At 46.4% G+C, this 226839-nt stretch overlaps 3 protein-coding genes and 1 long non-coding RNA gene across 8 annotated transcripts; 3 read left to right on the top strand and 1 right to left on the bottom strand.

The window, feature by feature from the left end:
- The first annotated feature begins 34281 nt into the window (after nt 1-34281).
- Nucleotides 34282-94340, top strand: LOC136633340 (class I histocompatibility antigen, F10 alpha chain-like). Of its 2 annotated transcripts, XM_066609007.1 has the most exons (8): nt 34282-34425; nt 71522-71782; nt 78462-78740; nt 82020-82292; nt 87238-87333; nt 91533-91562; nt 92787-92829; nt 93264-94340. In XM_066609007.1, exons 1-7 carry the CDS (start codon nt 34368-34370, stop codon nt 92825-92827), a joined length of 1038 nt encoding a protein of 345 aa, XP_066465104.1. In that variant the 5' UTR covers nt 34282-34367; the 3' UTR covers nt 92828-92829; nt 93264-94340. The 2 variants fall into 2 exon arrangements, with proteins under 2 accessions (XP_066465104.1, XP_066465105.1); XM_066609008.1 differs by lacking the exon at nt 87238-87333.
- A 270-nt stretch (nt 94341-94610) lies between these two features.
- On the top strand, nt 94611-181220 carry LOC136633344 (uncharacterized). The gene is made up of 2 exons (XR_010793259.1): nt 94611-95407; nt 180667-181220. It is a non-coding gene; the product is annotated as an uncharacterized lncRNA (long non-coding RNA).
- Nucleotides 136223-181220, top strand: LOC136633339 (class I histocompatibility antigen, F10 alpha chain-like). 4 transcript variants are annotated; one of them, XM_066609004.1, is made up of 8 exons: nt 136223-136364; nt 155916-156176; nt 162441-162719; nt 169739-170011; nt 173550-173648; nt 176768-176797; nt 178033-178075; nt 178508-181220. In XM_066609004.1, the coding sequence occupies exons 1-7, from the start codon at nt 136307-136309 to the stop codon at nt 178071-178073; spliced, it is 1041 nt and encodes a 346-aa protein (XP_066465101.1). In that variant the 5' UTR covers nt 136223-136306; the 3' UTR covers nt 178074-178075; nt 178508-181220. The 4 variants fall into 4 exon arrangements, with proteins under 4 accessions (XP_066465101.1, XP_066465103.1, XP_066465100.1 ...); XM_066609006.1 differs by lacking the exon at nt 136223-136364 and adding an exon at nt 143613-143755 and having other exon boundaries at nt 173556-173648; XM_066609003.1 differs by lacking the exon at nt 136223-136364 and adding an exon at nt 143613-143755.
- A 37163-nt stretch (nt 181221-218383) lies between these two features.
- Nucleotides 218384-220896, bottom strand: LOC136631626 (E3 ubiquitin/ISG15 ligase TRIM25-like). Its single transcript, XM_066605911.1, has one exon. It carries the CDS (start codon nt 220894-220896, stop codon nt 219277-219279), a length of 1620 nt encoding a protein of 539 aa, XP_066462008.1. The 3' UTR covers nt 218384-219276.
- Nucleotides 220897-226839: the final 5943 nt, after the last annotated feature.

Raw genomic sequence — 226839 nt, 5'->3', positions numbered from 1 at the left:
TTCTTACCTTCAATTTGCAAATAAGTTTGACCGTTTAAGCAATTTCAAAGCAAATCTTACGAAAACTGAAGCATGGAATATTTCCCATCAGACTCTGACAAATAATTATGTATGAAGTGTTATTTTGCATGTTTGGTATCCAAATTCCAACCCAACCTCATCTGCCTTTTCCCTTAATTACCTTCCATTACAGAGGAATATGCTAGAAGATTAACAAAGGAATAAGAAAAAGCATAGCTCTTGGTTTGGCCACATGAATGCAGTGAAAATGTTGATCCTCCACAGATTTCTATACTTGCTTCTGTTCCTATTTGTGTACTTTTTTAAACTTGTTTTTCTGGGGGATTCGTTAGAAAAATTATGAACAATAAAAGAAACTGATACAAACCAGAAGCGATCAGTGCTCTCATTGATGGAAACACACAGTGCTACATGGAGATTATCACATACACCAAAGTGAAGTGCCTTATTTTCACATCTGTGCTGAGCATTTACATCTGTGCAGAGCACGGACTCAAGGCAATGTTCACACAGGTCATAGAAACTCCAGAAAGTCCCACATAAAAACAATAAAACCACTACCAAAACACAAACAGGGGGGGAAAGGGCGAAAACTAGCCCCAACAGCCAAAAGAGGGCCAGATAGAGATGACCCAACACTGGAACCTAGACCACCTGTACTGACCTTGGGTAGATTCAGGAAAATAAGGTGGTAACAACTAAAAGCAGTAGAAGCAATGGCAGAAACAATGTTATAATAAAAATCAAGTAGAAAGGTGAAAAAAATTAAAAATGGGGGTGGAACCACCTGGATGGGTTAGTGAGTTGAAAAAATTATAGGTAGAGGAACATGCAGAAGATGTGATTGTTTTCTCTCGTTAAGATGGTGGGTTGTGGAAAAGACCTAGTTGTTCGGGTGAAGCCAACCCAATGATAGGTGTACGGACAGGTGAGACTATTCTGATGGATTAGTGAAGAAAAACAATGTGATGGGTGTAGGCACAGCTGACCGAGATATAAGGTTCAGTACAATACAGAAAGTAAGCTCAGCTTCTCCATTTTATTTTAAACCAGCATAAAAAGACATGTTTTGGGGCGACGCCCCTTCCTCAGTTATAGCTGGGGATACACCTTGTGTTGCTTATTGGTATGTGCATGGTGTATTGTACTGAACTTTATATTTCAGTCAGCTGCGCCTACACCCATCACATCTTTTTCTTCACTATAATATAAATCAATGCAGGAACAACTCCAATATAGAAACAAATCAATACACCATCTACTTAGCTTTACCTGGATGGCAGAACCTAGGTAAAAAGGACTAGACTAACTTCACCCAGGAGAGATGAATAATAATCAGCAATTAGTGAGAGCAGGAGTTGAAATATATAAAGCCCTTAACAAAGAGATTCGCCAGCCAAGAAAACACAAACCACCCAGGGGAATTTCAACATATGACTTCAATGACTTTTTATCAACAACAGGGAAGCCCAAGGGTATAACAAATGTACAACCTCAAAAGTGTCATAACGTGGCTCGGACTAACCTAGTACCACTGCTCCGTTTCTTCCTTGCGGCTGGTATAGTATGGCTCTGTCACGCCCATCAAGCCATGACAGTAGCCTCAGGACGTGGTTTAGTAGGATTTGTGGAAACTCTTAATAAGACAGTCAGCATTCACATCCGCGGCTGGAACCCAAGTCCTCTCTTTGGGACTATACCGTTGCCAATGTAACAAATACTGCAGTGAATTCCTATTATGACATGAATCAATTTGGCTGACCCCAAACTAAAGACTCTTATCCACAACAACTGTAGGAGGGCAATATTCCCCATTTACAGGATTAACGTACTTCTAAATTAACGATTTGTGAAAGACATCAGTAATCTTAAAGGAACTGGGAATCTCTAACCTGAAAACAGCGAGGTAATTACCTCTTTGATTTTGAATGGACCAATGAAACACAGACCAAGTTTAAAAGCAGTTCAAGCTTAATGTACCTAGTAAACAATCAAACCAAATCTCCCACACACAATTTAACATCCTCCGACTGATTTCTGTCTGCCATCCTCTTGTAATTTCTCACTGACCTCCTGAAATGGGATGAAAATTAATTCTCATCAGGTACCTGTGGTGCAAATATAATTGGTAGAGATGAGCGAGCATGCTCGGATAAGTCAGTTACTCGAGCGAGCCTCGCTCTTCTCGAGCAACTGCATTCTTGTCCAACTGTGCTCGGGAGGTGGGGGTGGAGAGAATACAGTTACCCGAGAAGAGCGAGGCTCACTCGAGTAACTGACTTATCCAAGCTATTTGTAGCCCTCCATCACATAATCTTGTGCCACAGTTACTAACTCTACCAACTAAAAGAAGGAAAACACTAATATACAAACAAAAACACCACCGTTTTATAGCAGAACTCAAACCACCACGAATACGTCTTCTCTACACCAAGACTGAGAAACTAATCAGCAACAATCAGACCCAGAAGCAGACTTAAATAATGACAGAGGAAATGCAATTGGACAGGCACACAGTTCCACAAACACCAGTGTAAAATCCACATATGAAACAAGAGAACAAAATCAATGACAGGGGAAACACTTAGGGAATATTAACAAATGACTAAAGTAACACTTAAGGAAAAAACAAACCACAAACACATAAACATCAACCTGTCAGACAGACTTAAACAGTGCAGCCAGTTCAGCTACGCATCAAGACCACCATGCCACGGCCCCGTCGCATCTAACAGACTGTGACAGTATTTTTTCCTTCTTTTAGGATTCCGCTGATGAAAAAGCCAGTCACTGGAGAGTAGCCAGAATAGCCAAGTGATAAAGCGTAGGACAGAAATGCACAAGGCTCGTTGTGACAGGATAGCTCCTATTGCAGAGTCGGAGGCATCCACCTCAACAACAAAAGGCACTTCTGGTCTTGGTTGAATCAGACTCTTTAGTTTCTCCAAAGCGACTTGTGCCTCCGGGGACCAGGAGACCGTGTGTGCTTTCTTCGTGAGGGAGGTGATGGTAGAGATGACCTTTGCGAAATCCTTAATAAATTTTCTGTCCAGGATAGCTTTAATCTTGCTGGGGTCCATACTCAGGCTGTCTGGGGAGATAATGTATCCCAGGAATTGTATTTGGGTCTGTTCGAAATCACACTTTTCTAGTTTAATGTAGAGTATTCTCTTGAAGTCGCTCCAGGACCGCCCAAATGTGTAGTATTCGAGCTGTTCACTGGAGAGTAGTCAGAATAGCCAGGAGTCATTATCGGGAAGTCACGGTATGCAGTACAATGGGATGAGATGGAAGAATAGTAAAATGGAAACCAAAGGTCAGCAGGAGGAGGTATTGGTATGCTTGTAGAGGAGCAGGAGGAAGAGGAGTAGAGCACAATACTCACACACTGAAGGAATGGCAAAGCCAGGCTTTTATAGGAGATGCAATCAAGGCAAGAGGTGGGGTCAGGAACAGGAGGCAGGAGCTAGATAACTGGGATCAGAGAACAAGGCTGAGAGTTATGCAGGGATAGCTCAATAGGAAGGGTCAGTGCTTGCAGTACAAGAGGTTCCTGGTTCAAGTCCTGATAGAGGCAGTAAAGCCTAGTAGCATCATGCTGGTGGAGGGGCGACCGGTCATAGTGGATGAAAACCTGATCTAGAGCGCAAGGGACCTCAGACTGGGCAGAATGTTCATCTTCCAACAAGGCAATGACCCAATCCCCCAAAGCACACAGCCAAGATAAGAGAGGAGGGACTTAAGGCCCATTTACACAGGACGAGAGTCAGGCAAATGATTCCTGACACTTGTCCCTGTGTCTCCGTGCCCCACCCCCCATGCTCCTCTGTGAGCAAGCCAGCACCAGTAGCTCTTATGTGACAGGGAGGGAGGAAACACAGGGACAAGTGTCAATGCCTATTCTCCCAGGTCAAGATGGCCTGAAAACCTTTCATGGCACGCAACAGCACAATCAAAGGCAAAAACGGGAAGGAACTGAATGATCACCAGAGTATCAAGGAACTATATGCCTGCAACCACATACCTGTACCATTGCATGAGGTGGAGCCTGCGGACTTGGAGCCTCCATTATGGAGTCAGAAGTGGTTATGACAATGATATGGAAATTATAGTACCAGTGTCTCTGGTGGCGCAATGCGCCACACAGCTCTGCTACATGGTACATGCATTTTGACCCCCGCAAATCACACACACAGCAGCTTGATTCCCTCACATCACACACACACAGCTTGGCTCCTCCCACAGCAGTGACATCACCACAGGTCCTTCATCCCATTGGATCTCTGTGGTGGTGGTAGGTCAGTGTGCGCACTGCTGAGTTGTGTCTGACAATAACGGTTTAGTTGTATTCTCATTTTGTTATTTTTGTCCTCCCCTTCCAAGAGCCCTGTTTTGTTCTTCTGTAGGTCAGACTTTGTGTTTTATATATGTTGTAGGACCTTTGATGGCGTCACCAGGGGGCGGAGCAATGATGTTACCAGGGGTGGAGCATAAGAATCACTCACACACATATAAACAGACAAGTGGTCATTAGTAGTTTGATGGCTCTCGATGTTCATACTAAGCTTATTTGGAATTACTTTGAAGACCTTGCGGTATCAGATATGTGGCTCCACCGTTTACAAGAAAGCATACAATTAACAGAATATTTACTTTCTCAAATGCCATGCCCACCAAGTCAACCATTACAATTTCCACACTTATCCAAAACCCTCTCTGTTTAATGAAATGTATTTATCTACCCATCTACTCTCGGATTTGGAACATACTTGAACACATTTGGTGTTTTTTCCCAGTTATACGACCTATATGACCTTTCTGGAGTCAGATTGAAGGTTCCATACGTAACATTTGTGACAGCTTCTTTATGCTCACTCCAGAGGTTGTTATCCTATCAAAATCTTCTTCAATTTACAAACCCTCAAAAACTAATCTAATCTCACACATGATTGCTGTGGCAAAATCACTAATTCCTACTGTGACTTGCTAGAATTAACATAATTAGAAGACTTGAAGAATTTACTAGCTTGGCTAATAGATCACATGATAAATTTAGAGCTACCTAGCACCCTTGTCTAATCTGGTTTCAATTTGAATGCTCCCCGAGCACTATACAGGACCAATGCAAATTTGTAATTGCTGTATTGCTGAGTTTTGTCTTTACTTTGCTGCTATTTTGAGAATGTTCTACTCTGTAAGCCCTCACTGACTCACTGACTCACTCACTGACTGACTGACTGACTGACTGACTCGCCAAAAGTTCTCCAACTTCCCGATGTCATAGAGACATGAATTTTGGCACAAGCATAGATTATCTGCAAAATAGGAAACGTAATTGGGTCCCAACTCGATTATTCAATTCTAGCGCAAAAGAATTGGCGTCGAAATTTAACGTACATAATCTAAATCTCTCACTTCCCAATGTCATAGAAACTTAAAATTTGGCACGCGCATTGAATATGTCATAAATAGGAGAAGTTAATGGGTCCCAACTCCCAATTATTACCTTCAGCCCTGATTTACTACCACACTGTTTGGGGGCATACAAACCCTAGAATTATGCTTAATAGCCAGGAGTGTGTTCCCATTGTACATGCCACCGCCCTCCGGGGCTCCCAATTGGCCGGATCATATAACACCTCCCCCAGAGGAGGAGTTAGACCCCTTTTTAACCACTGTCAGAAGCTCCAGCACCTCATAGCCGGCCGCTCACCATCAGAGCCACAGGCACCACTTCTTTCTCTCTGTCCCTGCTATATACCCCGGTCCAATCCAGCTTGGAAAGACACTCTAGGGGTTCTGTCCTTCTCTGCTTCTTTGCAGTGATCACAAATGGGATATTATCCCCCGATCTAGCCTGGATAGCTTTTTTCTTTGTGTCCGCCTTAACCGCTACCTGACTGGGGCATGTATCGCCTATGATCTCAGCCATCCGTCGCTAAGGGCATCACTCCCTGATAGACACAGACTGGTTGCATACCAACTGTCTAATAGCGGATCTTTATAGACTAGAGAGCACTATCTGATACAGCAGCCATCAGATGACTGCATGTCACAGATAAACCTCTAGCCTAAACAAATGGGTGTCACATTAACCCATATCTATCCTAGGAACTTGTAGACGGGGAATACTACTTTGACTGTTATAGCAGGAAAACTTCAGGGGGTCACCACTTGGCATCGTTCTAACAGCGAGTGGCCAAGCTAGACTTGAGGCTGTCAGGTTTCCCTCATCTGCTGTCTCAAGGTGCAACGTGACACACCCGTAACAATACTGGCACATTCTAGACCATATGCCAGTATTAACCAAATATCCTCTGAAGAGAAAATCCGGCAGCGGTATTGACTCTGATACCGCGTCGGAAATTGAAACGAAGTGGTAACCGTGATTTTACGGAAAACATCAAACAGGCGGTATTATCCATATAGGATCCTACCATCTATATCTTCCTAACGAATTACCGAACCTTGGTGTTTCATTGTTTTAATTAACAATCACGATACATGAACCAATGGGTGACAACTGCCCTTGCTCCTGATGAACTGCCCTTTACCAGGACAGGGAAACGCGTCGAGCTTTTTGAGCTTTTTTGTTCAGCACTTTTGACATGCAATAAGCCCGCTTATCTAGCACCCTTATGTGTAAAATAACACAGTGTTACTAACTGGGTATCTAGAGAAATTTGTTTAGCACTACTAATATGCGAAACAACATAGTGTTATAATTGGGTATCACTCATGTACCGCACGACTATCCAAATATCCATTATCTGGACTTGGATACAATTTAGGTGAACTGCTGGATCTTTACCTATACACATTAGCGGTATATAAAAAGACGCACACAACTACATCTATGACGTCTTAAGCTTACTAGAAAGTGAATACATAAATTCATAGCGATCCTCCTCAAATGTTTGGGAGACGTGCTACCCTACACGATTACCAACCAGGGTCGATCCCTCGTATCCTTGTTACTTGTTTCTTTTTAGTATCGTCTCAAATTGTCTGTGAGTGTTATATGTGTGCCCACGTTTTTATAAATTAATTAATAAAAGTTATTAAGTTTTAATATCTATATCTGTCATAAATAGGAAAAGCTAATGGGTCCCAACTCCATTATTAAATTCTATGCGCAAAAGAATTAGCGTCCAAATTTTACGTAAGGAATCTAATTTTCTCACTTTCCGGTGTCATAGAAATGTGAAATTTGGCACGAGCATTGATTATGTCATAAATAGGAAAAGCTAATGGGTCCCAACTCCATTATTCAATTCTATGCGCAAAAGAATTAGCGTCCAAATTTTACGTGCGGAATGTAATTTTCTCACGTTCCGGTGTCATAGAAACGTGAAATTTGGCACGAGCATTGATTATGTCATAAATAGGAAAAGTTCATAGGTCCCAACTCGATTATTCAATTCTAGCGCAAAAGAATTGGTGTCGAAATTTTACGTGCGGAATGTAATTTTTTCACTTTCCGGTGTCATAGAAACGTGAAATTTGGCACGAGCATTGATTATGTCATAAATAGGAAACGCTAATGGGTCCCAACTCGATTATTCAATTCTATGCGCAAAAGAATTAGCGTCCAAATTTTACGTGCGGAATGTAATTTTCTCACTTTCCGGTGTCATAGAAACGGGAATTTGGCACGAGCATTGATTATGTCATAAATAGGAAAAGCTAATGGGTCCCAACTCCATTATTCAATTCTATGCGCAAAAGAATTAGCGTCCAAATTTTACGTACATAATCTAAATCTCTTACTTCCCAATGTCATAGAAACGTGAAATTTGGCACAAGCATTGATAGTGTCATAAATATGAAAAGTTAATGGGTCCCAACTCGATTATTCAATTCTAAGCGCAAAAGAATTAGTGTCCAAATTTTATGTACGTAATCTAATTCTCTTACTTCCTGATGTCATTTTATATAATGGAATTGTCGCATGGTTACCTTCAAGTGGTGTTTCCTGGGTAACGCAGAGAATTATGCAAAATAGTGAACATATGTTTTTCCTCAGAATTTCTAAAGTAACCACGACTTCATAAGATTTTCTGTGTGAACACCAGATAAACAACAGTACCAAGTTAACTCGGGCGAAGCCGGGTATATCAGCTAGTCTATTATAAGTCCTTCCTTTGGTCCCCCTCTCCTTATGTGATCTCACCCCCCCCCCCCTTCTTCCTTCTTGGCTTAATCAATTATGATATGCTAATACATTGTTATTCACCTTATACTGAAGGTAAAGTCCCCTGGTGCAAGCACCGAGTTATGATTGACTCCTAGGGAGCCACAGTGGAAAAGAAAACCCCACTCAGCTGAGAAAAGATGTTCCAAAATAAATGAGGGTATGGCAGCACACCTCTTTGAGAAAGAACAACACCTGATTGAAACATTGCTGCCTGTGACATTTTATAGAGGAATAAAGATTATTTTCTTAATTTGCATCTTGTGTGCTGCCATACCCTCATTTATTTTGGAGTATCGCATATAGGTTTTGGTCCAAACCCAATTGTTTGTGGCGAGCACAGTCCTTGAATACTAGCATCCTCACCCTAGTCGTTATATTATTGTATTTGCTGCTGACCACCTTTTGGTATACTGAGAAAAGACGTTGTCGGCCGACAGCTGATAAGAGAAGAAGAAAAAAGCTACATATGAGAGGAAGGCCCCCTGCACACAGGCGCAAATTCTGCGGGATTTCACACAGAATTTTCGCCCCTGGACGCCTGCATAGGATTGCATTACAATACACAATCCTATGCAGACTGCCATGATTTGTCCGCTTGAAAATACACGCGGAAAACAAATTGCTGCATGCTCTAATTCTGTGCGGGTCTCACAGAGGCACGCACAGAAATGTCTCTCCTGGCGATTCAGCTCTGCTCTGCGCCGGCTGGCCGGCAGCCGGCACATCAAAGAGCCGGAGCCACGGGAGAGGTGAGCGCTGCACTGGTTCCTGCAGGGGCTCGGGTCGGGTCCCGCTGCGAGAATTCTCGCATCGGGATCCGACTTGGCCGTCTGCAGGTGACCGAAGACTTCTCATGCTGCAAAGAAGAGCCTACGCCATTGAGAACTGAGCCGCAAGTCTAGAGCCTGTATACAAGTTATCAAAACCTTCTTTGTAGGCTAACAGCAACCCATATCTGGGCTACTGTTGCAGTAGGGGCAGGCAACACAGGAATCAGACTATGATGTGGACACCAGGCTTACAAAATATATATACATTTTCATTGTACACATAAACTTGGAGATGAAGTTGCTGTAGTAACTTCTGTTAATAGATAAGTAATAGAGATGAGCGAGCACCAAAATGCTCGGGTGCTCGTTACTCGAGACGAATTTTTCGCGATGCTCGAGGGTTCGTTTCGAGTAACGAACCCCATTGAAGTCAATGGGCGACTCGAGCACTTTTGTATATCGCCGATGCTCGCTAAGGTTTTCATTTGTGAAAATCGGGGCAATTCAAGAAAGTGATGGGAACGACACAGCAACTGATAGGGCAGGCGAGGGGCTACAGGTTGGGCTGCATCTCAAGTTCACAGGTCCCACTATTAAGCCACAATAGCAGCAAGAGTGCCCCCCCCCCTTCCAACAACTTTTACATCTGAAAAGCCCTCATTAGCAATGCATACCTTAGCTAAGCACCACACTACCTCCAACAAAGCACAATCACTGCCTGCATGACACTCCGCTGCCACTTCTCCTGGGTTAAATGCTGCCAACCCCCCCCCCCCCCCCCCCCACGACCCAGTGTCCACAGCGCACACCAAACTGTCCCTGCCCAGCCTTCAGCTGCCCTCATGCCACGCCACCCTCATGTCTATTTATAAGTGCGCCTGCCACAGGAAAAGCAGGCATACACTGCAGAGGGTTGGCACGGCTAGGCAGCGACCCTCTTTAAAAGGGGCGGGGCGATAGCCCACAATGCTGTACAGAAGTAATGAGAAATCCAATCCTGTGCCACCTCCATCTGGAGCTGCACACGTGGGCATAGCAATGGGGAACCTATGTGCCACACACTATTCATTCTGTCAAGGTGTCTGCATGCCCCAGTCAGACCGCGTTTTTTTATATATAGTCACAGGCAGGTACAACTCCGCAATGGGAATTCCGTGTGCACCCACAGCATGGGTGGCTCCCTGGAACTCACCGGCGGTACATAAATATATCCCATTGCAGTGCCCATCACAGCTGATGTAATGTCGTGCTTAATGCAGGTGGGCTTCGGCCCACACTGCATGCCCCAGTCAGACTGGGGTTCTTTAGAAGTGGAAACAGATGCATTTACAGCTCCCTGTGGACCCACAGCATGGGTGGGTGCCAGGAAGCCACCGGCGGTACATAAATATATCCCATTGCATTGCCCAACACAGCTGAGGTAGTAGTGTCATGTTTAATGCAGGTGGGCTTCGGCCCACACTGCATGCCCCAGTCAGACTGGGGTTCTTTAGAAGTGGAAACAGATGCATTTACAACTCCCTGTGGACCCACAGCATGGGTGGCTCCCTGGAACCCACCGGCGGTACATAAAAATATCCCATTGCATTGCCCATCACAGCTGAGGTAGTATTGTCATGTTTAATGCAGGTGGGCTTCGGCCCACACTGCATGCCCCAGTCAGACTGGGGTTCTTTAGAAGTGGAAACAGATGCATTTACAACTCCCTGTGGACCCACAGGATGGGTGGGTCCCTGGAACCCACCGGCGGTACATAAAAATATCCCATTGCATTGCCCATCACAGCTGAGGTAGTATTGTCATGTTTAATGCACGTGGGCTTCGGCCCACACTGCATGCCCCAGTCAGACTGGGGTTCTTTAGAAGTGGAAACAGATGCATTTACAACTCCTTGTGGACCCACAGCATGGGTGGCTCCCTGGAACCCACCGGCGGTACATAAATATATCCCATTGCAGTGCCCATCACAGCTGATGTAATGTCGTGCTTAATGCAGGTGGGCTTCGGCCCACACTGCATGCCCCAGTCAGACTGGGGTTCTTTAGAAGTGGACACATGTAGTTACAACTCCCTGTGGACCCACAGCATGGGTGGGTGCCAGGAAGCCACCGGCGGTACATAAAAATATCCCATTGCAGTGCCCAACACAGCTGATGTAACGTCAGCTGTAATGCAGGTGGGCTAAAAATTATTTTGATTACACTGTAGGCGAGGGCCCCCAAAAATTGCTGTATCAACAGTACTAATGTACCTCAGAAAAATTGCCCGTGCCCAACCAAGAGGGCAGGTGGAACCCATTAATCGCTTTGGTTAATGTGGCTTAATTGGTAACTAGGCCAGGAGGCAGCCCAGTTAAAATAAAAATTGGTTGAGGTGAAAGTTTCAACGCTTTAATGAGCATTGAAACGTATAAAAATTGTTTAGAAAAATTATATGACTGAGCCTTGTGGGCCTAAGAAAAATTGCACGTTCAGCGTGATTATGTGAGGTTTCAGGAGGAGGAGCAGGAGAAGGAGGAGGAATATTATACACAGATTGATGAAGCAAAAAGGTCCCCGTTTTTGATGGGGATACAGAACGATGCTTCCATCCGCGGGTGCAGCCTACGTATTGCTTAGGTATCGGTGCTGTCCGCTGGTGGAGAAGAGAAGTCTGGGGAAATCCAGGCTTTGTTCATCTTGATGAGTGTTAACCTGTCGGCACTGTCGGTTGACAGGCGGGTACGCTTATCTGTGATGATTCCCCCAGCCGCACTAAACACCCTCTCTGACAAGACGCTAGCCGCAGGACAAGCAAGCACCTCCAGGGCATACAGCGCGAGTTCAGGCCACGTGTCCAGCTTCGACACCCAGTAGTTGCAGGGGGCAGAGGCGTCACGGAGGACGGTCGTGCGATCGGCTACGTACTCCCTCATCATCCTTTTACAGTGCTACCGCCGACTCAGCCGTGGCTGGGGAGCGGTGACACAGTCTTGCTGGGGAGCCATAAAGCAGTCAAGGGCCTTAAAGAGTGTTGCCCTGCCTGTGCTGTACATGCTGCCTGATCTCCGCGCCTCCCCTGCTACCTGGCCCTCGGAACTGCGCCTTCGGCCACTAGCGCTGTCGTATGGGAATTTTACCATCAGTTTGTCCGCCAGGGTCCTGTGGTATAGCAACACTCTCGAACCCCTTTCCTCTTCGGGTATGAGAGTGGAAAGGTTCTCCTTATACCGTGGGTCGAGCAGTGTGTACACCCAGTAATCCGTAGTGGCCAGAATGCGTGTAACACGAGGGTCACGAGAAAGGCATCCCAACATGAAGTCAGCCATGTGTGCCAGGGTACCTGTACGCAACACATGGCTGTCCTCACTAGGAAGATCACTTTCAGGATCCTCCTCCTCCTCCTCCTCAGGCCATACATGCTGAAAGGATGACAGCCCAGCAGCATGTGTACCCTCACCAGTGGGCCAAGCTGTCTCTTCCCCCTGCTCCTCATCTTCCTCCTCCTCCTCCTCACCATACTGAGATATAGACAGGAGGGTGCTCTGACTATCCAGCGACATACTGTCTTCCCCCGACTCTGTTTCCGAGCGCAAAGCGCAGGGAACTTCTCAAGAGGCATAGCAGAGGAATGGTGACGCTAATGATTGCAGCATCGCCGCTCACCACCTGGGTAGACTCCTCAAACTTTCCAAGGACCTGGCAGATGTATGCCAACCAGGCCCACTCTTCTGAAAATAATTGAGGAGGCTGACTCCCACTGCGCTGCCCATGTTGGAGTTGGTATTCCACTATAGCTCTACGCTGCTCATAGAGCCTGGCCAACATGTGGAGCGTAGAGTTCCACCGTGTGGGCACGTCGCACAGCAGTCGGTGCACTGGCAGATTAAACCGATGTTGCAGGGTGCGCAGGGTGGCAGCGTCCGTGTGGGACTTGCGGAAATGTGCGCAGAGCCACCGCACCTTTCCGAGCAGGTCTGACAAGCGTGGGTACCTTTTCAGAAAGCGCTGAACCACCAAATTAAAGACGTGGGCCAGGCATGGCACGTGCGTGAGGCTGCCGAGCTGCAGAGCCGCCACCAGGTTACGGCCGTTGTCACACACGACCATGCCCGGTTGGAGGCTCAGCGGCGCAAGCCAGCGGTCGGTCTGCTCTGTCAGACCCTGCAGCAGTTCGTGGGCCGTGTGCCTCTTATCTCCTAAGCTGAGTAGTTTCAGCACGGCCTGCTGACGCTTGCCCACCGCTGTGCTGCCACGCCGTGCGACACCGACTGCTGGCGACGTGCTGCTGCTGCTGACACATCTTGATTGCGAGACAGAGGTTGCGTTGGAGGAGGAGCAGGAGGAGGAGGAGGGTGGTTTAGTGGAGGAAGCATACACCGCCACAGATACCACCACCGAGCTGTGGCCCGCAATTCTGGGGGTGGGTAGGACGTGAGCGGTCCCAGGCTCTGACTCTGTCCCAGCCTCCACTAAATTCACCCAATGTGCCGTCAGGGAGATATAGTGGCCCTGCCCGCCTGTGCTTGTCCACGTGTCCGTTGTTAAGTGGACCTTGGCAGTAACCGCGTTGGTGAGGGCGCGTACAATGTTGCAGGAGACGTGGTCGTGCAGGGCTGGGACGGCACATCGGGAAAAGTAGTGGCGACTGGGAACTGAGTACCGCGGGGCCGCCGCCGCCATCATACTTTTGAAGGACTCCGTTTCCACAACCCTATACGGCAGCATCTCCAGGCTGATAAATTTGGCTACGTGCACGTTTAACGCTTGAGCATGCGGGTGCGTGGCGGCGTACTTGCGCTTGCACTCAAACACTTGCGCTAGCAACGGCTGGACGCTGCGCTGACAGACATTGCTGGATGGGGCCGAGGACAGCGGAGGTGAGGGTGTGGGTGCAGGCCAGGAGACGGTAGTGCCTGTGTCCTCAGAGGGGGGTTGGATCTCAGTGGCAGGTTGGGGCACAGGGGGAGAGGCAGCGGTGCAAACCGGAGGCGGTGAACCGCCTTCCTCCCACCTTGTGGGGTGCTTGGCCATCATATGTCTGCGCATGCTGGTGGTGGTGAGGCTGGTGGTGGTGGCTCCCCGGCTGATCTTGGCGCGACAAAGGTTGCACACCACTGTTCGTCGGTCGTCTGCACTCTCAGTGAAAAACTACCAGACCTTTGAGCACCTCGGCCTCTGCAGGGTGGCATGGCGCGAGGGGGCGCTTTGGGAAACAGTTGGTGGATTATTCGGTCTGGCCCTGCCTCTACCCCTGGCCACCGCACTGCCTCTTGCAACCTGCCCTGCTGCTGCCCTTGCCTCCCCCTCTGAAGACCTGTCCTCAGTAGGCGTAGCAAACCAGGTGGGGTCAGTCACCTCATTGTCCTGCTGCTCTTCCTCAGAATCCTCGGTGCGCTCCTCCCTCGGACTTAATGCCCTTACTACTACCTCACTGATAGACAACTGTGTCTCATCGTCATCGGCCTCCTCACCCACTGAAAGGTCTTGAGACAGTTGCCGGAAGTCCCCAGCCTCATCCCCCGGACCCCTGGAACTTTGCAATGGTTGGGCATCGGTCACGATAAACTCCTCTAGTGGGAGAGGAACCACTGCTGCCCAATCTGAGCAGGGGCCCGAGAACAGTTCCTGGGAGTCTGCCTGCTCCTCAGAATGTCTCATTTTCATGGAGTGAGGAGGCTGGGAGGAAGGAGGAGCAGCAGCCAGAGGATTCTGAGTTGCAGCAGTGGACGGCGCAGAACTCTGGGTGGACGATAGGTTGCTGGAAGCACTTTCTGCCATCCACGACAGGACCTGCTCACACTGCTCATTTTCTAATAAAGGTCTACCGCGTGGACCCATTAAATGTGCTATGAATGTGGGGACGCCAGAAACGTGCCTCTCTCCTAATCCCGCAGCAGTCGGCTGCGATACACCTGGATCAGGAGCTCGGCCTGTGCCCACACCCGGACTAGGGCCTCCGCGTCCTCGGCCGCGCCCACGTCCTCTAGGCCTACCCCTACCCCTCAGCATGCTGTATTACCAGGAATGCAGAAACACAACGCTGTAATTAAATGTGCCGCTTATTGGCCTGTGGTTGGAGGCTGACTTCCTTTACGGAACCCCAGGAAATAATTTGGCGCAAGCCTGCTGTAACACTTAGCTGGCTGCGTATTTATTTGGAGAAATACTACCCCCAGCAGACACGGACCCAGAACACTGAGCACAGTGACAGGCAGGCCAAATAGTTTTTTTTTCAATATTTTTTTCAAAAGGACCACTGCGTATATGCAATCTATAATATATTGTTAAGGACCGTTACACATGACCGGTCACATTAACCTTTCAAGCCTTGGGTTCCAAATTAGTTCATACCTGGATGCATCAGAGAGGCCAAAAACTATATGATTTATAGTAATTAGCTCTCACAGATATGTAGAGATGAGCCGCGGCAAGTATTCAGCCCACTCTGCTTAAGGCGCGTACACTGAATCTTTATTGACGGAGTATAGTTCTAATACAGGAAAAGAATACGTCATTAGTCACGAGGTTAATCTTATTGGGTTAGAAAAACATCAAGAATTGTGCTTTGTTGAACAATCAGCGCAGTAAGAATAAATATGTGAAATGTCCTTCAAATGATTATTCTCTCTTGTGAGTTTGGATGATCGCAGCGTCTTATCAGCACGATTTGCTCTTTTCCCAAAGCTCAGGACATGGGGGAGTCTTTTCTGATAGCAGCTGTACCAGGCAAATGTTCTCGGATGAATAGAAAGAAAAAAAAAAAAAAAACAAATCATTAGACATTGCACCGAATACCCTGCTGTAAAGTTATTTCTGCTTTAATTATTGTTTCACTACGCACAAGCTTATTTACATCTTATAATGCTCCATTTTGTATCTAGCGGCCATTTTGAGACAGATTCTTCCATTTTATGGACCTGTACTTTCTCAATATGTCTTCTGGCCCTGCCTACACAATTCTATCCCTGCCTACACAATTCTATCCCTGGAGTATTACTGCAGGGCGCAATGCTCTGCACGGCCGATATACCAAAAAAAAAAAATGTGCAACACTGCTAAAAGCAGCCTCCACACTACTGCACACGGTTAGATGTGGCCCTAAGAAGGACCGTTGGGGTTCTTGAAGCCTACAATAACTCCTAACGCTCTCCCTGCCTACACACTTCTGTCCCTGGACTATTACTGCAGGGTGCAATGCTCTGCACGGCCGATATACCAAAAAATAAAAAATGTGCAACACTGCTAAAAGCAGCCTCCACACTACTGTACACGGTTAGATGTGGCCCTAAGAAGGACCGTTGGGGTTCTTGAAGCCTACACTAACTCCTAACACTCTCCCTATAGCAGCTCCGGCACCAACAGCACTGTCCCTCAGCTATCTCACAACGCATCTGAGGCGAGCCGCGGGAGGGGCCGATTTTTATACTCGGGTGACACCTGATCTCCCCAGCCACTCACTGCAGGGGGGTGGTATAGGGCTTGAACGTCGCAGGGGGAAGTTGTAATGCCTTCCCTGTCTTTCAATTGGCCAGAAAAGCGCACTAACGTCTCAGAGAGGAAAGTGAAAGTAACCCGAACATCGCGTGGTACTCGTTACGAGTAACGAGCATCTCGAACACGCTAATACTCGAACGAGTATCAAGCTCGGACGAGTACGTTTGCTCATCTCTAATAAGTAATATGCCGTTATTCAGAAATGTTAAATGACCTGACTGACTAAGAGTATGTTTAACTCTGGCATGAGGGGAGGATGGTAACAATCTGTTATACATCACAAAGGTTAGTAACACACATCTACTGTAAGACACATGGTAGTAGCACCCAACATTTCATCCCAGCAATGGTGGTCGTTCTTACAAAGTCTTCCAGATCTCCCACCTGACCTCTGTAGCCAATGGAAAGTCACATACAACACTCTGTAGAGAAATACACAAACTGCAGTAATGTATGATAGCCAGCAGATGTCTTGCTTATGCCATCCAAATTGCATAACTATAGGAACCATAACCAAGCTCATTACAGAACAAACGTGAACTTGGGCTCCCTCCTTACATTACCAAAGGCCTATGTTTGGACTGAAGCTGGGCCCAGACTACTAATAACTGCAGATTCCAGAATGTCCAGCAGCAGGGGCTTCCTGGTGAGTGAGAGGGGCTGAAATCCACAGAGCAAGAAAGAAAGCCTCGACCACTATACTACAGGGAAAACCAAAGAGAACGTCCATCTAATAGTGACCAGACACTGCAGAAGTTCTTAGTCATTCATCTCCTATGCGAAGAGGCCACACTGTGTACACAGCACCGCACAGAGCTATACTTCTCTACAGGATTGTTATAATCCTTCTACATTTGATGTATCTGGGGGACAAGAGACAGAAATGATTAAAAACTGTAGAACTGTACAAGTGTATAGTTACAGATGTTTGTTGTGAGAGATCTATCTTCACATCATATAAATAAAGAAGATCCGCAGCAGACCAGAGGATGAGGTAAAACAAAGTTCTTTTATTCCAAATCCATAAACGGTACAAGCAGCGACGTTTCGACCGTCTCCGGTCTTTATCAAGCATCATAAAGATACTATTATATTCTGAAACAACCCTCCATTTTGTGAGAGAATAGTAGATGTTCAAACAACAGGCCACCATTTTGTGATACTTCAGGAATAGGCCTCCATTTCATAAAAGGTTATCATATGTCAAATTAAAAGTCTTTCATCTTCTAGGTTTCTGGTACATATATAGTTTCAAGAACTGTATTGTCCAGTATACACTTTCTCAGCACGTGATCCTTTATTCCTCAAGTTATTTTTGGCTTCTATGGTATTCATTGAATTTTACATTTTCAAAACCAGTTATAAACACGCTAAGTGAATATTTTGTCATGCAAAATGGCTAGCATATGGTTTGTTTTAAATAAGAATATATAGAAACAGATTACTTATAGACTAAGTAGTTATAAGTAGTTACCCAGTGAAAGGAGATTTCTACAGTCGGAGCCCAAGATATTTGAGAGTGGATTAGTAGTAGCACATGGGCCTACAGTGGAAGAAGAAAGTGCAATCACTTCTATAAACAATGGCGACTACATGAGCAGGCTCCCCAAATATATTGAAACTTAGAAAGTGTAAAAGTATTGCATGCTAATATTTTTTCGAAAACATACATCTGAGTAATCAAAGAAATGGTTTCTCCTATTTTGGAAATTCTCCACTTTTCCAATGTTGCAATATAACTAGATTGAACAATACTAACACTTTGCATCTCAAGATTTGAAATTTCGGTGGAATTGTGTGCACCAATCTTCATCAATGCTAAACACAGGGTTTTCGCAACCATGTATCCAAACAAAGGGGATAATAGTGGCAAAACAGAGATCCAGTATTGTTGAAGAAGAGAGCAGCTCCACAATATATTGACCAATGTTACTCTATCGCCACATCCTCTCAACAATCAATTGTGTTATTAGGGTACATTTGGGCTAGTCAAACTGGTGTGTAATACCATCGCAGTGCAATTTTCATATTGGTTTCTACATGCGGACTAGAATCATAGAATGGTAGAGTTGGAAGGGACCTCCAGGGTCATCGGGTCCACCCCCCTGCTCAGTGCAGGATTCACTAAATCATCCCAGACAGATATTTGTCCAGCCTTTGTTTGAAGACTTCCATTGAAGAAGAACTCACCACCTCCCGTGGTAACCTGTTCCACTCATTGATCACCCTCACTGTCTAATATCTAATCTGTGTCTCCTCCCTTTCAGTTTCATCTCATTGCTTCTAGTCTTTCCTTGGGGAAATGAGAATAGGGCTGATCCCTCTGCACTGTGACAGCCCTTCAGATATTTGTACGCAGCTATTACGTCTCCTCTCAACTTTCTTTTGCAAGCTAAAGATTCCCAGATGCTTTAACCGTTCCTAATAGGACATGGTTTGCAGACCACTCACCATCTTGGTAACTCTTCTCTGAACTTGCTCCAGTTTTTCTATGTCTTTTTTAAAGTGGGGTGCCCAGAACTGGACACAGTATTCCAGATGACGTCTGACCAAGGAAGACTAAAGGGGGATAATTACCTCACGTGATCTAGACTCTATGCTTCTCCTAATACATCCCAGAATTGTGCTTGCCTTTTTGCTGCTGCATCACACTGTTGACCCATGTTCAGTTTGTAATCTATTAGTACACTCAAGTCTTTTTCACATGTGCTGCTGCTTGGCTCAATTTTTCCCATTCTATATGTGCTTTTTTTATGTTATTTGCCCAGATGTAGGACTTTACATTTCTCCTGTTAAATACCATTCTGTTAGTCGCCGCTCACTGTGAAAGCTTTTCGACATGTTTTTGAATACTTTCTCTCTGTTCCCTAGTGTTAGCTATCCCTCCTAGCTTTGTGTCGTCTGCAAATTTGATCAGTTTCCCATCACTTTCCTCCTCCAGATCATGTATAAAAATGTTGAACAGCACTAGGCCTAGGGCAGAGCCTTGTGGTACCCCACTTGATACATTCTTCCACTTGGATGTGCAGCCACCTATGACCACTCTTTGAGTGTGATCACTCAGCCAGTTGTGAATCCACCTAACAGTTGCCTTGTCAATCCCATATTTGGTCATTTTTTCAATAAGTATGGTAAGAGATACTTTGTCGAATGCTTTACTAAAGTCAAGATAAACTATATTCATCACATTTCCCTGATCAACCCAGTCGGTGATTCTGCCTTGCATGACTTTTTACAAACCCATGCTGGCTCTGGTTATTTACTCCATTTTCATCCAAGTACTTGCATACATGCTGGTTTCTTTTTATGTTTTCATTGAACGATCAAGATACATATCTCACAGTATAGCAAAATAACCAAAAGGACAAACAGAACAAACAAAAAATAAAATAAATAAAGACACGTAGAACAAACGTAGACCTGTGGTGACCTCTGAATTATGGGTCATCTACCCCCTTTCATTTCCTTTTTTCCCCCCATTCATCACTTTTTAAGGGTTGCTCTTCCCACGGCAGCGGCACGACAACTGTGATACCCTAAAGGGGAGGATCCCCCAGTATCATCTGTTCCTGAAACCAGCAGGTGTGATAGCAACAGTTCCTCAACTTCTCTCTTATTCTCTATGGAAGCATTTCAGCAAAGGTCCCCCAAGTTTAAAAAAAGAATTAGACCATCTTTTCTTTAAACAACGATGTTTTAGCCCAATCCATTTGGAATAGGAATGTTAACTTGTCCAAAAACATTCTAAATGGAGGGGCTGTCGGTTTTATGCACATCTGTAGGATAGCTTGTAGTCCTGTCGCTGCCACAAAATATAGAAGTTTGCATACACCTCTCGAGCAATGATATGTATTTGGGTCTAGATACCCAAAGATTGCCCATATAGGCACCTGCGGACAAAAATTTGTCAAGTGTGTAGTGGTGTATTCACAGATTCGTGACCAAAAGGTTTGTATTTCAGGGCACGCCCACAGACTATGGTATAGATTGGCACCTGGAGTCTTGCATTTGAAAAAGTTTGATGTAGAATATATTCCCATTCGATATCCCTTTGTTGGGGTTAGGTATGTCGCATCTCTAGAAACCTGGCTGAAGGTAGATATTTGTGGGCTGACAATATGGACTTTGAGTATTCTTTGTGTGAGATCTGAATCGTCTGATGCCAACCTCCCCACCCCCACGTCTATGTCCTCTTGCTCACGCATATTTCGAATTGCTATATATATTTTGGAGATCATGCCCTTCATGCTTCCTGATCTAGAAGTCCATGCACTGCCGTTTGTATCCAATCGCATTCTCTGAAATGCGGTAGGAGCTGTTGGATATAGTGTCTTTCTTGCAGGTAAGAGAATAGTGGGACTGGTAGTTCAGGATATTTTTGTTTCATCCCCTCATATAACAGAATTAGTTTTTCATTTTTATATAGCATTTTATCTATAGTGTCAACCCCTTGTCTCCGCCAAACAGAACAGATCTCGTGAGGATTGTTATTCTGAAAATTGGGGTTGTTTGTGAACGTTATATGTGGGGATGCCTGGCTGTCTCTGCAGAGTTTATTCCATGATCTCCAGGCCACAATGACCAGGGGGTTACATTTGGTTGTTTCTGATAGTGCTGCGTATGGGAGATGGAGGATATTTTGTAGTTGTATCCGGCTGGACATTTCCTGTTCCAATTGTTTGTTAGTAAAGTTTTGTTGGGGATAAATCCAGCCGTGGATTATTTGGGCCTGTGCTGCTAAATTGTAGTCTTTTATATGGAGAAGATTAATTCCGCCATTTTCTTTATGTTTGTGTAGTGTTTTAAGTGCTATACTTGGTCGTTTTCTTCCCCACACAAAGTTTCTGTAAAGATAATTTATCTTTTTTATGGGGAAATTCCGTCATTTTTAGAAGATTAGCTCTCCCCGAGAAAGAGATCGTGAAGTTTTTCCATGTGTCTAAGGTAATTTCTAGCTTTCTAATATAGGGTTCTACGTTTGTGGTGTATAGCCTAGAGGAGTTTCTCGTGACCCTGACTCCCAGGTATTTTATGCAATGTGTTTCCTACTGGAAGGGATACTGATTTGTCCATAGAGGTTTGACTGGTCCTTTAAGCAGTAAGGCTTCAATTTTGTCTAGGTTTAGGGTATATCCTGAGAGCCCCCCCAATCTCTTTATATCTTGTAGTAGTGGTGCCAGGGTCTCCTTCGGGTTGCTAACTATCAATAAGATGTCGTCTGCAAACGCTTCTACTTTGACCTATATGTTTCCACAGCGGGCTCCTACAAAAAGCGTGGTTTTCACTAAATGTCTAAGTAGCGGGTCTATTGATATTTTAAAGAGTAGGGGGGAAAGCGGGTAACCATGGCGGGACCCTCTGAATAAGTCGATTGAGGGGGTATTAGAGCCGTTGATTAAGGTAGTGGTGGCGTTCGTTTGTATTGTGTTTATATAATTTGTAAATGTCTGTCCAAAATTGCGTTTCCCCAGAACTGAATTCAAAAATGGCCATGCCATTTTATCAAAGGCCTTCTCGGGGTCTAGACTCAAAAGCATCATCATAGGGCTGTCTCTGTTTTGAGCTATAACTGTTCCTGCTATGGCGGTCCTGATATTTTTTAAGGCATTTCGGCCCTGTGTGAAGCCCTTCTGTGATGTGTCTAGTGTTGAGGGGAGGATAGACTGGAGTCTGTCAGCCAATATTTTTGATAGAAATTTGTAGTCACAGTTTAGTAACGCTATTGGTCTGTATGAGTTCGGATTGTTTAGGTCTTTATTAGGTTTGGGTAATGAAGTGGTTCTGGACGTTCAAAAATCGTTACTTTGGACTCTGCTTATATATAATGCATTGCAGAGTTGGGTTAGTGTAGGTACCAAGTCTGGTAAAAGTATTTTGTAGTACTCTGCTGAGAGTCCATCTGGGTCCGGTGATTTTTTTCCCTGTTGCCGACGTTATTACCCCATTTACCTCTTCTTCCCAGTTATCCAGTAAACAGGCCTGTTCATTCGAGATCTTGGGCAGGTCCACTGTGTCCAAAAAGGTGTGTATGTCTCTAGTGCTAGATGGTTCTGCTCTATAGAGATCTTCAAGATAATCATAAAATATTTGTGCTATCTCTTCTCTGTTAGTTATCATATTTCCGGTGCTAGGATGTTGCAGAGTTAAAATCGTCTTGCGGGGCTGGTTTTGTCTAGTTAGGTTAGCTAATAGGCGGACTGTTTTGTAACCCCATCTATAAAATTTATTTCTCGTTAGCTGAGTTTGCCAGTGTGCGTGGGCATGTACAAAAGTATCCAAGAGGAGTTTTGCTGTTAGGAAGGTTTGATATGAGCGATCACTAGGAGAGTCGATATGTTCTTTTTGTGCCATCAGCAGAGAAGCATGCAGCTCTGTGAATCTGTGGAATCTTTTCCATCTATGGGAGACATAACTTATAATGTGGCCTCGCATTACTGCCTGTGATGTTTGCCAAAATAGCGCTATGTCATCCTCATGTTCCCTGTTGTCATCCGCGTAATTATTCGAATGAAGTTTTAGATATGCCCTGAATTCCTCTGACTCCCACAGGAAAGCAGGGAATTGCCACAATCGAGATAATCGCCAAGGAGGGAGCAGCTGTAATTCCAATGTTATTGGTGCATGATCAGAGAGAGCTATGGAATGAATCACAGACTGGTGGTGTTGGTCAAAGAGGCTGTGAATTATCAGGAAAAAGTCAATGCGAGAGAACAAGCGATGTGTGTTGGAACATCATGGGTATTCTCTACTAGCGGCACTGTGAAGTTGCTGCGGGTCACATAGCTGTAGCTGTATGTGTGGTCAGGGCCAGTTGTATGGAAGGGCCAGTTCTATCTAGGGAATCGTCCTGTACGCTGTTGAAGTCGCCGCCAATTATTAAATTGTCATTTATGTATGGCTGTAGCATTTCTACCAATGTAGCATAAAATGTTGGTTGATCTGTATTAGGGGCGTAGATGTTCACTAGGCAATACATTAAAGGGGTCGTCCCGCAGAAGCAAGTGCAGTTATGCACTTCTGTATGGCCATATTAATGCACTTTGTAATATACATCGTGCATTAAATATTGGCCATACAGAAGTTATATACTTACTCCCTCCGGTGCTGGCGTCCCCGTCTCCATGGCGACGACCAAACTTCTTCTCTGGTCGCCGCAACAGTCGCGCTTGCACAGAGAAGAATCCTCTTCTGGAGGGTCCGGGCTCACGAGCTGCGTCCTGGCTCCTCCCCCTACTCAGCATCATCGTGTAGCTCCGCCCCCAGCACGGGGTGCCGATTAGCCAATGAGGTGGCTGTAATCGGCAGTGGAGCACATCCACGGTGCACCATGGGAGAAGACCCGCACTGCACCATAGGAGAAGACCAGCGGTGCACCTTGGGAAATGACGGCGGCCATCTTGGAAGAAGGGTTTTAGAACTTCATGAAATAGCTTCATGGTGAGTAAAAACGCTCTAAAAAAACGATTTACATGGGTAGTTTGTGATGCTTGCTTAACATGGGGGACTGGGGTGTGAAACATTTTTCGTTTTGGCCGCGGGACAACCCCTTGAATTTATGCACACTCTTAGCACCAGGTAGCTTCCTTGCGGGTCAGCTATGGTATCGTGAAGTGTGTATGGTGTGTTTTTTTTAATCAAGGTGGCTACTCCCCTGGATGCTGATGTATGCGAGGCCGTGTAGCAGGAGTCAATCCATTGTGCTTTCAGGTCGCCTGTTTCTATATTCATGGGCATTATGATGTACATGTTCTAGATATAAAAACCTCAAAGCATATCTCTTTTTCGTCTCTGCTCCCCTCGGTCCCAGCGAGCCGCGGGAGCAATTGGATAGAAGTTGTGCCATGCTGGGGGCCCCTCCATTCTCCACATTAGAATATTTTCTGGAAGTAAAACAGGTCAAATTAGTAAATAAAATTAAGAACATGTTAACTGTAAACATAAACATTAACATTAGCCTGCGCTAAACATAGGAGTTGCCACATCCATGCTGCTTGGAGCCTGGACTAAATTTGATTTAGAATTTGAAAATTTCCTGTTCATTAGTCCCATTCTCCGGCCTCCTCTAGGCCCATGTGTCTTCTGACTTCTTCTGGAGAGTTAAATATAAGAGATTTGTTGCCTTCTTGAACTCGAAGCTTTGCCGGATATAGTAATCGGAAACGGGTATTTCTTTTATGCAGAGCTTGGCAGATTGGGGTGAATAGCTTCCTTTTTTGTTGGATTATCGTGGAGAAGTCCTGAAATAATAGGATCTTTATCCCTTGGATTCGCAGTTCCCCTTGGCGTTGGTAGGCTTGTAGGATGTTTTTTTAGTTGTCCAATGTAGGGACTTTGCTATTACCGGGCGTGGGCGTGTCCTATCATCATTTCGTGCCTCTCTCGGTGGACCGATGGGGTGGGCCCTTTCTATTATCAGTGGATGATTAGGCATATCCAGCTGGAGGGCTCATGGGAGATCTGTGGTCAAGTATGTGATCAATTGGATGTTGGTCACTGACTCTGGTATCCCAATGACGCGCAGATTGTTTGAGCGGTGTCTGTTCTCCAAGTCATCTATTTTGTCTCGAAGGAGGGCAGTTTCTGACTGGCTTCTCAGTAGCGAGGTTTCTAGATTTGCGAAGGTTTGTTCCGTATTTTGTGTTCTCGCCTCTAGTTCTGTTACTCATTGGGCATTGTCTGTGATTTGTAATAGGGCCGAATTTATTGATTTATGCAATGTCTCTAATCTGCTGTCAAATAGAGGAAGGAGTATTTTTGACACCTCTTGTGCTACCAAGGCTGCCTGTGCCACTTCTGTCATGTTGGGAGCTCCATTTAGGGGTGAGGAGATCTGTGAGGTGGAGCTCTCCATGTCCTCCAGGGGGTGACTTAGACATGACTGTGTCTTGTGATTGAGAAGGCGCTAAAGGAGAAGTCAGTTGTTGGATTCCCTTGTGTTCTTTAAGTTTAACTGCTTTGGTTTTTTGTTTTCCAGTTGTTGATGTTCTTTCGGGCTCTGATTGGCGTGCCGTTCGTGTTGGGATGCCCACATTGCGTTTGCCTAAATATCTATCCATATTTATGTGTGTCTGGTATATAGAAGTTGAAAGATATTGTCTGGCTCTCGATTTTTACGGTAGATAAATGGTATGGATGTAGCTTCTCATCTGTAGTTTATTCGGGTCCCATGTGTGCGTGTGGTTCCCCACCAGATTGGTTCATGGCTGAGAATTATATTTGTTAAAACAAGCGTCTTTTACACTTCATCCACTAGGTGGCAGCGACACCAGTGTTTAGAGGATACTTGGATTGTGATAAATAGAAACTCTGATAGAAGCTTTGTGCCTTGCCCCTGCGTCGGCACCACACGGAGAGGGGCAGCTGTAAAAGGGTGCCCCATCCCCCCACTGTCGTAAAATGGGGGCCACAGATTAATCAGACCCCCCAGAAGTACTTATTTCTCCCCTGTCCTCCTGCACATACAGGACCTATGACACATCCAATACACCTTTGGAATCGTGTCACCCCCAGGCATCCTGTTGTCCTATCCAGCCGAACTGACGAAGGGGTTCATCCCCGAAACGCGTATTCTATTGCTGGTTTTTAATTTGTGAAAAAATAAAGAAGAAGTGCTTTCACCATCACACATTGGACCTTGATCTACATCTTCTAGTAGCTTAGAGGGTTGCGCCTCCATACCAGTTTTTTTTCACATCCTTTTCGCTACACTCACGCCCACACTGGTGGAGTGTCATCTGGTTGGCAGCACCTCCACCATTCGAAATACTCCATCATTGGAAACACTTTGTACTCCATAAATATTCCACCACCCTCACTGGGTCTTGCTCCACCCTCCTTTTTCATTTCTTTTAAAAATATATGTCAGCAGAGAGAGGCAGGGAGGTAAAGAGAAGTGCCACAAAGGAATTACAAGTTGGGAGTTGACTGAGACAGGAAATGCTAGATAATTTTCTATATAAACACAGTGTTTAGCCAGGTAATAATCATAAATGTCTGCGGGGTCCAGAACTCTCACTCACCTGAGGGTGAAAAGGACCTCCTAGTCCTTTTCATCCTTTTTTATCTCCCAATCCAATGCAGGTCAGGAGATAGAAGAGGGTGAGAAGGACGAGGAGCTTCTGTATCTGATGGTCGCCACACAGGAAGTCTGATGATGAAGATAAATCTAACTACACTGTACTATTCCTTCTTCTCTATCTATTCTATCAGTGTGACTAGACCTCTACTCTCCCTATGGGCCATCTGTCACCTAATCTGACACGTTTCCTAAACTGTACTCCAAGCCTGTCTATCATTCTATTTAGCATAAGAATCACACTGTGGCTATTACATATCCACATATGATCTACCAGAGTTGCTCAGAAATTAGCAATCACCAAACAACAATGCATAAGGCTTAGAGGATTTAAGCAGTAACAGTAATGTAGCAGAATTGATTTCGCCAGCTCTGCACAGGAAGACTGAAAGTAAATAAACAGTACAGTAGCTGTTTGTTTTTTTTACTAAAGTTTAGATTCAGTCCAACTATATAGTGTGCCGAGAGCTGATTTTTCAATGCTAAATGCAAAAGTATTGGCACCCCTGTGAAATGTACCGAATCTAATGCTCTAACTTCCCACTGTCGAACAAATATGAAATTTGGCACAACCATTTTTCAGGTCCTACATAGGAAAAGTAAAGGGGTCACAACTTGCTTATTCAATGCTAAGTGCAAAAGTATTGGCACCCCTATGTAATGTAACTCCTGGTGTCGTACAAGCGTGAAATTTGGCACAACCATTCTTTAGGTCCTAAATAGGAAAAGTAAAGGGGTCTCAATTCAATTATTCAATGCTAGTTGCAAAAATAAGTGCACTGCATTGTAACATAACTTCCTAGTTTTGTACAAGCATGACATTTAGCACAAGCATTCTTTAGGTCCTAAATAGGAAAAGAAAAGGTGTTGCAACTTGACTATTTAATACTAATTGCAAAAGTAAGTTCGCCCTATGTAATGTAACCTCCTGCTGTCATACAAGCGTGAAATTTGGCATAAGCATTCTTTAGGTCCTACATAGGAAAAGTAAAGGGGTCACTATTTGATTATTCAATGCTAAGTACAAAAGTAAGTTCACCCCTATATAATGTAACTTCCTCATCTTGTACAAGTGTGAAATTTGGCACAGCAATCTAACTAACTACTGTGTGCATATACTGAGGAGAATCTACCTCACCTCTATGTGCATATACTGAGAACAATCTAACTGACCTCTGTGTGTATACACTGAAAGGCTGTAAAGTACATAAGGAAGCGGTCATGAACTGCAGAGATGGAGCATGCCTCTAAGGCTAAGAAAGGGCTGCAACCTCCAGTCTGGGTTTAAATTTGAATAAAAGGGATGTTAACTTTAAGAGTAAAAAGTGAGGAAAGAGGGAGGAGTGGTACATTCTGCAGAGGGACATCGATACATGCAGTCTGAGGAGAATCTAACGCTCTTCTATGTGTATACTCATTTTATTCCTCAGTTCTTCTGAAATAACCACGACTTCATCAAAATTTTCCATGCGAACAACAGGTAAACACCTGTACCAAATTAATTTGGGCAAAGCTGGGTATATCAGCTAGTTTATTTTATTTAGGCAGGGATAGAGATACTAAAATCAAACAGAGTAGAAACACATTGGGTCTATTTATGAGTCTTGATTTTTTTTTTATTTTCCTCACCCCATCATTGGTCCATCTTGTGGGTGTAGTAGGTCCCAAACATACTGACCAGTACCCTTACCCCTTCCCAGTTTTAACTGTGGCGATAGAGGTGGAACGTCTTTGTGTTCTTTTCATTGTTGTATATTCTAATGCATATACACTGGGCTTGTGTGCGCTATTTTTAATGTCCCCCATAAAGTTTGGACTTATCTACATTATTTTTCAGAGAATTTACCAATATTCAAAAAGGGGTCAGAAAGTGAACTTGCAAATTACAGGCTGGTAAGACCCAATATTTACAAAATCAGTAAAATGCTGTTGGAAGAATGATATTACAAATGTATTTCATAATTTCTTACAGCTACTACTTTGTCGTGCCATGTTTTTGTTGCAGAAAAACCTTATCACATGGCCGCGTATACCCTTTCTTCTCTTGTCTCTCTTTTTTTCTTGCTCCTGCTTGTTCTGCTCTCTCTGCCTCTTCTCTCTCCTGCCTGACACTTTCTTTTGTCCTTGTCACTCCTCTTTCTGGCGTTTCACTTTCTTGTCACTACTCTGCCTCCTGTGACCGTTGTCCGGCTATTTGTCGCCTCTGTCACCTGACTAGCTTGTCTGCAGCCAATCACAAACTATCTGGTTGCTAGCATACCTGCATCATCTGAGTCTCAATGCATTTTTTCTATCTGATGCAGCTGGATAAAAACGACTAACTGGTTATTAGGTTACCTGCATCAGCTTTGTAAAAGGTCTCAGATAACCCCTTCGGCTGGTTATTATATTACCAATCCCAACAGCTAAACAGCGCTATGTAGTGCCTTTTTTTCAGGCTACTACATCAGATGCAGATGATAGAAATTGTCTTGTACTTCTTGCTTCACGCATAAAACAGGACGCTACAGGCGAGGGACCTGAAGACTTTTGCAAAGGAAGACCGGAGCATCTTCTCCAAGTTGCAGATCAGCTCTCGGCTTTCAGAGGGTCTGCGCAAAATAAAAGCAGCGACTGGGCTTATTGTTCTAGGAAACCGCAACACTTTTCCATTGCACTGCTTTTGATTCATCTCATAATAACAATGTGAAACAGGGACCACAACGTTGAATTTCCTTTCTGTCCAGCAGGTGGCCGTATAATGCTGTTTTCTCTATCAGTGAGTCATGTAGCTTCCTGGAAATCATCTGGTTTCTTCTCAGACATGTAATTCAGGTTTGTGTGATAGAGGGAGCAAAACCTGTAAGAATATACTCCTCGGAAGATTCGTTGTCCGTATTAGAGGGAGTGGAAAAAAGGCAGAAGTGCAGATTGTGTCCCATTAGTATTATAACACCTCCATTATTACGGCCTCATGTGCTGATATTAGTACAATGTACTAATTCATATCTGTCTTATATCGCAACCCACTCTCAGTTCAAGCAAAACAAATCTACAAAACAATTGGACATATCTTAGTAGCCAAAGAGCTGACAGTTTCTGTAAAGTGGTCATCACATCGGAGGTCCGACTGCTGAACCCTTCAGAGGGGCTACAGGTGGCCGATGTGGGAGAGATGTGATATCACAGGAACCCGTCACATCCTACAAGCCCCGTAAACTGAAGTTATCGGCTCATAGAAGGAGCGCTGAATGCGGGTGTGTGACCTTTATACTCACCTGCCTCCCATTCTCTCCCCATCAGCCTGCAGAGCCTTTGCTTGGTGCGTTGAGCGCCGTCCTCCTGCATGTGCGCACGCTGTGCTTTTATAGTGACATAATGAGGCACCTTTTACTGCAGTTCTGTGTAGCTTCTTTCCCATCATCCCCCTATCAGTCACTTATCTGAGTGCCCGTTTCTGTTTGGATGTCACGTTATTATATATTATGTTATATGCTTCTCTTTTTAGGTCCAATGTCCACAGGTGAATCTGATTTGTGGGTCACCTACGCGGAAGATCCGCAAATCAAGCCACCCATAGAAATACATGGGCGTCCACAAGTGAAATAGAGCATGCAGATTTGATTTGCGGACATTTTGGTCCAGAAAAAAAAACCCACACAAAACAGGGACCAAATACAGAGCTCAAATACGCTCATCTGAAAGAGACTTAGTTGTTTTTATGGATTAGGGGTTACATTTTTAGGATTTGTTTTGCTAGTACTTGTTATTTCCTGACCCATCCCTATTAGGGTTCTTTCACATGAAAGTATTTAAGTCAGTATTTTGTATCAGTATCTGTAAGCCAAAACAAGAAGCGTATCCAAAATCCACCGGGCTGACCGTCCCTGAGTACATGCTAAGCCGCCACTGTGATTTATTATATACAGGGGGGCTACTTCACTGATAAATACCGGTAAGTAGTAGCGGCCGCCCCTCGGTATAATGAGCTGCAGTGGTCCACTACCGGAGGGGGGAGGAAGCACAGGGTAGAGCAACATGCGGCTTCTTCTCCTTCCCCTCTATGTCCACCAAAATAAGTGAACCTCGTTGATTGGTGGACAGAGAGGGGAGGGAGGCGTCTGCTACTCCACCAATTGGCTCTATCTGTATGTAAAAAACTGCTAAAACTATGTATGTATAAGGAACCCTTCACACGGAATTGTCCGCAGGACACAGCGCAGATGTGGATTTTCTCAATAAAGGCGGCCTCACACAAGCATAATCGCAAAAACTTATGTGATAGCACATCATTTTTGCGTTGTGACCGTTGTGCTTTCGTGCACGTATCTGCGCATTTTACTGTACATTTTGTGGTGTCGGGTACCGTTTCCATCGGTGTGGGACACACCCGTGCCACGATTTAAAAGGCTGTGCAGCCTAATTTGTAGCAGATGTGTTTGATTTCCTGCGAAATTGTGCAGCGTATTGCACAGTCACGCAAGTATCGGGTGTGCATTTGTACACACGCTATAGACTCCTATAGCAAATGCGCACTAAAATAGGGTGTGCTACATCAGGCTGTCTGTTCGATTTCTAACGTTTCTAGTATTTTTCTTATTGATTTCAAAGGGTTTAAAAAAACCCTGAAAGTTTTCTAGTTGCTTCTGTTCTATTATGATTATTTCTTCAGGCCTCATTCACACAGGCAACAAAATCAGAGTGATATCGCATTGCTGGTGCGTGCGATATCGCTGTTGTTTCTCGTGGTGATACCGCGACTTTGTAGCGCTACAAAGTTGCATGACTTTTGTAGCACTACATTTGAGGATTTTTGGGAGCGGGGGGGTGAAATATAAGCCCTACCCTGAAAATAAGCCATAGCTGAAAGAAAAAAAAAGTATACATCACCTAGAAGCGCTGTCCGTGGCTCTGCTGTAGCTTCTCCTGGGTCACCAGCACTGGTCTTCTTCTTCTCTTCTGGCCGGGGATTGAAAAATGTTCCCACTTCCTGGAAGCGCTGGTTGTGATTGACTGACGCTTAGCCAATGACAGCCAGAACCCAATGAACCAAAGTTGCATCGCGCCGCACAATGCAACAGAGAGGAAGGCTCTTTTATCACATTACGTGGCCATGAAAATCACAGCTGCATAACGGGACGAAACAAAACCATTGATTTCATTGGTTTGTTTCCACTATCGGGATTCTGGCGCATTAATAGTATGATCGAGAAAAGACAGGGCTTGCACTATCTATCTTGCACGTAGTGAATACTACATGAGAAAAAGATATGGCAGGACCAATCTTTGCGCTTTCTTTTTCAATCACGCGCACTATAGCATGGAGTTTGAATAGTGAGAAAAAACAAACAAAAAAACACGGTTCCTGCGCTAATATGCTCCATTGCAGTGAGCGTATTAGCGCATGCGCCCATGTGTTTTTGCCCTCAGAGGAATATCTACTGTGAATACTGCTGTGATTCCACAACAAAAATCAGCAGCAAAATCCGTGTGTTACTTGTGGATTTACTGCAGGTTTTGTTGCAGATTTCACGCCTCCTCTGAAGAGCTGAGCCACAGTGAGAATCCACAGAATAAGGCCGCCTGCATACGGGCGGAAATCCCATGGGATTTCCGCCACTGAAAGCCTGCATAGGAGTGCATTAAAATAGGCACTCCTATGCAGACGGCCGCGGCTTGGCCGCGCAAACTCTGGCGCGGCAAACAAACTGCGGCATGTCCTATTTCTGTGCGGGGCTCTCAGAGAAACGTCACTCACCCGGCGCAGGTTAGTACACGCTTCTCCCTGCAGGCACTCGGGTCCCGCGGCGAGAATCCTGTTCTCGGGTCAGCGGGAACGTATGTCATCCTACGGCCGCTGTTCTCGGGTCAGCGGGGACATATGTCATCCTACGGCCGCTGTTCTCGGGTCAGCGGGGACGTATGTCATCCTACGGCCGCTGTTTTCGGGTCAGCGGGGGCGTATGCCATCCTACGGCCGCTGTTCTCGGGTCAACGGGGACATTTGTCATCCTACGGCCGCTGTTCTCGGGTCAGCGGGGACGTATGTCATCCTACGGCCGCTGTTCTCAGGTCAGCGGGGACGTATGTCATCCTACGGCCGCTGTTCTCGGGTCAGCGGGGACGTATGTCATCCTACGGCCGCTGTTCTCGGGTCAGCGGGGACGTATGTCATCCTACGGCCGCTGTTCTCGGGTCAGCGGTGACGTATCTCATCCTACGGCCGCTGTTCTCGGGTCAGCGGTGGCGTATCTCATCCTACGGTCGCTGTTCTCGGGTCAGCGGTGGCGTATCTCATCCTACGGCCGCTGTTCTTGGGTCAGCGGTGACGTATCTCATCCTACGGCCGCTGTTCTCGGGTCAGCGGGGACGTATGTCATCCTACGGCCGCTGTTCTCGGGTCAGCGGTGACATATCTCATCCTACGGCCGCTGTTCTCCGGTCAGCGGGGACGTATGTCATCCTACGGCCGCTGTTCTCGGGTCAGCGGTGACGTATCTCATCTTACGGCCGCTGTTCTTGGGTCAGCGGGGACGTATCTCATCTTACGGCCGCTGTTCTTGGGTCAGCGGTGACGTATCTCATCCTACGGCCGCTGTTCTCGGGTCAGCGGTGGCGTATCTCATCCTATGGCCGCTGTTCTCGGGTCAGCGGTGGCGTATCTCATCCTACGGCCGCTGTTCTCGGGTCAGCGGTGGCGTATCTCATCCTACGGCCGCTGTTCTTGGGTCAGCGGTGACGTATCTCATCCTACGGCCGCTGTTCTCGGGTCAGCGGTGGCGTATCTCATCCTACGGCCGCTGTTCTCGGGTCAGCTGTGACGTATCTCATCCTACGGCCGCTGTTCTCGGGTCAGCGGTGGCGTATCTCATCCTACGGCCGCTGTTCTCCGGTCAGCGGTGGCGTATCTCATCCTACGGCCGCTGTTCTCGGGTCAGCGGTGGCGTATCTCATCCTACGGCCGCTGTTCTCGGGTCAGCGGTGGCGTATCTCATCCTACGGCCGCTGTTCTCAGGTCAGCGGGGACATATCTCATCCTACGGCCGCTGTTCTCAGGTCAGCGGTGACATGTCATCCTACGGCCGCTGTTCTCGGGTCAGCGGGGACGTATCTCATCCTACGGCCGCTGTTCTCGGGTCAGCGGTGGCGTATCTCATCCTACGGCCGCTGTTCTTGGATCAGCGGTGACGTATCTCATCCTACGGCCGCTGTTCTCGGGTCAGCGGTGACGTATTTCTTCCTACGGCCGCTGTTTTCTGTACAGGACATCACATGGATGTCAGCAGTGATTATCTAGCAGGAAATGGTGTCCTCAGCGGTGACATTAATCCTACTAGTGACGGCTCTGGCCGCTGCTGTCCGGATGGCTGTTCTGACAGGTACATCACATCCATCATCAGTCTCCTTCATCATCAGTCATATATCGCTTGTTGTGAGTGGATAGAACCGCTTAGCAGAGGAGAGCGGACACAATGGTGGACAGAGGTTTATTACACATCACCATGGTGACCACACCGGCCCCCACAGAACCAGCAGACCTCCCCGCCCCTCTTATTCCTCATTAGCACCAACTTTTACCTCACACTTTCTTATAAATCGTCATTATTTCTATAATCTCCCAACATGTTACTTTCATTTTCTCCGCCGTCTAACCTCTCCAGCCTCACTCTGCCCGGTAACTGATGAGCAGCGGTAGGGGGATTTTTCTATTGGAGGAGAGGATACCTACCGTCCAATCAGAGCTGAGCTCCTCCTGCAGTGTTCGGAGTCACTGACTGACGGCTCCAGTTGTGTTTGTCAGAGGAGAAGTTCTTTATGTTCTCGTAACTCTGGGCCCCCAATATATCAGGATGAGGAAGATGTTCCCCCTCATTGTGCTTCTCCTTCACTTATCTGCAGTGTATTCTGGTGAGTATGGGGGGGGGGGGGGGGGGTCAGTTATTATATCACTTATCTGCAGCGTATTCTGGTGAGTATGGGGGGGGGAGTCAGTTATTATATCACTTATCTGCGGTGTATTCTGGTCAGTATGGAGGGGATCAGTTATTATATCCCTTATCTGCGGTGTATTCGGGTCATTACGGAGGGGATCGGTTATTATATCACTTATCTGCAGTGTATTCTGGTCAGTATGGAGGGGATCAGTTATTATATCACTTATCTGCAGTGTATTCTGGTCAGTATGGAGGGGATCAGTTATTATATCACTTATCTGCAGTGTATTCTGGGTAGTATGGAGGGGATCAGTTATTATATCACTTATCTGCAGTGTATTCTGGGGAGTATGGAGGGGGATCAGTTATTATATCACTTATCTGCAGTGTATTCTGGTCAGTATGGAGGGGATCAGTTATTACATCCCTTATCTGCAGTGTATTCTGGTCAGTATGGAGGGGGATCAGTTATTATATCACTTATCTGCAGTGTATTCTGGTCAGTATGGAGGGGATCAGTTATTATATCCCTTATCTGCAGTGTATTCTGGTCAGTATGGGGGGATCAGTTATTATATCACTTATCTGCAGTGTATTCTGGTCAGTATGGAGGGGATCAGTTATTATATCACTTATCTGCAGTGTATTCTGGGAAGTATGGAGGGGATCAGCTATTATATCACTTATCTGCAGTGTATTCTGGGGAGTATGGAGGGGGATCAGTTATTATATCACTTATCTGCAGTGTATTCCGGTGAGTATGGAGGGGATCGGTTATTATTAGAGATGAGCGAGCGTACTCGGAAAAGTACTACTCGCTCGAGTAATTTGCTTTATCCGAGTATCGCTGTGCTCGTCCCTGAAGATTCGGGTGCCGGCACGGAGCGGGGAGCTGCAGGGAAGAGCGGGGAGGAACGGAGGTAAGATCTTTCTCTCCCTCTCTCCTGCCCGCTCTCCCCTGCTCCCCGCTGCGACTCACCTGTCAGCCGCAGCGGCACCCGAATCTTCAGGGACGAGCACAGCGATACTCGGATAAAGCACATTACTCGAGCGACTAGTGCTTTTCCGAGTACGCTCGCTCATCTCTAGTTATTATATCACTTATCTGCAGTGTATTCTGGGGAGTATGGAGGGGATCGGTTTTTATATCACTTATCTGCGGTGTATTCTGGTCAGTATGGAGGGGATCAGTTATATCCCTTATCTGCAGTGTATTCTGGGGAGTATGGAGGGGATCAGTTATTACATCACTTATCTGCAGTGTATTCTGGTGAGTATGGAGGGGATCAGTTATTATATCCCTTATCTGCAGTGTATTCTGGGGAGTATGGAGGGGATCGGTTATTATATCACTTATCTGCAGTGTATTCTGGTCAGTATGGAGGGGGGTTCAGTTATTATATCACTTATCTGCAGTGTATTCTGGGGAGTATGGAGGGGATCGGTTAATATATCACTTATCTGTAGTGTATTCTGGTCAGTCTGGAGGGGATCAGTTATTATATCACTTATCTGCAGTGTATTCTGGGGAGTATGGAGGGGATCAGTTAATATATCACTAAGGCCGCCTGCAGACGAGCGGAAATCCCGCCGCGGGATTTCCCGCGGGATTTCCGCCGCTGAAAGTCTGCATAGGAGTGCATTACAATACGCACTCCTATGCAGACGGCCGCGGTTTGGCCGCGCGAAATCTCGCGCGGCAAACAAACCGCGGCATGTTCTAATTTTCTGCGGGGCACGCACTCACCTGGCCGCCGGCTCCGGTCTGCGCATGCGCCGGCTGCGCGGCAGCCGGCACATCAAAGAGCCGGGGCCGCCAGGCGCGGGTGAGTACGTGCTCGTCCCTGCAGGCTCTGGGGTCGGATCGCGCGGCGAGATTTCTCGCTGCCGGATCCGACCCGCTCGTCTGCAGGCGGCCTTATCTGCAGTGTATTCTGGTCAGTATGGAGGGGATCAGTTATTATTAGAGATGAGCGAACGTGTTCTTAACGAACACTTACGCACCCAGACACCGGCTTTAGCGAGGACTTCAGTGTCCGCGCGTAAAGATTCGGCCGGCGCCGGGGGGCGGGGAGAGGCGCGGCGGCGCGGGCGGCAGCAGCGGGGAACAGGGGGGAGCCCTCTCTCTCTCCCTCTCCCCCCCACTCCCCGCCGCACCCCCCCGCGCTGCCACGGCGACCCCCGAACTTTTTTCGCCCGAGCACGGAATTGCTCGCAAAGTTCGGTGCTCGGGCGAAAAGGGGCGGAGCCGAACACGTTCTCTCATCTCTAGTTATTATATCACTTATCTGCAGTGTATTCTGGTCAGTATGGAGGGGGATCAGTTATTATATCACTTATCTGCAGTGTATTCTGGTCAGTATGGAGGGGATCAGTTATTATATCACTTATCTGCAGTGTATTCTGGGTAGTATGGAGGGGATCAGTTATTATATCACTTATCTGCAGTGTATTCTGGGGAGTATGGAGGGGGATCAGTTATTATATCACTTATCTGCAGTGTATTCCGGTGAGTATGGAGGGGATCGGTTATTATTAGAGATGAGCGAGCGTACTCGGAAAAGTACTAGTCGCTCGAGTAATTTGCTTTATCCGAGTATCGCTGTGCTCGTCCCTAAAGATTCGGGTGTCGGCACGGAGCGGGGAGCTGCAGGGAAGAGCGGGGAGGAACGGAGGTAAGATCTTTCTCTCCCTCTCTCCCGCCCGCTCTCCCCTGCTCCCCGCTGCGACTCACCTGTCAGCCGCAGCGGCACCCGAATCTTCAGGCACGAGCACAGCAATACTCGGATAAACCAAATTACTCGAGCGACTAGTGCTTTTCCGAGTACGCTCGCTCATCTCTAGTTATTATATCACTTATCTGCAGTGTATTCTGGGGAGTATGGAGGGGATCGGTTTTTATATCACTTATCTGCCGTGTATTCTGGTCAGTATGGAGGGGATCAGTTATCATATCCCTTATCTGCCGTGTATTCTGGTAAGTATGGAGGGGATCAGTTATATCCCTTATCTGCAGTGTATTCTGGGGAGTATGGAGTGGATCGGTTATTATATCACTTATCTGCGGTGTATTCTGGTGAGTATGGAGGGGATCAGTTATTATATCCCTTATCTGCAGTGTATTCTGGGGAGTATGGAGGGGATCAGTTATTACATCACTTATCTGCAGTGTATTCTGGTGAGTATGGAGTGGGATCAGTTATTATATCACTTATCTGCAGTGTATTCTGGGGAGTATGGAGGGGATCAGTTATTATATCACTTATCTGCAGTGTATTCTGGGGAGTATGGAGGGGGATCAGTTATTATATCACTTATCTGCAGTGTATTCCGGTGAGTATGGAGGGGATCGGTTATTATTAGAGATGAGCGAGCGTACTCGGAAAAGTACTAGTCGCTCGAGTAATTTGCTTTATCCGAGTATCGCTGTGCTCGTCCCTGAAGATTCGGGTGCCGGCACGGAGCGGGGAGCTGCAGGGAAGACCGGGGAGGAACGGAGGTAAGATCTTTCTCTCCCTCTCTCCCGCCCACTCTCCCCTGCTCCCCGCTGCGACTCACCTGTCAGCCGTAGCGGCACCCGAATCTTCAGGCACGAGCACAGCGATACTCGGATAAACCAAATTACTCGAGCGACTAGTGCTTTTCCGAGTACGCTCGCTCATCTCTAGTTATTATATCACTTATCTGCAGTGTATTCTGGGGAGTATGGAGGGGATCGGTTTTTATATCACTTATCTGTGGTGTATTCTGGTCAGTATGGAGGGGATCAGTTATCATATCCCTTATCTGCGGTGTATTCTGGTGAGTATGGAGGGGATCAGTTATATCCCTTATCTGCAGTGTATTCTGGGGAGTATGGAGGGGATCGGTTATTATATCACTTATCTGCGGTGTATTCTGGTGAGTATGGAGAGGATCAGTTATTATATCCCTTATCTGCAGTGTATTCTGGGGAGTATGGAGGGGATCAGTTATTACATCACTTATCTGCAGTGTATTCTGGTGAGTATGGAGGGGGATCAGTTATTATATCACTTATCTGCAGTGTATTCTGGGGAGTATGGAGGGGATCGGTTATTATATCACTTATCTGCAGTGTATTCTGGGGAGTATGGAGCGGATCGGTTAATATATCACTTATCTGCAGTGTATTCCGGTGAGTATGGAGGGGATCAGTTATTACATCACTCATCTGCGGTGTATTCTGGTGAGTATGGAGGGGATCAGTTATTACATCACTTATCTGCAGTGTATTCTGGTGAGTATGGAGGGGGATCAGTTATTATATCACTTATCTGCAGTGTATTCTGGGGAGTATGGAGGGGATCAGTTATTATATCACTTATCTGCAGTGTATTCTGGGGAGTATGGAGGGGGATCAGTTATTATATCACTTATCTGCAGTGTATTCCGGTGAGTATGGAGGGGATCGGTTATTATTAGAGATGAGCGAGCGTACTCGGAAAAGTACTAGTCGCTCGAGTAATTTGCTTTATCCGAGTATCGCTGTGCTCGTCCCTGAAGATTCGGGTGCCGGCACGGAGCGGGGAGCTGCAGGGAAGAGCGGGGAGGAACGGAGGTAAGATCTTTCTCTCCCTCTCTCCCGCCCACTCTCCCCTGCTCCCCGCTGCGACTCACCTGTCAGCCGTAGCGGCACCCGAATCTTCAGGCACGAGCACAGCGATACTCGGATAAACCAAATTACTCGAGCGACTAGTGCTTTTCCGAGTACGCTCGCTCATCTCTAGTTATTATATCACTTATCTGCAGTGTATTCTGGGGAGTATGGAGGGGATCGGTTTTTATATCACTTATCTGTGGTGTATTCTGGTCAGTATGGAGGGGATCAGTTATCATATCCCTTATCTGCGGTGTATTCTGGTGAGTATGGAGGGGATCAGTTATATCCCTTATCTGCAGTGTATTCTGGGGAGTATGGAGGGGATCGGTTATTATATCCCTTATCTGCGGTGTATTCTGGTGAGTATGGAGAGGATCAGTTATTATATCCCTTATCTGCAGTGTATTCTGGGGAGTATGGAGGGGATCAGTTATTACTAGAGATGAGCGAACACCAAAATGTTCGGGTGTTCGTTATTCGGAACGAACTTCCCGTGATGCTCGAGGGTTCGTTTCGAACAACGAACCCCATTGAAGTCAATGGGCGACCAGAACATTTTTGTATTTCGCCGATGCTCGCTAAGGTTTTCATGTGTGAAAATCTGGGCAATTCAGGAAAGTGATGGGAATGACACAGTGACGGATAGGGCAGGCGAGGGGCTACATGTTGGGCTGCATCTCAAGTTCACAGGTCCCACTATTAAGCCCCAATACCGGCAAGAGTGGGCCCCCCCCCCTCCCAACAACTTTTACTTCTGAAAAGCCCTCATTAGCATGGCATCCCTTTGCTAAGCACCACACTACCTCCAACAAAGCACAATCACTGCCTGCATGACACTCCACTGACACTTCTCCTGGGTTACATGCTGCCCAACCGCCCCCCCTCCCCCCCACAGCGCACACCAAAGTGTCCCTGGGCAGCCTTCAGCTGCCCTCATGCCACACCACGCTCATGTCTATTTAGAATTGCGTCTGCCATGACGAGGGACCGCAGGCACACACTGCAGAGGTTGGCACGGCTAGGCAGCGACCCTCTTTAAAAGTGGCGGAGCGATAGCCCACAATGCTGTACAGAAGCAATGAGAAATAGAATCCTGTGCCACCGCCATCAGGAGCTGCACACGTGGGCATAGCAATGGGGAACCTATGTGCCACACACTATTCATTCTGTCAAGGTGTCTGCATGCCCCAGTCAGACTGGTAATATGCACCTTAACAGTAACCGCGTTGGTGGTAATGTGGTGGTGACTGCGGACCTAGTAGCACGGTTGTATTTTGTTGGTTTTCGGAATGTGGCCAGGATTAAGTAGGCCGTGGCGGGGGGATGGTGGGGGGGCTCTCTTGTAGTGTCGGTAAAGGTGAAATTCTTGGACTGCCACCAGACGAACCAATGCAAAGGCATTTGCCAACAATGTTTTCCCTGTTGGAGGAGGAGGGGGATGTTTTTGAGGCACTACGTGTCCTCTCCACGTGTCCGTGGTTATATGCACCTTAACAGTAACCGCGTTGGTGGTAATGTGGTGGTGACTGCGGACCTAGTAGCACGGTTGTATTTTGTTGGTTTTCGGAATGTGGCCAGGATTAAGTAGGCCGTGGCGGGGGGATGGTGGGGGGGCTCTCTTGTAGTGTCGGTAAAGGTGAAATTCTTGGACTGCCACCAGACGAACCAATGCAAAGGCATTTGCCAACAATGTTTTCCCTGTTGGAGGAGGAGGGGGATGTTTTTGAGGCACTACGTGTCCTCTCCACGTGTCCGTTCCATGTCAGCAATAGTAGCACTCAAGACAGGCCCCATTAACAATTCTGAAGCAGCAGTATAGCGGGAGCGCAGTCTTCGTTCCATGTAAGCAATAGTAGCACTCAGGACAGGCCCCATTAACAATTCTGAAGCAGCAGTATAGCGGGAGCGCAGTCTTCGTTCCATGTAAGCAATAGTAGCACTCAAGACAGGCCCCAGTAACAATTCTGAAGCAGCAGTATAGCGGGAGCGCAGTCTTCGTTCCATGTAAGCAATAGTAGCACTCAAGACAGGCCCCAGTAACAATTCTGAAGCAGCAGTATAGCGGGAGCGCAGTCTTCGTTCCATGTAAGCAATAGTAGCACTCAAGACAGGCCCCAGTAACAATTCTGAAGCAGCAGTATAGCGGGAGCGCAGTCTTCGTTCCATGTAAGCAATAGTAGCACTCAAGACAGGCCCCAGTAACAATTCTGAAGCAGCAGTATAGCGGGAGCGCAGTCTTCGTTCCATGTAAGCAATGGTTAATGTGGCTTAAGTGGTAACTAGGCCTGGAGGCAGCCCAGTGTAACGAAAAATTGGTTCAAGTTAAAGTTCCAACGCTTTTAAGCGCATTGAAACTTATAAAAATTGTTCAGAAAAATTATTTGAGTGAGCCTTGTGGCCCTAAGAAAAATTGCCCGTTCAGCGTGATTACGTGAGGTTTCAGGAGGAGGAGCAGGAGGAGGAGGAGGAATATTAGACACAGATTGATGAAGCAGAAATGTCCCCGTTTTGGATGGTGAGAGAGAACGTAGCTTCCATCCGCGGGTGCAGCCTACGTATTGCTTACGTATCGCTGCTGTCCGCTGGTGGAGAACAGAAGTCTGGGGAAATCCAGCCTTTGTTCATCTTGATGAGTGTTAGCCTGTCGGCACTGTCGGTTGACAAGCGGCTACGCTTATCTGTGATGATTCCCCCAGCCGCACTAAACACCCTTTCCGACAAGACGCTAGCCGCAGGACAAGCAAGCACCTCAAGGGCATACAGCGCTAGTTCAGGCCACGTGTCCAGCTTCGACACCCAGTAGTTGTAGGGGGCAGAGGCGTCACCAAGGATGGTCGTGCGATTGGCTACGTACTCCCTCACCATCCTTTTACAGTGCTCCCGCCGACTCAGCCGTGACTGGGGAGCGGTGACATAGTCTTGGTGGGGAGCCATAAAGCTGGCCAGGCCCTTAAAGACTGTTGCACTGCCTGGGATGTACATGCTGCTCGATCTACGCACATCCCCTGCTACCTTGCCCTCGGTACTGCGCCTTCTGCCACTAGCGCTGTCGGCTGGGAATTTTACCATCAGCTTGTCCGCAAGGGTCCTGTGGTATAGCAACACTCTCGAACCCCTTTCCTCTTCGGGAATCAGAGTGGGCAGGTTCTCCTTATACCGTGGATCGAGCAGTGTGTACACCCAGTAATCCGTCGTGGCCAGAATGCGTGCAACGCGAGGGTCACGAGAAAGGCATCCTAACATGAAGTCAGCCATGTGTGCCAGGGTACCAGTACGCAACACATGGCTGTCCTCACTAGGAAGATCACTTTCAGGATCCTCCTCCTCCTCCTCCTCCTCCTCCTCAGGCCATACACGCTGAAAGGATGACAGGCAATCAGCCGGTGTACCGTCAGCAGCGGCCCAAGCTGTCTCTTCCCCCTCCTCCTCATCCTCCTCATGCTCCTCCTCCTCCTCCTGTACGCGCTGAGAAATAGACAGGAGGGTGCCCTGACTATCCAGCGGCATACTGTCTTCCCCCGCCCCCGTTTCCGAGCGCAAAGCAGCTGCCTTTATGGTTTGCAGGGAATTTCTCAAGATGCATAGCAGAGGAATGGTGACGCTAATGATTGTAGCATCGCCGCTCACCACCTGGGTAGACTCCTCAAAATTACCAAGGACATGGCAGATGTCTGCCAACCAGGCCCACTCTTCTGAAAGGAATTGAGGAGGCTGACTCCCACTGCGCCGCCCATGTTGGAGTTGGTATTCCACTATAGCTCTCCGTTGTTCATAGAGCCTGGCCAACATGTGGAGCGTAGAGTTCCACCGTGTGGGCACGTCGCACAGCAGTCGGTGCACTGGCAGCTTAAAGTGATGTTGCAGGGTGCGCAGGGTGGCAGCGTCCGTGTGGGACTTGCGGAAATGTGCGCAGAGCCGGCGCGCCTTTACGAGCAGGTCTGACAAGCGTGGGTAGCTTTTCAGAAAGCGCTGAACCACCAAATTAAAGACGTGGGCCAGGCATGGCACGTGCGTGAGGCTGCCGAGCTGCAGAGCCGCCACCAGGTTACGGCCGTTGTCACACACGACCATGCCCGGTTGGAGGCTCAGCGGCGCAAGCCAGCGGTCGGTCTGCTGTGTCAGACCCTGCAGCAGTTCGTGGGCCGTGTGCCTCTTATCGCCTAAGCTGAGTAGTTTCAGCACGGCCTGCTGACGCTTGCCCACCGCTGTGCTGCCACACCGCGCGACACCGACTGCTGGCGACATGCTGCTGCTAACACATCTTGATTGCGAGACAGAGGAGGAGGAGGAGGAGGAGGAGGGTGCTTTAGTGGAGGAAGCATACACCTCCGCAGATACCAGCACCGAGCTGGGGCCCGCAATTCTGGGGGTGGGTAGGACGTGAGCGGTCCCAGGCTCTGACTCTGTCCCAGCCTCCACTAAATTCACCCAATGTGCCGTCAGGGAGATGTAGTGGCCCTGCCCGCCTGTGCTTGTCCACGTGTCCGTAGTTAAGTGGACCGTGGCAGTAACCGCGTTGGTGAGGGCGCGTACAATGTTGCGGGAGACGTGGTCGTGCAGGGCTGGGACGGCACATCGGGAAAAGTAGTGGCGACTGGGAACTGAGTAGCGCGGGGCCGCCGCCTCCATGATACTTTTGAAGGACTCCGTTTCCACAACCCTATACGGCAGCATCTCAAGGCTGATGAATTTTGCGATGCGGACGGTTAACGTTTGAGCGTGCGGGTGCGTGGCGGCGTACTTGCGCTTGCGCTCGAACACTTGCGCAAGCGACGGCTGGACGGTGCGCTGAACTACACTGCTGGATGGGGCCGAGGACAGCGGAGATGAGGGTGTGGGTGCAGGCCATGAGGCGGTAGTGCCTGTGTCCTGAGAGGGGGGTTGCATCTCAGTGGCAGGTTGGGGCACAGGGGGAGAGGCAGGGGTGCAAACCGGAGGCGCTGAACGGCCTTCGTCCCACCTTGTGGGGTGCTTGGCCATCATATGCCTGCGCATGGTGGTGGTGGTGAGGCTGTTGGTGTTGGCTCCCCGGCTGAGCTTTGCGCAACAAAGGTTGCACACCACTGTTCGTCGGTCGTCAGGCGTCTCTGTGAAAAACTGCCAGACCTTAGAGCACCTCGGCCTCTGCAGGGTGGCATGGCGCGAGGGGGCGCTTTGGGAAACACTTGGTGGATTATTCGGTCTGGCCCTTCCTCTACCCCTGGCCCTGGCCACCGCACTGCCTCTTGCAACCTGCCCTGCTGATGCCCTTGACTCCCCCTCTGAAGACCTGTCCTCCTGAGTAAGCGTTGCACACCAGGTGGGGTCAGTCACCTCATCGTCCTGCTGCTCTTCCTCCGAATCCTCTGTGCGCTGCTCCCTCGGACTTACTGCCCTTACTACTACCTCACTGCAAGACAACTGTGTCTGATCGTCATCGTCCTCCTCACCCACAGAAAGTTCTTGAGACAGTTGGCGGAAGTCCCCAGCCTCATCCCCCGGACCCCGGGAACTTTCGAATGGTTGGGCATCAGTGACTATAAACTCCTCTGGTGGGAGAGGAACCGCTGCTGCCCAATCTGAGCAGGGGCCCGAGAACAGTTCCTGGGAGTGTTCCCGCTCCTGAGCAGGTGTCATTGTAGTGGAGTGAGGAGGCTGGGAGGAAGGAGGAGCAGCAGACAGAGGATTCGGATTTGCAGCAGTGGACGGCGCAGAACTGCGTGTTGACGATAGGTTGCTCGAAGCACTTTCTGCCATCCAGGACAGGACCTGCTCACACTGCTCATTTTCTAATAAGCGTCTCCCGCGTGGACCCATTAATTGGGCGATGAATGTGGGGACGCCAGAAACGTGCCTCTCTCCTAATCGCGCAGCAGTCGGCTGCGACACACCGGGATCAGGAGCTCGGCCTGTGCCCACACCCTGACTTGGCCCTCCGCGTCCTCGGCCGCGTCCACGTCCTCTAGGCCTACCCCTACCCCTCAGCATGCTGTATTACCAGTGATTTGATTTCACAGGCAGGAAATAAATTGGCGCAAGACTGCAGGCCAAATATAATTTTTGCACTTTTTGGAAAACGAACGGCCCCACTGCCTTTAGTGAATGAATAATCTAAGTTTAATAACTGTGCTGTGTCCCTGCTAATGTGTCACTGAACGTGAGGGTAGCAGAGTTATTAACTGTGGCAGAGCAGGTATTTTTTTCCCAATTAAGGAAAGCAAATGGCGAAGCCAGCAGTAAAGCGTAGCTGGGTGCGTCTGATTTAGCAATGTTGTTCACGCAGCTCACACGTGTCCACAGGCGTTAGGACGGACAGAGGCTGGACAAATAGATTTGTTTTCAGTTTTTTTCCACCAAAAGGCAGCACTGCGTATATTCTATGAACATGAGAAGTTTAATAACTGTGCTGTGTCCCTGCTTATGTGTCACAGAACGTGAGGGTAGCAGAGTTATTATAACTCTGGCAGAGCAGGTATTTTTTTCCCAATTAAGGAAAGCAAATGGCGAAGCCAGCAGTAAAGCGTAGCTGGGTGCGTATGATTTAGCAATGTTGTTCACGCAGCTCACACGTGTCCACAGGCGTTAGGACGGACAGAGGCTGGACAAATAGATTTGTTTTCAGTTTTTTTCCACCAAAAGGCAGCACTGCGTATATTCTATGAACATGAGAAGTTTAATAACTGTGCTGTGTCCCTGCTTATGTGTCACAGAACGTGAGGGTAGCAGAGTTATTATAACTCTGGCAGAGCAGGTATCTTTTTCCCAATTAAGGAAAGCAAATGGCGAAGCCAGCAGTAAAGCGTAGCTGGGTGCGTATGATTTAGCAATGTTTTTCACGCAGCTCACACGTGTCCACAGGCGTTAGGACGGACAGAGGCAGGACAAATAGAATTATTTTCACTTGTTTTACAAGCAAAAGGCCGCACTGCGTATATTCAATGAATAATAACTGTGTTGTGGCCCTGCCTATACAATTCTTTCCCTGCAGTATCAATGGAGGGTGGAATGCTCTGCAGAGGCGATTTTGAGAAGCCCAAAAAAAATGCAGCACAGCTAACAGCAGCCTGGACAGTACTGCACACGGATAAATATGGCCCTAGAAAGGACCGTTGAGGTTCTTGAAGGCTACACTCACTCCTAACACTCTCCCTGCCTATGCAGCACTTCTGTCCCTAATGCCAGGTGCAACGCTCTGCAGAGCCGATTTTGAGGAAAAAAAAAATGCCACTGCTAACAGCAGCCAACACACAGCTATCAGTGGCCCTAATAAGGACCTTTGGGGGGTCTTGAAGCCTACACTAACTACCAATTCTTTCCCTACAGCAGCTCCGGTACAAACAGCACTGTCCCTCATCTAACTCACCAGGCATCTGAGGCGAGCCGCGGGAGGGGCCGACTTTTATATTAGGCGAACACCTGATCTTCCCAGCCACTTAAAGCAGGGGGGTGGTATAGGGCTTGAACGTCACAGGGGGAAGTTGTAATGCCTTCCCTGTCTTTCAATTGGCCAGAAAAGCGCGCAAACGTCTCAGGGAAGTAAGTGAAAGTAACCAGAACACCGCATGGTGTTCGTTACGAATAACGAACATCCCGAACACCCTAATATTCGCACGAATATCAAGCTCGGACGAACGCGTTCGCTCATCTCTAGTTATTACATCACTTATCTGCAGTGTATTCTGGTGAGTATGGAGGGGGATCAGTTATTATATCACTTATCTGCAGTGTATTCTGGGGAGTATGGAGGGGATCGGTTATTATATCACTTATCTGCAGTGTATTCTGGGGAGTATGGAGCGGATCGGTTATTATATCACTTATCTGCAGTGTATTCCGGTGAGTATGGAGGGGATCAGTTATTACATCACTCATCTGCGGTGTATTCTGGTGAGTATGGAGGGATCAGTTATTATATCACATATCTGCAGTGTATTCTGGGGAGTATGGAGGGGATCGGTTATTATATCACTTATCTGCAGTGTATTCTGGGGAGTATGGAGGGGGATCAGTTATTATATCAGTTATCTGCAGTGTATTCTGGTCAGTATGGAGGGGGATCAGTTATTATATCACTTATCTGTGGTGTATTCTGGTGAGTATGGAGGGGATCAATTATTATATCCCTTATCTGCAGTGTATTCTGGGGAGTATGGAGGGGATCGGTTAATATATCACTTATCTGCAGTGTATTCTGGGGAGTATGGAGGGGATCAGTTATTATATCACTTATCTGCAGTGTATTCTGGTCAGTATGGAGGGGGGTTCAGTTATTATATCACTTATCTGCAGTGTATTCTGGGGAGTATGGAGGGGATCAGTTATTATATCACTTATCTGCAGTGTATTCTGGTCAGTATGGAGGGGATCAGTTATTATATCACTTATCTGCAGTGTATTCTGGTCAGTATGGAGGGGGATCAGTTATTATATCACTTATCTGCAGTGTATTCTGGTCAGTATTGAGGGGATCAGTTATTATATCACTTATCTGCAGTGTATTCTGGGTAGTATGGAGGGGATCAGTTATTATATCACTTATCTGCAGTGTATTCTGGTCAGTATGGAGGGGGATCAGTTATTATATCACTTATCTGCAGTGTATTCTGGTCAGTATTGTGGGGATCAGTTATTATATCCCTTATCTGCAGTGTATTCTGGGGAGTATGGAGGGGATCGGTTAATATATCACTTATCTGCAGTGTATTCTGGGGAGTATGGAGGGGATCAGTTATTATATCACTTATCTGCAGTGTAATCTGGTCAGTATGGAGGGGGGTTCAGTTATTATATCACTTATCTGCAGTATATTCTGGGGAGTATGGAGGGGATCGGTTAATATATCACTTATCTGTAGTGTATTCTGGTCAGTCTGGAGGGGATCAGTTATTATATCACTTATCTGCAGTGTATTCTGGGGAGTATGGGGGGGATCAGTTATTATATCACTTATCTGCAGTGTATTCTGGTCAGTATGGAGGGGATCAGTTATTATATCACTTATCTGCAGTGTATTCTGGTCAGTATGGAGGGGGATCAGTTATTATATCACTTATCTGCAGTGTATTCTGGTCAGTATGGAGGGGATCAGTTATTATATCACTTATCTGCAGTGTATTCTGGGTAGTATGGAGGGGATCAGTTATTATATCACTTATCTGCAGTGTATTCTGGTCAGTATGGAGGGGGATCAGTTATTATATCACTTATCTGCAGTGTATTCTGGTCAGTATTGTGGGGATCAGTTATTATATCCCTTATCTGCAGTGTATTCTGGGGAGTATGGAGGGGATCGGTTAATATATCACTTATCTGCAGTGTATTCTGGGGAGTATGGAGGGGATCAGTTATTATATCACTTATCTGCAGTGTAATCTGGTCAGTCTGGAGGGGATCAGTTATTATATCACTTATCTGCAGTGTATTCTGGGGAGTATGGAGGGGATCAGTTATTATATCACTTATCTGCGGTGTATTCTGGTCAGTATGGAGGGGATCAGTTATCATATCCCTTATCTGCGGTGTATTCTGGTGAGTATGGAGGGGATCAGTTATATCCCTTATCTGCAGTGTATTCTGGGGAGTATGGAGGGGATCGGTTATTATATCACTTATCTGCGGTGTATTCTGGTGAGTATGGAGGGGGGTTCAGTTATTATATCACTTATCTGCAGTGTATTCTGGGGAGTATGGAGGGGATCAGTTATTATATCACTTATCTGCAGTGTATTCTGGTCAGTATGGAGGGGATCAGTTATTATATCACTTATCTGCAGTGTATTCTGGTCAGTATGGAGGGGGATCAGTTATTATATCACTTATCTGCAGTGTATTCTGGTCAGTATTGAGGGGATCAGTTATTATATCACTTATCTGCAGTGTATTCTGGGTAGTATGGAGGGGATCAGTTATTATATCACTTATCTGCAGTGTATTCTGGTCAGTATGGAGGGGGATCAGTTATTATATCACTTATCTGCAGTGTATTCTGGTCAGTATTGTGGGGATCAGTTATTATATCCCTTATCTGCAGTGTATTCTGGGGAGTATGGAGGGGATCGGTTAATATATCACTTATCTGCAGTGTATTCTGGGGAGTATGGAGGGGATCAGTTATTATATCACTTATCTGCAGTGTAATCTGTTCTATTTGGCCTACCTCTGACAGTCCTCAGCGTTCTGGGTACGTGTGTGCTGGGTGGAGAACGTAAAATAAATCATACGCAGCCAGCTAAGTTTAACAGCAGGCTTGCGTCAATTTATTTCCTGGCTGGGAAATCACCGCTCTGCTGCAGTTAATAACAGTGCAAGACTGCAGTTCTGTGACACACTGCAGGGCCACAACACATTTATTATTGATTGAATATAGGCAGTGGGCCTTTCCTTTAAAAAAAAAGGGAAAAAATTCTATTTGGCCTGCAGTCTTGCGCCAATTTATTTCCTGGCTGGGAAATCAAATCACTGGTAATACACCATACTGAGGCGTAGGGGTAGGCCTATAGGACGTGGACGCGGGCGAGGACGCGGAGGCCCAAGTCAGGGTGTGGGCACAGGCCGAGCCAGTGTGTTGGCCAGGGGTAGAGGCAGGGCCAGACCGAATAATCCACCAACTGGTTCCCAAAGCGCCCCCTCGCGCCATGCCACCCTGCAGAGGTCAAGGTGCTCTACGGTGTGGCAGTTTTTCACAGAGACGCCTGACGACCGACGAACAGTGGTGTGCAACCTTTGTCGCACCAAGATCAGCTGGGGAGGCACCACCAACAGCATGCGCAGGCATATGATGGCCAAGCACCCCACAAGGTGGGACGATGCCCGTTCACCGCCTCCGGTTTGCACCACTGCCTCTCCCCCTGTGCCCCAACCTGCCACTGAGATCCAACCCCCCTCTGAGGACACAGGCAGTACCGTCTCCTGGCCTGCACCCACACCCTCACCTCCGCTGTCCTCGGCCCTATCCAGCAATGTCTCTCAGTGTAGCGTCCAGACGTCGCTAGCGCCACAGTTTGTGCGCAAGCGCAAGTACGACGCCACGCACCCGCACGCTCAAGCGTTAAACGTGCACATTGCAAAATTGATCAGCCTAGAGATGCTGCCGTATAGGCTTGTGGAAACGGAGGCTTTCAAAAGCATGATGGCGGCGGCGGCCCCGCGCTACTCGGTTCCCAGTCGCCACTACTTTTCCCGATGTGCCGTCCCAGGCCTGCACGACCACGTCTCCCGCAACATTGTACGCGCCCTCACCAACGCGGTTACTGCCAAGGTCCACTTAACAACAGACACGTGGACAAGCACAGGCGGCCAGGGCCACTATATCTCCCTGACGGCACATTGGGTGAATTTAGTGGAGGCTGGGACAGAGTCAGAGCCTGGGACCGCTCACGTCCTACCCACCCCCCGAATTGCGTGCCCCAGCTCGGTGGTGGTATCTGCGGGGGTGTATGCTTCCTCCACTAAACCACCCTCCTCCTCCTCCTACGCAACCTCTGTCTCGCAATCAAGATGTGTCAGCAGCAGCAGCACGTCGCCAGCAGTCGGTGTCACGCAGCGTGGCAGCACAGCGGTGGCCAAGCGTCAGCAGGCCGCGCTGAAACCACTCAGCTTAGGAGATAAGAGGCACACGGCCCACGAACTGCTGCAGGGTCTGACAGAGCAGACCGACCGCTGGCTTGCGCCGCTGAGCCTCCAACCGGGCATGGTCGTGTGTGACAACGGCCGTAAGCTGGTGGCGGCTCTGCAGCTCGGCAGCCTCACGCACGTGCCATGCCTGGCCCATGTCTTTAATTTGGTGGTTCAGCGCTTTCTGAAAAGCTACCCCCACTTGTCATACCTGCTCGGAAAGGTGCGCCAGCTCTGCGCACATTTCCGCAAATCCCACACGCACGCTGCCACCCTGCGGACCCTGCAACATCGGTTTAATCTGCCAGTGCACCGACTGCTGTGCGACGTGCCCACACAGTGGAACTCTACGCTCCACATGTTGGCCAGACTCTATGAGCAGCGTAGAGCTATAGTGGAATACCAACTCCAACTTGCGTGGCGCAGTGGGAGTCAGCCTCCTCAATTATTTACAGAAGAGTGGGCCTGGTTGGCAGCCATCTGCCAGGTCCTTGGAAAATTTGAGGAGTCTACCCAGGTGGTGAGCGGGGATGCTGCAATCATTAGCGTCACCATTCCTCTGCTATGCCTCTTGAGAAGTTCCCTGCAAAGCATAAAGGCAGACGCTTTGGAATCAGAAACGGAGGCGGGGGAAGACAGTATGTCGCTGGATAGTCAGAGCAACCTCATGTCTATATCTCAGCGCGTTGAGGAGGAGGGGGAGGAGCATGAGGAGGAGGGGGAAGAGACAGCTTGGCCCACTGCTGAGGGGACAGATGCTGCTTGCCTGTCATCCTTTCAGCGTGTATGGCCAGAGGAGGAGGAGGAGGGGGAGGAGCATGAGGAGGAGGGGGAAGAGACAGCTTGGCCCACTGCTGAGGGTACAGATGCAGCTTGCCTGTCATCCTTTCAGCGTGTATGGCCAGAGGAGGAGGAGGAGGAGGATCCTGAAAGTGATCTTCCTAGTGAGGACAGCCATATGTTGCGTACAGGTACCCTGGCACACATGGCTGACTTCATGTTAGGATGCCTTTCTCGTGACCCTCGCGTTACACGCATTCTGGCCACTACGGATTACTGGGTGTACACACTGCTCGATCCACGGTATAAGGAGAGCCTTTGCACTCTCATTCGCGAAGAGGAAAGGGGTTCGAGAATGATGCTATACCACAGGGCGCTGGTGGACAAACTGATGGTAAACTTCCCATCCGACAGCGCTAGTGGCCGAAGGCGCATTTCCGCGGCCCAGGTAGCAGGGGAGGCGCAGAGATCAGGCAGCATGTACAGCGCAGGCAGGGGAACATTCTCCAAGGCCTTTGACAGCTTTATGGCTCCCCAGCAAGACTGTGTCACCGGTCCCCAGTCAAGGCTGAGTCGGCGGGAGCACTGTAAAAGGATGGTGAGGGAGTACGTAGCCGATTGCAGCACCGTCCTCCGTGACGCCTCTGCCCCCTACAACTACTGGGTGTCGAAGCTGGACACGTGGCCTGAACTCGCGCTGTATGCCCTGGAGGTGCTTGCTTGTCCTGCGGCTAGCGTCTTGTCGGAGAGTGTGGCTGGGGGAATCATCACGGATAAGCGTACCCACCTGTCAACCGACAGTGCCGACAGGCTTACACTCATCAAGATGAACAAAGCCTGGATTTCCCCAGACTTCTCTTCTCCACCAGCGGACAGCAGCGATACCTAAGCAATACGTAGGCTGCACCCGCGGATGGAAGCATCGTTCTCTATCACCATCCAAAACGGGGACCTTTTTGCTTCATCAATTTGTGTATAATATTCCTCCTCCTCCTCTTGCTCCTCCTCCTGAAACCTGACGTAATCACGCCGAACGGGCTATTTTTCTTAGGCCCACAAGGCTCAGTCATATAATTTTTCTAAACAATTTTTATACGTTTCAATGCTCATTAAAGCGTTGAAACTTTCACCTCAACCAATTTTTATTTTAACTGGGCTGCCTCCAGGCCTAGTTACCAATTAAGCCACATTAACCAAAGCCATTAATGGGTTTCACCTGCCCTCTCGGTTGGGCATGGGCAATTTTTCTGAGGTACATTAGTACTGTTGGTACACCAATTTTTGTGGGCCCTCGCCTACAGTGTAATCCAATAAATTTTTGGCCCACCTGCATTAAAGCTGACGTTACATCAGCTGTGATGGGCAATGCAATGGGATATATTTATGTACCGCCGGTGGCTTCCTGGCACCCACCCATGCTGTGGGTCCACAGGGAGTTGTAAATGCATCTGTGTCCACTTCTAAAGAACCCCAGTCTGACTGGGGCATGCAGTGTGGGCCGAAGCCCACCTGCATTTAATCTGACGTTAGCTCTGCTGTCCAGGGCACTGCAATGGGATACATTTATGTACAGCGGGTGGGTTCCAGGGAGCCACCCATGCTGTGGGTGCACACGGAATTCCCATTGCGGAGTTGTACATGCCTGTGACTATTTATAAAAAACCGCGGTCTGACTGGGGCATGCAGACACCTTGACAGAATGAATAGTGTGTGGCACATAGGTTCCCCATTGCTATGCCCACGTGTGCAGCTCCAGATGGAGGTGGCACAGGATTGGATTTCTCATTGCTTCTGTACAGCATTGTGGACTATCGGCCCGCCCCTTTTATGGGGGGGTCGCTGCCTAGCCATGCCAACCCTCTGCAGTGTGTGTCTGCTTTTCCTGTGGCAGACGCACTTATAAATAGACATGAGGGTGGCGTGGCATGAGGGCAGCTGAAGGCTGCGCAGGGACACTTTGGTGTACGCTGTGGACACTGTCGTGTGGGGGGGGGGGTTGGGCAGCATGTAACCCAGGAGAAGTGGCAGCGGAGTGTCATGCAGGCAGTGATTGTGCTTTGTTGGAGGTAGTGTGGTGCTTAGCAAAGGTATGCCATGCTAATGAGGGCTTTTCAGAAGTAAAAGTTGTTGGGAGGGGGGGGGGCCCACTCTTGCCGGTATTGTGGCTTAATAGTGGGACCTGTGAACTTGAGATGCAGCCCAACATGTAGCCCCTCGCCTGCCCTGTCCATTGCTGTGTCGTTCCCATCACTTTCTTGAATTGCCCAGATTTTCACACATGAAAACCTTAGCAAGCATCGGCGAAATACAAAAATGCTTGGGTCGCCCATTGACTTCAATGGGGTTCGTTACTCGAAACGAACCCTCGAGCATCGCGATAATTTCGTCCCGAGTAACGAGCACCCGAGCATTTTGGTGCTCGCTCATCTCTAGAGGGGATCGATTATTATATCACTTATCTGCAGTGTATTCTGGGGAGTATGGAGGGGATCAGTTATTATATCACTTATCTGCAGTGTATTCTGGGGAGTATGGAGGGGGATCAGTTATTATATCCCTTATCTACGGTGTATTCTGGTCAGTATGGAGGGGATCAGTTATTATATCACTTATCTGCAGTGTATTCTGGGGAGTATAGAGGGGATCAGTTATTATATCCCTTATCTACGGTGTATTCTGGTGAGTATGAAGGGGGTCAGTTATTATATCACTTATCTGCAGTGTATTCTGGGGAGTATAGAGGGGATCAGTTATTATGTCAGTTATCTGCAGTGTATTCTTGTCAGTATGGAGGGGATCGATTATTATATCACTTATCTGCGATGTATTCTGGGGAGTATGGAAGGGATTAGTTATTATATCACTTATCTGCGGTGTATTCTGGTCAGTATGGAGGGGATCAGTTATTATATCACTTATCTGCAGTGTATTCTGGGGAGTATGGAGGTGATGATATCACATATATAGTGTATGTTGTAGATTATGGAAGGGTATCAGTTATATCACTTATCTGGGGTGAATTCTGGGGAGTATAGAGGGATATCAGTTATTATATCACTTATTTGCAGTGTATTATGGGAAATATAGGGGGGGCAGCTGTGAAATCACTTATCTGCTGTGTATTCTGAGTGGTATGAATGGGGATCAGTGTAATGACTGAGGATGTGGAACCACTGTGTCAACCTACCGGGTAGGTGATGACCCAATCCAGCACGGCTGACAGCTGACCTCATCATTGGAGGTAAGATATACCAGATGTACAAAGATGGAAGCTGAGGAAAGTATCTTGCCCTGAGCTGGTAACAGGGAGAGGGAAGACCCTGCCTATAAGGAGGGCTGGCGTCCTAATAACATAGTAACATAGTATGTTAGGCTGAAGGGAGACAATGTCCATCTAGTTCAGCCTGTTTCTACCTCCCCCCTCCCGTTGTTGATCCAGAGGAAGGCAAAAAAAAAAAAAAAAAACGGGGCAGAGGCCAATTTAGCTAACTTGGAGGAAAAAAATTCCTTCCTGACTCCATAATGGCAGTCAGAATAATCCCTAGATCAGCGTTTGAGTTCTACCTAACTCCAAGACCCAGATCAATAACCCTGTTGGTCACCTAATCTCTATATACTGTAATATCATAGCGCTCTTTCTGTGTTGGTGATGAAACCAGCTTTCTTCTAGACGTAGCGGATGCCCTCTTGTTACCGTCGCAGTCCTGGGTATAAACAGATCATGCGAGAGATCCTTGTATCGTCCCCTCATGTATTTATACAGAGTTATCTGATCGCCCCTTTGGGTGCCTTTCCACTTGCGTTTTTTTAACACAATTGTCAATGGGACTTTCTAATGTTAAAAACGCAACACACCGCAGCACAACTTGTGTTTTTGGCGCATTGCATTTTTAACATTAGAAAGTCCCATTGACAATCGCGTGAAAAAAAACCGCAGCAATAAAAAAAGGCTAGTAGAAAGGCACCCTTAGGGCTCCCACACACTTGGGTTTGCGTTTTTTGTTAACGTGATTGTCAATGGGACTTTCTAATGTTAAAAACACAACCCAATGCATCTATTGTTTTTGGTGCGATGCGTTTTTAACATTAGAAAGTCCCATTGACAATCGCGTTAACAAAAAACGCAAACGCAAGTGTGTGGGAGCCCTTAGCCGTCTTTTTTCCAGGGTAAATAATCCCAATTTGGATAGCCTCTCTGGGTATTCCAGTTCACTCATTCCCTTTATTAATTCAGTTACCCTTCTTTGAACCCCCTTAAGCACTGTGACATCTTTCCTGAGCACCGGTGACCAGAACTGTGCACAGTATTCCATGTGAGGCCTGACAAGTGCCTTATATAGTGGGAGGATAATGCTCTCATCCTTCACCCCTATACCTCTTTTAATGCACCCCAGGACTTTATTAGCTTTTGCAGCAGCTGACTGGCATTGGTTACTCCAGTTTTGTCTATAATCCACTAGTACCCCCAGGTCTTTTTCCATGTCACTTTTCCCGAGCAGTACCCCATTTAGAGTATATTGGTGACATCCGTTTCTCCTGCCCATGTGCATAACCTTACATTTATCAACATTGAATTTCATTTGATTTTTTTTTTAACCCAAGCCCCCATCTTATCTAGGTCCATTTGTAGCCACATATGCTGATGAGGAGTTATGCTGTTTTTCCTTGAGGTATTCTAGGATGGCAGCTCTTAGAAATCCCTCAAATGTTTTTCCAATTATTGAGGTGAGACTTACCGGCCTGTAGTTACCAGGCTTTCTTTTAGACCTCTTTTTGTATATTAGGACCACACTGGCAATGTGCCAATCTAGTGGTACAACTCCAGTCTCAATGGTGTCCCTAAATATAAGAAATAGTGATCTATCTATCATGTTACTTAGTTTCCTTAGAACTCTTGGGTGTATTCCATCTGGGCCCATCAATTTTAATCCTCTTTAACCAGCTCTGCACTTCCTCCTGTGTTAGGCATGCAATATTAAGCGCGGGGGGGCTTCTGTCTGCCCTCTGACAGAAGAGGGCAGACAGCGCAAGCGCCTCTAATCCAGGCAGAAGAAGGCTTTAGTCGGCGCCATGGAGACGGGGACGCCAACACCGGAGGGGGTAAGTGTATAACTTCTGTATGGCCAATATTTAATGCACGATGTATATTACAAAGTGCATTAATATGGCCATACAGAAGTGCTTAACCCCACTTGCTTTCGCGGGACAACCCCTTTCAGGACTGAGTTGGCAAAAACGTTCTTTTATACTTGCCCCCCTCACCTAATTGCCTGTTATACTCTGGAGGTCTCTATGTATTTCAGGCACCTCCCTGCAGTGCAGCCCCCTTTCTGATAATTATTAGTCAACATCTTGAGACTGTTTTTCTTACTTTCACTTTCAATCAATCCCATGATGCATCAGCACTAAATTAGCTGAGGCTATACCATTTTTGCCTGCAAGTGGGTGAGGGGCAGTTTAATCATCATTAGGGCTTCTGTCCTTGGGCATATGTTAACATCAGCTTTGCCGTCAAGTAGTTAAAATAGACTGCGTATGGCTAAGTGTGCACTGCGCATGCTCGTGTATCACACGGACATGAGCAATGTGACTCTTTTCTTTAATGTTTCAGAGCAGGGATGCATATGAAAAAGCTCCCATATGCAATAGATTATGTAGCCTATACAAAAGTATAGGGCTAACACTGCGTGGTATGCAGAGATGAACAGCATGCTGCTATCTATTTCTTGTATATGTATCGATAAGCAATGGCCACACGCATGTGCATGGATAAGTAGAAGTCCATTGACTTCATTCGCCACATATTATGCGTCCATGTGTAATCCGCTGTGAAAACACAGTTATGGACATGATCTCTTCTGTATTCACCTAAATAAGCTACAGAGCACAAGTATACAGTCAGGAGGATGAGCTGTGATCTCCTCTATTATACCTGTGTGACAGGAGCTTCGTAATGATCATCAGTAACTGGCAGGAGTGTCTGTGCCCCTCTTGCAAGCAGCTTTAGTAATAGCTACATGTAGGAGCATCACACAGACTGAGAATCTGACTAGAAGATGAATACATAACCCTCAATCAGATCTGAGCTGTCAGAATGAGATCACATGACCGTCTGAGGAGAAAGAAAGGAATAACTAACCAAGGCAGCACTCTGTGACTTATATATACTGGAGGACAGCTGCATCATGAAGGTATATAAATATCACCGGGGTGGCCCGTTATATTCTGCTGGCAAGCAGTGGCGCTCGGTTCAGCTTTGCTTGGATCAACATAAATTCTGACATCAACTACACCATCACTTTTGTCAGCAATCACCAGGGCTGTATGTGCGGGGCTAATGGCGAGCTGCGCCCGAGATTCATGTGCGCGAATCGCATCACAGACACCCCGCTCGTGTCCTGCGCGATGTGAAGGAGACCGCATGTTTGTATGTCATATTCTCATGTGAGACTCACAAGAAAATAGAACAGCTGGGATTTTATTTTTTACAAATCCTGCAGCATCATTACGAATAAAGGAACCGACTTGTGCGCCGCGCAATAAAACCGTTCATGTAAATACAGCCTAAGGCCTCCTTCACACGACCATGTGCGTTTTTGCATGAGTGACTCTTTGTCACGCTCGAGTCTCGATCTTAATTTGCGTATTTCCAGTCATTCACCCGCGGCGCTGCTGCGTAAATAGTAAAAAAAAATACGCAAAAGTGACGGCAAGCAACGATCGGAATAGAATGACAAATTATGCTGAATTTGGGTGAGCTGTCTTTTGTTTAACCCTTGTACGCCGGTAACTCCCCCCCCCCCCCCCCTCACGTTTTGCTGCGTATCACAGACCTATCTTCACACGCCGTAAAAAAAATGCTGCCAAAAATTGTTGCGTGTCCTTTTTTTTTTCATGCGCTTCAATTTTACGTGGGAAAATACATTAATCTGAATGAAGCCATTGAAATCCAATGCTTCGTATGGCCGCGTTTTTAGGTGCTTTTTTATTTTATTTTTTATACACGAAATACCTGTGTAAATACGGTCTGAATAAGCCCTAACAGCATGTCTATACGGGACGAGTCTGTTGTGGATTTATGTACAAAAATACTTCCGCAGCGGAGGGGTTTTTTTTTCTGGGAGATATTCTGTGGATATCCCGCCTGTGCGGACGCACCCTGAGGAGTGCGCCATTATGTAGTTATTCCGCGAGCTGCTGACCGTTTCTATAGGGGCAGGTATAGCTGCGGCTCTCGGGTCAGCGGTGGCGTATCTCATCCTACAGCCGCTGTTCTCGGGTCAGCGGTGACGTATCTCATCCTACGGCCGGACCCCACAGAACCAGCAGACCTCCCCGCCCCTCTTATTCCTCATTAGCACCAACTTTTACCTCACATTTTCTTATAAATCCTCATTATTTCTATAATCTCCCAACATGTTACTTTCACTTTCTCCACCATCTAACCTCTCCAGCCTCACTCTGCCCGGTAACTGATGAGCAGCTGCAGGGGGATTTTTCTATTGGAGGAGAGGATACCTACCGTCCAATCAGAGCTGAGCTCCTCCTGCAGTGTTCGGAGTCACTGACTGACGGCTCCAGTTGTGTTTGTCAGAGCAGAAGTTCTTTATGTTCTCGTAACTCTGGCCCCCAATATATCAGGATGAGGAAGATGTTCCCCCTCATTGTGCTTCTCCTTCACTTATCTGCAGTGTATTCCGGTGAGTATGAGGGGGGGGGGGGGGGGGGGTGTCAGTTATTATATCACTTATCTGTATTCTGGGGAGAATTGAGGAAGATTAGTTATATCACTTATCTGCGGTGTATTCTGGTCAGTATGGAGGGGGATCGGTTATTATATCACTTATCTGCGGTGTATTCTGGGGAGTATGGAGGGGATCGGTTATTATATCACTTATCTGCGGTGTATTCTGGTCAGTATGGAGGGGATCAGTTATTATATCACTTATCTGTGGTGTATTCTGGTGAGTATGGAGGGGATCAGTTATTATATCACTTATCTGCGGTGTATTCTGGTCAGTATGGAGGGGGATCGGTTATTATATCACTTATCTCGGTGTATTCTGGGGAGTATGGAGGGGATCGGTTATTATATCCCTTATCTGCAGTGTATTCTGGTCAGTATGGAGGGGGATCAGTTAATATATCACTTATCTGTGATGTATTCTGGTCAGTATGGAGGGGATCAGTTATTATATCACTTATCTGCAGTGTATTCTGGGGAGTATGGAGGGGATCAGTTATATCACTTATCTGCAGTGTATTCTGGTCAGCATGGAGGAGATCAGTTATTATATCACTTATCTACAGTATATTCTGGTCAGTACGGAGGGGATCAGTTATTATATCACTTATCTGCAGTGTATTCTGGGTAGTATGGAGGGGATCAGTTATTATATCCCTTATCTGCAGTGTATTTTGGTCAGTATGGAGGGAATCATAATATAATAATAATAATATTTATTTGTATATCGCCAACTTATTCCGCAGCGCTTTCAGGCATGGATAAATGCAAAACAGTACAACAATTACAATGTGAGATACATTGGGTTAGACACAAATGGGTTGAGGGTGGTACAGGAGGTGCAGGGGGTGGGGAGCACAGTTATCAGTTATTATATCACTTATCTGCAGTGTATTCTGGTCAGTATGGAGGGGATCAGTTATTATATCACGTATCTGCGGTGTATCCTGGGTAGTATGGAGGGTGATCAGTTATATCACTTATCTGCGATGTATTCTGGGGATTATGGAGGGGGATCAGTTATTATATCACAGGGATCATACGAGTCATGGAATACCTAGTAATGTCATGGAATTTTCTGATTCGTCATGGATTTTTGTTTTTTGTCATGGAATTGTCTCAGTCTTGCTAAGAGCCAAACCGGTGCTTTTTTCACCTGCATCACTGAGGGATTACTTTTTCTTGTATTTAAGTTCATACGCTAAAGATGGGAGGACGGTTGGGGAAATCAACGAATCAAAGAAGCTGCTTTGTAAAAAAATTCAAGTTTTCTATCAGAGTAAAGTCTGTTAAAAAAAAAGTGTAATAAATTTTCACTTGACCATACCTCATCGCGGAACAAGATTTCAATAACTAGACCCTATGGCCTCATGACCACGGGCCGCATGATGTCCCCGTTCAGAATCCTGCAGTGGATTCCATTCAGCCCGCAGACTAGAGGCCAGAAAATACAGTATACTCCCCTGTTCGGACGCTGCAGAACTGTCCTACGTGCAGGCCGGATCTTTCTTCTGCCCGGTGGATGCGCTCGGTACGCCTGCAGCGTGCAAGACGCATGCGCCGCACTGTCTAATACAAAAAATAAATGCCTGCTTTCCCACGGCACGGACATAGTGTTAGCTGCGTCTGTGTCGCGGGGCGAATGGTTTTTTTATTGACTTAAATAAAACCCATGGAAGCCATCTGTTTGGGAAAACCGTACGAAATGGAGCATGCTGTGGGTGTTTTCTTGCGTGTGCGATCTGTGCGCTGGGGAAAAATGATATCCGCAGGTATTTAATTACCTGCGGGTGCTCAATGATTCCCTATGGGCACGGATCTTTCATGCCGGAGACTCGCGTGGATTTAATAAATCTATTTTCCCCATGGACATTGGGCCTATGTCTTTTTTAAGAATTTGATTCGCCCCTAATTTTCATTCTATATCTTTCAAAAATCTCAGTTAATATTTTTGAAAGTTGATTTTGAGAAAAGAAATATTTACCGTATTTTCCGGCGTATAAGACGACTTTTTAACCCAGGAAAATCTTCTCCAAAGTCGGGGGTCGTCTTATACGCCGGACTAACTACCTGTAGAAAAAAAAATCAATAATCCCCTCCAGCGGCGTTTTGCGATTTCTGTATCCTACCCGATGATACTCCAGGCTGGGTTGCCCTAGAACTTACCCGCAACCCCTGTCGCTGCCTACTTGCCTCCACTTCTGGCTAACCCCAGGCGGGCAACTGGGCGGCGGTTGCTGCTCTCGCTAGGGACCGAGGAGGGACGCTGGCATACCAAGATGGAACAGGGTAGAATACCGACAGGAAGGGCAGATTAATAAACCTACAGAAAATACAAGCAGACCGAGGCAGATGGGATAACATGGCAGATATAGCAAACAAGCTGAACACAGGAGACTGACAGAGGAAGGATGCTAGCACACTGACAGAAACCAATAACTGGCAGTGAATGGACCTCACTGCCAGCCTTATAAACAGAAGCCTCCACCCCGGGGCAGAGAGAGGGAGGCAACACCTCCTAGCAGGATCCAATATACAGGAGCACGATGCCACCCGAACCCACGAGCGCACGCACCGCGCCAACCAGCCACCCACTCCCCCGGCAGCCAGACAACAAGCCAGGGGGACACACCCCGACCACGGGACCCAGGGCCCAGCCACCCCGGGAGGACCCACAGCCGCCGCATGGTAACAGTTATCTTTCCCAGGTTGTCTCCACGACAGCACCACCTGAGATCGCCTCCTCCTGATAGGACAGGAACAAACCGAGAGGTTAAAATCACCCCCCTCCCACCCCCCGTCCTCCCCTCCTCAGTGTTTTCCTGTCCTGCCAGGAGGCAGGATCACCGAGAGGGGCTGGTGGAGACGCCAGCCTGAAGATCTTACCGGCGGATCGAAGGGCAGTGGGTCAGCCTGTCCTCCTTTCCTGCAGAGCGACTCCCGGGACGCCACATGGGGTGGTTCCCCCGGGCCAGGTTCCTCCCGCGGCAGCCAATGGGGGTTCAAAGCGTGGCTCCAGCTCTCCTCAGGCGCCGGCTTAGGACCAAGCGCGGCGCTTCCTGGATCCCCTTAACGCATGTTGAAGGGGGCGGGGCGCTGCGCCATGTGACTAGTGCGATGACATCATCGCGGCGCTTGGAGGGGGCGAGGCTTAAATTTAAAGGCGCCAAATTCAAAAAATAAAAACAGGAACCTGAGAGAAGATGGCACAGATCAAGTAAGGGCCATTCAGTGAGTGTTTGGCTTACTGCCCCAAGAGTGTCTGCAGCACCAGTAGCAAAATATGAGTGCTGCAGCACCAGAGGTTGCGTAATGTTCAGCTGCAGCGGGAACCGTAAGTAGCCAGTGGGGCAAACAAGGTCATGCATATTCGTGTACGTTATTGTGAATGTTGCATCCTTATACGCAAAAATTTTGTTTATCTGCCAGGGGGATAAAAGGGATGCCCCTCCCAGAACCAAAACAAAGAAATAGTTGCAGCACAACAGAAAATAGGAGAAAAAATACTCACTAGAGCTTATGATTAGGCTTTTAGATGCAGAGCTGAAGTTAGACGTAGTCCCTTCGTCCAAATAGTATCATAGCCAAAGAGAGCATCAGCAGCATCAGGGGTTTTGAAAAGATGAATGAATTTGTTGAGATTAAAACTTCACCTTTAATTCATCTCGCATAAAAATTACAGCAACGTTTCGACTGTGCAATAAACAGTCTTTGTCAAGCCAATGCATAAAAAATGGATACCAGTACAGCCATTAAATATCCTATCACCAACGACATCAACTAATAATAGTGCCTAAAACATCACAATTAAGCCTGGCAGATTTGTTACCTGTGACTCCATAGGAGTCCTCCCGGACCGAGCAGCAGTATCCAATACCGCATCTAATGAGGGTAGAGGGCCAGGCCTAATATGCCAGTATGTATGTCATCACAGTGCGCGCCAGGATAACTCCACCTATTGGTAACTATGTCCGGACATACTGTCAGGCTTAGGGGTGTATAACGCTATCCCCCATCGGCGTGATGACGATCTGCCCTGACTCCCAAACCAAGGGGATGGAAGCCTAGACGTATTATGGAAATGTCCTACGCCTGCGCATCAGTAGAAGTTGTCATGATAACCTTTGACACTGCTGGCGCCTGCGCTCCAGTATTGAACAATTTCTACTAATGCGCAGGCGTAGGACATTTCCATAATACGTCTAGGCTTCCATCCCCTTGGTTTGGGAGTCAGGGCAGATGACGCGGTCGCGCCGGCGTCGTCGTGTGACGTCATTACGTTGCTGACGTGACGGCACTGACGTGTGACATCATCACGCCAATGGGGGATAGCGTTATACATCCCTAAGCCTGACAGTATGTCCGGACATAGTTACCAATAGGTGGAGTTATCCTGGCGTGCACTGTGATGACATACATACCTCCCAGAACCAAAGCGGAAAAATGCGCAGAATGCGGCGCAAGACTGCCGGCTTCGCATGTGAAGTCATTATGCAAAACATGCATAGCCAAGCTAGTCAAGGAGGAATCGAGGGGATTCCTCGAGGACGTCAGGAAGCTAGTCCGAGAGGAAGTACGGTCAGCCCTGACAACTCCAAAAACGCCACCAACGGGGGCGAAACGCCAGAAAAGGGCGTATAGCCCAGAGGAGCACTCAGACTCTGAAGAGAGTTCGGGATCAGAACCAGAAGAGCTGGTGCTCGAGGAGTCCTCAGAAGAAGAGGACTACAAAAAGTACCTTTTCCATAGAGAGGACCTAGCGGAACTCATCAAATCCATTAGAGCCACGCTGAAGATGGAAGAACCCAAAGAGCCCCGCACCATACAAGACGAGGTCTTTGGGGGATTAGGGGAGAGACAGAAGCATACCTTCCCGGTCCACAACAGCATCTCCAAGATGATACTAAAAGAATCGAAAAAAAACGACACGGGATCCTCCTCCAGAGGGGTTAAGAGACGCTATCCGTTTGAGGAGGAGGTATGTGCGAATTGGGAAGAAATACCCAGAGTGGACGTCCCGGTGGCTAAGAGGACAACCTTGCCCTTTGAAGACGCCACACAGCTGAGAGATCCAATGGATCGAAAGGCGGAGGGCCTATTAAGAAGATCCTGGGAGGCAGCCGCCAGTACACCCAGACCAGGGGTCGCAGCCACGTGTGTCGCTAGAACCCTGGGGGTATGGCTAGAGCAGCTGGAGCTGCATATTTCAAATAAAACACAGAGGGAACAAATTATAGATTCCCTCCCTATACTAAAAATGGACACCAATTTTTTTGGCGGATGCAGCGGTGGAGTCGGTGAAGCTCTCGGCGAAAGCAACGGCCTTAACCAACTCTGCCAGAAGAGTCCTGTGGCTAAAGTCATGGTCAGGTGACCTGGCATCAAAAAATAATTTATGTTCGCTCCCTTTTCATGGCCAGTTCCTCTTTGGTCCAGATCTGGACAAGATCCTAGAGAAGGCATCAGATAAAAAGAAAGGATTCCCGGAAGAGAAACAGCGTAAAGGGAAGACCTTCTTCCAGGCCCCAGCACAACAGCCGGAACCGTATAGGGGCAAGGGCAAGACAGGCCGCTGGAGTTACCCCAATGGGGGCAGAGGGAGGAACTTCCTCTTCAACCCTCATCAGGGGGATCCAGCCAAACAGAAGCCCTGACGCCATCCCAGTGGGGGCGAGGCTGCAGAGCTTCGTGGATCGATGGGCCTCAGTTTGCAGGAGCCCGTGGATCCCGGAGATCCTGCAGCAGGGATACCAAATCGAACTGGTGTCCCTCCCCAGGAGAAGATACATTACTACCAGAGGTCCAGCGCAACAACTGCACCCGCTCCAGCAGGCGGTTCGGGACCTACAATGTCTAAAGGCAGTGTCCTTTGTGCCACAGAGAGAAGAGACCTGGGGGCATTACTCCAGACTCTTCCTAATAAAGAAGCCGGGCGGAGGCTCACGCATGATATAACATCTAAAGCCCCTGAACACCTTCGTCAAATATCGAAAGTTCAGGATGGAGTCGATCGCTTCAGCAGTAAGGTTGATCCCCCCAAGGGAGCCTACATGGCATCTATCGACGTGAAGGATGCCTACTTTCATGTACCAATCCACAGGGACTCGCAAAAGTACCTAAGGTTCGCGCTAGAGATGGGCAAGAGGACAAAACATCTCCAATTCAGATGCCTGCCCTTTGGAATCTCCTCGGCACCCCGCATCTTCACAAAAATCATGGCGGAGGTCGCAGCCTACCTGAGGCAGAGATCGATTCTGATAGGCCCCTATCTGGACGACATCTTAATTATAGCCGAGTCCAGAGAGCTCCTAGCAGAAAACCTGGCAACAGTGCTCAACCTGCTACAGTTTTTAGGATGGATAGTAAACTGGGAGAAGTCCAGCCTAGACCCCAGCAGGATGAAGGTGTTTTTAGGCATAACACTCGATTCAGAAGCTCAATGCTCCTTCCTCCCCGAGACAAAAGCGCAGAAGATCCGACAGATAGTAGAATCCTTCCTTTGGAGATGGTCATGCTCAATCCGGGAGGCTATGTCTCTCCTGGGAAGCCTGACATCATGCATCCTGGGGGTAGCATGGGCTCAGGTGCATACCAGACCTCTGCAAGCAGCGGTTCTCTCAGCATGGGACAGCAAGCAATCCTCACTAGAAGGGAGAATGCAGATAAGGAACTCAGTGAAAATATCCTTGCGCTGGTGGACATCCCCAGGAAATCTGCGAAGGGGGGTCCACTGGATACTGAATCTGGCCGTGCAGGTCACGACAGACACAAGCTCCTGGGGGTGGGGGGTGCACGTCGGAGACAAGCTTCTACAGGGGCTATGGCCACTGGGGATGAAACACCAGTCCTCAAACTACAGAGAACTGCAGGCGATCTGGAAGGCCCTCCAGCACCTGGGGGATGCGGTAAAAAAACAGCACATAAGAGTGCTATCGGACAATACCACGGCAGTAGCCCATATTCGGCACCAGGGGGGCACGAGATCACCAGCTCTACAAAGCATCACGCAAAGAATATTTGCTGGGCAGAGGGCCGCATCTCATTATCAGCAGTACACCCAAAGGGATCCCTGAATCAGAGGGCAGACTTCCTCAGCCGAAAGCGTATAGACCCAGGGGAATGGTCTCTATCCCAGGAGGCATTCCGGATTGTGACGGACAGGTGGGGTCTCCCACAACTGGACCTGTTCACATCCAGACAAAACGCTAAGGTAGAGAACTTCTCCTTCAGGCCGGAGGACCGGCCAACAGCGGTGGACACCCTGAGCCAGGATTGGGGAGGAGAACTGGTGTACGCCTTTCCCCCAATTCCGTTAATCCCAAGGGTGTTGCAGCACTTCAGGTCACAGGCATGCACTCTGATCCTAGTGGCTCCCTTTTGGCCAAGGAGGAGCTGGTTCAGCCTTCTAAGAAACCTGAGAATCCAGGAGCCAGTTACCCTTCCGGCTCAAGCGAATCTACTAACACAGGGGCCTTTGAACTACCCCGATATAAACAGACTGCATTTAACAGCCTGGATACTGAAGAATCCATACTGAGGGGCAGGGGGTTCTCGGACAAGGTAGTCAGGACACTAATGGCAAGTAGAAAAGAGACAACCAACCACATCTACCAAAAAATCTGGAAGAGGTTTATCTCTTGGAGACAGGGGAAGGACTCCTCGAGCAGCGGCACTGACATCCCATTAATCCTGGATTTCCTGCAGGAGGGCCTGGATATGGGCCTCTCCCCGAGCACCCTAAGGGTCCAGACGGCAGCCCTTAGCGCCCTATCCGACACTAAGCTAGCAGGGGACAGGTGGATCAGTAGATTCCCGACAGTGGCAGATAGGTTGCGACCTAGATCTACCAACATATGCCCAGACTGGAACCTAAATTTGGTCTTGGGGGCCATGTCAGCGGAACCCTTCGAACCAATTGAGGGGCTCTCAATAAGAATGCTCACAATTAAAACAATCTTCCTAGTGGCCATTTCCTCAGCCAGACGGGTGAGCGAGCTACAAGCCCTATCCATCCGCCACCTGCTCCTCAAGATAACGGACACCAAATTAGTCTTCCAGATGGACCCGACCTTCTTGCCTAAAGTAGTGTCTCCATTCCATAGGGCCCAGAACATAGTAATCCCCTCGTTCTATAATCACCCAAAAGACGAGAAAGAGAGAGCCCTAAATTGCTTAGATGTCAGGAGAGCGGTCCTGAGGTACATCGATGCCACAGGCCCATGGAGGCAGGACAACAACCTGTTTGTCCAATTCTCAGGCCCTAACAAGGGGAAAAAAGCGGCTAAAAGCTCTATGGCCAGGTGGATCCGCCTGGCCATTAGCGAATCATATAGGACCTTTGGGAAGGAAGCCTCCTCGGCTCTTAAAGCCCATTCCACGAGGGCAGTAGCGACTTCATGGGCCGAGCATAGCTCGGCATCCGTGGAGCAGATATGCAAGGCAGCAGTGTGGAAAAAGCCACACACTTTTGTCAGACATTATAGGGTAAAAGTGCAGCTAGTCGAGGACATGACCTTCGGTCGTAAGGTCCTCTTGGCGGCAATCCCACCCTAAAATAACTTTAGTTGATACGTCTCAGGTGGTGCTGTCGTGGAGACGACCTGGGAAAAGGGTTATTATACCTACCCGATAATCGGGTTTCCAGGAGTCTCCACGACAGCACCCGTACATTCCCTCCCAAAAAAAAAGAAAAGTTTATAGGTATATATGTAAAAAAAAAAATACCAGATAGGTAAAAAATTTTTAGTTAGCTCCTACCCCGGCAGTTTCGTTATAATACACTGAGGAGGGGAGGACGGGGGAGGGGGATTGTAACCTCTCTGTGTGTTCCTGTCCTATCAGGAGGAGGCGATCTCAGGTGGTGCTGTCGTGGAGACTCCTGGAAACCCGATTATCGGGTAGGTATAATCACCCTTTTTGTCCAAAACTATTTCTTTATTCCATTACAATCCAGTATTGTGTTTAACACTAGAGGCTAAAGGAATAAAGAAACTGTTTTGGATAAACAGAAAAGAATCTCAATACTCAGTCTTTAAAATCTGAAATGTTTTTGTATTTTTAGGTGCATTGAAGTTTTGTTCTCACCCGGGGCTCATGGTTAGGCCGCCTGCAGACGAGCGGAAATCCCGCCGCGGGATTTCCCGCGGGATTTCCGCCGCTGAAAGTCTGCATAGGAGTGCATTACAATACGCACTCCTATGCAGACGGCCGCGGTTTGGCCGCGCGAAATCTCGCGCGGCAAACAAACCGCGGCTTGTTCTAATTTTCTGCGGGGCACGCACTCACCTGGCCGCCGACTCCGGTCTGCGCACGCGCCGGCTGCGCGGCAGCCGGCACATCAAAGAGCCGGGGCCGCCAGGCGCGGGTGAGTACGCGCTCGTCCCTGCAGGCTCTGGGGTCGGATCGCACGGCGAGATTTCTCGCTGCCGGATCCGACCCGCTCGTCTGCAGGCGGCCTTAAGGGTTTTTTTTTTTGTTTTGTTTTTTTTTTAGAAAAACTGCAAATGGCTTGATTGCATGGTGTCTATTATTTTTGTATTGTTGCACTTATCTGCAGTGTATTCTGGGAAGTATGGAGGGGGAAACAGTTATTAAATTACTTATCTGCAGTGTATTCTGGGGAGTATGGAGGGGATCGGTTATTATATCACTTATCTGCAGTGTATTCTGGTCAGTATGGAGGGGATCAGTTATATCACTTATCTGTGGTGTATTCTGGTCAGTATGGAGGGGATCAGTTATTATATCACTTATCTGCGGTGTATTCTGGTCAGTATGGAGGGGATTAGTTATTATATCACTTATCTGCAGTGTATTCTGGTCAGTATGAAGGGGATCAGTTATTATATCACTTATCTGCTGTGTATTCTGAGGAGTATGGAGGGGATCAGTTATTATATTCCTTATCTGCGGTGTATTCTGGTGAGTATGGAGGGGGATCAGTTATTATATCACTTATCTGCGGTGTATTCTGGTCAGTATGGAGGGGGATCAGTTATTATATCACTTATCTGCAGTGTATTCTGGGTAGTATGGAGGGGATCAGTTATTATATTACTTATCTGCAGTGTATTCTGGTGAGTATGGAGGGGGATCAGTTATTATATCACTTATCTGCGGTGTATTCTGGTCAGTATGGAGGGGGATCAGTTATTATATCACTTATCTGCAGTGTATTCTGGTGAGTACGGAGGGGATCAGTTATTATATCACTTATCTGCAGTGTATTCTGGGTAGTATGGAGGGGATCAGTTATTATATTACTTATCTGCAGTGTATTCTGGTCAGTATGGAGGGGGATCAGTTATTATATCACTTATCTGTGGTGTATTCTGGTCAGTATGGAGTGGGATCAGTTATATCACTTATCTGTGGTGTATTCTGGTCAGTATGGAGGGGGTCAGTTATTATATTACTTATCTGCAGTGTATTCTGGTCAGTATGGGGGGATCAGTTATTATATCACTTATCTACAGTATATTCTGGTCAGTATGGAGGGGATCAGTTATTATATCACTTATCTGCAGTGTATTCTGGGGAGTATGGAGGGGATCAGTTATTATATCTCTTATCTGCAGTGTATTCTGGTCAGTATGGAGGGGATCAGTTATATCACTTATCTGCAGTGTATTCTGGTCAGTATGGAGGGGGATCAGTTATTATATCACTTATCTGCAGTGTATTCTGGTCAGTATGGAGGGGATCAGTTATTATATCACTTATCTGTGGTGTATTCTGGTCAGTATGGAGGGGATCAGTTATTATATCCCTTATCTGCAGTGTATTCTGGGGAGTATGGAGGGGATCAGTTATTATATCACTTATCTGCAGTGTATTCTGGGGAGTATGGAGGGGATCAGTTATTATATCCCTTATCTGCAGTGTATTCTGGTCAGTATGGAGGGGATCAGTTATTATATCCCTTATCTGCAGTGTATTCTGGGGAGTATGGAGCGGATTAGTTATTATATCCTTTATCTGCAGTGTATTCTGGTCAGTATGGAGCGGATTAGTTATTATATCCTTTATCTGCAGTGTATTCTGGTCAGTATGGAGGGGATCAGTTATTATATCACTTATGTGCGGTGTATTCTGCTCAGTATGGGGGGATCAGTTATTATATCTAGGGATGAGCGAGTATACTCGCTAAGGCACTACTCGCTCGAGTAATGTGCCTTAGCCGAGTATCTCCCTGCTCGTCCCTAAAGATTCAGGGGCCGGCAGGGGGTGGGGAGAGCAGGGGAGAGCTCTCTCCCCTGCAGCTCCCCGCCCCACGGCGGCCCCCGAACTCTCATCCGCACACCAAGTCCAACACACACACCTCACCCGCACAGACTGCACACCCTCCTACAGCCTCGCCCCACCCCTCCCATCTCCTCCATCACTTGGCTCTACCATCTCACACCCTTCATAGAATTCATAGACCTACATTGTACAATACAGACACAGCTGCTGCAGAACAGCTTTCTGATGAAGCAAACAGAGGCTGCTTGTAAATCCTACACGTGTCTCTTCCTCCCCCCACACCATAGATTCATGATGGGGTGTTACTTATTAGGCAATTCCTGCAGCTGCCATAGGTGAGGCTCCCCGAGGTGGGCGCTGCGCCTGTCCTGTGGAAGCGCCATAAATGTTTATGATGGTAATACTCCTATAACAAAGTGATTGACATTAAGCTCCTACATTCTGTTCAAAATGAGGTTCTGCAGCATCTGAGGCCTATAACACTACTGTAGTCACTCATTATATAATACTGTCAGGGACTGTGGAGCGCACATTATATCACATACAGAGTTCCCCTTGTAGTTCTTCCTGGCAGCGCAGTGAGAGACGAGAACATCATAACATACAACACGGGGAAAATCAAATCATGTAATAACTGCTGCATCTCATATACACACCTGAGACCCTGTCACCTATACGCTGTACATACATGACTGAGCCCCTGTTACCTACACACTATACATACATACACACTATGCATACATACATGACTGAGCCCCTGTTACCTACACACTATACATACATACACACTATGCATACATACATGACTGAGCCCGGTACCTACACACTATACATACATACATACACACTATGCATACATACATGACTGAGCCCGTTACCTACACACTATACATACATACATACACACTATGCATACATACATGACTGAGCCCCTGTCACCTACACACTATGTATACATACATGAAGACCCTGTCACTTACACGCTAATGATACGACTGAGACCCTGTCACCCACACGCTGTACATATATGATGGCTCTTCCTGTGAGTGCAGTACATGTGTGATATGTAACACTCTGTATCTCTCTCAGACAGTCACTCTCTGCGCTACTATCAGACTGCGGTCTCGGCTCCGGGGTTCGGGATACCTGAATACTCTTCCGTTGGATACGTGGATGATCGGGAGATTATGAATTATAACTCAGACAGCAGAAAATACCAACCGAGCGTGGAGTGGATGAAGAAGCTGGGAGACGACTACTGGGAGAGACAGACACTGATTGCTAAAGGAAATGAGGCTATAGGCAGACATGATGTGAAGATAGGCATGGAGCGCTTCAACCAGAGCGGAGGTGAGAGACAGATATACTGTATATACTGCTATACACTGCACTACATACTATATACACTGTATATACACACTACTGTATATACACACTAACACACTATATACACATTGCACTGTATATACACACTAATATACACAATACACTATACACACTGCATACACACACCAACTGTATATACACTACTGTATATACACTATATATACACTGTACTGTAAATACACACTGTACATATGCATAATACACACTGTACTGTATATACTCTATACACAATACACACTGTACTTTATATACACACTATATACAAAATACACTGTATATACACTATATATACACAATGCACCCTGTAGTGTATATACACACTATACACTGCACTGTTTATATACACAATACACACTACTATATACACAGTGTACTGTATACACATTATATATAGAATACACACTTCACGGTATACACACTATATACACACTGCACAGTATATACACTCAGCATTATATAAAATCACACAATATATACACTGCACTGTGTATTTACACACTATATATACACTATACACGCTACTATCTATACACACTGTACTGTGTATATATACACGATACACACTGCACTGTATATACACATTCTACACTGTACTGTATATACACTATATAATATATATATATATATATATATATATATATATATATATATATATATATATATATATATATATATATATATATATATTACTGTACATACACACTATATACACAATACACTACTGTATATACCCAATACACACTGCACTGTAACACATGAGATATATATCTGTATATGCACACTATATATACAATACACTACTATATACACACTGTACTCTATGTATACACACTGTACTGTATAAACACACCATATACACAATACACTACTGTATATACCCAATACACACTGCACTGTAACACGCAGTAATATATTATACCCACTGTATATACTCTATATACACAACACACTGTACTGTATATACACACACACATATATATATATATATATATATATATATATATATATATATATATATATACACACTACTATATATACACACTGTACTCTATATATACACACATTATACACTGTACTGTATATACACACAATACACTACTGTATATACCCAATACACACTGCACTGTAACACACATGAATATATTGTACCCACTGTACATACACACTCTATATACACAACACACTGTACTGTATATACACACTATATATACAATACACTACTATATACACTGTACACAATACACACTGTACTGTATAAACACTATATACACACAATACACACTGCACTGTACTGTATAAACACACTATATATACACTGCACTGTCTATATACACACTATATATACAATTCACACTACTATATATACACTGCACTGTATACATACATAATACACACCACTGTATATACACCCTATATGCACTGTATATACACACTTTATATACACATTACATAACTATTGTACATACACAATGCACACTGTACTGTATACACACTATATATACACTGTACTCTATACACACTGTACTGTATATACACACAATGTACACCACACACTGTCAAACCACTAACAATCACTTGTCCGTTAGTATTTATGTATTTTTGTGGGTGCTTCTCATGCTCCGCCCCTGGTGACGTCACCACAGGTCCTATAACATATATAAAACACAGAGCCTGACTGACAGAAGAACAAAATGAGAATACAACTAAGCGAGGTATTGTCTCAGACACAACTCAGCAGTCCTGACAGAAGACACCCACCTACCTCCACCACAGAGATCCAGTGGGCTGAAGGGCCTGCGGTGACATCACTTCTGTGGGAGGAGCCATTGTGCAGTTTCATAGAAAATACTGTATGCTGGAAAAGCCGACAGCGGCCACTAAGACCTGTGATGACGGGGATCACATGACCAGGGGCTGATCACTGTATCCAGGAGTCTGCTGAGCTGGTGATATCTGAAAATCAGCATGGATGTACCACATCTGTATTTGTGAATCAGGATGCATGTAGTAGAGCTGTGTGTGTGATGTGCTGTGTGTGTAATGTGTGGGGATCGGGATGGATGTAGCAGAGTTGTGTTTGTAATGTGTGGGGTCAGGATGGATGTTGCGGAGCTGTGTGTGAGAATCAGGATAGATGTAGTAGGGGTGTGTGTGTGTCTGTCATAATGGATGTACCATGTAAGCACAGCTGTGTGGCGTATTGCGCCACCAGAAACACTGGTACTATAATTTCCTAATAATTACTAGTCAAGCTACTATCGACCACTTGTTCGTTGGTTTGTAAGTATGTGAGTGAGTGATTCTCATGCTCTGTGCCCTGACTGTGTCATAGCTCCGCCCCATGGTGACATCATCGCAGGTCCTAACACACTGAGAATACAACTAAGCCGTTATGTCAGACACAACTCAGCGGTTCTGACAGGAGACACCGACCTACCGCCACCAGAGAGCTGGTGGGCTGCTGTGGGAGGAGCCATTCTGGTGTTTGGGAGTGCTGTATACTGAATAAGCTAACAAACTACCATCATGTGATCACCTTGTCGGTGGAGTCAGGGATCACATGACCAGGGGCTTATCACTGTATCCAAGAGCTGTGTGTATCATGTGCAGTCAGTACAAATGTAGTAGAGCTGCGAGTGGCTGTTTGTCTAATGTCTGTGCGTGTAATGTATATAGTTAGCATGGATGTATGTCATGTAGCACAGCTGTGTTTGTGCCACGCGTGTCATGTGGCACAGCTGTGTCTGTCACACACATATAATGTAGCAGAGCTGTATTTTTAACATGTGCATGTCATGTCTGTCAGGTGCATGTCATGTAGCAGAGCTGAGTTTGTAACATGTGCATGTACTGTGGCACAGTTGTGTTTGTCACACGCATGTCATGTAGCAGAGCTGTGTGTGCTGTGATGCTCATGTCAAGGAGTCTTTGCATGAGTCATTTTTCTTCACAATGGCGCAGTTCGTGCCGCTTGTTGCTGTTACTGAGGAGCGGATCCTACAGGAGGAGGTGGATATGGTGTATCTGCACGACTGATCTTCCCATGTCAGTTCTGTCCATATCGAAAATAACCCACGGAGGTCAATGGTTAACTTACACAAGTGATTTTCTTCGCTCGCCCCTATAGTACGAGATGGAAATATCGCGGCATGTCCTATTTGGGGTGACATCACTAATATGTGACGCCATTTTCATGCGAGAGGGTTTTAACATTTTTCCTTTTGAAACTTTATGTGAATTAAAACAATGTGTGAAAATCGTATGAGTAGCGAAACGCGTCGCACACGCAGGCAAAACCACAGGTTTACAAGTGCGATATTACAAGTGTCTCGGACCGATATCGCACTCACCCGTGTAAATACGTGATTAGGCCTCATGTCCACGGGGAAAATCAGATCCGCTGCAGATTCTCCATGGAGAATCTGCAGCGGGTCCCTCCTGCCCCGCCGACGTGAGCGCTGAAAATAGCAATTTAAAAGCATTTACCTGTCCGTAGCGGGCGGCGAAGCTCTGCTCTTCCTCACGGCCGGATCTTCATTTTCGGCCGGCGGATGAATTCCTGACGCCGGCGGCACGTCGCCGGCACGTCGACGACGTGCCGCGCGCATGCGCCGGGCACATCCGCCGAGCCGAAGCAAGGGAGATGCGGCCGTGAGGAAGAGAAGAGCTTCGCGGTCCGCTGCGGTGAGTAAATGCTTTAAATTCCTATTTTAGGTCTCCCGCGGATCCGGACGGCTTCCATAGGCTTCAATAGAAGCCCGCGGGAGCCGACCCCGCGGGAGACCCGCACGAAAATGGAGCATGGTCCAGATTTTTTCATGCTCCATTTTTTTTTAAATGCCTTTTATTGACGATCCGCGGGTATTTATCTACCCGCGGGTGGTCAATGCATCCCTATGGGGTGCGGATCCGCGCGCGGGAGATCCGCTGCGGATTTTAAATCACATTTTGCCCGTGGGCTTCTTCAGATGAGCCGATGTGCAAATACACTCGCCTCAGCGCAACATATATTTGTGCGGTGAATGAGATAAGTTTGTATCGGCGCACAGTGCTGCACTTTCTGCACTCGGCGGCTGTTCACATGTCCGTGACACGTGACTTCACCGTGATTTGATAGGCTATTGAGCCTAATGAGGTCCAGATATATTTTTTTTCCACAAATTGCGCAGCGTACTGTACGTTTGCAGGCACAACAATACAGCGGGTCCTACTTGTTTCCGCATGCAGAAAATGAGAATGCAAACCTAGAAATCAATGGGTTCTCTTTCCTGCGGATTGCAGATCCGTCCGTCTGAAGGAGCCGCAGGCAGCGGCCGGACGTGGGGAAATAACTAAACCGTCTCCGGCAAACGCTGCAGCAAGATTAACCCTTTACATGACATTGTGCTGCCAACAACTGAGCATCTTCATGAGGCCTTAGACTGCATAAGACCGGGGCCACACGGCGATACGAGACGCGCGGCTGCTTCAGACTGTGTGTTAGACATCCATCACAGGACAGCTGCCGTCACGAATAACTTGTCGTACTTTTACACGGGACGACCTGTTGGATGTAAGATGTCATACAGGTCGGCGCCGCGGTAATTGTTCCTGTGATGTTCCGCAGCTGCTGAGTCGCCAGTCATAATGTGACAGCATCGGCAATCATTAGAAGACGTTACCTGCGACACATCGCCGTGCGGCCCGAACCTACTAGATCCGCTCAGCCGAAGACGGAGAAACTGTGGGGGATTTCTGTAAGTGCTGAGGAGGAGACGTACGGACGCGATTACACGAGCGGCGCTGACACTGGGCGCTAATTGCGCGGCTGTAAGTAGACTTGCAGCTTCAGCCCGGCAAATGGTAAATCACCGGCAGTCCTGTGATGATATTCTAATGCCGGATTCACACGGGCGTGTTTGTGTATTAAAAGTTTGCTGGCTCGATATGGGAAAAATAGAATACATTGATTTCAACCGGTTCGTTCACGAGCACGGCATTGTCCTGCACGTTTCAGTAGTGCAAAAAAGAACACATTTTGAAGTAATTGGCCTAATTGGCCATCGCAACGGCTGGGAGTCCTGGGGAGGATTTTGTGTTATTGTGTATGCCTTGAGTACGCAAAAAAGTTAAGTAAAATATGCAAAACCACAACAAACAACCTACGAAAATGCAACTCTTGTGTGAGTCCGGTGTAATGGTGCCTTCACACGGGCGGAGTCTGCCTGCAAAACGCACCCCAAATGCTGTAGTGCAGAACTCCACAGCAGCAGCGCAAGCTACATCTTACGGTGCGTCCTGGCGGAATAACTCCATAACTCCGCCCACGTGGAAGATCCCTAAGGGACCCTGGAAATATGGCGGGGGATTTGTCAAATATTTTTTTTAGGGTTTTTTGTACTTTATGAACGATTCTAAGTTAATCAATTCTTACTTTCTTTTTTTTCTAAATGAACCGAAAAAACCAATCCCCGTACGCGGCCTTGTTGTTTTTGCTTGGCGAGTTGTACTATTTATGGGCACCACTTTGGGATACATATGATGGATTCTTTGATGTTTAGGCTACATTCATACAGGTGTGAACCTCCCGTTAGTTTTGTGCGTCGTGAGACAAACAATTCGCACAAATATGGACCCCATTCTTTTGAGTCAGACACAGGAGCAAGTTTTTAATTCTTTCCGCGTCCCTCGGAACGCATCGCTCACTGTTGTCAATGGGACTGTCAGACACATCGCCTGCCGTGTGAGGTACACGCGAGTGCAAGGTGACACTTCCCAAATAAACCAGTAGGAAACACCTGCTGATCCCCCGACGAGCGGGAAACGAGCGCTGGAGGATAGGAGTTTACAGAAGTGATGCGAGGCGTTTCTGCATGAAGACCTCCTCACATCCGCGGATGCGATACACGCTGACAAGTGCGATATCTGGAGTCTCTCGGCCCCGTATCGGCTCACCCGTGGGAATATTGACTTATTTATGTTTTCTTGGGGGGGGGGGGGGAGGAGATGGCAAAAAAAAAACCAGAAGTTCCACCATTGTTTGCTGTGACATCACTGCGGAGCACAAGTGACCGTTGTCTCCCGCAGAACATCACGCTTCCAGCGCTGCCACATTTATAGGATCTCCCACTACAGACTATTAAATTCTTTTGCCCCCAGAGCCGCGTGCGGTCTGGTTTTTGCGGGATGAGTTGTAGTTTCCATTGGTACCATCTGGGGTATATAAGGCGATTTTATAACTTATTGCATTCTTTTAGAGGCAGATGAAAAAAATAACAATTCTGGCCTTTTTTTTTTTTCATTGTTCTCTGTTCTGTTACGACACTCCCTGTGCGATATAAATATATGCTCTATCTGTGTATACAGCTCTCTGTGACATCGTCTGTAAAGAACCTTGTAGGGGGACGTATAGGTTGCAGTGTATATTCTGTGTTCCTGCCCACTGAACTACAACCGGTAAATAGGGGGGCATGCTGGGAATTGTAGTTCACACACAAGTGTTAGTAAACCGTGTTATAGACTGTATATAGTACACGTGAGTGTTCTGTGTATATAATATGTAGAGCATGTGTCACACACTCTGTATATAACATGTCACACGCATACACTGCACATATAACCTGTACATACGTGTTCTGTGTAACGTGTCCTGTGATGTCTGCAGGTTTCCATTCTGTCCAGAAGATGTACGGCTGTGAGCTGAGAGATGACGGCAGCATCGGAGGATATGAGCAGTATGGATATGATGGAGGGGAGTTCATAGCTCTGGACACACGGACCTGGACATACATTGCCACCATGAGCCAGGCGCAGATCAGCACACAGAGATGGAACAGTCCGGAGGTACAAGCGGGGGAGAGCGACAGGAATTATCTGGAGAATGAATGTATAGAATGGCTGAAGACCTACGTGGAGAACGGGAGAGAAGATCTGGAGAGGAGAGGTGAGGCTCATCATCACGTGTCACATATATGTGTGTGTGGAGCTCCGGCCATCGCACATCCGTCTACACAGCGGGTTATCAGCGTCAGGACAGTCAGAGGTTGTTTATTCCCACCTTCCAAGAGCCGCCGGCGGACGCAGCCGGACGAGGACTTGGGTTCAGCGAGACGAGTTGTATTTTTCTGTAACGGCGCCATTTTGGATACATTCTAGCGTAATGTATAACTTATTACAGTGGTTTTCACCAAAATACCATTGATGAGCTATGAGCTGTCCTCAGGACGGGTCAGCGATAGTTGGTCAGCAAAGGCCCATCGCTTCAACACCCCCTGATATCACCGGCATGCACTGGGGACGAATGGAAGCCGCTGCTCCAGCCCCTGTGTAGTGGCCAGCACTTGTAACTGCAGGCTGGGGTCCTTTTTATATCAATGTGGGCTACATCTGCAGTTACAAGCGCTGGCCACCAAACTGGGGGGAGAACAGCAGCTTACGCTCCACCCCCGATATGTAGCACCACCGTCAGCGGATCCCGATCGATCACCTATTCATGAACTATCCTGAGGACTCGTCATCAATAGTATTTTCATGGAAAACCCCCTGTAACATTTATTTGGAGGGGGAGAGAAATAGGGAAAAAAACAGGAATTCCACCATTTCTTGTTTGGCTTTTGTTTCGGCCGTGCGGTATACAGTATACATGGCCTGTTAGGCCGGTCTCACACCACCAGATTTGAATTGCAGATTCCGCAATCGTTGTCCGTGTGGATGATCCGCGGTAAAACACAAGCTTTGAAAGTCATATATTTTCAAAGTTTCCCTCACACCCGCGGATACGAATTACATATTACGCAAGCGGGAGAAAAATCGCAGCATGCTGTATATTAGTGAGGATTCCTTGCGGACGGCCTCCATTGATGTCTATGGATGCGTGCGACCCGCAGCCGGTACGTCACTAACATTGCGTAGGAGCGGCGAATTGTTTACCACTTCAAAGAAGACGAGAGAAAATAAGAATGACTATCGGGGCGGTGTTGTCCTACTTTCTGATGCCATTCCGTGCCGATAATACGCTGTGCATACGCTCAATTCATGGCTCAGATATGGAGCTGCTGTTGGTGATTTTATTATAAAGGGATATTACGGTGCCTTATAATACAGGCAGACTAGCACAGCGCCATCTAGTGGTGCAGTATGTGACATACAGAACAGCCTCCAGCTCTCCATACTGTAAGGCCGCTCTCACACATAATACTCTTTACGGCGTTTACCGCGGCGTTTCAGACTTCAGTGGGGCCTCGCAGACTAGTGTTAAAAATGCCGTAATTTTCGGGCGCCATCTGCTCTATTATGCGTTTTAGAGCTTTTTTACGTATCTCATCACCCATCTGAATGACGGGGTGCGTTAAAAAACGCTGTATAATGTGTTCAAAATCGCGGTAAAACACTGCTTTAAAACACAGCGTTTTCCCAACAGTGTGTGAGAGCGGCCGGACTGATGTAGGCTGAAGACCGGGACACATTCTGGCTTATCTCCTCCCCAAGGCAAAAAGGTGAACCGACGCCCCAGTAAGGCTGCCATCTGTATACGGTCCTCGCTGCGGGGTCCCCACGCTGTCACTCATCCAGATCATCCTGGTAGTGCGGCTGCTGACGCTGTGCTGGGCCGAGGCGCAGGACCTGATGGTCTGACCAAGAGTCTTCCAGTAATACAGGCTACAGTCAGGCAGGTTCATTAACGAGGTCCCGGCTGAAGATCAGGACTGGCAGCAAACCATAATAAATTCAGAATGGTCAGTTAGGCAAGAACCAGGATATACACAAATAGGGGCTTCATTACAAGTGGCGGTAAAAGAGTGATTGCTTCAGCCTCCTCCCTGAAGGAAAGATATCTATATATATAAAGAGGAAAGCCCTCACTGACTGATTCACTGACTGACTGATTCACTGACTGACTGACTCGCCACTAATTCTCCAACCTCCCGACGTCGTAGAAACATGAAATTTGGCACATGCATAGATTATGTCCAAAATGGGAAAAGTAAAGGGGTCCCAACTTCATTATTCAATTCTAGCGCAAAAGAATTAGCGTCCAAATTTTACGTACGGAATCTAATTTTCTCACTTTTAATGTCATAGAAACATGAAATTTGGCCGAGCATTGATTATGTCATAAATAGAAAAAGCTAATGGGTCCCAACTCGATTATTCAATTCTATGCGCAAAATAATTAGCGTCCAAATTTTACTTACGGAATGTAATTTCTTCACTTTCCGGTGTCATAGAAACATGAAATTTGGCGCGAGCATTGATTATGTCATAAATAGGAAAAGTAGAGATCCCAACTCGATTATTCAATTCTAAGCGCAAAAGTATGGGGGCTCTGTTTTTAGAGTAGACCTGTTCTTATATGAGGTTTATTGGGGGTCCTGAGTATTATACACAGTACGGGGGGCTGGTTGTACGGAGGACAGCTGTTCTTATGGGAGGTGTAGAAGGGGGTCCTGAGTGTTATACACAGTACGGGGGCTCTGCTGATTGTATGGAGGAGACCTGTCCTTATATTAGGAGTAGAAGGGGGTCCTGAGTGTTATACACAGTATGGGGAGCTCTGCTGATTGTACAGAGACCTGTTCTTATATGAGGAGTATAGGGGATCCTGAGTTTTATACTCAGTACAGGGGCTGGTTGTATGGGGGAGACCTGTTCTTATATGAGGTGTAGAAGGGGGTCCAGGGTTTTATACACAGTACGGAGGGACTCTACTGATTGTACAGAGGAGACCTGTTCTTATATGAGGAGTATAGGGGTTCCTGAGTGTTATACAAAGTACGGGGGCTGGGTTTTCGGAGAAGACCTGTTCTTATGAGGTTTATAGGGAGTCCTGAATGTTATACACAGTACAGGGGGCTCTGATTGTACAGAGGAGACCTGCTCTTATATGAGGAGTATAGGGGGTCCTGAGTGTTATACACAGTACAGGGGGCTGGGTTTTTCGGAGCAGAACTGTTCTATAGGGGGTCCTGAGTGTTATACACAGTACGGAGGGCTCTACTAATTGAAAAGAGGAGACCTGTTCTTATATGAGGAGTATAGGGGGTCCTGAGTGTTATACACAGTACAGGGGGCTGGTTGTACGGAGTAGACCTGTTCTTATATGAGGTTTATAGGGGGTCCTGAGTGTTATACACAGTATGGGGGGGCTGGTTGTACAGAGGAGAAGACACATCAGATCTGCGCTGCAGGGGGTCACTTATATTCTCTTCTCTTCCCCCATCAGTTCGGCCGCAGGTGAAGGTATCCGCTCGGGATGAAGATGACGCCATGACGCTTCATTGCCTGGTGTACGGCTTCCATCCCAGGCATGTGCATGTGAAGTGGATGAAGAACGGGGTGGACGACGTTCCTTCATATCACACCACACATGTCCTCCCAAATCCTGATGGCAGCTATCAGATCAGGGTCAGCGCAGAAGTGATCCCCAAAGAGGGCGACAGCTACTCCTGTTATGTGGATCACAGCAGCCTGGAGGCGCCTCTGAGCATTGTGTGCGGTAAGTTGTATCCTTGCAGGGTGGATGATGGGAGTAGACTATGGAATATGTCAGGATTAGTGATCAGTATTGTGATATATAATTGTGTAATCTATTGATCGCCAGCATCTCATTAAGGGGAACCTGTTGACCCTGAACACAACTATAAACTAAGTTATGATGTTCCAGGAGGTGATGGGGGGGGCTGTGGGTGAATGGTTTATACTCACCCGCTCCCCTTTCCCGCACTCTCCCTCTGTCCCTGCACCACCCCGTGTTCTCCCATACAAGTTCATGGAAGAGCGCACAGCAGTCTGAAAAAAGTCCGATTTTTCAGATCACACGTGGACTTCCCCCGAGGGAGACACCGGGGATGGTGGGTGTACAGTATGGGAACAAGGGAGCGTCGGAGTACAAAATATACTTCTCTCGGCTCCCCATCACCTTCCCTGATACCATAAGTTTGTGGTGATGTTTGGAGGTGACCGGTTCCCCTTAACCCCTTAATGCCATAAGATGTAAGGTTATGCCCTGGCAGGGTGATAGTTAACACAACAGGACATGAACTTGTGTCCGGTGGATAGCGCTGGCTCAGATAGCAACAGCAGGGATTGATGGGAACACTGATCCCTGCTGCTAAGCCCTTACATGCAGCGATCTATGTACACTCTGCAGCATGTAAAGTATTCACCGAGGGAGCGCTCTCTCCCTGTCTTGTCATCGGCCCTCCACGATTACATCGCCAGACACTGGTGTCCGGGCCTGCCATGGCCTATGATCACTATTGTGAGTGATAAGGCATTGCAGTACAGAAGTATTGCAATGTATTATCATAGTGATCATAGCTATTATTGTTCATATCCCCTACAGGGACATAAAATACACTATATGTACTCCAAAATGGTACCAATAAAGACTGCAGTTCACCACGTAAAACGTAAGACCTCATATGGCTGATGGGAAAATAAACAAGTTCTGGCTTTTTAAAAGTAGAGATGAACACCCCCCCCCCCCCTCCCCTCTTTGTTTTTTACTGCTTAAACATCGCAATATTACACATGGGAAACCAGCAGGAAGAGAAGGCAGAAATGATCTTTTTTTTTTTTTCCTCATGCGTAGGAATATCTTCCTGCTGTTCTTCTCAAACTCACATACTATGGCGCATAAGGGTAAAAACACGCGGGCACAAGCCCAATACGCTTGCTGCTACGGAGCGTATTGGAGCATGAACAGCTTCTTTGTTTGGACTCTTCAGACTCCGGGCTATAGTACATGGGATCTTACGCTTTATTTAAACCTTACCAAACTCCTATAAATAACCGACACAGACCCCAATATTGGATAAAGGCGGCCGCTGTGTTTATTAACGGGGTTACAAACATTGGGGAGAAATGTAACCAATAATAACCATAACAGTTCATGTAAACTCTGTTTTACAGACCCAAGTTTAATAACCAATCAATAACCATAACAGTTCGTGTAAACTCTGTCTTACAGACACGAGTTTACCACCACCAAACTCTCCCCAAGTTTACCTGCCCACCCGCCTAATGCGGGCGACCATACCCCATTAACTACACCGCGACAAACCTAAGGGAGGGAGGGCGGGATGCTGCTTCCTTTCCAGTTGATGATGGCCCACATCTCTGCACCTCCATATCTCACTGCTGCTCCTCTCGGCTTGTTCCTCTGGACCAATCACCAGCCGCCGTCAGGTCACCTGATTCTGCCCGACAACCACAGGCATTTCCTGCCATTTTCCTTCAGCCAATTAGCTGTTGCTGCCAACCAGTCCATCACTGAGCAGAACTCACTCTCTGCCATCTCATCTGACCCAGTAATGACCTTTGTAACATATCATAGTTAACCAAAAAACCTCCTTCATAGAAGGTGACATATCATCCATCCATCATGTACATAAAGCTCCCAGATCCCATGAGGCTCCATAGAGGGTGACATATCATCCATCCATCATGTACATAAAGCTCCCAGATCCCATGAGGCTCCATAGAGAGTGACATATCAGCCATCCATCATGTACATAAAGCTCCCAGATCCCATGAGGCTCCATAGAAGGTGACATATCATCCATCCATCGTGTACATAAAGCTCCCAGATCCTATGAGGCTCCATAGAGGGTGACATATCATCCATCCATCGTGTACATAAAGCTCCCAGATCCCATGAGGCTCCATAGAAAGTGACATATCATCCATCCATCATGTACATAAAGCTCCCAGATCCCATGAGGCTCCATAGAGGGTGACATATCATCCATCCATCGTGTACATAAAGCTCCCAGATCCCATGAGGCTCCATAGAAGGTGACATATCATCCATCCATCGTGTACATAAAGCTCCCAGATCCTATGAGGCTCCATAAAGGGTGACGTATCATCCATCCATCATGTACATAAAGCTCCCAGATCCCATGAGGCTCCATAGAAGGTGGCATATCATCCATCCATCATGTACATAAAGCTCCCAGATCCCATGAGGCTCCATAGAGGGTGACATATCATCCATCCATCATGTACATAAAGCTCCCAGATCTCATGAGGCTCCATAGAGAGTGACCTATCATCCATCTATCATGTACATAAAGCTCCCAGATCCCATGAGGCTCCATAGAGAGTGACATATCATCCATCCATCATGTACATAAAGCTCCCAGATCCCATGAGGCTCCATAGAGAGTGACATATCATCCATCCATCATGTTCATAAAGCTCCCAGATCCCATGAGGCTCCATAGAGAGTGACATATCATCCATCCATCATGTTCATAAAGCTCCCAGATCCCATGAGGCTCCATAGAGAGTGACATATCATCCATCCATCATGTACATAAAGCTCACAGATCCCATGAGGCTCCATAGAAGGTGACATATCATCCATCCATCATGTACATAAAGCTCCCAGATCCCATGAGGCTCCATAGAGGGGGACATATCATCCATCCATCATGTACATAAAGCTCCCAGATCCCATGAGGCTCCATAGAAGGTGACATATCATCCATCCATCATGTACATAAAGCTCCCAGATCCCATGAGGCTCCATAGAGGGTGACATATCATCCATCCATCATGTACATAAAGCTCCCAGATCCCATGAGGCTCCATAGAGGGTGACATATCATCCATCCATCATGTACATAAAGCTCCCAGATCCCATGAGGCTCCATAGAAGGTGACATATCATCCATCCATCATGTACATAAAGCTCCCAGATCCCATGAGGCCTTCCCTCCTAACTGTCCCTCAAGCCTTACAGGAGTCTGAGAATAACAATTAGGAAGCTGCGTCCGGCCCTTTCTTTCCGGCACGTAGTATTAACGCGCGAGAATCCACAAGGGAAAACAAAACCATTGAAATCAATGGTTTCATTTCTGCCCATTATGCGGCTGTGAATTTCACGGCCTCATAGAGGGACTAAATCGCGCCCGTCTTCAGCCCTCATACGCATTATGCAGCAGACACGCATGTAACATGGGTATTTTCCGCACCTGTAGTCTATAATGTGCGTATTATACACCATATTAGGACATGCTGCACAGGAGCGTCCTCCGTCATCTCTACAAGTACCGCGTACTCCACTAGTCGTAGGGCCTGACTGAGGGCGTGAACAGATGGGCGAACGTACTAATACGCTCATAGCTGCAGAGCGTAGTTTCACATGAACAAGTTGTTTTTTCCGGACTATTTAAACTGCGCGCTAGTCCGCACGAGTGGGGGGGGGGGGGGGGGAGAACCCCGAACCCCGGGAAGCTGGACCCCATCCTGCCCTACCTTCCTGGTATGTAGTATTAACACCTAATAATCCCGCTAGTGAAACCAAAACCATTGAGATCAGTGGTTTTGTTTTGTACCTCTCTGCGGTCAGGAGAATATCGCAGTTTTTTTTCTAATCTCCTGCTTTCCAGCAGATCCGCGGCACGTCCTGTCACAGCTGCAGGCAGCCGCATGGACTTCAGTGGAAGCCGTCCCTGCGGGATCCGCAGAGAAATGGAGCATGCTGCGATTTCTTCCCGTGTGTGCGATCCGCACCCTGGGGGGGGGGGGGGGGGGGCGCGGGGGGGAAGAATCACATCCACGTGCTTTAAATTGTTTTGCGGATGCTAATGCATTCCTGTGGGCAGCAAGAGGTGCGGATCTCCTGCACGGGGGCCGCAAATCAAACCCACCTGTGGACATTGGGCATAATGCAGATGGCCTGAGAATACCGTCATGTGAATGGCTATGAAGGGGATATAACTAGATCCTGCACATGTATGTAATACTATTACACTACATGCGTGTCATTACTGCGGCGGGGAGACTCTAATGTGAGGCCTGAGGGACAGTTAGGAGAGAGCCTGATGGAATCTGGGAGCATTAGGTACAGGATGGATGATATGTCACCCTCTATGGAGGGGCTTCTGGTTAACCAGGATATGTTAGAGGCCATTACAAGCTCAGATGAGATGGAGGAGAGGGGGTTCTGCCCAGTGATGGACTGGCTAGCAACAGCAGCAGATTGGCTGAAGGAAAATGGTGGGAACATGCCTGTGGTTGTTGGTCTGAATCAGGTGACCTGACAGTGGCTGGTGATTGGTCCAGAGGAACAAGCTGAGAGGAGCAGCAGTGAGATATGGAGGTGCAGAGATGTTGGCCATCATCTGAAGGAAGCAGCATCCCTCCCGCCCTAAGGTTGTCGCAGAACATTTAATGGCAGATTGTCGCCCGGATTAGTTGGGGGTGGGGGGGCAGGTAAACTTGGGGAGAATTTGGTTTACAGGAAGTGTTATGGTTATTATTGGTTACATTTCTCCCCATTGTTGGTAACCCCGTTAAATAAACACTCCGACCTTTTCTATCTATTATTGGTGTCTGTTATTTATGAGTTCAGTAGGTTAATAACCCGTAAGATTCCATGTGAAGCTCTCAGTATAATCCGCAGCTCATAGTTACCGTTTTCTCTCCAGAGCAGCGGAGCGCCTGGGTGACATCGGTGGTCGTAGCTGCGGTGGTCGTCGCTGTTGCTGTTCTTCTAGGAGGTCTTGGATTTCTCCTATATAGAAGTAAGTATCAGTATATACTATATACACACCGCCACATCCAGGTTGTGCAAAACCCTTCAGAAAGCAGATGATGGTCACGGACCCCTCACATTGTGGGTGCTATTCAGATCTGTGATAATGGATGAGGATAGGACACAGAGACTTATTTCACACGGGACGTTAGTCCATGAAGAATCGGCCTTGTGAATCGCCTCATTGGGGGCTCAAACAGACAAATGGGATTTTGTCCCATTATACGGCCACGATTATCACGGACGCAGAACGGGTCAAAAGGATAACACTGATTTCAGTGGTTTAGTTTTCACTATTGGGATTCTCGACTGTTAATTGTACTGATGAGAAAGGATAGGACTTGTGCTATATATCAGTGTTCCCCAACTCCAGTCCTCAGGGACCGCCAACAGGTCATGTTTTCAGGATTTCCTCAGTAATTACATCACCTATGCAATACTATCAGTGCCTTAGACATTGTCACAGGTGTTCTTACCATAGGATATCCTGAAAACATGACCTGTTGGTGGTCCCTGAGGACTGGAGTTGGGGACCCCTGCTATATATAGTGTTAACTACGTGCGGGAAAGATAGGGCAGGACGTCTCTTGAGGCAGTTCTTTCCCATCTCCTGAGCAATGGCGCCAAGTTTGAAAAGTCTGAGAAGGAAAAAAAATCTGTTCATGTATAACAACGCTTCATAGTGGCGAGTGTGGTTGCGCTTACAGCCGTCTGACACCGCCCTGAGGGCGATATCACATGATCTCCTATGTAATACTTGGTGAAATAACCCCGAGGGCTCATGTCTACGGGTGTTTAAACAGATGGGCGTGATTTAGTCCTATTATACAAATAATCACAGCCGTATGACAGGATAAAACGAAACCACTGATATCAACGGTTTCATCTTCACTATCTGTATTCTCGGCTGTTAATACTCCGTGCGAGAAAGATCGGGCAGGACCAGGAAATATGTTGCCACTTTTTTTTTTTTTTTTCAAACTTGCGCGTTATAGTGTGGAGTTCAAATACTCAAAAAAGAAAATCAAACCCTGTTTATGCACCTATGCGCTCTGTAGCGGTGAGCGTAGCTGCGCGTGCTCCCATGTATTTTTGCCTTAGTGCTGCATACACATTAAGGCTGCATTCACACGAACGTATATCGGCTCGGTTTTCACGCTGAGCCGATATACGTCGTCCTCATCTGCAGGGGGGGGAGGATGGAAGAGCCAGGAGCAGGAACTGAGCTCCCGCCCCCTCTCTGCCTCCTCTCCGCCCCTCTGCACTATTTGCAATAAGCAGAGGCGGGGCTAATTATCGGAACTTAGCCCCGCCCCCATCCAGCCTCCTTTCATTGCAAATAGTGCAGAGGGGCGGATAGGGGGTGGAGAGGACGCAGAGAGGGGGCAGGAGCTCAGTTCCTGCTCCTGGCTTTTCCAGCCTCCCCCCCCAACCCCCCTGCACACGAGGGCGACGTATATCGGCTCGGCGTGAAAACACAGCCGATATACGTTCATGTGAATACACCCTAAGGGCTTCAACAGACATTTTTCTCCCCTTCAAGAGCTGTGATGTTACCGGCCGTATAACAGGACAATTGAATAATCAAGTTGTGACCCCTTTACTTTTCTTATTTAGGATGTAAAGAATACTGGTGCTAAATTTCACGCTTCTACAGCAGCGGGACGTTAGAGAATTAGTGGCGAGTGACTGATAATCACAGCCATCTGCCTATCACTATGGTGTACATTTAAGGGCAAAAACACATGGGGCACACCCTAATACACTCACTAATACTGTGCTAAGGAGCGCATTAGCACAAGAACCAAGTTTTGTTTTTTTCCTACTATTCACACTCCACGCTGGGATGAAATGGGAAGCTAGACCCTTCCCAGAATCTATCCTCACTCGTTGGAAACCTTGGTAATACTACGAGAATCCTGATACTGAAAATGAAATCATTGGTTTCACTTCTTCCCATTATGTGGCTGTGATTTTTCACGCCCATCTGAACAAGCTCTGACACCCCCCTCCCCCCCATGGCTCGGAAATAGTCATCTGAATGGGCCTTAGGGTGCATTCACACGAACGTATATCGGCTTGGGTTTTACGCCGAGCCGATATACGTTGTCCTCGGGTGCAGGGGGGGAGGATGGAAGAGCCAGGGCCAGGAACTGTGCTCCCGCCCCCTCTCTGCCTCCTCTCCGCCCCTCTGCACTATTTGCAATGGGGAGAGGTGGGGCGGGGCTAATTCCCGGACTTTAGCCCCGCCCCCGTCCCGCCTCCTCTAATTGCAAATAGTGCAGAGGGGCGGAGAGGAGGCAAATAGGGGGGCGGGAGCTCAGTTCCTGCACTTGGCTCTTCCATCCTCCCCCCCCCCCTGCACCCGAGGACAACGTATATCGGCTCGGCGTGAAAACCGAGCCGATATACGTTCGTGTGAATGCACCCTTAGTGTCAGTAATAATGCAGCGCTGCTCCTCTTACAAACACGGTTTTGTATGTAGTTTACATATCGGGGCAGATTTACGATTGAAAAGCTGCCAATATCTGGGGGGCAAATTTCGCTAAAACCCCAGTCTTACACACTTTGCAGCATAATCACGTTTTAGACCTTTTGGACCTCATCTGAAAAAGGAGTTTGGCTTTGTGGCAAAGGAGGGCGGCCAAAGTGACAAACACTTGCGTTCTTCTTGTGCGTTTTTTTTCAGGCGATTGTCAGTGGGACTTTCTAATGTTAAAAACGCATTGCACAAAAATCTCAAAACACCAACTTGTGATGCGTTTTTACCATTAGAAAGTCTCATTGACAATCGCGGTAAAAAAACACAAGAGGGTGTGAGCCCTAAGCCAGATTTTTCAACCAGCATGAGCCACTGTGATAAATCCAGCCCATTCTCAGGCAGGAGCCATAAGACTAACGTTCACATGTGCAAGCATGATGTGCAGCCGTGAATCCCGCCACCATATCACGCTCCCCACCATGTGAATTCCCCAGGGATTCAAGCCATTTTCATTGCAAAACCGCTTCACAGCACTCCGGGGTGCCATGCAGGAAAACATCGCTCGTGTCTCGCAACGCACCAATTTCGCATGATTTTCTTGCCCGTGTGAAGCCGGCCTCAAGCCTCATTGGGTCACGCAGCGGTTTATGGTAGTGGGAGCCAGCGATGAGCCAGCTATTTCTGCGTATGGCAGGTATAGTTCACACTGCACGTAACAGCGTGTGACTTTTGTGTTTTTTTGTTTTTTTAATTCCCCGCTCTGTTTCATAGCGGGGTTGCCGACCAATCGTCACCCCATGCACCATGTATTGAGTATAGACTGTGTTGCACACACTACCCATACACAAGTATAGGGCTCACGCTGCGCGGTACGGGAGAGAGCCTAATTTCACCTGAGCGTATTTGCTGAAGCATTTCCACAAGTGTAAAAGTCACAAGTATAACGTGACCGAGCAATGCCTTCAATATCAATAGATTCATCCAAACAAACGGGTTTTATCTGCGCAAAATCTTAGTCTGCCAAAAGGTAGGCCTTGACCTATCCCTGTCCGTGCTACGCAGAAAGCTGCCATAGACCGCTATGGCAGCAGAACAAAAGGGGGGGGGGGAGTTACCTGCTTACAACCCAAGAAAAAGGCAACTGGCCCTAATCCGGCATTTAATTACCATTCTATTCCATGGGGAGGTGTTACACCCAAGTGTGTCAACGGGCATTTTGATTGCAAAAAACAGTGGATGGGCCAGCAGGGACGTGTCATCCTGATTCTTGCTATCTCCTCCATTCATGCAAATATACATTCCGTAACGGCGAACATATTAACGCATACGTTTGTGTGAATAAGTCCAAAAATAGATCCTTTTCACACAGTACCTACATGCAGTACTTGCACGCTAATGCGAACGGATCAATGCCAGTCCATATACGTTCACTGACTCCATTCACCGCATATCACGTGGCTGTAATACGTGCCGGATTCACGGCGGTGTGAATGAGCCCTTCGTTTCCTCAGGATAAAGATGATCAACTAAATATCCAAGATGACTAACGATGAGTAAAAGCCCAATCTGTCCCCGACAGGAGAAGGCTGTGAGCGGACGTTTCCATAGGAGTTGGCTGATTATTCCATGAATTGTTCTTATCTCACCAATTATAATAATGGACTCTTTAGGTTTCTGCTCCTAATTTCATCTCCTGTTTTTTTAGGAAGGCGCGCCGGCTACAAGACGACCAGCAGTGAGTATTGTGTACACGCGGCTCCGCTGTCTCACTATTGGTGATGATGACTAATATACTGTTAGTGATGGGAGGGATATAGAGGACAGTATATGATGTATATGGGAGCGGGCTGGGACTGCTGGTAACTTCCATTCACGTCTATGAGAGTTACAGAAAGACACAGAACATCCATCTGGACTGTTCCTCTAATCTGATTCATCTCTGGCTGCGGCTTACAGATGGGTATTCCCATATCGGCCATGGCTGACTGAGATGAGAATATTGTAATCTACAGTTTAAAGGTATTGTTCCACCACGGACTTCACTGTTAATATGGGAGCCCCCATCCCAGATCTGCTGGGTGAAGTCATGGCCGGTCAGATATTTCCCCACCAATGTCAGGACAATACAGTGCATGGATGACTTGTATCCGCCAGATGGGGGACAACTCCAAGACTCGGTCCACACACCGCAGCTGGCTCCACTGCAAATCCACAGTGACACATAAGACAATCCGCATGTTACATGTGGGGACTTTGTTACAGATTCACCCCAGATTTCATCCCACTGAAAGGGGGGAAAATCCCCAGAGAAATTGACAAGCTGCCGATCCTTAATTTCCAACTTCCTATTGTATTTTGATTTGCAGGTAAAATCCACATCAATTCTGGTGCATGTGGGCCTCCCTAACAGCACGGCTCATAGAGGGGGGTCCTAAGCCTTGAACTCTTTATCAATTCCATGTGCTCTAATCTGACATGTGGGCAGGGCTTGTCTTCATGAGATTGTTCAGGGTTAGAAAAACAAGGCTGCTTTCTTCTTTAAACAGCGCCACAGCCGTCAACTGGTTGGATGTGTTATTGCAGCTCAGCCCCATTGACTACAATAAAACTGAGGAGCAATACCACATATGGACAGGTGTGGTGCCCTGTTAGGAAGAAAGCAGCCATGTTTTTCTAATTCCATATGATCTCTTTAATTTTGCATAAAATATTCTGTAACTTAGTCATGTGGCGTCACAAGATAAATACAATTAACAGTCTTCAGAATAGAGATAATCGCTGTCCGGACTAAACAAAACCAGAAGGATGTTTGGCCGGCCACGAATGAGGAATAAAAATGAAATCACTAACAATCTGTAAATTCTTTGCTTTACAGTTTTTGTACAAAGTTTCTTAACTTTTCATTTTCGCTGTGAATTAAATGTGGAATTTCACTTAAACAATTTTCCTATGTTTCCAGCCTCAGACACATCATCTGAGTCTAATAGCGCCAAAGCCTAACGGTGAGTGATAATGTCTCATATAAATGCTGTCGCCGTGTAATTAAATGTGAAATGTGCTGCTGCGTAGGACATCCAGGAAAGCACTGTGTGTTTTTGACTGAATGCTAGAAGTTCAGCTCTTGGAGGGGTTTGTTGACAGTTTTCAATGAAAACCAGCTTGGCACAAGAACATGGCTAAGGCCAGTGTAAAGTATGTAGAGTAATATCGAATATCTATAGTTATGTCCATTACATATCCACTATAAGAACCGCTGCTCCGAGCTGTTGTGTCCTTTATAATATGTTGCTTCCTACTTTCTGCTGTAATAAAACTTGTACATATTATTATATTGTGGTGTTTCCTGTGTTATAGAAGGGTATTGGGCATTTAGGATATTATTACACCCCTACAATGACCTCTGATGGGAATGTTTTCTACTATTTTGTCATTACAGAACCGGACAAGTTTTTTTTCTGGATGCAACAAATCTCAGCTATAAATCCGTCATTATATCCTTGTGTGTAATATAAAGGGAACCTGCCGGATACAATAATCTGAGTCTGCAGCCGAATCCTCGTATAAGACAGCCTCGCAGGCAATATCACCCACAGAAACCTCTCCAAAAGCTGAAGAAAGTGGAAGTTCCTAAATTCTTCCACCTCAGTCCTCCAGAGAGGTCACTATACTACTGAGATCTGTAGTGTTCATCGTCCAGCCGGTGCCGGACGGCTCACTGATATGATAGGACACTGATGTAAATATTCATCTGATAACTTCCTAATAATCACTGTGCTGTCAGGGTGCCACCTGAGGTCCCCACTACCTGGTCTTGGCCATTTCTGTCTGAGGACAGATCAGAAGGAGGGGTAGTTTGTGTGTGTGGAAAGGTCTTAAAAGAAGCTGATTTAAAGGGCTTGTCCCAACTTGACCTTTGACCCTATGCTCTGCTACAACACACGGATATCATATAAGGTGGCTCCTTAGGGCTCTGGAGACTACGTCCGTTTTGGGTGGAGTTGATAAAAAATATGCCAGCTCCAACCTCAAAATAAAAATGTTATATATTAGCGTATAATAATCCTGATATCACCATTTCACTGCAGTACATGTATTACTATTTATTATACATGCACCATTTATGAAGGAGTCAAAACCAGAGTCAAACATTTGGCCAACTGCCTCCACAGCCCTTACTGAGAAGCCCCTATATCAGCCATAAAGGAAAGATCCGCTGCAGGGAAATGTGTGACACCAGCAGATCTCCCAGCAATAATGGCTGATCATCGGTGGTTTCAGCCGTCGGACCGGGAGATCAGCTTTCCTGGGAGAATTCCTTTATTAGATGGGCTAATAAGAGGATCCGACAGTAAATGACTTGACATTTGTGATAATTTGTGATACGGCAGGTTTTCTTCTCTTGTTCTTCTGATCTTTCCTTTACATGGGCTTGATGATTGTAATAAGGTTTCGGGGTTCTGGCTTACAGGTTTCAGTGTCTTACTTATTTGCAATAAAAGTGCATTACATTATATGGCAGACCAGCTTATATAATATTATATGGTGGATCGGTCTATATAATATGTCGCTTTATTTCAGGCTTTTCATATCTTCAGTGAGGATTTAATTTTATTGTAGTTCATGTTTTGCTGTAATTTAGTTGATTTGTATTTGTCCAGTAAAGTGCAGTTATCCGTTCTTCCATATTACACGGGGGAATATCTGGTGTAAATACACTAAAGTGGTGTTCATCATCCCTCCACTCCTCACACGGCAGATCCCATACAAGATACGGCTCAGGAGCGCTCCGCACAGATTAGTAATTTCTTATTTACAATACAGGGAACAGAGCTCTTTGCATCTTACGTTCCTGTATGAAGTGGGTGAGTGGGGGTTGGGTTACTTAGGACCCCTGATATCAGTGGACCAGGAGACTAATGAGAGGGCAGTCAGCCATCATTGTGCAGCAGATATTGTTTGCGAGTATGTGGGACTCTTACTGCATTATTTTCACATTGGAAGAGGCAAATTGGCTTCTTGTACACAACATATAGCAGGATTATGTGTCTCCTGTGAAGGAACGAGCTCCGGTTGGGCAGAATGTGACCACTTCTGGGGACAGAAAGTGAGTGTTCAGGGGTGCATGAAAACTCTACAAACCTCACACAGTTCTCATGTTTTCCGGTGACTCCATACATCCGTGCAAATAAAGTCATCCATGTAGCTGCCGTCTTATGGAATGGTTGTCTGATACAAGCAGTAGGTCTGGCTAATGCCATTATATCCCACACTATATACAGGGTTGGACTTGAGTGCCTAGGGCCCACCAGTAAAACTAATACTGGGGGCTCACAGTACAGATACATGCAAATAATAACTCATCGCCATTTGCAAACTCTCAGTCACGAAATTCTCCATATACTTCAATGAAAAGAAAATGGGAAGTGCGGGTTCATGATGGGAGAATAGCGTCCGGTCTCCAGCTGCCCCTAGATGTCATCTTAGCCACTCATGTGTCTATAGAGATAGCCAGTTTATTGTATGGATGTATAGGCCTGCTGAGGTGCTGCCTATCTGTATGTAGTGCAGCAAGTGTACCGGGCCATGTACAACTGGTGTGGCCCACTCTAGGCTCTGGGACCACCGGTGGATTCTCCTGTTCGCTAACTCGATCCTGACTATACATGTATAAGAATAGTCAGCAGACACCCTATAAATTAGATCACTGTCCAGCCATATTGTTGGTTCTTGGATGAACATAATGTAGTCAGCATTCAGAAAGAGGAGATAACAGCACTAAATTTCCAGTTAATAAAGAGTGTAAATCATGAAGAAGTGTGAGATCCCGGACTGCCGGCACCAACCGCTTGTATCACTTCACCCGGAGAATGGGAAAGTTTCACCTGATTTCCCTGCTATGATGACCTTCTGGGCTGCGGTCCATTTTTTTTTTTAAGTGGGGGGGGGGGGGGAAAGAAAAATGGGCCTCGTCATTAAGGGGTCAATTGTTCTCAAGAACTGAACACCCTTGTGAGATTTACAGGTTTCATTTTTCTATGTTATATCCAGATAATTAAAGTGCCCCCCCCCCCCCCCATAATAACGTCTTTGCGGTTTGACACCTCTTCCATCTGCCTTAATAATAAGATTTCAGTTTCTTCTGTTGCTTTTGGTGGCCTATAGAAAACCCCTATCAGTATTTTATTTTGTTCTCCCTGTATTTCTACCCACACAGACGTGTTTATCTCCTACACCTATATCTCCTCGTAGCTTCAGCATTAAGTAGGATTTAATGTACAGACATACCCCTCGCCCTTTCTGGTTGCCACAGTCTCTTCTGAAGAGATTGTAACCCTGTAAGTTCACCGCCCAATCACACTTATCAAGCCATGTTTCCGTTATTTCCACTATATCGTAATGTTCTCCAGACATTCTTGCTTCAAGCTCACCCACTTTACTGATACAACTTGCATTTGTTACCATACATTTTATATGTTCTTTTTGTTTATTATCATTGTTCTACATTTGGTCCTATTAGCTATACTACCAGTTCTAACTGTACCAACTCCACCTTTTGGTAGACTCCCACTCCCATTACTTGGTCCCAGGTCACTGTCTACACTATCTACCCCCCATTTCTCTTGGTGCCCTCCCCCATGGTCCCTAGTTTAAACACTCCTCCAGCCTTCTAGCCATCTTCTGCCCCAGCACAGCTGCACTCTTCCCATTGAGATGCAGCCCATCCCTACAGTAGAGCCTGTAGCCAACAGCAAAGTTAGCCCAGTTCGCCAGGAACCCAAACCCTTCCTTCTTACACCAACTCCAGAGCCACTTGTATACCTCCCTAAGATCCTTCTGTCTTTCTAGTGTGCCAGTTCAGGACTAGCCTCCCTGGTTCTCTTCGCTCTACCCCTTCTAACGGTCACCCAGCAAGCTGCCTGCTCCCCCTGCTCTTCTTGACTACCGTCCTCCCCCTCATCTACCCCAGTGAGTGCCTGCTAAGTGAGCAAACTCCTTTCCATGTTGTCAATGGATCTCAGTGTTGACAGTCGCTCATTTAGATCCAGGACTTCCAAATGTGCGATGAGCACGCATCTTTCTCAGCGGTATGCACCCTTGATCGGCTGATCAAGGACCGCATACATTGCACAAGTAGCACACTGGACAGCATTGCCAAGCATAGAGGACATTCTAATGGGGATCTACAAATTTCCCACAGAAGTAATGACAATTGACTAATCACACTCCGAACACACCTCTACAACCGCACAAGTGTTTTTGTTTTTTTTTCTCTCTCTCTCTCTCTGTCACACACTTTCGCTTCACTTAGACCTCACACACGCTCCCAGACAATCACTTACTACTAACAGACACTGACTTACATACACAGAATATACATATCAGCCCTTGTCAGCAGCCAATGTCGTCTCCCATCAGGTGAAGGCTCAGCATCGGGACTTCACTCTGGCCTCCTGCCGCTCCGGGACCTCATCCTCCCTGCTGGACAGATTCTCCAGCAGCTCCCTCACTCTCCTTGCGGCAAATCTGGTGCCCCCTCGCCCTTCTTCCCTCGCTTCTTGTGACTCATGTCTGACGTCCCTTCTGCTTCCACTTCCCGCATGTAGGCTGGTTGTTCGTTGCTCTTGTGCCCTGCGGCCTTCCTCTAGGCGCTGACTGACCCTGACAGGACAGAACACATATAACACAAAGGCAGACCTATACCGGGGAGTACAGAAACAAAGGAGGTACAAGCTGACAAGGATAAACAGACACAGACTCATGAGGATGACAGACAGCAGGTTACATGAACGGTGGAACAATAAAACACGGGAAGATAGCAAATAACTGCAGGAGCAGCGGCTAAACATGGAGCAATTCTCACAACAACACTGACGCACTGTCAGGAAGGCCTAGGTCGGCTATATAGGGCAGTGATTGGAAAAGGTGCATCAGCTGATGAGGAGTACCAGAAATAATTAACCCTACGAGTGCTGGAAGAGAAGTAGTATAAGTTCAGGGAACAGAGAGCAGGACGACGCCCGCGTCTGCCAGACACAGAGGTTTGTGTCTGAACAGTGCACCTAATCAGTTCTATTGCTTATCTACGATATATTCTGGGGTGTTTGGGGGGGCATCAGTCGTATCACTTATTTACAGTGTATTGTGCAGAGTATGTAGGGGATTAGTTATATCACTTATCTGCTGTGTATTTAGGGTAGTATGAATGGGGATCAGTTATTATATTGCTTATCTGCAATATATTCTGGGGAGTTTGGGAGGAGGCATCAGTTATATCACTTATTTACAGTGCATTCTGGTGAGTATGGAACGGATCAGTTGTTATATCACTGTTCTTGGACAACTGCATGCACTAACACTCTCTCCGCTACGGTGCGTATTAGTACATGAGCCAGTGATTTTTCTTTTTACTATTCAAACTCTGCACAAGTTTGAAAAGAAAAGTGTGGAAGATAGGTCCTGCCCTATCTATTCTCACACACAGAAAAACTACTGTATATACTCGAGTATTAGCCGACCCGAGTATAAGCCGAGTCAGTAAGTTTTTACCAGAAAAAAATGGTAAAACGTATTGGCTCGAGTATAAGCCTAGCTATACTTGAGTATATACTAGGTTAGAAAAAAATACTCCCCTCCCAGCCGGCGTCTGTGTCCCCGATGCAATGGTCTCTTCGGCTGTGCAGCAAGATACTTGAGAATTCTCCCTGCTGTCATCTCCCCGCTCGGCTTTGAATATCCCCGACGTCAGTGCTGTGTAAGGAAGTGCTGTGATTGGATTGAGCAATCATAGCCGGAACTCCATAAACAAATCACAGCCATTCAGTGATGTTATTCACTGAATGGCTGTGAATGATTGCGTGCCGGCTGTGATTGGCTGGCGCTCGATCCAATCACAGCAATTACTTACACAGCGCTGATGTCGGGGAAATTCAAAGCCAAGCGGGGAGAATTCTTAAGCAGCTTGCTGTATCGCCGGGGACACAGATGCCGGCTGGGAGGTGAATATTGCGTTTTCTTTTATACCTCACTCGAGTATAAGCCGAGGGGGGCTTTTTCAGCATGAAAAAATGTGCTGAAAGACTAGACTTATACTCAAGTATATACAGTAGGTGCTAGAAAGATAGGGCAAATATTATCTTTTCTTGCATGTACTATTAACAAGTGAGAATCTCGCTGGTCAAAATAAAACCATTGAAATCAATGGTTTTATTTTGTCCCGTTTTGCAGCATTGACATTCGAGGGAAAAAAACGGGACAAAATCAGGGCAGTTTAAGGAAGCCCTTATCTGCTGTGTATTAATTGAAATCAATTATTGCATATTTATATCAGAGTTGGTGTGGATTTGCTGTGGATTAAAGTGTATTTCATCTATATGCTGTTTCTGATGGATTTTTTTTTAGTGCATCTTTTTTTTCTTTTTTGTTTACACCAGTGAATATATTTTTCTAATTCTGGTAAATGAAAGCTCAGTTTTAGCACATTATCTATGTAGTACGCTTATTTCTGGTACTGTATCTATGTGGTAAGCTTGGTTCTGTTATCGTATTTAATAAATAATACTTTTCTTTATTTGTATAGCGCCAACTTATTCCTCAGCGTATTTATGTAGTAAGCTTGGTTCTAATACCGTATCTATATAGTAAGCTTAGTTCTGTTTGAGTTCTGTCCCAGACAAAATTCAACCATTTCTGTTGGTGATGCCCCTGAATGAGTCTAGTTGTAAGCTGCCCAATATATAGTGCCTACAGAACGGCTCCACCTTTCAGTTTTCTTAATTAATAGTCTACTAATCACTTTTGTGAAAACGGATATGAAAAGTTTCCATAATTCCATGCATGTGGCTGCAGTGTCCCCATAACATTGATGGATACAATCACATGTGGCTATAGTTTCCATGAGCTTGATACAAAAGTTTAAAGGGGTTTTGTCATTAAAAAAAATTCGATACTCCTTCATTCCTCCCCAGGCAGACTACATACCACATCTTCTCACTGATCTTAACCAGTCCCCAGTGTCAGCTCACCGCAAGCCTCTGCTTCTTGTTATGAAGCTTGCATTCCTCACATTCTTCTTCCTGCAGGTCAGTGAAGGTCACGTTCCTGTGACATAGTATTCAGTGGCTAAGAAGGAATGCTGATCTATTGCAGAGATCGCTGCCATGAGCAGCCTCTGAAGTACATCGGCACTCTGTACATTGCAGGAAGGAGACTTTGCGAATGTACGTAACGTCACAGGAATCAGAAGAATCAGCCAGCTGGAGGTGAGGTGACACCCCCACCCCCTATTTTTTGTAATGACAAAACCCCTTTAAGGGCTGGGTTGGCAAAAACGTTTTTTTATCCTTGCCCCCCTCACCTAATTGCCTGTTATACTCTGGAGGTCTCTATGTATTTCAGGCACCTCCCTGCAGTGCAGCCCCCTTTCTGATAATTCTTAGTCAACATCTTGAGACTGTTTTTCTTACTTTCACTTTCAATCAATCCCATGATGCATCAGCACTACATTAGCTGAGGCTATACCATTTTTGCCTGCAAGTGGGTGAGGGGCAGTTTAATTATCATTAGGGCTTCTGTCCTTGGGCATATGTTAACCCTAAGTGACCAAGCCTGTTTGCGCCTTAATGGCCAGACCAAATTTTGGAAATCTGACATGTGTCACTTTGACATAGCATAACTCCGTAAAGGTTTTGCATATCCAAGTGATTCTGACATTGTTTTATCGCCACATGTTGTACTTCATTTGGGTGGTGAAAATAGTCCAATAGAATTTGTGTATATTTATTAAAAGCGCCAAAATTGGGAAAATTTTGAAAAAAATTTCATTTTTTTCACATTTTCAACTGCGATATCTCAAATATGTGCAAACATACTGTACAAATTCTTGATAAGATATATATTTCCATCTGTTTACTTTATTCTGGGCACACATTAGAAAATGTTCAGGTTTTTTTTAACCATTTAAAAGACGTGCAAATTTAACATTGATTTTCAGCATTTTGAGGAACACTTTATTTTCCGGCACCAAGCCAAGATTACAAAGGCTCATAGGTGTCAGAATGATAGATACCCCCACAGATGACCCTATTTTAAAAACTACACCCCTTAATGTATTCACTGAGGGGGGTCGTGAGTATTTTTACCTCACAGATTTTTTTCAGGAATCAATGCAATTTAGAGGAGAAAAAATTAAATTTCATGTTTTTGCAAATATGCCATTTAAAAGATGGGATTTTTTTTTTAGAATGCACATGAAAATGCGTATTTGCACCCAAAATGGATACCCCTGTTTGTCCCGTGTTCAGAAACATACCCATTGTTGCCATAATCTTCTGTCCATATGCACAACGGGGCCCAAACTGAAAAGAGCAGACGGTGACTTTCAGAACAGTCATTTTGCTTGAAGGCGATTTCAGCCCCATTGCCCAATTGTAGACCCCTTGAGCGACCAAAACGATATAGAACCCCAATAAATGACCCCATTTTGAAAACTAGACCCCTTAACAAATTCATCTAGGGGTGTACTGTGTATTTTGACCCCACGGTTTTTGAATGAATCTAAGCAAAGCAGAAGGAAAAAAATTACGATTTTCATTTTTTTGGCAATCATGTCACTTTTAAACCTGTTTTTTTTGTACAGCAAACATAGGGATGAAGACTTTCACCCCAAAATGGATCCCCCTGTTTGTCCCGTGTTCAGAAACATACCCATTGTGGCCCTAAAATTATGTCCGTATTCACAACGGGGCCCAAAACTAAAGGAGCAACCGGTGGCTTTTAGAACAGACATTTTGCGTGAAGGCGTTTTAGGCCCCATTGCAAACTGGTAGAACCCTTGAGCGGCCAAAACGACAGAGGACCCCCACAAATGACCCCATTTTGAAAACTAGACCACTTAACGCATACACCTAGGGGTGTACTGTATATTTTAACCCCACAGTTTTTGAATGAATCTGAGCAAAGCAGATGAAAAAAATTACGATTTTTTATTTTTTTTGGCAGTTGTGTCAATTTAAAAACATTTTTTTTTGTATAGCGTACATAAGAATGAAAAAGTTCACCCCAAAATGGATACCCCCTTTTGAACCGTTTTCAGAGACATACCCATTGTGGCCTTAATATTATGTCTGTATGCACAACGGGACTCAAAAGGAAAGGCGCATCAAACTTCAACTGTGTCTTAACTTTTACGTAATCGCCATTATCTATTGGATAACGGCGATCACGTGACAGGGGACCACTCACTGCGGCCCTCGGTCACTGCTCCAGGCTCTTGGCTACATTTAGTAGCCAGGAGGAAGGAGACTTTGAATTTCCAGGGCCCTCAACAGCTTTTGCGCTTGCGTCCACCATTTTGCTAATGGGCACATGCGCCAAAGTTGGGGAAAGGTCCGTGAATAAAGATCCCGTCGGGGGACATCGCCGGAGGCCTTAGGTAAGTAATTTCACCTCCCCTCACGAATCTGATCTGTGATTGGAGGTGAAATTTTCACTTTTTTTACTTTTACGTGATCGCCGTTTTCAATTGGAAAACGGCGATCACCAGACCAGGAACCATGTTTTGCGGGCCCCGGTGAAATCTCCAGGCTCCTGGCTACATTTGGTAGCCAGGAGCAGGGAGATTTTAAATTACCCTGGCAATCTGCGCCTTTTGCACATGCGTCCGCCATCTTGGCGGCGGGCGCGTGCGCAGAAGCTGTGGTGAAGTCCACGGATAAATGCGGTGCCTTAGGTACGTTATTTCATCTCCCCTCCCGGATATGATCCGTGAGGGAAGATGAAACTTAAACTTCTTTTTCTTTTTTTTTAACTTTTTAAAAACTTTTTTTACTTTACATGATCGCTGCTATCCATTGGATAGCAGCGATCATGTGACGGGGAACCGCATACAGCGGTTCCCAGTGACATCCCTCTGCTCTCGGCTACACATGGGAGCCGGGAGCAGAAGGATTTTTAAATTTTCCGGGCCGCGCGCGCCTTCTGAGCGCTCGCCCGACGTATGACGTCGGGCGTGCATGCGCAGAAGGCGCCGACGGGACCTGGAGGCTGGGACACCGCCGATCATCGGGGCGAAGGCGGGTGAGTACTTTCAGCTGCACCGATGGATCCAATCCACCGGGGCAGCTGAATCTTTCACTTTTTAAAACTTTTTACTAACTTTTATATGATCGCCGGCATTCGGTAAATGCCGGCGATCATGTGACCGGGGGAGGGGATCTGCGGCCTGGAATGGCAGCTCCAGGTTGACGGCTACCTCTGGGAGCCGGCAGCATGGAGCTGTCACGTCCTCAGCTTGCAGGGCCTTAATCCCTGCAGGAAACATATTTCTATGTCCTCAGGGAATAAGGCCCAGCAAGTGAGGACGTAAAAAGACTATGGGCCGGTTGTTAAGGGGTTAACATCAGCTTTGCCGTCAAGTAGTTAGAAGAGACTGCGTATGGCTGAGTGTGCACTGCGCATGCTCGTGTATCACACGGACATGAGCAATGTGACTCTTTTCTTTAATGTTTCAGAGCAGGGATGCATATGAAAAAGCTCCCAAATGCAATAGATTACGTAGCATATACAAAAGTATAGGGCTAACACTGCGTGGTATGCAGAGATGAACAGCATGCTGCCATCTATTTCTTGTATATGTATCGATAAGCAATGGCCACACGCATGTGCATGGATAAGTAGATGTCCATTGACTTCATTCGCCACATATTATGCGTCCATGTGTAATCCGCTGTGAAAACACAGTTATGGACATGATCTTTTCTGTATTCACCTAAATAAGCTACAGAGCACAAGTATACAGTCAGGAGGATGAGCTGTGATCTCCTCTATTATACCTGTGTGACAGGAGCTATGTAATCCTCATCAGTAACTATGGCAGGAGTGTCTGTGCCGCCCTTGCAAGCAGCTTCAGCAATAGCTCCATGTAGGAGCATCACACAGACTGAGAATCTGACTAGAAGATGAATACATAACCCTCAATCAGATCTGAGCTGTCAGAATGAGATCACATGACCGTCTGAGGAGAAAGAAAGGAATAACTAACCAAGGCAGCACTCTGTGACTTATATATACTGGAGGACAGCTGCATCATGAAGGTATATAAATATCACCGGGGTGGCTCGTTATATTCTGCTGGCAAGCAGTGGCGCTCGGTTCAGCTTTGCTTGGATCAACATAAATTCTGACATCAACTACACCATCACTTTTGTCAGCAATCACCAGGGCTGTATGTGCGGGGCTAATGGCGAGCTGCGCCCGAGATTCATGTGCGCGAATCGCATCACACAGACACCCCGCTCGTGTCCTGTGCGATGTGACGGAGACCGCATGTTTGTATGTCATATTCGCATGTGAGACTTGCTAGAAAATAGAACTGCTGGGATTTTATTTTTTTTTTACAAATCCTGCAGCATCATTATGAATAAAGGAACCGACTTGTGCGCCGCGCAATAAAACCGTTCATGTAAATACAGCCTAAGGCCTCCTTCACACGACCATGTGCGTTTTTGCATGAGTGACTCTTTGTCACGCTTGAGTCTCGATCTTAATTTGCGTATTTCCAGTCATTCACCCGGGGCGCTGCTGCGTAAATAGTAAAAAAATACGCAAAAGTGATGGCAAGCAACGATCGGAATAGAACGACAAATTATGCTGAATTTGGGTGAGCTGTCTTTTGTTTAAACATTGTACGCCGGTAACTCCCCCCCCCCCCCCTCACGTTTTGCTGCGTATCACAGACCTATCTTCACACGCCGTATAAAAAAGACTGCCAAAAATTGTTGCGTGTAAGGGGTCAAAACAGACCGTTCAGCTAATGCTTTCTGCCTCCCAATTGGTTTCAGGGTTGAGTACTCAAAGACAACTTAGATGGATGACCACACAGGTATGTGGTTAGCCAAAGAAGAAGTGAAGTTTAATCAAAGAATTACAGATGATATAGAAAAAGGTTTGCTGACGTATTGATTTGATTGCTGCGCATGCCCCAGGCATGCCCAAGGCTACATAACATCTGCAAATTTTAATTGACAATACACATCTTTCAAAGAAGTCTCCTACATGAGCAATGTATCAATGTCCGGTGACAACTGTAACAAAACAAAACATTCCTGGACGCTTATTACTAGAAGGGAGTGAGCTTTCTCAAGGGAAAGGAGATGAGAGAGAGAAAGCTGATAAGGCATATGTGAACATATTCAATGCCAATTATTATAATTGGAATCTAAACATCTTTCTCGGTAAAAGGTGAAATTAATACAGATACATGATTGAAGCAAAACAAGCAAAGAGATACAAAATGGAGTTGCTGTAATCCATTATTAAAGCGTCGGCCCTTACACGTATAAGCTTAAACCTTTAGCAGAAGAAGACGCAAATTATAAACACATAAGTATTCTGTGACATACACTTATCAATTTAAAAGCATAAACGTGAATTAACCCCTCACATTCCCCCGTTTTGGACATGGAGTCAAGACAAGTATGACTCCTAGTCCATAAACACGTGATTCATATCGGCGAAGAGAAAGCTTTTTTTTCAGTACATTTAGAAATACTTGAAATTATAACCTTAATTGCTCTATAAATGCATAATAAAATCATCACAACTTGTAATATACTTTGTAGAATCCCCATAAACCAACCTCCTAAACCAGAAAACCAATTGGCAGGGTTCAAAGAACTAAATGTGTTACCCCACCAGCTATTTCTGGTTTCTGAGTTTTCATTTGTCCATGCAAACAGTTCTTTTGACGGAACAGGAACAGCCAGGAAAGGAAAACCAGTGGCACCAGGTGTGTGTACAAGTCCAACAGTACGTGGTGGTGTCTAACAAGGTGGTTCTGGGCATTGTCCCTTTGCACCCTCTCACAAGGGCGAAGCATGGAGTGAGGAGTCCAAAAGTCCATCAATGAACAAAATGTCCTTCATTTTCCTTCTCATGGGGGGACAAAGGTAGGGCGTGGAAAGTCCATTAGTCCTAAAACAAACAACAACTCCTTCAACCTTTACCACAGTAGGTGCGACCAGCAGGACTCGATAGGGCCCCTCGAGTCTGGGCTCTAGAGATTTCCGGACAAGCCTCTTTACGACCGCCCAATTTCCAGGTAGTAGGGAATAAGATCCCTCTAGGTTGTCTGGGCCTGGAATGGGAGAAAAAGACTAGATTCTGGGTTACCATTAGTTGGTCACACAGGTGCTTTACACATCCGGCTACTATGTCATAGCCCTGCTGTAGGGCTTGTGGATGATACAGCCCCAATCTTGGCATAGAGCCAAACAACACTTCTTTTAACTTAAGCGTACCATTTAGTCTTTTAGCTTTGCCTAAACTCTGCAGGTGTGAAGTGTGTACCTTCGTTTGAGTCAATCACTTCCGGTACCTCGTATCTGCAGGTTGCCTCATTCATCAGCTCCTGCGCGATTACCTGCTTGTTTACTTTGGTAACAGGGTAGGTCTCCGACCTGGAAAGACATCAACAACAACAAGCACGTATTCATACTTCCCAACAAGTGGGAGCTGAGTGTAGTCAATTTGCAATCCCTGAAATGTGTAGAGTGGTCTAGGCAAGTGTTATGTGGCAAATTTACTTCTGCCCTGTTGCTTACGGCAAAGATCATGCAAAATTGGACAAGTGATGATGCAGCAACTACAGAAAACCCAGGAGCCACCCGTCCTTGTTAAAGCGTCGACATCATTGCTGCTTTGAACGGGGTGCTGGATGAGGCAAGCATCGCCACCATGCTGAAGGAGGTGCTAGAAGGCCTGGAGTACCTGCATAAGAACGGCCAGATCCTCAGGGATATTAAGGCTGGAAACATCCTCCTGGGTGAAGACGGTTCTGTGCAGATTGCAGATTTCGGCGTCAGTGCGTTTCTAGCCACAGGAGGCAACATTATCAGGAATAAAGTCAGAAAGACCCTCGTGGGCACGCCATGCCGGACGGCATCGGAGGCGACAGAGCAGACCAGAGGGCACGACCTCAAGGCGGACTTCTGGACCCCCGGTAGGTGTGTCTTTCCGTGCATTCGCTGGGCCATCATAGGGCACAGGGACCGTGGTGGGCAAGTTCTGTTGACTGTTCGCCATTCACCGTCCCATTTCTGCTGCTCCCATATTTAGTTAGTCCATTTGTCTTTTTCTTCATTGCTGGCTTGTAACTGTAAAGTCTTTAGCATATCAAAGTCCAAAGTTTGTATCAAAGTCCAAATTCACATCAAAGTAGTCAAAGTCCAAGGTTTATATCAAAGTCCAAAGTTATTGTTAAATTCTTCTTTTCTTCTTTTCTTCCACGGCTTGAGGGCCGCTGTCTTTGCTGTGTGGTCTGTGATGGTGTTGCCTCTTGCTTCTCTGCTGTAGGAATTGGTGTGAGCTTTCCACTTTGTCACCGCTGCACCATTCTTAACAAGCTGTCTGGCCTTCCATGTTAGGCCGTAGTCATGAGCTATGCCAAATGCATACCAGGAGTCAGTGTAAATGTTTGCCGTCTTACCTTCTACCACTCCACACGCCTCAGTGAGGGCCTGTAACTCCGCTTCCTGTCCTGGGACATGCGGAGGCATTCTGTTTTTAGGACATCTTGTTGCGTGACCACTGCATATCCAGCGTGGAGTCGTCAATCACCCTGGTACCATCTACAAAAACAACTCAGAATATGCATTATTAGGGTGCCTGCACACGAGCAGAATTTCAAGCGCGTGATTTTAGGCACATAATCCGCCCCAGACCGCAGCCAATATACTCCTATGAGGATCCGCAGTTGTCCCCAGACGGACGGATGTGTATCGCGTTTTTTCACGCGAGTGAAAAAATCTGCGACCTGTTCTAATTTTGGTCGGATCATGCGCGTGAAGCCTCCAATACAAGTGAATGGGTGCGTTTTTTCACGCAGTACATCCGGAGTGCAGCTGCGGATGGAGTCACTGGTTGCTATGACTACAGGAAGTAGGCATGGTAGGAGGCGTCCCAGCACACAGCACAGAGCTTCACAGGCACATTTCAACTGCAGATCTGTCCTTTCAGTCCCCTCATCTACCAGAGAGCAGCCAGCAGACACCAGCCAGGGTGCACCCAGTACCTCCTTTTTTTCCTGGGGGGCTCTTCCTCCTCCGTTACCGCAGTACGTCCGAAAAAAGTTACATGGATCAACCATGCCCACAAAGACATCTGCTCACCGGGTGAAAGCATGTTGCCAGAATAATTTAACGGTGCTCGCACAAGCAAGAGGGACAAAACAGAATCTGGGTGTTGTTTTTTAAGCTGTTTTCCAGGGAATGGGCAGTTCTCTAGGGGTTGGGTTTACAATAAGGGTGTCTTCCGGATTTTTCTGCGCGTTTTTTTCCGCAACACATCCGCGTATATCCGCGCGTGATTTTTCACGCATCCGCAGCTATCCGCAAGCACATTTAGGTACCATACGCGCGTGAAAATCCGCGAGTGGAATCCGGAACGCTCGTGTGCAGGCGGCCTTAACAAGGGCTTTCAGTTAACATAAAGAAGAGACAGTGTCTGCAATTGCATCTTCCTGGACATGTGCCAGGGGGTACTGACGGACCAAGGGGGCTAAGAGCTTGTTCCTCTGCGTACGTAAGAGTGAGGACGGGTAGAGGTGTCGCTTGGTCTGCTACCATCCGACATAAGGTCGGGTGACTTTCAGACCCGGGGTGTATACGAGCCTCACCGGATGGGTGAAGTTTGATACAACCTCCCAAGGGTCCCATCACGCAATTCTCAATCTGCTTTCAGGACCTTCCAGCATAAGGAAGAGCGTGAGGTATCGTGACCCTTTAAACATTACCTCAAGCGGTTCAGTTTCTGCCAGCTGAATTGGCACTTCTGAAACCCCTTGCACCGATTACCGCTAGACAATCAGGCTGGTATTCTATTTCAAATAGATCATAACCTTGTAAAAAGGAAAAGAAAAAAAATTAAAAATGTAAAAATAGCTGACCTGCAATACCTAGATCACCTATATCTTCTCTCCCCCCCTTTTGAACTAGGGTACTTAATTGGAAGGGTAACCGAGTTCAAGGTAGTAGCAACAGTGAGAAGAATGACAAGAGCACATTGTAGCTGGATTTGACGGGCCAGAAATAAGTGCTTGGGTTGCACTTGCGTGTATATGCTCCGGGTGTCATGGGGGGGGGGGGGGGTGAGGACCACTAGGGGGAGTTGGTTCAAGACCAACTCCGAAGATTTGTTAACCATTGCCTGTACTGCTGCCACCGCACAAACACATGAGCTCCTCGAGCCACTGGATACAGCTTCATGGAGTAGCATCCAGGTGGCCGTGATTGTCCCCTGTGCTTTTGTGTCAATACTGTCGTCCCCTGGCCAGAAAATTCCGTGCAGAAAAGAATAAAGGATAAAGTGTAAAGGGTGAGAAATGAGCTTCAGGGGTGAGATAGGAAAAAAGGAATGATTGAACGAAAACAAAGTGGACCCATGGGCGGCAGTATGAAAACAAGGCCCAGAAAGGTGCGGAGTTTGGCAGCAGGTGTAAGTACAGGTATGGCCATCCGTACGTTTCTTCTATAGAGCATTCTCAGAGACAGTATAATTGTGACTTGTTGGCAGGCTTCCAAATTATCAGCACACAGCGCCTACATCACACATTAACTCTCATCCGTTCATGCAGTCAAGTCTCATTCAAATATTAGTAAGAGTTCACACAGGACGTAACGCGTATGATGCAACTGTCCTCATCTTGCAAACAAATGCATCCAATCACTTCCACCCCTCCCTGGAATCAGTCAAACTTTAACTGTCTGTAATACCAGAGAAGTATACCAGATTCCACAACACTAATATTTCCCATAAAAAGGAACACACATTTAGCAATTATGCACACGTCCAACCAGTTACAGAACTGACATTTACACAAAGAACAGCAAAACTAATATTCACTGGATTCATTACGGGTTTTATTCTATTCAAGCAAGCAGGGTTACTCGTCCAGTGTTCTCCGCTCTAATCTTTGGCCTTGAGAGGCACGCATTCCTTCTCTGTAAACTCTCACTATACCCCCCTTTCGGAGACAAGGGGGGGGGGGGGCTTGCAGCTGCGGCTTTTCACAAGAAGCACACATTAACCCTTTATCTCTTTCTAATCTTCCATTTTCAAAACCATACAATTCACACAATACATTCAATGTCTGTCTTTCTTCTCTGACTTTGAATTTTTTCTCATCTCTCTCTGGAACAGAACAATCTTATATTTTTGGAAAACAGCCAGAATATCCAGGCTCCAAGCAACAAGAGAAAACTAATATTTCTCTGCACTGACTATGAAACCCAGACGGCAGAGGAATAGTTAAACACATAAAAGAAAGGACAAAATATATAGATTACATAACATGAAGACATACAGACAATATTGGTTATTTGACACATAATTATCCACAGATTCTACATGAACTTGCTTTATGTCCCAAAGGAACACAAGCTATAAAAGAATTCCCTTTTTCTGATAATTACCGTATCTACACGTGCCTTACTCCATCTATCCAACATACATTACCCAACTTTGGCTTATCTCTGAATCTTTTTGAGACTTGTGGGTCTCAGATTCCCAAAATTCTAACTAGCTTTTCTCAACAACTTGCTAGATCCTCTCCTCACGGCTAACTTGCTTTGTCTGTCCTTTGTTATTTCTCTAGCTGTTTCCATATAGGCATACTCCTTGCCTTAAACATTTCTACTATTTCACATGAATTTTTGAGACAGGATTTGTAGCCCCAGTGTCTATAAGGAAGGGCACTTCCTCACTTCATATGGAAGCAGGCTTCAAAGTCTGAGTGCCTCTATCCTCTGTTTCCACGGTAGGGATACTGGGGCAGGATCGCCGGGGCTTATGAAAGCAATCCCTGGCCAGGTGACCTATCTTGCCGCAATTATAACACTTGCGTGTTCCTCTATGGGGTCTGTCCCGGAGCTGGATCTTCCCCTCCTGGTTGCTATAGTATTTGACCGCCACTGCGGGGCGCTCCTCATCCATAGCAAACCCTACTGCCTTTTTATACAAGTCTCTGGGCTTGGCTTGTCGCCAGTCAGGGGTGCATGCTTTTATTTTATCTGCCAATGATGGGCCAATACCTTGCATGAACGCTTCACACATCATTGGGTAGTACACTTCATCTGCACAGAGGGTGAGACCCATGTCTCTAGCCTTTGTTTCTAGTCTGCCAAAATAGCATTCAACGGTTTCATTCTTTTCCCGTCTACACATAGTTAAAGCTGTTTGTTTTTGTAAAGGGTTTTGTTGTCCGCACCTGGGACAATGCCAATAAGGTTTTTCTCTTCGGGGCTCTTGTCTGGCTGGATCAGGCACCGGGGATGCATACACAAGTATGCCCTCATTCCTCAGTTCACAATCCCACCGTTCTACATTTACCTTTCTACTGTATTTGATTATGGCCTCTATTCCTTTATCTAGACCAGCGTCTTTGATAGCTTTCATGTGTTTTGTTCCGTACTGCCGCCAGAACTCATAGTTAAAAGTTTCTGCTCTTTTAAGCCCTATCAGCTTGTAAACTTTACATGAAGAAAAGAAATAAAATCTCAGCGCCTCCAAAGATATATAAAATTATAAATATAAAGGTTGGTGAGTGAAAAACTCACCTGGTGCACAGTGCGCTCCTAATTAAAGAAGCCACCGGCACCCGATATCCAAGTTTGCCTTTAGAAAGATCCTGGTCTTCAATCCTGTGTCTGCAGGAGAGACGTCCCGGGGTGTAAAGCCTTCAGGCTTCCGATATCCAAAGCGGTAAAAAGAAAAAAGCCCCCCGCGCTCCGAGACCAGGAGCTCCGTGACAAAGATTAAATAACTTTTATTGCGACGCGTTTCAACGGTACAAAGCCGTCTTTCTCAAGCATTACATACATATTAAAATACACACCTTTATATACATAAATAAATTAATCCTTACTCACTACACCCGGCTCGGATAGACGCCGCGTCCCGGCGCCATCTTGAAACCACGTGGAGTAATCTAGCATACATTTCACATGATGATGTGTACATCATCTATTTCATAATAAAACAAAACCTTTTCACCATTGTTATGATCTCCATTAAAACCAAATTCCATAGTCAAAAATTGAACTTATTCCGTAAACTTGTATATCAAGCAACATGATAATTACGATATGTTGCTTGATATACAAGTTTACGGAATAAGTTCAATTTTTGACTATGGAATTTGGTTTTAATGGAGATCATAACAATGGTGAAAAGGTTTTGTTTTATTATGAAATAGATGATGTACACATCATCATGTGAAATGTATGCTAGATTACTCCACGTGGTTTCAAGATGGCGCCGGGACGCGGCGTCTATCCGAGCCGGGTGTAGTGAGTAAGGATTAATTTATTTATGTATATAAAGGTGTGTATTTTAATATGTATGTAATGCTTGAGAAAGACGGCTTTGTACCGTTGAAACGCGTCGCAATAAAAGTTATTTAATCTTTGTCACGGAGCTCCTGGTCTCGGAGCGCGGGGGGCTTTTTTCTTTTTACCGCCTTGTAAACTTTACGGGCTTGCTTATAACTGTCCTCCCCCTCTCTCTCCCTAATTATCTCAATAGGGGTCAAGAAAGTCGTAGACTGTCTGGACCCCATACTAATAATTGGACTTGCCATTTTTGATTTACCACAATCACGGAGTAGCGGGTAAATCTGGCGGTCACAATGACCTTTTAGTCCCTTCTGCCATGTCGCGACTGGCAGGACACGAATGTTTACTATGGACTTGATGTCCGCTGTTTCTACCTCAGTCCTTCGGGTAGATCAGGACAGTCCCTTCTGCCAGGTACGCAGCTGGCAGGACACATATGTTCACTTATTAGAAGACCTTTTTATGGAGAGAGAGGAGACCACGGCTCACCTCTATACGCAGCTTTTGTAATCTTATAACAAATTACAGCTAGGAAAATGAGTGCGGCAGTCAAAGTACAACAAAAAGCTATCAGTTCAATGCTTGCAGCAGACAGCATGGCAATATACACATGTGGGTTCTTCCGTCTAGCACGGTTACCAAGAACACCGTAAATAACGGGCAGAAGTATTCTATAAACATGCAGCAACAAACCGTTCTGTCGACACGTGGCTTGAAGTCAGGGGAACTCAGATCTAGAATGGTAAGTCAATGGCTTACCTTACACCGGTGTTTTGTAGATCTGGGGTCCTGTGGCCTCCAGTCTGACTGGTCGGCAGGCAGGGTCGTCAGGTATCGGCTGCAGGTAAGGAGTTAAATTCTGGCCCCACGTTGGGCGCCAAGTAATGTGGGGGGTCAAAACAGACCGTTCAGCTAATGCTGTCTGCCTCCCAATTGGTTTCAGGGTTGAGTACTCAAAGACAACTTAGATGGATGACCACACGGGTATGTGGTTAGCCAAAGAAGAAGTGAAGTTTAATCAAAGAATTACAGATGATATAGAAAAGGTTTGCTGACGTATTGATTTGATTGCTGCGCATGCCCCAGGCATGCCCAAGGCTACATAACATCTGCAAATTTTAATTGACAATACACATCTTTCAAAGAAGTCTCCTACATGAGCAATGTATCAATGTCCGGTGACAACTGTAACAAAACAAAACATTCCTGGACGCTTATTACTAGAAGGGAGTGAGCTTTCTCAAGGGAAAGGAGATGAGAGAGAGAAAGCTGATAAGGCATATGTGAACATATTCAAGGCCAATTATTATAATTGGAATCTAAACATCTTTGTAGGTAAAAGGTGAAATTAATACAGATACATGATTGAAGCAAAACAAGCAAAGAGATACAAAATGGAGTTGCTGTAATCCATTATTAAAGCGTCGGCCCTTACACGTATAAGCTTAAACCTTTAGCAGAAGAAGACGCAAATTATAAACACATAAGTATTCTGTGACATACACTTATCAATTTAAAAGCATAAACGTGAATTAACCCCTCACATGCGTGTCCTTTTTTTTTTCCTTTTTTTTTTCATGCGCTTCAATTTTACGTGGGAAAAAACATTAATCTGAATGAAGCCATTGAAATCCAATGCTTCGTATGGCTGCGTTTTTAGGTGCTTTTTTATTTTATTTTTTATACACGAAATACCTGCGCAAATATGGTCTGAATAAGCCCTAACAGCATGTCTATACGGGGCGAGTCTGTTGTGGATTTATGTACAAGAATACTTCCCCAGCGGAGGTTTTTTTTCTGGGAGATATTCTGTGGATATCCCGCCTGTGTGGACACACCCTGAGGAGTGCGCCATTATGTAGTTCATCCACGCGCTGCTGACTGTAGGGGCAGGTACGGCTGCGGTTCTCGGGTCAGCGGTGATGTATCTCATCCTACGGCCGGACCCCACAGAACCAGCAGACCTCCCTGCACGGCTTATTCCTCATTAGCACCAACTTTTACCTCACATTTTCTTATAAATCTTCATTATTTCTACAAAATCCCAACATGTTACTTTCGCTTTCTCCACCATCTAACCTCTCCAGTCTCACTCTGCCCGGTAACTGATGAGCAGCTGCAGGGGGATTTTTCTATTGGAGGAGAGGATACCTACCATCCAATCAGAGCTGAGCTCCTCCTGGTTTTTGTCGAAGCCTGCAGAGTGTGAGGACGCACTGAAACGTGGCTCCGGAGCCATAGAGGCATTTAAGGCATCTTTTGGCGTTTTACAGCCAGCAAGTGCTTTCCACACTAACAGAGAGAACCCTCCTGCAGTGTGAGGATCATTTAGAGTGGTTTCCCCACGAAATCGGGACATCGGGAGTCTCAGTGCGCTGAGCCAGCACGGAGTCCTGCACGGGAGCGGGGGAGAGGAGAGAGAGCGGTGCGTACAGTGAAGCCTCTGAGGTACTGTTCCTTTGTAGCGGAGGATCCCCGGTGAACTCCTGCCGGCAGCGCCGGCGGAGAGGAACTGAGGAGAGCCAGGAGAACAAGAGCAGCTCACAGGACGCTTCTCCGGACAGTCTCGGAGTCTCGATGCGCTGAGCGCTGAGCGCGGAGCCGGCACGGAGTCCTGCACGGGAACGGGGGAGAGGAGAGAGAGCGGTGCGCACAGAGGAGCCTCTAAGGAACTGTTCCCTTATAGCGGAGGATCCCCGGTGAACCTCTACCGGCAGCGCTGGCGGAGAGGAGCTGAGGAGAGCCCGGAGAACAAGAGCGGCTCACAGGACGCTTCTCCAGACAGCCCCGCGAGCGGGAGCCGCGGCAACAGGCAGGCAGGAGAGAAATCAACGATCACAAAAGCAGTGAGTACCGGAGACCCTGATAAGCCTCCCCACATACCAGGCAATCTCTCCAGGGCTAAGGGATCGTTCATTTTAACCTGAACGCCAGCTCCCCGCCAGCAAACCCGCTTCCCGCCAGAATTTCCCGCCATCCAGCCCCCCCCTCCCTCTTCCCCCACTGTGCCTGCGGCCATTACAGAGAGCAGAAGCCCTATCCTAAAGGAGCTGTCAGCCCAAACGGCACAAGTTTCAGCAAGACAAAGCCTCATTAAAGGGCACTGCCCTAATGTTTTCGGAGCTGGTTTACCCAGCTCCATAACTCTTCCAATTTTTGTAGTCTTCAGACGCACGTGGGCTAACACTGCAACCCACTAAACAATTTTTCATTACTAACAAGCAAATAGCTTACAGGCTTACAGAAAAGAAGAAACCCCTCTAAAAGCATAGTTCAAACCTTCTACGGAACGGTAACACACAGATCTGCGGAAAATTTTTTAGGACTATAGAAATAAGTCTGCCAAAACCGCAAAATTCAATTTTTCATCTGTCATCTTATAACACCATCTTTCCATGGGCTGAAACTCGCCCACAAAGATGACAGGCTGAATTCTAACTAGTGTGGAGGAAGTTGCACCTTGACCTGACCCATAACGCCGGGCACAATAAAATACGCCTGATTCCCGGGATCTTTCTGACCGCCAAACAAACTCCAACAAACCTCTTACAACCGCATGAAATGGTGAAGGGTAGCAGAGATCGCAGTAGCGATCCACCAAATACACCAAGAGGACAAAAAATCAAGTTGACATGCAGAAATTTCTAAAAAAGAAAAGCTTACAATCTCCAAGCGCCACTGCAAAATCGCTTCCCCCACAAAACACCTCTGACCAAGCAACCCTAGACTCAGAGCTAGATGGCGACATGGAAGAAGAAGAGTGTGACCTCAGTGCCCAAATATCCAAATCTTTCCTTCAAAAAGCACTTCTGAAAGTCACCCAACCAATAATGTCTGAACTGGCGGACATCAAAACCGAGTTACAACAAATAGGCCACAGAGTGGAGGACCTGGAAGGTTCATGCTCAGCCATCATAGAACACGCAAAAGCCACCACGCAAGTAGTGGGGGTCCACCGCTCATACCTTGACCGAGCGCTTACCTTAATCGAAGACCAAGAAAACCGTAGCAGGCGCTGCAACATCCGGATAAAAGGTCTACCGGAATCCTGGGCAGCAGAATCCTTACGCAAAGTGGCTGAAGAGATTTTTACAGACTTACTGGGAGAAGAGAGGGTCACTCACATCCAAATCGAAAGAATACACAGAGCAATTAGACCCAAACCAAGAAAGGGAGACCCGCCAAGGGATGTAATCTGCGGCCTGCTCTCCTTCACAGACACAAGTGCCATTTTAAATGCCGCAAGAACTCGCCAGACATTTAAATATAACGATGCGACACTACTCTTCTTCCAAGACATCGCGCCATCCACTCTGGCAAAAAGGCGGATACTGCGACCGCTTCTAGAAGCTCTGAAATCAAAAGGAATTCAATACTCCTGGCTGTTTCCATTTGGCCTAGCAATCAATGATGCAGGACACAGATTGACGGTCAGAACCCCGGAAGATCTCGAGGCGATTTGGCAACAACTGAAAATAGATCCAATAGATATACCTTCCTGGATGCCGACACAATACGATCTAACTATACCACCGCTTCCGGAGGTAGAGCCTTGGAAGTTAACAACAAAGCTCAAATCACCCAGAAGCAAAAAACATGGCGCAAAAACCTCATCCTAGGCCACTTTAAGAGACTTTTCTTCGTTGTTGGAGTGGTGATGGTCTCCCAGAGGAGTGGCGCTGTGGACCAATGAGAGTGAGACTCAGACACGAGACTTTTGCTTTCTGAGTAATAAACGGCCTTCTTCACACTGCCTTCTTCACCAGTAACGTTATTAAAAAAGAGACGTTGGCGGGCTTCCCCTCGCATGACTCAAGTATGCACGAAGGAGTTCTCGTGCTTTCCTCCCCGTGCGCTTCCAGACCAGCATAAGAAGAGGGTATGAGCACCGGATGTTAAAGCAAAGTGTTTTAAGTGAAATCTGTGTGGGCGGAGGTATATTAGCCCTAAATGGTTGGGATTGTGCATGGGGGGGATCGAGCTAGAGGAGTGGGTCCTGTGGCTGGGTGGGGCCTGGGGGTCGTACGGGGGTCGGCCCGCCGGGTTCCCTCCCCGCCCGGGGATCACAGCGCGAGAGCTATTTGATCAAGCTGGCTCACCTGCGTACTCTAGTTATAAGAAGTTCCTAGGCAGAATGTGTCATGTGGGCAACGAAGGATACAGTTGCACTTATTATTGTTTTAAGTTAACGTGCCTTTTTTTTCCTTCTACCTCTCATCTCGTCCACTTTCTGCTGCTCCGACTAGCCTTTCTCCATACCCAGGTTAAGCCAAAACACCAGGACTTTGCCAGTGGAGGGAGGTGCCCACCCAGAGGGCGGAGAAAAATTCTCCAGACGGCACAGGCGGAACTCAGAATAACATCCGACCACGCGCCATCAGGGGAGGCCACACATGTGAGTGAACCTACCACACGCAGAACTCCAACACTCGCCCTTATTCAAGGGCAGCTCCGAGATGAGAAAGACACTGACAGCAGAGACCCGCAAGGGAAGGTTGTCGGGGTGCTTCTGATCCACACAAAACAATCACAGAACATACAACAGTAGACTGGACATATATACCCCAGTCAAGAACCTAACGTTAATTGCAGACCTTCTGCTAACAGTTTAACCCACTTTCCCCTCCACCTTCACTCTCCGCGCAAATCTATACGTATACAGAACCCAGAAATATGTCTGCGAGACATTTTGACAACGCTGATACCCCACAATACAAACAGAAAAAACAACAGAAATACCCCACATCCCCCCAAATGGGTAGCACAACAGTCACCACCTTCAACGCTAAAGGTTTAAACTCCCCTAACAAAAGACACCATATGATATGGCTATTAAGAAAAAATAAAACCAAAATCGCATTCCTTCAAGAGACCCATTTTAAAAGTAACAAGATTCCAACCCTCCCAAAAAACTATTTTAAACAATGGTTCCACAGCTGCAACCCCTCCTCAGCCTCTAAGGGAGTCACTATTGCAATTCACAAAGATCTCCCCTTTCAGTGTGAAAAACAACTAACGGATACAGAGGGACGCTTTATATTCGTTAAAGGCAAAATAAGAGGAGTCCCATACACCCTAGCTAACATCTATGGGCCCAATACGAACCAAACTAAGTGGCTCGCGGATACTCTGCATACACTGAGAGCCTTTGTGGCAGGCCAAGTGATTCTGGGTGGGGATCTAAATGTGACATTAAACCCGTTACTGGACACCTCGAGAGGCAAGTCCCAGGTCTCACAGAGGGCGCTAAAAAAAATTCATTTAGCCTTGCAGGAACTAAATATAACTGACTCTTGGAGATATAGACACCCAGGAGAAAAAGATTTCACATTTTACTCGCACATTCACACCTCACATCAGAGACTCGATTACATTTTTGTGTCAAACAATCTACTAAAAGCAATACACAGTTCCCAAATAGATTGCATAACAATTTCAGATCACGCCCCAATGCACACGAGTTTAAATATATTTTCGAACAACCTAGGGGAATGGAGATGGTCTTTGAACGAGTCGATACTAAGAGAAGAGGAATACAAACAAGAGCTGATAAAAAATCTCTCTGAATTTTTTGAAATTAATTCAAAAGACAACACAAATTCTCCCTTGATATGGGAAACGCACAAGGCTTTCGTGAGAGGCTTATTCATTTCCCTGGGTTCGAAACTTAAGAAACAGAAACAGAAGAAAATAGATGATCTATTAACAAAAATTGCAGTCTTAGAGCGAAAAAGAAAACTAGCACTTGTAGAAAAGGCACAAACCGAACTAAATTCCCTCAGAGATCAATTAAGATCAATCCTTGACAAAAAATTCACTAAATCCTTAGTAGTGTTACTATAAAACACTACTACAAAGTCTGGAACCCCATCTTAGGACTACGTTAAACGCAATTTTGAACGGAGCCACATTTCCCACACAAACGCAGGAGGCCCACATCACCTTAATACATAAAGAAGGCAAAGACCCAACCCTATGTAACAACTACTGCCCAATCTCTCTACTGAACGTAGATATAAAAATCTGGGCAAAAATAATTGCTAATCGCCTGAGCAGAATTATACCCAAACTAGTCTCTGATGAACAGTCAGGATTTGTTAAAGGTAGAGAGGAAAAGGACAACGCCGCCATACTCCTGCACTCGATACAATATGCTAAGAAAAAGAACATCCCCCTAATTTTCCTGGGGATCGATGCTGAAAAAGCTTTCGATAGAGTAAACTGGTCTTTCATGAGAGCGACTCTAGACAAATTTAATTTTCCTTGCCAACTAACCGACGCTATCTTCTCCCTCTACGCAAAACCCTACGCCAGAATAAAAATTAATGATACCCTATCCCAACCATTTAACATAACGAACGGCACGCGCCAGGGATGCCCACTTTCCCCCACACTATTCATCCTTACATTGGAAATTCTCCTTCAGGCGGTTAGACAATCCCCAGAAATTCGAGGCTTGGAGGTTGGAGGGGAGTGTATACAATCTGCTGCATTCGCAGATGATGTGCTATTCCTGATCACAAATCCGGCACAGGGTCTCAATAGCTTAAATCTCCTGCTAGTTGAATATGGCAGCTTCTCTAACCTAAAAGTGAATATAAATAAATCGGTAATACTTAATATTTCACTGCCCCCCCCCCCCACAGGGCAGAAGAAGTGAAGAGATCATCCCCATTTATATGGGCAGATCATTCATTAGACTATTTAGGTATCAAAATTTCAAATAACCTATCCAAACTTTATGAGATCAACTTGGGACCGTTAATAACAGAAATCTCATCACTTCTCACCGCATATAACTTTCCCATAATTTCTTGGTTTGGGAGGAAAAATCTCATTAAAACATACATTCTACCTAAAATCCTATACAAATTACAAATGCTACCAATACACATACCCAAATCCTTCTTCAAGAAAATCAATTCACAATTTTCACGTTTCTTCTGGAAATACAAACGCCCGAGACTGGCATACTCTTTAATGTCTAGAAGAAGACAACACGGAGGTGTGGGCCTCCCTAATATATTGGAATACTACAAGGCAATAAACCTTAACAGATGGCTAGGAATGGTAGCCCCGACCAAAAGCCATAAATTAAGAAAAATCGCACAACAAACCTATGGTAACAACTTTATAAGAGATTTGTGGCTTCCCTGCCCAAAAACATACCGAGCCAAAGATTTTAGCATCCTGCTGAGGGGTATCTGCGAGACCTGGGACGCCCTATCCCACAAGTTGGCCCCCTTACCATCACCATACACACCTTTAAGCCTGCTCCCCAACATCATCAAAAATCCCAAGACTTGGATTCCAGAGAACCTTTGGAACATTTTTGAAGAAAACACAATTCAGGATTTTCAAAACATTATGCACGAGGAACCCACCACTATTATTAACTCCCTAGGCTTACAAAAGAAACTACAAAATCTCCATATTACGCACATTGCGAACACAATCGCTACATTTAAAAAAGATTACCCCTCCACAAGACCAACTACGGAATTTGAAAGGTTAATAAAATCACAAAATACAGAATCCAGAAAAATTTCCTCTCTAGTCAAAAATTTTACAACTCCTCACACATTAAGCAGACCATCTTATATCTCCTCGTGGGAGAAGGAGCTGGACATTAAGTTATCGGAAGCAGAAATTAAAACGATATTTAAAGCTTCTTATGGCGCTTCTCCATGCGTTCGCCTCCAAGAAAACAACTACAAACTATTGTCCAGATGGTATAAAACCCCCGAGTGGTTGTATAACTACAAACTTGCAGATTCAAATAGGTGCTGGAGATGCCAGGAGGAGTTGGGATCTTACTTACACATCTGGTGGAATTGCAAAAAAATTAAACCCTTTTGGTCAGAGATTGAAAGCGAAATGCATAGAACCTTGGGAAAAGCAATTGTCTTAACGTCAGACATGATAATTTTAAATAGACCAAACAAGTCATTCAATCCCCCAAAGGACAAACTAGCCGCATTTATGGTGGCGGCAGCTAAAGCATTAATCCCCCTCCACTGGAAAAGCCCAGCACCCCCCCCCATTACGATGTGGAAAACAAAGCTCAACCAGATATATCAGTTTGAGGAGATCCTTAGCTGGACAAACTCGACATACCCAACATTTTTGACAATATGGTCGCCTTGGGTAGACTCTTGCTCTAGTACCACATCACAAGGCTGTTTCCCCGGAGCGGACTCCTCTAAAACTCGAGGCGAGTAGCTCCACCGGAGTCTCTACAATAGTCTCCCTAGTTGATACAACCTGAGAGGAGACCAGACTGCGCTGAAACAGAGTCAAACCCAAGTAGCGAATAAGTAAAGACACTAGCTGGAAATAATTCACCTCACACAACAAACTCAACCCTCAAATGCCATACACTAGAACAATTTTCTCACACCAGCTCTGAGCCATAGCATCCCACCAGACTTGAGACATGACTGATCAACCCCTTCCGCCTGCAAGACCACAGAGCTTCAGGGTGTCTAGAGAGCTGCCAATTGGGAGATGTCGGGAGGACGTCGCTAGGGCGCTCGCGTCCCTGCACCCCCCGGTAGGGACGTGACCGCCCGCACTCATGCGACTAAACCTGAAATTTGCCTCAGGGACTTAAGAGATATGGGGAAATAACATTGTTATTCACAATTGGATTAAAGTAGGTGTCACGTGGAGAGCAACAGTTTGTGTTCCACGTCCACCTAAGGGGCGTCAAGCGCAGAACTAAAGGTTGAAGTCTGAAGACGGAGATTTGAGACCATCCCCCCCTCCCCCAACCCCTCCCCCTCTCCTTTCCCTCCCCCCTCCCCTCGCTCCCCCCCCTCCCCGTTCCTCCCACCCTAGCCTTTAAGTCTTTCCCTACTGATAAGTTGTAAAGATTTGATTAGTATAGGTACTTGAATGCGATGACTTATGCCCACTGTGGCCAGATAAATAAAGCCTCTGAGCCGGTGTCTGACCAGGCTGGGCAGTTCAGATACAAGTCAGTTTGATAAGGATATAATGTTATGATGGTAACACTCGCATACAATTTTGTAAGAAACTCCTTGTACTCCATGTTATTGAAGTTTAGACAAACAGCTAGTACTTATGTAAGGTTGAATACCATGTATGAAAAACTCTTTCAATAAAAAGTGAATTAATAAAAAAAGAGCTGAGCTCCTCCTGCAGTGTTCGGAGTCACTGACTGACGGCTCCAGTTGTGTTTGTCAGAGGAGAAGTTGTTCATGTTCTCGTAACTCTGGGCCCCAATATATCAGGATGAGGAAGATGTTCCCCCTCATTGTGCTTCTCCTTCACTTATCTGTGGTGTATTCTGGTGAGTAAAGAGGGGATCAGTTATTATATCACTTATCTGTATTCTGGTCAGTATGGAGGGTATCAGTTATTATATCACTTATCTGCAGTGTATTCTAGGGAGTATAGAGGGTATCAGTTATTATATCACTTATCTGCAGTGTATTCCGGTGAGTATGGAGGGGATCAGTTATTATATCACTTATCTGCTGTGTATTCTGGTCAGTATGGAGGGGATCGGTTATTATATCACTTATCTGCAGTGTATTCTGGTCAGTATGGAGGGGATCCGTTATTATATCACTTATATACAGTACATTCTGGTCAGTATGGAGGGGATCGGTTATTATATCACTTATCTGCATTGTATTCTGGTCAGTATGGAGGGGATCAGTTATTATATCACTTATCTGCAGTGTATTCTGGGGAGTATGGAGGGGATCAGTTATTATATCACTTATCTGCAGTGTATTCTGGTCAGTATGAAGGGGATCAGTTATTATATCACTTATCTGCGATGTATTCTGGTCAGTATGGAGGGGATCAGTTATTATATCACTTATCTGCAGTGTATTCTGGGGAGTATGGAGGGGATCAGTTATTATATCACTTATCTGCAGTGTATTCTGGTCAGTATGAAGGGGATCAGTTATTATATCACTTATCTGCGATGTATTCTGGGGATTATGGAGGGGGATCAGTTATTATATCACTTATCTGCTGTGTATTCTGCTGAGTATGGAGGGGATCGGTTATTATATCACTTATCTGCGGTGTATTCTGGTCAGTATGGAGGGGGATCAGTTATTCTATCCCTTATCTGCAGTGTATTCTGGTCAGTATGAAGGGGATCGGTTATTATATCACTTATCTGCGGTGTATTCTGGTCAGTATGGAGGGGATCAGTTATTATATCCCTTATCTGCAGTGTATTCTGGGGAGTATGGAGGGGATCGGTTATTATATCACTTATCTGTATTCTGGAGAGTATAGAGGGGATCAGTTATTATATCACTTATCTGCAGTGTATTCCGGTGAGTATGGAGGGGATCAGTTATTATATCCCTTATCTGCAGTGTATTCTGGTCAGTATGGAGGAAGATTAGTTATTATATCACTTATCTGCAGTGTATTCTGGTCAGTATGGAGGGGATCGGTTATTATATCACTTATCTGCAGTGTGTTCTGGTCAGTATGGAGGGGATCAGTTATTATATCACTTATCTGCAGTGTATTCTGGTCAGTATGGAGGGGATCGGTTATTATATCACTTATCTGCAGTGTATTCTGGTCAGTATGGAGGTGATCAGTTATTATATCACTTATCTGCAGTGTATTCTGGGGAGTATGGAGGGGATCAGTTATTATATCACTTATCTGCAGTGTATTCTGGTCAGTATGAAGGGGATCAGTTATTATATCACTTATCTGCGATGTATTCTGGGGATTATGGAGGGGGATCAGTTATTATATCACTTATCTGCTGTGTATTCTGCTGAGTATGGAGGGGATCGATTATTATATCACTTATCTGCGGTGTATTCTGGTCAGTATGGAGGGGGATCAGTTATTCTATCACTTATCTGCGGTGTATTCTGGTCAGTATGGAGGGGGATCAGTTATTCTATCCCTTATCTGCAGTGTATTCTGGTCAGTATGGAGGGGATCGGTTATTATATCACTTATCTGCGGTGTATTCTGGTCAGTATGGAGGGGATCAGTTATTATATCACTTATCTGTGGTGTATTCTGGGGAGCATGGAGGGGCATCAGTTATAATATCACTTAGCTGCGGTGTATTCTGGTCAGTATGGAGGGGATCAGTTATTATATCACTTATCTGCGGTGTATTCCGGTGAGTATGGAGGGGATCGGTTATTATATCACTTATCTGCTGTGTATTCTGGTCAGTATGGAGGGGATCGGTTATTATATCACTTATCTGCAGTGTATTCTGGTCAGTATGGAGGGGATCCGTTATTATATCACTTATATACAGAACATTCTGGTCATTATGGAGGGGATCGGTTATTATATCACTTATCTGCATTGTATTCTGGTCAGTATGGAGGGGATCAGTTATTATATCACTTATCTGCAGTGTATTCTGGGGAGTATGGAGGGGATCAGTTATTATATCACTTATCTGCGATGTATTCTGGGGAGTATGGAGGGGATCAGTTATTATATCACTTATCTGCAGTGTATTCTGGTCAGTATGAAGGGGATCAGTTATTATATCACTTATCTGCGATGTATTCTGGGGATTATGGAGGGGGATCAGTTATTATATCACTTATCTGCTGTGTATTCTGCTGAGTATGGAGGGGATCGGTTATTATATCACTTATCTGCGGTGTATTCTGGTCAGTATGGAGGGGGATCAGTTATTCTATCCCTTATCTGCAGTGTATTCTGGTCAGTATGAAGGGGATCGGTTATTATATCACTTATCTGCGGTGTATTCTGGTCAGTATGGAGGGGATCAGTTATTATATCCCTTATCTGCAGTGTATTCTGGGGAGTATGGAGGGGATCGGTTATTATATCACTTATCTGTATTCTGGAGAGTATAGAGGGGATCAGTTATTATATCACTTATCTGCAGTGTATTCCGGTGAGTATGGAGGGGATCAGTTATTATATCCCTTATCTGCAGTATATTCTGGTCAGTATGGAGGAAGATCAGTTATTATATCACTTATCTGCAGTGTATTCTGGTCAGTATGGAGGGGATCAGTTATTATATCACTTATCTGCAGTGTATTCTGGTCAGTATGGAGGGGATCGGTTATTATATCACTTATCTGCAGTGTATTCTGGTCAGTATGGAGGGGATCAGTTATTATATCACTTATCTGCAGTGTATTCTGGGGAGTATGGAGGGGATCGGTTATTATATCACTTATCTGCAGTGTATTCTGGTCAGTATGAAGGGGATCAGTTATTATATCACTTATCTGCGATGTATTCTGGGGATTATGGAGGGGGATCAGTTATTATATCACTTATCTGCTGTGTATTCTGCTGAGTATGGAGGGGATCGGTTATTATATCACTTATCTGCGGTGTATTCTGGTCAGTATGGAGGGGGATCAGTTATTCTATCCCTTATCTGCAGTGTATTCTGGTCAGTATGGAGGGGATCAGTTATTATATCACTTATCTGCAGTGTATTCTGGGGAGTATGGAGGGGATCAGTTATTATATCACTTATCTGCAGTGTATTCTGGTCAGTATGAAGGGGATCAGTTATTATATCACTTATCTGCGATGTATTCTGGGGATTATGGAGGGGGATCAGTTATTATATCACTTATCTGCTGTGTATTCTGCTGAGTATGGAGGGGATCGGTTATTATATCACTTATCTGCGGTGTATTCTGGTCAGTATGGAGGGGGATCAGTTATTCTATCACTTATCTGCGGTGTATTCTGGTCAGTATGGAGGGGGATCAGTTATTCTATCCCTTATCTGCAGTGTATTCTGGTCAGTATGGAGGGGATCGGTTATTATATCACTTATCTGCGGTGTATTCTGGTCAGTATGGAGGGGATCAGTTATTATATCACTTATCTGTGGTGTATTCTGGGGAGCATGGAGGGGCATCAGTTATAATATCACTTAGCTGCGGTGTATTCTGGTCAGTATGGAGGGGATCAGTTATTATATCACTTATCTGTGGTGTATTCCGGTGAGTATGGAGGGGATCAGTTATTATATCACTTATCTGCTGTGTATTCTGGTCAGTATGGAGGGGATCGGTTATTATATCACTTATCTGCAGTGTATTCTGGTCAGTATGGAGGGGATCCGTTATTATATCACTTATATACAGTACATTCTGGTCATTATGGAGGGGATCGGTTATTATATCACTTATCTGCATTGTATTCTGGTCAGTATGGAGGGGATCAGTTATTATATCACTTATCTGCAGTGTATTCTGGGGAGTATGGAGGGGATCAGTTATTATATCACTTATCTGCGATGTATTCTGGGGAGTATGGAGGGGATCAGTTATTATATCACTTATCTGCAGTGTATTCTGGTCAGTATGAAGGGGATCAGTTATTATGTCACTTATCTGCGATGTATTCTGGGGATTATGGAGGGGGATCAGTTATTATATCACTTATCTGCTGTGTATTCTGCTGAGTATGGAGGGAATCGGTTATTATATCACTTATCTGCGGTGTATTCTGGTCAGTATGGAGGGGGATCAGTTATTCTATCCCTTATCTGCAGTGTATTCTGGTCAGTATGAAGGGGATCGGTTATTATATCACTTATCTGCGGTGTATTCTGGTCAGTATGGAGGGGATCAGTTATTATATCCCTTATCTGCAGTGTATTCTGGGGAGTATGGAGGGGATCGGTTATTATATCACTTATCTGTATTCTGGAGAGTATAGAGGGGATCAGTTATTATATCACTTATCTGCAGTGTATTCCGTTGAGTATGGAGGGGATCAGTTATTATATCCCTTATCTGCAGTGTATTCTGGTCAGTATGGAGGAAGATCAGTTATTATATCACTTATCTGCAGTGTATTCTGGTCAGTATGGAGGGGATCGGTTATTATATCACTTATCTGCAGTGTATTCTGGTCAGTATGGAGGGGATCGGTTATTATATCACTTATCTGCAGTGTATTCTGGTCAGTATGGAGGGGATCAGTTATTATATCACTTATCTGCAGTGTATTCTGGGGAGTATGGAGGGGATCAGTTATTATATCACTTATCTGCAGTGTATTCTGGTCAGTATGAAGGGGATCAGTTATTATATCACTTATCTGCGATGTATTCTGGGGATTATGGAGGGGGATCAGTTATTATATCACTTATCTGCTGTGTATTCTGCTGAGTATGGAGGGGATCGGTTATTCTATCACTTATCTGCGGTGTATTCTGGTCAGTATGGAGGGGGATCAGTTATTCTATCCCTTATCTGCAGTGTATTCTGGTCAGTATGAAGGGGATCGGTTATTATATCACTTATCTGCGGTGTATTCTGGTCAGTATGGAGGGGATCAGTTATTATATCCCTTATCTGCAGTGTATTCTGGGGAGTATGGAGGGGATCGGTTATTATATCACTTATCTGTATTCTGGAGAGTATAGAGGGGATCAGTTATTATATCACTTATCTGCAGTGTATTCCGGTGAGTATGGAGGGGATCAGTTATTATATCCCTTATCTGCAGTGTATTCTGGTCAGTATGGAGGAAGATCAGTTATTATATCACTTATCTGCAGTGTATTCTGGTCAGTATGGAGGGGATCGGTTATTATATCACTTATCTGCAGTGTATTCTGGTCAGTATGGAGGGGATTGGTTATTATATCACTTATCTGCAGTGTATTCTGGTCAGTATGGAGGGGATCAGTTATTATATCACTTATCTGCAGTGTATTCTGGGGAGTATGGAGGGGATCGGTTATTATATCACTTATCTGCAGTGTATTCTGGTCAGTATGAAGGGGATCAGTTATTATATCACTTATCTGCGATGTATTCTGGGGATTATGGAGGGGGATCAGTTATTATATCACTTATCTGCTGTGTATTCTGCTGAGTATGGAGGGGATCGGTTATTATATCACTTATCTGCGGTGTATTCTGGTCAGTATGGAGGGGGATCAGTTATTCTATCCCTTATCTGCAGTGTATTCTGGTCAGTATGGAGGGGATCAGTTATTATATCACTTATCTGTAGTGTATTCTGGGGAGTATGGAGGGGATCAGTTATTATATCACTTATCTGCAGTGTATTCTGGTCAGTATGAAGGGGATCAGTTATTATATCACTTATCTGCGATGTATTCTGGGGATTATGGAGGGGGATCAGTTATTATATCACTTATCTGCTGTGTATTCTGCTGAGCATGGAGGGGATCGGTTATTATATCACTTATCTGCGGTGTATTCTGGTCAGTATGGAGGGGGATCAGTTATTCTATCCCTTATCTGCAGTGTATTCTGGTCAGTATGGAGGGGGATCAGTTATTCTATCCCTTATCTGCAGTGTATTCTGGTCAGTATGAAGGGGATCGGTTATTATATCACTTATCTGCGGTGTATTCTGGTCAGTATGGAGGGGATCAGTTATTATATCCCTTATCTGCAGTGTATTCTGGGGAGTATGGAGGGGATCGGTTATTATATCACTTATCTGTATTCTGGAGAGTATAGAGGGGATCAGTTATTATATCACTTATCTGCAGTGTATTCCGGTGAGTATGGAGGGGATCAGTTATTATATCCCTTATCTGCAGTGTATTCTGGTCAGTATGGAGGAAGATCAGTTATTATATCACTTATCTGCAGTGTATTCTGGTCAGTATGGAGGGGATCGGTTATTATATCACTTATCTGCAGTGTATTCTGGTCAGTATGGAGGGGATCGGTTATTATATCACTTATCTGCAGTGTATTCTGGTCAGTATGGAGGGGATCAGTTATTATATCACTTATCTGCAGTGTATTCTGGGGAGTATGGAGGGGATCAGTTATTATATCACTTATCTGCAGTGTATTCTGGTCAGTATGAAGGGGATCAGTTATTATATCACTTATCTGCGATGTATTCTGGGGATTATGGAGGGGGATCAGTTATTATATCACTTATCTGCTGTGTATTCTGCTGAGTATGGAGGGGATCGGTTATTATATCACTTATCTGCGGTGTATTCTGGTCAGTATGGAGGGGGATCAGTTATTCTATCCCTTATCTGCAGTGTATTCTGGTCAGTATGGAGGGGATCGGTTATTAGATCACTTATCTGCGGTGTATTCTGGTCAGTATGGAGGGGATCAGTTATTATATCACTTATCTGTGGTGTATTCTGGGGAGTATGGAGGGGATCGGTTAATATATCACTTATCTGCAGTGTATTCTTGTCAGTATGGAGGGGATCAGCTATTATATCCCTTATCTGCGGTGTATTCTGGTCAGTATGGAGGGGATCAGCTATTATATCCCTTATCTGCGGTGTATTCTGGTCAGTATGGAGGGGATCAGCTATTATATCCCTTATCTGCGGTGTATTCTGGTCAGTATGGAGGGGATCAGCTATTATATCCCTTTTCTGCGGTGTATTCTGGTCAGTATGGAGGGGATCAGCTATTATATCCCTTATCTGCGGTGTATTCTGGTCAGTATGGAGGGGGTCAGTTATTATATCACTTATCTGCAGTGTATTCTGGTCAGTATGGAGGGGGATCAGTTATTATATCACTTATCTGTGGTGTATTCTGGGGAGTATGGAGGGGATCGGTTAATATATCACTTATCTGCAGTGTATTCTGGGGAGTATGGAGGGGGATCAGTTATTATATCCCTTATCTACAGTGTATTCTGGTCAGTATGGAGGGGGATCAGTTATTATATCACTTATCTGTGGTATATTGTGGTGAGTATGGAGGGGATCAGTTATTATATCCCTTATCTGCAGTGTATTCTGGGGAGTATGGAGGGGATTGGTTAATATATCACTTATCTGCAGTGTATTCTGGGGAGTATGGAGGGGGATCAGTTATTATATCCCTTATCTACAGTGTATTCTGGTCAGTATGGAGGGGGATCAGTTATTATATCACTTATCTGTGGTGTATTCTGGTGAGTATGGAGGGGATCAGTTATTATATCCCTTATCTGCAGTGTATTCTGGGGAGTATGGAGGGGATCGGTTAATATATCACTTATCTGCAGTGTATTCTGGGGAGTATGGAGGGGATCAGTTATTATATCCCTTATCTACAGTGTATTCTGGTCAGTATGGAGGGGGATCAGTTATTATATCACTTATCTGCAGCGTATTCTGGGGAGTATAGAGGGGATCAGTTATTATATCACTTATCTGCAGTGTATTCTTGTCAGTATGGAGGGGATCGGTTATTATATCACTTATCTGCGATGTATTCTGGGGAGTATGGAAGGGATTAGTTATTATATCACTTATCTGCGGTGTATTCTGGTCAGTATGGAGGGGATCTGTTATTATATCACTTATCTGCAGTGTATTCTGGGGAGTGTGGAGGTGATGATATCACTTATATATAGTGTATGTTGTAGATTATGGAAGGGTATCAGTTATATCGCTTATCTGTGGTGAATTCTGGGGAGTATAGAGGGATATCAGTTATTATATCACTTATTTGCAGTATATTATGGGAAATATAGGGGGGGCAGCTGTGAAATCGCTTATCTGCTGTGTATTCTGAGTGGTATGAATGGGGATCAGTGTAATGACTGAGGATGTGGAACCACTGTGTCAATCTACCGGGTAGGTGATGACCCAATCCAGCACGGCTGACAGCCGACCCCCGGCGTTGGAGGTAAGATATACCAGATGTACAAAGATGGAAGCTGAGGAAAGTATCTTGCCCTGAGCTGGTAACAGGGAGAGGGAAGACCCTGCCTATAAGGAGGGCTGGTGTCCTAATAACATAGTATGTTAGGCTGAAGGGAGACAATGTCCATCTAGTCCAGCCTGTTTCTACCCCCCCCCCCCCTCCCGTTGTTGATCCAGAGGAAGGCAAAAAAAAAAAAAAACGGGGCAGAGGCCAATTTAGCTAACTTGGAGGAAAAAAATTCCTTCCTGACTCCATAATGGCAGTCAGAATAATCCCTGGATCAACATTTGAGTTCTACCTAACTCCAAGACCCGGATCAACAACCCCGCTGGTCACCTAATCTCTATATACTGTAATATCATAGCGCTCTTTCTGTGTTGGTGATGAAACCCGCTTTCTTCTAGACGCAGCGGATGCCCTCTTGTTACCGTCGTAGTCCTAGATATAAACAGATCATGGCAGAGATCCTTGTATCGTCCCCTCATGTATTTATACAGAGTTATCTGATCGCCCCTTTGGGTGCCTTTCCACTTGCGTTTTTTTAACACAATTGTCAGTGGGACTTTCTAATGTTAAAAACGCATCGTACGAAAATTGCAAAGCACCAACTTGCAATTTTTGTGCAATGCATGTTTAACATTACAAAGTCCCACTGACAATCGCGTTAACTGTGCCTTTCCACTAGCCTTTTTTATCACTGCGGTTTTTTTAACGCGACTTTCAATGGGACTTTCTAATGTTAAAAACGCAACACACCGCAGCACAACTTGTGTTTTTGGTGCATTGCGTTGCGTTTTTAACATTAGAAAGTTCCATTGACAATCGCGTGAAAAAAAAACGCAGCGATAAAAAAAGGCTAGTGGAAAGGCACCCTTAGGGCTCCCACACACTTCGGTTTGCATTTTTTGTTAACGCGATTGTCAATGGGACTTTCTAATGTTAAAAACACAACATAATGCAACTTGTGTTTTTGGTGCGATGCGTTTTTAACATTAGAAAGTCCCATTGACAATCGCGTTAACAAAAAACGCAAACGCAAGTGTGTGGGAGCCCTTAGCCGTCTTTTTTCCAGGGTAAATAATCCCAATTTTGATGCCTCTCTGGGTATTCCAGTCCCTTCATTCCATGTATTAGTTTAGTTGCCCTTCTTTGAACCCCCTTAAGCACTGTAACATCTTTCCTGAGCACCGGTGACCAGAACTGTACACAGTATTCCATGTGAGGCCTGACAAGTGCCTTATATAATGGAAGGATAATGTTCTCATCCTTCGCCCCTATACCTCTTTTAATGCACCCCAGGACTTTATTAGCCTTTGCAGCATCTGACTGGCATTGGTTACTCCAGTTTAGTCTATAATCCACTAGTATCCCCAGGTCTTTTTCCATATCACTTTTCCCTAGCAGTACCCCATTTAGTGTATATTGGTGACATCTGTTTCTCCTGCGCATGTGCATAACCTTACATTTATCAACATTGAACTTCATTTGATTTTTTTTTTTAACCCAAGCCTCCAACTTATCTAGGTCCATTTGTAGCCACATATGCTGATGAGGAGTTATGCTGTTTTTCCTTGAGGTATTCTAGGATGGCAGCTCTGAGAAATCCCTCAAATGTTTTTCCAATTATTGAGGTGAGACTTACCGGCCTGTAGTTACCAGGCTTTCTTTTAGACCTCTTTTTGTATATTAGGACCACACTGGCAATGTGCCAATCTAGTGGTACAACCCCAGTCTCAATGGTGTCCCTAAATATAAGAAATAGTGATCTATCTATCATGTTACTTAGTTTCCTTAGAACTCTTGGGTGTATTCCATCTGGGCCCATCAATTTTAATCCTCTTTAACCAGCTCTGCACTTCCTCCTGTGTTAGGCATGCAATATTAAGCGCGGGAGGGGGGGGGGCTTCTGTCTGCCCTCTGACAGAAGAGGGCAGACAGCGCAAGCGCCTCTAATCCAGGCAGAAGAAGGCTTTGGTCGGCGCCATGGAGACGGGGACGCCAACACCGGAGGGGGTAAGTGTATAACTTCTGTATGGCCAATATTTAATGCACGACGTATATTACAAAGTGCATTAATATGGCCATACAGAAGTGCTTAACCCCACTTGCTTTCGCGGGACAACCCCTTTCAGGACTGGGTTGGCAAAAACGTTCTTTTATACTTGCCCCCCTCACCTAATTGCCTGTTATACTCTGGAGGTCTCTATGTATTTTAGGCACCTACCTGCAGTGCAGCCCCCTTTCTGATAATTATTAGTCAACATCTTGAGACTGTATTTCTTACTTTCAATCAATCCCATGATGCATCAGCACTAAATTAGCTGAGGCTATACCATTTTTGCCTGCAAGTGGGTGAGAGGCAGTTTAATTATCATTAGGGCTTCTGTCCTTGGGCATATGTTAACATCAGCTTTGCCGTCAAGTAGTTAGAAGAGACTGCGTATGGCTGAGTGTGCATTGCGCATGCTCGTGTATCACACGGATATGAGCAATGTGACTCTTTACTTTAATGTTTCAGAGCAGGGATGCATATGAAAAAGCTCCCATATGCAATAGATTATGTAGCCTATACAAAAGTATAGGGCTAACACTGCGTGGTATACAGAGATGAACAGCATGCTGCTATCTATTTCTTGTATATGTATCGATAAGCAATGGCCACACGCATGTGCATGGATAAGTAGATGTCCATTGACTTCATTCGCCACTATTATGCGTCCATGTGTAATCCGCTGTGAAAACACAGTTATGGACATGATCTCTTCTGTATTCACCTAAATAAGCTACAGAGCACAAGTATACAGTCAGGAGGATGAGCTGTGATCTCCTCTATTATACCTGTGTGACAGGAGCTTCGTGATGATCATCAGTAACTGGCAGGAGTGTCTGTGCCCCTCTTGCAAGCAGCTTTAATAATAACTACATGTAAGAGCATCATACAGATTGAGAATCTGACTAGAAGATAAATACATAACCCTCAATCAGATCTGAGCTGTCAGAATTAGATCACATGACCGTCTGAGGAGAAAGAAAGGAATAACTAACCAAGGCAGCACTCTGTGACTTATATATACTGGAGGACAGCTGCATCATGAAGGTATATAAATATCACCGGGGTGGCCCGTTATATTCTGCTGGCAAGCAGTGGCGCTCGGTTCAGCTCTGCTTGGATCCACATAAATTCTGACATCAACTACACCATCACTTTTGTCAGCAATCACCAGGGCTGTATGTGCGGGGCTAATGGCGAGCTGCGCCCGAGATTCATGTGCGCGAATCGCATCACACAGACACCCCGCTCGTGTCCTGCGCGATGTGACGGAGACCGCATGTTTGTATGTCATATTCTCATGTGAGACTCACAAGAAAATGAAACTGCTGGGATTTTATTTTTTTTTTACAAATCCTGCAGCATCATTACGAATAAAGGAACCGACTTGTGCGCCGCGCAATAAAACCGTTCATGTAAATACAGCCTAAGGCCTCCTTCACACGGCCATGTGCGATTTTGCATGAGTGACTCTTTGTCACACTTGAGTCTCGATCTTAATTTGCGTATTTCCAGTCATTCACCCGCGGCGCTGCTGTGTAAATAGTAAAAAATACGCAAAAGTGACGGCAAGCAACGATCGGAATAGAACGACAAATTATGCTGAATTTGGGTGAGCTGTCTTTTGTTTAACCCCTTGAGTGGCAGGTTTCCTACCACCCTGTCGTGCCCACCAGGGCAGGTTTTTTAAAATGGTCTAATCATTGAATTTCAACTAGTTTTGCAGGTGCGTCTCAAGAGCCATAACTTTTTCATTTTTCCATTGACACGGCCATATGAGGGCTTGTTTTTTGCGGGACAAGTTGTGATTTTTTAAACAGGGGGGAGGAAAAAAAGAAATGGGGAAAAAAGAAAAAAAGGGGCCATGTCATTAAGGGGTTAAATAATGTATTAACTTCCTTCTCTGGGTCATTACGACGCATGGATACCACATGTGTGATTGTATTTTTGATTTTTTACAAAGTAAAGGGAGACAAGTGTTTTTTTTATTTTTTTAATAATTTTTTTACTTTTTTTTAAATTTTTTTTTATTTTATTTTATTTTTTTTTGTCCCTATAGGGGACTTCCACAGGGACCCATCAGGACCCCTGATCACATTCCGGGGGTCCGATGGTGACAGCCCTTTACATGCTGCAGTGACAGCCCTTTATATGCTGCAGTCACATAGACTGCAGTATGTAAAGGGTTAACACAGCAGAGATCGGAGGTTTTCTCTGATCTCTGCTGTAAGAGCTGGTACCTATCTGTCCTCTGACAGCTAGCAACAAGCTCTCCCTGCCACAGAGACCATCGGCTTGCTTCTGACAAGCCGATGGTCTCTATGGCAACCTGTAAATAAAGCAGGACATTGCCGACATGTCGGCAATATCTTCTGCTTCTGTCATAGCCCTTGCTTTGTTTTCTGTGGGTCTGTGCAGGCAGAGCACACTGTCACAGCTTGTGGCATTGTGCTCTGCAGCTCCCATAGTGATACATAGCCCGGAAATCTTCCGGGCAGTATCGCTATGAGCAGTGGAGCTCGGCCCCGGAAATTTTCCGGGCGTGCCACTCAAGGGGTTAAACCTTGTACGCCGGTAACTCCCCCCCCCCCCCCCTCACGTTTTGCTGCGTATCACAGACCTATCTTCACACGCCGTATAAGAAGGACTGCAGAAAAAAAAATTTCTTTCTTTTTTTTTCATGCGCTTCAATTTTACGTGGGAAAATACATTAATCTGAATGAAGCCATTGAAATCCAATGCTTCGTATGGCCGCGTTTTTAGGTGTTTTTTTATTTTATTTTTTATACACGAAATACCTGCGCAAATACGGTCTGAATAAGCCCTAACAGCATGTCTATACGGGGCGAGTCTGTTGTGGATTTATGTACAAAAATACTTCCCCAGCGGAGGTTTTTTTTTTTCTGGGAGATATTCTGTGGATATCCTGCCTGTGCGGACGCACCCTGAGGAGTGCGCCATTATGTAGTTCATCCACGCGCTGCTGACTGTTTCTATAGGGGCAGGTACGGCTGCGGTTCTCGGGTCAGCAGTGACGTATCTCATCCTACAGCCGGACCCCACAAAACCAGCAGACCTCCCCGCCCCTCTTATTCCTCATTAGCACCAACTTTTACCTCACACTTTCTTATAAATCCTCATTATTTCTATAATCTCCCAACATGTTACTTTCACTTTCTCCACCATCTAACCTCTCCAGCCACACTCTGCCCGGTAACTGATGAGCAGCTGCAGGGGGATTTTTCTATTGGAGGAGAGGATACCTACCGTCCAATCAGAGCTAAGCTCCTCCTGCAGTGTTCGGAGTCACTGACTGACGGCTCCAGTTGTGTTTGTCAGAGGAGAAGTTCTTTATGTTCTCCTAACTCTGGGCCCCCAATATATCAGGATGAGGAAGATGTTCCCCCTCATTGTGCTTCTCCTTCGCTTATCTGCAGTGTATTCTGGTGAGTATGGAGGGGGGTCAGTTATTATATGACTTATGTGCGGTGTATTCTGGTGAGTAGGGGGGGGGGGTTATTATATCACTTATCTGCGGTGTATTCTGGTGAGTATGGGGGGGGGGGGTTATTATATCACTTATCTGCGGTGTATTCTGGGGAGTATGGAGGGGGTCAGTTATTATATCACTTATCTGCAGTATATTCTGGTGAGTATGGAGGGGATCAGTTATTATATCACTTATCTGCGGTGTATTCTGGTCAGTATGGAGGGGATCAGTTATTATATCACTTATCTACAGTGTATTCTGGTCAGTATGGAGAGATCAGTTATTATATCACTTATATACAGTGTATTCTGGTCAGTATGGAGGGGATCAGTTATTATATCACTTATATACAGTGTATTCTGGTCAGTATGGAGGGGATCAGTTATTATATGACTTATCTACAGTGTATTCTGGTCAGTATGGAGGGGATCAGTTATTATATCACTTATATACAGTGTATTCTGGTCAGTATGGAGGGGATCAGTTATTATATCACTTATCTGCAGTGTATTCTGGTCAGTATGGAGGGGGATCAGTTATTATATCACTTATCTGCAGTGTATTCTGGTCAGTATGGAGGGGATCAGCTATTATATCCCTTATCTGCAGTGTATTCTGGTCAGTATGGAGAGGATCAGTTATTATATCACTTATCTGCAGTATATTCTGGTCAGTATGGAGGGGATCTGTTATTATATCACTTATCTACAGTGTATTCTGGTCAGTATGGAGGGGATCAGTTATTATATCACTTATCTGCAGTGTATTCTGGGGAGTATGGAGGGGGGATCAGTTATTATATCCCTTATCTGCAGTGTATTCTGGGGAGTATGGAGGAGATCGGTTATTATATCACTTATCTGCAGTGTATTCTGGGGAGTATGGAGGGGATCAGTTATTATATCACTTATCTGCAGTGTATTCTGGGGAGTATGGAGGGGATCAGTTATTATATCACTTATCTGCAGTGTATTCTGGGGAGTATGGAGGGGGGTTCAGTTATTATATCACTTATCTGTGGTGTATTCTGGGGAGTATGGAGGGGATCAGTTATTATATCCCTTATCTGTAGTGTATTCTGGGGAGTATGGAGCGGATCGGTTATTATATCACTTATATACAGTGTATTCTGGTCAGTATGGAGGGGATCAGTTATTATATCACTTATATACAGTGTATTGTGGTCAGTATGGAGGGGATCAGTTATTATATCACTTATCTGCAGTGTATTCTGGTCAGTATGGAGGGGAATCAGTTATTATATCACTTATCTGCAGTGTTTTCTGGTCAGTATGGAGGGGATCAGCTATTATATCCCTTATCTGCAGTGTATTCTGGTCAGTATGGAGAGGATCAGTTATTATATCACTTATCTGCAGTATATTCTGGTCAGTATGGAGGGGATCTGTTATTATATGACTTATCTACAGTGTATTCTGGTCAGTATGGAGGGGATCAGTTATTATATCACTTATATACAGTGTATTCTGGTCAGTATGGAGGGGATCAGTTATTATATCACTTATCTGCAGTGTATTCTGGTCAGTATGGAGGGGGATCAGTTATTATATCACTTATCTGCAGTGTATTCTGGTCAGTATGGAGGGGGGTTCAGTTATTATATCACTTATCTGTGGTGTATTCTGGTGAGTATGGAGGGGATCAGTTATTATATCCCTTATCTGTAGTGTATTCTGGGGAGTATGGAGGGGATCGGTTATTATATCACTTATCTGCAGTGTATTCTGGGGAGTATGGAGGGGGATCAGTTATTATATCCCTTATCTCTGGTGTATTCTGGTCAGTATGGAGGGGGATCAGTTATTATATCACTTATCTGCAGTGTATTCTGGGGAGTATAGAGGGGATCAGATATTATATCACTTATCTGCAGTGTATTCTGGGGAGTATGGAGGGGATCGGTTATTATATCACTTATCTGCAGTGTATTCCGGTGAGTATGGAGGGTATCAGTTATTACATCACTTATCTGCGGTGTATTCTGGGGAGTATGGAGGGGATCGGTTATTATATCACTTATCTGCGGTGTATTCTGGTGAGTATGGAGGGATCAGTTATTATATCATTTATCTGCAGTGTATTCTGGGGAGTATGGAGGGGATCAGTTATTATATCACTTATCTGCAGTGTATTCTGGGGAGTATGGAGGAGGATCAGTTATTATATCACTTATCGGCAGTGTATTGTGGTCAGTATGGAGGAGGATCAGCTATTATATCACTTATCTGTGGTGTATTCTGGTGAGTATGGAGGGGATCAGTTATTATATCCCTTATCTGAAGTGTATTCTGGGGAGTATGGAGGGGATCGGTTATTATATCACTTATCTGCAGTGTATTCTGGGGAGTATGGAGGGGATCAGTTATTATATCACTTATCTGCAGTGTATTCTGGGGAGTATGGAGGGGGATCAGTTATTATATCCCTTATCTACAGTGTATTCTGGTCAGTATGGAGGGGGATCAGTTATTATATCACTTATCTGTGCTGTATTCTGGTGAGTATGGAGGGGATCAGTTATTATATCCCTTATCTACAGTGTATTCTGGTCAGTATGGAGGGGATCGGTTATTAATAATAATAATAATCTTTATTTGTATAGCGCCAACTTATTCCGCAGCGCTTATTATATCACTTATCTGCAATGTTTTCTTGTCAGTATGGAGGCGATTGGTTATTATATCACTTATCTGCAATGTATTCTGGGGAGTATGTAGGTGATGATATCACTTATATATAGTGTATGTTGTAGATTATGGAAGGGTATCAGTTATATCGCTTATCTGCAGTGTATTCTGGGGAGTATAGAGGGATATCAGTTATTATATCACTTATTTGCAGTGTATTATGGGAAATATAGGGGGGGGGGGCAGCTGTGAAATCGCTTATCTGCTGTGTATTCTGAGTGGTATGAATGGGGATCAGTGTAATAACTGAGGATGTGGAACCACTGTGTCAATCTACCGGGTAGGTGATGACCCAACCCAGCACGGCTGACAGCCGACCTCGGCGTTGGAGGTAAGATATACCAGATGTACAAAGATGGAAGCTGAGGAAAGTATCTTGCCCTGAGCTGGTAACAGGGAGAGGGAAGACCCTGCCTATAAGGAGGGCTGGCGTCCTAATAACATAGTAACATAGTATGTTAGGCTGAAGGGAGACAATGTCCATCTAGATCAGCCTGCTTCTACCCCCCCCCCCCCCCCCCCTCCCGTTGCTGATCCAGAGGAAGGCAAAAAAAAAAACGGGGCAGAGGCCAATTTAGCTAACTTGGAGGAAAAAAAATTCCTTCCTGACTCCATAATGGCAATCAGAATAATCCCTGGATCAACATTTGAGTTCTACCTAACTCCAAGACCCGGATCAATAACCCTGTTGGTCACCTAATCTCTATATACTGTAATATCATAGCGCTCTTTCTGTGTTGGTGATGAAACCCGCTTTCTTCTAGACGCAGCAGATGCCCTCTTGTTACCGTCGCAGTCCTGGATATAAACAGATCATGGGAGAGATCCTTGTATCGTCCCCTGATGTATTTATACAGAGTTATCTGATCGCCCCTTTGGGTGCCTTTCCACTTGCGTTTTTTTAACACAATTGTCAATGGGACTTTCTAATGTTAAAAATGCAGCACACCGCAGCACAACTTGTGTTTTTGGCGCATTGCGTTGCATTTTTAACATTTGAAAGTCCATTGACAATCGCGTGAAAAAAAAAAGGCAGCAATAAAAAAAGGCTAGTGGAAAGGCACCAGTAGGGCTCCCACACACTTGGGTTTGCGTTTTTTGTTAATGTGATTGTCAATGGGACTTTCTAATGTTTAAAACGCAACACAATGCAACTCTCATTCCCTTTATTAATTCAGTTACCCTTCTTTGAACCCCCTTAAGCACTGTGACATCTTTCCTGAGCACCGGTGTCCAGAACTGTGCGCAGTATTCCATGTGGGGCCTGACAAGTGCCTTATATAATGGAAGGATAATGTTCTCATCCTTCGCCCCTATACCTCTTTTAATGCACCCCAGGACTTTATTAGCTTTTGCAGCATCTGACTGGCATTGGTTACTCCAGTTTAGTCTTTAATCCACTAGTACCCCCAGGTCTTTTTCCATGTCACTTTTCCCGAGCAGTACCCCATTTAGAGTATATTGGTTACATCCGTTTCTCCTGCCCATGTGCATAACCTTACATTTATGAACATTGAACTTCATTTGATTTTTTTTTTTCTCACCCAAGCCTCCAACTTATCTAGGTCCATTTGTAGCCACATATGCTGATGAGGAGTTATGCTGTTTTTCCTTGAGGTATTCTAGGATGGCAGCTCTCAGAAATCCCTCAAATGTTTTTCCAATTATTGAGGTGAGACTTACCGGCCTGTAGTTACCAGGCTTTCTTTTAGACCTCTTTTTGTATATTAGAACCACACTGACAATGTGCCAATCTAGTGGTACAACCCCAGTCTCAATGGTGTCCCTAAATATAAGAAATAGTGATTTATCTATCATGTTACTTAGTTTCCTTAGAACTCTTGGGTGTATTCCATCTGGGCCCATCAATTTTAATCCTCTTTAACCAGCTCTGCACTTCCTCCTGTGTTAGGCATGCAATATTAAGCGCGGGGGGGGGGCTTCTGTCTGCCCTCTGACAGAAGAGGGCAGACAGCGCAAGCGCCTCTAATCCAGGCAGAAGAAGGTTTTGGTCTGCGCCATGGAGATGGGGACGCCAACACCGGAGGGGGTAAGTGTATAACTTCTGTATGGCCAATATTTAATGCACGATGTATATTACAAAGTGCATTAATATGGCCATACAGAAGTGCTTACCCCGACTTGCTTTCGCGGGACAACCCCTTTCAGGACTGGGTTGGCAAAAACGTTCTTTTATACTTGCCCCCCTCACCTAATTGCCTGTTATACTCTGGAGGTCTCTATGTATTTCAGGCACCTCCCTGCAGTGCAGCCCCCTTTCTGATAATTATTAGTCAACATCTTGAGACTGTTTTTCTTACTTTCACTTTCAATCAATCCCATGATGCACCAGCACTACATTAGCTGAGGCTATACCATTTTTGCCTGCAAGTGGGTGAGGGGCAGTTTAATCATCATTAGGGCTTCTGTCCTTGGGCATATGTTAACATCAGCTTTGCCGTCAAGTAGTTAGAAGAGACTGCGTATGGCTGAGTGTGCATTGCGCATGCTCGTGTATCACACGGACATGAGCAATGTGACTCTTTTCTTTAATGTTTCAGAGCAGGGATACATATGAAAAAGCTCCCATATGCAATAGATTATGTAGCCTATACAAAAGTATAGGGCTAACACTGCGTGGTATGCAGAGATGAACAGCATGCTGCCATCTATTTCTTGTATATGTATCGATAAGCAATGGCCACACGCATGTGCATGGATAAGTAGAAGTCCATTGACTTCATTCGCCACATATTATGCGTCCATGTGTAATCCGCTGTGAAAACACAGTTATGGACATGATCTCTTCTGTATTCACCTAAATAAGCTACAGAGCACAAGTATACAGTCAGGAGGATGAGCTGTGATCTCCTCTATTACACCTGTGTGACAGGAGCTTCGTGATGATGTCTGTGCCCCTCTTGCAAGCAGCTTCAGCAATAGCTCCATGTAGGAGCATCACACAGACTGAGAATCTGACTAGAAGATGAATACATAACCCTCAATCAGATCTGAGCTGTCAGAATGAGATCACATGACCGTCTGAGGAGAAAGAAAGGAATACCTAACCAAGGCAGCACTCTGTGACTTATATATACTGGAGGACAGCTGCATCATGAAGGTATATAAATATCACCGGGGTGGCCCGTTATATTCTGCTGGCAAGCAGTGGCGCTCGGTTCAGCTTTGCTTGGATCAACATAAATTCTGACATCAACTACACCATCACTTTTGTCAGCAATCACCAGATCTGTATGTGCGGGGCTAATGGCGAGCTGCGCCCGAGATTCATGTGCGCGAATCGTATCACACAGACACCCCGCTCGTGTCCTGCGCGATGTGACGGAGACAGCATGTTTGTATGTCATATTCGCATGTGAGACTCACAAGAAAATGAAACAGCTGGGATTTTATTTTTTTTTTTTTTACAAATCCTGCAGCATCATTACGAATAAAGGAACCGACTTGTGCGCGGCGCAATAAAACCGTTGATGTAAATACAGCCTAAGGTCTCCTTCACACGACCATGTGCGTTTTTGCATTTGCCCGTACGCAGCGTATAGCTGCATGAGTGACTCTTTGTCACGCTCGAGTCTCGATCTTAATTTGCGTATTTCCAGTCATTCACCCGCGGCGCTGCTGCGTAAATAGTAAAAAAATACGCAAAAGTGACGGCAAGCAACGATCGGAATAGAACGACAAATAATGCTGAATTTGGGTGAGCTGTCTTTTGTTTAACCCTTGTACGCCGGTAACTCCCCCCCCCCCCCCTCACGTTTTGCTGCGTATCACAGACCTATCTTCACACGCCGTATAAAAAGGACTGCCAAAAATTGTTGCGTGTCCGTTTTTTTTTTTTCTTTCTTTTTTTTTCATGCGCTTCAATTTTACGTGGGAAAATACATTAATCTGAATGAAGCCATTGAAATCCAATGCTTCGTATGGCCGCGTTTTTAGGTGCTTTTTTATTTTATTTTTTATGCACGAAATACCTGCGTAAATACGGTCTGAATAAGCCCAAACAGCATGTCTATACGGGACGCGTCTGTTGTGGATTTATGTACAAAAATACTTCCCCAGCGGAGGTTTTTTTTTTCTGGGAGATATTCTGTGGATATCCCGCCTGTGCGGACGCACCCTGAGGAGTGCGCCATTATGTAGTTCATCCACGCGCTGCTGACTGTTTCTATAGGGGCAGGTATAGCAGCGGTTCTCGGGTCAGCGGTGACATATCTCATCCTACAGCCGGACCCCACAGAACCAGCAGACCTCCCCGCCCCTCTTATTCCTCATTAGCACCAACTTTTACCTCACACTTTCTTATAATTCGTCATTCTTTCTATAATCTCCCAACATGTTACTTTCGCTTTCTCCACCATCTAACCTCTCCAGCCTCACTCTGCCCGGTAACTGCTGAGCAGCTGCAGGGGAATTTTTCTATTGGAGGAGAGGATACCTACCATCCAATCAGAGCTGAGCTCCTCCTGCAGTGTTCGGAGTCACTGACTGACGGCTCCAGTTGTGTTTGTCAGAGCAGAAGTTCTTTATGTTCTCGTAACTCCTGGCCCCCAATATATCAGGATGAGGAAGATGTTCCCCCTCATTGTGCTTCTACTTCGCTTATCTGCAGTGTATTCTGGTGAGTATGGGGGGGGGGGGGGGTGTCAGTTATTATATCACTTATCTGCAGTGTATTCTGGTCAGTATGGAGGGGGATCAGTTATGATATCACTTATCTGCGGTGTATTCTGGTCAGTATGGAGGGGATCGGTTATTATATCACTCATCTGCGGTGTATTCTGGGGAGTATGGAGGGGGTCAGTTATTATATCACTTATCTGTAGTATATTCTGGTGAGTATGGAGGGGATCAGTTATTATATCCCTTATCTGCAGTGTATTCTGGTCAGTATGGAGGGGATCAGTTATTATATCCCTTATCTGCAGTGTATTCTGGTCAGTATGGAGGGGATCGGTTATTATATCACTCATCTGCGGTGTATTCTGGGGAGTATGGAGGGGGTCAGTTATTATATCACTTATCTGCGGTGTATTCTGGTCAGTATGGAGCGGATCAGTTATTATATCACTTATCTGCGCTGTATTCTGGTGAGTATGGAGGGGATCAGTTATTATATCACTTATATACAGTGTATTCTGGTCAGTATGGAGGGGATCGGTTATTATATCACTTATCTGCAGTGTATTCTGGTCAGTATGGAGGGGATCAGTTATTATATCACTTATCTACAGTATATTCTGGTCAGTATGGAGGGGATCGGTTATTATATCACTTATCTGCAGTGTATTCTGGTCAGCATGGAGGAGATCAGTTATTATATCACTTATCTGCAGTGTATTCTGGTCAGTATGGAGGGGATCAGTTATTATATCCCTTATCTGCAGTGTATTCTGGGGAGTATGGAGGGGATCGGTTATTATATCACTTATCTGCAGTGTATTCTGGGTAGTATGGAGGGGATCAGTTATTATATCCCTTATCTGCTGTGTATTTTGGTCCGTATGGAGGGGATCATAATATAATAATAATAATCTTTATTTGTATATCGCCAACTTATTCCGCAGCGCTTTCAGTCATGGATAAATGCAAAACAGTACAACAATTACAATGTGAGATACATTGGGTTAGACACAAATGGGTTGAGGGTGGTACAGGAGGTGCAGGGGTTGGGGAGCACAGTTATCAGTTATTATATCACTTATCTGCAGTGTATTCTGGTGAGTATGGAGGGGATCAGTTGCTATATCCCTTATCTGCTGTGTATTCTGCTGGGTATGGAGGGGATCGGTTATTATATCACTTATCTGCAGTGTATTCTGGTGAGTATGGAGGGGATCAGTTATTATATCACGTATCTGCGGTGTATTCTGGGTAGTATGGAGGGGATCAGTTATCATATCACGTATCTGTGGTGTATCCTGGGTAGTATGGAGGGGATCAGTTATTATATCCCTTATCTGCGGTGTATCCTGGGTGGTATGGAGGGTGATCAGTTATATCACTTATCTGCGATGTATTCTGGGGATTATGGAGGGGGATCAGTTATTATATCACAGGGATCATACGAGTCATGGAATGCCTAGTAATTTCATGAAATTTTCTGATTTGTCATGGATTTTTGTTTTTTGTCATGGAATTGTCTCAGTCTTGCTAAGAGCCAAACCGGTGCTTTTTTACCTGCATCACTGAGGGATTACTTTTTCTTGTATTTAAGTTCATACGCTAAAGATGGGAGGAGGGTTGGGGAAATCAACGAATCAAAGAAGCTGCTTTGTAAAAAAATTCAAGTTTTCTATCAGAGTAAAGTCTGTTAAAAAAAAAGTGTAATAAATATTCACTTGGCCATACCTCATCGCGGAACAAGATTTCAATAGACCCTATGGCCTCATGTCCATGGGCCGCATGATGTCCCCGTGCAGAATCCTGCAGTGGATTCCATTCAGCCCGCAGACTAGAGGCCAGAAAATACAGTATATTCCTCTGTCTGGACGCTGCAGAACTCTCCTACGTGCAGGCCGGATCTTTCTTCTGCCCGGCGGATGCGCTCGGTACGCCGGCAGCGTGCAAGACGCATGCGCCGCACTGTCTAATAAAAAAAATAAATGCCTGCTTTCCCGCGTTCCCACGGCACGGACATAGTGTTAGCTGCGTCTGTGTCGCGGGGCGAATGTTTTTTTTTTTTTTAATTGACTTAAATAAAACCCATGGAAGCCATCTATTCGGGAAAACCGTACGAAATGAAGCATGCTGCGGGTGTTTTCTTGCGTGTGCGATCTGTGCGCTGGGGAAAAATGATATCCGCAGGTATTTAATTACCTGCGGGTGCCCAATGATTCCCTATGGGCGCGGATCTTTCATGCCGGAGACTCGCGTGGATTTAATAAATCTATTTTCCCCATGGATATTGGGCCTATGTCTTTTTTAATAATTTGATTCGCCCTTAACTTTCATTCTATATCTTTCAAAAATTTCAGTTAATATTTTTGAAAGTTAATTTTGCGAAAAGAAATATTTACCGTATTTTCCAGCGTATAAGATGACTTTTTAACCCAAGAAAATCTTCCATAAAGTCGGGGGTCGTCTTATACGCCGGACTAACTACCTGTAGAAAAAAAAAATCAATAATCCCCTCCAGCGGCGTTTTGCGATTTCTGTATCCTACCCGATGATACTCCAGCCTGGGTTGCCCTAGAACTTACCCGCAACCCCTGTCCCTGCCTACTTGCCTCCACTTCTGGCTAACCCCAGGCGGGCAACTGGGCGGCGGTTGCTGCTCTCGCTAGGGACCGAGGAGGGACGCTGGCATACCAAGATGGAACGGTAGAATACCGACAGGAAGGGCAGATTAATAAACCTACAGAAAATACAAGCAGACTGAGGCAGATGGGATAACCTGGCAGATATAGCAAACAAGCTGAACACAGGAGACTGACAGAGGAAGGATGCTAGCACACTGACAGAAACCAATAACTGGCAGTCAATGGACCTCACTGCCAGCCTTATAAACAGAAGCCTCCACCCCGGGGCAGAGAGAGGGAGGCAACACCTCCCAGCAGGATCCAATATACAGGAGCTCGTGCACGATGCCACCCGGACCCATGAGCGCACGCACCGCGCCAACCAGCCACCCATTCCCCCGGCAGCCAGACAACAAGCCAGGGGGACACACCCCGACCACGGGACCCAAGGCCCAGCCGCCCCGGGAGGACCCACAGCCGCCGCATGGTAACAGTTATCTTTCCCAGGTCGTCTCCACGACAGCACCACCTGAGATCGCCTCCTCCTGATAGGACAGGAACACACCGAGAGGTTAAAATCCCCCGTCCTCCCCTCCTCAGTGTTTTCCTGTCTTGCCAGGAGGCAGGATCACCGAGAGGGCCTGGTGGAGACGCCAGCCTGAAGATCTTACCGCCGGATCGGAGGGCAATGGGTCAGCCTGTCCTCCCTTCCTGTAGAGCGACTCCCGGGATGCCACATGGGGTGGTTCCCCTGGGCCAGGTTCCTCTCGCGGCGGCCCATGGGGTGTTCAAAGCGTGGCTCCAGCTCTCCTCAGGCGCTGGCTTAGGACCGAGCGCGGCGCTTCCTGGATCCCCTTAACGCGTGTTGAAGCGGGGGGGGGGGGGCGCTGCGCCATGTGACTAGCGTGATGACGTCATCGCGGTCGGCTCAGCCGGCGCTCGGAGGGGGCGGGGCTTAAATTTAAAGGTGCCAAATTCAAAAAATAAAAACAGGAACCTGAGAGAAGATGGCACAGATCAAGTAAGAGCCATTCAGTGAGTGTTTGGCTTACTGCCCCAAGAGTGTTTGCAGCACCAGTAGCAAAATATGAGTGCTCCAGCACCAGAGGTTGCGTAATGTTCAGCCGCAGCGGGAACCGTAAGTAGCCAGTGGGGCAAACAAGGTCATGCATATTCGTGTACGTTATTGTGAATGTTGCATCCTTATATGCAAAAGTTTTGTTTATCTGCCAGGGGGATAAAAGGGATGCCCCTCCCAGAACCAAAGCGAAAAAATGCACAGAATGTGGTGCAAGACTGCCGGCTTCGCATGTGAAGTCATTATGCAAAACCTGCATAGCCAAGCTAGTCAAGGAGGAATCGGGGGGATTCCTCGAGGACGTCAGGAAGCTAGTCCGAGAGGAAGTATGGTCAGCCCTGGCAACTCCAAAAACGCCACCAACGGGGGCGAAACGCCGGAAAAGGGTGTATAGCCCAGAGGAGCACTCAGACTCTGAAGAGAGTTTGGGATCAGAACCAGAAGAGCCGGTGCTCGAGGAGTCCTCAGAAGGAGAGGACTACAAAAAGTACCTCTTCCATAGAGAGGACCTAGCGGAACTCATCAAATCCGTTAGAGCCACGCTGAAGATGGAAGAACCCAAAGAGCCCCGCACCATACAAGACGAGGTCTTTGGGGGATTAGGGGAGAGACGGAAGTATACCTTCCCGGTCCACAACAACATCTTCAAGATGATACTAAAAGAATGGAAAAAAAACTGATGCGGGATCCTTCTCCTCCAGAGGGGTTAAGAGACGCTATCCGTTTGAGGAGGAGGTATGCGCGAGTTGGGAAGAAATACCCAGAGTGGATGTCCCAGTGGCTAAGGTGGCTAAGAGGACAACCTTGCCCTTTGAAGACGCCACACAGCTGAGAGATCCAATGGATCGGAAGGCGGAGGGTCTATTAAGAAGATCCTGGGAGGCAGCCGCCAGTACACTCAGACCAGGGGTCGCAGCCACGTGTGTTGCTAGAACCCTGGGGGTATGGCTAGAGCAGCTGGAGCTGCATATTTCAAATAAAACACCGAGGGAACAAATTATAGATTCCCTCCCTATACTAAAAATGGCCACCAATTTTTTGGCGGACGCAGCGGCGGAGTCGGTGAAGCTCTCGGCGAAAGCAACGGCCTTAACCAACTCTGCCAGAAGAGTCCTATGGCTAAAGTCATGGTCAGGTGACCTGGCATCAAAAAATAAATTATGTCCGCTCCCTTTTCATGGCCAGTTCCTCTTTGGTCCAGATCTGGACAAGATCCTAGAGAAGGCATCAGATAAAAAGAAAGGATTCCCAGAAGAGAAACAGCGTAAAGGGAAGACCTTCTTCCGGGCCCCAGCACAACAGCCGGAACCATATAGGGGCAAGGACAAGACAGGCCGCTGGAGTTACCCCAATTGGGGCAGAGGGAGGAACTTCCTCTTCAACTCTCATCATTGGGGATCCAGCCAAACAGAAGCCCTGATGCCATCCCAGTGGGGGCGAGGCTGCAGAGCTTCGCGGATCGATGGGCCTCAGTTTGCAGAAGCCTGTGGATCCCGGAGATCCTGCAGCAGGGATACCAAATCGAACTGGTGTCCCTCCCCAGGAGAAGATACGTTACTACCAGAGGTCCAGCGCAACAACTGCACCCGCTCCAGCAGGCGGTTCGGGACCTACAACGTCTAAAGGCAGTGTCCTTCGTGCCACAGAGAGAAGAGACCCGGGGGCATTACTCCAGACTCTTCCTAATAAAGAAGCCGGGCGGAGGCTCACGCATGATATAACATCTAAAGCCCCTGAACACCTTCGTCAAATATCGAAAGTTCAGGATGGAGTCGATCGCTTCAGCAGTAAGGTTTATCCCCAAGGGAGCCTGAAAAAGACTTAGATTAAGTCGAAACGTCGCCATTTTATGGAGCAATAAAACCCTTTTTTTATAATCTCTACACCGTTGATGCTGCCGCCTCCTTGGATACCAAGGGAGCCTACATGGCATCTATCGACCTGAAGGACGCCTACTTTCATGTACCAATCCACAGGGACTCGCAAAAGTACCTAAGGTTCGCGCTAGAGATGGGCAAGAGGACAAGACATCTCCAATTCAGATGCCTGCCGTTTGGAATCTCCTTGGCACCCCGCATCTTCACAAAAATCATGGCGAAGGTCGCAGCCTACCTGAGGCAGAGATCGATTCTGATAGACCCCTATCTGGACGACATCTTAATTATAACCGAGTCCAGAGAGCTCCTAGCAGAAAACCTGGCAACAGTGCTCAACCTGCTACAGTTTTTAGGATGGATAGTAAACTGGGAGAAGTCCAGCCTAGACCCCAGCAGGGAGAAGGTGTTTTTAGGCATAACACTCGATTCAGAAGCTCAATGCTCCTTCCTCCCCGAGACAAAAGCGCAGAAGATCCGACAGATAGCAGAATCCTTCCTTCGGAGACGGTCATGCTCAATCCGGGAGGCTATGTCTCTCCTGGGAAGCCTGACATCATGCATCCCGGGGTTAGCATGGGCTCAGGTGCATACCAGACCTCTGCAAGCAGCGGTTCTCTCAGCATGGGACAGCAAGCAATCCTCACTAGAAGGGAGAATGCTGATAAGGAACTCAGTGAAAATATCCTTGTGCTGGTGGACATCCCCAGGAAATCTGCGAAGGGGGGTCCACTGGATACTGAATCCGGCCGTGGATGGATAGTAAACTGGGAGAAGTCCAGCCTACACCCCAGCAGGGAGAAGGTGTTTTTAGGCATAACACTCGATTCAGAAGCTCAATGCTCCTTCCTCCCCGAGACAAAAGCGCAGAAGATCCGACAGATAGCAGAATCCTTCCTTCGGAGACGGTCATGCTCAATCCGGGAGGCTATGTCTCTCCTGGGAAGCCTGACATCATGCATCCCGGGGGTAGCATGGGCTCAGGTGCATACCAGACCTCTGCAAGCAGCGGTTCTCTTAGCATGGGACAGCAAGCAATCCTCACTAGAAGGGAGAATGCTGATAAGGAACTCAGTGAAAATATCCTTGTGCTGGTGGACATCCCCAGAAAATCTGCGAAGGGGGGTCCACTGGATACTGAATCCGGCCGTGCAGGTCACGACAGACACAGGCTCCTGGGGGTGAGTGGTGCACGTCGGAGACAAGCTCCTACAGGGGCTATGGCCACTGGGGATGAAACACCAGTCCTCAAACTACAGAGAACTGCAGGCGATCTGGAAGGCCCTCCAGCACCTGGGGGACGCGGTAAAAAAACAGCACATAAGAGTGCTATCGGACAATACCACGGCAGTAGCCCATATTCGGCACCAGGGGGGCACGAGATCACCAGCTCTACAAAGCATCACGCAAAGAATCTTTCGCTGGGCAGAGGGCCGCATCTCTCATTATCTGGTTCAGCCTTCTAAGAAACCTGAGCATCCAGGAGCCAGTTACCCTTCCGGCTCAAGCGAATCTACTAACACAGGGGCCTTTGAACTACCCCGATATAAGCAGACTGCATTTAACAGCCTGGATACTGAAGAATCCATACTGAGGGGCAGGGTGTTCTCGGACAAGGTAGTCAGGACACTAATGGCAAGTAGAAAAGACAACCAACCGCATCTACCAAAAAATCTGGAAGAGGTTTATCTCTTGGAGACAGGGGAAGGACTCCTCGAGCAGCGGCACTGACATCCCATTAATCCTGGATTTCCTGCAGGAGGGCCTGGATATGGGCCTCTCCCCGAGCACCCTTAGCGCCCTATTCGACACTAAGCTAGTAGGGGACAGGTGGATCAGGTGATTCCTGACAGCGGCAGATAGGTTGCGACCTAGACCTACAAACATATGCCCAGACTGGAACCTAAATTTGGTCTTGGGGGCCATGTCAGCGCAACCCTTCGAACCAATTGAGGGGCTCTCAATAAGAATGCTCACAATTAAAACAATCTTCCTAGTGGCCATTTCCTCAGCCAGACGGGTCAGCGAGCTACAAGCCCTATCCATCCTGTGGATCCCGGAGATCCTGCAGCAGGGATACCAAATCGAACTGGTGTCCCTCCCCAGGAGAAGATACGTTACTACCAGAGGTCCAGCGCAACAACTGCACCCACTCCAGCAGGCGGTTCGGGACCTACAACGTCTAAAGGCAGTGTCCTTCGTGCCACAGAGAGAAGAGACCCGGGGGCATTACTCCAGACTCTTCCTAATAAAGAAGCCGGGCGGAGGCTCACGCATGATATAACATCTAAAGCCCCTGAACACCTTCGTCAAATATCGAAAGTTCAGGATGGAGTCGATCGCTTCAGCAGTAAGGTTTATCCCCAAGGGAGCCTGAAAAAGACTTAGATTAAGTCGAAACGTCGCCATTTTATGGAGCAATAAAACCCTTTTTTTATAATCTCTACACCGTTGATGCTGCCGCCTCCTTGGATACCAAGGGAGCCTACATGGCATCTATCGACCTGAAGGACGCCTACTTTCATGTACCAATCCACAGGGACTCGCAAAAGTACCTAAGGTTCGCGCTAGAGAAGATAACGGACACCAAATTAGTCTTCAAGACGGACCCAACCTTCTTGCCTAAAGTAGTGTCTCCATTCCATAGGGCCCAGAAGATAGTAATCCCCTCGTTCTATAATCACCCAAAAGACGAGAAAGAGAGAGCCTTAAATTGCTTAGATGTCAGGAGAGCGGTCCTGAGGTACATTGATGCCACAGGCCCATGGAGGCAGGACGACAACCTGTTTGTCCAATGCTCAGGCCCTAACAAGGGGAAAAAAGCGGCTAAAAGCTCTATAGCCAGGTGGATCCGCCTGGCCATTAGCGAATCATATAGAACCTTGGGGAAGGAGGCCCCCTCGGCTCTTAAAGCCCATTCCACGAGGCCAGTAGCGACTTCATGGGCCGAGCATAGCATCTGTGGAGCAGATATGCAAGGCAGCAGTGTGGAAAAAGCCACACACTTTTGTCAGACATTATAGGGTAAAAGTGCAGCTAGTCGAGGACATGACCTTCGGTCGTAAGGTCCTCTCGGCGGCAATCCCACCCTAAAATAACTTTAGTTGATACGTCCCAGGTGGTGCTGTCGTGGAGACGACCTGGGAAAAGGGTTATTATACCTACCCGATAATCGGGTTTCCAGGAGTCTCCACGACAGCACCCGTACATTCCCTCCCAAAAAAAAAAAAAGTTTATAGGTATATATGTAAAAAAAAAAATACCAGATAGGTAAAGAATTTTTAGTTAGCTCCTACCCCGGCAGTTTCGTTATAATACACTGAGGAGGGGGGGGGGGGGTATTTTAACCTCTCAGTGTGTTCCTGTCCTATCAGGAGGAGGCGATCTCAGGTGGTGCTGTAGTGGAGACTCCTGAAAACCTGATTATCGGGTAGGTATAATCACCCTTTTTGTCCAAAACTATTTCTTTATTCCATTACAATCCAGTATTTTGTTTAACACTAGAGGCTAAAGGAATAAAGAAACTGTTTTGGATAAACAGAAAAGAATCTCAATACTCAGTCTTTAAAATCTGAAATGTTTTTGTATTTTTAGGTGCATTGAAGTTTTGTTCTCATCCGGGGCTCATGGTTAAGGCCTCATGTCCACGGGGAAAATCAGGTCCGCTACAGATTCTACATGTAGAATCTGCAGCGGGTCCCTCCTGCCCATGAGCGCTTAAAATAGGAATTTAAAAGAATTAACTCACCCGCAGCGGACCGGGAAGGTCTTCTCTTCCTCACGGCCGGATCTTCTTTTTCAGGCGGCGGATGAATTCGTCACGCCGGCGGCACGTCGCTGGCATGCACCGGACACATCCGCCGAGCCGAAGCAAGAAAGATCCGGCCGTGAGGAAGAGAAGACCTTCCCGGTCCGCTGCGGGTGAGTTAATTCTTTTAAATTCCTATTTTAGGTCTCCCGCGGATCTGGACGGCTTCCATAGGCTTCAGTAGAAGCCTGCGGAAGACCCGCACGAAAATGGAGCATGGTCCAGATTTTTTCATGCTCCGTTTTTTTTAAAATCACTTTTATTGACCATCCGCGGGTATTTATCTACCCGCGGGTGGTCAATGCATCCCTATGGGGTGCGGATCCGCGTGCGGGAGAAGAGTTAAAATCCGCTGCGGATTTTAATTCTTCTTTTGCCCGTGGACATGAGGCCTAAGGGTTTTTTTTTGTTTTTTTTTAAACTGCAAATAGCTTGACTTAGCAGGGTGTCTCTTATTTTTGTATTGTTGCACTTATCTGCAGTGTATTCTGGTCAGTATGGAGGGGATCAGTTATTATATCCCTTATCTGCTGTGTATTCTGGGGAGTATGGAGGGGATCAGTTATATCACTTATCTGTGGTGTATTCTGCTCAGTATGGAGGGGATCAGTTATTCTATCACTTATCTGTGGTGTATTCTGGTCAGTATGGAGGGGATCAGTTATTACATCTCTTATCTGTGGTGTATTCTGGGGAGTATGGAGGGGATCAGTTATTATATCACTTATCTGCTGTGTATTCTGGGGAGTATGGAGGGGATCAGTTATTATATCACTTATCTGCAGTGTATTCTGGTCAGTATGGAGGGGATCAGTTATTTTATCCCTTATCTGCAGTGTATTCTGGGGAGTATGGAGGGGATCAGTTATTATATCACTTATCTGTGGTGTATTCTGGTCAGTATGAGGGGGGATCAGTTATTATATCACTTATCTGTGGTGTATTCTGGTCAGTATGGAGGGGATCAGTTATTATATCACTTGTCTGTGGTGTATTCTGGTCAGCATGGAGGGGATCAGTTATATCACTTATCTGCAGTGTATTCTGGGGAGTATGGAGGGGATCAGTTATATCACTTATCTGTGGTGTATTCTGGTCAGTATGGAGGGAATCAGTTATTACATCCCTCATCTGTGGTGTATTCTGGTCAGTATAGAGGGGATCGGTTATTATATCCCTTATCTGCAGTGTATTCTGGTGAGTATGGAGGGGATCGGTTATTATATCACTTATCTGCGGTGTATTCTGGTCAGTATGGAGGGGATCAGTTATTATATCCCTTATCTCTGGTGTATTCTGGGGAGTATGGAGGGGATCAGTTATTATATCCCTTTTCTGCGGTGTATTCTGGTCAGTATGGAGGGGATCAGTTATTATATCCCTTATCTGCAGTGTATTCTGGTCAGTATGGGGGGATCAGTTATTATATCCCTTATCTGTGGTGTATTCTGGGGAGTATGGAGGGGATCAGTTATTATAACCCTTATCTACAGTGTATTCTGGGGAGTATGGAGGGGATCAGTTATATCACTTATCTGTGGAAAGGGAGACAAAATAATGGAGTATATGACGCGCGACAAACTTATTATGTGGTACAGAACATATTATGCAGGGGAGCAGCTAAGAATCATAGAATGTGCTAATTGTATTAAAAATGTTTGTCCGTTTTTGGTGCGAGTTGTTGGTGAGTTTGTACATCAGCCATGAGGTTGTGTGAGGGAAGGAATGTATCTAGCGAGCTGCGCCAATTATACCACATGGGCCATATTTTCTGCTGTGTAACGACATGTATCTCATAAGACTGATGATAACTCTCCACAAATCCTACACGGCTGCGTCCTCCCCACATCTCATCCGCACGCATTGCACACCCTCCTACAGCCTCTGCCACCAGCTCCATCTCCTCCATCACTTGGCTCTACCATCTCACACCCTTCATAGAATTCATAGACCTACTTTGTACAATACAGACACAGCTGCTGCAGAACAGCTTTCTGATGAAGCAAACAGAGGCTGCTTGTAAATCCTACACGTGTCTCATCCTCCCCCCACACCATAGATTCATGATGGGGTGTTACTTATTAGGCAATTCCTGCAGCTGCCATAGGTGAGGCTCCCAGAGGTGGGCGCTGTGCCCGTCCTGTGGAAGCGCCATAAATGTTTATGATGGTAATACTCCTATAACAGTGATTGGCATTAAGCTCCTACATTCTGTTCAAAATGAGGTTCTGCAGCATCTGAGGCCTATAACACTATCTCCTACTGTAGTCACTGATTATATAATACTATCAGGGACTGTGGAGCGCACATTATATCACATACAGAGTTCCCCTTGTAGTTCTTCCTGGCAGCGCAGTGAGAGACGAGAACATCATAACATACAACACGGAGAAGATCACATCATGTAATAACTGCTGCATCTCATATACACACCCGAGTCCCTGTCACCTATACGCTGTACATACATGACTGAGCCCGTTACCTACACACTATACATACATACACACTATGCATACATACATGACTGAGCCCGTTACCTACACACTATACATACATACACACTATGCATACATACATGACTGAGCCCCTGTCACCTACACACTATGTATACATACATGAAGACCCTGTCACTTACACGCTAATGATACGACTGAGACCGTGTCACCTACACGCTGTACATACATGACTGAGACCCTGTCACCTACACGCTGTACATATATGATGTCTCTTCCTGTTAGTGCAGTACATGTGTGATATGTAACACTCTGTACCTCTCTCAGACAGTCACTCTCTTCGCTACTATCATACTGGAGTCTCGGCTCCGGGGTTCGGGATACCTGAATACTCCTCCGTTGGATACGTGGATGATCGGGAGATTGCGAATTATAACTCAGACAGCAGAAAATACCAACCGAGCGTGGAGTGGATGAAGAAGCTGGGAGACGACTACTGGGAGGGACAGACACTGATTGGTAAAAGAAATGAGGCCATAGGCAGACATAATGTGAAGATAGTGATGGAGCGCTTCAACCAGAGCGGAGGTGAGAGACAGATATACTGTATATACTGCTATACACTGCACTACATACTATATACACTGTATATACACACTACTGTATATACACACTAACACATACACTATATACACATTGCACTGTATATACACACTAATATACACAATACACTATACACACTGCATACACACACCAACTGTATATACACTGTACTGTATATACACTACATATACACACTGCACTGTGTATATACAGACTGTATATATACACAATACACACTGTACTGTAAATACACACTGTACATATGCATAATACACACTGTACTGTATATACTCTATACACAATACACACTGTACTGTATATACACACTATATACAAAATACACTGTATATACACTATATATACACAATGCACCCTGTAGTGTATATACACACTATACACTGCACTGTTTATATACACAATACACACTACTATATATACACTGTACTGTATACACATTATATACAGAATACACACTTCACGGTATGCACACTATATATACACACTGCACAGTATATACACTCAGCATTATATAAAATCATACAATATATACACTGCACTATGTATTTACACACTATATATACACTATACACGCTACTATCTATACACACTGTACTGTGTATATATACATGATACACACTGCACTGTATATACACATTCTATACTGTACTGTATATACACTATATAAATATATATATATATTACTGTACATGCACACCATATACACAATACACTACTGTATATACCCAATACACACTGCACTGTAACACATGAGATATATATCTGTATATGCACACTATATATACAATACACTACTATATACACACTGTACTCTATGTATACACACTGTACTGTATAAACACACCATATACACAATACACTACTGTATATACCCAATACACACTGCACTGTAACACGCAGTAATATATTATACCCACTGTATATACTCTATATACACAACACACTGTACTGTATATACACACACACACACACATATATATATATATATATATATATATATATATATATATATATATATATACACACTACTATATATACACACTGTACTCTATATATACACACATTATACACTGTACTGTATATACACACAATACACTACTGTATATACCCAATACACACTGCACTGTAACACACATGAATATATTGTACCCACTGTACATACACTCTATATACACAACACACTGTACTGTATATACACACTATATATACAATACACTACTATATACACTGTACACAATACACACTGCACTGTACTGTATAAACACACTATATATACACTGCACTGTCTATATACACACTATATATACAATTCACACTACTATATATACACTGCACTGTATACATACATAATACACACCACTGTATATACACCCTATATGCACTGTATATACACACTTTATATACACATTACATGACTATTGTACATACACAATGCACACTGTACTGTATACACACTATATATACATTGTACTCTATACACACTGTACTGTATATACACACAATGTACACCACACACTGTCAAACCACTAACAATCACTTGTCCGTTAGTATTTATGTATTTTTGTGGGTGCTTCTCATGCTCCGCCCCTGGTGACGTCACCACAGGTCCTATAACATATATAAAACACAGAGCCTGACTGACAGAAGAACAAAATGAGAATACAACTAAGCGAGGTATTGTCTCAGACACAACTCAGCAGTCCTGACAGAAGACACCCACCTACCTCCACCACAGAGATCCAGTGGGCTGAAGGGCCTGCGGTGACATCACTTCTGTGGGAGGAGCCATTGTGCAGTTTCATAGAAAGTACTGTATGCTGGAAAAGCCGACAGCGGCCACTAAGACCTGTGATGACGGGGATCACATGACCAGGGGCTGATCACTGTATCCAGGAGTCTGCTGAGCTGGTGATATCTGAAAATCAGCATGGATGTACCACATCTGTATTTGTGAATCAGGATGCATGTAGTAGAGCTGTGTGTGTGATGTGCTGTGTGTGTAATGTGTGGGAATCGGGATGGATGTAGCAGAGTTGTGTTTGTAATGTGTGGGGTCAGGATGGATGTTGCGGAGCTGTGTGTGAGAATCAGGATAGATGTAGTAGGGGTGTGTGTGTGTCTGTCATAATGGATGTACCATGTAAGCACAGCTGTGTGGCGTATTGCGCCACCAGAAACACTGGTACTATAATTTCCTAATAATTACTAGTCAAGCTACTATCGACCACTTGTTTGTTGGTTTGTAAGTATGTGAGTGAGTGATTCTCATGCTCTGTGCCCTGACTGTGTCATAGCTCCGCCCCATGGTGACATCATCGCAGGTCCTAACACACTGAGAATACAACTAAGCCGTTATGTCAGACACAACTCAGCGGTCCTGACAGGAGACACCGACCTACCGCCACCAGAGAGCTGGTGGGCTGCTGTGGGAGGAGCCATACTGGTGTTTGGGAGTGCTGTATACTGAATAAGCTAACAAACTACCATCATGTGATCACCTTGTTGGTGGAGTCAGGGATCACATGACCAGGGGCTTATCGCTGTATCCAAGAGCTGTGCGTATCGTGTGCAGTCAGTACAAATGTAGTAGAGCTGCGAGTGGCTGTTTGTCTGATGTCTGTGTGTGTAATGTGTATAGTTAGCATGGATGTATGTCATGTAGCACAGCTGTGTTTGTGCCACGCGTGTCATGTGGCACAGCTGTGTCTGTCACACACATATAATGTAGCAGAGCTGTATTTTTAACATGCGCATGTCATGTCTGTCAGGTGCATGTCATGTAGCAGAGCTGAGTTTGTAACATGTGCATGTACTGTGGCACAGTTGTGTTTGTCACACGCATGTCAAGTAGCAGAGCTGTGTGTGTGCTGTGATGCGCATGTCAAGGAGTCTTTGCATGAGTAATTTTTTTTTTCACAATGACGCAGTTCGTGCCGCTTGTTGCTGTTACTGAGGAGCGGATCCTACAGGAGGAGGTGGATATGGTGTATCCGCACCACTGCTCTTGCCATGTCAGTTCTGTCCATATCGAAAACAACCCACGGATGTCAATGGTTAACTTACACAAGTGATTTTCTTCGCTCGCCCCTATAGTAGATGGAAATATCGCGGCATGTCCTATTTGGGGTGACATCACTAATATGTGACGCCATTTTCATGCGAGAGGATTTTAACATTTTTCCTTTTGAAACTTTATGTGAATTAAAACAATGTGTGAAAATCGTATGAGTAGCGAAACGCGTCGCAACTCGCAGGCAAAACCACAGGTTTACAAGTGCGATATTACAAGTGTCTCAGACCGATATCACACTCACCCGTGTAAATACGTGATTAAGGCTTCTTCAGATGAGCGGATGTGCAAATACACTCGCCTCAGCGCAACATATATTTGTGCTGTGAATGAGATAAGTTTGTATCGGCGCACAGTGCTGCACTTTCTGCACTCGGCGGCTGTTCACATGTCCGTGACACCCGACCCCACCGTGATTTGATAGGCTATTGAGCCTAATGAGGTCCAGATATATTTTTTTCCCACAAATTGCGCAGCGTACTGTACGTTTGCACGCACAACAATACAGCGGGTCCTACTTGTTTCCGCATGCAGAAAATGAGAATGCAAACCTAGAAATCAATGGGTTCTCTTTCCTCCGGATTGCAGATCCGTCCGTCTGAAGGAGCCGCAGGCAGCGGCCGGACGTGGGGAAATAACTAAACCGTCTCCAGCAGACGCTGCAGCAAGATTAACCCTTTACATGACATTGTGCTGCCAACAACTGAGCATCTTCATGAGGCCTTAGACTGCGTAAGACCAGGGCTACACGGCGATACGAGACGCGCGGCTGCTTCAGACTGTGTGTTAGACATCCATCACAGGACAGCTACCGTCACGAATAACTTGCGGTACTTTTACACAGGACGACCTGTCGGATGTAAGATGTCGTACAGGTTGGCGCCGCGGTAATCGTTACTGTGATGTTCTGCAGCTGCTGGGTCGCCAGTCATAATGTGACAGCATCAGCAATCATTAGAAGAGGTTACCTGCGACACATCGCCGTGCGGCCCGAATCTACTAGATCCGCTCAGCCAACGACGGAGGAACTCTGGGGATTTCTGTAAGTGCTGAGGAGGAGATGTCTGGGCGCGATTACACGAGCGGCGCTGACACTGGGCGCTAATTGCGCGGCTCTATGTAGACTTGCAGCTTCAGCCCGGCAATTGTGGTGATATTCTGAGGCTGGATTCACACGGGCATGTTTGTGTATTAAGTTTGCACCCTTGATATGCAGAAAATAGAATCCATTGATTTCAACTAGTTCGTTCACGAGCGCGCCATTGTCCTGCGTGTTTCAGTAGCGCAAAAAAGAACACATCTTGAACTAATTGGCCATCGCAACGGCTGGAAGTCCTGGGGAGGATTTTTTGCACACGCAATTGTGTATGCCTTGTGTACGCAAAAGGTTAAGTAAAATATGCAAAAACGCAACAAACAACCTGCGAAAACACAACGCTTGTGTGAGTCCGGTGTAATGGTGCCTTCACACGGGCGGAATCTGCCTGCAAAATGCACCACAAGACGCTCTAGTGCAGAATTACACAGCAATAACGCAAGCTGCATCTCGCAGAATAACTCCATAACTCCGCCCACATGGAAGAGCCCTAGGGGACCCTGGAAATATGGCAGGGGATTTGTCAAAAATAGATTTAGGATTTTTTTTGTACTTTATGAACAATTTTCAGTTTTAATCTTTTTTCTATTTTTTTTCTAAATGAACCAAAAAAAACCACCAATCCCCGTACGCGGCCTTGTTGTTTTTGCAGGGCGAGTTGTACTATTTATGGGCACCACTTTGGGATACATATGATGGATTCTTTGATGTTTAGGCTACATTCATACAGGTGTGAACCTCCCGTTAGTTTTGTGCGCTGTGAGACAAACAATTCGCACAAATATGGACCCCATTCTTTTGAGTCAGACACAGGAGCAAGTTTTTATTTATTTCCGCGTCCCTCGGAACGCATCGCTCACTGTTGTCAATGGGACTGTCAGACACATCGCCTGCCGTGTGAGGTACACGCGAGTGCGAGTTGACGCTTCCCATATAAACCAGTAGGAAACACCTGCTGATCCCCTGACGAGCGGAAAACGAGCGCTGGAGGATAGGAGTTTACAGAAGTGATGCGAGGCGTTTCTGCATGAAGACCTCCTCATATCCGCGGATGCGATACACGCTGACAAGTGCGATATCAGGAGTCTCTCGGCCCCGTATCTGCTCGCCCGTGGGAATATTGACTTATTACATTTGTTTTCTTGGGGAAAAGTAGATGGCAAAAAAACCCAGAAGTTCCACCATTATTTGCTATGACATCACTGCGGAGCACAAGTGACCGTTGTCTCCCGCAGAACATCACGCTTCCAGCGCTGCCGCATTTATAGGATCTCCCACAACAGACTATTAAATTCTTCTGCCCCCGGAGCCGCGTGCGGTCTGGTTTTTTGCGGGATGAGTTGTAGTTTCCATTGGTACCATTTGGGGTATATAAGGTGATTTTATAACTTTTATTGCATTCTTTTAGAGGCAGATGAAAAAAATAGCAATTCTGGCCTTTTTTTCATTGTTATTTTCTGTTTTGTTCTGGCGCTCCCTGTGCGCTATAAATATGTGCGCTCTATCTGTGTATACAGCTCTGTGACATCATCTGTACCGCCCACACTGATGCCCAATCACCAGCGTGCTCTATACCTGCTCCTGAGAAGCCCCGCCCCTTGTCTCACATGACAGCTCTGTGTATTCTTGCCTCTCACTGATCTGAACTACCAGGAGAAATAATCTTTGTACACCCCTCCCCCTCCTTCCAGTGGTTTGTTCCTCCAGTGTCAGAAGGTAAAGGGTAACAGGCAGAAGGAGGAGGGCTCGTTCCTGATTAGCTGATGGAGTTATTTCACAACCAATCACTAAAGAACCTTGTAGGGTGACGTATAGATTACAGGGTATATACTGTGTTGGAGCCCACTGAACTACAACCGGTAGATGGGGGGGCATGCTGGGAATTGTAGTTCACACACAAATGTTAGTAAGCCGTGTTATAGACTGTATATAGTACATGTGAGTGTTCTGTGTATATAATATAGAGTATGTGTCATACACCTTGTATATAACATGTCACACACATACACTGCACATATAAGCTGTACATATGTGTTCTGTGTAACGTGTTCTGTGATGTCTGCAGGTTTCCATTCCTTCCAGCGGATGTACGGCTGTGAGCTGGATGATGACGGCCGCATCACAGGATACATGCAGTACGGATATGATGGAGGAGAGTTCATAGCTCTGGACACACGGACCAGGACATACATCGCCACCATGAGCCAGGCGCAGGTCACTGCACAGAGATTGAACAGTCCGGAGGTACAAGCGGGGGAGAGACAGAGGAATTATCTGGAGAATGTCTGTATAGAATGGCTGAAGACCTACGTGGAGAACGGGAGAGAAGATCTGGAGAGGAGAGGTGAGGCTCATCATCACGTGTCACATATATGTGTGTGGAGCTCCGGCCATCGCACATCCGTCTACACAGCGGGTTATCAGCGTCAGTACAGTCAGAGGTTGTTTATTCCCACCTTCCAAGAGCTGCCGGCGGACGCAGCCGAACAAGGACTTTGTTTTAGCAAGATGAGTTGTACTTTTCTGTAACGGCACCATTTTGTATACATTATAATGTAATATATAACTTATTACAGGGGTTTTCACGAAAATACTATTGATGAGCTGTCCTCAGGATGGGTCAGCGATAGTTGGTCAGCCGAGGCCCAACGCTCCGACACCCGCTGACAGCATCAGCATACACTGGGGACGAACGGAAGCCGCTGCTCCAACCCCTGTGTAGCGGCCGGCGCTTGTAACTGCAGGCTGGGGTCCTTTTTATATCAATGTGGGCTACATCTGCAGTTACAAGCGCCGGCCACCACACGGGGGCAGAACCGTGGCTTACGCTCCACCCCGATATGTAGCACCACCGTCAGCGGGCCCTGACCGTCAACTATTCATGAACGATCCTGAGGACTCGTCATCAATAGTATTTTCATGGAAAACCCCTGCATCCTTTTATTTAGAGGGGGAGAGAAATGGGGGAAAAAACAGGAATTCCACCTTTTCTTGTTTGGCTTTTGTTTCGGCCGTGCGGTATACAGTATACATGGCCTGTTAGGCCGGTCTCACACCACCAGATTTGAATTGCAGATTCCGCAATAGTCGTCCGTGTGGATCATCCGCGGTAAAACACAAGCTTTGAAAGTCATATATTTTCAAAGTTTCCCTCACACCCGCGGATATGAATTACATATTACACAAGCCGGAGAAAAATCTCAGCATGCTGTATTTTAGTGAGGATTCCTTGCGGACGGCCTCCATTGATGTCTATGGATGCGTGCGACCCGCAGCCGGTACGTAACTAACATTGCATAGGAGCGGCGAATTGCTTGTGACTTCATAGGAGACGAGAGAAAATAAGAATGACTATCGGGGCGGTGTTGTCCTACTTTCTGGTGCCATTCCGTGCCGACGATACGCTGTGTATATGCGCACTTCATGGCTCAGATACGGAGCTGCTGTTAGTGATTTATTATACAGGGATATTACAGTCCAGACCCCCCCCCCCCCCCCTCCACGCACTCAGTATATAATACAGGCAGACTAGCACAGCGCCATCTGGTGGTGCAGTATGTGACGTATAGAACACCCTCCAGCTCTCCATACTGTAAGGCTGCTCTCACACATAATACTCTTTACGGTGTTTACCGCGGCGTTTCAGACTTCAGTGGGGCCTCGCAGACTAGTGTTAAAAATGCCGTGATTTTTGGGCGCCATCTGCTCTATTATGCGTTTTAGTGCTTTTTTACGTATCTCATCACCCATCTGAATGACGGGGTGCGTTAAAGAACGCTGTATAATGTGTTCAAAATCGCTGTAAAACACTGCTTTAAAACACAACGTTTTTCCAACGGTGTGTGAGAGCGGCCGGACTGATGTAGGCTGAAGACCGGGACACATTCTGGCTTATCTCCTCCCCAAGGCAAAAAGGTGAACCAACGCCCCAGTAAGGCTGCCATCGGGATACGGTCCTCGCTGCGGGTCCCCATGCTGTCACTCATCCAGATACTCCTGGTAGTGTGGCTGCTGACGCTGCGCTGGGCCGAAGCGCGGGATCTGATGGTCTTGTGCTGGATTACGGTTTTCTCCAGCAGGCTTTGGGGTATTTTGTCGCTTTCCTAATTGTGTGGAAGCAGTATGCGCACACTGACCAAGTCAAACACAAGGTATGAATCTCATGTTAAAAATGGCTCTCCTGGCAGAGACGTCCAGACAGGCCTTTTTATTGAAAAAGGATAACACCTGCCCTTTATGGGCGTTTAACAGATTACATCACTAACATATATATATATTCTTATTCGCTAGATTATACAGAGTCTCCCGCCTCCCTACCCTCCCGTCCTCACGTCCGCCATGGTATGGACTTTGTCTTCTTTAGCATGCAGACAGCCTTAAGGAATTCTGTGTAGTTGACAAATGATTTGTTTAACTAGCTTGTGTTTGAGGAGTGGAAGGGGGCTAGGTAAACACACAGTATTGAACACAGGATATACACATAACACTATAGCCCTTAACTCTTAGAGGTCTCTTGTGCAATTTCTATGTACTTAGCTAACATTAGATCAGATATCCTTCACCATCCCATTGTCTACTAAATACTATGATTAGATTGTGTGTGTGTCCTTTAAACTCCTCAGAGCTTAGAGTCATTACAACAGCAAAATACATTTGGGTTATATACAAATATCGATAGACATTTTATACTAAATAATTATCATGTCTATCACAGTCTGACCAGGAGTCTTCCAGTAATACAGGCTACAGTCAGGCAGGTTCATTAACGAGGTCCCGGCTGAAGATCAGGACTGGCAGCAAATCATAATAAATTCAGAATGGTCAGTTAGGCAAGAACCAGGATATACACAAATGGGGGCTTCATTACAAGTGGCGGTAAAAGAGTGATTGCTTCAGCCTCCTCCCTCAAGGAAAGATACGTGTATATATATAAAGAGGAAAGCCCTCACTGACTGATTCACTGACTGTCTGACTCGCCACTAATTCTCCAACTTCCCGACGTCGTAGAAACATGAAATTTGGTACAAGCATAGATTATGTCCAAAATGGGAAAAGTAAAGGGGTCCCAACTCGATTATTGAATTCTAGCGCCAAAGAATTAGCGTCCAAATTTTACATACGGAATCTAATTCTCTCACTTTTAATGTCATAGAAACATGAAATTTGGCATAAGTATTGATTATTTCATAAATAGGAGGTTAATGGGTCTCAACTTGATTATTCAATTCTAAGCGCAAAAGAATCAGCGTCCAAATTTTACGTACGTAATCTAATTCTCTCACTTCCCGATGTCGTAGAAACATGAAATTTGGCACGAGTATTGATTATGTCATAAATAGGAAAAGTTAATGGCTCCCAACTCGATTATTCAATATTATGCGCAAAAGAACTAGCGTCCAAATTTTACGTACGTAATCTAATTCTCTCACTTCCTGATGTCATTTTATATAAAGAAAACGTTGCATGGTTACCTCCCCGTGGTGTTTCCTGGGTAACACAAAGAACCATGCAAAATGGTGAACATATGTTTTTCCTCAGTATCTCTAAAGTAACCACGACTTCTTAAGAACACCAGATAAACACCAGTACCAAATTAACTCGGATTTGCCCGAGTTAATTTGGTACTGGTGTACCCCTCAGAGAGGGGTGCTAATTAGAGATGAGCGAGTATACTCGCTAAAGGCAATTGCTCGAGCGAGCATTGCCTTTGGCGAGTATCTCCCCGCTCGAGACTGCAGGTTCGGCTGCCGGCGCGGGGGAGCAGTGAGTAGCGGCTGTCAGCAGGAGGGAGCGGGGGGGAGAGAGGGAGAGAGAGATCTCCCCTCCGTTCCACCCCGCTCTACCCCGCAGCTCCGTGCCCGCCGCCGGCACCCGAACCTTCAGTCTCGAGGGGGGGAGATACTCGCTAAAGGCAATGCTCTCTCGAGCAATTGCCTTTAGCGAGTATACTCGCTCATCTATAGTGCTAAAACATGGTGATTCCCTTTAGGCTTATCATCTCCCTGAGATCACATTGTGGGGGCTGCCGATGGTGTGACCAATGGAGTCCCTATTAGGTGCAGCTGTCCCTATTCAGTGTAGTATGTAAGGGGTTAAACTCCTTAAATCGTAGTTCTGCTGATTGTACGGAGGAGACCTCTTATATGAGGTGTAGAAGGGGGTCCTGAGTGTTATACACAGTACAGGGGGCTGGCTGTATGGAGGAGACCTGGTCTTATATGAGGTGACAAAGGGGGTCTTTAGTGTTATACATAAACGGGGGGTTCTGCTGATTGTATGGAGACCTGCTCTTATATGAGGAGTATAGGGGGTCCTGAGTGTTATACACAGTACGGGGGTCTGGTTGTACAGAGGAGACCTGTTATATGATGTGTAGAAGGGGGTCCTGAGTGTTATACATAGTACGGGTGGCTCTGCTGATTGTACAGAGAACTGTTCTTATATGAGGTGTAGAAGGGGGTTCTGAGTGTTATACAAAGTACTGGGGGCTCTGCTGATTGTACGGAGGGGACCTGTTCTTATATGAGGTTTATAAGAGGGGTCCCTGGTCTTATACACAGTATGGGGGTCTCCGCTGTTTGTTCAAAGATCTGCTCCTATATGAGGTGTAGAAGGAAGCCCTGAGTGTAATACACAGTACTGGGGGCTCTGCTGATTGTACGGAGGGGACCTGTTCTTATATGAGGTGTAGAAGGGGGTCCTGAGTGTTATACAAAGTACTGGGGGCTCTGCTGATTGTACGGAGGGGACCTGTTCTTATATGAGGTTTATAAGGGGGGTCCCTGGTCTTATACACAGTATGGGGGTCTCCGCTGTTTGTTCAAAGATCTGCTCCTATATGAGGTGTAGAAGGAAGCCCTGAGTGTAATACACAGTACTGGGGGCTCTGCTGATTGTACAGAGGAGATATATTACTTATATGAGGAGTAGAAGGGGGTCCTGAGTGTTATACACAGTACGGGGGGCTGGTTGTACGGAGTAGACCTGTTCTTATATGAGGTATATAGGGGATCCTGAGTGTTAAACACAGTACAGGGGGGCTCTGCTGATTGTACGGAGGAGACCTCTTCTTATATGAAGTGTAGAAGTGGGTCCCTGGTCTCATACACAGTATGGGGGGCTCCTCTGTTTGTACAGGGATCTGCTCCTATATGAGGTGTAAAAGGCGGTCTTGAGTGTTATACACAGTACAGGGGGCTCTGCTGATTGTACGGAGACCTGTGCTTATGAGGTGTAGAAGGGGGTTCTGGGTGTTATACGAGTGCGGGGGAGGGGGGAGCTCTGCTAATTGTACGGAGATCTTTTCTTGAATGAGGTGTAGAAGGGGGTCCTGAGTCTTATAAACAGTACGGGGGCTCTGCTGATTGTACGGAGGAGACCTGCTCTTATATGAGGTTTATAAGGGGGGGTCTCTGGTCTTATACACAGTACGGAGGGCTCCGCAGTTTGTTCAAAGATCTGCTCCTATATAAGGTGTATAGGGGGTCCGGAGTGTTATACACAGTACGGGCGGCTCTGCTGATTGTATGGAGGAGATCAGTACTTATATGAGGAGTAGATAGCAGTCCTGAGTGTTATACACAGTACAGGGGGCTCTACTGATTGTACGAAGGAGACCAGTTCTTATTGGAGGAGTAGAAGAGGATCCCGAGTGTTATACACAGTATGGGGGGCTCTGCTGATTGTACGGAGGAGAGCTGTTCTTATGTGAGGTGTAGAAGGGGGTCCTGATGTTATACACAGTACGGGGGGCTCTGCTGATTGTATGGAGGAGACCTGTTCTTATATGAGGTGTAGAAGGGGGTCCTGGGTGTTATACACAGTACGGGAGTCTGGTTGTGCGGAGGAGAGCTGTTCTTATGGGAGGTGTAGAAGGGGGTCCCAATGTTATACACAGTACGGGGGGTTCTGCTGATTGTATGGAGGAGACCTGTCCTTATATTAGGAGTAGAAGGGGGTCCTGAGTGTTATACACAGTATGGGGGGGCTCTGCTGATTGTACAGAGACCTGTTCTTATATGAGGAGTTTAGAGGATCCTGAGTGTTATACTCAGTATGGGGGCTGATTGTCCGGAGGAGACCTCTTATATGAGGTGTTGAAGGGGTCCTGAGTGTTATACACAGTGCGGGGGGGGGGGGGGCTCTGCTGATTGTATGGAGGAGGCCTGGGCTTATATGAGGTGACAAAGGGGGTCTTTAGTGTTATACACAGTACGGGGGGGGGGGGGGGGGGCTCCGCTGATTGTATGGAGACCTGCTCTTATATGAGGAGTATAGGGGGTCCTGAGTTTTATACACAATACGGGGGGGGGGGGCTCTACTGATTGTACAGAGAAGACCTGTTCTTATATGAGGAGTATAGGGGTTCCTGAGTGTTATACGAAGTACGGGGGCTCTGTTTTTGGAGTAGACCTGTTCTTATATGAGGTTTATTGGGGGTCCTGAGTGTTATACACAGTACGGGGGGCTGGTTGTACGGAGGACAGCTGTTCTTATGGGAGGTGTAGAAGGGGGTCCGGAGTGTTATACACAGTACGGGGGGCACTGCTAATTGTATGGAGGAGACCTGTCCCTATATTAGGAGTAGAAGGGGGTCCTGAGTGTTATACACAGTACGGGGGCTGGTTGTATGGGGGAGACCTGTTCTTATATGAGGTGTAGAAGGGGGTCCGGGGTTTTATACACAGTACGGAGGGGCTCTACTGAACATACAGAGGAGACCTGTTCTTATATGAGGAATATAGGGGTTCCTGAGTGTTATACAAAGTACGGGGGCTGGGTTTTCGGAGGAGACCTGTTGTTATGAGGTTTATAGGGAGTCCTGAATGTTATACACAGTACAGGGGGCTCTGCTTGTACAGAGGAGACCTGTTCTTATATGAGGAGTATAGGGGGTCCTGAGTGTTATACAAAGTACGGGGGCTGGGTTTTCGGAGCAGACCTGTTCTATAGGGGGGTCCTGAGTGTTATACACAGTACGGAGGGCTCTACTAATTGAAAAGAGGAGACCTGCTCTTATATGAGTTGTATAGGGGGGTCCTGAGTGTTATACACAGTACAGGGGGCTGGTTGTACGGAGGAGACTTGTTCTTATATGAGGAGTATAGGGGGTCCTAGGTGTTATACACAGTACGGGGAGGGCTGGTTGTACGGAGGAGACTTGTTCTTATATGAGGAGTATAGGGGGTCCTATGTGTTATACACAGTACGGGGAGGGCTGGTTGTACGGAGGAGACTTGTTCTTATATGAGGAGTATAGGGGGTCCTAGGTGTTATACACAGTACGGGGGGCTGGTTGTACAGAGAAGACACATCAGATCTGCGCTGCAGGTGGTCACTTACATTCTCTTCTTTCCCCCTCAGTTCCTCCGCAGGTGAAGGTATCCGCTCAGGATGAAGATGACGCCATGACGCTTCATTGCCTGGTGTACGGCTTCCATCCCAGGCATGTGCATGTGAAGTGGATGAAGAACGGGGTGGACGACCTTCCTTCATATCACACCACACATGTCCTCCCCAATCCTGATGGCACCTATCAGATCAGGGTCAGTGCAGAAGTGATCCCCAAAGAGGGCGACAGCTACTCCTGTTATGTGGACCACAGCAGCCTAGGGGCGCCGCTGAGCATTGTGTGGGGTGAGTTGTATCCTTGCAGGGTGGATGATGGGGGTAGACGATTGAATATGTCATGATTAGTGATCAGTATTGTGATATGTAATTATGTAATCTATTGATCGCCGGCATCTCATTAGGGGAACCTGTTGACCCTGAACACAACTATAAACTAAGTTATGATGTTCCAGGAGGTGATGATGGGGGGGGCTTCGGAGTACAAAATATACTTCTCTCGGCTCCCCATCACCTTCCCTGATACCATAACTTTGTGGTGATGTTTGGAGGTGACCGGTTCCTCTTAACCCCTTAATGCCATAAGATGTAAGGTTATGTCCTGGCAGGGTGGTAGTTAACACAACAGGACATAAACTTGTGTCCCGTGGATGGCGCGGGCTCAGAAGCAACAGCAGGGATCGATGAGAACATTGATCCCTGCTGCTAAGCCCTTACATGCTGCAATCAATGTACACTCTGCAGCATGTAAAGTGTTCACCAAGGGAGCGCTCTCTCCCTGTCTTGTCATCGGCCCTCCACGATTACATCGCCACACTCTGGTGTCCGGGCCTGCCATGGCCTATGATCACTATTGTAAGCGATAAGGCATGGCAGTACAGAAGTATTGCAATGTATTATCATAGTGATCATAGCTATTATTGTTCATATCCCCTACAGGGACATAAAATACACTATATGTACTCCAAAATGGTACCAATAAAGACTACAGTTCACCATGTAAAACGTAAGACCTCATATGGCTGATGGGAAAATAAACAAGTTCTGGCTTTTTAAAAGTAGAGATGAACACCCCCCCCCCCCCCCCCTCTTTGTTTTTTACTGCTTAAACATCGCACTATTACACATGGGAAAACAGCAGGAAGAGAAGGCAGAATTGATCTTTTTTTTTTTCCCCTCGCGCGTAGGAATATCTTCCTGCTGTTCTTCTCAAACTCTCGTACTATGGCGCATAAGGGTAAAAACACGCGGGCACAAGCACTAATACGCTTGCTGCTACGGAGCGTATTGGGGCATGAACCGCTTCTTTGTTTGGACTCTTCAGACTCCGGGCTATAGTACATGGGATCTTACGCTTTATTAAAACCTTACCAAACTCTTATAAATAACCGACACAGACCCCAATATTGGATAAAGGCGGCCGCAGTGTTTATTAACGGGGTTACCAACATTGGGGAGAAATGTAACCAATAAGAACCATAACACTTGCTGTAAACTTTGTTTTACAGACCCAAGTTTAATAACCAATCAATAACCATAACAGTTTGTGTAAACTCTGTCTTACAGACATGAGTTTACCACCACCAAACTCTCCCCAAGTTTACCTGCCCACCCGCCTAATGCGGGCGACAATCCCCCATTAACTACACCGCGACAAACCTAAGGGAGGGAGGGCGGAATGCTGCTTCCTTTCCAGATGATGATGGCCCACATCTCTGCACCTCCATATCTCACTGCTGCTCCTCTCGGCTTGTTCCTCTGGACCAATCACCAGCCGCCGTCAGGTCACCTGATTCTGCCCGACAACCACAGGCATTTCCCGCCATTTTCCTTCAGCCAATCATCTGCTGCTGCCAACCAGTCCATCACCGGGCAGAACTCACTCTCTGCCATCTCATCTGACCCAGTAATGACCTTTGTAAGATATCATGGTTAACCAGAAAACCTTCTCCATAGCGAGTGACACATCATCCATCCATCATGTACATAAAGCTCCCAGATCCCATGAGGCTCCATAGAAGGTGACATATCATCCATCCATCATGTACATAAAGCTCCCAGATCCCATGAGGCTCCATAGAGGGTGACATATCATCCATCCATCCATCAAGCTCCCAGATCCCATGAGGCTCCATAGAGGGTGACATATCATCCATCCATCATGTACATAAAGCTCCCAGATCCCATGAGGCTCCATAGAGGGTGACATATCATCCATCCATCATGTACATAAAGCTCCCAGATCCCATGAGGCTCCATAGAAGGTGACATATCATCCATCCATCATGTACATAAAGCTCCCAGATCCCATGAGGCTCCATAGAGGGTGACATATCATCCATCCATCATGTACATAAAGCTCCCAGATCCCATGAGGCTCCATAGAGGGTGACATATCATCCATCCATCATGTACATAAAGCTCCCAGATCCCATGAGGCTCCATAGAGGGTGACATATCATCCATCCATCATGTACATAAAGCTCCCAGATCCCATGAGGCTCCATAGAGGGTGACATATCATCCATCCATCATGTACATAAAGGTCCCAGATCCCATGAGGCTCCATAGAGGGTGACATATCATCCATCCATCATGTACAAAAGCTCCCAGATCCCATGAGGCTCCATAGAGGGTGACATATCATCCATCCATCATGTACATAAAGCTCCCAGATCCCATGAGGCTCCATAGAGAGTGACATATCATCCATCCATCATGTACATAAAGCTCCCAGATCCCATGAGGCGCCATAGAGGGTGACATATCATCCATCCATCATGTACATAAAGCTCCCAGATCCCATGAGGCTTTCCCTCCTAACTGTCCCTCAAGCCTTACAGGAGTCTGAGAATAACAATTAGGAAGCTGTGTCCGGTCCTTTCTTTCCGGCACGTAGTATTAACGCACGAGAATCCCGCAAGGGAAAACAAAACCGTTGGAATCAATTATGCGGTTGTGAATTTCACGGCCTCAGAGAGGGACTAAATCGCGCCCGTCATAAGTCCTCATACGCATTATGCAGCAAACACGCATGTAACATGGGTATTTTCTGCACCTGTAGTCTATAATGTGTGTATTACACACCATATTAGGACATGCTGCACAGGAGCGTCCTCCGTCATCTCTACAAGTACCGTGTACTCCTCCAGTCCTAGGGCCTGACTGAGGGCATAAAACAGACGGGCGAACGTACTAATACACTCATAGCTGCAGAGCGTAGTTTAACAAGAACCAAGTTGTTTTTTCCGGACTACTTAAACTGCGCGCTAGTCCGCACGAGCGGGGGGGGGGGGGGGTGGGGGGTGGGAGCGGGCAGCTGGACCCCATCCTGCCTTACCTTTCTGGTACATAGTATTAACCTTTTGCAATCCAATTTTGGATTGCAAAATATGTGAGGCCTGAGGGACAGTTAGGAGGGAAAGCCTGATGGAATCTGGGAGCATTAGGTACAGGATGGATGATATGTCACCCTCTATGGAGGGGCTTCTGGTTAACCAACATATGTTAGAGGCCATTACAGCGTCAGATGAGATGGAGGAAGGGTTCTGCCCAGTGATGGAGTGCCTGGCAACAGCAGCAGATTGGCTGAAGGAAAATGGCGGGAACATGCCTGTGGTTGGCGGGCAGAATCAGCAGCAGTGATATATGGAGGTGCAGAGATGTGGGACCCCATTGTTGGTAACCCCGTTAAATAAACACTTCAACCTTTTCTATCTATTATTGGTGTCTGTTATTTATGAGTTCAGTAGGTTTAATAACCCGTAAGATTCCATGTGAAGCTCTCAGTATAATCCGCAGCTCATAGTTACCGTTTTCTCTCCAGAACCAGAACAGCGGAGCGCCTGGGTGACACCGGTGGTCGTAGCTGCGGTGGTCGTCACTGCTGTTCTTCTAGGAGGTCTTGGATTTCTCCTATATAGAAGTAAGTATCAGTATATACTATATTCACACCGCTAGATCCAGGATGTGCAGAACCCATCAGAAGGCAGATGATGGTCACGGACCCCTCACATTGTGAGTGCTATTCAGATCTGTGATAATGGATGAGGATAGGACACGGAGACTTATTTCACACGGGCCATTAGTCCATGAAGAATCGGCCTTGTGAATCGCCTCATTGGGGGCTCAAACAGACAAACGTGATTTTTGTCCCATTATACGGCCATGATGATCACGGGCGCAGAACGGGACAAAAGGATAACACTGATTTCAGTGGTTTAGTTTTTACTAGCGGGATTCTTGCCTGTTAATTGTACAGACGAGAAAAGATAGAACTATATATAGTGTTAACTACGTGCGGGAAAGATAGGGCATGACTTCTGGTCCCGCTGTTTTTTTCCATCTCCTGAGTTATGGCACCAAGTTTGAAAAGTCTGAGAAGGAAAAAAAAAATCTGTTCATGTACAACAACACTTCATAGCGGCGAGTGTGGTTGGGCATACGGCCGTCTGACACCGCCCCGAGGGCGATATCGCCTGATCTCCGATGTAATACTTGGTGAAATAATGCCCGTAGACATGAGCCCTCGGGGCTTAAACAGATGGGCGTGATTTAGTCCTACTATACAAATAATCACAGCCGTATGACGGGATAAAACGAAGCCACTGATTTCAATGGTTTCATCTTCACTATCTGTATTCTCGGCTGTTAATACTCCGTGCGAGAAAGATCGGGCAGGACCAGGAAATATGTTGCCCTCTTTTTTTTCTTTCAAACTTGCGCGTTATAGCCTGGTTGTCAAATACTCAAAAAAGCAAATCAAACCCTGGTTCATGCGCCAGTGCGCTCCGTAGCTGCGCATGCTCCCATGTATTTCTGCCCTAACACTGCATGCACATTAAGGGCCTCAACACACATTTTTCTCCCCTTCTAGAGCTGTGATGTTAACGGCTGTATAACAGGACAATTTAATAATGAAGTTGTGACCCCTTTACTTTTCTGTTTTAGGGTGTAAAGAATACTCGTGCTAAATTTCACGCTTGTACGGCAGCGGGAAGTTAGAGAATTAGTGGCGAGTGACTGATAATCGCAGCCATCTGCCGATCACTATGGTGTACATTTAAGGGCAAAAACACATGGGGCGTGCCCTAATACACTCACCGCAACAGAGCGCTTTAGCACAAGAACCAAGTTTTTGGGGTTTTTTTTTGCTATTCACACTCACACTGGGGAAAAATGGGCTGGGCCTTAGTGTCAGTAATAATGCAGCGCTGCTTCTCGTACAAACACAGTTTTGTAAGTGATTTTCTTGCCCATCTGAAGCCGGCCTCAAGCCTCATTGGGTCACGCAGCGTTTTATGGTAGTGGGAGCCAGCGATGAGCCAGCTATTTCCACGTATGGCAGGTATAGTTCACACTGACTTTTGTGTTTTGTTTTTTTTCTTAATACCCCGCTCTGTTTCATAGCGGGGTTGCCGACCAATCGTCACCCCATGCACCATGTATTGAGTATAGACTGTGTTACACACACTACCCATACACAAGTATAGGGCTCAGGGGGCGTAGTACAAGAGAAAGCCTAACTTCACCTGACTGTATTTGCTGAAGCATTTCCACAAGTGTAAAAGTCACAAGTATAACGTGACCGAGCAATGCCTTCAATATAAATGGATTCATCCAAACGAACGGGTTTTATCTGCGCAAAATCTTAGTCTGCCAAAAGGTAGGCCTTGACCTATCCTGTCCGTGCTACGCAGAAAGCTGCCATAGACCGCTATGGCAGCAGAACAAAAAGGAGGGGGGAGTTACCTGCTTACAACCCAAAAAAAAGGCAGCTGGCCCTAATTAGGCATTTAATTACCATTCTATTCCATGGGAAGGTGTTACACCCAAGTGTGTGAACAGGCATTTTGATTGCAAAAAACAGTGGATGGGCTAGCAGGGACGTGTCATCCTGATTCTTGCTATCTCCTCCATTCATGCAAATATACATTCCGTAACGGCGAACATATTAACGCATACGTTTGTGTGAATAAGTCCAAAAATAGATCCTTTTCACACACATACCTACATGCAGTACTTGCACGCTAATGCGAACGGATCAATGCCAGTCCATATACGTTCACTGACTCCATTCACCGCATATCACGTGGCTGTAATACCTGCCGAAATCACCGAGGTGTGAATGAGCCCTTCGTTTCCTCAGGATAAAGATGATCAACTAAATATCCAAGATGAAGAACGATGATTAGAGATGAGCGAACGTACTCGGATAAGCACTACTCGTCCGAGTAATGTGCTTTATCCGAGTATCTCTCCGCTCGTCCTGAAAGATTTGGGGCGCTCCACTGCTGACAGGTGAGTCGCAGCGGGGAGCGGGGCAGAGCGGGCGGGAGAGAGGGAGAGAAAGATCTCCCCTCCGTTCCTCCCCGCTCTCCCCTGCAGCTCCCCGCTCCGCAGCGCGTCCCGAATCTTTCAGGACGAGCAGAGAGGTACTCAGATAAAGCACATTACTCGGACGAGTAGTGCTTATCCGAGTACATTCGCTCATCTCTAACGATGATTAAAAGCCCAATCTGTCCCCAACAGGAGAAGGGTGCATTCACACGAACGTATATCGGCTCGGTTTTCACGCCGAGCCGATATACGTTGTCCTCATGTGCAGGGGGGGGGGGGCTGGAAGAGCCCAGGAGCAGAAACTCAGCTCCCGCCCCCTCTCTGCCTCCTCTCCACCCCTCTGCACTATTTGCAATGAGAGGAGGCAGGACGGGGGTGGGGCTAAGGTCTGTGAATTAGCCACGCCCCCTTCCCACCTTTCCCCATTGCAAATAGTGCAGAGGGGCGGAGAGGAGGCAGAGAGGGGGCGTGAGCACAGTTCCTGGCCCTGGCTCTTCCATCCTCCCCCCTCTGCACACGAGGACAACGTATATCGGCTCGGCGTAAAAACCGAGCCGATATACGTTCGTGTGAATGCACCTGAAGGCTGTGAGCGGATGTTTCCATAGGAGTTGGCTGATTATTCCATGAATTGTTCTTATGTCACCAATTATAATAATGGACTCTTTAGGTTTCTGCTCCTAATTTCATCTCCTGTTTTTTTAGGAAGGCGCGCCGGCTACAAGACGACCAGCAGTGAGTATTGTGTACACGCGGCTCCGCTGTCTCACTATTGGTGATGATGACTAATGTACTGTTAGTGATGGGAGGGATATGGAGGACAGTATATGATGTATATAGGAGCGGGCTGGGACTGCTGGTAACTTCCATTCACGTCTGAGAGTTACAGAAAGACACAGAACATCCATCTGGACTGTTCCTCTAATCTGATTCATCTCTGGCTGCGGCTTACAGATGGGTATTCCCATATCGGCCATGGCTGACTGAGATGATAATTTTGTAATCTACAGTTTAAAGGTATTGTTCCACCATGGACTTCACTGTTAATATGGGAGCCCCCATCCCAGATCTGCTGGGTGAAGTCATGGCCGGTCAGATATTTCCCCACCAATGTCAGGACAATACAGTGCATGGATGACTTGTATCCGCCAGATGGGGGACAACTCCAAGACTTGGTCCGCACACCACAGCTAGCTCCACTGCAAATCCACAGTGATCCATAAGACAATCCGCATGTTACATGTGGGGACTGTTGCAGACTCACCCCAGATTTCATCCCACTGAAAGGGGTGAAAACCCCCTACAGGAATTGACAAGCCGCTGATCTTTAAATTCCAACTTCCTATTGTATTTTGATCTGCAGGTAAAATCCACATCAATTCTGGTGCATGTGGGCCTACCCTAACAGCACGGCTCACTTTCTGGTTCAAAGAGGGGGCTCCCAAGTCTTGAACTCTTTATCAATTCCATGTGCTGTAATCTGACATCTGGGCAGGGCTTGCCTTCTAATGAGTTGTTCAGGGTTAGAAAAACAAGGCTGCTTTCTTCTTTAAACAGCGCCACAGCCGTCCACAGGTTGCATGTGGTATTGCAGCTCAGCCCCATTGACTACAATAAAACTGAGGTGCAATACCACATATGGACAGGTGTTGCGCCCTGTTAGGAAGAAAGCAGCCATGTTTTTCTAATTCCATATGATCTCTTTCATTTTGCCTAAATTATTCTGTAACTTAGTCATGTGGCGTCACAAGATAAATACAATTAACAGTCTTCAGAATGGAGATAATCGCTGTCTGGACTAAACAAAACCAGAAGAATGTTTGGCCGGCCATGAATGAGGAATAAAAATGAAATAACTAACAATCTGTAAATTCTTTGCTTTACAGTTTTTGTGTAAAGTTTCTTAACTTTTCATTTTCGCTGTGAATTAAATGTGGAATGTCACTTAAACAATTTTCCTATGTTTCCAGCCTCAGACACATCATCTGAGTCTAATAGCGCCAAAGCCTAACGGTGAGTGATAATGTCTCATAAATAGTGCCGCCATGTAATGAAATGTGAAATGTGCTGCTGCGTAGGACATCCAGGAAAGCACTGTGTGTTTTTGACTAAATTATAGCAGTTCAGCTCTTGGAGGGGTTTGTTGACAGTTTCCAATGATAACCAGCTTGGCACAAGAACATGGCTAAGGCCAGTACAAAGTATGTAGAGTAATATCGAATATCTATAGTTATGTCCATTACATATCCACTATAAGAACCGCTGCTCCGAGCTGTTGTGTCCTTTATAATATGTTGCTTCCTACTTTCTGCTGTAATAAAACTTGTACATATTATTATATTGTGGTGTTTCCTGTATTATAGAAGGGTATTGGGCATTTAGGATATTATTACACCCCTACAATGACCTCTGATGGGAATGTTTTCTACTATTTTGTCATTACAGAACCGGACAAGTTTTCTTCTGGATACAACAAATCTCACCTATAAATCCGTCATTATATCCTTGTGTGTAATATAAAGGGAACCTGCCGGATACAATAATCTGAGTCTGCAGCCGAATCCTCGTATAAGACAGCCTCGCAGGCAATATCACCCACAGAAACCTCTCCCAAAGCTGAAGAAAGTGGATGTTCCTAAATTCTGCCACTTCCGTCCTCCAGAGAGGTCACTATACTACTGAGATCTGTAGTGTTCATCGTGCAGCCGGTGCCGGACGGCTCACTGATATGATGGGACACTGATGTAGATATTCATCTGATAACTTCCTAATAATCACTGTGCTGTCAGGGTGCCACCAGAGGTCTCCACTACCTGGTCTTGGCCATTTCGGTCTGAGGACATATCAGAAGGAAGGGTAGTTTGTGTGTGTGGAAAGGTCTTAAAAGAAGCTGATTTAAAGGGCTTGTCCCAACTTGACCTTTGACCCTATGCTCTGCTATAACACACGGATATCATATAAGGTGGCCCCTTAGGGCTCTGGAGACTACGTCCGTTTTGGGTGGAGTTGATAAAAATATGCCAGCTCCAACCTCAAAATAAAAATGTTATATATTAGCATATAATAATCCTGATATCACCATTACACTGCAGTAAATGTATTACTATTTATTATACAAGCGCCATTTATGAAGGAGTCAAAACCAGAGTCAAACATTTGGCCAATTGACTCCACAGCCCTTACTGAGAAGCCCCTATATCAGCCATAAAGGAAAGATCCGCTGCAGGGAAATGTGTGACGCCAGCAGATCCTCAGCAATAATGGCTGATCATCGGTGGTTTCAGCCGTCGGACCGGGAGATCAGCTTTCCTGGGAGAATTCTTTTATTAGATGGGCTAATAAGAGGATCCGATAGTAAATGACTTGACATTTGTGATAATTTGTGATACGGCAGGTTTTCTTCTCTTGTTCTTCTGATCTATTCTTTACATAGGCTTGATGATTTTAATAAGGTTTCGGGGTTCTGGCTTACAGGTTTCAGTGTCTTACTTATTTGCCATAAAAGTGCATTACATTATATGGCGGATCAGCTTATATAATATTATATGGAGGATCGGTGTATATAATATGTCGTTTTATTTCAGGCTTTTCATATTTTCAGTGAGGATTTCATTTTATTGTAGTTTTGCTGTAATTTAGTTGATTTGTATTTGTCCAGTAAAGTGCAGTTATCCGTTCTTCCATATTACACGGGGGAATATCTGGTGTAAATACACTAAAGTGGTGTTCTTCATCCCTCCACTCCTCACACGGCAGATCCCATACAAGATACGGCTCAGGAGCGCTCCCCGCTGGCGCTCCGCACAGATTAGTAATTTCTTATTTACAATACAGGGAACAGAGCTCTTTGCATCTTACGTTCCTGTATGAAGTGGGTGAGTGGGGGTTGGGTTACTTAGGACCCCTGATATCAGGGGACCAGGAGACTAATGAGAGGGCAGTCAGCCATCATTGTGCAGCAGATATTGATTGCGAGTATGTGTGACTCTTACTGCATTATTTTTGCATTGGAAGAGGCAAATTGGCTTGTTGTACACAACATATAGCAGTATTATGTGTCTCCTGTGAAGGAACGAGCTCCGGTTGGGCAGGACGGGAGCAGTTCTGGGGACAGAAAGTGAGTGTTCAGGAGTTCATGAAAACTCTACAAACTTCACACAGTTCTCATGGACGACCGCCATGTTTTCCGGTGACTCCATACATCCATGCAAAGAAAGTCATCCATGTAGCTGCCGTCTTATGGAATGGTTGTCTGATACAAGCAGTAGGTCTGGCTAATGCCATTATATCCCACACTATATACAGAGTTGGACTGGAGTGCCTAGGGCCCACCAGTAAAATGCATTCTGGGGGCTCACAGTACTGATACATGCAAATAATAACTCATCGCCATTTGCAAACTCTCAGTCACGAAATTCTCTATATACTTCAATGAAAAGAAAATGAGAAGTGCGGGTTTATGATGGGAGAATAGCGTCCGGTCTCCAGCTGCCCCTAGATGTCATCTTAGCCACTCATGTGTCTATAGAGATAGCCAGTTTATTGTATGGATGTATAGGCCTGCTGAGTGCTGCCTATCTGTATGTAGTGCAGTAGTGTACCAGGCCATGTACAACTGGTGTGGCCCACTCTTGGCTCTGGGACCACCGGTGGATTCTCCTGTTACCCTGTTGGCTAGTCCGATCCTGACTATACATGTATTAGAATAGACACCCTATAAATTAGGTCACTGTCCAGCCATATTGTTGGTTCTTGGATGAATATAATGTAGTCAGCATTCAGAAAGAGGAGATAACAGCACTAAATAATTTCCAGTCAATAAAGAGTGTAAATCATGAAGAAGTGTGAGATCCCGGACTGCCGGCACCAACCGCTTGTATCTCTTCACCCGGAGAATGGGAAAGTTTCACCTGATTTCCCTGCTATGATGACCTTCTGGGCTGCGGTCCATGGTGTTAAGATAAGAGGACAATAACTTTTGAATGACCTAACGTGCCTAAGAGATAAGTCACATTACACCTGGCTACATCTGTAAAGCAGGATGACAATGTAACGCCTCTACTGTGCGGGTTTGTAATAAATCCATCTTCCAGTATTTCCTCCTTACTGACTTCTGATGATTTCATTTACCATTAAAGTACATTTAGATGAAGATCAAGATTGGCCTTTTGTGTTACTGTGGAATCAAACTACTAATGACCACTTGTCTGAGTATGTGTGTGTGATTCTCATGCTCCACCCCTGGTGATGTCATCACACCGCCCTCTGGTGACATCATTGATGGCCCTATAACTTATATAAAACCGACAGAACACAGGGCTCTTGAAAAGGGGAGGACAAATATAATAAAATGAGAATACAACTAAACTGCAATTATGTCAGAGACATCTCAGCAGTCCTGACAAAACACACTGACCTACCGCCACCACAGAGATGCGGTGGGCTGAGGGACCTGCGGTAATGTCACTGCTGTGGAAGGAGGCAAGCTGTGTTCGTCTTGTGTGGTAATCAAGCTACTGTGTGACAGTAGGACATTGGGATTATAGTTTCCTAATAATTACTAGTAAAGATGAGCGAGCATACTCGCTAAGGGCAATTGCTCGATCGAGCATTGCCCTTAGCGAGTACCTGCCCGCTTGGCAGAGAAGGTTCGGCGGGGGAGAGCGGGGAGGAACAGAGGGGAGATCTCTCTCTCCCACTCTCCCCGCTACCCCCTGCTCATGGCCGCAACTCACCTGTCACCCGCGCCGGCAGCCGAACCTTCTCTGCCGAGCGGGGAGATACTCGCTAAGGACAATGCTCAATCGAGTAATTGTCCTTAGCGAGTATGCTCGCTCATCTCTAATTACTAGTTATAATATGATGGAGTAAGTTGATTGCAGTTTGCTTTTGTAGCTCTAAGGCCAGTTTCACACGGGCGATCACGATTTTGCCCCGAGAAAATCGCATCTTAGTTTACTGCGATTTGTGAGTCAGCGATGCTTTTTTTACAGAATAATCTCGCATCGCTGCCGCCCCCAATAAAACTGCTTTTTGTTATCACAAGTCAGCGGGACTTTAATGTTAAAATTGCAACGCATTGTTGCATTGTGATGCGATAAAACGCAGGCTGCATAGGAAAAAATGATTGAAAAAAAATTGCAGTATATACTACATTTTAGCGATAAGAGATTTAAAAAAATTTGAAAATCGCACAACATCGCATCAGTGAAAACATCGCTGATTGAAAGGAAGCCATTGTAAATCATTGGTTTCATAATCTGCTTATTTACTAACGCATCAGGCAAAAATCACGCGATTTTCTCGCCCACCTGAAACCACCCTAAGGGAAACATATTGGTTGATGCAACTTACAGGCTAAAGCACGCCCACAAGCGGTGGCGAATGTCTGTGCGTTCATTGGTCACCATGGGAGGGGGGAGGGGCATGGTTGGCCACCTGCATATAGCCGCAGTGTGTGGTCTGACTCTTGGGCCTCATATCTACGGGCCCGCACAGTTTCCCCATGCAGAATCCTGCAGCAGATTCCACCTGGCCCGCAGACATGAGGCCAAAAAATACATTTTACTCACTTGCCTGGACAGTGCGGGGCCTGCTTCTGTCGCGGACGGATCTTTTTCCTGAACAGCGGATGCGCTCAGGATGCCAGCAACATGCCAATGCGCGTGTGTTCTGGGCTCAGATCGTACGCGCGCGGGAGACCTGCGCGGATTTTGAAAAGTGATTTATGCCGTGGACATGAAGCCTTAGGCCCATTTTATTAAACTGGTAGCCAGTCTAATAAAGAATCGCACCCATCTTCAATTTTTGGAAAAATCACTTATGAAGCGGCTTTTGAGTATTTGTCACATGCAATGATTTGTTACAATTTTTGCCACAGTCTGTGCCAAAAACTACTACAGATTGATAATTTATCCTCTTTAGGCCTCATGTCCATGGGCAGATTTGATCCACAATTCAAGCACCCATGGGGAGACCTGGGCGTCCGCAGCTTATTTATAGCATGCGGCTTTGTTTTGGGGACTCTCTGGACAAATCACAGCATGCTCCATTTTGCTGTGGATCCCACATGGACGGCTTACATTGAAGTCAATGGAAGCCATGCAATCCACGGCTCATACACAATTGAATTACGGATTGGCCGCAGATTCCACGGGAAAGCAGGAGATTATTTTTTTTTTAAATCTCCACTGTGCATGTGCGGCGGCGCACCCGCAGACATCCAAAAGCTATTTACCGGACAACATCCGTGAAATAGTGCTGACTGTAACAAACCACAAACTGAGCAGTACTTACCCCTCCGCCACCGGCAGGATCCAGCACTGCAGCCCCATCATCATCCCAGTGTCTTGTGATAGCTGACCAGTATGCTCGGACGAGAAGAGTGATGTTTGCTCGAGTGACTGACCTTACCGAGTTCTCTCTTAGCTCTGGTATTCACCCTTAGCACTATTAAAGCAGTTGTCTGAACACTTGAAGGGATGTTGTCCAGTAACCTGATTACTCACTGACTTCCCCTGTAATTCTTGTTGCCAACAGCAACCAATCACAGCTCAGCTTTCATTTCATATACTGCTTAAGTAAAATACAAGCTGTGTTTTGATTGGTGGCTATTTCTTAAATTGTTGAGGTAAAATGAAAGCTGCGCCTTCCCAACCGGGTCGTTTCTTATATCGATTTTAAAAACTTGCGAACACACCCCAAAATGTCCTTTAAATCCTCCCCGCCACCGTGCACATTCAGACCTCTCACTTCACCCCAACCTGCACCGCCACGTAGGAGAGTCATATAACTATCAGATTGTATGGACATGTACTCCCCAGGCTGTGTAGGAGTGGTGATCCCACCAGCCGCTGTCCCTGTATCCCGACGATCCTGGTGAATGATCTCAGCTTCCTCCGCAGACCCCGGTGAAACTCCTCCGCAATCCGGACTGTCTGCGACAAAACCGCTGCTCCAGCAGCCGACCTCCTTTATGATGAATCCTTCCTATGCGCCGCCACACTGTCCGCTCTATCTGACCTCCAGACCGACCAAAATCTGTACTGCGGGCATCCTTCACATACTCCAGCCGTGCGACAGGGACGCTCCCCAACCGATTCATCGCCAGGTAAGCTTCCCCTCGCGTGTCTACTGCTCTCTGGTGTCAGCCAAGTGCCAGACCTGGACCTTTTTTCAGAGTGAGGTCTAGCACTCAGCGCTAAGTCACACCATCTCATGGAATTCCTCCCAAGCTGCTTCTCCCTCCTAGCAGGTTGTGCGGAGAAGACCTGGCCTGAAGGGTCCTTGGAAGGGCTCCCAGCAGGCAACGGACTATCGGCATGCACTCTCCTCGGTTTCTTCTCTCACAGCACCGCTGTTTCGCTTGCCGCTGCGGTCGTCCCCGGGGCTTCTCTTCCCGTCTTCTGCAGCCTGTCTGTATCTCAGACAGCAGCAGCGTGGAACTGCTCCATCCTGAAGTCCACGTCCATCAGTGAGTGTAAGATCTTCTTTCCTCACAGCTTCTCCCTTCCTTGTTCTCCTGCTTGTCTCTTCTCCTCTCATGTCTCCGGTGTTCTTTCCCGCACTTTTGTAACTTCTCCCGTCCCCTGCTGCTCCCCTCTTTTTTTTACTGTTAACACTGTCATGTGGGCCTCCAACTCACAGGCCTGCAGGCCTCTATTCTAGGCCTTGTCAGAGGAAAGAAGCACTAGACCCCAACGCAAACCATCCAATGTGGGGGGGGGGGTGGCTATCTACACCCTGCCTCCCCTCCTCAACCAATCATAACCCAGTGGTCCCCAACCTTTTTGGCACCAGGGACCGGCTTCAAGCAAGACCATTTTTACAAGGCCCAGCAGGGTTGGGCGGGACATGGGCGGGGCTTTGGTTATATGGGGCGGGGCTATGAAGGAGGTTGGAGTTTAGTGCATTCTTATTTAATTATGACATTTAGAATGTCCTGGCAGTACACACATAGGGCAGTATAATATATCCGCCCCCCGCCTGGCAGCACACACATAGGGCAGCATATAATTTATCCCCCCCCCCCCCAGTAATAGACAGCCCCACCCCTCAGTAATAGACAGCCCCCACCCCTCAGTAATAGATAGCCCCCACCTCTCAGTAATTAGCAGCCCCTCCCCCTGTAATAAGTAGCCCCCACCCCCAGTAATAAGCAGGTCCCCCCAGTAATAAGCAGGTCTCCCCCCCTGTAATAAGCAGCCCCCCCCCAGTAATAAGCAGGTCCCCCCCCCCATTAATAAGCAGGTCCCCCCCCATTAATAGGCAGCCCCCCCAGTAATAGGCACCCCCTTCCCCTGTAATAAGTAGCCCCCACCCCCCCAGTAATAAGCACCCCCCCAGTAAGCAATCCCCCCCCCCAGTAATAGGCACCCGCCCAGTAATAAGCAGCCCCCCCCAGTAAGCTTCCCCCCCAGTAATAAGCAGGTCCCCCCCCCCAGTAATAGGCACCCCCCCAGTAATAAGCAGCCCCCCCAGTAATAAGCAGGTCCCCCGCAGTAATAAGCAGGTTGCCCAGAGTAATAAGCAGGTCCCCCCAGTAATAGGCAGTCCCTTCCCCTGTAATAAGTAGCCCCCACCCCCCCACCCCCAGTAATAACCAGCCCCCCCCCCCCCTAGTAATAGGCAGCCCCTTCCCCTGTAATAAGTAGCCCCCCCAGTAATAGGCAGCCCCCCTCCCATAATATGCAGCACCCCCTCCCCCCATAATAGGCAGCCCCCCAACCCATATACTTACCTCCTCCCTGCTGTCAGCGTCGCTCTCTGCCCTGACGTCAGTGTGCAACCTGGAATGCTTCCTCCCCGAGTCCTCTCCTGTGGAACTAATGAGCAGGGGACTCGGGGAGGAAGCGTTCCGGGCTGCACACGTCAGTGTGTGCGCCGGGATCAGCGCGATTACCAGCGGGAAGCTGCGGCGCCCCCGCTGGTAATCGATTCAGTGGTGAGCGGCGTCGGCACGCCGCGAGCCACATAACACAAGGCAGCGGGCCGGATTCGGCCTGCAGGCCTTGTGTTTAGAGCAAAAGTTCCGGCGGTGCCGCGGACCGGCGCCAAACACCCAACGTCCCGGTCCCGGTCCGCAGCCCGGTGGTTGGGGACCCCTGTTATAACCAACTCCAAGGACCTCCATGTGATGCCCCTCTGATATGGAACACTTCACGGCTTTGCGTATCATCCTTGCATTGTGAGCAGATATGCTTAAATCTGCAGCATCCCCCAAATTTGTTTTGGCCCTCATTATGTTGCCAACACACTCCCAGTTTCTGCCCCCACTGATTGTCCTGATTAATGAGAGGACTGGGAACCACTAGCTGAGCTGTAATACCAGTCTTCCCCCCTGAAAGGGCTGCCCATATCTCACCGGGGCCTATGTCTTTGTGGTCCATCCTTTAACCCCTTAATGACACGGCCTATTTTGGCGTTGAGGACCAAGCGATTTTTGGTATTTTTCCATCTCCATTTTTCAAAAGCCATAACTTTTGTGTTTTTCCGTCGACGCGCCCGTATAAGGGCTTGTTTTTTGCGTGGCGAACTGTAGTTTTTATCGGCGTCATTTTTGGGTACATAGACTATATCGTAAAACCTTTATTATTTTTTTTTATGATAACGAAGAGAAAACGACTCAAATGTGCCATATATATATATATATTTTTACAGCGTTAATCATGCAGCATAAATGACACACTAAATTCTTTCTGCGGGTCGGTACGGTTACAACGATACCAAAAGTCTTATATTTTTTTTAGGTTTTTACACTTTTTTGCAATAAAAACCCTTTTTTTGGAAAAAAAATTTTCTCTATAGCTGCATTCAGAGTCCTGTAACTTTTTTTTATTTTTCTATGTACGGAGCTCTATGAGGGCTTATTTTTTGCGAGACGAGCTGTAGTTTTTTTTGGTACCATTTTGGGGAATGTACGGCTTTTTTGATCACTTTTATTGCATTTTTTGGGAGGCAAAATGCTAAAAATTGGCATTTTGCCTCTGCTTTTTAGTGTTTTTTTTACGCTTTTTGCCGTACAAAATAAAAAGCATGTTCAACTTTTTGTACACATCGTTACGGACGCGTCAATACCAAATGTGTGGGGGTTTAATCTTTTTTTTTACCTTGTTTTATGCTAATATTTAAAAAAGTACAAAAAAGGGTTTTTTTAACTTTTTTTTTTACATTTCTCTTTTCTTTTTTACACTATTTGAGTCCCTCTGAGGGACTTACAGTATAGCACTTATGATCCCTGTGATAAGGCATGGCAGAGCTACTGTTCTGCCATGCCTTATCGCCTATATAGCGATCATAGGCATTAGCAACACAGGACGCCAGTGTCTGGCGTCCTGTTGCCATGGCGACAGGCCGGGCTCACGCGATAACATCGCGAGACCCGGAGACACAGAGGGAGCGTGCTCCCTCTGTGAATTCTTTCCCTGCCGCGATCTACTTAGATCTCCGATCTCCGATTCCCCCCCCCCCCCCCCCGCTGTTGCAGCGGGACGCCGGCTTCAGTCATGATCTCGCGCTATCCCGGTACGTCATTTTGCGCAAAGTACCCGCCTCCCATGACGTACCGGTACATCATATAGCGGGAAGGGGTTAATATTAGGGCAAACCGCTTATCTTTGCCTGAACTGCTCATCATACTGCCGCCAGGTTTACCTGCCGTAAACTGTATATGCTTTCGCCAAAGCATCCATAAAGGCAGGCAAAGTTTTTTTGGTGCCTTTTCCCCACAAACACTAGCTAAAGTGGCGAATCCCTGCAGCCAGTTTGTAAATGCCTGATGGTTTACGCGCCATATTTTATTCTCCTTTTTTTGATTGTCTTTTTTTTTTTTGTCCAAATTAAATCTTTTCAAAGGAAAGAGAGAAAATATCTCCACTTACTTTTCTCCAATCTCTCTTTTTTTTTTTAAACTAGATTGACCGATGTTCGCAACGCAAACAAAAAATGTTTTGAAAAATGGTTGTAGTGAACTCCCATATCTGCTTGTTTAGGTGATTATTCAGAGTGTCACTTTGTACTTGGAGCAGATATCTAATATAAAAAATCCTACGTGTCAGTCAGTCGGTTTTTCTGTCTGAGCAACGCTCAGTCTCTCCATCTCATCTCTCTCTCTCTCTCCCCCCCCCCTCTCTCTCTCCCTCTCCCCCTCCCTCCCTCTCTGTCTCTACCTCTCTCTCTCCCTCCCTCTCTGTCTCTCTCCATCAGTGGAGGAGGAGCCGTCACAACAGAGGCCAGTATGTGTCGGCAGTAGAGTATATACAGCCCCGTCTGCTCCCAGCTGTGCTCCGGACCAGAGGTTAGACAAGGGCTTCCTGGGCCCCTTCCCCATACACTGGGAGGGGTCTATGTCTATGTGTCACTTCTTTCATAGAGGCGCTCCAGCCAGCAGGGACGTTCATAATTTTGCGACGGTGAGGGAGAGAGATGCCGCGACACTATGAAAGTTGCTTAGTACCCACCTCATACCCACCAGTGTTTAGATGACAAGTACATCTAAACACTTCTGTATGGCCATTGCAAAGCACTTTGTAATATAATGTGTGTTTTGTAAATGAGCGATACAAAAGTTATAAACTTACCTGATAGAGTGCCCCCACCCTGTATTTACCTGTCCATCGTCCTTGGATACAGCAAATCCAGACGTCTCTCTGCATCTTCTTGACGCGCAGGCTTGTCAGGTCCTTGTTAATGCACATCTGGTCCGCACATGCGCAGTCCATTCAGTTCCTGGTTACACCTTCACCGTTGCCAGCTGGCTCCTGCTGACAGTCTGGAGCTGATGAACAGCAGCGTCCAGCACCCGACTGTCCTCATCTGAAGGGTCACTATTAGAGATGAGCGAGCACACTCGTTCGAGCATTAGGGTACTCGAGATGCCTGTTACTCGAGATGAACACCACACGGTACTCGAGTCAATTCCATTTCCTTCCCCGCATGTTTAGCGCCATTTTCTAGCCAATAGACATGCAGGGAAGGCATTACCACTTCCTCCTGTGACGTGCCAGCCCTATCCCACCCCCTGCAGTGAGTGGCTGGCGAGATCAAGTGACCGCCGAGTACTTAAAGCGGTCCCACCCGTGGCTCGCCTCAGACACACACTGGGAGAGATTAGGGAAAGTGCTACTGCTGCTATAGGGATAGTGTTAGTGTAGGATCCTGTCCTCAAGAACCCCAACGGTCCTTCTTAGGGCCACATCTGACCGTGTGCATTACTGTTGTGGCTGCTGGGAGCAGTTTTGCACAAACATTTTTTTTTTCATTTCGGGCTGTGCAGGCTATAGCGTTCTCAGTCTGCAGTCTATAATACAGAGTATAGGGAAAGTGCTGCTGAGATAGGGAAAGTGGTAGTGTGGGATTCTGTCTACAAGAACCCCAACGGTCCTTCTTAGGGCTACCTCTGACCGTGTGCATTTTACTGGGTGGCTGCTGGGAGTTGTAGTGCTTCACTATTACGCAGCTAGGCCTGTTTGCAGCCTACCATATAATTTTTTTCTGTCTGCAGTTTGCATAACAATACCGCTGTCAGTGTGAAAGTGTACACAAATAATTCCATAATTATTTACACCGGTCTGTGTCTGCAGTGAATTATACGCACAGCCCAGGAGCAACACAGCCACTTTTAGAGGGAAAGTGATATAGACAGTATACAGCCTGTATTCTTTTTCAAACAAAAAAATACAGCTCCTTTGTTGGGCTGCATCTCACCGTCTCCATTTTGCTGGGTGCCTGCTGGGAGTTGTACTGCTTCACTATTTCATAGCTAGGCCTGTTTGCAGCCTTCCGTATAATTTTTTTCTGTCTGGAGTTAGCGTTACAATACTGCTGTCAGCATGAAAGTGTACGCAAATAATTCCATTATTATTTACACCGGTCTGTGTCTGCAGTGAATTACACCGCAATCTCACCGCTAAACAGTACTGTAATATTACCGGGGCCACTGCTAAGTATTTCAGCTCAGCCGCTGTGCAGGGCGTCTCACAATACCATTTCCGTTGGTGGGGTTGAGATCGCTGCAGTTACCAGCACTATCCATTGTCTTTAGAGTCTTCTCCCACTCCATACAGCCTCTATAATCTACAAGTCTCTGCGAGCAGTAAATTACCCCGAGGTATCAGCGCAAGACAGCAGGTTACTTTTTTCTAGTCACAGCATAGAGCCTCCGCTATCTACAAGTCTCTGTGTGCGGTGAATTAAGGCCCAGTTGTCAGTGCTGTAGAGTGGGGTAATTTATTTGGCCCCTGCTCTATTCATAATCCGCCATGATGAGGGGTAGGGGTAGGGGTCGAGGACGTGGACGTAGACGCGGGCGAGGACGCGGAGGCCCAAGTCAGGGTGTGGGCACAGGCCGAGTTCCTGGTCCAGGTGAATCACAGCCGGCTGTCACGGGATTAGGAGAGAGGCAAGCTTCTGGGCTCCCCAGCTTCATATCACAATTTATGGGTCCTCGTGGTAGACCTTTATTACAAACAGAGCAGTGTGAGCAGGTCCTGTCGTGGGTGGCAGAAAATGCATCCAGCAATGTATCGGCCACCCAGTCTTCTACGCAGTCCACTGCTGCAACTCTGAATCCTCTGGCTGCTGCTCCTCCTTCCTCCCAGCCTCCTCACTCCATGAAAATGACATTCTGAGGAGCAGGCAAACTATGCCTTGAGTGGGAAAAAATGGTTCCTCTCTCACCTGAGGAGTTTGCCGTGACCGATCCCCAACCTTTGGAAAGTTTCCGGGGTCCGGGTAATGAGGCTGGGGACTTCCGGCAACTGTCTCAAGAGCTTTCAGTGGGTGAGGAGGATGATGATCATGAGACACAGTTGTCTGTCAGTGAGGTAGTAGTAAGGGCAGTAAGTGGAGGGAGGAGCGCACAGAGGATTCGGAGGAAGAGCAGCTGGACGATGAGGTGACTGACCGCACCTGGATTGCTAAGCCTACTCAGGACAGGCCTTTAGAGGGGGAGGCAAGTGCAGCAGCAGGACAGTTTGGAAGAGGCAGTGGGGTGGCCAGGGATAGAGGCAGGGTCAGAGCGGAGAATCCCCCAACTGTTTCCCAAAGCACCCCCTCGTGCCAAGCCTCCGTGCAGAGGGTTAGGTGTTCAAAGGTGTGGATGTTTTTCAGTGAGAGCGCGGACGACCGACGAACAGTGGTGTACAACCTGTATCAGCCGGGGAGCCACCACTACCAGCCTCACCACCACCAGCATGCGCAGGCATATGATGGCCAAGCACCCCACAAGGTGGGATGAAGGCCATTCACCGCCTCCGGGTCGCACCACTGCCTCTTCCCCTGTGCCCCAACCTGCCATACAGATCCAACCCCCCTCTCAGGACACAGGCACAAGCGCCTCCCAGCCTGCACCCACACCCTCACCTCCACTGTCCTCGACCCCATCCAGCAATGTCTCTCAGCGCAGCGTTCAGCTGTCGCTAGTGCAAGCGTTGGAGCGAAAGCTCAAATATGCCGCCACGCACCCGCACACACAAGCTTTAAACGTGCACATTGCCAAATTAATCAGCCTGGAGATGCTGCTGTACAGGCTTGTGGAAACGGAGGCTATCAAAAACATGATGGCGGCGGCGGTCCCACGCTACTTGGTCCCCAGTCGCCACTATTTTTCCCGGTGTGCCGTCCCAGCCCTACACCACCACGTCTCCCGCAACATCAATCGTGCCCTCACCAATGCGGTTACTGGGAAGGTCCACTTAACCATGGACACGTGGACAATTAATGGCGGGCAGGGCCACTATATCTGCCTGACGGCACATTGGGTGAATTTAGTGTAGGCTGGGACCGAGTCAGAGCCTGGGACCGCTCACGTCCTACCCACCCCCAGAATTGGGGGCCCCAGCTCGGTGCGGGTATCTGCAGCGGTGTATGCCACCTCCACTAAACCTTCCTCCTCCTCCTTGAACGCAACCTCTACTTCGCAATCAAGACATATCAGCAGCAGCACGTCGCCAGCACAGCAGTGGGCAAGCGTCAGCAGGCCGTGCTGAAACTAATCAGCTTAGGAGAGAAGAGGCACACGGCCCACGAACTGTTGCATGGTCTGACAGAGCAGACCGACCACTGGCTTTCGCCGCTGAGCCTCCAACCGGGCATGGTCGTGTGTGACAACGGCCGTTACCAGGTGGCGGCTCTGCAGCTCGGCAGCCTCACACATGTGCCATGCCTGGCCCACGTCTTTAATTTGGTGATGCAGCGGTTTCTGAAAAGCTACCCACACTTTTCAGACCTCCTCGGCAAGGTGCGCCGGGTCAGCGCACATTTCCGCAAGTCCAACACGGACGCTGCTACCCTGCGGACCCTGCAACATCGGTTTAATCTGCCAGTGCACCGACTGCTTTGCGACAAGCCCACACGGTGGAATTCTACGCTGCACATGTTGGCCAGGCTGTATGAGCAGCGTAGAGCTATAGTGGAATACCAACTCCAACATGGGCGGCTTAGTGGGAGTCAGCCTCCTCAATTCTTTACAGGGGAGTGAGCCTGGATGGCAGATATCTGCCAGGTCCTTGGAAACTTTGAGGAGTCTACCCAGATGGTGAGCGGCGATGCTGCAATCATTAGCGTTACCATTCCTCTGCTATGCCTGTTGAGAAGTGCCCTGCAAAGCATAAAGGCTGACATTTTGCGTTCGGAACAGGAGACGGGGGAAGACAGTATGTCGCTGGATAGTCAGAGCACCATCATGTCTATATCTCAGCGTGTTTTGTAGGCGGAGGAGGGGGAGGAGCCTCAGGAGGAGGAGGGGGAAGAAACAGCTGGGCCCACTGCAGAGGGTACCCATCCTGCTTGCCTCTCATCTGTTCAGTGTGTATGGCCTGTGGAGGAGGAGGATCCAGAAAGTGATCTTCCTAGTGAGGACAGCGATGTGTTGCGTACAGGTACCCTGGCACACATGGCTGACTTCATGTTAGGATGCCTTTCGCGTGACCCTCGCGTTAGACGTATTCTGGCCACTACGGATTACTGGGTGTACACACTGCTCGACGCACGGTATAAGGAGAACCTTTCCACTCTCATTCCCGAAGACGAAAGAGGTTCGAGAGTGATGCTATACCACAGGGCCCTTGTGGACAAACTGATGGTAAACTTCCCATCTCACAGCACTAGTGGCAGAAGGCGCAGTTCCGAGGGCCAAGTAGCAGGGGAGGCGTGGAGATCAAGCAGCATGTTCAGCGCAGGCAGGGGAACACTCTCCAAGGCCTTTGCCAGCAAGACTGTGTCACCACTCCCCAGTCAAGGCTGAGTCGGAGGGAGCACTGTAAAAAGATGGTGAGGGAGTACGTAGCCGATCATACCACTGTCCTCCATGACGCCTCTGCTCCGTACAACTACTGGGTGTCAAAGCTGGACACGTGGCACGAACTCGCGCTGTATGCCCTGGAGGTGCTGGCTTGCCCTGCGGCTAGCGTCTTGTCAGAGAGGGTGTTTAGTGCAGCTGGGGGAATCATCACAGATAAGCGTACCCGCCTGTCAACTGACAGTGCTGACATGCTTACACTCATAAAGATGAACAAAGCCTGGATTTCCCCAGACTTTTCTTCTCCACTAGCGGAGAGCAGCGGTACCTAAACAATCTTTTCGCTGCAACCGCAGATAAAAGCACTCTTCTCTATCACCGTAAAAAAAGGGATATTTACCTTTGTCAATCTGGCTATGATTTTAGTCCTCCTCCTCCTGAAACATCCTGTCAGCACGCTGAACTGCCAATTTTTCTGCGGCCCAAAGGACTCATATAACTTTTGTCTAACAATATTTCGACTTTTCTAACTGAAGCATTGAAACTTCAACATGAACCAATTTTTTTAACAGGGCTGTCTCCAGGCTCAGTTACAAATTAAGACACAGTAAGCTAAAATATTAATGGGTTCACCTGCCCTCTCGGTTGAGCAATTTTTGGGGGTACATTTCTACTGTTGGTACAGCAATTTTTTGGGCCCTCGCCTACACTGTAATCCAAGTAATTTTTCTGGCCTTCGCCTACACTCATGGTACACCAATGTGTCAGGGGTTGGCCTACACTCTTGCTACAGAAATGTCACCCGGGTCTGCCTGCCTATACTTCTGCCACAGTAATGCTACAGGGGTCTGCCTATACTTCTGCGACAGAAATGTTACTTTGGTCTGCCTATACTTCTGCTCCTGAAATGTTACAGGGGTCTGCCTACACTGCTGCTACTGAAATGTTACTGGGGTCTGTGTATACTGCTGCAAATGAAATGTTACTAATGCTGGGCTATGCCAATACTGCTGCTACGGAAATGTTACAGTCGTCTGTCTATACTGTTACTAATACTACTCAAATGTTACTGGGGTCTGTCTATACTGCTGTAAATGAAATGTTACTGGGGACTGTTTATACTGCTGCAAATGAAATGTTTCTGGAGTCTGTCTATACTGCTGCAAATAAAATGTTACTGGGGTCTGTCGATACTGCTGTAAATGAAATGTTACCAGGGTCTGTTTTTACTGCTGCAAATGAAATGTTACTAGGGTCTGCCCGTGCTGTTACTACTCAAATGTTATGGGCTCTGCCTATACTGACGCTACGGAAATGTTACTGGGGTCTGTCTATACTCTTACCACTGAAATCTTACTAATTCTGGGCTCTGCCTATACTGCTGCTACTACAATGTTACAGGCTTGTGGAAATGGAGGCTTTCCTAAGACATGATGGCGGCGAGGCCGTACTACTAGCTCCACAGTCGCGACAATTTTTACACCAGCGCGGTTACTGGGAAGGTGCATATAACCACGGACACGTGGATAGGACACGTACTGCCTCAAAAACATTCCCCTCCTCCTCCTCCTCCAACAATGAAAACATTCTTGGCAAATGTTTTCCGTAGGTCGACACTCCACAACTTCATCCTGGCCACATTCCGAAAACCAACTAAATACAACCGCGCTCGGGGCGTGGCTTGCCGAGCAGCGGGAAAGTCGCAGGAACCAGGGCTCCTCTGCAGATTACTACTTCTGGGCACCTACCAGCGAGACGATCCAAAGGAGAGACCCGGGAAGCAGACAGCAAGCTCCCTAGTGACCGGAGGAGCGGTTTGAGCCGTCCCATGACCCAATCGGCCGCGGAGTTCGGTGCGGCCTGGAGGCCCTGAAGAAGCCGCGGGTTGAAGTACCGGGGCCGCGTCAGCCGGAAGTGAGCGCCGGGAGAATCGGAGGCAGAAGGGGCTGAGGAGGAGAGTAAGGGAACCCCTGCGGCAGCAGAAGAGGACCCCCCGGGGCACGGAAACACAGCGGACAGGCAGCGGCCGGCGATCCCTGCACAAGCGGAGGTAGGACGCTGTGGAGAGGGGGGAGGACAAGGCCCGCTCAGCTGCGGCAGCCGGGGAAAAAGGAGGGGGCCCGCGACGGAGGGACATAGTCCCCGCAAGACCCAGACTCCCCTGCACCCCCTTCCAGGCAGTCATATAAGCCTGGGGGACATATAAAGGACGCTGAGGCCTCAGTGTTTAGGCCCTGCATAGGCTAACACCCGCAGCCAGGAGAGCCCTGAAAGAAGGGGTGCTGAGAATCCCCCCCTCAGCCCCCCCCCCTGTGAAAGAGCAACGCGGCCCCTAAGTGTGTTGAGAAGGGGGACCCACAGTTAATTATAAGGAGAATACCTCCCCACCTTACTGCCAAGTGAGCTGTGGCTGAATAACTACACAGCCAGACTGCTATACAGAAACTGTCAGCAAATCACAAAGACAGTCCCTGTGCCAAAGGGTACTGACAGAAAAACACTATATAGCCTCCTCAGCAGTACAAAATAGCCTTGGCAGCAAGTCCCAGCCTCCGCAACACCCAAGGCAGCAATACACCGAGCGCCTCGCAGACGCCAATAACAAATTCTCGGTGCGACCTAGCGGGCCCCTCAATCCTAAACACTCTCCTCTCAGCAAATACTGATAGTTCTAAAAAGAAAGGACTCTTATCAGGCAAAGCCACACTTAACAAATCTTTGAAACTCCACAGGAGCGCTACCTAAGGCACTCGAGATGGAATAGCAGGACCCTATGTTCTAACTCCACCCGCCACATGAGGCTCCATAGCGACACATAACAAGACCACTCGACATCAATGAGCTTATAAAGGAACTTTTAACAAACAACTACGCCTTCCAACGCCTCCATAAAAAAAAAAAAAATCGCCACCTGGGGGGACACTATACAACAAATAGCGACTAATTCACAGCGCATATCCAAGCATTAACTATACAGGATGGTTAAGCGACGTATTAAAGCAACGGCCCCCAGGAGACTCTCAGAGTACTTCCCGCCTGGCACACAGAGCAATAAGAACAAACCCGCCACACCTCATTCAAATATCCCCGTAACCGAAGAAATTCCCAACACCCAACGCCCTGCGGCTCTGTCTCCCTACTCCTCCACAGGATCTCTCTCGCCTAGCCCAGCCAATCCCAACACCTCCCCTGGAAGCGGAGGGAAAAGGAATGTTCAGGACCTTCCACCAGCCTCTCCCTCTCCAAAAGGACCAGCAGCAAAAAAGAACCAAAATAACAATCTACAAGAAATTCCCCCGCAGACAGAGCCTATCAACAGTCTCCAAGCTTATCCCGACTCTGAAAGTCCCTGAACTATAAATGCTCTGAAGAATATGCTAATCTCGCTGCAAAAGGACATTTCCAAAGATATACAGAACCTATCCGGTCAATTACAATCTAACATCGACCACCTAGCTACCAGAACTGACCACCTTGAACGGAAAATGGGAGAATTTACCAAAGCCCACAATGAGTTGGTAGATGCGCAGGGTAGTATGGAAGAAGAAGTCGCATATTTGAGAGAGAAGGTCATAAATTTGGAAGACCGATCTAGAAGAAACAATCTCAAATTTAGAGGAGTTCCGGAGACTGTGTCCCCCCCTGACATTCCACAATATATACTCAAATTACTCCAAACGCTCCTCCCGGACCTTCCCGAGATCGAGTATGCAATTGACAGAGCCCACAGAATTCCAAAAGCACGCTCTGTCCCTGAGTCAGCCCCCAGAGACATCTTAGCAAGAATACACTTCCATAAGATAAAAGAGGAAGTCTTGGCAGTTGGAAGGCGTAGAGGCACACTACCGGCTCCATATGAAGACATACAAATATTCCCAGATCTTTCAGCCGCCACTCTGCAGTCTCGGAGAAAGTTTGCGGAGGTTACAGCAGCATTACGAGAGGCGCACATCAAATACAGATGGGGATTCCCAACCAAACTACTGATTTCAAAAGACGGAACTATCCAGGTTGCCACCTCGCCAGAAGAAGGCGTCTCGTTCCTGAAACAATGGGGGATCCCTATCCTTCAGAAGCCCCTGAGGACGGCAGTAGAATCTCCTACGAGAATCGAACAAGACTGGAGAACAGCAGATAAGCATGGCAGACACGCATAAATTGATGTTGGAAAGGGTCTTAAACCCATCGTTATATTTCTCCCTTACGGAGCCTAAAGTGGATGGTTAGAAATGCCACCCCTCCCTAAGGTTCATTCATCCAGTGCAGATAGGCGCTGGGTGAACAATATTTTGATTCTGTTAATTGTTGATGATGTTTTTTCTCCTTATGTCAAATATAGTTATAAAAGGTTCAGAAGGAGGCCGCTTCCCTACCCCCCCATCAAACTTAATATGAAAAAACTCAACGACTCCCCAACGTATAAACCACCTACCAGTTATGCCCATTAATATCACATCCCTAAATGTAAAAGGCCTGAACAGCCCCTATAAACGTAGCATGCTTTGGAGACAGGCCCTCAAGTCCCACTCAGACATCTTCCTCGCCCAAGAGACACACTTCCTAAGAGATAAACATCCCCCCTGCAACCACCCTAGATTTCCAAACATTTTTCTGGCATCAAACGAAGGGAAAAAAAAGAAAGGCGTCATGATAGCCATTAGCCGGAACGTTACATTTTCCCAAAAAAACATATACGTAGACCCAGGCGGACGATTTCTAATATTAGTCTGCGTAATTAACGCCACCACATACACTCTAGTAAATGTCTACCTCCCATTTAAAAGGCAGGCCAAATTCTTCAAACATGTTCTTTCCGAAGTGGCAAAAATTCGAGAGGGGAATTTGGTGATGGACCCTACTTTGGACTCCAGCGCGAGCGGCAGGGGCATGTCACCCATTGTCCCAATCATACACTCAGAAGGATTATACGACGTGTGGAGGTGCATGCATGGGTCGGAGAGGGACTACACGTTTCTCTCTGCACCGCATGCATCTTATTCTAGGATAGATGTGTTCCTGCTGCCGTGGGTGGGCCTAGAGGGGGTTCTGCAGGCGGATATAGGAACAATATCATGGTCTGACCACGCCCCCATATCCTTAACGCTCCAAGAGAAATTCAACTACTGCCCATCATTCCCATGGAGATTAAATGAATACACTTTAAACCATCCTGAGCACGAACTACCTCTTAAAGAGGAACTAGAAGGATTTTTTGCAAACAATATAGGATCAGTCCCGAACATCTCCACAGTGTGGAATACGCACAAAGCCTACATGAGAGGCATATTTATTAAACTTGGAGCAAGAGCCAAAAAGAAGAGAGAAAAGGAATTTAACCTCCTAATGGGCAAAATTAAATCCCTAGAAGCGTTAAATAAAAATAAACCTACCCCACAAAGGACAACGGACCTTTTTAACCTTCGGGCGAAGCTACAAAACCTGTTGGTTTCTAAACATGACATCGCGTTTCAAAAACTCAGAATGCAATTCTATGCGCACGACAATAGGACGGGGCCTTATTAGCAAAGCAGCTCAAAGATCTTAGAACTAAAGAGAGGATTGGATACCTCCTCGACCCACAGGGCAGAAAAATCTTCCATCCCCAAAAAATGGCGAACGCATTTGCTGCATATTATTCCTCCTTATATAACTTAAAAAATAACCAAAACATATATCATCCCCAAAAGGAAGAAATCCAAAGCTTCCTACAAAGTGTGAACCTCCCCCGCCTGTCTCCTGAGCAAATAGAAAATCTCTCTTCTCCGATCTCCTCTCGGGAAGTAGAGGACGCAATTAAAATACTTAAGCCTCACAAAACCCCAGGCCCGGACGGATTTTCAAATGGTTATTATAAAAAATTCGCTACGCTCTTGGCCCCGCATCTGGCGTCTGTGTTCAACGGGGCGAAAACGGCTCCTTCCCACCCGAGATGTTAGAAGCTCTGATAGTTACAATCCCCAAACCAGGGAAGGGGAATACATCCCCAGCCAATTTCCGACCTATCTCCCTGTTGAACACAGATGTGAAAATTTACACGAAAATTCTTAGTATGAGACTGTTCACAATCCTTCTGGTATTAGTAGCAACAGACCAAGTGGGATTTGTCCCCCAAAGACAGGCGCCGGATGGCACCCGTCGCTTTCTAGACCTGGTCAGGGTGGCCGAAAGGAACAGAACACCTGCTATGCTCTTAGCACTAGATGCTGAGAAAGCATTCGACCGAATCCATTGGGGATTCTTGGAAGCCACCCTGGAGAGGTTTGGATTTTCAGGGCATATCAAGACAGCAATTATGTCACTGTACTCTGCCCCGTCAGCAAGGGTATTCGCCTCGGGATGCCTTTCCTCTCCATTTGCCATCTCTAATGGTACAAGACAGGGGTGCCCCCTTTCCCCCCTAATATTTGCCTTGGTAATGGAACCACTGGCTGAAAAATTTAGGACTAATCCAAACGTTCAAGGGATCAAAGTAGCATCACAAGAGCATAAGATTGGTTTATATGCAGACGACGTCATTTTAGCCATTACTAACCCAACCTCTTCTCTGCCACATGTCCAGTCCACTTTAGTCCAATTTGGAGAAGTCTCGTATTATAAAATCAACAACACAAAATCCCAAATGTTAAATTTAGGCCTGGATTCCAAGATGACCCAAAGCATTACGGAAGCATTCCCTTTCACCTGGTGCAGCAGTTCCATGCCTTATCTGGGCATCAACATAGCATACCCCAGCTCCCTCACTTTCTCCAAAAACTATCTACCACTTCTTACCAGTATCCCCAAGATTCTAAGTAAGTTTCGTAAACCCTTCATCTCCTGGGCAGGTAGAATAGTGGCAGTCAAAATGATGATACTACCCCGAATCCTATATGTTTTCAGAACAGTACCAATCCCAATTCCGTCCCAATTCATAACCAAACTCCAAGCCTTGATTAACCAATTCATTTGGGGAGGATCCCACGCCAGGATAAAATTCATCACTATAGCAAAACCATACGAACTGGGAGGTATGAGAGCACCAGATATTAAGCGATACTTCGCAGCCACTATACTAGATCAAATTAAACACTGGTGGGTCACCTCATCCCCCCCAAAATGGGTGAGCATAGAAAAAGCAACATTGGGAGCCCCCCTGATCTCCCTCCTTGGAGTTAGCCCCCCCCCCCCCCCACTGCCGACTCGTATCCTACCAAGTCTTCAGGTATCGGTGCAGATTTGGAAACAACTAGTGGCATCCAACGCGGAAAAGGTCTCGGTCATATCCCTCCCCTTGAGATTCCTATCCTCTATACTCCTGGACTTTGAATTTGGGATCTGGGAGAGAGCTGGGGTGAAGAAAGTAGGAGATCTATGGGAAGGGGCTGATATAATGGACTTCCCTACATTAAGCAGGAAATTCAATCTCCCTAGTAAACTGGGCTTCTCACACTTAAGATTGAGATATGCACTTCAATCCCTGGATATTAGTATACCAATATTCCCCAAAACGGCCTTTACTTTCTACTCGCTCTCAACAGAGGTCTCCGGAGGCATCTCTACTTTTTACGAGAGCTCGTTCTCTCAGATCTCCCAAACCAAATCAGCCCATAGGACGCTATGGGAGCTCGACTTTAAACAAACATTCAGTCTGGAAGACTGGAGAAGGGCGCTTGCATGGACGAAAAAGATATCGCATGGAATTGCACACTGGGAAACATCCCAGAAGATATTCCTTCGCTGGTACCTTACCCCAGCTAGAGTATCTAAGATGAACAACTTAATCCCGGAGACCTGCTGGAGAGAGTGCGGTGCGAAAGGCACATATTTTCACATGTGGTGGCTTTGTCCAGTCATAAGATCGTTTTGGAACACAGTGTTCAACTTCATTCACTCAGTCACCCACCAATATGTAGTCCCCGACCCGTCCCTGGCCCTTTGTTTCCTGAACACAAAGAATCTATCCCCCTTCTACGCGGCTCTCACCTCACACATTCTCCTAGCGTCACGTATGGCAATTGCCAAATACTGGAAAGCAAAGGAAGCCCCCTCCGTACTGGAAGTAAGGAACTTAGTAAACCACACATTTCATTTAGAGGAGGCATACTCACGAAGATTTGCTTCCGGGGGCCCACGAATGACCTTTTGGGCAACCTGGATAGACTATATGACCAACAATCCCTAAAGACAGGAAAAGGCAATGCCACCTCCCTTAACTGCTAAACCCAGATGAGGTGGACCGGCTGACCCTCCACATGTTATAACTTCCCCTCCATAGACCGAAATCCCCCCCGCCCTACCCAAACCCTGGAAACATACGGTAGAATGGTAAATTCGATAGATTTTGGACTCAAATAATTCAACAGTCTCGATCAGAAGTGTCCCTCCTTTATTTCATGTTATTTTACTTCATGTTATTTCATCCTACCTTATTTTGTTCCTTTTCAATAGGTTATATATATATGCTCTAGTCTGCGCTGTAGTCCCGGTATAATTTGGATATTGCTACAGTATTACTACATTTCAATATGTTAACAATGAAAAGGGTTTCTTTGTTTTTTCTGTCTTTCTTCTCTTTGTTTTTTTTCTTTTTGGAATTGTAATGGAAAATTGTTAATAAAAAGGTAATTATTAAATACAACCGCGCTACTAGGTCGACACTCCACAACTTCATCCTGGCCACATTCCGAAAACCAACTAAATACAACCGCGCTACTAGGTCGACACTCCACAACTTCATCCTGGCCACATTCCGAAAACCAACTAAATACAACCGTGCTACTATGTCCACACTCCACAACTTCATCCTGGCCACATTCCGAAAACCAACTAAATAAAGCCGCGCTACTGGGTCCACAATCCACAACTTCATCCTGGCCACATTCCGAAAACCAACTAAATAAAACTGCGGTACTAGTCCGTTATCCCTAGCTGAAGCTTTCAGCCGACTGGTAGAGCAATGGTGGCTTCCAACTTGTTGGTACTGCTAAGTCCAAAGATAAGCGTACAGCTGAGGTCGGAAAACAGGTGACTATAGAACACAGCATCCCTGCAGGGCAAGGGACAGAGTAGCAGCAGGCACCGATCCTTGGTGGAAGCAGGCCAGCTGAGAACCACATACTCCCTGAATGATTTTGGACTGACTGATGATGAGGCCTTTACTTGTGATCATCTTTGGTAATTCCTAAGAAAGATCCATGGTAGTAGCCGGAAACTTGGATTGCTATTTGCTAACACTTTGAAATGGACAACAGAAAACATATGAATGAAGCCTTTCCATATTTCAGCTTGAGATGAGGAGGAGTGCAGACTTTCAGTACCTTGAATATCCTTTTCATTGCAATCAAATGCCCCTCTTTTGTCTCAGAAAATACTAGCTTTTCCACATAGGTGTTGTCTATCTGTCTATACTGTTACTACTGAAATCCCACTAAGGGCTCCTGCCCACTTGCGTTTTTTTCACGCGTTATAGCTTGCTTTTTTTCATGCCATATCACTGTTTTTTTTCACGCGATTGTCAATGGGACTTTCTAATGTTAAAAACGCACTGACTTGCAAAGTGTTTTTAACATTAGAAAGTCCCATTGACAATCGCTTGAAAAAAAAGCAGTGATATGGCATGAAAAAAAGCAAGCTATAACGCGTGAAAAAAACGCAAGTGGGCAGGAGCCCTAATACTGGACTCTGCCTATACTGCGGTTACGGAAATGTTACAGGGGTCTGTCGATACCATTACTACTGAAATGTAACTGATACTGGGCTCTGCCTATCTTGCAGCTACTGAAATGTTACTAGGGTCCGTCTATACTGTTACTACAGAAGTGTTAATAGGGTCTCCCTAGACTTCTGCAACATAACTGTTAGTGGGGTCAGCTTATACCTTTGCTGGGGGTCTGTGCATACTATGGTGCACTAAGTGTTCCCATCGCGGTGTTCAATGTACATGGCCCCCCAAAAAATTACCCAGACTGACTAGGGCATGCAGTGTGGGCCGAAGCCTACCTGCATTTTATCTCACGTTACCTTAGCTATTCAGGGCACTGCAATGTTATGAATAATTCACAGAAAAAGCCAAAAATCCAATACCCCTTACTCTTCAAAGCAGACACGGTCGCCATAGGCAGTATCGCCACAAGGCAGGCACAATCGCCATCAGCAAAATCGCAGTAGGACAGGCGCAACCGCAATAAGCACTACAAATATGCCGGCAGCCAGACAATGCTGTGGAAGACAAACTTGTCCATGGCAGGCTAATATGCTGTCACTCACTGTTAAGAAAATTGTAGATCAATGTATCAGTTAATTATTCTATATTGCCTTGTAGAGCATGATACTGGTATGAGTAGTGAAAGGGTTAAAATATAACCCTTCTTTAGGCCTCCATGTCTTCTCAGGAAAGATGATAGTCTACTAGACCCCCCATGTATGCATATCTATAGACAGGAAGCTACACACTACAGGGGGTAAGTCTGTAAAGTATTACATGCATTCCTTTCTCCTGAATTCATAGTGGTCTCATTGTATGTAATAGATACACCCTAGAAGGTGTAACTTATGTTAATCATTTTTTATCTTAAGCCTATCATATATTCTATCCATCTTGAAGGTATATACGTTTTGCTATGATGTCATTTAGGCTATATATGCTTTGTCCACCTCAGAATAAAGCAGAAAATCACTTGATACCATATAAAGTTGGTTTGAGTAGAATTTCTCCTGGGTCCAGACTTCTGCACGAGATCTGGGATCGTTTCTCTTTGATAACACATAAATTCTCCTTACATTTTTGGTCCTTCGAGCCGGAATCACTCACTGCAGAGGGAGAGGACAGCCTGGCTGTGAAAAGGTGGGTCTGAAGTACTCTCCGATCATTAAAAGACCTCCGTCTTGCTTAGACGTAATTAGAGGCCAGTCGGGCATCCTGTCTGAAACAGTGACGTTTTTCCGAACTAGCCGGAGAATTTGGAAGCCTCCCAGATAACGTGTAGTAAGTATAGCAATGGTTAAACTTTTCTTCTCTCTTCTTCTTCTTCTGTATACTTTAGTGTTAGTAGAATTTACAATGTGTACTGTAAATGAGAGGCAATCATAGACGAAGGGACAATAGCAGTAGTCTATGTGAAATGTGTAAGGTAAATGAGAAGTATAGACGAATGGGTTGCCAAAGGGGCAATAGCAGTAGTCTATGTGAGACCATAGCCATTGTGAGAAGGCTACAGGAAAGAATTAACTCCGTGCGACACGTAAAAAGTGGTTAGATGACGTCATGGGACACAGGGGTGTCCAGGAACTTTACTTCTTATCTTTCTATTACTTTCTCTTTGATATTGTGTTATAGAGTAACTAAGAATATGAAGAGGGCGGCCGCCTACTAACATAATGTACTATTTGTATTGCTGTCTTATATTGCATGAAGCGAATGTGTGAGTGATTGAGATGAGTGGAATAAATAAATAAATTAAAAGTCCTAGTTGTAAAGAATTATGTGATAAAATACGGACAAAATCAGCTAAAAGATCAGCAGAAATACGGATTATCCGCTGCTGAAGTCTGGTTAAAAGAAGCCCCAAACTGTCACGCCCATATAAAAAGAGACGCCCGACAGTTTGATGAACAATTCAAAGGGTTAATGAGGAGTTCCAATTGAATGAAAAATAGAGAGAGCAGATAGAATAATTCTATGGCCAGATTGGAGTTCTGTAGAAGGAAATTAGAATGGGAGGGGAGGAGATGGTAGACCCCTTCCATAGTATAATCAGGGGGCATGAGAGATGATCCTAATGCTGCATATAATCAGCCATTAAGGAACACGTTTGTAAGTGCAGTAAAGAAGGAAATAGGAGGTTATATAATGAGATACATAGTTACCATGAGGATGGGATCGTTGCAGGATGTTTTGCAATATGCAAAACATGCAGAAAAGTGTTACAAAGAAAAGGGTCAGAAAGTGAGGTTTTTTATACAGGGAGAGGAATATGATATGATGGTTCAAGAAAGTCAGAGAGGTTATTGGATAGCAAGAGGATGTGAAAGTAAAGACAGAGGGAGAAGCAGAGGTCGGGTGCAGCTCAGGGATTTAAATGTGTGTTTGAATAATGGAAGTCTAGTGATTTTGCCTGAGAGTGCCCTGAGAAATAATGTTCTCAGCGACCTTGGGGAAAAATGACTAGGAGGGGGCGATGTACAACACTTGGAGGATCTCATGGCAATCTCCACTGCCTGAGATAGATCTCCAGGTGAATGGGCGGATGATTACTTTCCTGGTGGGCTCAGGAGCCACCAGGACATTAATACATCCCAATATGTAGCCAATGTAAAATGTAGTAATAGTCATATCCTGGTAAGAGGGGTTAATGGCCAGACCCACAGGGAATCCCTCTCTGAACCAGTTATAACAGACCTAGAGACAAATAAGCCTGTGAATGTCAGATTATGTAGTCTTGAATATGTCCAGTAAATGTGTTGTAATGAGATATTATGATAAAATTAGGTATACCTTCACCAGAGTACCTCAGGGCTGCTGTGAATCTCCAACAATTGTCTCCCAGGCTATGTCAGTACACTTAGCCCAGTTCCAGCCTCTTAGAGGTAGTCAGCGACTACTGCATGTTGGTAGTCAGCAGCAGACAGTGGAGAGAATTGTGGGGGGACACAGTCGTACTCTTGAGGTTTATTTATGAGCAAGGCCATAAAAGTAAACAGGTAGAAACTCCAATACGGTCAGCAAACGGTTAAATATTTGGGGTATAACCTGTCAGATGAAGGTAGGCAAGCAATTCTGGAGGTCCCAAAACTATGAGCAAATGATGTCCTTTTTTGGGAATGAGAATGTTACGTGTGCTGCTGGGATTTGTTGTTCTATTGTGTTTCCAGCAGCACAGCACTCACAGGGTTAATGATTGAGCTGGCTGGGTGTGGTGCTGTCTGCTAGCCAATCCCCTGGTCAGTCTATATGGCCCCTCAGGTGGGCCGTCATGAATGCTTGTCTGGTGAGGGTTGCAGTGTGACTTGGTTCATGTCCGTTTGTACGTTTAAATTCTGTCAGTTTTGTGTCAGTTTGCTGTGTGACCTGCTATATGTGTCCTGTCCTGTTGCAGCGTGTGGTGTGAATGGTGTCCGGTTCTGCTGGACTCCTGGTTAGTGTAGGGACTAGCAGTATAACCAGGAGCCGTGAAGTGGCCTGCTAGCTTTCAACATCTTGTACAACATGTCAACCAATACCTGGTATTTATATTCAGCTTCCAATCTGTTACTAGTGGTTGCATGTTGTATGCAGTGTATTCTGGGTCTGTCATGTGGCATGTGAATGCATCCTGTTCTGGTGTGTGGCTCCTAGGATCAGCTAGGGCCCAGATCCGAAGACCGCTGGGCTGCCCTTATTAGGGCAATGTCCCCGCTTAGGTAGGGCCACTCTCATCCTCCCTTGTAGCACAGGGTCAGTTGCCTGAAACCGGTGTGAGTCCCGTGTGACCCTGGTGATACCCGTGTGCGTCCCCTTTGGTCATGATCATGTGGGTTCCGTGCTTTGCTTGCCCACACGATCGTAACAGACAAACTTCTATAGCTCCTGGATCTCAAATTCTGCATCTCTGACAGCGCTTCTTACCAGAATCATCTATGATGACCCTCTGGCTGCAGCCGGCAGGATCCAGTGAGATGGGCTGTACATCTCCGTTAAAAAAAAAAAAAAAAAAAAAAAGCTATCTTACCTAAATCGTTCTTCAGATGTGCAGCAGTTTTGAGCCATGGGCTGTGTCATGTCTCAACAGGGGGGATGGTAGCACTCATATGGGAAGTATTCACAGCCTAGGGGTTTACAAACTACTCTAAAAAAATTTTTTGTCTTGTATTATTTGTGCTAAACAATGCAGAAGGGAGTATAAGACCAGGAGGGGGCGCCGTCCGACACATGGGGGATGCTGGGAGAGCTCTGAGTGTAACTTCTATAGAAGGAGTGACGAGCGCCATACTGGTAGATCTGCTCCCTGACCTACTGGCTGCAGTCCCTGCTGGCCATCGTGGACCGCTCCTGCGGTCGCACCGTTTCTGCCGTCACACGGCTGGATGTCTGGCCATTGTCTATGTGTGTAGCATCCCTCACTCTTCACTTCGCCATACCGTGCACATCTCCACCTCGCCATACAGTGCACATCTCCAGCCCTTTACCTTCTGTATCACCCCATTACCTGTAGTATGTAAGCTGGTTGGAGCAGGACCCGCACCCCTATTGTTTCCATCAGCTGATTACTATGTAACCGTGGTTCTGTAATGTTTGTACTTCTGTCTTTCTGTATCCCCTGTCTATGTAAGCGCTGCGGGATATGTTGGCGCTATACACAAAGATTATTATAGATGTGTGTCAGATGAGGGACTTGTTGGCATTGCACACAAAGGGGTAAGGCGTGGCTAGATGCTTGCCTGGCTTGATAGTACTCCTAGTCAGGCCACGTCCCTGGTGGCCATCTTAGTGCTAGTCATGGCCTGCGCCCATTTTAGTACCTGCTGTAATACCTTTGGCCGCCGCCCAGACGCCATCTTGGCTCCTTACATCCCATAGCTGTACCTTCTACCTGGCATCCCAATGCTTGCACTTGTAGTACACAACACCAGTGATTAGTGCCTTCTCTGAACTGCATAGGAATAGTCAGCAGCCTCCATCACTGTCCTCTGTGTGTTGATGATATGTTGTCTACCTTATTAAGTGTGTGCTATAAGGTGGGGTCAGCTCACAAATGGTTAAATCATCTGTTACATGGGAATGCTTGTTTCACCCCCACCTTTCAGCTTTAGAGTTCAGTGAGAAAAAGGGAGGGGGGAGTGTGACTGACTCTAGCCATGCTCTGCTTGCTTGATATGAATAGACCTGTAATGAAGATGATCAGGAATGAAGTTTAGTATAAACCTGTGTGAACAGGGAACGTCCATTCTTGCTGTTATTTGTGTACATGTCCGTTCTGTGATTGGTTTGCAATGATTTTGATTGTTAAATGGTGTTTTCAATGTGATAATGTCACGTAAGATATAATAATAATGAAGTTGTTGATAATGTGAGAGCTGAGTGTCCCTATTAAGGGAAGGATAGCACAAGGATGCTGCAGTTATCTGTAGTAGTCCAGCCACAGCTAAAGCTCTGTTTATCTTACTCCATCACCTCTCCCTGATAAGAGAAATTCCTGAGGGGGGGGTTGTTAACGTTGGAGGACCAAGCGACTGCAGATGATTGGAGTAGTAGTAGTTGTGTAAATCTTAATGTTATGCAGTAAATATTGTGTATAGAGAATATGTTATTAATAATTATATGAGATAGAAAGACTTGACCCCACGATAGATGAAAGTTAATGACAAGTCCTCACGCTGTGATGAACGTAAAATGTGTGATTAAGCTTCTTAACTGTACCTACCCCCACAGATAAGTGATCCATGTTATACATTGAGTTTGCTGCTTCCACCTGTGAGCAGGGACCAAATACCTGCTGTTGCCTCTGATCCTGGGGTTAGACTTGCTTCGCGCTACCTGGTAATGGGACCAAGGCAGACTACGGGAGACTGCCTGAGGGATGCTGTGCGGAGAGGAGAACCGTAAGGGCACGCTGTCTCTGGGATATGGCCTGAGCTACAGAGAGCACGCACAGACGTGTGATGGTTGTGTGGTGACCGGGCCTAGAACAGGTGCCAGGTACAGCCCCTAACGGGATTGTGCTTGGTACAACTGATAATGCCTATATACCTCATGACCTCCGAGGGTAACAGCAAGGGCCGTGTCCGGAGAACTAGGGACACCTCTCCCAAAGGTTCCTCTGACCCATCGGGGTCCCAAGGGGGGTACCGGACGAGTATGGGACGAGAAATCGGATGGCTGCAGGGGGTTTGAGTCTCTTCTTGCATGGTGGGTAACAGTGAATAAAAATGTAGACTGGATTATATATATATTATAACCAACAGAGATTTGTTAATTATACAAGAGATGCAATCAAGGGCCTAGCGGAACAACTAGGACACACCTTACACTTATTGCATGGCAAAATAGAATGGCTCTTGTTATGTTACTAGCAGAAAAAAGAGGAGTTTGTAAAATGATTGGAGGATATTGTTGTACTTTCATTCCTAATAACACAGCACCTGATGGTAGTGTTACTCGAGCACTGGAAGGGTTAAATGCATAATAAAATGAACCAGCTGATAACTCTGGCATAGACAATCCATTCACAGACTGGTTGGAAGCTTGTTCGGATACTGGTCACAAGTCATATACTCCACACTAGTCTCTATGTCAGTATTTGCCTCCATTCTAGTACTTTGCGGTTGCTGCTGTATTCGAGGACTGTTACAAAACCTTATTATTATTAACACTTCCATCACCAAAACTATGTTCCAAAATATACAAGATGACGAAGAACAAGATGCCTTACTGGGTCAGGTGACCACCTTTTATGACAAGTGATGGTTAAAAGTTCTATGAAGAAAGCGCCATTTTTCTTTGATGATTTTGAAGTGTGACATTTTGATTCCAGTGCGCTCTAATTGTACCGGAGGATCGCTCTAATAACTGAGTGACATTTCAATAAGTAAGATCTTATATCATGATGGACAATCATTTATATATGAAGAAAGGAACATCAATTGGATAATAAATCAAGGCCAAGCTTCTCTTGGAGGCGGGCCTAATTGTGGGTACAATTGGTGGAATGACTTTATAGATATATATATATATATATATCAATGTAATGCTTTTATATGAAATAATTATATACTTAGTCTTGAAGTGTGAACCCAGGCGTCCTGGTAATAAAGCTTCGGGCCGTAGCCAGGGGGTCTGTGGTAGAGTCATTATATATGTGTATTTACTGTGTTGACATATTGATCTAAAGTGGGGAATGTTAAGAAAATTGTAGATCAATGTATCAGTTAATTATTCTATATTGCCTTGTAGAGCATGATACTGGTATGAGTAGTGAAAGGGTTAAAATATAACCCTTCTTTAGGCCTCCATGTCTTCTCAGGAAAGATGATAGTCTACTAGACCCCCCATGTATGCATATCTATAGACAGGAAGCTACACACTACAGGGGGTAAGTCTGTAAAGTATTACATGCATTCCTTTCTCCTGAATTCATAGTGGTCTCATTGTATGTAATAGATACACCCTAGAAGGTGTAACTTATGTTAATCATTTTTTATCTTAAGCCTATCATATATTCTATCCATCTTGAAGGTATATACGTTTTGCTATGATGTCATTTAGGCTATATATGCTTTGTCCACCTCAGAATAAAGCAGAAAATCACTTGATACCATATAAAGTTGGTTTGAGTAGAATTTCTCCTGGGTCCAGACTTCTGCACGAGATCTGGGATCGTTTCTCTTTGATAACACATAAATTCTCCTTACACTCACTCACCCCACCCCGTCAGTGGGTTCCAGGGAGTCACCCATACTGTGGGTGCACACAGACTTCTCATAGCGGAGTTCTACGTACCTGTCACAATGTAAATTACCCATACTGATTGGAGCATGCAGTGTGGGCCAAAGCCAACCTGCATATCTTCTCACGTTACTTCAGCTTTAAGGGCGGCACTGCAGTGGGATATTTTTATGTACCGTCGGTGGCTTCCTGGGACCCACCCCTGCTGTGGGTTCACACAGACTTCCCATAGCGGAGTTGTACCGACCTGTGACTATGTAAATTACCCAGACTGACTGGAACATGCAGTATGGGCCGAAGCCAACCTGCATTTCTTCTCGCGTTACCTCAGCTTTAAAGCAGGCACTGCAATGGGATTAATTTATGTACCGTCGGTGGCTTCCTGGGACCCACCCATGCTGTGGGTGCACACGGAATTCCCATTGCGGAGTTGTACCTGCCTGTGTCTATTTATAAAAAAACCCAGTCTGACTGGGGCATGCAGTGGGGCCAAAGCCCACCTGTATTTTGTCTGATGTTAGCTCTGCTATCCGGGGCACTGAAATGGGATTAATTTATGTACCGTCGGTGGGTTCCAGGGAGCCACCCATGCTGTGGGTCCACTCCACACAGACTTCCCATAGGGGAGTTGTACCTTTCTGTGCCTATTTAATTAAAAAACCCAGTCTGACTGGGGCATGCAGTGTTGGCCGAAGCCCACCTGTACTTTATCTGACATTACCTCAGCTATCCGGGGGACTGCAATGGGATTTATTAATGTACCGTCGGTGGCTTCCTGGGACCCACCCATGCTGTGGGTCCACTCCACACAGACTTCCCATAGGGGAGTTGTACCTGCCTGTGACTATTAATTAAAAAACCCCAGTCTGACTGGGGCATGCAGTGTGGGCCGAAGCCCACCTGTATTTTATCTGACATTAGCTTAGCTATCCGGGGCACTGCAATGGGATTTATTTATGTACCGTCGCTAGGTTCCAGGAAGCCACCCATGCTGTGGGTCCACTCCACACAGACTTCCCATAGGGGAGTTGTACCTGCCTGTGACTATTAATTAAAAAAAACGAGTCTGACTCGGGCATGCAGTGTGGGCCGAAGCCCACCTGTACTTTATGTCACGTTAGATCAGTTATCCGGGGCACTGCAATGGGATTTATTTATGTTTCGTTGGTGGCTTCCTGGGACCCACCCATGCTGTGGATCCACACAGACTTCCCAAAGTGGAGTTGTACCTGCCTGTGACTATGAAAAAAGGCCAGACTGACTAGGGCATGGAGTGTGGGCCGAAGCCAACCTGTACTTTATCTCACGTTAGCTCAGCTATCCGGGGCACTGCATTGGGACAAACTAGAGGAGCAATACAGCGCTAATGAGACGTTCACAGCTACGCTTGGAGTCCGCAGCAGGCCCGCGATTGCTGAGGGTTTGTGCAGAGGCCTATGTCCAGTGAAAGTCCGCTTCCTGCCTACGATTGCTGAGGCGGTGGGCCAAGGCCTATGTCGTCGGTGCGGTGCAAGTCTGCCATGTTTGGCCACTCTGATTTATTAATTGTTCATGTCTTGGGTTGCCTAGGACCCACATATGCTGTTGGTGCACACTTAGTTCCCATCGCGGTGTTTGACCTGTCTGGCACAAAGACACTGACTGACTTGGATAGGGGGCAAAGTGCAGATGGCTTTCCCCTTGCAGTGTCGATTGAGCTATGCGACACATAGACAGAATGAATACTGTGTGGGTACATGGATTCCCCATTGCTATGTAGCTCATGCCCACGTTTGCAGCTCCTGACGGAGGTGGCACAGGATTAGAATGAAGATCGAACGTCAATTTCTCATCGATTGTCTACAGCTTTGTGGGCTATCGCCCTGCCCCTTTTAAAGAGGGTCGCTGCCTGGCCCTGCCAACCCTCTGCAGTGTGTGCCTCCGGTTCCTCTTCATGGCAGACGCACTTATAAATAGACATGTGGGTGGTGTGGCTATGCAGCCAGCGTTTGGCACGAGGGCAGCTGAAGGCTGCGCAGGGACACTTTTGTGTGCGCTGTGGACGCAGGGTCGTGCGGGGGGGTTGGGCAGCATGTAACCCAGGAGAAGAGGCAGCGGTGTGTCCCGCAGGCAGTGCTTGTGCTTGGTTGGAGGTAGTGTGGTGCTTAGCTAAGGTGTGCCTTGCTAATGAGGGTTTGTCCGAAGAAAAAATTGTTAGGGGGGGGTCCACTCTTGCCGCTATTGTGGCTTAATAGTGGGACCTGGGAACCTGAGATACAGCCCAGCATGTTGCCCCTCGCCTGCCCTATCCATTTCTGTGTTGATTCCATCACTTTCTTAGCGGAGCATGGGTCATAGACAAAAATGCTCGGGTCGCCCATTGACTTCAATGGGGTCCGTTACTCGAAACGAACTCTCGAGCATCGCAGAAAGTTCAACTCGAGCAACAGGCACCCGAGCAATTTGGTGCTCGCTTATCTCTAGTCAGTACTGATTCCTCCAGCTCTGGCTATGCAGTAGTATCTCTTGGAATGAGATTGGCATCTGCTATGAAGCGCCACACTAAAGGTAGGCAACCAGCAAGTTTTGTTCCATCCTCCGCTCAGTCTGTGCTGCTTCGGGATGCCCCTTCCTGCAGTGGAAGTCATGTAAACCATAGTGACAGCAGAGCTCCCAGGAGACTTGCAGTGAGGAGCAACAGTACAGCAAACTGCAAAGAAACTGGCAAGGGTAAGGCCGCGTGTCCACGGCAGTGATTCCACCAGCGGTAAACCACCAGCGAATCACGCCTTCTGAAGCTATGGAAAGCGCCGGCCCCCTGTCCACGAGCGGTGTATCATTGCGATTTTCCGCTTGCAGCCAGCAATTCGCAGCATGCTGCAAATTGCCCCCATTCTCCGCGGTCAGTCTATCTATCAGATTAGGCTGACCTGCGGAGAACTGTCTGCGGCTTCTGCTCCCGGGCAGCGGCTCCTGCGGCTGAGATCTCCCGCCGGATACCGCAACGTCCGGTGGACAGGGGGCCTAAAAGGGTTGTTTCACTTCTAGTTGTTTTGATACAAGAAGCTCAGTACATTGTGGAGAAGCCCAGGTCAGCTGTGCAGACGGAGACCTACTGATGTGAATGGGATTCAGCCAGCATTTCAAATTCTTCCTTCACCTGGCTTGTCCCTCCCCTTTACAGGAACGACACATAAACCTACTGATTTCTATCTCGTATGCCTGTTCTCCTGTTCAGTACACTAAGGCCACTCTCACATGTCCGATTTTTACCGCGATTACTGCAGCGTTCAGAATGCCGCAGTAATCGCAGTACAAGGCTCCCATTGATTTTAATGGAGCCTCACAGACTCGCGCTCTATCGCGGTGTTTTCTAATGCCGTGATTTTTAAGCACTGTCTGCTCTATTTTAGTGCGATTAACGCACCTCATCACCCATCAGAATGATGGGGTGCATTAAAAGCCACAGTCGGTGGCAGAAACCTGCATCTGAAAACAAAAGTAAAATCGCGGCAAAACACCGCAATCGAAATTCTAGAGTTTTGCCGATAGTATGTTTGAGAGTGGCCTTAGACTTTTATAAGAGGGTTAACAGAAGAGTCTATGCTCTGGGGTAGGGAGCTGTAAGGGCAACTGTATCCCGCTGTATGCCTATATAGGAGGATACATGTCAGCTTTCTGGAAGGAAAACGTGATAGCATGCACGGTGCAAAGTAGAAAATTGCTGAGTGTTAATCGCGCGTGTGTTTGGGTGTGTGCGATAGGTAGGAGTACCCTCAGAGAGACAAGATACTTCATAGTAAAGGAAGGAAGGTTTCAGTGAAGAAAAGAGTTTAAAAAATCTGACAAATGAGTAAACAAGAGAATGCTAGTTCCTCCCTGGTTGCGTTCAGCGGGGAGCAGGCGGTACTTGCACTCTCACACCAACTCCTTCCCGCATTTCTTGCATCACAGCAAAAATAATTTAGGTAGCTGAAGAAAAAAATAGGGCAGTAAAACCACCAGATGGGTGAAATCCGTAAAAAGTATCTGGTTCTTTAGGACTGAAACAACCTGGCCCTTAACCCCTTACTGACGGCCCCAGTGCCTTTTCATGTCCAGGCTAAGTAGGCTTTAATCCTAGAGGACGTAAAAACATGCATTCTCTTTGGAGTAAAGCCACGCGGGCGATGGATGTGACAGCTCCATGCTGTCAATGCCCGGAGGTAACTGACAACAGGAGCAGTCATGGTGGGCGGAGGGGAGGGGGGGGTCCCGGGCAATGTGATCGGCACTATCCAATGGATAGCGCCAATCGCATTAACATAAATAAAAATTAAAAAGTTAGAGTTTCAGCTTTCCTCACGGATCGCATCCATGAGGGGTGCTGAAAATACTCACCTCCCTCCTCCATGATGTCCTGCGATGATCTGATCCAGAACAGACTCCCAGCAGTCTTCTGCGCTGCGCGCCAAAAGCCCAATGGTGTTGCATGCGCAGAAGAGGAGGTCGTTGTTGGACATTTGAAATTGCCTGGTTCCCGGCTACTGAAGGTTGTTTTGGCCGCTCTAGGGCTCTACAAGTGGGCAATGGGGCCTAAATCACCTTCAAGCAAAATGTCTGTTCTGAAAGCCACCGGCTATTCCTATCATTTTGGGCTCCGCTGTGCATACAGATAGAAGATTAGGGCCACAATGTAGATGTCTCTGAGCAGAGAACAAACATGGGGATACATTTTGGGGTGTAAATTCTCATTTTCGTGTGCACTACAGAAAAAAAATCTGTCTTTGAAATGACATATATGCAAAAATATCAAATTTTTTATTTTTTTCTCCTCTAAATTGCATTAATTCCTGAAAACTGTGGGGTCCACATACTCCTGACCCCCTCAGTGAATATATTAAGGGGTGCATCTTTTAAAACGTGGTCATTTGTGGGGGCATTTATCATTCTGAAAATGTTCCTCAAAATGTTGATAAGTGATGTTAAATTTGTAATGGTTAAAAAAAAATAGAGTTTTTTAAATGTGCATCCAGAATTAAGCAAACAGATGGAAATATATATCTAATCAGAAATGTCTACAACATGTTTGCACATATTTGAGATCTTACAGTTGAAAATGTGAAGAAAAATAAAAAATTTTCCAAAATGTTTCCAATTTTGGCACTTTTAATAAATATTCAGAAATACTATCAGTCTATTTTTACCACCTAAATAAATTACAACATGTGGCGAAAAACATCTCAGAATCACTGGGATATGCAAAACCTTTACGGAGTTATTCTATGTTAAAGTGACACATGTCAGACTTCCAAAATTTGGCTTAGTTACAAAGGTGCAAACAAGCTTCGTCACTAAGAAGTTAAGGGTTTAAAGAGGCAGTTGCTGATACCCGTCACATTTTGTCAGGTGGCTGTCTCCTAAAGTGAAGAGCCTGAAGCGGCCATGCCCCATCTTATTCCATGTGGCGTCACGATCAGGTGAGCTCCGTCATTATATCCTGTTTGATGAAGAAGCCATAATGGGAGAGAATTCAGATGTTCAACTTAAAGGGGTTGTCCCGAGGCAGCAAGTGGGTCTATACACTTCTGTATGGCCATAATAATGCACTTTGTAATGTACATTGTGCATTAATTATGAGCCATACAGAAGTTATAAAAAGTTTTTTTACTTACCTGCTCCGTTGCTGGCGTCCTCGTTCCCATGGAGCCGACTAATTTCTGGCCTCCGATGGCCAAATTAGCCGCGCTTGCGCAGTCCGGGTCTTCTGTAGTCTTCTATGGAGCCGCTCGTGCCAGAGAGCGGCTCCGTGTAGCTCCGCCCCGTCACGTGCCGATTCCAGCCAATCAGGAGGCTGGAATCGGCAGTGGACCGCACAGAAGAGCTGCGGTCCACGAAGACGGAGGATCCCGGCGGCCATCTTCAGCGGTAAGTATTGAAGTCACCGGACCGCCGGGATTCAGGTAAGCGCTGTGCGGGTGGTTTTTTTAACCCCTGCATCGGGGTTGTCTCGCGCCGAACGGGGGGGGGGTTTAAAAAAAAAAAAACCCGTTTCGGCGCGGGACATCTCCTTTAAAGAACAATCTGCCCCCTGCTGGCAATAAGTAGAAATAAACTGTTTTTGTGTTAAATCTATTAGTATTGTCGTGACATAGACTTCCTAAATTGAATGCATTGCTGAAAGTGTTGCTAATCCTCTAAGGACCTGGAACACAAGTCTCTGGTCGACGGCCATCATCTGAGATGTAAACTGAAGCTCCAGGGCTCCAATGTAATACGTGTAGCAGGCCTCCACTGACCATGTGACATTGTAATACTGGGACCTGCTTATGGGGCAACCTCAGGCACAGGGCGACTGCTACCTCTGCATCTCCTGAATGGTGAAACATATGACAAAGCAGTGATAACATCCAGGAAAGACGTCTATTTTATTATATACGGCCGATAACAGGGCATATGATACAGCGTGATTATTACACGACAAGAACAAATCACCAGAATAATAGAAATATTATATAACAATAATATGTCACAACCACAATCTTTGGTCTATTGCCAGTTCAGCTTATTTACAGTTCTTTACTGTTTTTAAGATCTCTGCTTGCTGTCATTCTTTTTTAGAACAGCAAGCAGAGATTTACAAAACTGTAAAGTATTTATTTAGAACGTTTCAAAAGATAAAGATTCTGCTTCTAATTTGGTGGCCATTCTTCGGTTAGCTCCAATAAGGCCCAATGTCCATGGGCAAATAGATTTATTAAATCTGCGCAGGTCTCCCGCACGCATGATCCGCTCCCATAGGGGATCATTGGGCACCCGCAGTTAATTAAATACCTGCGGATTTCATTTTCCCCGGCGAGCAGATCGCACACGCAGGAAAACACCCGCAGCATGCTCCATTCTGTGTGGTTTTCCTGCACCGATGGCTTCCACAGCTTCTATTTAAGTCAATGGAAGCCATCCGCCCCGCGACACAGATGCAGATGACACTGCGTACGTGCACTGACAACATTTATTGTGCGAGTAAATAATACATTTCTTTGATAGATCGGACTTTTACGGACGCAGCGATACCAAATATGTATTTTGTTTTTTTATTTAGATTCTTTTATTATAAATCTGACAAAGGGGGGGGGGGGTTAAACTTTTATTACTTTTTTTAAAAATAATTATCAAAACTTTATTGATCTTATTTTTACTTTTATTAGTCCCCGGAGGAGACAACAACTTGCGGTGCTTTGATCGCTCCTGTAGTATGATGTAATGGCATAGCATTTCATCATACTGCGATCTGGCAGACATTTTATCAAGCCACCCCATGGGCATGACTTAAAGCTCAGATGAGCCCCGTGACTTATCGAAGCTGTTGCCGCCGGGTGTTGGCAGTAATGCACCCATATGGCATACGTGTGCCCGCCTTTATCTTCAGGCACCCATTGACTTCAATAGGAGTTTTAAATCACATTAATAAGAACATGTCCTGTTTTGGGTTTTTTTTTGACGTGTGTGAAAAATGGATGACACTCGGGTGACGCTCATCCATTAACGCAAAACACAACAAAAACGGAAGTAAAACACACATACTGTCGCAGTGAATTCAGTCAGTTTTTCACTGACTTAAGTCGCACTTGCCCCTGTGAATAAGACCTAAGAGTTGCCGCAGACACAAAAAAGATGGTTACTTATTAATCACTGCTTATTATAGCCTATGAGGGGCTTAGAACAATTTCAAAAGGGGCCTTATGCTGAAAATGTGTTCCGTATGGCCAGACCAGACTGCTATCCAATTTGGGCGGTATGTTGTGTTGCACTGTCAACTTTAGGACCTGTTAGAGCAGTGTTCCCCAACTCCAGTCCTCAGGGACCACCAACAGGTCATGTTTTCAGGATATCCCATGGTAAGACCACCAGTGGCAATGTCTGAGGCCCTGACAATAATTACATCACCTGTGCAACACTGAGGAAATCCTGAAAATATGACCTGTTGGGGGGGGAGGTGGGGGTGAGGACTGGAGTTGGGGAACCCTGATCTAGAATGGTGTACAAGGAAGTAAGCTAATAACAGTAAGGCTGGGTTCACACAGGGCGGATTTGTTGCAGTCTTGCCGCGTTTTTTCTGTTGCGGCTTTGCTGCAGAAGAACTGCTTCTGCGGCAAAACCGCTTCAAAGGTTATTTTTTTCTTGCTTATTTTCCGCACGGAAAATCCGCAAGCGTTTTTTTCCGCAGCGCGTTTTTACTTTTGCAGCGTATTTTGGTGCGGATTTTGTTGCGTCCATAGAGGTCTATGGACAAAAAAGCACTGCGGAAAAGAATTGACATACTGTGTCTTGAAAAACCGCACCGCAGCTGCATTTCTGGACTGCAGCAAAGCAGAAAAACTCCGTCCTGTGAGAACAGCTTTTTGCCCAAACACATTTGCATTGCATTGCGCTGCAAACGCAGCGGTTTTGCCGCAGTGCGATTATGCAATGGCAAACCGCAGCAAATCCGCCCTGTGTGAACCCAGGCTAATAATCCCGGAGGAGCCTCCATATTAGACCCCAACAGATCACCTAAATGTTTTATGTTGAATATTCTACATCCCCGGGCTCTGGGAAATTCCTTACAGCAACTGTGATTCCTTAGCTGCAAATTCTCAAACTGTTAATCATACCAGTAGGTTCAAAAATTGGTTTATCTACCCATAATACAGCATGAAGGGGCTCGGTGAAGGTGGCAGTGAAGGTATATAAGTGCCTGATGGGGTCACACAGCTCATAAAAGGACAGCCGCCCAGCCTTATAATCCAGACAGATCCTGAATCTATCACTGGAGATCTGGCGAGGTAACAGGATCTCTTTACTGTCGTGTATCACTGAGTACTGATTATCAAACCAATACCTCCTCAAACACCAGGACTTGTTATTATATGCAATGCATGACTGCTGCCCCCTCCTGTCTATACTGGGGTAACACATCCCCACCCTCCACCACCCAAATCTACTGCCTTCCACATCCCAGTAATGTCGACCTGAGGAGAATCCCCTCCTGCTCATCACCTGATTATACTGGAATCTCTCTGCTGTTTCTGGACGCTTCTGGTTCTGTTGTGTCCGGGTTGCAGTTTTCAGGTCGTCTGATATATGGATATTATTACCAGCAGTGTTTACATCCAGTAATATGTCTGCAGGGCCCTCCACATAGATCCCCCTCCTTATATCTGTAATTATGTCACATAATGTGTGTAATGTGTCTGAGATCACAGCCACATCCGGACCATCTACATCATGGAGCAGTTTATCATGTCCCCCTGTGTCCCCATCACCTCCATCATGTTCCACCGTGTCCTCAGGATCACACAAGTCCCCGGTGTCTGGTTCCTGTAAGACAATCAGTGGATCAGTCATGTTACACAGCTCCTCCATGTGTCTAATTTTCCTGGACAGCTCGTCCTTCTGTATTTCCAGCTTCTTCATCGGAGCAGAGAGTGAGAGTGACTCTTCCTTCTCCTGCCTAAAGATCTCACTCAGGACCCTCTTCTCCAGATCATCCAGCCGTCTCCTGATGTCTCTACACAGGGCAGTGACTCTCTCTGCTTCTCCAGATGCTTTTTCTTGAGATTTCCTCCTGCTCTCCTCCAGACTCCGGACTCTTTCCTCAGTCTCCTCCCTCCTTGTGGTCAGTTTCTGGAGAACATTTCTCAGTTTCTTCTTCTTCTTCTCAGAGGCCTCATCCAGCATCTCCACCCGATGACCCCGATGTTCTCCAGCCAAACTGCAGGTCACACAGATACAAGCGGCATCCTCAGTGCAGTAATATTCCAGGATCTTCTTATGGACAGAACATTTCCTGTCCTCCAGGTTGGTGCTGGGCTCACATAAGATATGTTCTGCTGACTTGCTGTGAACTCTCAGGTGTTTCTCGCACAGAGAAGCTTCACAGTGCAGACAGGATTTAGCAGCCGGTACAGGAAAGTACACACAGTAAGTGCAGAAGATCTCGGCTTCCGCCTGTGTCGGAGTAGTAATCAGGAAGTTCTCCATGATGTTACACAGAGCTAAGCATCTCATCAGTGCCGGCCGCTCCTGAGACTTCTCTCTGCATTCAGGACAGGAATAAACTCCTGACTCCTCCTGTGTATCCAGCACACGATGAATACAGACCCGGCAGAAGTTGTGTCCACATCTCAGCATTGCAGGATCTGTATACGTGCTCAGACAGATGGAGCAGAGCAGCTCGTCTCTCACAGCAGCAGACGACATGGCTATCAGAAGGAGGAAATGAAACAAAATTGTAGTCATTCATTTACCTCTAAAGGACACGGTAGTTTTTTTTCATCACCACATTCTAAGGCTTTATTCACACAGGCATTGCGATTGTCGGCCACCTACATTGCGGCTGAAAATCGCATAAATAAGAGAAAGTGACGACCAAGTTTTATCACCCATTCACATGTTTGGGGGCAGCGCATATACGCCACAGCTCGGAATTCCGTCAGTCGGGGATAGAGAGTTTAGTGATACTATACTCTTTCCCCCTCCCTACCCATCCCTTTGCCGGCTGATTGCAGCAATAGAAGCTCCCATAGAAGCCTATGGGAGTGTAGTGGGTCAAAGTACATATATCTGGCCCCTCCGTAACTGTCATACAAGTCATGTCTTTTATGTGGATGCTCTGTGCAAATTGTCTTGTCTTTAGTTATGTGTATTGCACAGCTGCAGCATGTAAGAGGTTAATGTCTGGGATATGTCTGGAAATTGTAAGCAATTGTCCTGTTACAAGGGTATGTAAGGAATAAATAGGAATGTAAGGTGAGAGTAAAAAAAGAGTGTTGTGTCCTCCTCTGGTGTGCGTGTTTCCAGGAGCGGAGCCATACACATAACTTAGACTGTAGGTCCGATTTCATCCTGTGTCCCGGAGTGTGTGTGTCCAGGAGCAGAGTCATACAGATAACGTGGATAGTAGGCCTGGTTGTGAGAAGGTACAGGCTCATAATATGGAAGAATCTGTCTCAAAATGGACGCTAGATACAAAATGGAGCATTATAAGATGTAAATAAGCTCGTGTGTAGTAAAACAGCAATGCAAAGCAGAAAATAAGTTTAGAGCAGAAGGTACGGTACAGTGTCTAATGATTTGTTTTTATTCTTCTGAGAAAATCAAGTCTGGGTGCCTGGTACAATTGTTATCAGAAGAAACTCCCCCATGAGGTTTGGAAGAAGAACTGACTGTGCTAACGAGACAGTACGACCGTCTAAAATCACAAGGGAGGACCAGATAACGCCGCGAGAAAAACCAGATATCTTGAAGGACATTTCATGGGCTCTCACACTTTGCAATTGCTGAACAATGCATGATTCATAATATTCTTCTAACCCAATGAGATTAACGCTGTGACTAATAACTAGAGATGAGCGAGCACCAAAATGCTCGAGTGTTCGTTACTCGAGTCGAACTTTCAGTGATGCTCGAGAGTTCGTTTTGAGTAACGAACCCCATTGAAGTCAATGGGTGACTCAAGCATTTTTGTATATGACCGATGCTCGCTAAGGTTTTCATTTGTGAAAATCTGCAAAACCCAAGAAAGTGATGGAAACGACACAGAAACGGATAGGGCAGCGAGGAGCTACATGTTGGGCTGCATCTCAAGCTCCCAGGTCCCACTATTAAGCCACAATAGTGGCAAGAGTGAGACCCCCCCCCCCCCCCGCACTGTCAGCATAAAGATCGTTCTCCTGTTACAGCTGTGGCAGAGAAGAACGATGTTAGCCTATTGAATTCAATGGAGCCGGCAATACAGCCGGCTCCATTGAAAGCAATGGGCTGCCGGCGATCGCGGGATGAATTGTCGGGAAGGGCTTAAATATATAAGCCCTTCCCTGCAATTCATCCAGAAATGTGTAAAAATAAAAAAAATATATATACTCACCTGGTCCCGGCAGACGGAGTTCAGCGCCGCCGGCTGCAGTTCTCCTGAACTGCTCCGAACAGCTGTGAGTAGTATTCAGCAGCCGGGGATTTAAAATCAATCAGAGGCAGCTCTCACTCACACCCATTTATGAATTCATGAATGGGTGAGTGAGTGCTGCCTCTGATTGGCTCAGCGCAGGGCCAATCAGGGGCAGCTCTCAGCTGTCATTCAGCTGAGAGCTGCCCCTGAGCCAATCAGAGGTAGCACTCACTCACCCATTCATGAATTCATGAATGGGTGTGAGTGAGAGCTGCCTCTGATTGGTCAGGCTGTGACCAATCAGAGGCAGCTCATTCAGCAGGCGGGGAATTTAAATCCCCGGCTGCTGAATACTACTCACAGCTGTTCAGAGCAGTTCAGGAGGACTGCAGCCGACCGCGCTGAACTCCGTCTGCCGGGACCAGGTGAGTATATATATTTTTTTTATTTTTACACATTTCTGGATGAATTACAGGGAAGGGCTGAACAATGCATGATTCATAATGTTCTTCTAACCCAATGAGATTAACGCTGTGACTAATAACCCATTCCTTTCCTGTATTAGAACTATACCAAGTGAATAAATGCTCAGTATGCCCGCCTTATGCCAGGAGAGAACTAGTATACCTGTCGTGGTTCATCTCTGCGTATCTGAGGGAACTGAAAACTGACTCTGAGTTTAGTTCTTGGTTTCTGGGATGCATCCAGGTAAGATGTAATTTGGACCTCAAGACCTGAAAGGTTATGTGACCGTGCAGCGGTCCTTAACAGTTTCATCCTCTGTTCTCCTCCCTGACCTCTTTAAACTGTTCCTCCTGCATTGGTGTGTGAAGTTATAATCTCTGAAAGTAAAGTTCCAGTCTTTGACCGTTCCCAGTGACTGAAGTTGTCAAATATCTGAGTGTAGACTATCTTACTTTTCCCGTCAAACATCCTGTGGCGTAAGGAACGGTGGTGTCACCCGTGACATTTTTATTCAAGCACACTACACCATTTCTTCAGGTAAACACTGTCATAGCATTGCCTGGAAGAGGCCTAGCAGTGCCTTGGCCGGGGTTTCATATGTCCCTCAGGGAAGGAGTTGGTAGTGCCACCGTGACAACCCTAACAACAACCCACCATCTCCTCAGTGGTGTGTCTCCCCTTCGCTGCAGGAGCTGCTAGCAAAGGGAGGTGGAGGGAGCTTAGTAGTGCTAGCAAGCTTCTAAGGGAGCTGCCGACTGATCACAGCCAAAAGTGGTGAGAGGAGAAGGGACAATATCTATCGATCCCGCCTCGATCACACTGCAGTATTGCAAGCTTGAAGGTCTAGCAGCGTAATATATAAAATGTACAAAGATATACGAAAAAATTGTTACATGGGAGTATGAGGAATACAGGTAATACACTCAGCAGGTTTAAAATAAACAGGAGAAATTAAAAGAAAGTTACCGGACTTGGATATCGGTCCAATTGGTCTGATTTCGGGGGTGCTCCTAGAACAAGGGACAACCCATATACCATAGTATCACTTCGTGGATTGCCAATTTGGACCTGTGGGGTCCCACATTTTAAAGGGATCCCACAGTACACACCATCTGCCCACCCCCTCTGACGTCATACAGAGAAGGGAGGGTAGGATTTGTAGGAACTCTGAAAAATCATAATTCCCTAGTTTCAGTCTTATCTCGGTGAGAGGGCAGCCGATTATGAATATTGGCTCAGTGTATTTTTAGTCATGACTGTACCTACGCATAGAGTCTACACATGTATATGGTCAGATCTATATTTTCCCTGATATGCAGTTCTGGGTATTCTGGGCATCGGACCTTACTGCGTGTAGATGTGTTTTGTTCGACTGATTCAGAAAATATGATTCATATCGGGATAGGACCTTTATGCGCCCCAGAATCTTTAATAACAAATTTCCCTCAGACAGTGCCCAATCTTCTGGAAAGTTTAGCCCTAGATAAAGGCCCTTTTAGACACAATGTGCAACACGCCATAGGGAAACCCTTGACAAATGTGGGGAACTGGGAGGGTGCAGTGTTGGCTTGTCACGGCGGCACTTACCTGGCTCTGTTCCCAGAGGGATGACACATAGCCAAGGCCAGAATAGGATTGCAGGCCACCGTCGACACCCCTAGGGTAGGGAATGCCAATAAACAGGAAGATGGGTGTAGTAGTTATCACGCGTGACGCCACTGTTCCCACACACCGGTATGCTACATGGCGGAGAATAAGCACAGACACTTGTGTATAGTACCTCGCGTCCCTTAGGAACAGTTAGGGCCCAGTATAACTTTACTTTATATAACTTTGGCAAAACAATTATTCACAGCAATGCAGGTACAATTCTTTACAGTGCAAATAGAGCAGAACTCAGAGATCAGGGAGCATACACAGGATGAAACCGGTCCTACAGTCTGTGTTATCTGTCAGGTACCACTCCTGGACTGGGAGCACTCTGGAAGAGAAAAGGGGCAGTGGTCACTCCACAGACACTCTGGCAACAATTATTTACTTAAAAGATTAGCATTAACACCCCGCACTGAAGATGCATGGGTGAGACTTGTAGTGTACTTTTACGCGGTGATCCTAACTTTGGACGGCTGCATAGGAAAAAGACTTGTGGTTTGAATTAGTACCTTTGCGATGAGTCTCTCTATACAAAATTACTCAGGAATGCTCTCTCTTACGGTTTTGGGACTCACTCCACTCACATCCAGATCTCAGTCACTACGGGGTATTTCTCCTTCTCCTCCATCTTCACCTACATGGAAGCTGAAGGTGCCTCCATATGGCTCTTTGTTAAGTCAGGAACTACCACTGAAGAAAAGATGGAACCTCCTTCCCGCTCTCTATCTCTCCTATTTATGCACTCACTTATCCCACATGACATGACAGACTGATACATTTACATGCAGGCAATGATTTATTTGATTTAATCTGGTGCCGCAGCTTTGCAACACACACACTGGAAAAGACAAGACAAGCTTTGCACAGTGCATCTACATAAGACAAACATGTATGACATTTATGGAGGGGACCAGGATGATGTGCTGGGCCACTATAAATGATTATTGCTCAAAATTCGCTCAAAAGCCATCTTTTGAGCAATAATCGTTGGGTGTAAACATCATCTGCCAAGCGATGATTTTCAGTTCGGCATGAAATCCATCATTTGGCAGAAGAGCTGATAAGAAGGACCACGCACTGTGTTCTACCCGGGAAGCGCTGATTACATTGTCTCAGCTGTCAGCCCCGTGGCAGAACAAGGGGGAATTTATTCAGAAAACAGCGGGTGGTCTGTTCTCTAAATACAGCTCCCAGGGGCTCACAGGCTACTAATTGGTACTAATAGGCATTAATACCAAGTAGTAGTTTATGCAAAATGATCGCTCAAAAGCCATCTTTGTGTGTAACAGAGCCTTAAGTGAGCTTCCTAAGACTTCATTAACTAGCAATTGATTCAAAAAATAAGACCTCCTCATGCTAACTCCAGCTAAGCAGATTTTTGGAGGCTGAAAGAGAATGGGGCTTATTTACATCACAGCTAAGGCAAGGTAATGCAATTATCTCTCTAAAGGCAACATCCAACAGACCAAGGATAGCAAATTAGTATCTACCTGTCAAAAAGCCAGTTGTATTGACACTCGGACAAAGAATTTCCTGTCCTCTTGTATATCAAAGGCTTGCCAATTATCTGAGAGGAAGGCGGGATTAGAACATTGTAATTTACCCAGCTAGCGGCACCTGTCGGCAGACAACATGTGGGGGACACGGTCGGCTTTCCTGGGGATGAGCTGGCCGGGGAGAGGACCAGGCAGTGTGGACAACGTGGGAGGCCATCAGAGGAGGGCAGCAGTAGCATCGGTTGGCAGGCAGAGAGGTCCAGGCCCACAGTTAGACCCCTCGGTGATGTGCCAGCCAGGGGGGGGCGAACCGGACTTCAGAAATAAAGCAGCACCATCACGATGAGCTCCTAGGAGCATACCAGACACCGTCGGGAACATGAGGCTGGAAGTGGGGAGGTCCCTCCGCGGCTGTGGTTGGTGGTGATCGTGTAGCATCTGTACGGGCGGCACGCCGACCCAGGACGAGCTAGGGCAATGGAGGGGACAACTTTGGCAAATGGCAGACTGGAGCAACAGGAGAAATCTAGAGGGGTAGGCACGGTTTCGTTATGATGAGCAATTTCATCAGAGGAGGCAGTTAGGCTCAATACTTGGTGGGATCGCAAGGATATTGGGCTGTGGCTGAAAGTGATGGCGTCA

This window comes from Eleutherodactylus coqui, chromosome 6 (genome assembly GCF_035609145.1).
Source record: "Eleutherodactylus coqui strain aEleCoq1 chromosome 6, aEleCoq1.hap1, whole genome shotgun sequence".
NCBI classification, from domain to species: Eukaryota; Metazoa; Chordata; class Amphibia; order Anura; family Eleutherodactylidae; genus Eleutherodactylus; species Eleutherodactylus coqui.
Note: the sequence above shows the minus strand (reverse complement) of the source record. Positions and strands in the feature narration are given on the sequence as shown.

Coding starts and splice junctions, on each gene's coding strand:
- LOC136633340 (XM_066609007.1), top strand. CDS start 34,368: ATGAGGAAGATGTTCCCCCTCATTGTGCTTCTCCTTCACTTATCTGCA. Junction 78,741..82,019: donor AGAAGATCTGGAGAGGAGAG/GTGAGGCTCATC, acceptor TTCCCCCATCAG/TTCGGCCGCAGGTGAAGGTA. Junction 87,334..91,532: donor TGGATTTCTCCTATATAGAA/GTAAGTATCAGT, acceptor CTGTTTTTTTAG/GAAGGCGCGCCGGCTACAAG.
- LOC136631626 (XM_066605911.1), bottom strand. CDS start 220,896: ATGTCGTCTGCTGCTGTGAGAGACGAGCTGCTCTGCTCCATCTGTCTG.
- LOC136633339 (XM_066609004.1), top strand. CDS start 136,307: ATGAGGAAGATGTTCCCCCTCATTGTGCTTCTCCTTCGCTTATCTGCA. Junction 156,177..162,440: donor GCGCTTCAACCAGAGCGGAG/GTGAGAGACAGA, acceptor TGATGTCTGCAG/GTTTCCATTCCTTCCAGCGG. Junction 176,798..178,032: donor CGGCTACAAGACGACCAGCA/GTGAGTATTGTG, acceptor CTATGTTTCCAG/CCTCAGACACATCATCTGAG.